Source organism: Calypte anna, chromosome Z, assembly GCF_003957555.1.
Source record: "Calypte anna isolate BGI_N300 chromosome Z, bCalAnn1_v1.p, whole genome shotgun sequence".
NCBI classification, from domain to species: Eukaryota; Metazoa; Chordata; class Aves; order Apodiformes; family Trochilidae; genus Calypte; species Calypte anna.
The window spans coordinates 35,351,341-35,639,698 of NC_044274.1; the positions used below are offsets into that span (position 1 = coordinate 35,351,341).

The following is a 288,358-nucleotide window of genomic DNA, read 5'->3' on the forward strand; positions in this document are numbered from 1 at the left end:
TTACTGTTAAGTCTTACAGTTAATGGTAGGGGGTGGCAATGGAGATAGCCAGAATCAGGCAATGTGCATTTTTTGTTGCTTTGTTCCTTCCAGTAGTCTTACTGAAGCTAGCTATGCCTTCAAGGAGGAATAATAGAGGCCAGTGGGGATCTGTTCTGTTTTTGGGTTTTTTTTTAAAGGTAGTTCTTTATAGTTACTATAGCTGTAGTTGCACTGCTATTACAACGACTCTCTATGAACACACAGTGCATTGCCCACTGTGGGAATATTAGACAAATAATATGGAGCCCTGTGTGAGTGTGATAATCTTTCACCTGTTCTTTTAAACCCTGTTTCACGATCCCAGTTTTCATGGTTCTCTTAGCTTTCAATTTAATTTTTTTTAGTTCAGTATTGTTAGGCTTTGGAACAGACTGCTCTGGGAGGTGGTGAAATCAGCATCTCTGAAGTATTTAAAAGCTGTGTAGATGAGGTATTTCAGGACATGCTCTGGTGAGCATGGTGATACAGATATTGACAAATGTATTTTACTTTAATGGGGAAAGATGTTGAGGGTTGGATGTACTGATCTCAGAGGTCTTTTCCAAAGTGAGTTCTGTGATTCTGTGATCAGTGGTGTTTATACATGAGCGCTAAACAAAATTCATTACTATTTGGACATATCACCCAGTTCCTGCTTACATTCAGGACCATGTTTTCATTCTATTATATTTTAGAAAAGTTGATGAATGTCTTCTTTTACTTCAAAAGCATATAGTTTTCTAATCATTTATAAACAGATAAATACACTCCAGAAGATGCCTTCCAAATGAGTGTGGGTGTTTTACATAGTAACAGTGCATTATTTAATCTTTTTCATGTAATTATTCTTTTGTATTTTATTTTTAAAATAAAACTGTAACTAAACAAAAACGCAACTTACTACCCCCAGTCTATACTTCTCATACATGATATAGAGAATCCCATTCACGCTATTTAGGAAAAGTAAAAACTGGAACAGAATATTTGCTCAGATGAAGTTTGGCTCTAGATATGTATATCCTGTGGGTTTGAACCTGTCCAGCTCTCAAAGCTGAGCTAATTTTTAATGTAACTGGACAGAAGATTTATAAAATCATATTTGAAGTAAGGTACCCTGTCATTAATTAACTGTATTTTCCTATAGAAAAAAATAATTGAACCTTTGCTTAAAACCCAGGAGTGCTAGCTCTCTGGTACAGTAAATCAAAGAAACGGAAATAAATTATATTGTTCATTTCTTCTGGTGGCTTTAGGCTACCTGTTTATTGGGAAGTATAGTAGTGTTGAAGAAACTTACAGTCACTGGAAAGAAGCATTTTCATCTTAAAAATCTATATGTATAACAAATTATTATGAGAGTACTTATGACCAAGAAAAGAAAGGCAAGACAATAATCAGAAGTGATGTGTGCTAAGAGTGAAAACTGACAAATAGTTTGATAGAACCTTTCTATTACTCATTTTTTTTCCCCAGCCCCTTCATAATTTTAACATTTACAACCTAGTGTATAGATAAGCCTTATTTGTGAGTATGAATTAAAACTCACTAATGAGATATGGTTGAGCAGACTCTCATTTTATTCTCTGTGCTCTGAGCAACCAGAGTTTGTTTTATTATTTTTTTTTTTACTGATTATTTAATCAGAATCAACAGATAATCTGTAGCAAGCTCAGTAAATTAAGGGAGAATGTATAATAACTCTCTAGATAGCAAAACTAGCAGCTCCTGCTAACACACTTTCAAATCCCCTCGGGTTCTCACAAACACAGGCACCTATTGATTCGTTTGTTTTTCGCCTTCATAAGTCATAGATTTCCCTGTCTATCTCCAAGGAAAGAGTATATTCATTCTAAATATATATATAATTTAAAGAAGCAAAAGGGCAATAGGTAGTGAAAAATGTGTTAGATGGCTAGAAAGTTGCTTCCATATGTTTGATTTTATCCAGCTTATCAAAAGTATTATGACAAAGAATAAATGAACCTTCTTACCAACTTAGTCAAGTTTAAATTATAGAGCTAGGAGAGTAAATACACAAGCGCTGCATTTGTTGAAGGCAGAATGGCATATCAGTATTTCCAATTTTCTTCATTTAATTTCCAGAAGGAAGACAGGGATTTGGATATAATGAAAAGCTTAAAACAGAGATGGAGAAGAGTCTTATTTTCTGATTGTTAGAATTCACAGAGCTGATAAAATTGCTCATATCAGAGTTTCCAAGCAGCAGAAAAAAAAAAAAAAATCAATCTGAAAATGACATTGGCTGCAATACCAGTGTGTTGTCCACTTGATGCTAAAAAAAAATCTTGGGAAAATAGGAGGAGGATGGAGACTTGTAGCTTTAATGTTCATCATTTTACACGTTGCCTAAAGTAATAATAATAAAAAGGATATAATGAAGGCAAATGAGAGAAAGGCAAAGGATGAGAAGAAGAGAAATGGCAAATGAAAGACAAGTGTTAAGTTGAAGTGGCCTACATCTGAAAAAAAAAAACAACCTACCTCCTGTAATTTAGCATACTCTCAAAAGTTACTTAACATGCCCTAAATAACTAATGAAACTTACTACATCACAAATCCATGTTTTGCTTACATTTTTTATTTTTATAACCTATAGCTCGGCTTGAAAAGCAAGGAAATGTAGAAAATATGTAATGTAACCCCTACAGAGAAGCTAAGACTGGCTATAACAAAAGTGTGCCTATTCATTACAACTAGTGCTCAAGACTCAGGTGTTGGTATATTTTTTTTTCCTCTGCGGTGTTTATCTTTTCCTCAGCTTGGGCAATCAACAGGAAACAGATTTTGTCACCCATAGGTAGTTGTACTGGGGTCACTAGGCTTACCTCCTTGATAGAGCATTATGTTTTTTTAATCATCTCAAAATTAATTTCAGAAATAAGTGCCTATAACACGGAAGGATAGTGACAGATCATCTGCTTAGTAAACTGTCTTCTTTCCTGAGAACATGATCATAATGTAAGCAGTTTCACTTAATATCACAGGCATCACATGTTATTACTTGAAACCTCTCATGGAAGTATGACTTGATATATCGCACTAAAAAACACAATTACCTCTTAAAGTTATGTTTAATCAAAATCTATGAAAGAAGATCTGATTATTTGAAAATAATTAGATTTATCCATTTAGCATAATTTATCTTTTTTTTTTCTTACCAGCTTAATGAGAATAAAGTTTTCTATATCATAGTACTCTATACAGAGGTCAGGTTTTTATTGACTCCACCACTGCTGGGGTGTCAGATTATGCTGTGTGTTCTGCCTGATCATCTGGTGTTGAACCTGAGTGAGTGAAAAAGGAAGACATCTGGGCTATGTAAATCCAAATATATTGTTCTCTTTTCTTAAAGTGCAAGGTCCAACACTTTGTCAGTATTTACTTTGCCAAGGCTGGCCCAAAGCCACAATTTACCTACCAGCTTGCTTACATACATGTATCTTTCCAAAGGAGTGGTTCTTTCTTTCAGACTCAAAGCTGTATGTTAAGCAGGACTTGTATTAGCAGGCAGGTAAGTGGAGATATGAGCAAGGGGCAAGGAATCCCTACTTTTGATGGCCTGCAAAACCTTAGCAAGCACTTGCATATCGAGTGACCATGGGCCAAATAATTCCTTTAGGGTCCTTATACAAGATGTATTGTATGAATTTGTCTTTCTTCCTGAGCCCAGACAAGATCCCCACCAGGATTCCTTGTAGAGGACCCCTACTCCCTGTCTATTAATTTCAACTTTGGAAAGCAACCTTTAATAGCACAGCTATGTCAATTAATTCATATTTCAACCACTTCCCCAGATTTGGATATCCTTGTTCCATCTAAACCTCAGTCTAAAGGAAGAGCAATTCTTACAATTCTTGATTTTTTTAAAGTGATGAGCAACACCTTTATGTGTGCTCAGGATATACCCAAATTACAGTTGCTTTCAGTAATCTTCCATTCAGGAGTGTGTGTTTCAGAACTGCTTAATTTTTTTTTTTTTTTTTTTTTTTTTAATAATTGCTGAAAAGACTCCTGCAGTGATTTCTTTTTAATTAGTTGCACAGGGCTCCTTGTATTACTCTTGCTTTCTGGCAGTTTCTCTATTCCTTTCTCTTACTTTTCCCTTCTCTCCCTCTCTACTTGAATAGATAGAATCACGAAGGTTTAATGTTCAGGAGCGTAAATCACAACAGACTCTGTAATATAAACAAACAGTGAATATGCATTTATTCAATTTTGTTTCTGCCATTTTGTGAAAGACATAGAGCGTGTCTATCCAGTGATTAAATAGTGTTCATAGGTAATCCTAATTTTGGATCCCATGCTACCACTGCCTACTTCTTTAATTCTGAGCCACAGAATATTAGAAGGCCAGCTTATGCTAAAAGACACCCATCTGTTCATTTTATTTGGGACTCGCATCCTTTTGCTATTGCCATTCTGAAAAAGTGACTAAACCTAACACTGACTGGGTAAGTCTTCCTTATTTTACCTCAAATGATAATAATGTTTATTTTATTACAGTCTCTTGAGACTGTGACTTATTTGCATATTCTCTAGCACTTAATTAACGATGTCACTTTTCCAGTGCCTTGAAAACAGTTTTCATTTTTTCCTCGGCAGGCCTCCAACAGTTACTGCCCACATTTTCTGCTGCAGTCCTTTTTATTACTTTAATGACAAATAATTGGACAGATTCTGAGTAATGAGGGTGAGAGCCAAAGGACTGTTGCATAGGAGATGACTGCTTGTTACAAGACACTTTTAGTGGTCTCTAAATCAGATAGACAAGTAGAGTAATGATCATCTTGCAGTAATGAGACACAATTAAGAATCACTGCAGCAAATGACAGAGCAGTTCATTGAACAATAACCTCCCTCTTCCTTTTAGCAATGAAGATTGAAGCTTAATTATAGCATCGTCATTTGCAATGCTATAGTAAAAGTTGTGTCAGCATTTCCGTTATAAACCTGCAACTTTCAAAGGTTTGTAAATTGTGTAAAAAAATCTGCTTGAATGAAGCTGGAAATTTTCTTTCAAATTCTTTCAGTTTTTTATTTAATTCTCATTATCTATTATTTTACAAAGTTGACCAGACCCAAGTCTGTTCTAAAGATGTATAGCTTCCTTGAAGTGACTGAAGCTGTAATCATTTTCATTTGCTGAGAATCCTGCCCAGATACTCTATGAGCCCACATGTACTGATGTGGAGAAACCTGGCACTTAGACTATGAATCAACAAATGTGACTACTGAAAAGAAGACTCTTCTATGCTGCTATTGTGGTGGAAAGGAGGGCATTCAGTGCCTTGCAAAGATGGGCTTATACCACCAGGTTCATAGAATCATAGAATGGTTTTGGTGGGAAGGGATCCTAAAAATCATCTAGATCCAACTCCCTGCCATGGGCAAGGACACCTCCCACCAGACTAGGTTGCTCTAAGCCCCATCCAGCCTGGCCTTCAGCACTGCCAGGGAGAGAGGCAGCCACAGCTTCTCTGGGCAACCAGAGATCATTTTAGAAAACATTTTGTTCCAAATGTCAGCACCTTATCCCTTCCAATGCTCTCTTCCTCTATCCTTCCCCCTTTACGAGGGGGTTCTTTCGGTACCAAGCAGCTAAATGACCTGCTCTCTGTAGCAGGAAAAAGCAGCCCAGGCTCTCAGAGGTGCTGATACGATCACTACATGCAAAATGTGTGCAGCAGCTTCACAGGGAGATAATTTCCCTTTGTCCAGCATCATCTGGAGTCTGTTTTCTCTGACTGCTTAACAGAAGCTGTGTCTCCAGACTCCCATGCCCGGGAAGTGATGGGTTCAACCAGCAGGCAAACAGACAGACCATGGCTGCCAGCTCCTGACCACCAGCTGGCTCCTGACCAGGTGCCAGCCTGGGGTCAGGCAGGGATCTTGCACACCATGGTGCTGCCCTCCCTGCACACCGTGGTGCTTCCCTTCCATCCATGGGGCAGGGACGGGAAGCTCTGTCACCACCCCCGGGCCTTGCAGCCTTGCAGTGGCTCATGGGGGGCTGGTGGGGAGGCCGAGCCCCAAGCACCAGAGGCCCGGCAGGAGCTGAGGAGCCATTTACCCTGCGCTGCTCTGCAGCAGGACGGCTGCAGCTGGGCTTCCGGCACCATGTTCTCCAGAGACCTCGGCTTCTGTTTAACTGTGTAAATAAATGGCTGGGTTTTCTATGTAATATCCATTATAAGTGTTTCTGATTGTTCGCTTAGCTTCAGCTGCTGTGAGATTCACCCTCGAGGTGATTCTGATGTCATAATAAGTCATTCAGTGTATATGTTAGTGAGTTATTGTCATCACTGAACAGATCAGGCAGGAAGGAGAAGGTTGGTTGGAAAGCAGGTGGTGTTTTACACATAAATATCCTCTATAATGAACAGAGATTAAAAGAGAATGAGAGAAGTAAATGACAGCATTGTGAGTGTTGGGGAAAATACACTTGACTGTGATCCTGGGCATGAATGGCTATATAAGTCGCAAGGGTGATAGATGCAGCATAATCCAAAGGATTTCAATTAATGGTTGTTTCTTTATATGTGGCTTGAACCCTTTCACCTTATGTTCACAATGACTTGGAAATACATGCTTTTCACCTCTGTTGAATTAATTGTTTGTTGGCCCTTGTTATTGTTTGATGGCCCTTAAATTCTTATGAACAAGAGTAATTTGCATGTTATTATCTGCATGCTTCAAAATGTTTATGGTTCTGCACAAAACCTAAAAGAGTAATGGGCTTTTCTTTTTTTGTGTGTGGTACCTGTAAATTCTGTGTCCACATTATTTACCAATACATTAGTTTTATGAAAATTCCAGAATTACAGGTCACCTGTTAATGTAACCCACAATAACTGCAATTCCCTATACAAGCAAAATAAATTTATGTTTCTCCCTCCTCCTCCCACTCCACCTATTCCTCCTCCTGCTGCTCCTTTTCTCCTCCCTCTCCCTCTCCCTCTCCCTTTCTCTGTCCCTCTCCCTGTCCCTGTCCCTCTCCCTCCCCATCTTCCTCTCCTTCTCCTTCTCCTTCTCCTTCTCCTTCTCCTTCTCCTTCTCCTTCTCCTTCTCCTTCTCCTTCTCCTTCTCCTTCTCCTTCTCCTTCTCCTTCTCCTTCTCCTTCTCCTTCTCCTTCTCCTTCTCCTTCTCCTTCTCCTTCTCCTTCTCCTTCCTTCTCCTTCTCCTTCTCCTTCTCCTTCTCCTTCTCCTTCTCCTTCTCCTTCTCCTTCTCCTTCTCCTTCTCCTTCTCCTTCTCCTTCTCCTTCTCCTTCTCCTTCTCCTTCTCCTTTCCTCATTACTACCTTCCCATGAAGTTTTCCTCCATTGTTTAAAAAGGGTAAACTTAATCCAAAGACTTTGAGGCCTTTGGCATTTTTATAAGGGTATTATGTCCCTTGCAGGTTGTTTACATATCTTGTATGTATGATTTATTTTCCTTGTTTTATTTATTTATTTTTTTATATTATAAAATCTAAAATATTATTTTTAACAACATTTTTCTTCTTTCTTTCTTGGAATAACTTCATTTCCTTTAAAACACTTAATACGAGTTTCTGGTCAGCCACAACACAGAGCCTTTTTACACAGCTGTATGTCAGCTTTTTGGAAAAAAAGAAATACTGAAAGAAAGATCTTTGTGAATACTCCAGGCCCAGCAGTATTTAAACTTATGAACTAATATAATCCACAAGAAAAATATTATTGAGGAAATAGTGGCAATTTTATTATTTTGAAAACTGAACCTGGTATATGATACGCTCAGTGAGTAGTTATGGACAATTCTGTATTCACTGATAAGAGCCAGCTGAAGAAAATTTAATTTTATTGTAACTTTTGACTACTGATTTTAATGAATAATGCAATTTTTTTAACTCCTTTTGTTTGCACAGTTTCACACTTGGAATGGGAAAAATACTAGTTTGCCTTATTTCATAATGTAAGTATTTTTCACATTGATTTGGCTGTTTAAACTTTATATTCAAAGTATAATAAAAAGACCATATAGCTCTGTTCTTCTCTTACTAAAGGCTCTGAAGTAAGAAATGTATGCCCAGCAAAACCTGACAATGTGGCCTTTTGAAGGGACCACAAACTGGGAATCCAAAACCTAAAAGTTCTTCAGTAATTACTTTTTAAATTTGTGATTTGCAAACAATGCTGTTTGGTGATTGCAATTGTTGACTTGATTGTACATAAGAACACTCAGTAAGTATTAAGATTTTTAAATCCTGCCTCATTCACAGACAGGTTGAAATTGGAAGAGGTCTCTGGCAGTCATCTTCTACAGCCCCCCTGCTCAAGAGAGGAGAGGTGGAAGCAGCTGCCTTTGCTCAGTGTCCATAGATGCTGCTCTATCCCAAAAAGCTCAAAGAACAAACCAAAGGTCCTGCTGGAGCCTGTACATCTTGCATGTGCTTCTGCAGGACCTCTGGAAAAAATGCACAGAGAAAGAGCCTGTGGCTCACGGGCAGTCACAATTGCTCGTTGGTGTCATTACAGAAGTGTTTGGGGCTCTCCCCTAAAGGCTGCCCAGCTAGGAAAGCTGATGGCCTTGTTGGGTGAATGCCATAGGATGCTTGGCACTCAAATGTAGACTTGTGAGTGGGTTTTAAGATCAGGCTTGTCAGGTGATGTGATGAGAGGCTGGTGACCTAAGCAATGCCTTGACCTGGCAATGTAGGTAGGAGAGCCCTGGTGAGCTCCTTGGTGCTGACCAAGGCCCTGCAACTTGGCTCCTCTGAGGGTTTCTCTCAGGGTAGAAGGACATGTCCTGTTTCACTGGAGGGAAAGCCCCTGAGAACATCTGACATTGACCTCTGAAATTCACAATGTCCACTGTCACTGCTTAAGCACATTCAAGTAGAGCAGATTGCCCTAGCACCCCATCCAGATGGCTTTTGAAGTTCTCCAAGGATGGAGAGTCCACCAGATATCTAGGAAACCTGTTTTTGTGCTCAGTCACCCTCACACTAAAAAAGTTTCTCATTTTGAGATGGAATCTCAGTTTTTATCAGTGTGTGCCCATTGCCTCTTGCCCTGTCACTAAGTGCCACTGGAAAGAGCCTTACTTTGGCGTTTTTAGAGCTCCTCCTTCAGTTGCTTGTAAATCTTGATGAGATCCCTTCCTGAGTCTTTGCTTCTCCAAGCTAAATAGTCTCTGCTGTCCCAGTCTTTCCTTCTGTGGAGGATGCTCCAGGCACTTTACCATCTGTGTAGTCCTTTGTTGGCCTGTCTCTAGAAGCTCTGTGTCTCTCCTGTGAGAAGCCCTAAACCAAACATTGCTCCAGCTGTCCCTTCACCAGTGCTGATCAGAAGGGAAGGGTCACCTCCCTTGACCCACTGGGAAGGCCTGCCCAGTATATCTGTGGAATCCTTTGCCACATGGGCACAGTGCTGGCTCTTGTTCAACTTGCTGTCTGAACCCCCTATATCTCCTTTTCTGTAGAGCTTTTTTTAACTGGTCATCTGTGTAAATAAAATTTCTATATTTCTCCCACATTACACACTGTTGCTTCCATTCTATAGCTCCTTTTTGTGTTTGAGTTTGTCCAGGTGGTCCTTGTTCATGTATTCAGGCCTCTGGACTTTTTTGTCTGACTTAATATTCAGAGGAATGGGCTGCTCCTGAACTTAGAGCAGGTGAGTTTTGAATATTAAAGCCAGTATTCTTGGGTCCTACTTCCTTCCATAGCCTTATTTCAGGGAACCCTTCCAAGCAGATCCCCAGAGGCATTAAATACTGCTCTCCTGAAGTGCAGGGTTATGATCTTGCTTTTTCATCCTCTTCCCTGTCCTCAGTATTCCAAACTCCACCAACTCATGGCCCCTGCAGCCAAAGTTTGTTTGACTCACATTTCCAACAAGCCCCTCCTTGTTGGTGAGTACTGGGTCCAGCTGAGCACCTCTCCTTGGCAGCTCCTCTATGGTTTGGAAGAGGAAGTAATCATCAGTGCATTCCAGGAACTTTCTGGGTTGATGCTACCCTTGCTGTCTTGTTCTTGCAGCAGTGGGTCAGTCGTCCAAGGTGCCCAAGAGGACTAGGGCCTACGAATGTGAGGCTGACCCTATCTGTCAGCAGAGGGCCTGATTAACTTGTTCTTCCTGGTCTGGAGACATATAGCAGATACCTAGTATATTGTCATCTTTACATGTCATGTCTTTAATCTTAACCCACAAAGTCTCAGCTGTTTCCTCATTCATCCTCAGGAAGAGCTCCATTGTACTCTCACAGAAAAGGGCAACCTTTTATCCTTGTCTTCCCATCCTGTCCTTCCCAAATAGCCTGCATTCTTCCATGGAAAGACTCCAGTGACAGGAGTGATCCTACTGCAACTCTGTGATGCAGATAAAATTGTAATCCTGCAGCTCCACAACTGCTTATTTCCCATGTTTAAAGCCCAGTGAAGGTGTAGAGTTTCCTTCCCTAAAAACATTCAAAACCTACTTGAATGCCTTCCTGTGTGACATAAACTAGGTGATCCTGCTCTGGAAGGGGGTTGGACTCAGTCTCTCAAGGTCCTTTCCAACATTTTCTAACATTGTGTGATTCTGTGATATGCCATACTGCATGCATTTAAATACTGGCATGTTAGAGAAGCAACTCAGCACTTTAAGTATCTGGAAGCTGGAGAATTTCTCCGTAGGGGAGAGTGCCTTATAAGTATAGGAGTGTCTTGTAGGCACTTATTTGATCACGTGGAAAAAGCCTCATTTTGTTGATTTTGTGATCTCTTGCCATCACATCACCCATGCCCTTTTCTTAGTGATCCTGTTGGCCACTCCCTCACAGGGCTGCTGGTTACTCTCTCCCTCACTGGCCATTCTTAGTTTAAAGTCATCTTTATTAGGACAGCCACCTCACTGATAACAATAGCTCTTCCCAGCTCAGAGAGGTGAATCCTATCTCTCATGAGCAGATGATCTGTAAATAGAGTTCCATGGTCACAGAACCCAAAAGCCTGTCACCAGCATCAGTTCTGGAGCAAGTTACTGATTTGTCTTGCTAGTGTCCTTCTTCCCAGGACAGCCAAGCATACTTGTGCTCATAAAATTGCTAAAGAGTTTGCATTTCTTCAAACTATTACTTGACAAAATCAAATTGCCCTTTGTTTTCATATAATATTCACATATTTTATATACTTTGGAAGATACCTTATTTGGAAGTGTCTTTCAGAGCTGGGGCTGTAAGAGGAAATATTTAGGTATGCTCTCTGAATTGCAATAGGCAGTAATTGTGCTTGTTGCCTCTTTTGTGTCCTCTTGAGAATTCTGTGAATATTTAAAAACATCACTGTACACATTAAGTGGAAATTTTACAATTAAAATTTTTAAGCAAGGGTCAGCTCTTTGAGAAGAAAGAGAAATGACATAATGTGTTTTCTCAACCGTAGCTTTGAGGACAATAGGACGTTATTCTTTCTTCTACAATTTTTGTAAGAAAGATGGTTGCCCACTCTGTACTTTCATAGTTTCTTTAACAGCTGAATTGTAAAGTGCTGATTCATTCTAAATATGATGTGATGTAGATGATGTCAGAGGGAAGGTATGGGTATATTAGGTCAGTGAGGATTGTATTCATTGACTTTAAATGCACCACTGGCAAAAATAGGTCAGTCACAGCAGCTATGTAATGTTAACCCTTCAGCATTTGGTGAATAGCTTGAATTGATCTATAAAGCCTGAAAATGAAAGGGACTTATTCAGCATATACTGCCACATTTAAAAGTATATAATAATGTACTTAATCTTAAACTGTTACTACACAGGGAAAATGGTTATTAGAATAAAAATAAAATAATACCCTGCCACAACTTTTACTTATTTGATGGCTTACTGCAAAACCTGAAGCTTTAGGTAGATAACTAAGACTATACTGAGCAGAGAGTCCTTCAAATTTGTACTATTCCTGCCCCACTTTTTTCATAGGAAGTATATATCTAAATGTGTGTATGTATATATGTATATATGTATAAATACACATATGTGTTAAAAAAGCAGGTGGATACTTTCCTTACTGTAGTTCTATGATGCCTTTTCCATCTCAGTTTTCACTTGTCAGATTCTACCCACCTGCCTCCTGGGCCCCTTAAGCCTACTAGCAATGTTTATCAGATTGAAACAAGTTATGGATCATTAAACTCAATTAGAGATATACAGCTCCATGAAACAGGATGGTAAGCATTCAAGGGTAATAAAGGAGATAGCTGATGTCACTTTGGGGTGACTGTCATCTTCAAAAGGATATGCCAACACCTTTGAGGGAGGTTCCTGATAACTGGAAGAAGGAAAAAGATGCAACCACCTTCAGGAGAGGCAAAGGGCAGGATCCAGGCAACATCAGGCTACCTGGAAAGGTTAAGGACTAAATCCTCTTTGAAGTAATTTCTAAATACTTGATGATCAATAAGGTTATTGTCATATGCTAACACAGGATTACCAAGGGTAAATAATGTCTGATTAACCTGACTTGTTTCTGTGGTGATGTGACTGGCACCATGAACAAAGCAGTGAGAGTTGTATACCTTCACTTTATCAAGTCTGTTGACATTTTCCCAGTCTCATTGTCAAGAGCTTGGTAAGACACAAGCTGGTTAAGTGAATGATAGATGACCGGAAAATTGGCTGGACTGCTGAACTCTAAGTGCAGCCAGTAATTAGTGGCATCCCTCACAGATCAATACTGTGAAGAAAACTCTTAAATGTCTGCATTAACATCTTGGATGGTAAGATTGAGTGCATCCTCAGCAAGCCTGTGGACAAACCAAACTTATTTCAGTGGTCAGTACACTCGGAGGGCAGGACATCTCGCTAAAGAAACCTGGACATTCTTGAAGGTTGGGTTTGCAGGCCCAGGGCAACTCCATGCAGCAGTACCGGCTGAGAACTACCTGTCAGGGGAACTGCTGACCTGGGGCGGGACCTGTGGGTAGGCCACAACATGGGAGGAAAAGCAGAGAGAAATGAGTCTCCTCAGATCAGGAGGGGGAAGGCTAAGGGGAGATCTTTTTGCTGTCTTATGCCCACGTAATGTAAGGATAGAGACAGAAGATAGAGCCAGACTTTTCTTGGTGGTGAAGGCTGGTAGGATGTGAGACAACAAACATGAGCTGGACTGTGGAAAATTTAGATTTTTATGTGTTAAGATCTATTTCATTTTTTCCCCCAAGGATGATCAAATCTTATATCAGGCAAACAGTGAGGGTGTGGAATATCTGTCCTTGGAGATGTTCAAGACTCCACTAGACACACCCCTGAGCAGCCTGATCTAATTAAATTTAAGAGCTTTGTCTAGTGACCTTTGGAAGTCCCTTCCAGGCTAAATTACCTCGTGATTCTAAAGATACCACTGAAATGAATATTTTCAAGTGCTCAGCTTTGCAAAAATTTATCTCTCTAGTTAAAAACTCCGTACTATTATATATTTCTGTGGTAAATGTAAGAAAATGCTTGTGTTAAAGGTAATGTAACTGGTTGTTTAAAAAATTCGAAGACCCAGTGCTGAGTATACAAATTTAAAAGAGTCCAAAAGGATTTAATGTACTATCTTAGCACTAAACACAATTGCTTTATATAATTTCTGTTCCTTATTTCTCCTGAAATTAATTATGTACTTATATATATATCTATATATATTTAATAAACAGCCTGTACCTGCTGCCAAAGTTATAAGTGGATATGTGGAACACTTATTAAAAATTTGAGACTAAATCAGTTTTCTATTAATTACCAAACCATTGCCTCCAAACCTAATCTCAGATTTATTGTTGGTTGTGTCAATATGTGTGTGTAAACACACGTATCTTCGAAAGACCTGCATTTATCCCCATTTCATAACTCCTTGATATTTTTGTATTTGGATTATAAGAAGACAATATACTTTATTCAGCAGATTTGTTTTAATCTAATTACATAGGTGAATAAAAATTGCTGCATGCTGTTGCATCTAATGTAAGTTATCTATTATTCACACCACATTTACTTTTAATATTCATGCAGATTCCCTTTGACATAACCTACTGTGTCACAGTTAATCCAATAAAGATAAAATATAGCTCAGCAAAACACCAGTCGATTCCAGCATTCTAGTAATTATTAAAGACTATTTCACACTGGTTCCTTCAATCAATGCCTTTCCCCTTGGATGTGATAGTGTTCCTCTTTGAAGCTTTCAATCCTCCCAGTGGATTCAGGGGAACATTCAGGCACACTTTCAGTCTCTGGGTCTCCAAGGCAGTTCAAAGAGCACAACAAGCCATCACTGGTTTATCCTCAAAGGCTGACACTGTCTGTTTGATGTGTGGTGACATAAAAAGTCATCTCTAGCAAAGCATGCGTTTGCTACTAGTGTATTGAATCAGCCATTTATCAGCTAATCTGTATGCACCAAACATGCCTGCTAACAGATCCAAGGATTGAACACAGTCTCCACTTGGACCTAATATTGATTTGATTTTCCTCTCTAATTTCATAGTGGTTTTGGAATCCTGATACTGAAGCAACCTTTTACCTTATAAAATAGCACATATGCAGCATTCTGATGGTTGTGTGTTTGTGTGCAAGAGCTAAGAACAAATATCTTGTACAGATACTGTTCTAGCAGGACAGGTCTTTTGCTTGATCCTGAGTAATCTGTTGCCCCTGCTTTACTGGGCTCATCAAACACACAAGAAGCGATGTAGCTTTTTTTGTTTTTTAAACTTTCATTCTAAAGCTGCCAAGGTTGAGGCAGTAACATCCAAATATGTTTTTATACAATTTTATAACTAATATTAGCAGCAATCCACCTTTTCTTCCTGGTCAATGTCTGACAATAACTGGCTTTTGTAACTTGATGATGGGGTATGAACATTTTTTTGTATTCCATATTTTACTATGTAACACAATCTGGAAGAAACAAACTAGTGCTTGCCAGTGAAATTTGCAGATAACTCCACATTATGCAAGGAAGTAGACACTCCAGAATGGAGAGAAATCCTTCAGGAAGACCTGCACAGCCTGGTAGAGTAGGCTAACAAGAAACTTAGAGAGTTTGTCAGGGACATGTTTAAGGTCTTTCATCTGAGACATGTTAAGGTTTGCACAAGAGTGCAGCTCAGACTGGGACCTACATGGGTGGAAAACAGCTCTGTGGATAGGGACCTTGGAGTCTTCGTAGACAACAAGCTCAATACAAGTGAACAGGATGCTGAAGCAGCAGCAAAAACCAACAGGCTGCTGGGTTGCATTAACAAGGGCATCACCCACAAAGATAACAAAATCATCATACCACTCCACTCAGATGTTATTAGTCCACACCTGGAATACTCTGTTATGGTATACACTGAGCGACCTGGGTTTGTTCATCCTGGAGAAAGGAAGGCTTAGGGAAGACCTTATTTCCGTGTTCCTGTACATAAAAGATGGTTACCAGGAAGACGCAGACTCTTCTTTTTACAAGGAGTCACATGGAAAAGATGAGGGCTAATGGTTGCAAGTTATGCCAGGGGAGATCCAGATGGGACACAAGATGAAAATTTTTCACTATAGCAAGTGTCAGACATTGGAATAATCTCCCCAGGGAAGTGAAACATTTTAAAACTCAGCTTGACAAGGTGTTGGACTGTGTCATCTAAGCTGTGGTCCTACCTAGGATGGCTGGCCCAAGTGATCCTTGAGGTCCCTGCCAACCTGGCCTTCTATGATTCTGTGATTCTATGAACTAGTAAGAATTACAATGTGGTGCAAGCTTTTATAGAAACTTTCCTAATTAATTGTTGTTAGACCTGAGAATGACACTGCTCAAGATTTGTTCCACCACAAAAAGAACCCAAAACATTAAAAAATTTTCTACCTAAGGAAGAACTTGATAGCATATTCAATAAGTGGTTGGTTGCCTTTTTAAAAGTGGTGGGAAAGACTTTGTCCTCTACTACAGCTTCTAAAGCTCCTTGCAGATATAAGAAAAGTGAGCCTTGTGCACCTTGTCTGCTTGTCACAGATTAGCAGTCTAATTCTTAATGAGAATGTGTACTGGCCATTTCTAAGGTCACATAAAGGCCAAAACAGTTCCCTTGTAGCTTTTTCTGCAATCCTCCTTGTAGGAAGAGTATGTCTGAACGTAGTATTGTGGTATGTACCAAGACTATATTTCACTTTAGTGACACGGCCAGTCACACAGAATGGATGAACTTGACGAGGTTGTACAAGGTCTCATCGAGCCTGGCCTTAAACACTTCCAGGGAAGGAACACCAACAACATCCTTAGGCAACCTATTCCAGTAACTTAGTACTTTCGTGGTGAAGAATTTCTTCCTACTATCTAATGTAATTTTACCCTCTTTCAGTTTAAAATCAATGCCCCTTGTTCTATCACTGCCCTCTCTGGTGAAAAGTCCCACCCCATGTTTCCTGTAGGCTACCTTCTTGTACTTGAAGGCCACTGTAAGGTCTGTCCAGAGACTTCTCTTCTCCAGGCTAAATAACCTCAGCTTTCTTAACCTGTCTTCATAGCAGAGGTGCTCCAACCCTTCGATCATCTTTGTGGTCCTTCTATGGACACTCTACAAAAGGTCTACCTCTTTCCTGTTGTGGGGGCTCCAGACCTGCATGCAGTATTCCAGGTGTGGTCTCACAAGAATAGAGTAGAGGGGCAGAATCACATAACTAGTTCTGATGGACATGCATCTTTTGATGTAGATTAGGAAGAGATTGGCCTGGGCTGGAAGTGCACACTGGTAGCTTATGTCAAGCTTCTCATCTACTGCTGTCCCCAGTCCTATTACTCAAGGCTGCTCTCTATCCGTTCTACTCTCAATCTATTTGTTTCTGGAATTGCACAGACCCAGGTGCAGGATCTTGCACTTGGCCATGCCCCCTCTCTCCAACCTCTCAAGGTCACTCTGGAAGGCCTGCCTTCCCTCTAATGTGTCAACCACACCACACAGCTTGGTATCATCAGCAAACTTGCTAAGGATACACTCTATCCCACTGTCCATGTCTCAACAAGGACTTTAAACAGCTCTGGTGCCAGTACTGACCCCCAAGGAACACCACTCATCCCTTGACTCCACTTGAACATTGAACTATTGACAACTCTCTGGGTGCAGCTGTCCAGTGAGATATTTCCCAAGTTTTAAAATCTGGTTAGACTTTCATTATAGACATACTTCACAAATCTTAATATGCTATAAAAGTGAGTTTTGGTCTGACTTATTATAGGGTTGGTCTGTCAGTTACAATGATCTTCGTAAAACAAATGAGATTCTGAATGATGTTAAAAAAAGTATGGTAAGGTATGCAAGCATCAGCCTCTTTCCTTGATTGCTTTTAACATCACCTGATTCCCCGCTGACAATTTTCTTCATATGAACTAAAACCCTTTGATCCCCAGGTATTAGTTTTGACAAATCTATTACTGCTTCTACTATTAATCCATCCGATGATCTCATACTTTTCAGTACAAAAGTGCCTGATAGAACTGCTCTGAAGTGTCCTATTACCTGCATACAATATGGGAAATGTCTTTCTGGAATGCTTTTGGACAGTTCCAGTACCAAAGAACATAAAGAATTATGAAGGAAATACCTTAACAGTTAATGTTCAGAAGAGACCATGTACTACACACTTCAGAGTGAATGTAAAACTGGTGCATTTGACAAAAAACAAACAAACAAACCAAAACAAAACAAACTGAATCAAAGAATTTGCTCAAAAGTTTATTTTTTCAATTTTGAAATTTTCCCCCACCAATTTCTTCTTTTGCTATATTTTATTATTATTTTCTTTCTATTTCTATTGACCTTTCACTTGTTTACATAAGAAGCATCAGATAAAAAGAGAAAAAGCTACTCAATGGTATTCAGGAGATTCTGGGTTCTGAAAGCAGCAGTTCTAGGCAACTGGAGCTAGTAGGCTATCTTTTTTAATGCCTTGATACATGTAAGCTTTGCTGCCTAAGAGGACTAAATCACCAATATCATGGCGAGCACACATGTCATTTACAAGTGTACCATGTGGAATGGATGAGGAACTACAGAGAACAAATGAGCTTTTTGAACCTGCATTTTGAGGCAAGGAATAGTGCTGGGTGTTTATAGTATCTCCTGTCTTCTGTGGAGTGGTAGGGAGAGGATTTGTAATGTGCACTCATATTTATAGTGCACTTTAAAGCTTTTGAGTATCTAGTTGAAAAGATGCTCTAGATTCAAAAAATTTCAATGTCCTACCTAGTCTCTTCGTAGAAAAGCTCAGAACTGCAAAAAAACCCCCTTCTTTCTCTCTCTCCTACCACCTCCATACTTCCTCTCCTTAGTTGTGGCACATGCAATTACAAAATTAATCACCTGCTGATGTTTCTCAGATCTGATCCAGAATTATTGCTCTGGTCTGATGCTGGCTTCTGGAGCCCATTTGGAGCCAGAGTGCATGTCTTTCAGTTCAGAAGATGTGCCTTAGGAATCTGGGTTTGCATAGGGTGGGGGGGTTGTGAATGACGTGAATGTGTAGAAAAAAGGACAGAGAGTTAAGTAAGCAGTGTAGTCAAGAGAGTTAAGTCAGTGTAGCCTGAAGCTGTTTTAATTAGTTGAGCGTCAGGGACTGTCTCTTAGAATAGGTAGGTGGAACTGCATAAGTGCCAAAAAGCTCCCAGTCTGGCAACTTCATACTTCTCTTTTCACATATCTTAGCTACAGCCACCATATGATATATATACATTTCAGAAAAGCTTGTCTACCATTTCTGTATCATTTAGGCCTACTTTGTGAATATTAATAGTTGAGTTAAATCATGTCTTCCTTTTATTTTACTGTTCTACTGCTTCTGTTTACACAAACAGAAAAATGTTTTCACATATACCAACCAGATTTGAAACTTCTCCCTAATACAGCAAATACCTATGAATATCTAGTTTGTACTGCTTTGGTTTTTTCCTTGTTCCTAATTTTACAAAACTTTCAGAATTAAGTGTAAGGTAAGATGGCAGACAATCTTTTCAAATTCCTCCCTCCAACTGGAGTAAAGATAAAAGTGAAGATGATAACTTTACAGACCTTTTCATCAGTCCTGAAGGTGTTGCTGACCAGGAAACTAGGTCATGCAATTGTTTTTCATAAAAAATTATCTTTTGATGTGTCTCAGCAGCAGCCTTTCTTTAACTGGCATCCTGAGGTTTAGCTCTTCACAAACTGAGCTTGCCACAGATATTTATTTGCTTTAATGAAATCCTTCTGTCTGTTTCCTGATTGATGTATCCCATTCATTGCATGAAGTTATTCTGTTTCCTTTAATTTAATTTAATTTAATTTAATTATTGAAACATGTTTTCAGATGGACTGTCCCAAACTTCTAGACTAAATTGACAATGATTTCTGCAGTTAACACCTGAGATATGTACTTCCAGAACAGGAACATTAAAAATTAATTTGACCAGGCAACAAGTGATTACAAATAGCTGTAAAATTCAGTTCCAGTTGATCTGTAATCACAAGAATTTTGGAACCTATTTTCTCATGAAGCCATGTTTTTTAACTTTTCTAATGCTGAGGAACAATGAAATACTGTTTTGTTTTGGTGACTGTTTGACTATGTTAGCAAATACACAGTGATCAGGTACCCCTTAGTATAGATATGAATTATGAATCAATGAAAAAAAAAACATCAGTGACTGTTACCTTGATATTAATAGGATAAGAAGGCAAAGTTAGAAGGGTTTGGGATAAATTTCACTAAAAAATTCCTTTGTTTTTAAGAGTAATACATGAATACCACACACAAACATAAAGAAAGTATTTATGAATATGTCTTTTGACTTCAGTGCAAATAATCTAATCAGGTTTTGAGGGCTCTCATCCAGTAAAGGTCCTGCTCAAATCATTCAACCCGGACAAATATTATTAACACCTGGCTAACTCTGCTCTCAACATATTTAAACATATAAGCTGTTATAAAACCTCGATTATGTATTTTGTGGGAAAAAATGACCTTTTCTATCTGCTCTTCTAAGTCTAGAAACTTAAGCATTGATTTGCACCTGCCTTGCTATGCTTTTGGTATGGCTATGGAAAAGAAAACACTGTTTAAGCTGCTGAATATCTTGAAAGAGCTATAATAAATTTGCAGTTTACTATGAATGGGTATAAGATTCACTTCATATTCTCATTGAAGAGAAGATCTTTCCACTGATTTTATTTAATGTTAATATTAAGGATTGCTTATCTAAATCTAGGGCCAAACTAAGTAGGGTAACTTTTTGTTTTATGTGGTCAGATAGATGTCTACCCCTTCAGAAATGTTATGCTCCTCCTATATTGAAGAAGATAGAATATATTAGTTTCTTCATCCTGATTTGCAAAATAGGTGACCATCTGTTTCCTGTTGCAGTTTATTGTTTCAGAGCAGTTCTGGGATTCATTTTGTTCTGGAAACCAATGTAGGGCCAATTATAGACATGAAGAACCTCAGGAACTACTTTGTACCTCAGTGGTCTCATGGTGTCTTGGCTGCCTCAATTTATCCTCAGGACCGGATCTGATCTGTGACCCTAAGCTCTAAGGTGAGGAGAAGACTTCTGAGAGCTACAGAAAGGCCAGAGACTTACTTGCTGTAAGTAAAGAGTGGACACAGAGAACTGTATACTACCACTGTGAGAATATTTGTATAGAAAGAGTCCTACCAAGCCATATTCTAAGCAATCACTTCTGAAGCAAGAATACTTAAGAAGCCTGCATTACTGAGGGCAATATTCATGTCTATGGTTATTTGCAATGTTAAGAAGTCCTGTAAATGGTCCTGTAAATTCACAGGCTTACTACTTATAGCATTTGCTATATAGAAAGAAGTAAAGGCCGTTTTAAGACTTCAAAATAATGATGAAACTTTTATGGTGAATGGAAAATAAGATAAGTGAGGCAGACCTTCCTTGCTTTCTGTTTGAAATATTCTGTTCGAATATCTTATATCCTGACAAATATAGGGTCTCATTAAGTTATATTGTTTTCGAGAGCTCTTTTGAGAACATTTGAAGAATGGCATAATTCCTCCTAGGTAGTAAAAGGAAAAGGGAATAGCCTCAAACATATATCCACGAGTGTTACGTACATTGTACTACTTCATAGTGAAGAAGTCCATTTGGGAACAGTAGGGAGTTAATCCCATTTGGCAGGTAAACATCTACTCAGTCACAAACTCATTCATCTCATACTAGATAGGGGGAGAGAATAGGAAAGGCAAAAGCAAGGAGAAATTATATGTATATACATATATATATATATATATATATATATATATATATACACACAAAAGCGTATACATGTATACATGTGTAAAAAGACAGATCAATAATTGAATTGAAGATGCACATTCAAGGAAACCAATATAAGGAATTTATTCACTGCTTTCCATGTGTAAGCAGATCTTCAGCTGCTTTCTGGAAATCAGGGCCTCAGTATACATAACTGGTATGACCTCAAAAAGATTATTTTCCTCCTCCTTTCCCTGAACTTTAAGTGCTGTGTTTTCCACACACATGACTTTAATTATGCTGATATTGCATGGTGAGAACACAGCAGAACCTAACAGTTTAAGATATTGTTAGTTAATACATTACATGGGCTAAATGGTGTACTGGGAATTAAATATACAAATTCACTTTGATGAGAGGAAGGATTTTTGGCATATGGCTTCTATCTGCTTTGAAAATAAGATCTGAAACGAGAGGAAGGAGGAGGAAAGAGTCTATCAAATGCTGTAAAAATAATATAGCAGGAAGGTCAACAACTAGCGAATTCTGCATTTTAATGGCAAAATCATGAAAATCTTGTTCACTTGAAGTGATAGGAAGCTGTAAGTGTGCTAAGAACAAAGGAGAACTAACTTCCACTGTGTACTGTAGCTCCTTAGTAAGGTTACCAAACTACATTAAACATTCACTCATCTGTAGCTCATAATTAATCATTCCTTGAAAATTACATTGTATAATAAATGAGGACAGACATGATTCATTAAAACTTCTAATTAATTCCATTTAATACTATTTCATAGTTCATTGGTAAGTGCTGAGAGAAGGATTGTATTATAGGATATTTGATGCATTAGTGCCAAAGAAGTAAATAGGGCAAATGTAATCTAGAATGCAACTTGAATATTTTCAAATATAGATACCAATTTTTATCTCTAGTAATGCTGGATCTATATGTTGTGTCTGAAAACATCATCACTACCTATTTTGATTTTCATTTATCTATAACTCAACTGTGGAAATGAATTGTAGGCTAAACCCTTTATTCCGTTCAACGTAAATATACTACCTCTTCCCCTATCAAATGTAACTAGCATATTTACTCTTAGAAGGACCAAAATTTTTATTGCATCATGAAAATCTGAATAAAATGTTTTCAACTAAATGATAAAATTAGAGTAATTAATGTACAGGGGTAAAACTTTCTCTATTTAAGTCCTTCGAATAGTAAATTTTTGTAAAATCAAAACCAATATTTGAAAATCAATTTTTGTAAGAGGTCAAAAGACACCTGTTTAAAAATAAGTTTGGTTTATATGTTTATTTTTCACTTATTTCAAGAATGTAAATTTCCATCATGGTAAATGCTATATGAACCTGTAACAAGAGTCTGTGATGGATAAACCTGACATGTGAGGGATAACCCTGACACATGATGGATAAACCTGACTCTAGCTCTGATTTGGTTCAGGCTTACTGAGGATCAATAGGCTTCATGTCCTTGAGGGGAACTTGGGAAATGGAAAGCTTCTGCCTCACATACAAGGGAGGCAGAAATATCTTGAAAAATATTTTAAAAGGTGGTTTGTAAACCCAAAACTGCAAGATAAACAAAGTTCAGAACAAGATACCAGTGCTGCTACAAGGACATCTATCTTGCCTATACAATTGACTTGCAGCCAAATACTTCATTCTATAAATATTGTCGTCAGAACTGGTCCAGTTGGAGCACTCTCTGAACTTAAAGCTGGACTTCATAACAAGTGAGTCTCTTCTTGAGCAGGGATGTCTCTCAGGGTTAGAGATTTCTTACATGAGACTAAGAGATTCTTCCTTACTCAAGGCAGAGAGAACCTTTACCTGTGACAGATCCTGGTAAATGACTGATAATACACTGTATTAATACTTTGAAACATTACTAACCTGTGTAGCTATTCATTATATTATAAATATTGTATGGATAATTCCATTACACATAAACCATCGAACAAGTCTGAGACTATGTTTAGATCTAGCCACACCTGGGCTCCAGAAGAAGTTTAGAAAGCAAGGGTTACTTGCTTTGTTTGCATGTTTCCTTAGGCTCTCAATCTCTAAACTTCACAGGATTAGAAAGAGTAGCAGTAAGCTTCTTCCCTGGATTTTTTTCTGGCATTTTCTAGAAACATGATGCTCTTTTACAGTTTCACAAAAATGGGCCCCTGTAATAAGTGATGACCCTGAAAATATACTGGCAGTACCACTTTGCTATGAGAATGCTAATTAGACTGTCATTCTCTGCCTGTTGTTTATCCTTCAGAAGTATAGAAGACATATATTGGATTTAAACACAGATTCTAATAGACTTCCAACAGATTTTGAACAAGTAGAAATATGAGATGTAAGTTTAAAAAAAAAAAGTGTGTAAGAGTAGCTGCATGGGATCTTTCCATCTCAGTTTACTTGGTAGGACTGTATTTAACCTTGATTGGTCTTGGTGCAAAACCTCTACCTTTACTATGGGAGTAAAGATGCAGCTTTACTCTTTATGCTTCTGTAATAAATTTCTCTTTTTTTTTTTTATTTTTTTTTCCCATAGTTTTTTGAGATGTATTTTCATTTCCTTAAGCTTTTGTCAGTTTAGGGAGACTGAAACAATTAGTAAATTCAAAACACTCAAACCAGTGATTTCACAGTGTCAAAATATTTATTCTCTGAATTAAAGTTTTGTTTCACAATTGCGACAAAATCTTATTTGTGTGTCAACATTTCCTGAGTTGGTATTTTTCTTACAAAACAAATCTATTCAGTATCACAAAAATGCAAAAATATTGATGGAAAAAGGTTAAGAAAAAATTTGGGTTGATTTGAACAAGGTGTTTGTTTAGCCAACCAAGCAAAAAAAATTCAAACCAGTAAAGCAGAAAATAAGTTTTATTGCATCTGTTTCTATGAAAGCATTTTTTTCATGTTTTTTTTATCTTCTAAACAATTTTTTTAGAAAAACCCTACCTTGTATCCTGATACCAGCCACCACTCATGAAGCAAACTAGAGGCTGCATCTTAAATTGATTCAATAGCAAAATAACTACTAAAGGTTTCCATTCTTTTAACAAAGACATTGCTCTGGCTGCCAAAGGCTCAAGAACATACTTACTTTAATTCATTAGATTCCTGCTAGATACTTTAAGTCTAGCCCAGTAAAAGTGCTCAGAAAAATTATGGAGAAAATACCAGAAATTCATTCAATAAGGCCAAATAAATTATAATTGCAAGGAGATATTTATATGCTGTATTTATAAGTACTTTACATTCTTGATTGCTTAATTTCCAGAAATGCAAACAGTTTACAAACATTTAAAAGTTTCTGATGAGCTTTTGATTTTTTGTAGAGACCTCATGCACAACATGGGTGTAGCAACTTTGAAACCTTGAAATCTTGCCTCTGTGGAGGACTGTGTTAGCTGATACGTCTGCAAAAATTGAACGGGGTTTAGACGATGCTGCCAGTACTGAGATGAAGTATGAAAGCTCAGTATTATTTGTGTTGTTGTGTTCCTGTTATTTACAAATTTAACTTTGGTTTATATCATAGGATAAAGACAAAACTAAGACACAGGGAGGCTCCTGTGTCATAGTGCTTCTGTTGTATGACTTTTTTTCCCTGTTTGAATGTGAGAAAATTACAGTTGTCCATACAAGAACAAGAAAAAGGAAAAAGTTTGATTTTAGTTACTGAATATCTTGTAACTTCTATTATGTAGTATAATTTAATTTACTGAATGTATCTCACTGAATCTACTTGACTTCTCTTACTGGTATATAAATGTAATTTAAAAGGTGTAAGTAAGGTGTAAGGTATCTGTTTATATAGATAAATATAAGGCATACAGATTTTGTTAGCTGAGCTAGCAAAACAAAGAATGACCTGTTCTGCAAAAAGTTGTGTACACTTGCATTGAGTTCAGGATTCTTACAGGACAGGGAAAAATATTGGACCTTCAAGCTGTATTTCAAAACATGTCTCTTTCCCTTTCAGTGAGAGCCTGCTAAAATTTACTATTGTGAAAGAAGACCTGAAATATAAACAACAAAATCACTGACTTAATGGGATGAAGAATGCATTAATGAAAAACATTTGCAGGCAGTGTCTTTTTTGCGAGGCATTTACATAGCATAAAAACAAATGAGGAAAAATAAAATACAAGTTTCTGTTGTTTTAATTTGTTTATTAATTTAAGTGAGGAACTAGAGAATATATAAATTTCTTTATATACATACATATTTTCTCATAATTTCAAATAGTGTACGTGTTCTTTTTTTTAAAATGAATTTATGTGTAACTTCTAATAGTATTTTTGCTTGTATTTTTCATATGTTTAAAGTTATTAAAAATTATACTGTTTCTCTTTTTATTTTTTAAATTGGAAAAATATCCACTTCAGAAAGGGATGCATAACTCTGCTTTTCTGTAAGCACTTTAGTCTTGTAAAACTCACTGCTGTGAAAAAAAAGGCTTATTCCATTCTGCTTGGGATATCTGAGTGCTCTATCATGGCTTGAGTGGAGTTACAAAGTGTCATGAAAATTAAGCCTTAGAAAAAACATTTTTGTCAGCCAGATCATGTCTTTGATGTTACCCATCATGCAGAAGTCTAGTGGCTAGTGGAGTCACAAGAGAGAAGTAGAAGAAGAAGGGCCTTCTAGACGTGGGTACATATTATTTCTATTGCTTCCAATGAGACTCATGTTATATTAAATCAGAATAATTAACCAGAGATGATGACTTAGGTCCTCATAGGGGTTTATTTCTCTAGCTATTAGTGATTCAGCTTTCCAAGTACTCAGCTCTGGGAATTAGGATCTCAAGAAGTTTAGGGGGATCTTTGGCAAAATGAGTTTGGGATGAATTAGACAATGATTAGAGATCTAAATTCTAAGACTTGCATCTGTTTTATCTACTGGGTGGCAGAATGTTTTTGAAAGGTAAGTTTTTTTTTTTAAACCCCAAACAATATCTTGGTCAAGTTCACCCACCTATATTCTTTATAGTTATCATTTTAAATGGGCACTAGAGACTTTTTCTCCCAAGTGGAGGTTAACAATTATGTTGAACATTTTTCACACCAAGCAGAAACTTCAGAGTGTGTAGTAATGAATATTGCATATAGACATTGCTTGCTTTTCTGTCTGATTTCTACATCAGTTCCCATGGTACTGCTGTTGCACCCTTAGGCATGCAGGAAAAGCATGACATGCTACAGTTTCACAATTTAGAGAAAAAAAGACTCCCTCAAACACACGTTCTTTCAGAAAAAATTTCCTCTAAAATTATAGAAGTGGTATAAACTTCACTGAATAATGGCTTGTAGCAGTTGTATGATTATCATATAACTACTGTTTGATATACTTGCTTTATAAGGATTCTGAATCAGAGAAACATCTTGCGGACAAAGGATTCCCTGGGAGGTTATATTCTTGCTCATATGAGGACTGAACTTCATGGCCAATGATGCAGTGCAAACAGCCTCAGAACTTTGTTCTTTTATATTGAATCTCAGTGATCGAACTTGAGTTGCTCACAGTAATCTGACAAATAACATAGAACCTTGCCCTGACACTGACAACATAATCTGCCTGTAAAACTAAGTGGGTTTCAAAACACATAATACTTTGAAAATAGAACTCTGCATAATGTAAACTCAAGTTTTATTCATTTGGGACTATTTTTATTTTTTTAAGGAAGAAAAATAGCATAAGTGTTCTGTAAGAGGAACCAAATGTTTGAATTATAGACTGCATTGTGCTCCTCTTTAAGAAAACAGAAACAAGAAGTCATTCCATGCCAGTGCTGAAGAAAACTCTCCTCTCCCTGCTCTTTGAGAAACTATTGTTTGGAATAGGATGACCTCCATACTGCTAATGGTGGTTCTCTACTTCCAATATGCACAGCACGCAGTCCTGGGCATTCTCTACAGTGAGTAGTTTTTTTGGCTGTGGGGAAAAAACAGACCCCTGAGAAACATTTGGTTGTTTATTGGATGCAACAGCAGGCAGACCCGTAGCTTGCATCAAGCTCCGCTGATGTGCTCATAGGCTGCAGCTGCAGGGCTGGCCCAGAATGCTTTCAGTTCTCAGCGGCGTTCTCTCTCAAGAATTTATGGATGTGAGAGCATTCTGGGAGGAAATCTAGAGCATCTAGAGTTGCTCTGTGCCTCTGGGCTTTGTGAATCCACAGACTCCCTCCTAACAGCAGAGGGGGAATTGCTGGTGGCTGAGCTGTGTGGGTTTTCATGCCACTGTGGGGATCTGCTCTGGACCCCCTCTCTCTGACTACATCTTTGCAGTGGCAGCTGGATGAGGAGACCACATGGAGTCATTGCCTTCTTGAAGTCATTGTCCACTTAAAAGTGCAGGAGAAGGTCAAAAGGCTGCCTGCAGAGTGGGCACAGAGTTATCGTTTTGGCCCAATCCTCAGTGTAAATGAAGCAGAATTGGAAGAGGCAGAAAGTCTCTGAAAAAATGCATGGAGACAGAGCCTGTGGCCCACAGGCAGTCACAATTGCTCGTTGGTGTCATTACAGAAGTGTTTGGGGCTCTCCCCTAAAGGCTGCCTAGCTAGGAAAGCTGATGGCCTTGTTGGGTGAATGCCATAGGATGCTTGGCACTCAAATGTAGACTTGTGAGTGGGTTTTAAGATCAGGCTTGTCAGGTGATGTGATGAGAGGCTGGTGCCCTAAGCAATGCCTTGACCTGGCAATGTAGGTAGGAGAGCCCTGGTGAGCTCCTTGGTGCTGACCAAGGCCCTGCAACTTGGCTCCTCTGAGGGTTTCTCTCAGGGTAGAAGGACATGTCCTTTTTCACTGGAGGGAAAGCCCCTGAGAACATCTGACATTGACCTCTGAAATTCACAATGTCCACTGTCACTGCTTAAGCACATTCAAGTAGAGCAGATTGCCCTAGCACCCCATCCAGATGGCTTTTGAAGTTCTCCAAGGATGAAGACTCCACCAGATATCTGGGAAACCTGTCACTCCGTAAGGTGCAATGTTTTACCCATCTTTAATTTCTCTGTTTAACCGGAAATGATTTTGGAGATTTGGTCCTACAAAAGATGTCGGAAAATTTTTTTTCTTCGTCAAATTACCCCCAAATGATCTGTCACTTCAGGCTGGGTAGGAGTTTGGATTTCTTCATCAGTACGAAGGCATTATTAAAAAAACCTTCCTAATTATTTTTTAATAGTGTTAAAAAGAAAAAAAAAGAGAGAGAGAGAGAGAGAGAATTTGGAAATAAACTTGCCTCATTTCTTTCTTTTCTTCTTTTTTTTTTTTGTGATGCTTGTTTTTGCGTAAGTGAAGTCTGCTTCAAATCCAGCAAAACTTACTGTAGGATGGGAAATTAAATGGATCATCCTTTTTGAACTTAAGATTCAAATTTAAGATGCAAATATAAACAGTGTACAACTTTGAATTACACTTAAAAGTAGTAAGCAAGAGGAAAATTTTGTTCTGGCTTTGGTTGCAATACTGAAGGAGCGTTATCCAAGCTTGCTATTGCTATGTCAGTGTCAAATAATTACTGTTATGTCTAAAATTCTTTAAGTTTCAGGGATCTGAGGTTGATCTCATCATATGTATACCTCATTCATTCTTAAATCTTAATGAAGATAAAGCATTTTTTTTTAAGAGGAGTTAGTAGGCTAAGGAGTATAGTGTTATCTTTTTGCAAGCTTTACTGTGCACTCTTAACTTCTGAAGAAAGGAAATTTCAGATGGCAGTGTCTAATTTGGGGTTTACTTTATTTAACCAAGGATCAAGGGGTTGAAGTTAGGAAGAGCTGTGAAGTTGCACCTATTTATAATAGATACTAATATTAATAGTAATAGAAACTAACTGAAGAAAAACTTTGCTTACTACAAACTAATATCAGGCAACTTAACAGAGATTTAAAAAATTTATCCTAAATTAGCATGCATCCAAATGCATCCAAGGATGCACCCAAGTGTCTTTTACTTTAAGAATCAGATGGATGAAATGTTGTTACATATACAGGTCTTGTAAATCTCTCAAAGATGCTGGAAGGCTTTCATATTTTTCAGACTGAAGTTTCAGATTAACCTGCTTGGAGTTCTTCCATGTCCTTTTACTCATGCTCAGCATAATATGAGCTGACATCCTGTGGTCAAACACGTCTGCTCTTCATTCCAGTGCACTGCAAAAACTTCAGAAATCCTTGTGAAACATACACAGGTATCTGGAGAACTGTAGATGTTGCAGGTTTTACTTCTATTAGCAAATATAGGTGCTTTCTCTAACTGGAGAATTCTTCTTTGAGATTAACTTTTGCAGATGTCTTTATAAGAATCTAATGGAGAAGTTAATTGCAAGAGTAACATTTAAATGTGTAAAGTCTTAGAATCATAGAATAGTTTGTCCTGGAAGACACCTTTAAAGATCATCTAGTCCAATCACCTGCAACGATCAACCTCTTCAACTAAATCAGATTGCTCAGAGGCTGATTCAAGCTGACCTAGACTCTTTCCAGGGGTGAGGCTTCTGCCACCTCTCGGGGTGACCTGTTCCAGTGTTTCATGATCCTCATTGTAAAAAATTTCTTATACCTGGTTAAAATTTACTTTTAGTTTAAATCTATTAACCTTGTCCTATCACTATAGACCTTACTAAAAGCTTTGTACCGATCTTTCTTATTGGGCCTGTTTAAGTATTGAAAGACACCAATAATGTCTCAGAGCATTACCAGAACATTCTCTTTTGTAGGCTAAACACTGCCAGCTCTCTCTGCCTTTCTGCACAGCAGAGGTTCTCTATCCATTTGATCAGTTTTTTGGCTGTCTTCTGGACACACTGTAATTGTTCCATGTCTTTCTGTACTGAGGACTCCAGAGGTGGACACAGTACTGCAGGTGGGGTGTCAGAGAGTGGAATAGAGGGGCTGAATCACATCTCTCAAGATGATCCTGCTCACTGCAGGGAGGTTGAACTAGATGACTTTTAAAAAATTTTATGAATCTACAATTCTGTGATTATATACCCTTCAGACTACTATCTATTCCTGCTTGTTCATGTTACAAATGATGTTGCAACAAAAGGTCTGTGGTCAAAAGAGACTTCAGCACCCTGTGAAGAATGCTAAAAGAATTGGGAACACAGGAAGTGTTTTCTTCAGTCCTGCTAGTAATGGGGACAGACTTTGGAAGAAACAGGTGATACCAGGATATCAATCCCTGGCTCCAGAACTGGTGTCTCATCCATCTGTTCTGAATGGGGAAAATTCGTCTTTGGGTGTAAGCTGGCAGGACTGATTGAGAGAACTTTAAACAAGAACCACTGGGGGTAGGGGATACCAGAAATGTAGCATGTAATACAACCCAAGGATCTTCATGGAAGTACCTGGAGGTGGCAATAATAGTGGGAACATTTACACTGCCCAAGGAAGCATGAAGGCCTCAGGAGTGTATTTGAAATTCTTGTTCATTAGCACATGCAGTATGAGAAAAAAACAGAATGAATAGGATACATCATTCAGCTCCCAGAGCTATGAGATCATTGCTATTAGTGAGACTTATTGGAATGACCCCACAGCTGGAGTGCTGAGATGGAAAGCTACAGGCTGTTCAGGAGAAACAGGCTGGATAGGCAATGTGGAGGTGTTGAATTATATGTAAAACAGAGCAGTTAGTGACGAAATGGTGGAGAGCATCTGTGTGAGGATTAGGGGGCTGGAAAACAAAGGAGATGTTCTAGTGGATGTCTACTACCCTTCGTCCAGCCCATATGTCAATATAGTTATTTTATAAGCAACTAGAATAAATTTCTGTCTTGGTGGCCTCTGTGCTCATGGGAGAGTTCAGCTTCCAAGACATCAACCGGGAATGTCATACCGCTGTGATGACCAGGTCTTGGAAATTCCTGAAGTTTGTGGAAAATAACTTCTAACCACATGTATTCAGTAAACCAGTGAGGAAAGATGCCCCCTAGACTTGCTGTTTGGGAACTGAGAGGAACTTGTGGGAGACACGATGTAGTAGGTGGCTGTCTTGGCCACAGTGATCATGATATGAGTTTCAAATGTCATGGGAAAAAAGAGAGCAGAGTTTCTATCCTGGGCTTCAGAAGGGCAGACTTGAGGCTATCCAGGAAGCTATTTAGTAGAGTATCCTAGGAATTTTCTTTTGAGGGCTTAGGATTCCCTAAGAGATTATGCTCTAGGGAGTAGTGACATTCTATTTGTGGACACTGAAACTGTAAAGATGAGTTATGTCAAATAATGTCTAAGGGATCTTGTGGGATTCATCCCAGAGTACTGAAGGAGTCAGCAAATATTACAGCAGGATTCTTCTCCAGCATCTAACAAAGGTCTTGGGAATCTGGGGAGGTCCTCACTGTCTAGAAACTAGCCACAGTACTCCAGTTTACAAAAAGGGAAGAGCTCCTAGTCTTATTTCAGTCCTGGAAACATTATGGACAAGATTGGGTGGTATTGAAAGGTATTTAAAGGACAATGCAATCATCAAGCACAGTCAACATGGGTTCCCAAAAGAAATATGCTATTTAACTAATCTGATATCCTTCTAGAAGATCAACCAACCTAGTGAAGAGTTTGGAGAAAAAGTCTCATGAGGACCAGCTGAGGGAATTGGAATTGTTTAGCCTAGAGAAGGATGAGAGGAGTCCTTCTTGATCTCTATAACTACCTGAAAGGAGGTTGTAATGGTGGTGTTGGTCTCTTCTCCCAAGTAACTAGTGATAGAATGAGAGGAAATGGACTTAAGTTGTGAGACAGAGGTTCATATTGGATAATAGGCAAAGTTCTTTAATGAAAGAGCTGTTAGGCATTGCAACAGACTGTCCAGGGAGGTGCTAAAAATAGTGGTCCCTGAATGTGTTCCATTAACATGTACGTAGCACTTGAGGATGTGGTTTAGTTGGTTAGTAGTGTTGGGTTAATAGTTTGACTAAGTGATCTTAGAAATCTTTTCCAGCATTAATGATTCCATTATTCTATAATTCTATGACAAAGTGACCTGGTGACCTGCCTAGTGGATGAAGGAAGGTGCTGGATGTAGTTTTTTTTTATTTTAGCAAGATAGCCTGATACTGCCCCTCAAACCATCCTTCCAGAAAAATAGTTGAAGTGTGAGATAAACAGCTAAAGTGTGGACTGAGTGAAGAACTGGCTGTAGAGTGGAGCTCAAAGGGTTGCCTTGAATGTGGCTACATCTGTCTGGTTTCTCAGGGTTGTGTTCCTCAGGGCTCAATTTTAGGGTCGGTTCTGCTCAATATATTTATCAATTACCTGGATGCAGGAGCTGAATGCACAATTAGCAAGTCTGTTGATGAAATCAAACTGGGAGGTGCTGTTGATTCTCTTGAGGGACAAGAGTCCTTGAAGAGCAATTTACATAGATTGGAGCATTGCACAGTGACTAAAGGGATGAAATTTAACAAGTTCAAAGGCCAGATTCTGCACCTGGAGTGGAGTAACCCTGGTCACAAGTATAAATTGGGACACAAAAGGCTGGAGATCAGCCTTGCACAAAGGGATCTGTGGGTGCTGGTGGGCATCAGGCTCACTGTGAGTCAGGCACAAGGCAGCGACAAGGGCAACCCATATCCTGGGGGCATCATACACAGCATGAGCAGCCAGGGGAAGAGGGGATTATCCCACTGTGCTCAGAATTGGTGCAGCCTCACCTTGAGCACCGTGTGCAGCTCTGGGCCCGACAATTTAAGAAGGCTGTGAAAGTTGTTGGGTATGTCCAGGGGAGGGCTACAAAGGCGGTGGAAGAGCTGGAGGACGTGTGCTGTGAGGAGCTGGCAAGGATTCTGGGTTTGTGTCGTTTGGAGAGGAGGAGGCTGAGGGACAACCTCACTGCTCTCTGCAGCTTCCTGAGGAGGGGCAGTGGAGAGGGAGGTGCTGAGCTCTTCTCTGTGGGATCCAGTGACAGGATATGTGGAAATAGTCTGTTCTGTATTCCATATTATATTCTAAATTTTATGTTTCAGATTTTTATATAAGCAGCAGTGAGAGAGAGAGAGAAAGATCCTGGCTCCAAGGACAGAGATGAACCTGTGTTCGAGGACAAGAAATTTAATTAAGCCTCACACAGCTATCTACTAGAAATCCCCAGCCAACAAAGAACTCAACTGTCTTATGAAAGTGTTTTTGTATATCATTAGCCCTTCAGTTAAATAAAGCCAGGTGTAAATCTGATGAGTGAATAAAGCCGTGTAAAAGAAATTGCTTGTGTGTAATTTTTCCTTTTCATTCAAGATTCTAAAAATAATGAAGTTGTAGTAAGGTTTTTGAGATTCACAGAAATATGGAATATGTTTTGCCTTATTCTAAAAAAGGTCACATGGTCATTAGAACATATATGTACTGATCTTCTTAGATCTGACATAACTTGAAGTATCAGAGGAGTAGTTAATTTCTTCTAAACTACTAGTCATATATCTCTTTTGCTATTTTACTTTAATGTCATGTGTGACTAACATTTCTGTGTTCTGGTGTGGGATGATACTAAATGATAATAAATAAACCTCAGTAAACAGACTTCCAAGTTATTTGTAGAATTGGTGACTTAAAAAGAGAGAGAGTACATTGTCATGTGGCTAGGTGTGGGAGATACTTATGGTGTTTCCATGATGATTATACATGTAAATGCCAAATGTTTCTAACATTAACAGAATTAATAATTTTTAAAAATACCTTGGTTCATAGTTTATCTCATAAAAGTCATATTGTTCATTTTCTGTATACAGGAAGAAGGTAGAGAAAAGATTGCTTGCTAAGAAAGAAAAATGTGTTGTAAAACATCTTCTGTACTGATAAGACATATGTATTATGATACTATGATGATTAGTATTTATGTATATGCATCATAGTGTTATGATACATTCTGCCTAGAAACTCAATCCTAGTTGGAGCTCATAAGTATTTCTTGGTTACACAGTTCAAGGTCACTTATATGATGTCATTTGATATTTGGTCTGGCTTGAATTAATCTATTTTGTCAAACTGCTAATCTTGGGCAAGGCTTTTTGCAGTCTTTTCATATGGTTCTACAGGGTGTTGGATAAAAGGAAATTGTTTAAGCAATAATAAACATGCATGTGAGTTCCGACTAATTACATAATAGTCTGAGCAACTGTAATAAGAAAGTATAGAAACAAATTGCAAATTAGAAGCAGGACTGAATGCAAATGTTGGAGGTCTTTTCCAACCTAAATAATTCTATGACTCTATGAATTGTGTAATTGAAGTAATGATTTCACAAAGTATATTAATGTATTTTATGAAATGGAACTGTAATTCTGTTTCTTCATACAATTTCTACGTACTAGGTGGTAGAGATGCTGATTTTACTGGGACATTTCCTGGGCTTTGGCTGATTAATGTCTATCTTCTGCATTATTTATATGCAATGTCACAAAGTATTTTTATAGCTCTGAGCTCCTAAGTGAATAGCTATGATTCTGATTTCTTCATGCTATGCATAACCCATTCTTTAGAGCCTGATTGGTAAGGCTTGTAAGAAATATACTTCAGTATGCCCCAGTATGTCTGCTGAAATCCATCTTGTCATGCACACATATTTTGCAATTTTAACAAGGATGTACTAGTCAAGATGGCAAGCCATCTAAATACTCTTCTCTCTCAAACACATTTGTTGAGCTACAGAAGTAGTAGCAAATGACAGTGCCTCTCAATAGAGAGGTTATTAACCAAATAGCCTACTACTATGCTGTATTAGAAAGATGAATCTTCAGTGAAAATTTACTGAGCAGTAGTTCCCAGAATAAGCAATGGGAAGGAAGTTGTGTGCATGTTCCTCCTTCTGCTTCTTACAGTAGGAGAAAGGTCTTGGAGGGTAGGGATTGTACTGCTGGGAGAGAGTGGAAAGAATTTATAAATAGTTGGTGATACTCAAAGAATTAGCTTCTAGAAGCATGATGAAAAGCCTCAGTTCTGACCTATATTAAACAGTAGAGAACTGAAAGTTGAGGTCTTTCACAAGTTTTTCGGAGGAATAGATGTGCATTCCCTATTCCCTCCTCTCACTGGAACAATATACCTATGGGAATTACACATAAAGCTTCTTTGGGTCTTTCTGACAACTTTCCCATCCATCATGGCTAGATGTAATGGGCTACAGTGTCCTGGCTTTCAATTGTATGCTGCTGGGCACTGTCTGAAAATACAGAATGTTTCTCTCAGATTGAACATCAAAGATTAAAGCACCTAACATTAACTTACTATAAAAATCTCGGTCTTTCTATTGAAGATTACTAAATTTAGTGCCCATTTCTTGGCAAGACAGATATATCATTTAAATTGAAGATTAATGGGTTAATGGGTCTTTTATCATTGACAAGCTTTTCTACAGGTCACTACTGTTTTAATCTTTTCATACTTGCATATGACTACTAGCACAGTAGTGTCGCCTACACATTCTATATATATATGAGTATTTTTTCTAAGATTCCTTTTCAGCCTCATCTAAACCCCTTTTACACTTAGCATAAACTGAACTTTTGAACTCACAATGCACAAAAGGATTTAAATTAGAAAAAATGAAGATTGTCATCCTTTATCTCAAATAGCATTAAACATTTAGGCATCAATGTGGACATATTAATAAAAAATACTTTTATTTTATTTTATTTTATTTTACTCACTGTGCTAGCTAATAATGCTCCAAGGAGAGTGAGATGAATGAATAAGGTCATAGAAGACAGTTTTCACAGCTTCTCTCAGGGAGCAAATATGTGTAACAGTGAAAATACTCTTGATTGCTTTCCATTTATTCCAGCAGATATTAGTTTCTCCTACCTCTTGTTGTAAAGTTTGAAACAACATCAATTTTTAAGCACTTGAAAGTGCTTTTCTATTTAAAATCAAACAAGACAAGCATAATTTTCATTCCAGTTCTCTGTGTTTTCTTCTTGAAGTACACTGAATGTGTAGACACCCACTGAAAATAATAAAATAAAAGAGAAAAGGCTGGGGGAGAGAAAAACTAAGTGATGGAAATGAGTAATTGCTTGGCAGCAAGTCTGCAGGGAGAGAGCTGACGCTGTACATCACATATTTCATGAATAATGAGAGGAGTCTTAGTGCTGTGCAATCACTGCCTATTGGGTCAGAAATTTCACATTAGTGGATTCATCAGAGCAGATCGGTGTCATAAAGACACTTTTTCCTGAGGTAAACACACCTTTTCCTTCATTGAACTGTCATCTCTTAGTTTATATAGTGACTACAGAATAAAGCCTTAGGAAATTTATTAGACAGATATCTGTAATTAAGCACACTTCAGCTATGATTTTATTAGTTGGTTTATTTATATGAGAAGGAAATTGCATAAACAGATGTATCTATAGGTAAGTGTAAAGTGCACACATATAATTCCACTTAGTTGAGACAAAAGTCTGTTAATGATGATTTATGTGCAGCATTTTGTCAAAAGGTAGGAATGTCTGGCTTTTGCAAATTCATCTTGTCTGTTCTTTTCAGAATACCTTAATGCATTTTTTCCCTTTTTCTACTTACTTCTTTATTCAAAGCAGAGTAAGTACTCAATTTTATCTTGCCTTTCATTTTCAGGATGTACAAAATTTCAATATATCTAATATGAGTGTCATTTGTTTTTGCTGGGGTAGGAAATAACCAGGAAATAAAAAAATCAAAACGGTTTTGGCTGTGGTGGAGTGCATTCTCCACAGTACTTTCTGTCTCATTTATTCTTCAGCTGACATAATCTTTTTACAGAACTTTGTGTTCTTGCTTTGTTTATGTTGTAGTTACACAAATTGATAAGCCAAAATTGTGAGGAGTGTTAAAGTGAAGCAAAAAGTGCAATGCAAGATAAAAACTATCATTTGGATGTTCAGGCAGAGAAAACAGTTTGATTGCCTTTACTCTCTTCCCTGAAAGGGTCATAATTCTGTTTTCTTGAAAATGAATTCTTAAACAAGTTGCTAGAGCTTCTTTACCTTGACTAGAGAAGTTAGGAGGGTTTATTTGCCAATAAACCCCATTAGAAGCTTTCAAGAGACTTGTGGTACAGTCTATGTCTAAGCCTTACTTTCAAAGTAAGCACCTGTTATTAGCACTTTCCTCACTAAGTTTCTGTTAAAACTTTTTGCATGGTTGCTTAATATATTTTTTTTCCCCCTTTTTGGAAGATACTGGAAGACAGAGGGGATGCAGGGAGAAGACTTCGAGCCTTCAATCAATCCACTAGCAACAAAGATGATGAAGAGTCTGGAAAGAAAACTTCATGAGGAATGCCTAAAAGAAATGGTTTTTTGTTCAGTCTGAAGAAGATGAGGCCGACGGGGAACCTCATTGCTCTTTACAATTACCTGAAAGGAGGTTGTAGCAAGGAAGGGGTCAGTCTCTTCTCACTAGTAACTAGCAACAAGACAAGGGGAAATAGCTTCAAGGGGAGGTTTAGGGTGGATGTTAGGAAAAACTTTACAGGAGGGAATATTAAGCACTGGACTGGGCTGCGCAGGGAAGTGGTTGAATCAACAGCCCTGAATGTCTCCAAAAAATGTGTAGATCTTGTACTTAAGGCCCTGGTTTAGCAGTGGGCTAGTAGAGCTTTGTCAGTAGGATTAGGTTAGAGGCTGCACTGGCTGATCTTACAGGTCTTTTCCAACCTGAATGATTCTATTATTCTCCATATGACAGATCTACCAGTGATGAATTGAAGAGACTGGATAAATTTAATATGTTTGTGCTAGCCAACAAAGTCTATTCAAATACTGAAAACAAACCTGTGGAGACATATCTAATGCATGATTCTCTTCAGAAAGGTGAACATACAATGCACTTTAAAAAAACTCAGAAAAAAATCGTGTGCCATATTAAAAAAAAAAAAAAAGTACCTTTTAAATGCATAGTGATTAATAGCACAGATTTGGCTTTCTCCTTGAAGAAATATTTCAAAGGCAAAACAATATATAATGCTACAGGGGAACGCTGTGGTTGGAATCATCTTGTTCCTGTTACTTATTCTCTTGCAGTACGAACCATGTTGTTCCCGACCTTATAAAATAATGAATAGGAAGAGAATTTGTGAGAAGTTGGGCAGCCAATTTCTGGTGCAGTGCTCTGTTTTTATTAAAACCCCATCCCAAAAAAGAGTTTAAATTATCAGAAATAGGAAAGCATTGTTATGACTTACAAATAAAGGTTTAATCCAGATTACGATTCCTTGGAAATCACACTGTTAACAACAAAAACAAAACTCAAGGTGTAAGAGGTGCTCTAATTTCTTCTCAGTAAAAGAGAAAACAGGTATAAAAATTAACACTTATGATCTAAATATCCTCCAGTTTTTATTTATTTGGAGTATAATATTATGGAAGGCCAGCCTCTTCTTTCTCTTTACATTTGCACTCTGAGCAGAAGACGATTAACTTTTACACTCATTATAGGAATGAATCAGCCTAGAAAGTGCTAACTTACACAGAAGCATACCTTCTGTAGAGAATATCAGGAGGGTATCAGCTCATGGAGAGTTTAATCTAGGGAATAAGAACAAAATGTTAGGGTGTATGCTTTCCAGTGGCAATAGAAGCCTCTGCTGTATGGCTATAAAGAAATAATTAAAAAGCTATCTATAGAAAAACTGTAAATTAATTATATCCCTCTACAGAAGGAGGGCCAACAAAGGCATATACACAAAAGGCTGCCTCTGAAAATAGGTCTTGCCCCTAGTATCTCTAGGACTTAAACTTGTTGATGAGCATGATCTGATACATGTGTATTTATCTTACTTAGCAATATAGTCTCATAAGTGGGCTTAGAAACACCCTGATTGAAGCCAGCAATCAGTCTCCTTCTGCTTGCCTTCTGCCTGTAATGTGGCACAGTCTAAAAACCTTAAATTCTGATGGAAAGGTCTGAATTATTCATCAGACAGTTAATGGCAGGTGATCTTTTCATGATACAGCCTTGTCAGTAGGTGTTTATTGCTCTGTTTCACCAGCAGCCCTGCTATTACTGTGGGGCCAGAAGAACCCCACGTAGAAGCATTACATGTATCAGTAAAGATAGCTCTTTAAAAGACTCCCTTTCGCCTGGGAGGTCATCTGAAGGTTATTATGAACAAATAATTTCTTCATTTCCGCTGACTGAGGAGATAGCCTTAATGATCTGTCACCTAGCAATAGGCTGCCTGTTCAAACATAAAGAATGGCATACTGATGGCTTGTAACTAGAATCAGTTCATTTTAGCTATTCTCTTGTCAAGCATGTTTCCAAGATACATACAGCATTTACATATTCATGAGCCTTTGCAGACATTGATGCCATGAGGAGGTCTGCCTGATAATGTGAGACAAGTTTGTCTTGTGTCTTGAGGCACTTACAGTCTATTAAGTGAATCTAATCTGTTCAGTTCTGTTCTTCCTAGGTGGTGTTCTTGGCCTAAAAAAGTGGGACTACAATCAACATTTGTGTACAGCACCTATATTTTTCCTGTCCACCTACCTCTTTTCCTTGTTGAAAGTTAATACCATTTTTAGAAAGGCATGCTAAGCCAATTACCTATTAGAAAGACAGAGCATCATTGTCTTACATTATTGTTGTTCAGAGTTGTAGTTGTGACTGGTTTGCTCCAGCCAGGGAAGATAACCTACCAAAGAAAAAATTACTTTTTAAGAAGGTTTTTTTAACTCCACTGAGGTATTGATATCTAACCCTATTTGGGTGTGCAAAGGTGGGGGCTCTGTTACTGTTAACAGAGCACTGGAACAAATTGCCCAAAGAGGCTGGAGTCTTTATCCCTCCTGGTGTGTTCCTCTGTAATCTGCTCTAGGGGATCCAGCTCTGACAGGAGGGTTGGGCTAGATGGTCTCCAGATAACCTTTCCAACCCTTACCATTTTGTGTGTGATTCTGTGTGAAAATAAGAGTTAGAAATAACAGTATAAATGAGGTGTAGGATGTGGTGTTGGGAAACAGAGAATCAATCTTCACCACTGAAGTAGCAAAGGACCATGGATTTCTCTTCCTAATCTGAACATTCACTGTCTTGACCATGTGTCTACAAAAATGCTATGATTTTCAAGAGAGATGCATTTGAATTTAAATTTAATTTTAATTTAAAACTTGTCAGTTAATAAAAACAAAAGCATGAGCAACTGCCAAAGCTGGAATGTCTTGGGATATTTTCTGAAGTTAAAAGAACTGGATAAAAAAAAAATCACTTTCTGGGGATAGCATTAACTTCATTTGGAAGTTTATGTAATTTTAAGCACCTTTCTTCACTTAACAAAGAGGAAAATGAGGGATTAGCGCAGAATTTGATAAATAAATGATAAAAGACACAAACTGCCATTTTCCCAGTCCATCAAAAGATAGATTATCTAAGAGACAACAAGTGTTCTCACTTCTTCCCACCAAGTACTGGCATGAGGGCATGCATTTTGGAGAGATGAGAGCTACAAGGCTAAATACAAAATTATGGAGCACATTTTTTGCAAATTTTAGCATTAAGTCTGTAAAAAATATGGTCAGTAACACAGAACAGTTATTCCACTTTAATGACTAAATTGCAGCCTAATAGGTGATGTTAACAAAAGAATTAGCAAACTATTTATGACCTGAGTTTGAGGTTGCAAGCTCCATGCAGAAAGGGCTTACAAAGGGAGAAGGAAGTGTTTTGAGAAGCCATATAGGAACTACCAGTGTATGAAATATGGCAATATTGCTAACCCTGATTGGCTGACAACTGTAAATGAACTCCTATAAAATCATATTCATTAAATTTCACATTTGCATATGAAAGAGGATTTTACATGGGCAGACAATGTCATGTCTCTCTTTGAAATGACAAACAGTTTTAAGTGCTAAAGTGAAAGTAAGACATAAAATTGAGAGGTGACTATGATGACATCTTGATAAAGTTGGCATAATATTGCAGCTGGAAAGTGTGTTAATTATGTCAATTTCTTAGGGCTGGATGGAAAAGTAAATTTACTACTGAAACAGAGTATCTTAGTATATATGCATCTTATTATAATAGTGATAAATAGGAAAGGGAACCTTAACTATTGGTCATCCTTTGATTTGCCCAGTAACTTCCCCTCCAAAGCTCATTCACTACTTGGTATCCTGAAAAGAACAAAAAAGAGTAGTACAGAAATGTTTGTTGTTACTACGAAGTGTTGGGCAGTGAAAATTAATACACACTTCAAATTACTGTACCAAGCCAGAGACATACCTAGGCATAGAACTTCCTTCAGTGTATTTAATTTCTTGTTTTTCACAGTTACACTTTGTTGCTTTTTGCTAATCTGCATTATTTAGCAATATATATTTATTATATATTAGCAATATATTATGTAGATATATTTTTGTGTCTTTAAAATTCTTAAAGACAAAGTTCAGTGCTTCCAGTATCTCTGTTTTGATTGTAATTAAAAAACAATCTGTTATTTGTTGTGAAGAAATTTCAATACATTTTCCTCTGAAGTACACATGCTTTAATAAAAAGGGCTTGCAGACCAGGCTGTTCTCAATGTATGCAGTAGCAGGCAGCTGCATATAGTTTTTTTGAGGTTTATGGAATAGATATTTTTGAATCCAGAGTCAGAGATTTCTTTTAGTGTCATCATTCTTCTCTGGTTATGGTATAGACTAGAATTCATTATGGACCCGTTTCCATACTCTTCAAATTCTTTGCGATGTATTCTCACCCCCTGCTGAAGTAAGGATTTATGCAAACTTTACATGGACATATATAGCTCAAACAGGTTTAGCAGAATGTGCACTTAGTCACATTTTCTGTTGTTAGAGGATGATGCTGTTCAAAAGATTGCTATAAACATATTTATAGAAACAAGACATTGAAAGAGAATGCTTATTTACTTCTGCTCAGAAAGACAGAGGCCAAAACAACAGTGAATGTCTCCAGTGAATGTCTCCACAGAATGGTTCAGTATTAAATGTGGCTAGGGAAGTTCTCATTTAACAGAAAAGCATCTTTCTTTCTTGATTTTCAAATTCTCTATTTTTAATCTTACAAACTACTATATGTCTTTTATTTTAATGGATTAAATACAGAATAAACACAGATTTTATGTAACTGTTCTGAATATATCAGGCCTTTTCAGTGAGGCTTTGATGTATTTTAAAGCCTTTGAAACCTGACTTGGATGAAATGTCAATGTATTCATGGTGTAATGCAGTGAGGAGTCTTTGAGAGTTTATTAGAGAAATGATGCCTGGCAGAAGTACACATTGTAGAAGAATTGTTAATTTTGAAATTAGCTCCGGCAGATCTGCTTAGAGAAGTTTATAGGGGGAAAAATACTCTCAAAATCATCTCAAATGAAGCCTGCAGTGAAGATATGGCAGAAAGGCTGATGGAGGAATATGTTAGTTCTACTTGCTTTAATCCATTTGTTACTAGGAGAGAACTTACACAGATTAATGAAGCATTTGAGTCAGATATATACTCATGAACTTGTGCCTGCTTCTCTACCTTTTGCTGCTACTGAAACCAGAGATGTGAAATTGCCAAAGAACCTACACCCTTCTCAGAGCTCCTCTGATCATCAATTAGAAAATAAAATGGAACATTTAGGAAATGAGGTCCCAGCTTTCTGATCACATGCAATGCATGAAAAACTGCTTTTTCTGGTATGTACTTTGTTAATGTGTGTTGTATTGGTACATTAAATAAACTGTTGAGTATGACTGAATGTGTGCAGAAGAAGCCAGCCTTCCCCAAACAACCTGACTAATCAGGTGTTTTGTGAAGGATTTTCTGGTATTTGTCACCTCACGGCCTGCAATCATGACATAAATCACCTTTTGCTACAGCTGCTTCAGTTTAGAGAAACAGGGATGGTAAGCGCATCAAAGCTATTTCACACCAGTCTGTGTGGTCCTAAGACCCAGTTCCTGCCTGAACATTCAGAAAAAGTGTTCTTTAAAACCATCTCTATAATGTCCTATTCAGGGACATTTTTCCTCCTGTCTCTCCTGCCACAGCATGTAGGAGATACAAAACAGTCTTGCTGGTGTACCAGCCATGAGATGGACAGTTTGACTATCTATGGTAGCATAGCCATTTGCCAAAATGCTCACTGGCTAGGTTGCGAGTAAATAACAGAATCATTGAATCAGGAATAACTTTTAGAAAAAAATGGGAGAGCTTGCCAAATTTAGCTCAAATTTAGCATATCACAGAATCATAGAATCATAGAAAGTTAGGGCTTGAAAGAGACCTGAAATGATCATCTAGTCCAACCCCACCTGCCAGACTACTGTCACCGTAGGAGGTCACACAGGAGCACATCCAGGTGGGCTTTGAATGTCTCCAGGGAATGAGACTCCACAACCTCCCTGGACAGCCTGTTCCAGTGCTCTGTCACCCTCACAATGCAAAAATTCTTCCTGTTATTTACATGAACTGCCTATGCTCCTGTTAATGACTATTGCCCCTTGTACTATTGGTGGTCACCCCTGAGAAAAGTTTGACTCTGTTCTCTTGGCACTCGCCCCTTACATATCTATAAACACTGATGAGATCTAAGAGACATGCTCTTCTTTTCCAAGCTGAAGAGCCCCAGCTCCCTCGGCCTTTCCTCATAAGGGAGATGTTGCACTCCATCATTTTGGTCGCTCTGCACTGGACTTTCAAGCACTTCCCTGTCCTTCTGGAACTGAGGGGCCCAGAAGTGGACACAATATTTTAGATACGGCCTCACCAGGGCAGAGTAGAGTGGGAAGAGAACCTCTCTTGACCTACTAACCACCCCATATCTAATGCACCCCAGGATGCCATTGGCCTTCTTGGCCACAAGGGCACATTGCTGGCTCATGGTCACATGGCTCTGTACACTAGAAATATTTAGTTACTACTAATTGAAAAGCCCTTTCCTGCCTCACCTTCCTCAACAGTCTGTGTGACACCTCTGTACATCATACCCCTGAAATGGACAGGTACAGGACTAGTATGGCCATCCCCATAACCAACTGGGAAAATTACTCCCTGAAAAATATCAAATCTTTCCTTTTTGTCACTCTTCACTCTGAAAATAGCAAACAGTACAGAACTTTAGGACTAATTGGAGACATGGACAAGAGACAGCTGACTTTCAGTGTCTGTAATGGTTCATGGGAAGATAGTGGTACAACCTTTGGCAAGAACATTTTAACTGTACAAAGGTGAGAGCATGACTTTTTCTGCTGTGCTTATACGCAATTATTCTTGGGGGAGAAGAGATTTGTGACATGCAAGATCAAGAGAGCTGAAGCATAGAACTTCAATGGTTTTAAAATAGTCTCTGACTGAGCTACAATAAGAAATATGAAAATATCTGTGTGGTAAACCCTTGTCATTGTAAGGAGTATGTCTACATTTATGCCTTGCTGACAAAAATAGGCTTGACGTGCATAGCACAGTTTTGTTTGAGGTCTTAATAGTTTACATTATATATAAGAAATACTCTTTTTCTAGTAAAATAAAGATATAAATTTTTATGTTTTTTTTTCCCCCTCACAGAGTTTGTTCTCCCTTTATGACTTATTTAGTTTGATTCTATCTCCATTTATCTCAGATATATCAAACCCTGAAAAATTCTTCAGTTCCACTGTTTAAATTCAGTTCATAGTGCACTTGTCTTACCTTTTTGCTTTTTGATGCCTGAATGAAAAATCAGGTTTTAGATGTACTTGTAGAATGCATTTTCTATATCATTTTGATTTCATCAAGCCAAGGTATTTTTAATCAATCTGAGAAATAAATTTTCTAACCTTGAATTATGTTCTGGTGACTGAAAAAGACAATAATATGGATGTTCTCATCATCTAAGCTCTGTTCCCTGTGCCTCTTCTGAAAATGGCACTAAATGCTTTAAGCATCAGAGTCAAGTGACATTGGCCTTCCCTTAGAGCTTCTATGAAGGTAGCACTTGTCGTACATGGTTGAGTTACAGTCAAAATACCATTTTGTTTGTAGTTTTATCTCTACCAGGAAGTAAATAGTGGCTTTTGACCACAGCCCAATATCATGAGGGCTACCCTGTTAAAAGAGGCCCATGGAGAACTTTATTCTATGCTTACTCTTAAGCACTTTAGAGGTATTTTGGGGCACTGAAATTTAACAGTGCTGTAGGGCATCTCTATGTTTATACTCCTCTGCACTCCTTGCATTCACTGTCTTGGTTTGATGCTGGCTGTTGCTTTTCATTGAAGGTGTCACAGGAGTCTTTGGACTTGTAAACACCACAATCCTTTGTTTTGGAAACTGTTGTGTAAGTCAAATTTTTAATCATAGTGACATAATCCTAAAGCTATCCATCTCTCATATGATTTGTTCTGGGCTGAAGAGCCTCTGTCACTTGAATGCCATAATTTCTAAGAATTATAGTCATAATGCTGAGTATTTCCTTTCAGACAACTTGCACTCTGATTTTATTCAGATTATTTTTTTGTTTACTCCTGCTATCCTATTGTTTTTATCTTTCTAGGCCTTAAAGGTCCCATGAGATAAATCCTTTTTATTCTGGTCTCTTCATGGTGCACCTACTCAGGACTGGCTTTCTGCTCCATAATGTATTGGCTGGAACTAAAATTTTATGTCTAGATTACAGAGGCTAGTAATTTGCTCTAGATTTGCCAAGAGTCAGCATTCTAGGCAATATAAAGCCATTATTTGTGTATGAGATACCATTCCTGCACTACTAGAAATGAGTAGGAGAATATAACACCCTCTTTACCTCAGTTTTCAACAGAAAGACAGGTTATCCTGTTGACAGCAGGCTTCTGGAGCCTATAGAAGGTGATAAAAATCTAAACAGCCCCCCTGTAATATTGAAGGACACAGTCAGTGACCTCTTGAGCTGCTTGGACCCCCACAAGTCTATGGGACCGGATGGGATCCACCCAAGAGTGATGAGGGAGCTGGCAGAAGAGTTCGCCAAGCCTCTCTCTATCATATACCAACAGTCCTGACTCACGGGGGACATCCCAGACGATTGGAAGTTGGCGAATGTCACGCCAATCCACAAAAAGGGCCGGAAGGAGGACCCGGGAAACTACAGGCCCGTCAGCCTGACCTCAGTGCCTGGCAGGGTTATGGAGCAAATCATCCTCAGTGCAATCACACAGCACCTGCAGGACGGGCAAGGGATCAGATCCAGCCAGCACGGGTTTAGGAAGGGCAGGTCCTGCCTGACCAACCTGATCTCCTTTTATGATCAGGTGACCCGTTTGGTGGATGAGGGGAAGGCGGTGGATGTGGTCTACCTGGATTTCAGCAAAGCCTTTGACACCGTCCCCCATAGCATTCTCCTGAAAAAGCTGTCAGCCCACAGCTGGGACAGGAGCACCCTGTGCTGGGTTAGGAACTGGCTGGAGGGCCAGGCCCAGAGAGTGGTGGTGAACGGGGCTGCATCCAGTTGGCAGCCGGTCACTAGTGGTGTCCCCCAGGGATCAGTATTGGGCCCAGTTCTGTTCAATATCTTTATCGACGACCTAGGTGAAGGGATTGAGTCCATCATCAGCAAATTCGCAGATGACACCAAGCTGGGAGGAAGTGTGGACCAACTCGAAGGCAGGAGGGCTCTGCAGAGGGACCTGGACAGACTAGAGAGCTGGGCTGATTCCAACGGGATGAGGTTCAACAAGGCCAAGTGCCGGGTCCTGCACTTTGGCCACAACAACCCCATGCAGCGCTACAGGCTGGGGACAGAGTGGCTGGAGAGCAGCCAGGCAGAAAGGGACCTGGGAGTCTGCATCGACAAGAAACTGAACATGAGCCAGCAGTGTGCCCAGGTGGCCAAGAAAGCCAATGGCATCCTGGCCTGTATCAAAAACAGCGTCACCAGCAGGTCCAGGGAGGTGATTCTTCCCCTGTACTTAGCGCTGGTTAGGCCACACCTCGAGTACTGTGTCCAGTTCTGGGCCCCTCAGTTTAAGAAGGATGTAGAGGTCCTGGAACAGGTCCAAAGGAGGGCAACCAGGCTGGTGAAGGGACTCGAGCACAGGCCCTATGAGGAGAGGCTGAGAGAGCTGGGGCTGTTCAGCCTGAAGAAGAGGAGGCTCAGGGGAGACCTCATTGCTGTCTACAACTACCTGAAAGGAGGCTGTAGCGAGGTGGGAACTGGACTCTTTTCACAGACGACCTTCAACAAGACAAGAGGACACAGTCTTAAGTTGTGCCAGGGGAGGTTTAGGTTAGATATTAGAAAGAATTTCTTCACGGAGAGGGTGATTAGGCTATGGAATGGACTGCCCGGTGAGGTGGTAGATTCTCCGTCCCTGGAGACATTTAAAAAAAGACTGGATGTGGCACTCAGTGCCATGGTCTAGCAACTGCTCCGGTGGGTCAAGGGTTGGACTAGATGATCTCTGAGGTCCCTTCCAACCCGGCTAATTCTATGATTCTATGACAACAACTTGAGATTTTAAGAAGGACTGGATCATGCTCATTTGGACCAAAACATTGCTGCTTTTTTTCTTTGAGATCTTAACCTTTAATTATATGAAAATTTCTTCATTATGCAAGCAAAATGTTTTCACTGTTCAGATTGTGAGTCAACTTTCAGTTGTCATCCTCTTCAGAGTTATACATGGCTGAACAATTCCAAGGCAGAGTTTCAAAATTTTATGTTTTGAATCAAGTGAATGTGTAGATACATTTGAGTTACATAGAAGCAGCAATAATAATTGTACTTTGAAACAGAGAAAAGAATACATTATCAATCCTTAAAGTTTTTTAGTATCCAGTGGTATTTTTCAGCTTTAGTAACAGATCAAGGACTGCTGCCAGAAAAAATTCCAAACTATTTTACTTTATTTTATTTTATTTTATTTTACTTTATTTTATTTTATTTTATTTTATTTTTTTTTTATTTTATTTTATTCTATTTTATTTATTTTATTTTATTTTATTTTTACTTTATTTTACTTGTGTTTCAGGCTTTTTGTCAGTTTTGTTTTTGTTTTAGGGCTTTTTGTGCTTGGGCTTTTTGTTTGTTTGATTGTTTTTGTTTTGTTTTTTGTTTTGTTTTCCTGGAAAAACCTGCTAGTAATACTAGGGTAAAGACTTCCATCTACAAGCTGAGACAAAAGGGAAAAAAAATAATTATTAGGAACTATTTACCCTGACTAAATATGTGTCAGTCTTGTGCTGAAATTAACATACATGTCCTTGATATTATGAGACATGAGACAAGGATTGGGAACAAAAGCTCTTACATTCTTCCAGTATTATAGCATCATATGTGCTTGTTTAGTGTTGATGACTTAGATCATCTGGCTCTGCAGCATTTGTTTGAAAGTGGATCTTGGTATTAAACAAAAGTTATTATTGACTATTTCAATACTCTTTTTTATTTAAAAATGTTATCTATGTATGCATATTCTTTGTACTGAGTGATGAATCATATAGCTCATCCTCACTGTCTTATTGAAATAAATTATAAAGCTCAACAGACTATTTGGTGTCTTAAAAAGTGGGTTTACATACCTAATTAATTTGATGAAATGTGCTTTCTCAGAATACTTTGTATGTTGCCTTTCTAAAACACAAGGGGTTTTTCTTGCTTGTTTTATATCATGCACCTTATATCAGGTTAAAGTGATGAAAAATCATTTAAGGTCAGTGGAAGAAGTGAATTAATGAGCATGATCAATATTTTAAGTAAATGAGTTTGGCTTGCACTTGCAAATGATGCCTCACAACAACCTGGAAGCTGTTACTAAATTAATAGCAATATATCCTGAATATGAATATTTTTGCTTTCTGTTTATATTCAATTCTGATCTCTAATCATATCTCTGAGATAAATGATGCAAGATTAGTGGGGAATATACACCATTCAGAGTATGTATTTTGACTTGGGCCTTAAAAATGGGCAACTGCACTTGCAAAGGGACTCATTGCATCAAAATATCATTAGTACTTAATGCGAGTTTAAGAGTATACATGTGGAACATTTTGGACTTTCGCAGACTAATCTTCTAACCACTTGCATTCCTAATAATGAAAAATTCCTAAAATTGTAATTAGTTTTCAAAATTATTTAAAGTTTCTTAAAACTTACTTCAACTAGAAGCTGAATAAATTCTGGATCAGTGTTGTTCTCCTATCTTTTAAACAGGTCTGAGCAACACTGTGGCCCTGGAGTACTGCTACGGTTAATATTGTTTTTCTCTTATGAAATTTATAAAGTAAGTTCAGGTGTCTCTGTGCATGCTGAATGTCATGGCTTAGCTTACACTTTCTCCAAGCTTCTCATCCCCCACAGTTTTCTATTTATTTATGTGAACATGAATTATAAAACGGATCATGTGCTGTCAGAAGCAGAAATTTTTATTTATTCTTTTTGGCATTATGGATTTTGTTTTTGAAATACCTAAAATTTTTCCAAATTATTAGTATACTCTTAAGAGAGAATGCAAACAAAACTGGGACACTTTCAGTGACCTACATCCATGCTGATTACCTGTTTCATTACTGTTTGCCCTTAACCAGAGGAAACAAAATACATGTCAGTAGTAATGAAAAATGAAAGTAGGTCAGTCTACAAGCCCTCTGCATCAAAACCAGAATAGAATACACATTTTCCAAAGAAAAACAAGAAATAATTATGTTAACGAAAGACATTTTAAAGTGTTATAGTATTAGTCAGAATGACTAGCAGACAATTAGTCAGTTATCTTTCCTTCCATGTAACTTAACTCTGGGAAACAGGAAGTACTACAAATAAAGGACTTTCATCTTCCTTGACAGAATTCATACAATATATTAGAATCTACTTAGCTGTGTCCTAAAATTTTCTCTCCTTTCAGTGGGTTTGGAAAATAACTGAGCAATCAAGAAAGGAGCTGCAAATATTTCAGCAAACCTGAAGAATAATTTGTAGAGTGGAGGAACTATATATTATGTTTCCTATGTGGAGACTTTAAACCTATCTCAAAGATGAATTTATGTAATGACATCTTATTATAATTGGATGATTGCTGTAATACATACAAATAAAATTTAAAGTGTGTTTCACTGATATGTATTTTTGAAGGACTGGATTCTGATAGCAGAACAAGTCCTTTGTACATCTAAGGTCACAGTTTTAACTCCACTTTACTTCTTTTTCTCTGGTTGTGATGTGTGAATGTCTAAAACTTTTTGATTGAAATAAACGATTTAAGATTGTAATGTGAATTTAACATGTAATATCATGTTGATCTTTAGCCTCACAGAAGCTATACAGGAGAGTGGCTTCTCAGTGAACAGATTAACGTTTGAGTGGACACACATTTGAGTGCTTGTCCATCTACATTATTATGATCCAGAAAAGGCTTCTCAGTCTTTTTACGCCACTGCAAACCAGTCATCTAAAATTACACACCAAGAGGAACTTTTCTTTAAAGTGTGCTAGTGTAAATTCTCATTAATTCAGCTCTGTGTTTTCAGTGCTCTGCTGTTAGGCATCAGTTTTCTATATCAGAACAATAGTGAAATATGCAGACTTACAGAAAAGATGCTTTCTTTGAGTAAATAAATGGATGAATGAAAAAAAAAAATACATGAGAAGGCTGTTACTGCCTGTAGGTCTGGATCTGGCTGAGAAGAATTTATGAGGTCAAGTGTCTTCACAGTGGCTTGTCTGGGCCTCTGTTTTGACTTTATGTATAAAATACTTTTGATTACACACCAGTCTTTTGGCTACTGCTGAATGGTGATTGCACAGCAACAAGGCTGTGCAAACAGAGTTGTTAATTCTTGGCAAAGTAAGGAGGGAGGCTAGCAAAACCACTACCATGGATTTCTGTAAGGCAGACTTTAGCCTGTTCAGGACACCTGTTGAGATAGTCCCTTGGAAGAGAGGATGAAAGGCAAAGGGGTCCAGGAAGGCTAGGCATTGCTCAGGTAGGAAGTCTTACAGGTGCAGGAGCAGGTCATCCCCATGTGCTGTAATTCAAACCATCTGGGAAGATGACCAGCCTGGCTGAACTGGGAGTTTTTGCTGGTACTCAGGAAAAAGAAAAATAGTTTATCATGTTTGGGAAAAGGGGCAGGCATATCAGGATGCATACATCTCAGGCAACACGGGCTGGAGAGCTGGACAAAGATGAACCTGATAAGGTTCAATAACAGCAAGTCCTGCACATAGGGATGAAGAACTCCAAGATTCGATATAGGTTAGGGGTGGACTTGCTAGAAAGCAGTTCAGAGAAGGATCTGGGGGTCCTAATAGACAGTAAATTACTCATGACCCAGCAGTGTGCCCTTGCTGCCAGGAAGACCAATGGAATCCTGGGTTGTATAAAGAATAGTATGGCCAGTAGGTCGATGGAAGTCATTCTCCCCCTCTAAACTACCCTGCTGGAGCCACAGCTGGAATACTGAATCCAGTTCTGGGCTCCCCAGTTCAAGAGAGACAGGAAACTACTGGAGAGAGTCCAGTGGAGGGCAATGAAGATGACTGGGGGATTGGAGCATCTCTCTTATGAGGAAAGACTGAGAGAGACGGGACTCTTTAGCCTGGAGAAGAGGGGGCTGAGGGGAGACCTTGTTAAAGTCTACAAGTATCTAAAGTGTGGGTGCAAGGAAGATGGAGATGGACTATTCCCAGTCATTCCCAGTGACAGGGGCAATGAACACAACATAGGAAATTCCATTTAAACATAAGAAAAAACTCTTTACTACAAGAGTGACAAGGCACTGGCATAGGCTGCTCAGGGAGGTTGTGTAGTCCCGTTCTCTGGAGATATTCAAAACCCACCTGGCTGCAGTCCTGTATAATGTGCTCTAGGTGATCTTGCTTTAGTGGGAGAGTTGGACTAGATGATCTCTAGAGATCCCTTCCAGCTCTGATGATTCTGTAATTCTGTAATACAAGGATCTTGTTAGGTCATACAGAAAAAAATTTGAAAGACAAAAGCACAGCTGGAGCTCAATAGGGCCACTGTAGTAAGAGATAACAAGAGTATTTAGAAATACACTAACAGCACAAAGAGAGCCAAGGAAAATCTCCATCCCTGTTCCTTCTCCTTCCCTGTTCAGGGACCTAGAGCATCATGGAAAGGTGTGGATAGTGTTTTCCTGGACTTCAGAATTTAGCACTTCCATAGTGTTCTCCTAGAGAAGCTGGAGTATCATGGCTTAGGTGTATTCTTTGGGCTGAAAACTGTCTAGACAACTGAGCCCAGAGAGTTGTGGTTAATGGAGTTAAATCTAATTGGTGGCCATTCACAAGCAGTGTTCCCCAGGGCTCAATTTTGGTCTCAATTTTGTTTAATACTTTTATTGGTGATATAAAAGTGCATGAGTGCACTGTGTAAACCTTCAGTTAGTTTGCAGATGATACTAAGCTCAGTGGGAGTGTTGAGCTGTTGAAGGTAAGAAGGTTCTGCTGAAGAACATGAACAGGTTGGATAGATGGCCTAAGGTCAACTGTAGGAGATTCAACCAGGCCAAATGTAGCATCCTGCATTTTGGTTACAACCCCAGGCAATGCTATAAGCTTGGGCAAGGGTGGCTGGCAAGCTCCCTGGCAGAGAAGGATCTGGAGATGCTGGCTGATTACTGGCTAAATATGAGCAAACAGTGTACTTGAGTCTCCATGAAAGCCAAGAGCATCCTGTCCTGCATCACAAATAATGTTGCCAGCAGGACTAGGGAGGTAATTCTTCCTCTGTACTCAGCACTGGTGAGGCCACACCTCAAATACTGTGTTCATTTCTGGGCCCCTCCCTAGCAGAAGAACATGGACTTGCTGGAGCTGGTCCAGAGGAGAGCAACCAAGATGATAAAGTGTCTGGAGAACAACTCCTGTGAGGAGAGGCTGAAGGAACTGGGACTGTTCAATTTAGAGAAGAGGAGAATGAGAGGTTCAGATCGGATACAAGGAAAAATTTATTACAGAAAGGCACTGGAACAAGCTGCCCAGGGAGGTGGTGGAGTGACAATCTCAGGAGTGTGAATGTAGCACATGAGGACATGATTTAGTTCGCTGGTGGTGTTGGGCTGATGGCTGGACTTGATGATCTAGGAGGTCCTTTCCAATATTAAAGATTCTATGCTTCTATCATTCTATCTTAAGGCTTTGTCTCTGTTCACATCCTCCTCTCACAAAGACCTGTAGGCTAGGAGTTTAGGCAAAAGTTTAGGAGGGAATATAACTGAGATAGACAATCCCAGATGGCGGAAAGGATATTCCACAATACATGGAATGGGAAGCCCAGGGAAGTGGTTGAGTCATGATCCCTGGATCTATTTATAAGATATTTAGATGTGGCACTTAGGAATATGATTTTGTGGTGTCTTGGTAGTGTTACATTTATGCTTGGACTTGATGATCATGCAGATATTTTCCAACCTAAACAATGCTGCAATTCCATGATATCATGCTTGGCAATGAAAGATACAGGAAAGGAGGAGAAAGGAGGGTCATTTGTGGTTCTGGCATCTCCCTTCACAAGTAACTGCTAGTCATGCTGAGGCCTTTCTTTCTAAAGAGGATGGACATCTGGCCGGACATCTGGCTTACGCATCTGCCTGCCCATGGGAAGTGGTGAATTAATTCTTCTTTCTGTTTTGCTTGTGTATGATGCTTTTGCTTTTCTTACCTTGATCTATGAGTCTTTCCCCCTTTCTTCTATATATCTTTGTACCCTAAGGAGAGGCAAGAGTATGAAAGGGATGGGTGTAGATGGGTGTAGCCATTTAATGAACTCACTGCAGTACACATCTTAGTGCTTCAGCTGAAGTGGTGGTACACTGTGGAAAGCCTATTAAAAAAAAGGCAAAATACCACTTGACAGAGAGGACAGACAAAACGTGACAGCAACAGCTCTGCAAACACCAAGGGCAGAGCAGAAAGTGGAGGAAGAAGAGCTCCAGGCAGCAGAGCAACAATTCCCTTGCAGCCCATAGTGAGGACCATAGTGATGACAAGTTTCCCACTGAAGTCCACAGTGGAGCAAATATTCACACTGCAGCCTATGAAGGGCTGCAATTGAAAAAGGTGGACATGTCCTGAAGTAAGATGCAGCCCATGAAGAGCCCATGCAGGAGCAGGTTCTTGGTAGGAGACCTGAGCTGGAGCACAGAAACATGCTAAGGATAGAGATTTAGACAAAAATACAGGTCCTTTAAATCTAAAGATACCATTGACAGAACAGAGATTAAACACAATACTCTAAATCTTAAAATGCCATTGTCAATTAGCATTACATTATTGGTATAATTTTTTCCTTGATTTAGTAGTAAGTGCCCCCTCCACAGGCACCCCCTTGTTGTGTGGGAGGAGCTTTCATGCCCTTGTGACATTGGGAGCTCTGCTGGCGGTGGCATGTGCCTCAAGTAGGGTCTCCCGTGCCAGACAAGTCACAACTGAAGGGTCAGACAAAGTGTGTCCCTGGGCAGTAACCTTCAGGCCACAGTCTGAGAAGAAAGAAAACTCTGACTCCAAAACCGGGTAGAATGAGCTCGTATAGCCCTGTAAGGCCATACATCTAACAGGAGGATACTCTAACTAAACCTATGTCCTGAGGACTTCACTGTCACTGTCCAAGCTTACTGGGCCCTGGCAGATGAACCTCAGGAGTAAAGGGTGGGTCCAGCTTCGTGCACGCTGTGCCTCACCTAAAAAAAGCCACAGTGCAGGCTCGAAGGGTGAACCCACATGTGTACAGCCCCTGCAGCAACAAGCAAGGGGCAAAACGGGAGTTGAAAGCTGCACTGGAAGCCGCAGACCCAACCCTGCATACAGGTGGCTCAGGACATCGGTTGCTTGAGACTGACCCGGGAGATGACAGTCTTGTTTGGCAGCATCCTGGGTGACCAAGCAACCTTTTTCAAGGGTAGGGGCCTAGGAAAGGTGACCTGACCAAAGCTCATCTCCACCCCCCCCCCCCCGGTTGGCTGCCTATGGTCTGTGGGCAACTTCTGATGTGGTCAAACAAAGACAAAGAGACAAAGGCATACACCTGCCTCTGAAGGTGTGTTCAGATTCAAACTCACATTTTGGACCATCAGAACCATGCTTGATACAGCAGACAGTGGGCGTCCTGAGCATTGTTCTGCTCTAATTACCCGCAAACTGTCACAACTTAACATCAACATTGCTGCTCTCAATGAAGTTCATCTTCACGAGGATGCCAATCTTAAAGAACATGGTGCCGGCTGCACACTCTATTGGTCAGGAAAACCCAAACCCGAAAGTCATTTCTCAGGAGTCAGTTTCATGATTAAAATTTCCATAACCTCCAAACTTGAAAATTTTCTGACAGGTCATTCCGATTTCATTATTTCCTTAAGCCTCCCACTACACAACAAGCAACATGTTGTTCTCTTCAGTATTTATACCCCCACCCTCCAAGCTGACCATGCAGGAAAAGTCAAATTCTACACTGACCTGTGCTGCCTCACGCAAGAGGTTCCCGGAGGTGATAAGATCATAATCCTTGCTGACTTCAATGCCAGAGTAGGAAAGGACTATGAAGCCTGGAAATGAGTACTAGGCAAGCATGGTGTTGGAAACTGTAATGACAATGGACATCTCCTGCTAGAGTTTTGTGCTGAGCAACAGTTCATCAACACCATCACTATCTTCCATCAGAAAGGCAGCCTTAAAACAGCCTGGATGCATCCTCAATCCAAGCACTGGCACCTCACTCACTATGCCTCCGTGCACCAGAGAAACGTTGGCAATGTCTATCATACCGAGTGATGTTCAGTGCAGAATGTCATACAGACCACCGCCTTGTGCAATGTAAACTTACCCTATACATTAACCCCAAACCTAAGAGGGGTGGCATCCCAAGGAGGAGGCTCAAAGTTAACAATCTTCAAAAAGATACAGTGAGAAACAGCTTCCAGGTAAACCTTCAAGCTAGATTTTAGATCATCCCACAGATCCCTCCCCTGAAGTGCTTTGACAACACATTACAAATAGCATCCTGCAGTCCCCTGAGGAATCCCTAGGGTTCTCCTCAAATTAAAACAAAGATTGGTTTGATGAAAACAACCAAGTGATCCAAGAATTGTTGACAAAGAAGAGAACCATTCACCAAGCACACCTCTCTCAGCTGTCTTGCCATGTAAGAAAAGCAAGAAAAGTCTTGCATGCAGTAAGCTCCAAGAGAAACTTCAAGACATCCAGAACAAGTGGTGGATCGACCTAGCAGGAAAGACTGAACTGTGTGCAGTTACGGGTGACCACAGAGGGCTCTGTGAAGTGCAGAAAGCAGGGTATGAACCCACACACCAGGTCCAAAGTCCTCTACTCAGCGCAGATGGCTAAATGCTTCTCACAGATAAAATCTCCATCCTGAACTAATGGTCTGAAGATTTTCAGACTCTCTTCAGTGCCAGCCATGTAGTCCAAGGCTCAGCAATTCAACACATTGCACAACAACCAGTGAAAACTGAATTGGACATAGCCTCTACTTTGGGAGAGACTCTTAAGGCTGTACAGCAGCTGAAAACTGGCAAGGCAGCTGGGGCTGATGAAATCCCATCTGAAGTATGGAAGCATGGAGGCAAAGCACTCCATGCTAAATTCATGAGTTCCTTGTGAGTTCTTAGGAATAAGGCAAATTACCACCAGATCTCCATGGTGCAGTCATCATCACCCTATACAAAAAGATAGGAGAAAGTCAATCTGCTCCAACAACTGAGGTATAACTCTGCTCTCCATTGCTGGAAAAATACTTGCAAGTATGCTTTTGAATAGACTAGTGCCTGCTGTAGCAGAGGAAGTTCTACTTGAAAGCCAAAGGAGAGGAAAGGAAAGGAAAGGAAAGGAAAGGAAAGGAAAGGAAAGGAAAGGAAAGGAAAGGAAAGGAAAGGAAAGGAAAGGAAAGGAAAGGAAAGGAAAGGAAAGGAAAGGAAAGGAAAGGAAAGGAAAGGAAAGGAAAGGAAAGGAAAGGAAAGGAAAGGAAAGGAAAGGAAAGGAAAGGAAAGGAAAGGAAAGGAAAGGAAAGGAAAGGAAAGGAAAGGAAAGGAAAGGAAAGGAAAGGAAAGGAAAGGAAAGGAAAGGAAAGGAAAGGAAAGGAAAGGAAAGGAAAGGAATAACAAGAGAGCAATTAAGTTTTACCACTGTCTGCAGGTCCTGGTCTCTGGGTCAGGGTTGGGGGCAGTGACGTAGGACCCACTGTTCCTGCTTGGCTGCTGTTCTGTGCTTTTTTTCCTGATGGTGCTAACCTATAGCTGAAGCCAAAGTGGCAAGAGAAGAAGGGGGGGGGGGGGGGGGGGGTAGGAAAAGAGAGAGCCAGCCTCTTCTCCTTTTCTCTTTGGGTGATTATACAGTAAAAAGGGTTCTGTCTTTTCATAAATCACTGGCACACACTGGCAAAGATTTGTCATTCTGAGAACTTCTCTTTAAATTATTGGAATCCTTCAGTCATTGTTACCTTGCTAAATTTATTATCTTTATCTTGACAGTGTACCAGGAGACCTTCTGATTAGCATTCTTTAGGCACCTGCCAGGTATGATACAACTAATTAAGTTGTAAATCTGTTAATTGAGAATATGTTTGATATATGTTTAAAAGAGTAGAAAAAATTCTGATTCAAAAGACATATTTCATATTTTCAAAGTGTTTACATCAGACTCCTTCCTAATAATGGTGTGAAACAAGGCTGCTTTCTCACAGCCACTCTATTCACAATCTACTTCAGCACAATGCTCCAAAGGGCCACAGCAGACTTCGATGAAGTAAATGGCACTTACATCCGATATGGTACTGATGGGAGCCCACCCAACCTAAGGTGACTGAAGACCCACACCAAGACCCTAAATCACCATGTCCCAGAGATGCTTTCTGATGATGATAGTGTCCTCGTTGCTCACACAGAAGCAGCTCTGCAGCGCATAACATCCTGCTTTAGAGAGGCTGCAGATCTTTTTGGGTTGGAAGTCAGCTTGAAGAAGACAGAAGTTCTCCACCAGCCTGCACCACAGGAAGACTTCCATCATCCCCACATCACCACAGGCAAATCAGAGCTTAAGTCAGTCCATCAGTTCAGCTGTCTGGGATGCATTATTTCCTCGGACACCAAGATCGACAAAGAGATAGACAACAGATTAGCAAAGGCATGCAGAGCATTTGGAAGGCTTCATCAAAGAGTCTGGAGCAATAAACACCTGAAGAAAAGTACAAAGATCAGTGTCTACAGAGCCATTGTGCTGTCTACTCTTTTATATGGGTCTGAATTGTGGGTCATCTACCGCCACCACCTGCGACTCCTTTAACGCTTCCATCAGTGCTGCCTCCATACAATCCTAAATATCCACTGGACTGACTGGGTGACCAATGTTCCTGTCCTTGAACAGGCAGGGGTCACCAGTATGGAGGCCATGATACTGAGGATGCAGCTGTGCTGGGCAGGGCACATCTCCAGGATGGAGGATCACCCCTTCCCTAAGATTGTGCTCTGTGGTGAACTTGCCACTGGCTGCCGCAACAGAGGAGCCCCAAAGAGGAGATACAAGGACTCCCTGAAACAATCCCTCACAGGAGACTTTCTGCTGGGCTTTTTGCAGCCACACTTGAGTGTCCCACATTGGCCTTAGCAGCCATCAGTGTGCTTGCAGCAAGCATGGAGAGAGCCCTTCTTAAAGCTTCCTCCATGAAGCCAAGCCATGAGTAAGTGCCATAATTTTTATGTTCCTTTGTGTTGGTCTTGTGCCAGTGTAAATAATTATAGATCTATGGCATGAATTCATATACTTTAGATTATAATAGCTGTCAGACACAGAACACATAAAAATGTTTAACAGTTTAAGAGACTGAGGTCATGGGTTCTGCTGACTGTTTCATGAAGATTTACACAGAAAAGAATTGTATTTTGGATTTTTTTCCACCCCCATGGATAATAATTTAGGAACTTCATTTTTCCAATATCATAAGCACTTTTTAGGTATAAATGTTCACTGTTTCTTAAATACAGTAAATAAAGTTTTAGGTTGATTATTGTGAATTATATAGAGTTGTTCTTGATAAGCCCACATAGAAGTTACTGGAGGGGCTATTATCACCCTTAGGCTCCTTTTTTTCCTTTTAGTGATAGTTTTAGTTTTCCAGAAATCTATTTATAAAGCTCCATCCTGTTTTGTTATTTTTAAACAGGAAATTCTATCTGCAGTAGAATACCAGTGCTGATACTATGAACCATTTTAAATTATACCCTTTTGGTCAGCAATAAGGTAACGGTTGAAAAGCATAAAATGCAGCCTGCAGTAACTAGAGAATTTTGGGAATAGTTTTGACAATACTGATCAAAGAAGAACAAGACAAATTCTAGTACAAGTCTAATAAAAGAGAGATCTTTCTCTTCTAATAACAAAATTTCAGATAAACTCCCCTTGCTTGTTGTTTATAATCATATATTTCTGAATTTTCTGTACCTTCATGGGCTACAAATACCATGTGGATTCCTGCCACTGAAGCAGGAACTTCACAGTTATCCCTTTTAAGACACCAGTAACCAAACTACATCTGCTACCATTAGGAAAAGACCAAGACAGAACATTCCACCTTTCTGGAGCTAAGACTTTGTTTGGTCTGTGCTTGATTTTTTAAGTCTACACACAGAGATACTTCAAAATGTTTCATTTCTCATAAATAATCCAGATTAATATAATATGTGGTTTGAAACTCAGGTCCAGTAATGAGTCAAATGCATAACATAAACCATTCAGGAAAAAGCAGGAGAAAGACTATTCATGCAGCTAATAAGCAGGTAGACTGGATAAACTTTTTGTTAATCTTCATTAATTTTTTTTATTCAGTGCATGAGTAGCCAATCCACAAAATTTAGAGGTGTGTTAACTACAAGTGGCAGGTAGTGGAATCTTTTTACATTAAATAAAAGCAATGTTATATTTAAAGATGATGCCATAAAGAGTAGCATCAAATAGAAAAGGTCATGGAGATATTAAATGTGTAAGTAATAGGAACCAGAATTTTATAGTGGGTATAGGATAGGCAAGTACTGCAGAAAAGTGTCATGTTTTTGACTAAACTCGATCAAACTGCTTTGCAATTAAGTGGAGTGGGAAAATACCATGAAATGAGGAACAGTTAATTTATTAGTGAAACATGAAAATATAGTATCTGAGAAATAAAACATTAAAATCCCTCAACTGGGTGAAGAAAGATTGGGTGGCATAGGCTCTCCACACATTAGCTAAAGTGCTTTTTAGAAGGACAACCTACCTTAGCTTCATGCCCATCTGTTCATTCACTAAACTGGCCCATATATATGTGCTACATTCACCAATTATTTACAAATTCTACAGAGAACTTTGAGCACCTCTGCAATTAACTTATTGAAGGGGAAACACCCAGAGAGCTCAACAGCAGGAGAGACCATCGCCCAGAGAAGAGCAATCAAGGAGCAGAGAGACCAAGGACAGTGAGGAGGAAGGAGAGGGAGAAGGTGCATGAACAGATATTTTTCTCTGCAACCCATGCTGAAGCTGTAGCCTATCCCCTGCAGCCGATGGAGGACTATGGTGGAACAGACCCTGAAGGATCATGTCAGAGGAGATGTTGTGGGCCTGCTGCCTGTGAAGGATCCCGTTGGAGCAGTTGTGGTTCTGCAGCCTGTGGAAGACCATGGAGCAGATGTTTTGGACCTGCAGCTGTGGAGGGGACTGTTCCAGGAGTAATCTGTGGCCCATGGTTCACCCATATTGGAGCAGTTTGTTCCCAAGGAGCTGTGCCTTGCAGGAAGGACTCGAATTGGAGGGGTTCATGAAAGACTTTCTCCTGTGGGAAGGACCCCACGTTGGTGTAGGGGAGGAGGTGAGGAAACCTTCTCTCTGAGGAGGAAAGAGCAACAAAAAATAACCTGTAACATCAGTAAACCTTGTTCCCTCATGACACTCTGAGGGAAGAGGGAGAGATTCCAGAGCAAAGTAATTTGGGCTTGGGAAGAAGGGAGTGACTGGGGAAAAGCATTTAAGCTTTGGGTTGTATTTTGTCTTTGCCTTGTTTTTATTTGATTACTGATATATTAAATTGATTTTTTTTTCTCCAATATGAATCTGATTTACCTATGACAATAATTGGTGAGTGAAAACCTAATTCTCTTTTTGAGAGAATTTTTTTTTTTTTTAGTATTTTTCCATGCCTCCCCACAAAGAGGTAATGTGTATCCACGTGCTCCTTTGTGATCAGTTTGGCTAAAACCATGGCACACAGCATCCGCTCTAGGCCTTTCAGAATTATGTTTTCTACACTGATAATCAGGTGCCTGTTTTTAAGTCATTGTGGAAACTGAGGTTTTGATATGAAAAGCTGAAACCAGTGTCAAAACCTGCTTTGTTTTCAGTTTGGATTGTTATTTCCAGTTCAGGATTTATTAAAGTATTTGTTTTGAATTCTGCTTTCAACTTTGAACATCTGCCAGTAAGTCACTTTTTAGAAGTCTGAATAAGCAGAATACACTGATTTGTTTTATTTTTATTTTAATTATTTTTAATTTATAAGGGCCTACATTTCTGCAGCTGGCTGGCTCTGAACTGATGGGCATGAGCAGATGTTATGGGCACTCTGTCTCTTTTATTGTTAGACCCAAGTTTTCTAATATAGTTGACAGTCTGATCATGGAAATATTTTCTGCCTTGTGAAAGTTTTATATCTCTGAGTCTGAGAAAAAGGTCTGAATTGGGTTTTCTTTTAAACTTTAAAAGTACTTTGAGTTTGGTTAGTATTACAAACTTGTTTGGATTGCATTGTCTGCAGACATGTAAGTATATATTGCTTCCAGCCCTCTCCCCATGACATTCACTTTAAATCTTTAAATTGATTAACCTTTGAGTCCCTGTCTTTCCTATTCTCTCTCTTTTTTTTTTTTTTTTTTTTTTTGACAGCTCAGAAAATTTATTTATCTACGAGTATTTATTTATTAAGGCATATACACTTTCTCTAGATGTATTTCCTTATACTAAAGGAAGTATTTCTTTAAAGACACTGTTGATGCATTCTTCAGCAAATTAATCTACCTGTAATCATTATGATTATTGTATTCCTTCCTTCCTAGTACAGGAACTCATAATAATACTGGTGTAATCTCTCAGTAATCAGAAAACATTATAGGGATAGAATAAACATGCACCTTTCTAGACTAATAGCTGGTCAGAAACTGTTTCAGATTCACAAGGCAAACCCTAATTTCAGTTTGCTCTAGGGAGCAAATAATCTAACTCATTCTTCTCTGACTCTGGTGATCAGAAATGAGAAAGAATAAACTAAGATTTTGCACAATATTTCATCCTACTCGCACTGGTGGAATGGGAAGAATAGCCTTAGAGTGCTTATCTTACTAAGACCTACAGTCCACAAGCAGTCTGTGCCAGAGGAAGAGCGAGGGACAAACAAAACAAGGTGACATTAGTATTGGCCCCACTTTTTCTTACATTTTTCCAGAGAACTTTGAATACATATATTAAATCCATACTTTTTGATATGTGTCTTTTAAATGAATTCCCCAGTCAAAGAAGAATGTACATTTTGAAGCTATGCATTGAAATTCTGTCTGTTTGGGTCTTTACAAGTCTGATTCTCGTTTAAGAACTGTCCTTGAAGATGAGTGCCCTTTCCCATTCGTCTGAAGCATTAAAAGAATCTTAATCTAGTAGTTCCATGATGCACTGTGGTATGTTGACCCTGGCTGGCTTCTGCATGTCCACCAAGCCACTTTCACTTCCCTCATCTTCATTAGCAGGATAGAAAGGAGAAAATAATTTGTGAATGAGCTCATAAGTCAAGATGAAGCAAGTTTAATAAAGCAAAAGCAAATGATGAATGGAAGCAAAGGAAAAATGGAGGATTTATTTTCTACTTCGCACCAGCAGGTGATGTCCAGCCACTTCCCAGGAAGGGAGGCTTCAATACACCAAGCAATTGCTCTGGAAGACAATATTTATAATGACAAATGCTGCCGTCCCTCTCTGCCCCCTCCTTCCCCTTCTTACTTTTAGACTTTATTACTGAGTATCGTCATATGGTATGGAAGATCCTTTTGGTCAGTTTGGGTCAGACACCTGGGTTATGTGCCCTTCAAAGCTCTTGCCCACTTCCAGCCTACTAGTCTTTGGGAGAGAAGGGTGGAAGGTGGAGAGACATCCTTGAAGCTGTGTGAGCACTGCTCTGCGGTAGCCAAAAAGCGCATGCATAGTCATCAGCTTTCTAGCTTCAAACACAAAGCAGAGCAAAATGAGGGCTATTATACTGAAAATCAAATCCAGCTCAGCCGTATCCAATGCATGTGCAGACTAAAAAATATCTGTAGCCTGTAATAGGTCCATCCTTTCAGTGAAACTTGCTTAAACCTAATTGATCAAGAAAGACAGAGGAAACACTTGTGTCCTGCTTGATTGCTGCCCCATTCCTTGGTCTTCTACAAACCTTAATGCTGAAGCATTCCTTATTTGTTCAGTCTGATGGATTATTGTTGTGTCAGGGTTTGCATTTTGAGCTTTTTAAGAGAATGCTATTCTCTGTTTCTGTCCAGAGATATGAGTATTCCTGCTCATGAGTATTGCTACATACAAAACTATGTAGTTTTGTTAGACGATTTAACTTGCAGCTTTCTGTTAACTAAAATGATCAAAAATTGTGCAAGATGGAGATTAAGCTATCCCAGACTATGGGATGTCACCATTTACATTGTTAGTCTTATCTGAGCTTCTTATATCTTCTTATTTGACAGAGAATCTTAAAATACTTTGTCAACTTTCTTGACATACACAACCCAAATATAATAAATATATTGGTTGAAACCTTTTAGGGACTTAACATACCAGAGCTGGCATTGGCCAAAAAGGAAGTCCTGAGTTCATCTGGACTTGTGCAAAGCATTCAGCATTCTCCCACATGACAATCTGTTCTCTAACTTGGAAAAAATCTGATTTGGATCTGATTTGGATTGCTGCACTCAATGAGTTGTTGTGAGTGGCTTGGTGTCAAAATGAAGACCAGTGACCAGTGGAGTTCCTCAAGGGTAGTTGCTGGGACTGGTGTTATTTAACTCCTTTGCTGCAAACATGGGCATTGGAACTTATTGTACCCTTAGCCACTTTGCTGATGATACCAAACTGTGTGGTGTGGTTGAAATGCTGGAGGGAAGGGATGCAATTCAGAGAGCCATTGACAGGTTTGAGAGGTGGGCCCATGCCAACCCCAGGAAGCTTGATAAGGCCAAGTAGAAGGCCTTACACCTGGGTCTGGGCATAAAATGGGTTGAGAAGAGCCATGAGGATGACTTAGGTGTGTTGGTTGTTGAGAAGGTCAACATGAGGTGTCAGTGTGCACTTGCAACCCCAGAAAGGCAGCTGTATCCTGAGTTACATCGAAAGAAATGTGGTCAGCAGGACGAGGGAAGTGATTCTCCCTTTTCTCTCTTGAGACTCCCACCCAGTGTACGGTGTCCGTTTTTGGAGCTTCCAACACAAGGACACAGGAGGGCAACAAAGATGATCAGAATGCTGGAGCACCTCTTCTATGGGGACAGGTTGAGAAAGTTGGGGCTCTTCACCCTGAAGAAGAGAAGGTTCTAGGGAGACCGTATAGCAGCCTTCTAGTACCTGAAGGCAGCCTACAGAAAGCTTGGGAGGGACTTTTTCCAAGGTTTTGCAGTAACAGGTGAAGGGCTGATGATTTTAAGCTGGAATAGTGTAGATTTGGGTTAGATGTAACAAAATAACTGGTGTGAGGGTGGTGAGTCACTGGTACAGGTTGCTCAGGGAGGTTGTGGCTGCCCCCTCCCTGGAAGTGTTCAAGGCCTGGTTGGATGAAACTTTGAGAAATCTGGTCTACTCGGAGGTGTCCTTGCCCATGCAGGGGTCTTGGAAACAGATGGTCTTTAAAGTGCCTTCCAACTAAAACCATTATATGATTCTATGATCTGTGCTGTTATAATGATGATTATTTTGGAAGATTAAAGATTACTTTGAGGAAAAACAAATGGAGAGAACAATACAAAAGCTAGCAGACATTCCCCATCCATTTCCCAAACCCACTTAGAAATAGAGATGAATTTGGAAAAATCTTTTATATCAGAGCCTGGGTTCTGGCTATATAAGATTACTTTGCAACAATATAAGGTGCATAAGTGCCTTTTCATCGTATGAAGAAACCATGCCTGCTGGCAAATGAATCATATTATAAAAATTGATTGTATCCCAAAAGGGAAAAATGTTATTGAAGATCCAATGGCCTGGGATGATACACCATTGATCATTGTAAGAAATACTTCCAGAAACTGTTTTTAATCTTTCCACCAGAGCATTAGCAATTACTCTTTAGCCCATGGTGAGTAATGGCTTGAGTTTCCGAGTTTCCCAATCGATAAAACATTTACCCTACCACTACAAATGTGCTCTTCGCTTAGACAAGCAGAATTTTTCTTCCAATTACTCTTTTTTTTAGTGTGACCTCATAAAATGTTTTTGAACATATTTCAGGGCTATTTAAAGAAAGGGAAAAATACTTTTCTTCCCATGTACATGTATTTCTTTTCTTCATTCTGTTTTGAGAAGTAAGTCATTAAGCTTTCATAGGAGTCAGGCTCTTGCTGGCTTGCCTGTTTGATGCTCTGCACTATTTCATCCAAATTTGGTTGAAACTAAACAGCCAATTATGTTTTTAACTTAGAAAAGAAATATCTAGCAAAAGGATACTAACTTAACTCCAAAAGTATTTTATATTTCTTAAACAAAGTTAAATATTGTCTTCATATTATCCTAATTCTATATAAACACAAAATAAAAAATGCATAAATATCCTTGGATGTATTCTGTAATACTATGGTTAATGAAGAACAATCACAAAAAACAATGTTAGCAGGCTAATGAATAACTTTGCAGCAAATGAAATATGTTGAGATATAAAGATAAATGCTCATAAATGCTTTTTGATGATTGGAAAGTTAATGTTCAATCAAGTTTCTCTTCCCCAGAGATTGCATATTATCTCTGTACAAAACACACACACACACCCACACCCACACACACCCCTAATGTAAAAAGTTCATAGCCATTATGTAATATTCTTTATGCCCTCTGCTTGGAACAAGGTGTATTTCACTCCATTTATTAGAAGCTTCAACTTTCACATTTATACAACAAAATATGAAATCTAAAAAGGCACTAGTTTCTTATGTGCTTCAGTGGATTTAACAGAGAGATAAAATTTCACAGCATAAACTTTTCTGTGAACAGGTAGGTGAATAAAATGAAGTACTTCTAATCGAGACTGTGCATAGTCTCGGAATTGTGTTTGTTTTTGACCAGAGCAAAGACCAAGAGGAGACTTGAGGGAAGAGGTGGAGGATGAAAGATAAACAGGTTGTAAGGGTTTATTGGCAATTTAAAGTAGTAATTCAGATGCTTAGCTATAGTGGGACAGAGTTGACTTTATAGATTTCACAGATTTAAATCGCCCGAGGAAACTATGATGATGTATATCATGTTTCTTGCTAAAAAATAGACTTCTGATTTAAGTTTTTGCAGACAGAGCTAGAAAAAGTGCAGCAAACACCTAAAAAAAAAGTCTGGCCATAATAAAAATCAGTGGTAAAGTGACTTTTGAGAGTAGGAAAGATAAAATAGAATTCCAAATCCCTCTACCTCTTACCAGTCTTAACTTCTCCTGTGGTAAAAAGGGACAGGGATGGGATGATTTTTGTTGAAGGAATGTAGAAACCTCTACCTGGTTGCTGGAGCCCAGTCAACCAAGCACTTCAGAAATGTCACTTCTAACAATTTTCTGCAACTTATTAGGGATTTATTTATGCAAAATCAGATGAGGAAGGAGGAGCTTGAAGTATTTAGCACAAACAGGGTAATACGTGAGTTTTTTTGGTCTGTGGTACTAATTTTCATTACCACTGAAGGTGAAAGGCTCAAGTGTTACACTGTGCAATTCTTGCATTTTGTTACAGCAAATAATGAATTATGTGACTAAAAAACAAACAGTATAAACCCCATTATTATACAAAATATCATAATGGAAAGTTGAGCATATTATAAATCCTTTTCTATGCCAACAATTTGATTCCATGGTATGGATTAGCTTTAAATGTTTTACATTAATCTAATAGGAAGTAACTGACCATACACCAGAGCAGCAGGCTGCAATTGTGAAAGTAATATAAAGGCAATATAAAGTTAGTAGTTCTTAGCTTATGCTGAAGGATTAGATGCTTCTCCTGGTTGCCATGTGTATTCCTGTAACTCTGGGAATAGGACAGGATTACTCATCCATTTGTGTTCCTTTGATCAGTCTTAAAGAAGATGCACAATTTGCAAACCTGCTCAACTGAACAAGATACTGTGTTAAGTTCTAAAGACATTTCCTGTGGTTGTCTCTTTATCTACCTTACTAAATCTCAGATTCTAGGTTCTGAAGCTGTGACTGTGAAACTGATATGCAAGGCTTAGCATCAGAAATCTATTTTTGAAATACAAATGCCCTCAGACACTAATGTGCTCACAGCCAGCTTCTTAATCTATCTTTACAACCATTCCAGCAGAGGAATTTTGGTTATTGGATTTGTTCTAGAGATTACTGTGGTTCAGTGATGACCCTGTGGAATGATAAAAGATTTTTAAGTCGTCTGTGCTGCTTTTTTGTAAATTTCAGTTATTGTACAGGTAGGAGTGAGACTGTCTTTTTGTTGTTTTCTATTATTATTATTATTATTATTATTATTATTATTATTATTATTAATTATCATCATCATCATCATCATCATCATCATCATCATTATCATAATTACTACTAATGTTATTACTATTATTACATTCTTCATTCCAAGACAAGAATCTGTTTGTTAATAGCATGTAGTATATACAGCCTTCTAGTTAAGGAATAGAATATTCATCTGTTTCCTTTAGGTTTTGAGCTGTACCAATGTCATTGTTTTCATTGACATCATGCAGTCATTTAGCTCAAGGCAGAAGTTTGTGTGCTCTAAATCTGATATCTGGCAACTGCCCTTGCTAAATTGCTTTGTAAAGGCTCTTGGATTCTACTTGTACTGACTCAGAATTTATAATTGTAATGAATATGTGTCAGCACTGTTCTTGTGTCTTGTCACCCTGAGAAACGAATATAGATTTATTAAGTCCCAAAAGGTCTTCAGGATGATGAGAATGTATTGAGACATTGGTTCCTCAGGGAATGAACAGAGAATATTTGAAGCAAGCCACACATTTCTGTTCATCCTGAAGGTAACCTGAAGAACAGCATCCTTGTGCTTCTTTAAAGAAGAGAGGTGACTGGGCTTTCTCCTTCATTTTATTTGGGTTTTTTTTTACTTTGTTTGTTTGTTTGTTTTCAAGTATTAACACATGGGATATAAATTTTCACATAGGTATAAATTGACAGCTAAAATCAGAACACCTGAGAACAATATATATATATCTATTCATAATTGTTTTATTCCTTGAGTGACAATTTAGAAAAGAAATAATCTTCCTAGAGAATATGTTTCCATGGAAGAATACCTTGCTAGTATCCACAAGTGATGTGTAAACTTGTAATATTTTATTCTGATTTGTGAAACGTAATTCTGGCCTCCATTTAGTTTCTCCCACCATGGTAATAGCCTTATTTCGGGTAAACTTTGGCTCACAATATCACAGTGAGGTGTCTGACCAGAAAAGTTCCATTAAAAATTGTGTTCACCAGGTATAGAAAGAGGCAAAAGCTATGCTGGGTATTCATGTCAAGCCTATCAGTACTCAGAAGCACATCTGCCATGACAGATCTGCAGGGCCAGATGTGGTATCCTCTTTCCATTTGGATGTCAGGTATAATTCATTTCCTAGTATTTTCTTCCAAAATTACAGCTTTTGTGTTTTTTTGAAATTTGGACATTTGATATGATGAAGAGCATTTGTGAAGATTTTGGAACCCAAATTATCTAGAGAAGGCCAAACACTGGCCTTTAGATGGCACTGTGTACCTGTTGAACAGGAATTAAACCACAGTGAATTTGTGAAGTATAGCAATTTCCTAAGGTAGAACTGCGATGAGGTTATATCATCCAAATAAAATGAAGCAGGCATGCCACCCTAGAACTCATCTTACCAGAATTCCACAGTTGGCTGGCTGCATCTGACTAAAATTTACTAAACAAACAGGAGGAAATAATTAAATTGATAAGCTGGTTTTTTTTTTATTTGTTTGTTTGTTTTTTTGTTTTTTTGTTTTTTTTTTTTTAAGTTTGAACAACATATATTGGCGCTTTGATTTGGATTTCCCAGAGGAAACCTAGTTGCTTGTGATAATTTTGGCTCTTCCCTACTCCTTCATGCAAGAATGCTAAAAGGAGTTCAAGGAAGTTACTATCATAGTTGAATATGATATGATAATCAGATAGCTACAGTAAATTCTATGTTTAGACAGACAGACAAGAGCCATCAGGGAGGGATATCCATTCGTATGCATAAAACCAGAGGTTATGATATGCACTTGGCAGAAAAACAGTAGTCTGATTTTTCAGTAGCACTGAAAAACAGTGCTTTCTTTGTGTTTTTTGGGAGGCAGGGGAAGAAGAGCTGATTTTTTGTAAATGTCTTCAAAAAGTCATCGTATCTGTTATTTTTAATATGCATCACATTGGTGCTGTAGATAAATATGCATACTTTATTTGTCTTGCCATTACACTACATTCATGTTTAAAGGCATTTTGGTTTTATAAACAGCTGAGGTTTGGTTGCATCCTGTAATGTCATTATTAAGGGAGAAAATTTGCACAGAAATAAAATTACTAAGTAAATTTTACTTCAGATTTCATATGAGCCAAATATATTTTGTTTAGACAGTTTCTATTAAAACATGCACCATGAAGTTAAGTATCTATCTTTGCTCATTGCTGTGCAAACACCCCCCCTTGGCTTAGGGGCACACAGCATTTTAGCAGGCTCTGTCAGAAAGAGAAAAGTGTGTAATTTGGATGCAACTATTCTGTTACCTTTCTTTTATGGAGATTATTCTTTATGAAGTGCCTCCTGTTTAGGTAAGAGCTTAAGCCCTCTCATGATGGCTGTGTGGCATGTTGTATAGTGCTATTGCTACTACTGAATCAGCTAGGCAGAAGGACTGTGCTGGTGGGAGGAACATTTCCTTCTGCCTGTCTATACACTTCAGTACAGAGAAGCTCCATATTGCCTCTGAGGGAGAAAATCTCCAAAACCCTGTTGATGAGGATCCAGGATATATATGTTGATGAGGATTCCAGATATATACTGATCCAATGCATACAGAATTGACCATCAATTTGTTTCTCTGAGGTTAAACATGCCTATACTCATATTTTATCCAGAATTCTTAAATTGATATTATTATATCTGAGAAAATTATTTAAAAATAACCTGCGTTACAAAAGTGAATCTCTCACAGTAACCATGTTAAATGATGCTATAGTAATGTCAAGTAATATTGAACTCAAAATTTATGTTACACAGTCTTTGAGGATGTCAAATTAATTAAAGGTATTGTTAAAATACATTTGTGTATTTCTTGTGAAGTATATTGCCTCTCTTGGGTCCTGTACTTGGGCCACCACCCCATGCAACCCTGTAGACTTAGAGAAGAATGTCTGGAAATCTACCCAGAGGAAAAGACCTTGAGGTGTTTTTTAATGGTTGGCTGAATATAAGCCAGTAGTGTGTCCACATGGCCAAAGAGGACATCAGCATTTTTGCTTGTGTCAGAAATGGTGTGGTCACCAGCCCTAAAAAATGAATTTAATTTGTCACCAATCAAATCAGGGCAGGACAAAGAGAAAACAAAACCAGATCTTAAGTATCTTCCCTCACCACTTCCTTTTTTCTGTACCCAAATTATTTCTGATTTCTTTACCTCCTTGCCCCTAGAAGCACAGGGAGATTGGGAATGGGATTTACAGTCAGTTGGTCACACATTGTTTTCTGTTGCTCCTTTCTCCTCAGGGGGAGAACTCCTTATAGTCATCCCTTGCTCTGAGATGGGGTCCTTCTCATGGGAGAGTCCCTCATAAACCCCTCCAGTATGAGTTCCTCCCAGGCAGAAACAGACTGTTGCATCATGGCCTTCCCACAGAGGCATGGCCTGCTTCAGGAGCAGTCATCTCCCCTGGCACATGGTCTTTCACATCTGTTGTTCCACTTTGGCTCCACTGTGGTTCTTCGTGGGCAGCAGGTCCACATCTGCTCTACTGTGGTCCTTCACGGGCTGCAGGTAGTATCCTGCCATCCCATCATGGACTTCAAGGGAACCTCTGATTCTGATTGGCACCTCCTCCCCCTCCTTCTGTACTGACCTAGGTTTATCTGCCCTGGTATTGCTCTCACCCTCCCATCTTCTCCGACCTGAAGGTGTTATTGCAGTTTTGTTTTCGCCTTCTTGAATATGTTAATCACAGAGGTGCATGGACCCTTGCTGATGGGCTCGGCCTTGGCCAGAGACAGGGATTGACTGTGGAACCAGGGGAGCTTATGTCAGCTTCTCATAGAAGCCTCTTCTGTGGCCCCTCAGCAACTAAAAAAACCCTGGCGTACCAATGTAAGCAAAGGGTATCCTTCAGGTGAATTTCACCACATCCTTTGAGGACAGGAGAAGCCCCAGACTATACAATTGGCTATAAACTTGTATCTAGCCATCATAAGTTTATTTTTAAATTATTATTATTTTTATTTTTATTTATATTTTTATTATTTATTTATTATTTTATTTTTATTTATATTTTTGCTTTATTTTATTTCATTTGTTTTTAAATCCTGCTGAGTTACTAGTAGCTTCTCTTGCTTTTGACAATTACAACATTCTGGTCCTGACCTGAAGAAGTAGGCGGCAACTGAAGGTGGAGTTATTTTGGAAAAACATTGAGGTCACTCAGATCTCTATGTCATCTAACAGCAAAATAATATATGCTGAGGGCTTCAAGCAAGGGGCAGAGTGAGCTCAATTCATGGCAAATTGAAATAGCTATCATAGAATCAGAATGGCCTAGGTTGTAAGGGACCTTTGAGATCATCTACTCCAACCTCCCTGCTGTGGGCAGGAATCCCTCTCAACGAGATGAGATTACCCAAAGTCTCATCCAACCTGGCCTTGAACACCTCTAGGGAGAGGACATCCACAACTTCTCTGGGCAATCTGTTCCAGAGTCTCACCACCTTCATACTGAAGAACATGTATGTTTCTACCTTCTTGTTTCTTGCTCTTCTAGGCATTTAAACTTAAATTTATAGAACTTATGTTATATAGAACATGTGTTTGAATGTCAACCTGTACTCTTTAAAATATTATGGAATTCTTCCTAGTTCTGCATTTGTCTCAGTACAATAAAGCAAATATTTGATGACAGGAGCGTTTGACACAGGTTCTAATGCTTTCTGTTCACAGAATGCACTTGAATAAGATCATAGATGTGCTAAATTTGTAATTCGTTCTGAGCTGTGAGGTCAACAGGAATAAAAACCTCTCTGTCACTACATAACCACTTGAAAAACTTCCTGCTGACACACATTCACTCCCAAGAAAAGACAAGAAGATGACAACAAACTGCATGAAAATATATGGAGCCAAGGTGAAGCACATGTGTATGTTTTTAAGAGATTACCTCAGGAAAAAAAAACAAAAACACTTTCTGCCAGCATTGTATTGCATTTACACAGAAACTATTCAGGCACATGTGTTTTCAAAGAAGTTGCAATTTCCTGTCAGATTTTTCACAAATCCTTTCTAACGACTGTAGACAGAAATCCAGCTACTCCTGCAATGAATGACCTTCAGTGTTTGGATCCCAGAGAGTAAACAAACATTTACTCTACAGAGGAAGCCCTGCTGTGAATATAGCATTAACATTAGTGTGCATTAGACTCCTTAGCTGGTTTATTAGAAACTAATCCTATTTCTGCACAGCAATTATGGGTCCTTGAAAACCAAAGCATTTTCCTTAGCAAGTCTGTTCTACTAACACTTCAACATTAAAGATTGATAGTAACAATAATGAAGATTACATTAGGCCAAGGTTGACAAGGTATGACTCTCGGTTTTATGTGCAAGTTTTGTTCAGGCAGTGTTTGTTCTGCCTTTCAGAGCATTAGTTTCCATAAATTCCCTATGTCTTAACTGCATAAGCAATGTTTTTAAACATAGCTCTTACACTGGAGTGTACATTAAATATTTATTCAGCTGATTAAAACAGTTCTACTTTTATTTGATGTTTGAACAGTAAACAGTTTGTTGGGGACTGAAATGTCTTCTTACATGTACACTTGCACACACTCAGGTCACAGCAGAAGGGCTTCTGTTTAGAGAGTACTTTATCTAGGTAATAGTAGGCATTACAGACCCACAGGTAAACCTTTTTCTGTTTCAACCCCAATACCTATTAGTAAATGTCAGTGAAAGTATCAAGAAGAGGTGGTAGGGCCTTAGAGAAGGATAACTGTTCACATCAGTGAAAACACATGGAGCATGTAAGGGAGTCTCATGTCTTAATAATATTTTCAATGTAGTTCAGCTCTCAGAACTATGCCCTTTGCACTGTACCCTTAGCACACAATGTTTAAAGAAGAAAGACACTGAAAAACCATCTAGGTTGTTTGGAGGAATACTAGGTCTGGGCTCGATACTGGGTCTACATAGAGTTTAACAATTTTGGAGCAAAATGCTTCCTTCCACAGACATTTTTTAAAGTGATGAAGAAAACCAGAAAAGCTTTCTGTGCTTACACTATCCAGAAAAGTTTAAACTTCACTTCCAGTCTGAAAAAATAGATTTATAAAAATATTTCCAAGAGGTACAGCATTTGCTTGGAAATCCTTTATGAACCAAGTATACAGAGCAAGCAAATACATAACAGTTTGTTTCCTCCCTTTTCTAGCTTGTGCAACCACTTCAGCATTGGAAAGCAAGAAGGGTTCTTTTATCTTATTTATCACTAGGTGTAATAAGAGCTCACCAGATCATATTAGGTACTGTTGTTGAGTACACCATCATTAACAGCCATCCAGCTTCATAGCTTTTGGTGGGTTGTGTAAGTGACTGGAATGTTGTCAATAGTTTCCTGGTGGCACACAAAGCACTGGTGTTCCACCTGCTACCCTACAAACCAGCCTTCTGCCTTCCATCTGTACTGGTTCTCTGTTGGTTGATCTAACAGGAATAAAGAGGAGTAAAACTTCACTTATGTCGCTTAAATTATCAGGCTATGGCTTCAACAACATGAGGAATGCTCTGCTCACATTCTAAAGTACCTGTTATTGTTCAGAGAAAGATTAAAGTGACATTGCAAAGGAAGGTCTTTAATCTTACATTGTGGGTTTCTTTTTGGGAGTTGAGAACACTTCAGTTAATTACTATCTGGTTGAGAGTGAGGTAACTGTTATCTGCATTTTTGGAAGAAACACAGAACAGGAGGTAAAAACAGGACTTGGACAATATTCTCAAGTTTTCTGCATGTTAATCCCATATAGAGGACTAGAACAACCTGCAAAGCAAAGAACATTGTTGTAGCTGTTGAAAACAAATCACTGTATTACATCTGCTTTTCGATGCACTGGCAATAAAAAAAGTTATTCCCTCATCCCCGAACTCAAAATTAAAAGAAAAGTTGAAAGTAACTTCCTTTACAATCAGTTAATTCTTTGTCATTGATTTACTGCAAAATTGAGCTACAAATTAGTCTCACATTGACATGTATGGTAACAATGCTATAATTCTAAAAATCAGAGTATAAGTTTCTTTGTTTGAGATATTTTCCCTTTCAAGCTTCTTCTGTTATCCTGCAGACTCTGAAGAGGCAGAGCATATACAGAGTGTAAGAAAATGGCTAACAGACTTAACTAGAGTAGTTAAGATTTAACTAGGGTAGTCATGCATTTAAAACCCAGCTATTTTATATGAGGTGCATTGTAAGTCCTGTTAGAAATGATCCTAGTGTTGTTCTGGTTGGAAAACGTTTAAGATTATCAAATCCAAACATTAACCTAATTCTACCAACCATTGACCTAATTATGCCAAGTCTTGTGCTTAAACTATGTTCCTAAGCACCACATCTATTCATCTTTGAAACACCTCCAGGAATGGTGACTCCACTATGTTCCTGGAGATCCTGTTCCAGCATCTATCTTTTACAATTTTCTTCTAATAGCTAATCTGAACTTCCCTTAGTACAACTTGAGGCCATTTCCTTTTACCCTGTTGCTTACTGCTAGGGAGAAGAAACCAACATCCACCCCACTACAACCTTTTTTCAGGTAGTTGCAGAGTCATAAGCCATCCTTCTTCCCTCACCTTCCTTTGCTCCAGGCTGAACAACCCCAGTTCTCTCAATCTCTCCTTGTAAGACTTGTTCTTCAGACCCTTAACCAGCCTTATTACCCTTCTCTGAACTCAATCCAGCACATCAATCTCTTTCTTGTGGTTGGGCGCCGAATAAAGACATGACTAAAAAGAAGGGAAGAATACATTTTTTATTACAATACATAAAGCTGAGATATAGATTTGAAAACAGTGCCCATGGATTCACAAAAAATAGGTAATGGAGGTGGATCACCAGTCAGTGCTTCCTGATAAAGATGTTTCCTACTGTATATATATAAAGTTTTACACGGTACAATTTATGAGCAAGTGTTCAGAACTTATAAGTTTTCCAGGTCACCTTCAGTTGCTTTGTGCAAGCTTGTAATTCAGTAAAAACCTTTTTTAGACTTTTGAGCCCATCATTGTCTTCTAACCTACCTAATGCAATCATCTGAGAAGTGTGTTAACTTCACAGATGACAAGAAATTGTAGCATGCACTGAGTTCTGATAAAACTCTGAGAAGTGACAATAGGGGGTCTTCAGATAATTCACCAAATGAATGATGCCAAATTGTGCGGGATAATGAAATGAAGCATACTTCATTAATAGAGAATTGTGAGATACAGAAGTTTTTTAAGCTAAAAAAATACAGAAGCAATTACTCTAGGATCACAGCTCAGAGGTTAGCAGTGGGTCTAATCATAGAAAAGTTCTCTAAGTTCTTCTAAATGTTCATAAGAGTCTGATGGAAAAGGGAGACAGCAGGCTTTGTGGGTTAGTCTGTCATAGTAAATTCAGTCAAGTAATAAAGAAAATTATTCAGGAGTCAAACTGTGAAAGAATTAGGAGGTGGCCTTTGGACTTGATGATCTTAGAGGTCTTTACCAACCCTAATGATTCTGTGATTTAAGGAACTATATAATTCACATAAAATATGTGAATAAAATCAAAGACAGTCAAAGAAATGCTTTTTATTTTAAATCCAGTTACCAGAATTTTACTGAGCACTTGACAACAAGCTGTACTATGTCACTTCTGTAATGGTTTAGTTAGTAGTGATGTCAGCTTTTTAGCGATGGTGAATTTATTACAGCCTAACTGGTGATTTGGCTCAAAGTTTTCTCTTCCAATTATTTGTAACTTATCATAGAACAGATTGGATGGGACCTCTAAGCAACACCTAGTTAAACCTCAAAAAGCATGTCCAGTTACAATACATTTTTCATGGCTGTGTTCAGATGGAACTCACAAATTTACTATTCTCCTACTTTAGTGTTCTGAATTTTCTTTTGTGACTATGCACTTTCTATTAACATCACTGTGCTTCAGTTGGGTAGCTGCAGATAGCAATTAGATACTTTTCAATCCTTTTCTTCCTAAAGCTGAATAAAACCTCATTCTCTGAGCCTTTTGTCTTGTTTAAAATACCCAGTTCCCTTGGTAAGTGGACTTGCTTCCAGATATCCACTCCTGCCTGGTGCTGGGGAGACCAATATTGAGTACAATGCTCAGATGCAGTCTCACAGTGCTGAGGAGAGGGGAACAGTGACTACCATTTACATGAGGCTATGATCTTGCTAATATAGGCCACTTTACGTCCCTGGGGCCTACAACTTTCTTATTCTGAATTACCATATATAGCTGTAGTGAAAAATCCTAGATGCTTCTCTTACGTGTGCTCTCAGGAAGACAGTTTCTAAAACCACTTTAAGCAAGACAGTGACTGATATTTTAGCAAACGTGTGCTGGTACCATGAGGCTCCAAATCTGTGCTGCTTTTTTTGGTATGATGTTAAAAAAAAAATTTGTTTTTCATTAATACTTATGTATTACCTTCTACAAGAACTCCTGAAGATACCAGCAGGTTCTGTAGACAATGTTTCAGATATAAGTGTATCCATAACTTTGATCTAATACAACATATTGTGTTTCACTATGAAGTGCTCAGTGCCTATGGTAATTTTGCCTAGTGGTGCTTGCCATCGGCCTTGGAATAGCCTATTTCATACGTGACTGTTGATGCAGAACCACTATAATTTTTATTTATGAACTTGTGACAGACAAATTATTTAATACCATGCCAATTATCTTTAAAACATAATTACCAATACCATGGCAATCATCGCCTGCTTTTTACTAGTTCAGACCTACAACTTGGAATGAGTTGCCTGTGATTTGTGGGCATCCAGGGATACCTGGCAATGGTTGGTTCTTGATACAGAAGCACCAGGCTAACCAGCTTTATTTTAAAGAGGACTGTTTCAGAGCATTATATTTATGATAGCTACTCCATTTGGGAGTAACTAAGATAGTTACTTCCATTTGGGAAGGTATGGGATTATATATCTAAAGGTTACCTAGTCCAAACACCTTGCAGTGAGCAGGGATGTCTTCAACCAGATGTGCTTGCTCAGAGCCCTAGTCAAGATGACCTTGAATGTTTCTAGAGATGGGGCATCCACCACCTCTCTGGGCAGCATAAAAAATTTCTTTCTTTTTAAATCTACTTTCTTTTAGTTATAACTATTACTCCTTCTACTGCTACAGGCCCTGCTTAAAAGTTTGACCCCATCTCATAGGCCACCTTTAAGTATAGAAAGGCAACAATAAAGTCTCTGCTGATTCTCAACCTGGCTTCATAGAAGAGGTGCTCCATTGCTCTGGTAGTTTTCATGGCCCTCCTCTGAAGCCACTCCAACAAGTCTGTATCTTTCCTGTGCTGAGGGCATCTGAGCTGGACACAGTACTCCTGCTGAGGTCCCACTAGAGGAGTATAGACAGGGTCAATCATCTGCCTCAAGAAGTGCTTCTTTTGATGCAGCCCAGGATACAGTTGACAGTTGTGCTAAAAGAGCACATTGCTGGCTTATATCTAGCTTTTCATTCACCAGTACCCCCAAATCCTTCTCAGCAGAACTATTCTCAATCCCTTCACCACCAGCCCATATCATTCTGGGGGATTGCCCCAGCCCATGTGCAGGGCCTTGCTCTTCAACTTTCTCATTCTAAACAGCAAGAAAGTGTCCAGATTTTTGCCTTTATATGGAGTTGGTATAAGAGAAAAATGTCCCCTCTATATGGTGTGATTACCTCTCTTAGATACTGCTCTACAGTCCAGAATGTATATGCAAAACAAATGAAATAACATAAAATGATGTGTAAATGATTTTTGCCAAGTCAATGATCAGATCAATTAAATATTTTTAATAACAGAATCCACTTTTTCTGTATTTGTGTGATGTAAAGACTTCAATATTGTTAAGAGCCTCTCTGCATACATGAAAAGCAAATGAAACAGCTTGATTTAAAATATATCTCAGCAGCTAATGTGATGTGTCCAGCTCACAAGCTGACTTCTCTTTGGACTATTTGTCAAGAGAAAGAGAGAGAAATCATAGGCCTCAAATGATAGGAAGAAAAGAATGGAAAGGAAATTCCTAAGATATCCAAGTAGTTGAGATTCAGTTGAGATGCCTTTTAGAATTAGTAAATGTAAAACCTGTTCCTTCCTAGGGTAAATAGTTGTCTGTACTTTTTCAATGAGAGACTTCTGAAGTCTTCAATTGAAGTTTTTCAAGTGAAGTTTTCAATTTCAAATGTTAATTTCCCACTAGAGGTTGCATTTAATCTTTTAATAAACTACAATATTGGTTAAAACAGATATTCTTAAGTCTATGTCTGATACTTGATTTTCAAAGCCTCATGCCAGATTCTGGTTAGTATTGTGGCCACCTCTCACAGAAGAGCTATAGGTGTCATTCAGTGAGGACAATTATAAAGAAGAGAATGAATGAAGGTACATACTGACATTAAGCTATGGTGTCACTAATATCAGAATCACTGACATGAAGCAGTTAATAAATTTAAAATATTTGTGTGATAGAATATTTTTCCATATTTAGGACACATCTAGCCAGTGTTTTAGAACTTCAAGAGTTAGATAAGAGCTTTGTCTTTGAACATAAGATTATCTCTCTCCCTATCTATCTATCTATCTATCTATATCTTTATCTATTTATCTATTTATAAATCATCTATCTATCTGTCATCTTAAAACACTTTCTTGTCTTCTGAGTGGCCAAGCTAACAATGTCATGTGTGCAAAGTATCAGCTTTTTGGCAGAGCACTGCAAAAATTTTTTTCTTTTTGATTACAGGTGGACAAAACTAATGTGTGTTTCTATTGATAAGAAATATTTAGCTCCAAGTAACAGATTATGAATAGCAGTTCTTCAGGCATTTTAACATATCTAGATAAAACATTCTACCCTTTTTTCAAGACCAAAAATACATGTAGCATTCCTGTCAGACACTGGGATCATGTTTGAATAAGATTCAGTGACATGTAGACTTACACCACTCTCTCCCACAAAAAAATAAAAAAAAAGAAAGCAACATCTTCCCAACATGACAAAATAAAATCTGAAGCTGTAATATATTGGCTTCCTCTTACATATCAGAAGATACGGAAGATACGTAGCTGTTTCATCATTCTAGGTTATCTTTGTGTAAACTTTTATGTGACAAAATCTATTAACACGTTTGAAATGCCAGCTATAGGAATAATTCACCAACTATTTAAGAAAATTGAAAAAGAGGGCTTGAATTTTATCTTCCAGTTTCTCTTTCAGTTCAGCAAAATTACTGGAGGACAAGCTTCATACTTGCCAGTCTCATGGCAGGCATCCTGATTTCTGTTCCGTTCAGTGTAGGCCTAAGGGCAAGGCAATGTTTGCTGCAATTTTCTACAATAATAGCAAGACAATTTGCCAGTAATGGAGAAGTAGAGAGAAAATTAAGCAGTTTTCTGAGATACAGAAATGAAGCCAGAAAATATTTGGCCTCATGTTAGGCTTCAAATTCATAGTCTATTCATTAGTGTAATTTAGTCCTTCCATAAGGCTTTGAGTGATAAATTTTACTAATACATTAAAAATGCCAGCTGTAAGAATAATTCACAGATTGGTGAGTGGAATTAGAAGGTGGGGTAAAATAAATCTTTCTTTTTCATTTGGTATATGAAAATTTATAAACGCCCCTGCAAAAATGAGTCTTTCTACCTATTGTAAATGAATAGTATTACAAAAAAACACATTATAATATTGCACTTACATTTTTGAACAGAATGTTTTATTTTGTTAGAATATTTAATGAACCTTAATTTTACTTTGGAGTGGTTTCTTTTGGGAATGACTTGGAGGCATGTGTCTGACTTCCCTCAGAGCCAGGGCTGATTAGGAAAGCTGACAATCTGGTTGGGTCCTTATTGCTCAAATGTAGTGTTTTGAACTGAATATTAATTGTATTTCAACAGTCTTGTTTCTTTTATTTTAACCAAAGTATAGTCTCAAAAAAATCCAGTTCAATCAACTGATAAAACAAGCAGTACAGTACTAAACCACCAAACTCAGCCTCTTCAGTTGACTGAACTGTAGCTTAAAGGCCACTTAAGTGAACTAACTCTCTTAAATTTTTTATGAATCCTATACACTGTAGTCATAACAAACAGTTCTGTAAGAAAACCTTAGTTGCTTTGAAAGTCAGCTTAAGTCAATTGGGGTTTTTTTGGTGTAGAAATTTATTTCTTTTGTATTAATTTTATGGATATAAGGAGCAGCCCTGTCCCAAGTGTGATTCTTGGACTGAAGTTGTATACCTGTGCCAGAGTCCTATAGAAATAACAAATTGTCACAATTTATCCTTTATTGTATAGGAGCATATTTTGGGTCAAGTTATTTAAAAGAATTGGCTTCTGTGTTATGAAGTGTCCTACTGGGACATCCTTGAGTATTTTGGTTCTGTAGATACCAGGCATTTGGAATCAAGGTTACCAGAGAAGCATATGCAGTATAACACATAAGAGGCTGGGAACTAAGTAAAGAGACTCTTCTTCACTAACCCTTTCTTGAGAACAATCGCTGACAGAAGTGGAACTCAACAGATTGCAAAAACAATCGGAAGGATGAATTAGTCAAAACCTTCACCAGAGAAAACATCTTCTTGAATACCTTGAGAACATGCAACATTTCTCTTTGTGTATCTAAGAAGGGAATATCATAGAAAAGAAAGATGATCTGAAAGTTGCTTTATCTTGTGATCTTATACCCTAACACTCTCAGTATAAGGAATGCAACACTTCCTGTGACAAACTTGTGAGAATATAGTTTATTCTTGAATTCAGAAATTAGAGAAGGGCGTTTGAATGGCTTCAGCAGCTGGACAAGAGTTTGGTATAATCTAATTGGCTTCACATGTCTTAATGACCTGCTCTATGATTGGGCACAAAGCACTCAAGGAGAGACTGCTGTAGCAGTCAGAGACAAGCCTCTGATTTTTTCAGTTATCCCCCAAGTCAGGCCAGCCCAATTAACTTTCTGTGGGATGTGTATTGCTGGAAGTCTGTGATCCAGGAGATCCAAGGCAATAAATCCTTTGGATCTCAGAGTCAAGATAAATCTGCACTCGGAGTGCTCTGTGATAATCACTGGGAGTCAAGACAGCCCTGGGAATATGGAGGAAAATTGTGGAAAAGATTATATTACTATTAAAGCTCATCAGTGCTAAGGAAGTCAGTTTTACAAGAACAAAGATAATGTTAGTAGTCAGATATTTTTTCTTTCCAGAAACAGGCTTCTTTGAAGAAGAAAAGGATGATGAGAGCTAACTATAACAAGCTAATTTTACCAGGATAAAACATTGCTTTTAAAATTAAAGCCATGGATAAGAAAGAGGGAAGAAATACAGGGCTTTCTATGGAGAGATTATTTTAATGAAAAGGAAAAATTAAAAGTAGAAGAGCACATATTAAAGATATAATATTAGTGGGGAAAACAGTATCTGTTGCTGAGTTGAAAGACTTAAGTGTTGGTCTCACAGGGCAAGGACTGAAGTGGCTGAGCATAACTTGTAGCTGATCTAGAGATTTCAGCACTGCTGTACTCAGTAGCAACGAGAACCAGACTATGCCACTGACTGCTTAACAGAGTTATTGTCATTCGTACAGATTAAAAACATTTAGTGGTTACAGCTATATAGAGCAGTTAATCTTTGGCAAAGCAGCTTGTCATTGGCTAATCAGTACTTCCATTTGTGTATGAACCAAAGATAACTGAATATATATAATGGCAGAAATAGTCCCCTTCAGAATGTTGCTCTTATTTTGAAAGCTGTTGTTAACTCCAAGTATTTTTCCATGCTGAGCACATTGCTCTGATTACAGAGAGTCCATTTACATAGTGAAGCACATGAGTGACTGCCTCATTAGTAAGGCATTGGGTTTTTGGACTTGTTTTTTTGGTTTGGGTTTTTTTTGAGTCTTAAGACTAGTAATTTGCCAATATTGAAGTAGCTGATGTTATTAGCTGAAGTATTATACAGAGTAGTGGAGACTGAAACAAGTCCAGTTTTACTTCTATCTCTCTCTGGGCCCAGTCCCCCAGATCTTTAGGATTTATATGTAACAAATACTACTGTTTTTTTATGCTTTTTGAGGTCTCTTGTTTTAAGACTGTACTCACTAAATGACAGAGAGCTATATCCACACCGAGGCCAAAATAGAGTATTGTCTGTGGGAAACTGAACCTTCACTTTGGGGCAACCAAAATGTTGAGTTTCAATTGCTGTAGTGTAAGTTACAAAGAATCAAGAAAGTAGGAGATAGAGAGACTCCAAAAATAGACAGAATGACACATGGAATAGGAATAGGGAACTGTTGTTCATAATGCTTATGATAATGGCATGTGAGAAGCAAGTAGATAAAGCTGTCTCTTTAGATGATGTTGCCAAACAAGCCTGGCTGAATCACCCCAACAGACCAAAAAATTCAGTCTGCCTCTCTGCCATTATTCTTCTGTCTTGAGGCTGAAGAGACATGCTAAAAATGGCAGTTGTTGGCTAACTCTGCTCCTCCTCTACATGCTTTCCCTTCTGCCTACTGTGGAGCCCTGAGAGCTGGCGTGACTCCCTCTCGTCCTCCTGCTCTTCCTACACTTGGTGCCACCTTGGCATAGCTTCTGACTGCAACACACTTGAGGAACTGGAGCTTGGGCTTCTCCTGCTCTTTTGCCTCCTCTTTCTGCTGGGTGCAATTTCAGGCAGCTATGGCTTTCTGAATAACTGAGGTCAGTGCTCGGAGTGTGGCAGGAAGACACACTGCAGAGTAAGAAGGAACATTTACAAGTGCAGAGCAAGAGAAAGTTCAGGGTTTTGTCTTTCCTTTCTCCAGGTAGTAAGAATAAGGTAGATATGAATTTTTATTTCAGGCCAACGGCCGTTTAGCCACATGCATTCATGTCTAAATATACTACAGACAAATTTTTAAGTGATACATCTGCATATTAAGAATGCTGAGGGTTTCATAACTACACACAGTAGACATAAGTATCTGCAAGTGTAAGAAGCTTCCTAGAAAATTTATACTAAAATGAAAAATTAGGGAATTGATTTTGGGATCTTTAAATGTGTGCGTTGGTTACTTCACTATTCATTTTTTTTTCTTTACAGCTTAGTCCATAAATGTATTTATAGTTGTTTTGTGTGGGAGAACTTTTGCTCTTACTGCATGTTATTTGTAAATTTTTTTTTAAAGACAAAATAAATAAATCTGTTCAAAGCTAGAAGAAGATTTTGCTGAAATAACACAGTCCCATCTGCAAAAAGAAGGGACCATGTATTGGAACCATACATATGATATATATTTTTGACCATATACTTAGGCATGATTAAAATTTTTATCATTTCACATCCCTTGTTTTATGTAGGAACATATGTTGCCATTTCTACAAACAGCTTTTTTGCCAAGTTATTTTTCTGCATTGTATAGACTACCTTCATTAGATTGTGCCCATTTCAAAAGTTAAAACCTTAATATTTTATATAAACATTATATTGTGTGTTGTCGGATATCTGTTATGCCTTTTGTCTTCACATACTGGGGCAAGAGTTGGTAACTTACAAACTGCATTTATTGCTATACCACTCCTGGGTTATTGCATTTCTCTTTAGATGTGAAGAGAAATGTTGTAACAGAGCTCATTCATCACATGTAATATATAATGTATGTTTTCTTTTCTGCATGCTATTCTGCAGAACTAGAATGCTTTGAGATGACAGGCATGAAAAATTAAGAGCTCTTGGGAAGTAGGGGAGTAATGGGTTTTCAAGAGAAGAGTAAAACTTTTGGTGAGTTGACATTATTGCATCAGTGAAATAAACACAATTTTACTTTAATGTAGTCAAAGGAGTTTCCTATGAGGTAAATATACACAGCATGTATATTTAAGTGTTTTCATGAAGATATTTGACCTAGGATGATGGCATTGGAAATGGATGTATTTAGTAGAAGAGCAATACTTCTCCAGTAAATAACATAGTGAATTTTGTTCTCAGCTGCAGTGATCTTTTCTTACTGAAACCTCAAGACTTGGAAGTATTTTGCTTAAGTATATCTTAAATGTATCAAATGCTGCTTTAAAAAGTACCCTGAAGTCTTTTGCTGGGACAACTTTTGACAGTGCCTGTCCTGATAGTGGATGCACACTCATAGTTTAAAAATGTAGAAGAAAAATGTAAAAAATAAGTAAAAAATTTGACTGCACTAAGTTTTCAAAGAAAAATAAATAGCTTATTTCTCAAACGGAGGGTTCATTAATGTGATTTTTTTTTGTTTATTATTACAATGTGTACAGCACTTTTAAAATACCATCCACTTCTCAGATTACATTGAGTCCTATGAACATGTCACAATTTTTAAGGAGAATAATTCTACTTTAGTGTTTTAGATACTTGTGCCTAAGGAAATTTTTTTTTATTAGTTAAATTATATTTAAGTGTTACTTAAGAAAACTTCAAAAATTAAAGGCTCTAAGAGATTGAAAGTTTAGTGCATCTGTATGCAAAAGCATAAACTGAGCCTATGAATTATTGTATTTTAATTGTCTGTGTTGGTCTGGCTATTGACAAATGTGTGGTCATTTGCTAAACAGGATTCAATTATTGTTATTAGAGGAAATGCAGCTATACGTAAATAAACAATACAGCCTTTTCTTAGGGTTTATGCCATAATTTTTCTAGGAAACCCTTCCCCTCCCCCTGCTGTAGAGGTTTAGGATACTTTAGTGATTTTTTGACCTCCTTTGCTTAAACCTAGATTCCTTACTGCATTTATATTAATAGTTTCTAAGGGATGTTAAACTGAGTCTCATGAGGAGCTTTCAACTTCTCTTACAGGAATGCCCATGTTACTTCATGTTGTGCTTTAGGCCTAGCCAGCAATTAGGCACCATGCATCTGGTCACTCATTCCTCCCTCATCTTTTGAACATGAGGAATTAGAGTAGGAGGGCTTTTGGACTCTGAGAGGGGCAGAACACAAAAGGAGGGCTCTATTCCCTCTCATTTCCTGCCCATACTCTATAAAGCTGGGAAGGCCAGCAGCTCCTCCTCTTTTTCTTTCTGTGACAGAATAATTGGAGACTCTTACTTTCAGGGTTGTGGGTTTAAGCCCCATACTGAGCACCAATTATTCTGTCAGTGCTTAGCAGTGTGGGCAGACCACAAACCTAAGGACAGAATTACTCTCTATTCCCCTGTGCCCCCAAGAAGGAACATAAAAAAGGGGAATAAAATCCAGAAACTTTAAGCTGGAAACTGAAAACAATTGTATACAGATTTACTGACTCAGGGGAAAGGTAAAAACATAAGGGATAAAGTAACAAAAAATACAAATATATGCAAATATATGTATATATACACACAACATGATAGATACGAGCTCTGATGAGCATTTGGTGAGCTGGTGGTGCTGAAGCGCAGAGGAACAGCAGTGCAGCCAGGAACAAGTCCAAACAAAGAAAGTGGATTTTGTAAAAAAAAGAAAAGGGATGGATTTTGTAGCCAGGAGAGCTTCCCACAGGAACCAGCCCTATGCCCTACCCCGCTACCAAAACCACAGCACACAGACCCAACACAACCTAGCCATCTGGCAAATAAATAATAACCTCTTCTGACCTGTGGCTTTTTTTTTTTTTTTTCTTTTTCATTTTAATGCATAAACTTGTAGAAATATCTTAGGCATCTTTATTTAACCTTTTGCATTACTTTGATTTTCATATTTAACTGAATGTATTCAGTGCAGTAATTATTAAACAATTCTCCATTCCTAACTTCTTTCACTTTAGAAGTATTAATTTAATGAAATAAAACTGTTGAAAAGCAGTAACAAACTCAGCACATACATACCTGTATAGAGGAAGAAATTGAGACTGACTTTTCAACTGTGGCAAGCTGCAGCCTGGATAGCATAAATGAGTTGACAGCAAAATGTGTGGGCCTCTTCATCTTTACAGGAGTGTGCTTGTGTCACAAAACACCAGAAGTCTTATCATGTTTTGTATAATGTAGTAAGCTGTATTTTATGTCACAGACTGCTCTGAAATAAGAAAAGTCTGTTTCTATTTAACTTGCCCATGGAATCTTCAAGTGAACCAACCCACTGTTTATCAGAAGAAACACAGTATTTACTTTATGTATCCTCAGTGAAAATGGAGGAAATGGCTGTTTATGATAGCACAGGATCAACCTTCTTTTCATATGCATTAACCCATACATTAGGCCTGAAAGCTGGGTTTATACATAATACTTCAAGGCAGCTAATCCATAGTAACTGAACAGTTGAAACGGGCATTTTTCATCCACCTAATATATTAAATGTTTTAATAATATACATTAAAAAAAAACCCCAAACCAAAACAAACAACAAAACACTTTCTTTCTGCTATTGGATTTTAGACACCATAAAAAGCACCAGTTCTGACAAACTTAAGATTTTTGTTGTAAGCTTACAATCCTTAAGTTTACCACCTGCACCCTTATATGCATCTTGGCATTGTTCTGGTTCAGTCTTATAATTTCCTTGTTCCATATATAGTAGTCACATATTACTGGAAGCTCCACCCTCTTAAAAAATCATCTCTCTAGTAAATATAACCTCATATTCCCTCTCTTCATTTAGTCCTGAACAAGTACATTTGTATTTTCAAGGGGGCTCTGACTAGGATGTTCATATTCTGGCCTTTGGTCTGCATGTATCTAGAATGGCTTCTGACACAAGTTAATGGATGTAACAGAAGCCTTGTCCCCCTGCAGGAAAGTGAGAATGAGCCATTAATTTAATAGTTCCAGCACACAGCTCTTTGTGTGGCAGCTAAAAAAAGCTTGATCCTAAAAACTGTACTCATGAACACACAACAGGTTATCTTTTTAGATTTTGCTACAGTTAGAAAGATGTACATCTGTGACAAATGTTGATGGAGGAGGAAAATACCTCTCTCCAGACTGAGAGGCATTTTTGTGTATCAGCCCCTTCATCCAATGTGAGTTTTTTTTAACCCAAATATTTGTCTTAAAAAGGGAAAGGAAGCAGAATTTTCTCAATACAAGAGAGAAAAAGAAAAAATTTTTATTATCCTCCATAATGGCAGTACAGGAAAAAAAAAAGGAAGATTTCATTATCACCTGGCCCATCCTATAATTATAGAGTGTATTTATTCAAAGAAAAGAAAGATTGGATTAAGACATTACTTCACTTGGCAGTGCTTTCATGGGCAAAAAGACATTTCCTCATATTGATTTTCAGATGCAGTTCCCCATTCACCACAGTTTGGTTTCTGTACAAATTTGTATGAAATCTGTATTTTGTATGTATCTTTCAGCCCACATATCAAATGAACTTGTTTAAATAAACAGACCCTGTAATACCAAAGATACCTAAACTGTCGGAAGGGGTTTTATGTAAGCAGGAATCTGAAATGTTTCATTCCCCGGAATTCAAAACAGAATAAACCACCTCAAAGCAAGAATGAGGAACTCACAAGTTTATTAAAAAATCATTCTGGTTTGCATTCCATAATGGATTTTGATGAAAAACTAATGAATCATCTTATCTTTTATTTGTGAGGAGAAGATTGGAGCAGCTGCTAAGCTTTCCCCAGATGCAATGTATATTCTAAATGGTTGGACACTTGTGGTTGTTTTGAAGGCTGGCCTGCAGTTATGCTTTCTACAAGATGTGTTTGCTCAAGGGGTCCAGTCATCATGCTAAATAAAATCGTTCACTTAGGCTGGCAAATATTGACTCAAGCTGTTACGCTTTTATGTTTTTCAGAGACTCACAATGTTTGAGAGCTCAGCAAGCAAACAAGAACAGGTACAGGAAGTTATTGTGATGTTTTGGACTCATGTTTGTTATTCTTTTGCTGATGTATGTTCTCCATTGTATGTGGCTTGTTACTAATGACCTCGATATACAGTGCACTGCCAAAATTTTTAACAGAATACAAATACATTTCACATTTCCACTTGCAGAATTTATTTTAATTGTGTTTTAAAATGTATTGTAATCTAAAGGCACTCTCTCATCTGTAATGTACATTCTAGAAATAAAATCCTGGGAAGAATGGAGTCTGTAATGGAGTGAGGTGTAATGGACAGCTTTGTATTTAATTGGAGCTGTATCTGATTGTACCACTCAGCATAAACCTAAAGAGTCCTGAGCTGCAGGAGGGAATTAAACAGTGGGTCAGAAGTAATGTCTTTTCTGAATGTCTGGTTTACTCATTTCTCTGAAGGGGAGAAACAAAGTAAATACTGTAAAACCTCCTAAAGTTTTTGAATTTTTAATAGTTTTGAGTGTGCTTCTTTTAATTATTTTTATTATTTTTTCCCTTTTTTCCTCTCCTTTTGTATAACAACAGAATCGTAAGCAAACACTATGCATTTTTTTAACTGGATTTCTTTTTTCCAAAGACTGGCTTACAGAGTGTTTATCTGTTTTGTTGGCCCAGAGGTAATGTTGCTGTAATCTTGAGTCGATATTCATCTTCAGAAACCATTGCTGCAATTAGCATTGTGCAGCAGCGATGCAGAAGAACTGTTGATAAAACAGCACTCCTTTAAAAAAATGGAGGATTGAATCTGTCAGTGGGTTTAGAAATGTTTTAGAACGTTGGATACAAAATCAAAAAAAGCCAAGCCACTATTTCACTTCCTCATCAGTACTTTGCAAGTACTTGCAAGTTGCACTGATGACCTGAGGAGAGCTGGCCAGAGATGGCAGGAGAGGGAAGAAATGGGATGTTTCGAAAAGATCCTGGACCATCCTAACTGTTAGTTTCTGATATGGAAATAAGGTAAGTTGTGTCACTTAGTTTTTTGGTTGTGGTTTTGTTCTTAACAATAGCAAATTTAAAATATATTTAAGAAATTTATCAAGCTTCTATTAGTGCTGCTAGCTTCTTCCTACTTCCATACTGGGAGGTTAAAATTTAATCTTTTTGGAATACCTAAGCTAACATTTAGACACAAGTGAAGGCTTTTACATATATTCGAAGGGAGAATGGGCAAATACTTGTACAAGAGATCCCTTGGGAATTGTGAAATGCATGGTTAACACCAAGTTCAGGAAATCTCCCAACACAGAAAATTTTTGGAGACTAGGGGAGAAATATTGTGTATACTTGCCTTGTTCTTACTCTTCTCTGAGAGTCTATTTTGAATACTGTTCAAGAGACAATATGGGCCTATGTGATCTTTTGTTTGTAGCCAGGAAACTGACTCCATGCTCATGCATTTTCCCTTCAGAAGGTGAAGGATGGTACAATCTGTCTATAACAACTCCTGAGTCATAAAAAGAGCATGAGGAGGATTTTGTCCTGTTGGGCATAGCTCAGAAAAAAAAAAAAAAGGTGACATAATCACAGAAATAATACCTAAGTAAAGAACTGTGAGTGTGTTTAACTTACTAGTCCCATGAGTGCTACCATGCTCTCCTAGAAGACAGCAGGATCATCTTATGCATTCTAATTTATGAAGGATAAAAGAAAGACATCATCTGTCTTGAGCTTTTAACCACAGCAAGACTACTTCTAGAATAGCCCTTATAAGGTGGATAGACCTACCTGAGAAAATCAACGACAGAAGAGTATTTAGTTTCTTCATAGAAAATCTTCTGTGGTCTTTAATATAGCTAACTGGACTATAAAAAAAAGAAGCTAACAGTCCAGGAAGAAACCTGATGATCAAAGACCTGACTGCAGAAAGTAACTCTTTTTCCATGTATTTCCTCTTCTACTGAAAAAAAGAATGCAAGTGATGTGCTAAGTATGTGTTCTCTTGTTCTAATGCTGAGGTATGATATTTTGAAATTTATGCTTTTTCGTTTATATAATATGGGCTAATATCTATGCAGCACAGAGCTGAGACACATGCCTTGCCCCATAATTCTGCGACACTACAAAAGGAAGTAGGTTAAATATTGAGGTGAATGTGACTAGTTAAATTTTACCTGTTGTAAAGATGATTGAAATGAACATCTTGCTAAGAAAAGAACTGGAATGTAGAAGTTCAGGGAGAAATAATATGGATCTTGTTTTTAAAGTGATTCCAACTTATATTTCTAATAGATCTTGTAAAAAATTTGGAATTGTGGATGACATTGACTTAAAGTTTCATGAAGTTGGACCCATCAGACAAAAAGAAGTTCTGTTGTGATGTGTATTCTTTGTTTGAAACTTTGCTAGTTTATCTGGGTTGTGAACACATTATTTGTTGTCACTTAATAACAAGTTTTTAAACTAAGCATGTTATCTGTGAAAATCACATATACTCTCTTGTTTATTTCAGTATCTTCAAAATGTCAAGGCTCATAATTGTGTCAGAAAACAAGGAGCTGTACAATGAGATATTAAAATTCACATTTCAAATTATTTTCTGGTCTCTAGCCAAGTAATCCTTTGGAATCATTACATGTGAGTGTTTGCTTTGTAGCTACAATAGTTTATTTGGTTAAATCTCTGTTTACTCGATGGATCAGGAGAGTACATAATTGCCCAAAGTTCAGTGGCAGAGGTTAGGTCATGCAGAGCTTTCTTTCTACAAACATGCTGGTCTGTTCAAAAACATTATTACATCAACTGTTTCTTACCTTTGTGTTTCCACTTACTAACTTGAAAACTTCTGTTTCTGAAATAAAACAGACTGGGGATTTTACTCTGTCCACCAAGGTGTAAAAAATTATAGTATAGGACAATGGAAAATTACGTCACTTTCTGGAACTAAATGTGTGCAGTATAAAGCAGGAAGTTTTTTAGGCTAAAACAACCATCAGTACATAAATGTAGTTACTGACAGATGGTAGCATGTTCCACAGTAAAAGGCCTCTTCAGGAACCCAAAATAGTTATTTGCTCTTTATTATGTGTTTAAATTCAGTTCAGGCTCATAAATTTAACAGTTGTTGCTGTTTGGAGAAGTTCACACAGAGACACTTCTAGGAGGCAAGGTAAGTAGATCTTTGTTGTTGTGTTGCAGAAGTACAGATTTTTGCTCCTTTTACAGAGCAAAAGTCTGCACTGTTCTGCAAAGGTGTGAGTTGTGGATTGAAACTCACTAGCCCCCAACAGAACTTGGAGATTTAAGTGGTGATTGCAAACTTTAACATTTGTAATCTTACATGTTGAAAACCTTGAGACCAAGCTAAAATTCAAGAGCTTATTCCATATAGGTTTTTATGTAAAATATATTACTCAGTTTAAATATTGAATATGCCTGTTATTTACCTGGACACTGTTCTCAGTGCACAGTACACAATATAGAAACCTTACAAAGTATTAAAAGATAGATATTTAAGTGAGTTGAAAAATTCTGTATTGACAGGTGTTTTTATTTTGTTTTCCAGAAAATACTAATTACTTACTGACATCCTGAATATATTTTTAATGCATATTTCTAAACTTACATGTCCCCTAATTAATTAAACACTGTCTATTCAATAACCGCTATATTATCATATGTCTAAAGCTTAGATGAGTACAACAGGTTTGGTTCAACCTGAACCAAAAATATAAACAAATATATATACTTATATATGAAAAAAATCCACTTATATATTAAAAGAACCCTCAAGAAAAACAACTTTAAGACACCTTTGCAGTTGTGCCTTAATAGAACTTATACCCTACTGTAAAAAAAATATTAGATGTAAGATGGTGGTGGTAGTGCACTATTTCCAGTTTCCTGATGTGAGTAGGAATCCTTAGTGGTACTCTAATCCAGTCCTTAGTGGTGCTTTAACTGTGTGGCTAGGAGGGCCACTGTATTAGAGATGTGAATGAAGGTCTAGTCTCGTTCGTCACCAGAAAACATGTGATTCCTTCCTACATTCTCCTATATCAAAACATATGGCAGAAAGAGGACAATTGAAGGGATGGGCCTCTCCTGAGCTACATGTTTTCCCATCTATGGGCTTTCTGCCTTTCAGCTTCTTCTGGAATGGGTATTGCTTTCCTTTCACTAGTTGTACAGGTGAGTGACAGGCCTTGAACTTGTTTTTAATGATGCCTTAACATTTACATGTAGTTTGTGTTTGAATTTTTAGAGTTTTAAGTTCTGAAAAAAACAGTCTGTTTAGCTGCCTGGAGAATGAAAGCTCCACCAGGCCCAGCCTCACTCCAGGTAAAGTGCCAAGTCCAGGCAACAGCAGTATTTAGAGAAACTAAAACATGATTAGTGGTATGGGACCCTTTACAGATGAAGGACTCTTTTCTTCTTCTTGCACAAAGTCTGACAGACAGTGATAATTGCACTTCTACTTAGCAGGATGCAATATACAATTCCTGGTAATTTGAGGCTGTGAAGGTAATTATTGGATTATATTGACAGGACATGAGGGAAAAAAATTGGTGCTTTAAAAGAAGGGTGAAGTTTTTTTTTACTGTTAGGGTCAAAAGAGTACAGAAAAAGCTGGAAAAGTGTTAATATAACCTGTGTAATATCTCATAGCTTGAAATCACACCATTTTTGGCTGTAGCAAAACTAATGTTGATAATGTAAAAGGGGAATCTGTTGTGTGGTTGATTCATGGATCTCTTAGAAATTTGGTCCCGCTAACATCATGTGATGATGCTGAATTAAAGCCAAAGGCTGTAAACTGCCACTGGAAATAAACCTTTTGTCCTTACACAAATGCAAAACTCCTGCCACATTTAATCTGTTTAACTTAAACCTGGTTTCAGGATACCAGATTTGCTTGAATACCATGAAGACAGAAAAGTTTCTTTCCCCTATGTTGTAGAAAATGTAGTGTTCATGAGTACTCAAAGTTTTGAGTTCAAGTCCAATTTTAGTTGATAGTAATGGTGGTTGAGGACTGTGTTTGTACAGTGACCCTTCAGACTGAGAGTGTATGATACTTCATACTTCTCTTTTGTTACTCCTTCACTCCATACTTTAAAAACACTATTTGAAAATATGGAATCTCTGTTGTGTGGCACTGGAAATAATAGCAGTAATTTAAAATACATCTGGTCAAGTTCATGTAACTTGTGTGTTAAGAATGAGGATATGAGAAAGATGCATAAAAATCAAAATCATACATCTTTAACTGGGTGGAAAGAAAAGATACCTCCTAGTAATACAGAATAAAATGGAAACATTGGAATTGATTGACTTTCACTGTGCCATAGAACATACCAGCTGCATTTCTTCCCCTACCCTTTCCTCTTCCCAAAATCTGCATTTTTTGCTACAGAAGTGCACATCAGCTTGGCTAGTAGCTGTAATGACACCAAGTACAGGTTTCTTGGTTCTTTCAGCTAAGCTGGACATTGATCTTGTTGAATTATTTTGCCGACTATGAGTAACAGATCCATGCACTTCACTTGGGAATAGCTGGTGCAAAATACACCTCTCCTGGAAATAACAAAATACTCTACAGTAAGGAGTATGGAATCAGTCAAGTTGGGAATAGAAGTGAGCTTTGAAGATAATATAAACTATGGTTTTGTGTTGACAAAATACTCAGAGGCTTTTGTTTATGTTTTTTTTTTTCTAAACAAGACTTCCCAGACATAAATCAATTTGGCACCATTTGAACTAACAAGAACTCAAACACTAAGTATAGTTTTCAGCACTTCATAACTACCCATTATGTTTATTTCCCAGTTTTCTTTGTTACTTGTTTCCTGTCTGTTCAAAGCCAACACATTTTTGGCTTTCAATTTGAAGCATGAGGCACTGCCAATCAGCAGGAAATATAATACAGATAAGATTCATATAAAGTCTTTTGAACTGTTAAAGTCTCTGGATGGGAAATGGATGTTAAATTGTTTACATTTGGCACAAGAAGAAAAAGTTTCATTTTTAAATTCAAAGCTTCTCTACCTTTGTAAGTGAAAACAAATCACATGGGTCATACAGAGTTCCACTTTTGTAAAGTCCATCATAAGTCTGCTAAAAGCTTTTGTAAGTCAGCAACTTCATCTGTGGTCAGTCTGCATCTTAAAATGAAGTGGCCTTTTGCCCTCTTCCCTTTACAAAAGTACTGTATCAGTAACATGCTCATGACACAGTAAAAGCACTAAAATGTTGAGAAGTCTTTTATTAATGTTTCAAACTTTTTAAAGAGTAATGCAATATTTCTCCATAATTTTGATTTTGCATATTAGTCCCACACTTGTAATTTTTGAGGGTTGTATATCTAGAGCTTATCACTCCAGATTTGGTTTCTACTTTGGTTTGTTTAGTTCACAAACAAGAATCTTTGGAGATGATACCTACAGATGCCCCTCACCCTGAATTCTGTGGTTCTACAAATGAACAGAGTGCAAGTAAGTAAAACACTTTGTCCCAGTTTTCTGAACATTAGAAGCATTGGAACTCAAAGTTCATGTTCACATTAGTGTGGCATTTTTGTATCAGTCTTTGTGTGTGTGCAAGATGTAGCTCAGACATATTCTGGCTGGTATTAAATCTCAAAGATGAAGTTGAGAACAGCATCACCTTTGAAACAGCTAAGCATTGCTAATGAGTACTAATGTTATAGCAAATCAAAGAGTGAGAAGCAGTCTCTGGCATAGCTGAAGGCTGTTTCATGGAACATCATATATTTCAAAGCCAACAGAAGCACTAACAGCTGAAAAAGATGTTCAGGACAGGCTTGCCAACAGTAAAGCACTTCAGCAAATGAAAATGTTCTCCAAGATTTGCAGGAAAGCAAGCTCATTTGGAGGAGAAGCTTAACCTTGAAGCCTTGTGACATTTTGAGGTTGGATGGAATACTCTGTCGATGACGGATATGGTTGAATAGACGCTAATCTAATTCAGGGAGAAAAATCTCTTGGAATTATAGTTAAAGGTTATACAGTGTTGGCAGAAGCATGATTTCAGGGGTAGGACTTAAGCTACTGCTTATGCTCTTAACTTCTTTGGATCATTTAATGCTGGAATTTTCATATGATATGTGCTTCTTTCCTATGTCTTTCCAAAACAGGGATCATAGAGCTACAGATATTGTTGGATACTGAGGAATTTCAAGACATGAAAATAATTATTTTTGTTTCAATGGACATTTAGGCCAACTGATGGAGTAGTGAAAAATTTGGTGGATAAAGAGATTGTGAAAATTCAGGTTTCAGATATTTTCCATTGTTCCAGGGAAGATTAGATAGATAAATACCTTCTTAAAAGTTTTTGTTTAGCAATTAAGCTGAACATTACTAACAATATTTTCATTGTCATGGAAGATTTTAATAGAATATAACAGTTTATAATAGGATACACTTGAAAAGACAAGTTATCTAACAGCATTAATGAAATTTGACACTTGATTTGATAAACATTACTGACTGTACAAACACAATAAAGTTCTATAAAAATGAACTTTAAAATATTTGTTACCACAACTAAAAAGAAAAATGTGTTCTGGAAAAAAAATGGCTTAGAATTTCTGTGTGTGATCTGTTGTCACACTTCATATCCAAATTCTGAACAGGAGGATAACTAGCTGCTTTTATCTGAGTTTATGCTGGATCCTCTTACTCATTTACCTTATTAAATCATTAAGTTTCACATAATAATGAAACAGGTCCTCTGTCTGAGGAACATTTTTCCCAAATCTTCATGCTGATTCAGAAAATTTGCAGCAGTATTCTACCAAGGTGAGATGCTAGTACCACAGAGTACTAAAGGATAACAGAATAGACTGTGCTAGTATGCTTAGTTTTCTTGTTTTCTCAGTATTGAAAAAGGTTGTAACACTGTGAAGATGAAATAAATAGTTCTCTAGGCTGGGAAACTATGAAAAGGGCAGTTTCTAAGCAAAAAACTCATGTAGCTTCAGTCCTTTTGGATCACAAAATTGCATTTGTGAAGACTGTATTGAACTGAGGAAATGATCTCACCCTGCAGCATGGCCTGTTCTGAGGGAAAAAGGATGTGAAATTCAGAGCTGGAAAATCACAAGACTTCAGCAGAAAAAGCTGTTTTTTGAGTTTTATGAAAACAGGTGAAATTACTCCAAATAAAGTATGCTTGTAATGAGATTTTCACATATCTCAACTGGCAGCTGCAAACTCATTGAATTCCAAAACATTTTCATGCTGATTGGTACAGAATTTAACTCTCTTTTAAGAACAGCAAAGAATACAAGAGCAATACCTGTATTATATGAATGGTCAGTTATTTTCCTGGATTAGGACTTGAAGACACTTGCTAAAGGTACAAATCTTTCAATTTTTGCAGAAGTGTCTGAAAAGTCACTATCTGATTCTATAACACAACCTTCAATCAGCATTGTAGGTCTTTATACCAAGCTTTGTGTGATCTTGTCTTTCGGTTTTCAGTTACTTTAGCTTTCTTAATTCTGTGTACAGAACTCAGAGCTTAATAAACGTTCTAAATCTTCACCATTGCAGTTGATATACCTGTAGCTTTCAAGGCAAATTTCTTGAGGAAAGACTAGAGAAAACATGATGAACTCACTGCTGAATGGTGGAAGGGATCTCATAAAGAATGACATAGAAAAGGCCAAGATACTATGCAATTTTTTTCTAATTCATCACTACTAAGACAGGCATTAAGGAAGCCAAGGTCCCTTGAACCAAAAAAAAGGTCTGGAGCAAAGACAGTGTACCATAAGTGGAGGACGATGAGGCAAGAGAGCAGTTAAGAAGCTGGACATACATAAATCCATGGGTTCTGATGGGTTTCACCTGTGAGTACAAAAGTAGTTGACTGATGCTTAATTATCTCTGAAAAGCTATAACAATTGCAAGAGTTTGCTGAAGGCTGCAATAATATTAAAAAAACCAAAACGTAAATTCCAACTTCCAAAAAGTAAGATTTGGGGATCTGCAGCCAACAACCTTCTGGGATGCATTAGGCAAACCTTTGACAGAGGTAAAAGAACGTGATCCTTTCCATCTACTCAATACTGGTTAGGCTACATCTGGAATGCAGGGTCCCGTTTTGGGGCTCCCTATTAAAAATATGGATTTACTGGAATGAGTCCAGTCCTTCACTGCACTCAACAAAGTTGATTTAGGGACTGGAACATCTCTAGTATCAGAATAAGCTGAGAGACCAAGGACTATTCAACCTGGAGAAAAGAAGGCTCAGGAGGATCTTCTCAATCTGCATAAATGATGACAGGAAATGGAAAGAGGCAGAGTTTTCATTGCAGTGCCCATGGACAAAACAAGAGGCAGTTGACAGCAACTGAGATACACAAAATTCCATCTGAACACAAGAAAACATTTTTTACTGTGTCAACTATCAAAAGTTGACATAGATTGCCAGAAACATTGTGGAGTTTCTTTCCATGAAGATTCAAAACCTGACTTATCCTTCTCTAAGAGACCCTGCCTAAGACAGAGAGGTGGAATATGATCTCAATATGATCCCTTTTAGTCTCAGTCTGAGAATATTCTGCAAATATGTTTTTTGGACATTATACTCATTCTATGCTTCTTCCAGGCTCAGATGAAGAAGTCTGAAGAAGCTCAGTGAAAGAAGTTCTCTTAAAAAGTAAACCAACTAAGGTCTTCCCATACAATAACTACAAGAAAATGGGAGAATAGCTGTGCTCACAAAGAACTAGAGGCACTTGGGCAATTTCCTAGTGGCTAATTTACTGGTATTTGCTATGGATAATAATTTAAAAAACATATTCATGAGGTTCTCTTTGGTTGATGGTTTAGTGAATTGGATTGGGAGTACCTCAAAGATGGCACAGTGTTCACCTCTATTTTTAGATTAATATAATTCTGTGTCTTAAAATTAGTTTAATTTCACAACAGGATGATAAAGAATCTCACATAGTTCAGGATACATAAACTGATAATTTAATGTACTGTGATGTATCTGCCTTTCATTGTATACTAGCATGCATCTGCCTTCAGATATATGTGAAAGTTTATTACTAAAAAAACAATCATGATGCAAGGTGACAGACCATGACATTTTGCTAGATTCAAGGTTTTGAAAAATGTCTTTCCCAGATAACCGATTTCTAGCTTTTTTCTCACCAGCACATTAGGCTGAGACGATAGAAGCCCATGGTGCCAGGTAGTCCCTCCCTGTGTCCAGGCTAAAGTTGTGGTACCAACCAGCTCCATCCAGCCAACTTCCCTGTTTGGTAGTCTGCAGAATGCAGTGTTCTGAGCATAATAGAGATTCTGAATGCAGAGAGTGATTCTGTGACTATATATTTTGTGTTATGACATTAAAATGTGGAATGACAATATTTTTTCTTTACAAATGCTGGACATGGGTATCTTATTTATTAACTGTTCACCTTAAAGAGTGGATAATGCACTCTTTAAGGAGTGGTGTATGTTTGTGTTCAGGGAATGCTTAGAGTCCCACCTTAATTAAAATAATACCAGAGTTTTGGAAAAGGAATCAAGTTCCATGAAACTTTCTTTATCTGTGTTTCCTATCTGGCTTGCTGCTACAGGCATTTAACCTTATGCTTGTTGCCAATGTTTCCCAGGAAGCCCTATAATTGCTTGGAATTTGTATGAACAGTTCCAGTCTGGTGCACAATTAGGGATGCACTATAAAATCTGCATTGCTTGATTTAGCTGAAATTATAGGATGGATGGGTAACAATAAGGCCATAGTTTACTATATAGAAATGAGTACGGGAAATATGTGAGAGGGAAAATGTCGTGGTAACTATTTATAATTTTTTAATCAAAAGATGAGGGGAAAGAGAAATATAGTAATAGAATCGAAAAAATGGTTAATATTCTATGTTACTTTCCTTGTTTTCCTTGTTTTTTGTTTTGTTGCTTTTTGGTTTTTGTTTTGTTTTTTTTTCTTACGTGCTTTCTGACAATGCAGGAAGGCAGATGTCCAGTGATGATTGGCGGCTGGCATCACCATGCTGTAAGCAAAGACCTAGCAGATTGCTCAGTAGGAAATCCTTTACACCGAATGGCATTGATTGGAGTTTTGAAAGAAACTTTATGTCTATAGCTTGTCAAAGAGAGCCCTAAGGCTCTTGATTCTTTTCTTGTTTGTTTGGCTAACTGCTATGGTTTCAAAAAGTTGTTATGTCTTTAGCTGCATGTTTTCTGTGAAATCAGAAAGAGCTGTGAAAGGAAGTGTTGTGCAGCCTTGAGAATTTACAGTGTAACAATGAACACACTTGTCTGCAATTTATGAACAGGAGAGCCTATGTGGCTGTACAGAACTGTGCCCTGTAAATACTGACCTAGCTCAGGTCAGCCTACTGGAAACCTTCTTAATGTGGTCATTCACACCAATGTTTGCCTCATTGTGAACCAGGTTTAATAACTGTATCAGGTCTGTGATATATACAGACCACAAAAACTTTTTTGAATACTTTTTTTTTCTTTCTTTCTTTTTTTCTTTCTTTTCAAATCATATTACTAATATTTCCTGCTATTATCCTGCACCTTGTGCTGGTTAATTATCAAGGAACAAATGGTATGGATTTGTGTGTAGCTTCCTACCCTCCTGAGCCTGAAATATGAGGGAAGAAGGTAAAATACTCACTGTATCTACATTATTTTTTTTAATCCAGCCAGTAATGACCACTTCAAGAACAGGGAGAATTATAATCTGCTTTTCTGAAACTACTCAGACATCTGACAGAGTAGAAAAAATCTTAAGGACAGGGAATCTGTGACCTGGTTCAAAAAAAGTGTCTGTAACTAAGTGTCATGTTGAAATAGTAAACAGACATGACAGCCTTATGTTCCCATTAAGTATTGTAGACTTACTGCTTTGTTATGAGGAGACCTGTCAGTGTAGTTTGGGATGAAATAATGATGTGACAGGAATTGCATAAACATTGTGAGTTGATCAGCAGTAATGAAGATCTATGTTTCCTACGATAAACAGCATATTCCATGTTTGATTGGGCACCAAATGAATGTAGAATTTGTGCATATGGATTTTTTAAACTAGCACTGCTGACTAAAACTGTACCCATTTTACAGTAGCCAAAGCTGGAGTATGTTACCTGACACATAAGGGTTATGTCATGATGACAGTGCTCTCTTGTAAAGTGAGGAATAACACCAGCAGATCTCTCTTTTACATATCATGTTCCAAATGTTTTTGAAAGTTTCTATCTGTTACATGGAAAGTTTCCTTCAGAAGAATTTAAGTGAATAATTTCCTCTGCTCTACTTACACATTTTCACTACTTTGAATAAACTATCTGATGACAGTTTTCATGTTGATAGAATGAGATAACGCTTGAGGCCCAAAAAGTTAGGCAGTGTGTTTCAATGTGTTAATGCAATGCTCTTTTAGGAGAAAAAATACGCATCACTGTGGCACTGTTTGTTCACATTGTAAGTTCTGTTCTATCTTTATTTATTCTTGTACATGCTTTTGCATAAGAGCACTTATGGTATAGGCCAAGATGTGTCACTGCATGTCACTGATACATTTTAGTGTAAGTTATAATCAACAGATTCAGAGTGAGAAGGCCTGGACCTACTCTTTTGATGCCGCTGTGAAGTAAGACTTTAGGTAGGAAGGAAATCAGGATGTGTTGCAGAGTTCATTGTGAACTATTTTTGTTCTCCATCCTGTATGGATTCTACTACTGGGCAAACAAGAACATCATAGCTATAGTGTCCTGAATTTGATGTGTGTTATTCAGGTCTCTAATAAGGAAGCTGAAATTTTATAAAGTGAATTTAATGCCACTTAGTTTAAGTGAGAAAGCTTGTTCCTATCTTCCTGCTCTCCTGTGAATATAAGAAACGAATAGTGCAAACCTATTGGAGCATATGAGCATTGGTGTATCAGATAGGAGGACTACCATAAGGATTTACAGTTTTACATGTTGCTAACAAAGACAGTAAACTACTTGGGCCACTTGTGGAGAGAGTTTTTGATCCCATCGGAGCACTGTGCAAAGAATGATTGCCTGTGAAGGGCACAAAGAACATGAGCTTTTTTAATGGGATGAGTTACATGAGGGGATCAGAATGGATTCTTCATGCTAGTATCAAAACAATAATAAAGTCATCGTTAAATTAGAAACTGAATTGTTTGCTTCTTGAAAAGAGTCAAGCTGATTTCCCCACAAGCTTCTATTTCTGGTTGTTTTTCATTGCAACCTTGAAAACTGATGGAGCCATTACACACACATCAATGAAATTCAATAGAAGCACAATTGAAATTAATCAGTAAAATATTGTATAAATTATTAGAAGAAACAGGTAACATTTTGGGATTCATTGTAAACTTCTAAGTCAAAATAGAGGGCAGGTTCAGCTCAACAGAAGCTCAGATAATTTAGTACTACTTCTATGAGAACATGGGCATAAGCAGTTACTTTTGGGAAAGCTGCTTTGGGCATTTAGTTCCTCTGTAGAGAGACCTCATGCTGCATTCTGCTTTCCAAAATATCATAAGCAGAATGGAAACTCAGTGGGCTTAATTTCTTTTTGATAAGAAGTATCAACTGGATTTGGAACTTGTAATTTTGCTACCATGGAGTTCAGATGTCAGTTATGATATTTATTAATTTAAGTAGTAGTAAGTATAATGATATAAAATCTGGTAGAATAATTTTTGTCTTTGAAAACCAAGTTATGACTGTGATAACTAGCATTTGCCAAAACAAAGAGTTATAATACTGAGTTTATCAGGTGCAGGAGCATGAGTTCTTTATGGCTTCATATTAATTTACAGCTTAGCCTTTGCTTTCTCTCCAGCTCTACAATATTACTGAGTACCTTTAAAAAACAGGTATAGTGCATCTCTTTGGCAGGTTCTGCTCTATACCAGATCCCTCATGCTGACTTGATCTGTGAGTTTCTGAAGTATCTCGTGGGGTCACAAAGACAGAGAACAATGTTGCTGTTTTCACAAGGAGAATGTCAGTGCCTCTACACAAAAAAACCCCTCTCCTAGAAAACAATATCCCAGCTTCAGACTTTATACTTTCCATGTATGTCAGGTTGCATAATGATGAAAGGCCACACTGCATGTTTTTTCTTATATTTCCTGCATGCCACTGACTGTGAGAAGGAGACATTTTCATGTCATGAGTGCCTGCGATCCTTACAAAGGAAAGTGAGGTAAGTACAGGCAATACTAGAAGACTGACAGTCCTCCCAGTCCAAAGTTCTTGTAACACGGGAAAGGTTTCCCTTTGATCCCAAAGGTGACTCAGCTGTCTAAGCAACACTGACATTCAGTTATTTCAAAAAATTATTTTGCATCTTGCAGATGCTGCTCTCTCCCTTTACCATGTCTTCTACAATTGCAGGGTTACATGTCTCAGGAAAATGAGGAGAAAAAACCAAATCAGAATGTTTCAAGTGTGTGGTGTTGCAAGATGACTCCTTAAAGTTTGATAATGACTGTGTAGTACTGATTTGTGAGCCTTGTGGCAGCGGCTTTCTCTGTGTATTGTATTTAAAGACCCTGAATAGGTTGGTAAGAAAAATTTTTGAGGCCACACATGCTGTGCCTCAACACAGCTGTCCAGTTTGCCTTTTCATTGGGAAGATACTAGAGATCCAGGACTTTAAACAGTTGAAAGTTATAATGATATGATGAGGACATTTTAAGAAAAACTGTTTTTCGTAAGAATGTGAAGGATTTGCTCTTGGACTCACTGGTTCCTAGGTGAGGAAAGTAGTTGTACAGCCATAAAATCCAGTTAATACATGTTTTCTGATTTATATTTTTATGTTATTATAAAAGTAAATTTTTTTCCAAAGCTAAATAAAGGTGTCTTTCAGAAGCTATTTAGTTTTATCTCAAAATATTCCAAGTCATGTTGACTTTTTCAAGTTAGCTATTTCTCTGTTCAGTTCCTCTCACAGTTAGAAAATCATGCATTATTTCAAAACTAGATTTATCTAACTTTCTTTTATTTATTTATTTATTTATTTATTTTAACTTGATTTATCATCCAGATATGTATTCCTATTATAACATAGGCATTAAGGTTAAAAAGCTTCCCAGTATCAATTATGTTTTACTTTTTTGAGTTCCTACCCAGGGTGACCAAGACACTTCTAAGTCCATATTCTGAGTGCTGAATCATTTGAGATCTTCTAAATCCCAAATAATAACACTTGTCTTCTTTTAGTCCTTCTTAAAACTCCCTAATATTTTCCCTATCTTTTTGCATAGTAGAACAGGACAAAGGAATGGACCAGCTGTAGAGCTGGGCGCAAAAATGTGATTGCAATTAAGGTTTTAGCCCTATGTCTTTACAATAACTTAATTTTCTGGACAGTGTTGTAATGGCATCTGCCAAAAGAAGGTAAAAGAGTGGTGCAGATAATTTGTGGATTAACTTTCAGGAGGATGGTCCCCACATAATTTTTTCGCAATGTGTTGGCAACTTAATTAGTGCACCAAGAACTGAGCATCCAGATTTTAGCTCTTAGCTTCTCTAAGAATTTGTTGTTTTTGTTAGAAAGTAAGCCATTCTCTGGAGAAACAAGAGAGTTTTCTCCCTTTCGTAGACACAGATACTGTGAAAAATCTGGGTTATTTAAGCTGTATCCAGCAGATCTTTCTTTTTTGACTCTTTGGCTTTCTGTAAGTGCAGTATCCTTACAAGCTGGATATGAGAGAAAATAAAACTCTTGGGATTATGTTGCAGTGAATGGAGAGAGTCCATGGTGTATGATTTAACTTTCTGCCTCCTCCCAGATGTAGCAAGGAATGTCTGTATAGTCAGTGCTGAGAGTGAGCAAGTGATAGCACCTCATTCTCTTGCCTATTCCCACCAGTGGCTTTAGCCCAGGACAGAACTATTGCTGCCAGTATGAGGGATAAGGAGAGGGTGTCCACTTAAACTGTGGAATGACATTTGGTGACTCATGTAATGGTAGGAAAAAGTTTGATTGAAAGGAAGATGATAGCTTTTAAGGTGTAGTGAAGGTTACTGTTTCAGGAGAGCTGGAAATTAGGAAGCTGGTGGTGTCACAGGGCTGAGCTGAAACATGTACTGTAATGGAGAGTGCAAGGGACCCTGTATACAACTCTTCACACACTGTTGTTAGTGAACATATTTCCAGTTGCTTAAAGGTAGGTCCAGTACTTCACATGACCAAAGCTTTAAAATCTTCCCTTGCCAACTAACTTAGACATGCTGTTATGCATAAGAGAAACGTTTAATGCCATGGCTATTAAAGATTAATCAAGGTGCTATGTAAATAGGACCTTGGCATATCTTTGTGTACTTAGCATATTAAAAAATACGTTAAATGCACAAAATAAGTAATGTATGTTGAATGAACACCTCTTGACGTGATTGGCTGGTTGTTTAATGTTGATAAGTGCATTGCACTGTGTTTACCATTACATTATTTTGTATTTTGTCAATAAATTACCATCTAAATTGATATTTTTATGCTGGTTTAAGGGAATAAGAAAACAGTAACTGATTACAACCTGAATATTAAACAAATCTGAGATTTTATAGCTGTAAATCCATATACAGTTTAAAATCAGAATTCTAGATGTAAATTATTTTTAGGCCCATTATTTTTGTGCTGAAAGCATCCATCAGGAAAAAAAACCAAAACTGTCATCAGTGGCTTATTGTATGGAACTTCTTTTTTCCCCTTGGCTATTAAAAATAAGAATACAAATGGACTTACATGCAGGCATATTTTATGTTACTTTATATGTAAACTCCCTAATACGTAGGAGGAAAATAAAAAAGATTAAGGAGTATTAGAGGTCAGTATTATTTAAAACACTTCAAATTAGTTTGATCCTGTGGAGAAATGTCGGTGACAAGCATCAAATCAACTTAAGCATTTCTTTTGATGTTGAAGCCTTCTTATGGGGTTTTAAGATAAAGGCAAATTCGCAGTTTTCCTGCTTAAGTGTAATCCTGAGCTAGTCATATTTGAACTGCTATGTTACAAGAAAATGTAATCATTAATTTAAAGGAAGAGTCTTACTCTGAAATTAGGAAGTATCCAAGTAAACTACACCAGATGAATACTACGTTCTTATAATGCAAGTCACATTCCACTTAGACTAGAATTTTTTTCCCGAGAACTGGGCACAGAGGATGAGATGTAAGGAAATTAGGATTTACTGAAATGTGTAGAGCTGTCTCACTGTGCAGTCTTTATATGAAATAGGGTTCAAGATTATTTTAGGCCGCAGGAGCCATTTTTGCCTTTAAGACATTGTAGAGGATAGAATATGGAAGATTAAGACTATACAACAGTTTTGGTGTTTTTTTCCCTCCATATTTTACTATAAGCAGAACTTCAAACATGGTTGTTGAGGCATGAAAGCACTGTTGCTAGTTTAGTGTTTTCTAGTTTCCAAACCTGCCATAGTCTCTCTAATGTTTATCTACATCCTGGTGGGCTTAGTAGCAAAGTACACATCAGAAAGTACACATTCTGCTTTGCAGATGGTGCAGATCTTTTGGGGCTGGAAGTCAGCTTGAAGAAGACAGAAGTTATCTACTAGCCTGCACCACAGGAAGACTTCCATCATATCCATATCACCATAGGCAAAGCACAGCTTAAGTCAGTCCAGCAGTTCAGCTGTCTGAGATGCATTATTTCCTCAGAGGCCAAGATCGACAAAGAGATTGTCACGGTTTAACACTGGCCCGGCAATTAAACCGAATAACAGATGCTCTCTATTAATCTCTCTCTCCTTGATAGAGAAAGGAGAGAGAATAAGGGAGAGAGACTTATGGGTTGGAAACTAAACTACACAACTTTAATGAAACAGTAATGATAAATAGGTAAAATTACTAAATATATACAAATATACAGGAAAATGGAAACCACATTCCTCCCCCTTTTCCCCAATAACTCTCACGTCACCACCGAGGCTGTAGGGCAGCCCTGGGAAAGTCCAGGCTGGACTCCTGGAGTCGGCAGCAGTCGGGAACCGGAGGCAGGAACACACAGATATGGGCTGGCACGGTTCAGGACCACAGGCAAACGAACGGACGGGATCCTTCCAGGATGCCGAGAAGGAAGGGAAGCAGGAAATCAGGAAATCTGGAAATCCGGCTAAGATCTGGCTCGGCCCTCATGATGCCTCAAATTTATACTGGGTGTAACGTATATGGGATGGAATACTCTGTTTGGTCAATTCTGGCATCTATCTTGTCTGTTCCTCCCCAAAGGAGGGCTCAGGTGGGACCTCTGTATCCTCCTGGATGGTAAAATGTTTTCCTCAGAGCTGAGCAGTGTCCTTGGCTCTGCATACCAGTCTCTAGCAGTTACTATAAACATCAAGTGTTATCAGTCCTAGAAACACACACTGTCTGAGAAACTTGCTGTTAATTTCAGCAGTGCAACTACTTACAAGAGACTTAGCTAAAAGTAAAAGTACAAAACAGAAAATCACCTTTATCCTGGCCCAAACCAGGACAGAGATAGACAACAGATTAGCAAAGGCATGCAGAGCATTCGGGACACTTCATCAAAGAATCTGGAGCAATAAACACCTGAAGAAAAGTACAAAGATCAGTGACTACAGAGCCATTGTACTGTCTACTCTTATATAGGGGTCTGAATTATGGGTCATCTACTGCCACCACCTGCGACTCCTTTAACGCTTCCATCAGTGCTGCCTCCATACAATCCTAAACATCCACTGGACTGATTGCGTGACCAATGTTCCTGTCCTTGAACAGGCAGGGGTCACCAGTATGGAGGCCATGATACTGAGGATGCAGCTGTGCTGGGCAGGGCACATCTCCAGGATGGAGGATCACCGCCTCCCTAAGATTGTGCTCTGTGTTGAACTTGCCACCAGCTGCCGCAACAGAGGAGCCCCAAAGAGGAGATACAAGGACTCCCTGAAACAATTCCTCAGCTCTAGCCATACTGACTGCCATCAGTGCTCCACTCTGGCCTCCAGCTGGGAGACATGGAGACACCATCCATAATGTTGCTGCCTCCTTTGGGAACACACGTAGAATCTGGAGGAGAAATGACAGAGCAGAAAGAACTGTGCCTTGGCTGTCCCCTCGCAGAAGACTTTCTGCTGTGCCTTTTGCAGCCACATTGCCTGTCCCACGTTGGCCTTATCAGCCATCAGTGTGCTTGCAGCAAGCGTGGGGAGAGCCTTTCTTAAAGCTTCATTCCTGAAGCCAAGCCATGATGATGATGATGATGATGACACATGGGCATGTCTCTTGTATAAAGTAAACCTTAGTAATGTTCTTCATTTCCCATTTTGTCTTTAGTAGTGCTTCTTGATAGCTCTTTCCTTTTTGTAAATATGTTTGTTTAAATAATGTCAAAAGAATGTAGGGAAACGAACAAGTGATCATAAGAGATATAATTTGAACTTATGTTCAGACTCAGTCTATATGTTCTAGCACATATGTTTGCTGGCTTTAACATAAAAGGCTAAGAGTAATCAGTCATCGCTTACAGTTGCAGCTATTTCAGCTAGCCCTAGAAGAGGAGCTACATGTAGCCAGGTACAAAAGTCTTTTGGGAGAACCAACCTAAATATGAAAAGTAGTTAGAATTAAAAATATCCCTGTAGTGTGCAGCAGGATCCTGTTCCATTCATGTGTAACCCACCCCCTGTCTCTGTCTTTGCATTCCTAAACTCTGAGCACTGTTTGGGAATCACTGGAATGACATGACTGTGTAATGACTGAGATCACTTGGTAATACATATGGTATCAAGAGATAATGTAAATAAAAGTGTCCTTTTCAATATTAGAACCATTAATTTGTAAATGGATTTTGTATTCATTTTATTAAATTATACTATTTCAAAAAAGTATCTAAAATTAGACCAAGTTACTAGTCTGTTGAACGGAAACAAACTGTTTGCCATTCTTTTCAGATTTTCTATATTTCTCTATAAGCATGTTTATGACTCAGTAGTTTAGTCTGCCCAGTTTCTGACCATACTCTCTCTCTATACTTGGATCTGACAGTATGTATAGAAAAATCACATCTTAGAACTTATTTTCTATGTACAATGTATCTATGTAATCTGCACAGTGCTATATCTTTTAAGAAGAAAGAACATAAACTTGTATTTTTCAAACTTTAGTCTTTAAAGTGTACTAGGAGAATGATGGGGAGAGAGTCATTTTAGTATTAAAAACCAACCAAACAACAAAAACCAAGCCAAAACTAAAATGAAACTTAAATTACTTAAAGAAGCATTGTAGTTAGGCCAAAATGTCTTCTTGTATGACCGTGTATCAAAATTAGACCTTTTCTCTTTCTCACTAAGCAGTCTTTCATGAATTCTCAATTTTTTAATTTACTGTGAGTATGAAGAGACAAAATGAAAAATAGGAAATGTTGGTAATAGTAAATGAATAATTCTCCCTCTCTAATTTCTTTCAAATTTAAGGACATTGTAATTTATTCTTACCCAACACTTAGCAAAAAGCAGTTCCTATTTAATCTTTGTAATCCTGGCTTTGAAACTGCTTTGTAATTTTCTGTACAAGTAGCAATCAGAGCAGTGGTTTTGATTAAATGATTACCCATAGGCCTACTCTTGAATGAAATGACAGATGTACTCAGCTAAAATGCAAGCAAATGCTGTGAACTTGGTAACTTTATCCAGAGTGAGCAAGTTTCAAATTTCATTATGTACTATTACTATTAATTGCTTGTGACACAGAACATAACATATTACTTATTTTTACTTGCTTTCTTCAAATAGGGGGAGGGGAAAAAAAAAGCCTGGCAAAGGTCAAACCCCTCTATAGTTCTTAATCCAAGTATGTGTGTATAGATTAAAAGTGAGTAGATGTGTCAGAAAGTGCTCCCTCAGAAAGAGCTTGAAGAGTCTGAAGAGTCTGCTTTTCTCTGTTGTGCTTTGAAGTGTTCATTTCCTCTTTGACAACTTTTCCTGAACTGTGTGAATCATGTCAAATCTTCTAATAAGAGGCTGACAGCCTGTTGTATAAAAGGCATTCTACACAATATCAGCATGGGGATATTTAACATGATGTTTGCTCTTAGGTTTTCTCTATTTGCTTGCAAACACTTCTGTGAGCTTAGGCATTCTGCTCAATGGTACCCACAAAAAGAGCAACATAAGGTGAGACATTTGCAGCTGCAGGAAAATCAGTGTAAAAAGTTAACAGACTTACTGACTTTATGTCTTCTGTAATTTTTGCAGATTTGTCTGAAATTCTGTTTTACTTGATTTCCCAAAGGATTTCTTCTGTGTTAAAAACAAACTTGTTCTTGAATATGGTAGTTATTGCTTGAGGATAACTCTTTGTGGAAAGAAACTGGCTGACTCACTTCAGGCTGGCCATCAAAACTGACCCTGAAAAGAGGACTTGACTGGTCATTGTAGTAGGTGACTTCCTGCTGAGAGGAGTGGAGGGCTCTATATACAGACCAAACCTGCTTCATAGGGAGGTCTGCTGTCTTCCTGGTGCCTGGGTAAAGGATGTTGTAGGCAAACTTTCCATCTTTGTGTGTCCTTCACATTATTACCCTCTTTTGGTCTTTCATATGGGTAGCCATGACATAATTATGACAGGCACACAACTAGTTAAAAGAGATTGCAGGGCCTTTGGGCAACTCATGAAGAGATTGGGAGCTCTCCATCCTGGCTCTCTTACATCCATCTGACATCAGTGATGAATGAAAGAACATATAGGAAGAGCCAAAAGGTGAATTCATGGCTCTGGGACTGGTGTTGTCAACATGGCTTTGGTTTCTATGATCATGACTTGTATACGAGGTAACAGAGCTACAAGAAAATAATGGTATGCACTTGTCCTAGAGGTGGAAAAGGATTCTGGGGCACGAGTTGGCAAGGCTCATTTATAGGGCTTTAAACTACATTTGAAGGGGAAGGGGTTAATAATCTCATCTTTGCCTGTAACAATAAATGGGATGGCACACCAGGGACAGAGGGATAGAGTTCTAGTAAGGGTTCTCAGCTTGTTACCCTGAGGCAAACCAGGGAGGATGCACTGAGACACCCCAAAGGAATCAAGGGGGATTGGCCTCAGAGGCTGACACTGCCAGCCCAGCTGAAGTGCCTCTGTGAGAAAGCAAACAGATTGGGCAACAAACAGGATGAATCAAGGGGCACTGTTCTTTTGGAAAGCTATGACATAGTGGCTATTACTGAAACTTGGTGGGATGATTCCTATGACTGGAATAGATGGGTTCAAGCTCTTTAGGAAGGACAGGCAGGGTAGAAGGGGAGGAGATATTGCCCTCTACATCAGTAACCAACTGGAATAGATGGAGGTCCAGCTGAGGAGGGATGACGAATTGATCAAGTGCATATGGGTTAAAATTAAAGGGAAAAAGGGAGAAGGTGATGTTACAATAGGCGTCTGCTATAGGCCACCTGACCAAGCAGGTCACCTGCTGGGCCTTGCAGATGAAGCCTTGCATAGGCAGATAGATGAGGCTCTGTGTTCACAGGTCCTGGTAGGTCATTTCAACCACCCTGACATCTGCTGGAAATACAACACAGCAAGGCATTGGCAAGCCAGGGTGCTCCTGGAATGCATAGATGATAACTTCCTCCTCCAAATGGTAGAGGAGCCAATAAGAAAAGGTTGTTGGCTATCCTGGACCGTATTCTAACCAACAGGGAAGGGCTGGTGACCCACATGTGACCCAGGGACACCCTTAGCTGCAGTGACACAAAGCACTTGAATTTAAGATCCTCAGGGCATCTAGGAAGATGTATCCCCAGCTTAAAACCCTGGACTTCAAGTATGCAAACTTTGATCACTTCAGGGATCTGCTGGCCAAAGTACTGTGGGACAAAGCTGTAGAGGGAAGGGGGACCCAGGAGGAGCTGGTTAGTATTCAAGGATCACCTTCTCTGTGCCCAGGAGCAAAGTATACCAATAAAGAGGAAGTCAGGAAAGAATGCTAGGAGACCTGCCTGGATGAACAAGGAGCTCCTAGACACATTATCACACAAAAAGAAACTCTACAAGGAATGGGAGAAAGGACATCTAGAATGAAGGATATATAAGGAAGTTTTCTGAGAAGCAAGAGACCTGGTTAGAAAAGCCAGAGCTCAGTTAGAACTAAATCTAGTCAGGGAGATCAAGGTGAATAACAAAAATTCTATAGGTATGTTAATGATAAAGGAAGACTAGGGAAGGTGTGGGCCCCCTCAGAAAGAATAGGTGAACTAATGGCAAGTGATATGGAGAAGGCTGAGGTTCTCAATGACTTCTTTGCTTTAGTCTTCACTGACAAGGTCTCCAGATATGGTCTTGAAGTCACAGAAGACAATGACAAAGGTTGGAAAGAAGAACTGCCCATTGGAAGTGAAGATCAGGTTTGCAACCATCTGAAGAGCCTGAAGGTGTACAAGTCCATGGCATCTGATGGGATGCACCCACAAGTACTGAGGGAACTGGCAGATGTAGTGACTAAAACGCTATTATATTCCAAAAGTCAGGGCAGCCTGGCGAAGTCTCCATTGACTGGAAAAGGGGAAACGTAACCCTATTTTCAAAAGCAGAAAGAGGGAAGATCCAGGGAACTATAGCCCACTAAGTCTCACCTCTGTGCCTGCTAAGATCATGGAGAAGATCCTCTTGGAGGCACTGCTGGAGCAGAAGAATAACGAAGAGGTGATTTGGTATAATCAACACAGTTTCACCACAGGCAAATCTGGCCTGACAAACCTTGTGGCCTTCTATGAAAAGATCACAACATCAATAGACAAGGAAAGAACAACCCAAGTCATTTACCTGGACCTGAGCAAAGCCTTCAACACAGTCCCACATGACATCCTGGTCTTCGAGATGATAAAATATGGGTTTGACGGGTGGACCACTCAGTGGATTAAAAACTGGTTTGATGGCCACACCCAAAGAGTGGCTGTCAATTGGTCCACTTGGTCTGTGTCCAAGTGTAGACCAGTGACAAGTAGAGTCCCTTAAGGATCAGTACTGGGATCAGACCTGTTTAACATCTGTGGGTGACATGGGCAATGGCACTGACGACCCCAAGCTGTGTGGTGTGGCTGACACATTAAAGGGAAGGGATGCCATCCAGAGGGACCTTGACAGGCTGGAGAGGTGGGCCCATGCCAACTTCATGAAGTTCAAGAAGACTAAGTGCAAGGTCCTGCATCTGAGTTGGGGCAATCCTAAGCACTGAATAGGCTGAGCAGTGACTGGCTTGAGAGCAGCCCTAAGGAAAAGGATTGGTAGTTTTCCTGAGGAAAAGAGGGGGTACTGGTGGGTGAGAAGTTCAACATGAGCATCATTATACACTTTCAGCCCAGAAAGAACCATATCCTTGCCTGCATCCAGTTCTGGAGCCCCTATTACAAGAAAGACATGGATGTGCTGGAGTGTGTCCAGAGGAGGGCCACAAGGATGATCAGAGGACTGGAACACCTCTCCTTTGAGGACAGTCTGAGAGAGTTGGGGTTATTCAGTCTGGAGAGGAAAAGGCTCTGAGGAGACCTTACTGTATCCTTCCAGTATCTGAAGGGGGCCTACAATAAAGCTGGTAAGGAACTTTTTAGGAGGTCAAGTAGTGATAGGACTGGGGGGGGAATGGATTCAAACTAGAGGAGGGTAGATTTATATTAGAAATTAAGGACAAAGTTCTTCACCATGAGGATGATGAGACACTGGAACAGGTTGCCCAGAGAGGTGGTGGAGGCCCAGAGGCCAGGCTGGCAGAGCTCTAAGCCACATAATCTAGTGGGAGATGTCCCTGCCCATGACAGAAGGGTAGGAACTCAATGATCTTAACAGTCCCTTCCAATCCTGGAAATTCTATGATTCTATGATTTTTCACTTTAGAAATTAATAGTTATGGTATTCTTTAGTGGACATTTGTCAAGGCCACTTGGCATATTGTTTCTTTCTATAGTCTGATAAATATTAGAATCAGAGCCCAAATACTCTATGAGATCAAAGCTTTCTGATCTTTAGGAAGACTCACCTGGGACTCTGAAACACCTTTTATCTTTGTTACCTCTTTCTTTTTTGCTAAGTCGTTTTACAAAATCTGTGCACTGGTCCTGCTTTGAGTATGCCTCCTACTGAGGCATACTCAATGATTAGAGGCATCTTGGAGTCTCTCCTTTCTACAGAAACATATGAGGAGCTCCTCCTTAAGATGCTTCTTAAATGGTAACATTTTTATATGAGCAGGTTTTTTCTTACACAAGACAGAAAAAACCAAGAAATAGATTAATCTTTCTCAATATTTTATACACATAACACTATAATATCTGTGATTCAAACATCTGTATCTTGGCTACAGACATGGATATTACTTGTAGGACTGTCTGTTTGCCTTGGTAGATTTGGGAAAAGAAAACCACAGAGTGCTAAGGTGTACAGTATGGCTGATTTAATTCAATAATACACTGCCAAGGGAGTATGTTCATAGCAGAAATTTTGAAAAATTGTGCTAGGTGGAGTTACTGATTTTTTTTTTTTTTTTTTGTTCAATCAAATGCTTCTCATCTGCAATGTTAACTGAAGATTTTTGCAATGTATACGATTGGTTTAAAACATTGATAATTTGAATACTGACTAAGAACTTGACAGCACTGAATGGCTTTGGATTAGGGCAATGGATTCAAATATATGTGATTAGTAAAGTCTCCTCTCTATTATTTAGTATGCAAATTGTACTGCAAATTGTACTGCAAATAAGAGTGCAAAGTATTGACTCCATATTCTGTTGTGTCTCAGATCCTTGCAATTCTTTTGCAAAGCCATAAATGTGCTCCAGAAAAATAACAGTATGTGTGATGAGCTATGGCAAGTCAATGTGGTGAAAGAGAGCAGGGAGCCTAATGAAGTTTGCTTTCCTTTTTAAATATATGAATGTTGATTTAAACCACTAATAATGTCTCTGGGCAGCTTTTTTTGGAATGATTTCTCAATCTCACAGTTTCCTCTCCTCATCTAATATGCTAGTCATAAGACTGGCAAATGTTGTCTTTGATGCATGTATTTAAAGGTACACACATAACTGCAGCCTCTTGTAAGTCACATCTGACAAACATTTCATGGAAATAGCTCAAATAATTCAAGAACCACATTGAAATGCCAAAAGTGCCAAAGCAGATTCTGTTTGCTCATTATGTCCCATGAAGTTTTTAGCATTCTTTTTATATTGTGTTCAGCTTCAGCAGCCACAACCTCAGCTCCAGTCTGTGCAAGATTCCTGATGGTTCTACATGGAGCTCAGGTATTTTGTTCATCCTGGTTTTTGTGGTTATGATTGATTGCTTAATCTTTGCTATTTTCCCAATAGGTATTAGATTATTGAAAAGTTAAATACTAAAAGAAAAGAAAAAAATAAAGATTACTTTTCTTTATATGTTAATGTAAAAATTCTCATAGGGATTAGGAAATCTTGACTCCTTTATAAAAGTCAGTAGTGTAAACTTTTTGTAAAGTATAAAAGTAAAAGCATTTGAACAAATAGGTTTATGTTTCTGTAATTAGTTTATGCAAGCCACTATTACTCCTGATGGAAACTCTGACACCTGTGTTTTATTTATATTCCTTGATCAAGACATAACACTACAGAAGACTCTATTGAATAGATAGTTGCTGTTTGAATATCATATGCCAGTTTGTGACTTCTAGGCACACTAGTTTGGAGAAAGAAACCAATTCTCACTGACAGCAAGTAGGCAATCTACATGAGGGAATACATGAGGGAAAAAAGTAATTTTGAATTTTTACATTTTTCTGAAACTGAGTGATCTGCCTGTAGTCAACTGTAATAATAAACCCAAAAATAGCTCACGACACAACTACCTACATACCACTGTCCAGAATATTCATCTTTAATCTCATTTCAGTGAAAAAAGCTTTGTTGTATATTAGATCAACTTAACAATATAAAAATGTGATCCGCAAGTGAGCAAAACTATGTAGTAGTAAGAATGAGATGCACTTTTTGACAAAAATGGTCAAATTATTAATGTTTTTTTTCTTTGGGAAGTTAATTCCAAATATAAGGATCAAGTTGCCTACCTTTGGGGTGTTCAGTTTTGTCTGATTGATTTAAAGGCTGTTGCAGAATGACATTGTTTTAACTTTCCCTGTAGACAAGCAGGTTCTTTATGCCACTGTTTCAGTCTGAGGAGCCAAATAATACCTTTTTTATTGCAGTATTTTTAGACATTGTATACATCTGGAAAAATATTCAAGCAGATAATTAGATTGCATTAGCAATGTGTCTGTTGTGGTTTCCCTGATCCCAAAGAAGGCAGCCCTTTATGAAGCACTTGGCCGCAGTCTCCACAAAATCTGCTGTGTAAATTGGCCCACGCTAAAGCATGTGGAAAACATTTTTTGGCTGAAACTTGAAACCATTCATGTGGCTTTGAGGCAGGGAAGCTCAGCCTGCCAACATCAATAGAACTTTGTACTACAAACCAAAATGGTCATTTAGACATGTGTACTTTCATGCTCACAAATGCACTGAGGTCAAATATTTTTTAATCTTGGGAATTTTTCCTCTTTATACAGCCTCATATTTCATGCAGGAAATGAGGCTGAGTACAACAAACACAAATCATTGAGACTGACAGGGCATATTGAGTTTAAAACCCAAGCTTTGACTCTAATTGCTCTCCAAAGGCCTCTGGCTCAAGGTAACTGTTGATTTAGCTCAGCTGTTTCAAATCAGCACTGTAAGGTCTTGCTAAGACAAACTGGTTAGGCCACATTACACTTGTACCATTGGGTCCCTTGGGTATAAGTATAACACAGTTAGCATTTTAAAAGATTGCATTTGTCTGTACACTGCAGGCAGTAATTGCAAGCAAGAAAATCTTTTGTGAAAGATGGTGTGACCTTCCTTTTGGTGAAAGAGTGCTGATGGCTTCTTGTGGAGGAAAAAATAATGTTTCTATTCATGGTTCATAGAGGGACCCCACTTTGTTTCATATGCAAGCCAGCCTTGTCAGAAATTTGTTGTAATAATTTTTGTTTTGCTTTGATAATACTTGGTTAGCTAGATAACACGCACCTCTAAAATGTAAATTTCTGTTACACCCCTGCTGGAAAAAATGTTGCACCACATTCTCAGGGAGGAGAGCTTGCTAAAGAAAAAAACCTTCCCCCTGTCAGCTGTACTAGGCAGTTGACATTCACTCAATTCCATGTATTAGTCTTCTGTCTTATTGTCTGCTTCTGACATAAACTGGGTCTGACTTTTCAGCAAGGGCAAGCATGGAGGATTACCCAACAGAATATAAATCTGCTTCATGTATTATATTCTCTTACTGTTCCTAGCAATGTAAGTGCTGAAGTGTGATTTATACCAATATATCCATTTGCCTGTCTACAGTCAAAATTTGCATATTAAATATCTAATCCCCTATAAGGAATGCATGATGAATTTATGCCAAGTTTAATGTATAAAGTGCTACTTTATGAGTTAACTCTTCCAGAACTCATTCCAAGTGTCACACTGGGGCTCAATAATCATGGATTAAATCAACGGGCCAGATCATACTGCTTTTAAGACGTCACAAGCCACTTACAAAATTTCTAGACCCAACTGCAAGACCCACTGGCAGACCTCATGATCAAGGGTTGCAGTTCTTAAGAGATGGAGGGACTATCGCTTCTATTTGTGCTTGCCAGGTGAGTTGGGGAGGGTTGACATAGAATTGACTGTACTGACTGAGGATGGATCTAGAAAGGTGATATTTTAGGCTAGATTCTGAAGTAATATGTCTTGTAGGTATAGACAAAACAATTTCATGCCTTCCAATAAACTGGCACACAGATGTGTCACTAGCGGAGACATATAGGGTAGATAAAACTTGTACTATCAATTCTGTGTTTCCTTGATTCATTGGAGAAGTAGAATATTTCCCCCTTTTGCTCCATGAGGAGTGTTTCTTTTCTCTTTTTGCATTATATTTGTTTTTATAAAATGGTCTTCATAACCATTTGCTATGCTTTCAGGTAGCCTATAATTATATTAAAACAAAAACCAAACTAAAACCGAACAAAAATAAAATCAAAACCAAAAAAACCAAAACCAAAAGAACCACAAAAAACCCCAGACAAAAAAACCAAAACCAGACACAAAATCTAAGCTTCCTGGGCTGTTTTTACCTCTTACTAATTTAATCATTTTTATTTAATAGAGAAGTTGGTTTGAGGAGAGATACAGACCTATATGACAGAGCAGATAAAAAAAAAATCATAGCTACTGTGTCTATGTGTAAAGGCCATTATTAAGGCCTTCAAAGGACTTTCAAAATATGAAAGAAAAAATATCCCTTTTCCTCAGTGAAATATTTGGGAATGTCTGTCCACACAAACTCATTAGTTTACAGTCAGATAATAGTTACTTGAATTTATGTTTTCTTTTCCTAGAAAGGTGGAAGTCAGCATGTCTGCTGGCAGAGGGTGACTTTTGAGAGTAGTAACTAGAAGCATTTTTAACACAGTTCTGCAAAGACAAAAACCCAGAACCAGAGACCACAGAGGGTCTCTGCAGGTCTTTTGAGAGATTAGAAGATGAAGAAGATTATGATAATGATAATGAAGAGAAATTATGGACTGAAGGAAGACCTTGCAGTAAGCTATGAAGCATAGTATTCAAAACTACTTTAACAACCTGTTAAAAATTACTTTCATGCTTCTGTTCATACGTTGTTTTCCAGTTTATGGAAAATTAGATTTAAGTTCCGTTTATGGGATGGAATTAAACCTAGTCTTGGTTGAAAAAGAAAATATTTATTAAGTGTATATGTTATAATAATATTAAATACTAAGTCTTTTCTGATTGGTTTGAGTAGTAGGTGCCTGGGTACTCTTGACATACCTTCTTTTGCCCAATGCGTTCCCTTGAAACTAACCTAATTGTCCTTGGTAAAAGCCATATTTATAGTATGAAATCCCCAAATTTAAAAATAAAGATAGTGAATCTGACAAACTCTTAACCTTTCTATAAGAAAATCAACACATGTAACAGTACCTGCACTCGTACAAATAAACACTTTTGTAGGTCAAATTTTATTTTTCCTCAACAGGTTTACATACCAATAGTTTGTTTTCCAGTACAGATATTGAATATTGTGCTGAAATCATGGAGAAAAATAAGCAAAATATGTTTACCAGCAATGAAATTTTCTGTCTTAACCCAAGTAATGTGTTGATCTTGTTTTAAGTGTTTGATCTTTAGAGGCCAAGTGTTCTGTGAAGAGCACTGCTCTTACAGTAATTATAACAGCAAAAGTATGAAGAAATACCTAAAGCAGCAGATCTTCCAAACACAGTCATACAGCAGGTGCTCAGACAAAATGGTACTGCCAGACACCTCAGAAATGACAGTTCAGGTCTGAGTTGTTCAGTCTTGGCCACTTTGTGGTATTTTTTGAATTTGCAATTTGTTCTCATCAATCCCTTTGAGAGAGACTGCAACAGTGTAGCTGCTCCTTAAAATAGGAGGATTCAGAATAATGCACATAAAAACAGCAATTTATAAAAGCTAGAGGGGTTGCTCTTGAACACTATAACTTCTGATAAAAGTGATTTTCTTTCTTTTTCTGTACACTTTTTAGATTATTTGCTGCCTTTGCCAGTCTGTTTCAGCAACCTGTCTCCAGCAGAAAAGCATAAGTGAAATGATAAAGCTAATGCACTCCCCTCTTTTGAAACGTTATTTATCTTTCTCTTTTAAGATACAGATTTTCACTAGCTTCCTTTTTATTTTTCAGTGTTTCTCCTTCTGCATGTTTATTAGATCTTTACACAATGCTTATAGACCTTGCTTGAGCTTCTCTGCATAGAAGGGCTTTGTGTGGAGCACAGAGCTCTAATGTACCTACTCATGGTGCTATGATGGGAGATATTCAAAGGAGGAGAAAAGTCAAGAAGCCAGGGAAAGAAAGAAGTATGGCACTAGAAAGCTCAGACTGTGCTTGTCTACAAGCCAGGAGAAATCCTGCTATTTCCCTAGTCAAAGCATTTTTTTTCATCACAGGGGGGCTGATTGCCACCTTACTACAAGTTTTACTTTTGTCAAAACTACTTTAATTCTGAATTTCCTGATCAAACTGAGGCAATATAAATTTCATATGCTGCTGTGGGGAATAATGCTTTTTTTCTTTTCTCAGAAAGAAAAGGAATGTATGAAATGATGGAACGATGACTGAGCTACTGGGCTGCTTTCTAATTATTTAAAGGACTTTGCACATTCACATCTATGATTCTATGATTCTTTATGACCAGATACATCTACTGTAATAGAAAAGGCTGGCCTACAGCTAACAATAAATCTCACTGTACAGTGCATTTCAAATTGATAACTGTCTGCAGAATGAAATATTAAAAGCACGGCATTCATTCTTTATGCATTCATACTTGTGCTTGGCTAGTTGTAATTTCAATAAGGTGGGTTGTGGTTACTGTTTTTTTGGAAGAGGATTTCTGAACTGTAAAAGCTCTTTTTTATCACTAGGGAGTTATTTTACTTGCACCTGGCTTCTAGTAACTGTAAAAAACACACTTCCAAGGGACATCACTGAAAGAGAAAATAGTCTAATGCTTAAAGGAATTTAAAAGTCTACTGACAATGAAAGCATTTCTACTCCCCTCCACCCTCATTTTTCAGTTGTATTTTTTAGGATTATCTGAGAACCACAGTTACAATTTTTTTAGTCATCACTTTGCTCTATATAGGTTTTATGTTACAGTTTATAAGATGATGAACATTTGTTGAGACATCAAAGTGCTTATCATAATGAGAAAAACAAACGTACAGTGGTATAGCAAGGGTAAGTATTGCCTGAAGCAGAACAAATTTCTGCAGGTTGCCTGACAATGTAAGAATAATACAGCAGTACAATCCTGAGAATATTACTTAATAAATCACTGCTCTTATACGTCTTACAGTGAAACTTACAATTTTGTAAACTACTAAACACATTTTCTGCTTGATTAGCTATTTTATGTCCAGAAAACCTGCAATAAAATTATCTTCCTTTAAACCCATTTGAAAGAAAGATCTTAATTTTATTTTAATATTGAAGATCAATAAAGTGGCCATGGCAGACTAATAACATGACTTTTACTTCGGTTAGCAGCAATTTGCAGGCTGAAGCTCTTCTGTCCAATAGGCACAGGGAAGAACGTCTGTGCCCTGGGAAGTGCATGCTGTGGGCTTGTGCCACATGGTGCTATTGAGCAAAGACCTTCTTGACTACAGTGTCAACACTGCATCGTGTAAGGAATGGATTTTGTAAGAAAATGTGAGACCCTAACCTCAGTATCCTGACGTCTTACAGAAGCCTCACCCACACTGATGGTGCACCCTTGCTGCCAATCACCTGGCCATGTGGATTTTTTTGTGGTGGGGGACAATTAGGGGAGGATAAGAATAATTCTTTAAATTCAGACTCTTCCCTTCACAGGTTTCCCTATCCTACTCTATTTCACTCTGCACCTCCTAGTGGCATGCAGAATATGAAATAAATAATTTGCCTTAGTTTTTAAAGGGAAACTGAAGTAAGGATAAAATTGCCAAATGCTGTAGCCTTTACTTTTAGTACTTTTAGCCTTTACATGTTGTTCACTTAAATTTTGGTTGTGTTCAGGCTGAGTAAGAACTACAAAATTTGATCCAGAATTCTTATAGATTTGTTGATATAGTATGTATTAGCATTTACAGGACCTGAAATCCAGGTTGATGCCCTCATACACCATTGTGCAATAGGCAGCAAGTTAAACTTATGTCACCATCAGAAATCATTTCCCTTAAAAAGAACTGACACTTGGAGATTTCACAGCCTGGAAAAACACAACAGATTTCCTTCCCAGCTTTATGACTTCAACATTTTGACAAGGCTAAGAAGGGAAGTGGGGGCTCCTGAAGTGTATTTGCTCATTGCAATCTGTCTTCCCTCCTTATTCCAGAGTACTCTATTTTTCTATAACAGATGTTTACTAGACTCTGAATTAGGAGTCTAAAGGTTTTATCAAATTAGTCATTTAAAACAAAGAGACCCTGGATACATGCCTGCATATACTTGTTATTCGTGGCTCTTCTTCCTTCTGTGCTGTCATGATGATTAAGAAGATTAGTTAACAGAGTCCTTAATACCTTGTATACCTTGTACCTTGCAGAGCTCTGTAGTGTTTTAGCATTCTTTGGCATGCAATTTTTCTCTTCTATCTTTCCTCTTTTTTTTTTTTTTTTTTTTTAATTTTAAGTGTTTTATAGCAGGCTGAGTATAGGGGCTTGCAAGCTATGAACTCTGGAATGGCATTTTAAAAAATTATTTTTTCCACTGGCTTTAGCAGCAGCCACAGGCTTAAACCCACACCAAGTGGTTACATCCTTACACTAGCTTTGGCAGAAGATTTTTCTATGGGCTCCATCAATTTTCTTGACTTTTCTATTTGCATAACTCTGTTTATAAATTAGGGGTTCATGATTCTTATACAATTCCTTGGGATAGCGTGATTTTGTGGAATACTTTATGGACTGTAATGAACAAGGTTTATTAATACAGATTAAATTATTATTGAAAATTGAAATTCAACATCACAGGTGACACACTCTTAGAAATGTAACAAAGATTGCTCTAATGAATCATCAGTATGTTATTGTTATCCCCTTTTACTGTAATATGCTCATTTGGCTAACGTAGGGTTTCACCAGCACTTTACAAGATTGTCTTAGCTTTTTTCTGTAATTATATTCCTTCTTTGCCTTAGTATGCTAGGTTATGAGCAAGGTCCTTGGCTGGAAAATCTGCCATTAGAAAGCTTGTTCAGTACCTAATAAAGTCTGTTTTTTCACAGATGTAGTCTGAATGCATTTCAGTCACAGAATTGTCATGGTTGGAAAAAGACCCCTAGTATCACTGAATCTAACTGTCAATACAGAAAAAGCCACCATCCCACTGAAGCATGTCCTAAATGGCACACCTAAATGTCTATTTCATACTTCCGGGGATGCTGACTCCACCACCTCCCTAGGCAGTCCTTTCCAGTGCCTGATTACTCTTTCAGTAAAGAAATTACGCTTGATATCTAGTCTAAGCCTCCCAAGGTGCAACTTCAGGCCATTTCCTCTAGTCCTGTCATTATTTACTTCTCAGCAAGGGCCAAACTATTCAAAATAATACCGATTTCAGGATAACCCCAAGAAATGACTGAGCATAATTCGGTGAGTATAATAGATGTTTGTGCTGTGAAACAAGGACACAGTGGAACCAGAGCAGCAATCATGCAGCACAACAGACATAAACCAATGCTGTTTCTCTGAGTTCTCCCCCCTATCCTTTGCCAGTTAATATTTTACCTCTTAGTTAAAATACATTTTTGGCATGGGATTAGTTGGCAAAATTGCCTGTGAGAAACAGCCAATTTTATAACATGCCTGAATAGGCCTAAACAGCAGGTGCTGCCATGCTCCCATGGTCTTTAGTGACAAGCCATGGTCCACAATATGTCTGAGATTGGAATTGCTGTTTAGAGCTTGATTTCCGAGTACTAACATTTTAAGCTGTCACTGGAATAAAAATTTAGCTTTATTATATAGGGTTTCTACTACTATTTATCATGCATATGTGGCTGTAATAGTCAATTCCCTTAAAACTGTTAGGAGAGGGGAACTCTCTACTCTGTGAGCTCATTCTGGTGGGCTCATTACAATTGAGTGAATCACTCTGCATGCTCACTGTCAAGGAAACACTGAATTTGGGTTAGTTATGACCTGGTATGGAATGAGCTGCATGGGACTAAACATGGAAAAGAACACCAGAAGTACAGAGAGATGAGAAGAAGTCAAGCAGAGCTAAGACTAGAATTCACTACTCTGGCCATATATTTGTGACCTTCTTCCAGCCTATGCTCTCTTATTTTAAAAATTCATGAACTGAAATCCTGTTGTGTTGTTACTGTACTAGTTATTCTTGAGTTTTACGAAATGTTCACAGTATTTTTTATGTCTGTACATTTTCAGCTTTTCATTGTCCTGCAAAAGCCTCAAAGACAAGATGCAATTCATTTTAGATTTCTCAGCAGGTATTCAGGGACTTGGTTAGAACTTTGTACCTAAGCTGTGGAAAAGAGGAATTGAATTCACAAGCATAATGTCTGGATTAGGGGATACTTTTTGGGTCACATACCTGATACTTTTCACATGACTTCTAACCATGTCCCAGGCTTCCTGAAGACTGGGGAAGGCACTCACTGGAATTTTAGTTTGATATATAATTTCTGCAGTCATTTTTCACCAAGCAGCTAAAGAGCATTGGTAACACTAAAGTCAACGTGACTTTTCAGTCAAATATCAAGCAGACAGAAACTTAAACCTGTTTTAAAGATGATTAGCAGAAAGTAAGTGAGGGTTCTGCAGTAAGTGCTTGAGTTGATTTCTACAGTTTCAGGGCAAATTTTCTGTTATTTTTCTGCTGATTCTGACTTTGTAAGATTTTTCCTTACCAAAGAGAAAGGTTGGCAGTACTGAGAACATTTTTACTCTATGGGTATTTCAGCAAAAACTTTGCCATTTACATCAGTGGAAATGATGGTTAAACTAGTCTGAACATGAAGTTTATTTTTAATATACTATGATTTTTGGCAAGTGTTTCATTTGTTCCAGAGGAGCCCACTCCAATATCTTGGCAAGGCAGAGCATTTAAAGCAGGAAGTAGCTCGGACAAAGGAAAAAAAAGCAATAGTTTTGCCAGATGAGGATGCCTAAGTTACTTGAAAGCATGCTTTTGTATGCTAGGAGGCTTGCAGATGTAGTAAGCTGAAAGGAATTTAACTTATTTTGTAATTAAGAGCTGGCTTCTAGCTTCAGTAGCAAACACATATGCAAAGTTTTATTTTAAAATAGCACATGTATTGAAAGAGACATTCCAAGCAATATTGCAGAAAATAAAAAACATAAGTCAGAGCAGCAAAAAGAAACAAAAGTTAGAGTCCTTAGCATACATTGCTACAATTCAAATCAAATTAGAAGAAAAACATTTAATCCAATGTAAATTACTAGAAATTTATTCTGATAGACTTGCATGTTAATTTTACTCTGCTTTCACAGTTTCCTTTAACCCCTTTTTACTCCCATTTATCCAAATTCTCCACTTTAATATTTGCAGTGCTGAGAAAAAGGTCTCTTGAAACACAGCATGAAGGCTTTGTTTCTTGCTGCCTTATGTGCAAATGCTTTCATTTTGATATTCTTCCGATATTAAACCAATATTAATGATCATATCTTAGAATGAAAGAAGGTTGATTTCAAACAAGCTAACACTCAGTACTTGATTATTCAGTCAAATAAGCTTTTATAAACTTTCTGTTTTAAAGGAAAAAGATTTATTAACACTATTGTTGTTGTTACATTATTATCACTATGATATGGATGCAAAATAGATTAACTGACATTAATAACTGTGATGCAGAAGAGATGTTGACTTGGAGCTTTAAAAATACACTGTCTTTTAATTTAAGCTATAATATTTATACTTTAAATTCTTTATACTGTAAATGTAAGTCTTTGTCTTGCTATGGAAGCAGTAGTCTATCCTTTTCTTCAGGAATATAGCTGCTAACAATATAATAAGGAAGAGCCATAATAAAAAAAAAAAGGTGTATCACAAATGTCATGTTTCACTTAAATTTATGACCTGTATTGTACTTGATGGCAATAGGCTCACAACAGATCCCTGTATGTTGCAATTTCCTTTAGAGAACCTCTACTACAACCACCACATCCCTTTAGGGTTGAGTGGTCAGGAATAACATGCTAATGCTTTAATTTTATTACACAGTAAATAACTGTTAGACCAGACATAGAGTCTAGCAGGTTGTCACCACCCAGTAGCTGAACCAGCAAAGATGGGAATGGCACAGGTCTCAGGTTTCACCACCTGAAAGCTCATAAAGTGTATTAGAGGTGGGAAACTTACATCCTTGTTCAACTGGACATGGAGTAAAAACTAGGTCTGTGGTCCTGTTGCTGACATCAAGTGGAACTGTTTGTATTGAAAGTTACACCAGCACTCCAAATACAATTAAAAGTGCTAGAAATGTCATGGTTTATTGTCCCACCTGTTGGATTCGAATGCCTCCATGGTGATGACATTTGCAGTTTAAGCCAAGGCTGCAAAGAGATTAACAAACATACACACAGACACACCCTGCACATACCCTGCTTCTGCACTGTGTTTAGTATGTTTTCCCATATGCACAGAATGACAGTACAAGTGGTCTGTTAAGGTAGGACTTGACCTATGGATCCAATAGCACTCCAGAGACCAGCACTGTGTTTTACCACTGCTGGATGATGTTAGAGAATTAGAGTAGATCACAATATAGCAGGGTAATAAAACACACTGTTGTGGTGTTTTTTATGTAAATACAGAAAAGATAAGAGGGAAAACAAGACACTCTCTCAATTTGTCTCTTGGTCTTTTTAAATTCATTATCTCTAACTAAATTATGATTAAGACAATGTCCTCATAAGCTAATTGCAAGTGTTATCCTTTTAAAAAAGGAGTGAGAGAAGTATTAATAAAGCACTGAGAGAAACCCACAGGTGTAAAAAGGCATGTATGCTGAAGTTTAATAAGAAGATGGTTTTTAAGTTGCCTTTTTGCCTCACTGTAGGTGAGAACAGATGTCAAGATGATACAAAACAGCTTCCATCAAGGAGCTAGCTGAATGTCACAGAGACAGAACAAAACTCTACTAATTTTATTTTCTTCCCATAAGGTCCTCCTATGGTTTCAGTTTGTTGCAGTTTTTAGTGATTTACTTCCTTTCGATTGTTGCTGGCAATGTGGCATTCCTAGGCAAATAGCTCACTCAGAAACTTGTTCTGGAGTATACCTAAAATTTGTAGCGAACTTCAACTACCACTAGATGTTGGCTTCCCCTTACCTACAGTCTGAAGTAAAGGAATATAATGTAACAAAAATTAAAGAGACCTTTTCAAGTTTTTAAGCCAAGCTGTTTATTAAAAACAGGTTTTTTTTTTTCAGCAGTAGTCCTTCCCTTCTCTGAGTGTGGACCATAGACCTGTAGAGATATTGCTGTAAGAATACATGTGGAGAAGAGAGAGAATGGAGAAATTTTGCAGTCATTCCACTTCCATATTGTATTTCACAAACTTCCCAGTAATACTTTGATGGCCATACTGGAAAAAATGGTAACTTTATACTGACTCCTGAATTCTCTTCAGATACATCTGCAATTACGATATATCACCAAAATTAAGTGTAAGCAAGGAAGTTTGCCAAATGAATTTGTAGGAGAGAATATGTTGAGTCACGGACAAAGGTAAAGAAAATGAAAGCGCTGATCCTATCTCAACACAGTTATAAGTGTGATCAAAATTTCAGATAAATTGTAACCTTTTCTGTCATGAGGGAACTTACTGTATGGAGCGTCATATACCCAGGATCAGCTTTCATCTGCATTTTGTTTTGGGCATTTAGTTCAATTTGCTTATGAAGAGCAGTTTGAGGCTGATGGCTGGAGTAAGAAAATGGAAGATCAAGATCACTGCTTCTTACATTTTTGTCTCTTGCAGAAATCCTCGGTTTGTTCTGTTGCTGGAAGATTTTAGATGTTTTGCAGAGAGACACGTGCATACATACACAAGACTAATAGCTGCTGGAGGTGACCTGTACAGCTCCAATTATGACTGATAACATTTTACTGCTTTTATGCTTATATTAAAGTTCCCTTGACACAGATTGATTAAAGGCAAGGACCCATATGAACTTATGAAAAATTTATGAATTTCTGAAATAGCTTTAACACCTGCCATTTGACAACTAATAATTTCTTTGGTGTCACTATTTTCTTTCTGTTTCTCTCCCTCAAAAAATCTCTCCATGATTTGGAATATATGCTTAATAATCAAAAAACTGATGCAGCAGATTAAAGAACAAAGATGTCACTGGATAAAATGAAACAAAAACCAGAAAAGAAATTAGATTTGTATGATTTTAACTATTCTTTAATCTGCTTCTGGGCAACAAAAGTGATTTGTGTCAGCCGTTATTGCATTAAACTTTAATTTTCTTCCACAAGAACAGGATTATATAAAGGAGTATTGGATTGCACTCAGCATGGATTAGTTGAGCGGTGTCTTTGCTGCCAAAGACCAAATGGATTTCCTTCCTTTTGTGATTTATATTTTTATTGCTGGTTTTTTTCCCCCTCCTTCTAATTCCCATTACCCGTCTATTTGCCAGAACTGCAATACCCTCAAGAGCAGCAGAAAGGCAGACAGAATTATTGGCTTATTGCATATATTTATGTTTCAAGGATCCTTACTAGCCAATGCCAAAGGAATAAGCTAGCCCTTAGTAGTAAAAACTGATTGTTAATTTAGAACAGAAAAATTGAAAGCTTATTCATTGTAAAAAAGGCATTGTCTTTCCTTCCTGAATTAAATACATGTGTGCTTAATCAGCTTAACTTTTCCCTTAGAAGTTGATAAAAATTCCAGAATTCACCTAACAGTGGATCAGCAAAAGTCTGTTGGAATTATAAAATGATAAATGATCAAAACAGAGATGCTGGTGTTGTGAATCAAAGAGGAGTAGGATTCACCCAGGGTAGAGGCAGGGAACATCCAAAATTTGCAGAGATAAAAAGGCAGAAAGTAAAATATAAAGCCTCTGCTACAGAATGAATGTCATAAATCGCAGTTTATATTTTTCAGCTCATTTTAGAACTGACTAAATAATTTTCTGTTCTTGATAGTTTAACAAGTAAGGAGGTGCACGGTGGTAGATGACACAGAGGGTTTTATGGAAAAAATATTTACGCTGTTAAGTTACAGAGGATAGTTTGAGTTTGTATGCAGTGAAGTACGGAAGTCCAAAAGTCTATCAGTAATCTCTTTTGGGCTGATTCAGCATCAGCAAAAGATGTCAAATGTGATAAAAAATTAGAAAAGCTTAACAAAGAATAGAAAGCTATTTTTAAAAAGTATGAATGAAAAGTCTAATTTTCCACCACAGGGATGTAGGAGGAGCAGAAGCTGGCAGTACTATCGTTACATCACCAAAGTAATTATTCTTAATAATATATTCCAGAGCACATTCTCTGGATGTGGATCTGTCATAAAAATATTTTGTGTGTGACAAGCAGTCCAGAAGCTTGAAACTGAGATGTGTAACTGCTGAAGCTTGAGCTACCCTTGATCCCATACTTAAATGCTTTTCTTGACATTGCACATCCATTTCATTGTCCAGAACTCAGATCATAGCCAAACCTGCAGCCCAAACTTTTAGTTGTCTGTTGTGAGGTAAACTTGACCTGTCCATAAATTACCCTCTAAAATGTAAAAGAAGAAAATTTCACCTGGCAGTGTTGCCTACTGAATCTACAAAAAGGATGTTTCTGAATCTTTCCATGTCACAGCTAGAGGTTTTCGTTATTCTTCAGATTATCACAGGAGTCTTCATGTATAGCATTTAGTTTGATGGTACAAAAAAAGGTTATTATCAAAATGAAACTTTGTGATCTTCACTGTGTTGTTTTCTGATTTTTTTTCTTAAACTAATGAATATTTTTTCACTCTTTTTTATCTAGTGTTGGTTTTGGGTTTCTTTTATTGGTAAAAAGAACCTTTTAGTCATGACACATTTTCCAAACAGATATTTAGTGACTTCAGACTACTGACAGAAAATACTGGTCTGTCAAACTGTAAATCAAAGAGGATATTTCCTGCTTTTTCTATCACATCAGAAAGATAAACATAGACTCCCTGTGGTGGCTTTAAGACTTCAATTGTTTGCCTGCCATTTTTGTCCTACAAGAAGGAACTATTTGTAATAGAATAATTATTTATCATTTGGAAAAAAAACAAACCCCAAAATATGCCTCTCTAATATGCACATAAAAACTCGCAGTCTCCACACCACGTCCTAAATGAGAAAGATGAGCTTGTTTTAGCACATTCATCAAGTGTGCTTTCAGAGACATCTCTGTGAAATGGAGCACAAAAAAACACTGGCATCAAGTTACGAGCCTGCATTCATTTCTGCATGCATCGGCTGAAAAACTGGTGCTCTTAAAACTCAGAAAGAAGACAACCAGTAGGTAGTGCACTTGGATTCCCCCCTCTTGCCTGATTAAATTAAGGTAAAATTCACCTTTGTAGGTATTAAAGGGAGCTCATAGAATATCAGTCTCCTGCTATTGTGAGCAGTCACTCACAGAATATCAGTCTCCTGCTACTGTGAGCAGTCACTTATACCATAGAACTGAATTATATAATGGTTTGGGTTTCAAGGGGCCTTAAAAATCATCTAGTTCCAACTCCCCTGCCATAGGAAGGGACACCTCCCATTAGATCAGGTTGCTCAAAGACTGATCCAACCTGGCCTTAAACACTTCCAGAGAGGGGCTGTCACATCTCAGCAGGTGCCTATGGGTAGAATTAACTTTTTCTCACTTCCTCAGGGGCAGGGCTAACCCTCTCCCTATTAATCTCTTTTAACAACTCAGTTGGTGAGATTAGCTTCCATAACGCTCTTCATGGTACTTGAAGGGTAACACCATTACCCAGGAGGTTGATACAAAACACAACTTTTCCTAAAGTTGAATGAAACTATAAAGCTTTTAAAAAACCCAGACACAACAGTATTTCTCTCAAAGCAACAATTTATAGCTGGTCCTGTTACTCTTATGAGCCCAGAATAAATTTAGAAACAGAGAGACATGTGAAGAAAAAAAGGAAAAAGAAAAGATACCACCTTGGATCCAGCAATGACCTTGTCATGACATTATGTTCCTTAGATGGTGAGTACATGTTCCAAGCATTCCAAACCTGCATCTTTTATGCTACCTGACCCTGCCTCTCTGGAGTGAGGCTCAGCCTACTTTGTGCAGACTTAGTGCTGAGAACAAGAATGTTCTGGAAATTGGTTGTTGGCCCAGGTGGTCATTCAGTCCCCGATATCAGGACTGATCAAGTAATAACCTTTATTTTCATTCATGCACTTTGTCCTTAAACAGGAAAGAGGCCTTTTGCAAGATGGCACTCTGCCTCTGCAGGGCTCCTCTTGCCAGCCACTGTTCCTTATCAAGTAAGAGCAGCATCCTACTTATCAGGGTGGCTACTGAATTAAGGGCTCCACTTGCAAGGACACTGTCCAAATGTTTATCAAATGAGTATGCCACCTGAGAACAATGCCCACTTTCTCAGGGCTGCTGTTATTATTCATTTCAGGGTTCTATAGAGGGCATTTACAGGGCAACCTCTTCCAGAGTCTCACTACCCTCACACTAAAGACTTCCTCCTAACCTCTAACCTAAATTTACCCTCTTCCACTTTGAAAACAATACTCCATGTCCTGTTGCAACATGCCCTTGTAAAAAGTCCCTCCTAAGTTTTCATTAAGGCTCCCTTCAGGTACTGGAAGGCAGCTTAAAGTTCACCCCAGACCCTTCTCTTCTCCAGGCTTAACAATCTCAACTTTCTCAACCTATTTTTGAGGATGAGGTACTCTAGCTCTCTGATCATCTTTGTGACCCTCTTCTGAATTCACTCCAAGATCCCTGTCCTTCTTGTGTTGGGAGCTACAGATATGGATGCAGTACATGAGGTGGGGTGAGTAGAGGGAGACAATCACCGACCTTGCCCTGCTGGCAACACTTGTTACAGCCAAGGATACGGCTGGCTTTCTGGGCAGAAGGCACATATTGCTGGCACATGTTGAACTTATCATCATCCAAAACCCCCAAGTTCTTCTCCTCAGGACTGTTCTCAAACCATTCTCTGCCCAAGCTGCATTTGGGTTTGGGAAAGCCTGACGCGGGTGCAGGACCTTGCATTTGGCCTTGTTGAACTTCATAAGATTGACATGGGCCCACCTCTCAAACTTGCCAGGGTCCCTCTGGATAACCTCCCTTCTTTCCATACAGATATTTGTCCTTGACAAACTTGCTGAGGGTGCATTCGCTTCTACTTTTTATGCCACTGACAAATATGATATATCAGACTGATTCCAGTGCTGACCTTTGAGAGACTCCACACATCACATTTAAATCTGGTCATCAAGCCATTGATCATAACATTTTGAGTGTGATCATCCAACCAGTTGCTTATCCACCAAATTTTCCACCCATCAAATACATATCTTTCCAGTTTAGAGACCATAATGTTGTGCAGGACAGTGTTGAGAGCTTTGCACGAGTCCAGGTAGATGTGCATATACATATACACATGCACGCACACACACACACACACACACACACATATATATATATATATACACACACACACACATATCTGGAAGGTAGTTACATTTTATTCCCATTACTGTTTTGCCCCCACTGCTCTTCTTGGGACATATTTTTCCTGAGGAAATAAAGCTTTTAAATTTCTCTGCAGTTTTTTGCAGCTTCCTTGGATTCAATTTTTATGTTATTTCTAGGGAGAAATGCAAAAGTAGAAAATGGCCCTTTAAGAAGGGTTGCTCATGATCTTTGCAGCTTGATTCTGAAATTGATTCTGTTATGTCTAAATGACAAGGTCTCCTCAACATGCTGAGATGCACAGACACCAATCCCATCAAGGTGTGCTTACTCTGTACATGCAGAACACACATTACTTTTGTAAAAAGTTCAGATTAGGTGGACATGCTAATAGGATTCCACATGGTTTGCATCATGAACCTGGGCTACATGTTATCTATGCAGAAAATTGCACTTGTTGTGCAAGCCAAAAAGAATCATCTGCATGTGTGTGCGTGAATTATGCCATTTTGAGATGGATTTTAAGTGCAGAACTCCTAGTGTCAGATGTACTGTCCACATTTAGTGAGAGGAGCTCAAGCCTTCACACACTGAATCTCAAATTCCCAGTTTAGAAAGATACACTTGAGGTGTTATTTTTCCGGTTTTCCTGCTTTTTCTTTCCTTGGTTGTAGAGATGTGGAAATCTACAACTAAAGCTTTTCTCCTTATTTCCAACCCAGCTGTACGGATCTAAAAACTCTAGGCTAAACTTTTTGTTCTAAAGATAAATAGCTTGCTGGTTTATGTCTTTGTAATGTTTCAATAGTAGTTTATGTGGGAAGTTGTAATGCAAAATGATCAAAAAAGTTTATGAAACTATTTTGCACTTGAGGAAGATTTACCTTTGCTTCCATCTGACTGAAGTATAGTGGAAAGGCTCCAGTTGTTTCATTTCAATTCATCATACTAACTCAAATCAGTGTCAGAGTCAGTGAGTAAATCATAGATGTATCTACCTTTATATAAACCTATTACAAGCACACTTTTGTTTTCCATTCTCTGTGCTCTCCAATTATGAATCCTGAAGATTTAGGCTATGATTATGCTGCTCTTTTTGACAGTAGCTGTTAGTCAGAGCAAGTCACTGCTGAAAATGGTTTTATGTTGGATAAATTGACATTGCTTTAAGTGTTCAGAATCACTAAATACTTATTTCAAAGATGCTTTTTCACACCTGGAGATAACTCCAATTGACTTGCTTTTAGCAGTGGAAAACTTTTCAGTGACAAATTGAGATCTCAAGCTCTTATAACAGAGATCATTTTTTTTTTTTTAAAAAAAAAGGTAAATACTTTTAGAATTTAGGTCAGAAAAACACGAAGCAAAATGTGGATGATGAAGTCTTGGTACAATTTGATGTGATGCCAAGCACTTGGTAATTGCACTGTGCCTTCAGCACACTCTTACTATTTGCAGACATTAAAGCAAAATCTACAGAAAATGAGGAGGTATATGACTAGATATCATGATCCTATTTTCTGTAAGAATACACAACTACTGTGAAACATTGTGGTGACTGGTAATGTGTTTGTCAGAGAATGGCCATAAAGAAAGTGGAATGTGATTATTTTTCTAATCCATTTTATCATACTTGTAAAAGGATATGGAAATGTTGGAGGTCATTCATCACAAGAGAATTTCAAGGAATGGAAAAAAATACTTTACAGTAATAAATTAAAAAAAAAAAAGAGTTATATGTGTTTATTCATCAGAATGACTAGTCGTGATCCTTCAAATGTATACTGAGTATGATGCATATGGGATGGAATACTCTGATCAATTTTGATCATTTGTCTTGTCTACTCCTCCCCAAAGGAAGGTTGTAGGTGTGACCTCTTTACTCCTTTTTTCTTTCTGTACCACAAGATTTTCCTCAGTACCGAGCTAGTCCTAGAAGCAGAAGCTGACTGAGAGATTTAACTTGTTGTTAATTTCAGCTAGTACAGACATTTAAAGAGATTCATCTGAAAGGAAAATTAGAAGAAAGAAAATTAGTTCTATCCTGGCCCAAACCAGGACAGGGGTAATTTAGTTTCTATTACTTATGGAGGGGAAGGTGTAAGGCAATGTAACCCTTCTCCTATCAGAAAGTGTCCATAATGAGTCTATTAAACAAAAACCAAAAAGCAAACCAAAACAAAATTAAACACACTGGAACTGAGGTGTGAATTATTGATAACAGTAACAGTCTTCGGAATAACAAAATAACATTCTTCCTGTAGATTTTTTCTGCCCTGAAATTAACACAAGATAACTTTTGAAAAGAAATGTTGCCTTTCAACCACAGACCGTAACTAGAGGACATTTTACAGGCTATAGATGCATTGTAACATGGTTACACAAAGCTCGAAATTTATTTTACATACATGCAAATTTACTTAAACTTACTTGAGTTAATTCAATTATTTACTCATTTGAAAATTCTAGTATCTTTATTTGTTATCTTCTGTTCTTTTGCCATGCTCTGTTCTATCAGATCCAGAAATCTGACTTTATCAACATGAGCTGTGTTATCAAAATAATTGGTGAACAGCAGAAGCAAATATATTTTAAAACCTAAAAAAGTGTTTTTTCTGCCATTTACAACTTTTTTTAAAAATTTTTGCTCAATTTTTCATACCCTGGAGAACCTTCAGCCTGTTGTAAATGTTTTAGCTGTTCTTTAAATACACTAACCATAGCACCAAGCAGGTCAGAAAAATTAGCAAGAGAGTAGAAATTCACTTTTTCCAGCTCATTTTTCTGGGCACTTTATTTCTTTCTGTACAAGTTTTGATCACATTGGAGGAACTGTCTCCACATTTACTTGAACCAGAACTCATTTGCTGTAAAGATGAACAACTTATTGTAACATCGACACTTGTTCAGGAGACAATCCTACAGGATTTAGTTTCCACAGTATTGTATTTTTGCTATTCAAAACTATGCACTCTATATAAATCAAAGCTTTCAATTATTTAAATCAGTTCTCTGTGTGACCTGTGTGCCATTCTCACTTCATAGAAAAATACAACCAAGAATTTACTGCCCATCCTTTATGGCAAGTATGAAAAAATTAGATAGCATTATGACAAAAGCCAGGTAATTTCCTAGCACAAATCAAGATTTAAATTTCATTTGCTCTTACAGTTTTTCCTGTCTCCACTACTCCTATGAAATAGTAATAAAGATTTTTGGTATATATCTGTGATGTTGTGGTATAGTAGTATAAGGGGAATGAAGCATTTCTCGTTCTCCTTTAAAATGTGATGACACTGAACTGAAATTTTTATTACATTCCAAGTTCTTGACATGGATGTTCATTGCGTAAATCTAAGGTAATTTTGAAGGAAGTTTTAAAACTGAGCATTTTAGAATGTACCAGAAGGTCCAATTCTTGAAAGGGTCTGAGAAATAGACTGATGGAATATGAAAGAACTTACTATCTACTGCTTGCCTAACACTATTTGTTTGGTGGGAGAGGAATGGAGAAAAAATTTAAAAATCTGCTAAAGAGAGCGTAAACGCATATGCCCTATAGACATATATATATATATATATATATATACCGTAGATTATTGTAGTTTTTTTCCTTTGCAGTGAAAACGAGTTGTAATTTACCTTGCTTTCTGAGTTGTCTCTCAATAATCTGCTCTAATAATAAGAATCACTCAGTCTGTGGCCCAGTTTAATTCAGTATCGCCCTGTGAAAGTTCCATTTGTTTACAGTGAGAACAAAGAATAATGTATATGAAGAGACACAGAATTCTGCCATATGCTATAACATATGGACAGTTTACACTGCGTTACATTCATGTCAAGGAGAAGACCCTGACGGACAAATATATTGCATTGCCCTGTCTTGAACCCTTGGCAAGAGTACTTAGCATTTTCATAACACTGCAAAAGAATTAAATAATCCTCACCAAACTAGAGGTTTTCTAAATATTAATAAAGAAAATTTAGCCTTCAGCTAGGGACAATGAGTCACAGACTTAGCACAGAGCTATGCTGGTCTTCATAAATAAGACACTGAAGTCCATTCTCCGTTCTTTGTTTTGCAGCATATGCCACTACTTTTCAATTTGCTATATATGCATCAGGTTTTGAAATGTGTATGCATCCCTTTGTACTTTATGCACAGAATTATCTTTGTTGCACATTTGTAGTGACAAAGAAATAGAACTGTCAGCAGTTTCTCAAACATGAAGAGATAGAAAGAAATATATATAAATTATATTATGAGATACAACATACAGTGGTACAAATTTGTTGGTAAGAAGGTATATGTTATAGCTGGGTAAGTATGAGTAGATGTAATTTAGATGCTGAAAGTTTTTTGCTCTTATTTCTTCACATTGCTACTGAGGAAACACTAGTGAAACCACATTTATATTGATATAACTGCACTAGGTCTTTGTTTGGGGAATGGAATGAAATGAATGAAGGGAAAAATTATCAGCATTAGGATCATAGAGAGGCAACCAGCTCCTCACTCCGCTCATCAGTCTCTACCCCACACATTCTTTTCAAGTGTTGTGGTTGTACACAAGGCTCAGCCCTGTCCCCTAATTTTTAAAGTTATATTATTTTATTCCTCTCTGAGCAGAACCTACTTATGGAGATATAATCTGATTTAAATGGTTAGCCTACTATGGTTTCTTTATATTTTCATATGGTACTTATAGTAGTGGTTATATAAATAAAACTGGAACTCTTTTCCAGTCAAGTTTTGTCTGCACCTTTCTTTTACCTTGATCATTGAACACATCAAACTGAGAGTGATTTTCAAAAATTGAGTATACTAGGCTTTTTTTAAAATTTTATTTTGCTTTGTTAAAAATTAAGTTGTCTTCTAAGAGTTATCCAAATCCCAAAAACAACGCAGATGCAAGGAGCAGTTTCAGAAATTTTCTTTTAGAATATTTCAATTAAACATATATAAGGTGTAATTTTTCATTTCCAAATAGGCCTAAGTATATCCCCACTTCTTGCTATACACATTTATGGCATAATTTTGTAGAATGATTAACAATCTCAAGTAACAAAACCAGAAGATCTATGAAGCACTCATGTACTTTTAACGAACCTCAGTTAACCTCTTAAGCTTCATTTGAAGCACATGCTAAGTCCTTGGATAGTCAAAGACTGTAATTTCTTTTGTGTAGCAACAGAACTTGCCTGCTGTTTATAACATGAAGAAAGAAATGTATCTATCTCCAGGATAGAATAAGTCTTTGGGTAGAAGTGGTAAATAATAATTTATGCCCTTTATCCTGTCCACAAGTTGCACAAGGAGATACGGTGCATCATACATGGTATAGTTTGTACCATCAGATGTTATAACAATGTTAATGTCATTTGTAACAGAAAACAGAGTTTAAATTTAAAATACGATAGCTGTGTTGTGAGGTCTTATGAAGAGTAGCATGATTAAACAACTCTCTTGTTTTTATTTTAATATATTTAAGAGTGGCTGTTCTTTTGGTAAAACCTAGTTTGGAATTTACAATGGAATGTTTGGAATTGGAGAGCCTAGTGTTGACATAAATTGACTGCAGTGCAAGCACTGAATGTTTTTGTACATATGTTATAGCATATGGCAGAATTTCATCCCTCATCTCTTTCTTACACTCTGTCCTCAGAGTCACTAAAAGTCTGTCCCATGAGATATTTGTTAAATTAGGTCAGCAACTGGAGATGGCCACGTGTCAACTTTCTTAGGAATTATATGGCAGGGTTAACACTTCAGAATTATCTCTTCTTCAGCCTTTTCTAAGCAGAAATGAGAATTTTGACAAAAGAACTTACTCTGACTGGAGCAGTATCTGAGATATTTATGAGATATTTTAAAATTTATTTTCTATGCTACCTACACTGTTGTTTACAGACATTTGGAGCATAGTAGACACATGAGTGTGTGCAGAATTTAATCTCTGAGAACCTCCTGCAGTGGTGTGCTTGTATGATCCGGCAGAAGGGGCTTTTTTTGCATAACTTTGTCTCTATGGACTCTAGATTGCTGTGGTGTATCCTGCTTCATTTTACATATCATGACACATGCAGGGGAAGGGGAGAAATGCTGGTGTAGCACAGAATGGTCTATATGTGGTATGGTCTCCGCAGGGCGAGATCTTTTTCCAGCCTTCCAGATAGAAGGAAATGTTACCCCTGTTGCTTCACCAGTGGTTCCCTTTCCACAGTCTTTCTGCCACCTATGGTTTTATAAAACCTTACCAGAGCCCCCCTCATTTGTATCTTTCTCAGGCTGTCAAACATAAAACCACTTGACTGTTCTCAGTGCTGCAGGCTTTGATTATCTTGCAGCTGCTCTTGAACATTTTCTAGTTTTTCTATGAACTTATTGTGATAAGAATTTTAGTACCCCACAGCATTCAAGAAACAGAAATGCCATTGATTTATACAGTAGCTTATTTGCATCTCTGAGTTTTGTTTTGTTATTTCTTTACATTTTTTTTTTTTTAATTCCCAACACTTTATTTACTTTTTTATACTGCTGCTGAGGACTTAACTAAAATTTTCACAGAAGTATTGATTTTTCTCTTAGACCTTATTCCTGAATAGTAGCAGCACAAATCAAACTCAGACTTTAAGGCTTTTTGGGTTTTAGGTACAAAATTTAATTTATTCTTTGACACATAGGTAAGACCTGGATCTATGAATCATCATTGAATAGAAGTTTCCAGGCTGTTCTGACTTTTTTTCCCCTTATAATATTCCAGTGTGGAATTTCTGACCATATTGTCTGGAAAAGGGGAGTGACAGATTTATCTGTTTCTCTTCTAGAAAGATAATTTGTACAGAAATGGGCAGATAGAAGGACTTAAAGAACAAAGAGAATGCCTCTCAGAGATGGATGGGATTAGTCTTAACTTAATTAGCCTCCAAAGAGCATGATTGCTATCTATAGATACATTTTGAGGCTAAATACTTGAGAGAGAACTCTTGCAAAGTTGAAGGTCAGCTACAGGTCAAAATTGGCATAAAAACATTAGCGTCCAAGAATAAATTTTATACTAGTAATTGGGTGGCTCTTAATCTTAACGCCAGGTTATCACTGGAAATATTGAGGGGAAAAATAAAGAAGAATGATTAAATCTCTTTGCACTATGTAATTTAGAAATGGAAGAATTATTCTGATATGTTTCCTGTAGAAGTAGAAAAGAAACATTGCATGGGATCCCTCTATCTTTACCTTCAGTACTTTAAGGTGGAAAAATGACATTTCTCTTCATTTTAACATAGAGAGAAAAGAGGCAGTTTTGTCCAAGCCTTCCAAGAGGCTTTGTGCCTGGCATTGGAATGTATATTTCCAGTAAATCTATGGGCATCCAAAAAATACAGATTATGAATGAATTTTTGTTCATGTGCTTCTCCTTCCTGCTGTATTGTTTACCTTTGAAAACAAATACTTAGCACTCTGCAGGTGCACCATTTGTCAAATAGGTTTTCAGATTAGTAATGTTCTTTGAATGAGTGGAATAGATAATAAAACTATGATTTTCTTTTGCTATTTTTCACATTTCCACTGCCCCAAGAGTTTGAATTATCCTTCTCTTCATCTTTTCAAACTGATTGTGGCCCTGACTTCATCTGAAATTTAAATGGAACTTGAAATATACAAAGGAGGCAGCAAAGTAGAATTTGTACATTTTGAGTGTTGTTTGAATTGTTGTAATATACCAAAATTACTGAATTGCAGAATACAGTATGTTTCTTGAACCAAATTCTAGATGCAGAATACTGCTTATCTTCATTCTTGTAATTCATTTTTCCCATTCTGCCTCCTCCTCTTATCATGTACCTTAGTGACAGTTTCACTCCTTTCAAGCACATTCTTTTGTCCACATTATATGTTATTCTAGCTCTTTTATTTAGTATTTTTCACACATCCTTCACATCTCCTTTACAGACTCCAGTCAATAAGCGCTAAGACCTAAATACTCCTTTGCACTTCATGGCTATTCCCTCATCACATGCATTTTCTGTTGCCTGAAGACAGATACATACAATTTTTGTTATTGAAATCTGTTGGGTTTTTTTTCTTCCCAAGCAGATGGAGGATGTGTAAATGTGTCTAAAGACTGAGAATACCATTGACTTGTTTTTTACAGAGCCCTGGGAGACACAATGTCTCTCCAGCTCCTTTTAAACCAGGATGAAAAAAAATAGTAATAACTCTACAATACAAGCAAAGCAACTTTAGCACATTATTGTGTCTCTCTTATAGCTCTGACCGCGGGGGAAGAAAGATGCACTTCTTCTGCTGTGCATCAATCTTTTGCTCTTTGGAAAAGAACACAATCCCCAAGTTATACACAGCTGGATTTACATTATTCCATTAAGTATTGATTGAAATGCTTGAAGCCTTTATTGTTGCAGTTAATCAGAGCTTTTTTTTTTTTTTTCACTGTGATGTGTAGAAAATAATACTGCCTGAGTACTACTGGCTGTGCACTACACAGCTGATAGGGCAAAAGTGGTCAAGAAGTGTTATTATATTTTATAATTTTTAAAAATTTGGTAGATTTAGAAGGGAAATCAAATTTGCTCAGTACATGGTGTAAAATAAAGTACATTCAATCTCCAATTAGACATAGAGATTTGAAATTAGAATTATCTTACAAAAAGTGGATGGTTTTCTCTTACTGAAGCTCTGTAAGACTAAATTCAATAAATGCAAGAGATTAAAAACTGTAGAGAAACATTGTCAACCAGGTGCCTCGAGTTGCCAGTGAGTGGGTGTGAGTCCACCTGTGCCTGATTAGGACAGGCCCCTATTGGGCATGAGCAAGACCAGGGGGCCAATAAAGGTGGGACACACACCCACAGAAGGCACCTCAGCTCACTCTGGTGCGAGGCATGGAGAGGCCAGCAGCTCGTCGAGCCTCTGGAGCAAGAAAGGCTCTTCCCGCTACACTTCTACCCTGGAAGCGCTGTGTGGTGGCTGGAGTCCTGGAAGAGACCAGCAGCTCGTCAAGCTTCAGGAGCAAGAATGGCTCCTCCCGCTACAAAAAACTGCTTTTTTGTTTGACAGAGAGGAATTTTCAACCTTTTTATTTTTATCAGAGCTCGGCTATGATGCCTGCTTACCTATAGCTCTAGTTTTTCCTTCAATAGAATATAAGATTAAATTTTTAAAATTGGATATAATCAGCAATATTTGAATCGAATGATCATATGATTGAATGAAAAAGTACATAGCAACAAAAGAGACAAGGCTGCTTTATAAGACATTTCACATAAATTTTCTGTTCTTTAAGTATGTTTTTCATAAATGTTGACTTGGAAGATTAGTATTCTGGAAAACATCCGAGTCAACTCTTTGTCAAAATATCTATCTCTTCTATACACATATATTTATACATCTAAAAACAAGTCTGAAGTTTGTGACAGAGAATCCAAAGCACTATTGTAATATTATCTGGGCCAGACCCTGGGTGAAGGCAATTAACACAACACTTACCTACGTACATTTTGAAGCAGTTCAAAATTAAGCTAGCAGACATGTAAAAAAAATTGGAAAGTCACTTAATAGATGTTGAATATTTTTACATTTTATTTAACTGCTTGGATTCCAGCACATCTATGTGGTGAAAACTGGGACAACGTCTAACTCAAAACTTATCTTGACATAAAGTGTGAAATGTTGCATAGAATTTGCACTGTATTCAGTTCTAGACTTTTTTTTTTTTTTTTTTTTTTTTTTTTTTTTGGAGTGTTTTTGATGCATCTGATATAGAACTTTGATGGGATAGTCTTCAAGAACAGGAAACAGAACTTGAAAAAAAGTGGAAGGCCTTCCATAGCAGAAGAAAACTGGCATTATGCCTAGGTTTATATTGAAATTATTTGAAATAATTTATAAGATGGTGTCCAGTAAACAGAGTTTATCATCCAAAGACCTACAAAGAAAAAAGCACATAAAACTTTTAAGAAAAGGATTGTAAGAATAAAGTAGAAAAATGGCTATAAATCCTTGATGGAGCAGTGTTTCTAAAATTTGTCTTCCCAGGCTTAATGAATGATGATAACTAACTTACCACAACTACAGGGAAGAAGCTGGAAGCATGCGTTTCAGATTTGCGCACTCCGATTTATGAACATATATATATGGCCATATATATATCTTTGAAATATTTTTTGTAATAAATACATATTTACATTTTATTAATATATACAAGGAAAAACCAAAACCCAACAATCTAATATTCATTCTGACATTTATTTATCTATAAATTCACTTTATGTTTCCTGATATTTCACTGTGGGAATACTTTGCAGAAAGGAGGACAAGGTCATGAAGTTTGAAATATAACTTAAATGGGTGAGATTGTCTTAGGTGTTTATAAATTAAAGTTCTCAAAAGACATTTGTACATGTCTCCAGTCCTCCCTCTTATTTTTCCACATCTCTTCTGAAAAGAAAACCACCCATAAATAATTAGCAGTTACATTTACTATAATGGGATTTTGAAAGACCACAGTATTACAGTTGTGTACAAGAAAGGAAAGTTCCCATTTGTTGCTCTTTAGTATTAGCATTTTATAAATACTTAAAAAAAAAATCAACATACAACAAAATTTTGTGCTCAGTTTCTTATGACATTTGACAATACCGAAGCGGCAGGTAGACTTAATAGAAGGGGACAGCATGAAATAAGCACGGAGGTAAATTAGGAGATCCGACATGTGAGAGCATTATGTTTGGGACCAAGAATTTTTTCGGGTAGCTGTCAACTGATGTCAGTAAATGAGATTTGTATGATACAGATCAGTAGAGTCCTAATTCAAAGTTTTTTTTCAAGTGGGTATATATGTACATGTCCATATTGGTTCGAAAGATATCAACAGACATGGGTTTTTTTGTGTTTTTGTATGTTATTTCTCCTGCTTTCTTTCTTCTTCCCTTCTTTACTCTTGTAATATATTACATCAAGAAAAATACAAGCGAGGGAAGAAGATCAATGGAACTGATTGATCAGAACCAGAAAGGGGCAAGCTAAAAAGAGGTTCATAAGGTAGATTTAACATAAAATAAATCAGTGGAGGAAACTAGCAAAGAGAAATGGAAGGGTAGATCTGTGCCACATACACTGTGTTATTAATCATATTCTGGTTCCCTAAGACTTAACCAAATCTTGCCATCTGTTCATCATCAGTCCTGGAGGACTTTAAAAGCAGAATCATGTACATGTTTTCACTTAACTTGGTAGTTAACTTGGTAATAACAAAGCTTCTTAACTTTCTTCATTTTCATGTAGAAAAATGGAATTGGAAACTTTGCTAACTGTGCAGAAGCCCAGGCTAGGTACTTGAACAGACAGTAGCAAGGATGAATGCAGGGAAGCTACGGCTACTTGTGTTGGTTACACAGATGCTCTGCAGCTCTGTTGAGGGGAAGGTTGAGCCAAAAGCTTTTTGTTTGCTTTTCCAAAAGGGAAAAAAAAAGAGCGTTTTACTCATGGTTTATTTAAGAGAACAGAGATCTAGTAGGAAAAAGGTAATGGTTAAAACTATTAAGGAATGAAAAATATGTCAGTATAGCGAGGATCAAAGCAAGGATGGCAATGCTTCAGAAGGAGGAAAAAGTGGTCACATACTGAGAGTGACATAAACATTGGGGTATGAAAGAAAATTCCTCTCATCCAGGAAAAATGCATGCTTAACCATATTGATTTCTTTTTGTTGTGAAATCAGAAAAAAACTCCTTCAAGCTAACTGGTCTGTGCTAGGACAAAATCCAACTCTTTCCTTCCTTCTAAATAGTTTAAGTTCAAAACAAAAGACCTGCGCTCTGCTGTTTCTTCCTTATTCTACTTTTACCTCTACTTTCTAGTCAAGATCCCACAGCTGTAATTCCACTGAGAAATTTGAGAGAGACAAAGATGAGATACAATAGTAGAGTCTTTTTGTTAGCTTTTTAGTCTGCTAACTCTCTAGTCCTGGATCTTAAGAACAAACTTTTTTTCATGTAATTAAAAAAGCTAAAAATGCTAAAAAAGGTGGCACAGTGGGATATAATATTTTGTAGTATTCAGTATTAGAAAGAAATTTCAGTTAGAACTGTCACTGAATCTGCACATTTGTTTCCTGTGGACAGACCAAAGAAATCATATGCAGAATGAAATTGTGACACAATGATCTCATTTCAAATGGCTTGATACCAGATTTCAGTGGTTTAGAGATTTCATATGTTTGCTCCTATGCTGATAATAGATTGACTGGCAGAGGCTGGTATGTTTCACAGTGGCATTTTGTCTTGGTTTTAATCCAGAAATGAGAAGCAAAATGGCAGTGATTTTTCTAGGCTTTCTGAACGTACCCTGTTTGAGTTTTCCTGGTGGAAACTATCACAAAAAAAGCCCTAGGTGGCCAAAGTTCTGAAATGTATAATAATAAATGAATGAAGCAAACCATTTCTGATTTGAAAAATACTGATTAGTGAAACGCCAAATTCTGTAATTTGTGCAGCTCAATTCTACATTATTGCTGTTGAAAAATTGTGAATGAAAAAGTATACACATGCTGTGCTTCACAACTGAATTTACTTATTATCTTGTGGAGAAATATATTTGGTTTAACCAAAAACACAAAGAAACAAGTGGGGGAAGTTGTGAGAAAGTTCTCTTATTTTGTGGGGTTTATTTCTATGTAGTCAAGAGACTACTGTATTTGGGAAAGTGTTTCAAAATACCCACAGAAATGATGCAAAATAGTGAGTGGGGTAAATAATGTCTTTCAATTTTTATGTTTCTTCTGTCTTCAGGAAAGGCTAGCTTGATGGATCACTTGTCATGCTGCATTACCTCTTGTAAATTGTGGGTGTTCTACAGCACATGATTTGAAGAGTTTCTTCAAGGTCTTTGACTCATCTTTTAAAAGACTGGTTCTATTAAAATTTATTTTCTTCCCCTTAGTCTATTATGGCCTTCATTTTGATGCACATCAGTTTACTTATTATTATATTAATAGTAACTGCTTGCTGAAAGACAGTGTATTAATTAGTTAATGTTGTAAAGTACTCTGAGATTCTTATGAAGGATTATGTTGCAGAAGCCACATTTTATTCTCCTACTTCAGGATTAAGTTGTGCATTAGTGGCCCATAAGTAATGCCAAAGATCTCTGAGTCACTTGAGGAGAACAGAACCTCAGTTTTCATATAACCTATATCTGTAAATATATTTATAGCTTTTATCATTGTACAAGAGCTCAAAACAAGTTCAAACTGCTTTGCTGCAACAACTCTGAAGACTGCTTCAGAATGGAGAATATGAAATGAGCATCACTGAATATTCCCAGCCAGTTAATGTCATGTGTCAGAAATCTTCTCTGGCCTTTCTCAAAGAATATGATGTTAACACGATAAACTCGTACATTTCAGTGGAGCATGGAACTAGACCTCCAAGAATTGTCTCATGAACAACATGAGCATATACTATTGTATGAAGATATACTATATTTTAAATTTAGGGTCTGCAAAAAATGTACTGGTCATTCTTATAGTTTTTACATCCACTGACATTCTAATGGAGCAGTAAATGTGAATATAGCTCAATAATGGACCTTATATGTTTCAAATTATTAAGAAACCAAAAAAATATTGCTTGAGTGGCACATTAAATGCATTATGTTGTTAGCAGAAAGTGAAGATGTTAATTCACTCTACACAGAAAATATCACATAGTTCTAGGAAAAGGAAGCATATTGAGGAGAAGGCTTAGCAGGTCTAATGGCAAGGTCAGACATTATGTCATTACTTCTCTTATTACATTGTCTTATTTTCTGACCTTTCATTCAAAGCCTTGGAACTACACAGGTCAGCCTCAAGCTCCAGCTGAAGACCTGGTCAGGCCCTTAAGACCACACTTGCCCATTGCATACAACTGCAGTATAGAAAAATATTGTTCATCTGCAGGTAATATTTATCTCCGACGATGCTCTGTAGACACATACATTATTTCCACATCAGCTGTGATATAGCTTCTATTAGCTTGCCTCCAGAAAAGGTTTTATCAGTCTGATTATTTTTGGGCATAGATTTTCACTTTTGTAAACAGAGACTGTGTCTGATACTAGCTGAAGAATTTGTACAATTGTACAAAATTTGTACAATTCTTTACTCCAGACACAAGGTATTTTAAGAGTGGAATTGGAATAAAACATTATTTATTTAGTGACACTTTAGTGTCATTTTCCAGGCAGTTACACTATTTCAGCTGTTCCCAATACAGAATAAGCGTGTAGCATAAGATAAAGATATATATTGAAAAGTATATATAAATACTTATAAAATTCTATAGAAAAACAAATATAAAAATTGAAACATAATTATAGGTAGAAGAAAAATAAAACCATGGTTTTTTCTAAAACATCAATAAGCCATAGAATGAGTGAGATATTCCACAAAGGAATTAGTCTCTAAAGTAGCCTCAGGACTGTTCATAAAGAAAAGTCTTCCTAATCCAAAGAATGTTTCACAGATGAACTAAATAAGATCTTACTTACAAGTTCTTACCTAAAAACATCTGATCTGAAATTGTTGCAAGATTAACATAGAAGTATCCTATAAATGAACTATAGAAAATTAGCACCTTGGACTTTAGTTTTCCTTCTACTTAATGTAACTGATTTTTTTTTTTCCTATTCTCTTATTAAGTAGCAACCTGGCTTACAGCTGACCCTGTACCATGCTGGGTTTTTGACATGCTGTATTCTCAGCTTGGGTAAATCAGGATACATTTATACTGACATTATTATCATTATTCTTATTGACTCTTACTGAGGCCATAGATCCAAGTTAATTGATGTTCAGTGACCTTGGAAGTGTGGTACAAGATTGAGATGAGAGTTCTGCAGAAGTGTACAGTAAACAGGAAAAATACTGTTTCCTATAAGGCTTAGATTACTGGTAGTGAAATACTGACCACATCCCTTTTTCTGGTTCAGTAGAGAAATCTGTGGTTTTGCCTTTTCAGACATTGTCGTCTTTAGACTGAAGCAGAAGCAGCCATGTCTATCTAAGCCAAGTGTGAGTTAAGAGGGAAGGATTTAACTAGCCAACATGTTTCATGTCCTGGTGTCCTTTCTTCCTGGCAGAGATCTATCATTCTCTCTGCTAGGTTTTTTTCTGTGCCTTGCATTTTATCTTGATTCTTCTTAACCACTATAAACTCTATCCCCATGGTAACACTCATACACTTTAGAACTTCAAATGAAGCAGATCTTGAGAAATGCATTTTTGGTAACAGTTTCAAAATGAGCAGCTATTTTTCAGGTTTACCAATTTGCAAAATTTATTTTTGCATATTTTGGGAAAGACAAAGAAAGCACTCTCTCACTGTCAGACCAGATAAGAACAAACATGAAGTGTAAATAAGTAGGGAAACAGTCTGGAAATCCCTCTGCAGAGGTAAAGGATTCTATAGGAAACATCACTTCCCATGTGATTCGGGACAAAACCTATTGCACACCTTTAAGGCAACAACTTCTTACTTGTCTCTGTCATTAGGCTTATTTTGACCCTTTCAGCCTCTTTGAGAGTCTTCTATACTATGGTCCAGTCACACACAGAGTCTGGAAAAGGATGTACCTTGCTCAGAATTAAAAAAAACCTCTTAATCATAATTTCTCCATAACATCTGCAAATACTTTTACACCAATTCTTTGTTGTCAGAGCCACCTGAAATAACCACTGGAAGTAATATTCCTAAGAGGCAATTGTTATTTTGTTGATTGTTAAAGCTGGATAAAGAAGAATTGGGATAAGTAGGAAACGGTTTCTTCTCAATAAATTAAAAGATCAACTTTGAAAGTTTGAAGAAAATTACAAAATTTTATCTGCTGCCAGTATCCTATTCCCTATACCTTTCTGAGGATCCCACAAGCTTTATGTATCTTACTTAATCAATTTATTTCCTCTCTGAGAAATTATGAGAGTTAAAATTTTTGCCAGGACAGGAGGAAAGTGAACAGTCAAACTGAAGAACATGAAAAACTCCTGAGGCTTTCTTCCAGCCTTGCAAGTGTACAAGAGGTTTCCTCGGAATAAGTCGGCAAGGACACAAATCTCAGTGACTATTCAGCGTGTTCAGCAGGCACATTTTTCTTTAGTAATTTTACTAAATTCACTAGTAATGTTGCCTAAATGAGTAGTTTTATTTATTAAATTGATTCTTGCTTGCACCCCAAAAGCATTAGTCTTGTCTGCATGGAGGGGAAGTTGTTTTTTTAGCTCAGGGATTAAATTAATTCAGAAGCATTAATGAGATACTCAGATTCTGACAGTGCTGATGAGGACTGAGGCAGCTTGCAAAGTGTATCAGGCTGTCAGTGTGCCGATGGAGCACACCTGCAGGGGCCTCATGCTGTATTTTGTCAGTAATCAGGAACAATGTCTGAGGGCTTGTTCAGTTCCACCATGTGTGCTTCTTCACTCTTAAATCTCAGGGCCTGTGGATTACCTGGAGCTGTCCTCTTTGAGCACAACTTCTGAAGATGGTGGCTAAGGAAGCTAGCCTGCCCTGTCCTTGCAGTTCAGTGTCATTTCTTGGAGAGGGAGGTCTTAGATCGAGCTGCCACAGATTTGATGTTTAAAAGAAATACTGTGAGTCAAAGAGGTTTGTTTTTCTAATTACCTTGTTAGGAGGGATTTTAATTTGAGGAGGATGCACTTGAAAAGATCTCAAAACCAGTGTTACATACATTTATTTTTTTTTTAAAAAAAACCCTAGGAATCATTCCAATGTGGGATTTAAATAATTACTATTTTTCTACAAAAAAGCAGAACTCACTAGAGCCCTACAAATCCCAGATCCTGAAGCTCTCAGTTTGGTAAAATACTAAGATTTGTACAAAGTAGTCTGGCTGTGATTGAAATGAGATTCCCTCTCTTCATTCCAGATGACCAGTTCTGTCTTATCAGCCTGAGTGGGGCAGAATTTGTAAATAGGCAAAAATATTGAACATAGGTATCTGTGGTTTTGCTGTCTAGAGTTCTGTATTTGCTGCTTGACTTGCTGCCTTGTGCTTTACTGTTGGCCTTGTGTCCCAAAATGAACAGATGTATCATGGACTCTTTATTTTTAACTGGCACATGATGCCATTACTGTGAAGATGCTGCCTCCATTTTTGATAATTTTAAAGTGACTGCTGATTTAAAAGCATGTACTGAGTAACAAATTTTAGTGGTGAAAGAGTGATAACAAAATCATACATACAGTATATAAGAAAAAATTCTGTCATCAAATGAGTAGGGTAATCTTTATGAACTCCAAATAATTATAAATTACTTGGGAAAAGAATAAATGCAATGCAAAATCCTGAAAATGTAAACCATCCAGTCATTAATTATTATCAACAATATGGAGGATTTATTCAGTTTTCAAATACCTTCTTTCTATTTACAGCACAGCAGGCTTAAGAATGGTCACTTTGGACTTTGAGCCAAAGACTAGCAATTAGAGCCAGATGCTGGACAGTAAGCTGCACACTTGACTGCTGTCTCTAAAATCACATTTACACATGACTATATTTACTATCTTTCAAATGAAGACATGTTTATTGATCAACATGAGTGTACATCTCTAATATTTATTATAAATTTCTTACAAGTTCTTCATAGAAAGCCTAAAAATAACAATATATAAAGAAAGACTCTGTGACCTCTGTAGCTGACACTGAGACTCCGCATTTCAATAAGTACAACTTTCCAACTTTGAAAAGATGCTATTAATACTATGAAAATAAATGTTAGAAAGGAGATGCTGTTGTATCCTGTTTTCTGATCTCAAGAATATATAGAGAATCTTCTCACATGGAAGGCCTGTGAACCCTGAATTAAGTGTCAAGTGGGACCTGTTAGGACTTAAAAACATCCTCTCTCTGTATTCTGTCTGCTGAACCTGGGATTTCCTGCAGTCAGAATGTGACTGACATTTTTCCTAAATAATAGTGACTAGGACTGCAGTACCAACTATTTAGAAAATGTAAAGCTATTCTTATCAGGTCAGAGCTACATGAAGGAGAATTTAATATTTGTAATGTTTATATAGAGATTTATCTCAGAGCCACTTCTCTCATATATTATTTCCAAGTCTAATCTAATATTTGCTTGGAATCTTCCTTGTGTTCAATACTTTTTAGAACTGTAATAAATAATCCAATTCAATTTAGAAAATAATAATGTTTTCCTCCAAATTCTAATAATGCTGTGATAAAATCTGTCCCATTTATAGTAACATGTAGTAATTTCCTTTCCTTTTCAATTTCTTTTCCCAGTTCTTTTTTCTTTTCAATTATTTTTTATAAGAGGCTCTTTTGTCCAAAAGGTTTTGAACGGGTTGACAGGGCTTTTTGAATACATGGTTTCATCATATCTTTTTCAATTTCTTCCTTTAATATACTAGATATTACTAATGAAAAATTATGCATAATCACTAATGGATATTAAGTGCTGCCCAGCACAAACTTTTCATTCATGCATTTAAACGTGTGTAATAAATGATCTTCTTGATTCATCTGTTTGGCTGTCTTGTGCAGTGATTACCAAAGAGGGCTGTGTGGATTCTTCCACCCTTTCAGGTGCTTAGGGTAGTGGTTGCACACTTCTTGTTAACACACTGACAGTAGCAGACCCCAAATAAATGGACCCATTTCATCCCTTAGTGCTTCTTTGCAAGTCTAGTGTTATTAAGAGCTATTTCTCTGTTATCCTGAGTTGTTCTTAACTGCTGGATAGGTTATTTCCTGACTTCCTGTCCTAGATAATTTTGGGACAAGCTTAAAGTTTACTTCTGGGGCCCAAGTTTAAAGAAGTTGGTGCATCTACCCTCTGGTTGTTTTTAAGATTACATTTACTTTTGATACAAGCTTAAAACCTTCAATTTTCAGCATAAAGTACCAGATTCACATTGAGTGATTATTAATCTCTAGGAATAGGTTGGTACAGGTTGGTATTTTTAGGAGCTGCTGTATAATGTCCTCTGTGGAGAGAATGAAAGAAGAAATGGTGTGGTAGTTAATATAAAGATTCATAAAGTGTGCTGTATGAGCTGTATTTCCATCTCGAGCAATGGTCAACCTCCCAAGCCACTCAGGCACAGACTGAGAAAGAACTGATTTTTTGGAAGTGAAGAGAGGGAGAGGGACTTGTCCTTGATAGTGTCAGCTATATATTGATAGTGGCTAGAGCTTTCTCAGGACTGAATCTTACTATGTTCCACCTTCAGAGAAGGTGCTAAATTACTTAACCCTCTGGGCAATGCCACTTAGATACTTTTCCAGGCAAGTCAGGCTGTATTCTAGCAGTGATGGCTCATGAAAGCAGCTCTTTTATGGACATCTGTTATGGTTATTTTATCTATAAACAAACTTGTCTCTATGTGTTTGACTTTCCAAAATTCACTTGTTACATTACATAGAATGGATGTTTGCTTCTCAATTGGATCTGGACCTTGGATGACTTTCTCCTATTGCCTATCAAGAATTCCAAGTCTCATACTCCCTGTTTAGCAGGTCTTCCAGGGGTATTCTCCATTTTATACCTTTTTTTTTATACCTTTATACCTTTTTTTTATACCATTTTTCTTTCTCTGCTGTGGACATGGCTATCAAATGAGCTTAGCCATTTCTTCCACAATTTAGGGCTTTGATTTAGGGGTGCATGGTGCTTGGAAATTTTAACCCAGTTTCTCCAATTTAGGTCTTCTGCTTCTGTTAAATGAACTATCACTTCTGTAACATGTATTTTTTTTTTCTCAGCACAGTCTGACTATGAGGTGCACATTGACACAGTTTTAATTAGAGTAGCTTAAGGGAAGTTTTTTTACTGAAGTAATTATTTTAAGAGAGCTGCATATGCTTGCAATTTTAAGAGGGAAAAAAAAAGCCAAAACTTCAGCATAAGTTGTAAACCAATATAATGCTATGGGTGTGCAGATCAGACCTGATCTCTTATGCCATCTTTTCTGACTAGTTAATGTGTTTGAAGGCCAAATGATTTTTTAAAAATAAAACTGGCTTTGCTATGGGATAGACCTTATAAAGAGCAAACTCATCAAAAGTGCTTCCTAAGATAGTCACTCAGAGGTTAGCTACTTGGCACAATCTTATTCAACAAAGTAAAAAAATAATTTTCTTTTCTAAAACAAAGTAAACTTTACTTAATATCACTCTTTGTTGTCAAGACATAATTAATAAATCAGTGAAATGTTCTTCTGAAAAGTTGTTCTATTTTGAGGGAGTTTTATATCGTTCTGGTAGACTTAGCACTGAACTGTAAATGCCTGTTATGCTAAGGACACTCTCGTTACTGAATTATCAGATTATTCATTCATCACTATTAAATATGGTTTACAATAGCAATTAAGTAGTAAGATGAGAATGCACATCTGTTATAGTGTCATAGGAATGTGTCCACTTAGTCCATGTACCTGGACATTGAGCCAGAGAATGGTTGATTGTTTTCCCAAAATATTAAATATGCTAATGTCACTCACTATGGAAGAAAGAGTACATTCAGGATGTGGTCATGACAACTGGATAATGCAATAATGAGATCGGAGCTGCCATTCTTTTTGTTGCAATATCAAAATATATACATGGGTGGTGGTTGTATCAGAACCGCAAGACGTTCAAATCCTATTCACAAATCTATACTCTTCCTCTGTAATAATGACTAATAATAAAATACTCTTTGATTATTGTTCATTGTGTATTAGTGATGCATTCATGTGTGGCTCAAGATGAACTGACAAAAATAAAGATAGTAGATCACATTTTCAAAGCACTTAAATGCCTCAGGCCTGTAGACTTTGTACTTGGAGTGCTTGTTGGTCTTGATAATGACTCCAAGAGCATGATTATAGCACCCAAAGATCAGCAAAGCAGAAATCCTTGAACTAGCAGCAGAATGAGGAATCTACCTAGGTGAGGAATTCACAGTTGTTTAGGATTGGGACCACGTGGGTGTATTTACATTGCCTTATGCTTAAGGGGGAGGGAAGGGAAGAAACACAAAGAGAAGCCATGCCAAAAATCTCTAGCCTGTACATACTTAACTCACATTTTACTGCCTTAGAGTTATCTATTAAATGTGTATAAGTATTTCCAGAACTGAGCATTTCTTTAAGGAGGGCACTTGTACAGCTAATATAAAAAAAGATAAATGTACCTTTAATGCAGTTATGAAGATTTTCTCTAAAAACTGAGAAGTTGGTCAGACTTGTATTTGTTAGATCTAATGACAAAATAACAAAGCAAGGATGACAAAGCATCTGTCAAGAATTTATCTTCGTGTTCTCTGATTCAATTTTGATCCATTTTCCTGTGGTTTAAAATAAAAGGCCAATTTTTTTTTAACATTTATCATGCTTTTTGCTCTAAGATAATGAGCTACATAGTGATTGGGGGTGATTTGAGCCCAACTATGTGAACATTGTCTTCAGAGGAACTTTACTACGACAACACAGTAACATCAATGCTGTTGTTTTCCTTTTCCTTCCTTCCACCCTAACTTCCAAAAAATAAGTATTAGTTCTGAGAGAGTTATACCCTACCACAGATGAGTGTTGTTCATATTTCTATGCTAGCTGTGTACACACAGCAAAAAAATCAGTCTACCTTCACTGTCATATTTAGAGAAGACAGCAGGTTTACCTAGTGGGGCCGCTACAACATGATCAGAGAAAAATTGTACCTATCATGAGGGCAATAATCTGGAGCATAACTGCTTAAAGGCAGATGCTCTCTGTTCATTTTCTGTTAGCTCTCTGCTCTCAGAATGCTAAAATTTATGGTCCAAAGACCAGCTTTATATACTATTGTGGTGAAAAGTTGTAGATTATTTTTTTCTGTAGCTAAGACCAGCCCAGGTGGTACAAATCTCATTGAGGAATATGCAATCTTAGATGTGGCGTAGATCTGTCATGTCACCCTATAACGCACATGATGATATGAAGGATGAGTAGGAAATCATGTCTGCCAATCCATATGGCTGCAATCTGGCAACTGTAAGGGTTGATGAAGCTAACTAGAGGTTGCTCAGAAGGTGGCTGTTTCAAGAGTCTGTTGTTTCCCAGTCTTTATGTGCAGTCTGAAGTGTAACAAAAGCATACATGCACACTTGTGGCATATAACTATCATCTCCCACTGAAGGAGTGGGAGTAGGTCATGCTAAAGGCTTTCTTCTTACATAGATATCTCTGGGTAGGCATCTGACATAATCATGAATATCATATGAATGAAAATCAGTAAGTAACCTTACACAGAACACAGAAATAATTCATAGTAATTGGTGGGAATTCACTTTATTAGCAATGTCCCTGTACTGTAATTATGTGGATATATAAAAAAGATCCGTTGTATATTTCATGATGCATTTTATGCATCCAGCTAAACTTAAATGGGTACTACAGTATAAAAACAAAGTGATGCTTTAATTCAGGAGTTTAGAGAGCTCATTTTCAACATTGTATAGTTGTAGTAGTCAGAAAGAAATGCTAACCAGCAATGCTAAAAATAAAGCATCAAGGAACACAAATATTTTTAAGGAAGGACTTACTATGTCTCTTCCATTGTCAGAAAAGATTGATGAATTTTTCTTCAGGGACTCAGTTGGGAACTTTGGTAAAAATATTCAGACAGAACTGCAGTTACAAGCATGAAGAACCAAACCCCAACTCCTAACTGGATGCAAATGGCCATTTGGAATGAGTATCTTTTTCAAAGAACTAACAAAATTAAGCTATTTAGATATTTAGAAATTACATTGAAGGAAAGAAGATATCTTCCACATTACTATCTAGTTGTGGAGTGTTTGACTTCTCTCTTCTATTCCTCTTCTCAGCTCCTTTTTCAAATCACTATTCCCAGTGGAATTCTGCCTAATGCTCTTCATATAAATCCATACAGAATGATAAGTAGTCTTGGATTCATTCACCGCACAACAAATTCTACTCTGATTCTTCACATTCTTTTTAAAAAATGCTTCTGGTTTCTGGTTCCATTATAGCAGTCTTTTATACTATGTACATGTAGTCAGGTTTTACTGGGACTTCTTCAGGCTAACACATGTGTTGCAGTGGGGATCTGATCACATAGAAATGCAAAGAGAATGCTAACAACAAATTTTGACATTGTGGAGCTATTTGAATGGTGGGGCACTGGACCCAAAACTTCCAGTTTTAGGTTCACAAAGGTCAGATCTGAGGAAGGAGGCTGTAGTAATCAAAGATGTGTGCTGTTAACTTGGTACAAATATAGTCTACATTTGGTGATATGCTGCTTGACAACAGATAATTTTGGAGACTGACATCAAAAGTATAGGAATTTCACTAAACCTCTTTGGTCTGACAACAGAAGTGGAAACTGGACACAAGTGGCTTACTTACTGACTTCAACTGACCTCAAATAATTTAAAATTTTTCTAGTTTCCAGATACTTTGTTTTAGATTCTTTCTGAAAGTGGGAAAGCAGTAGAACTTTTTTCATCTTCTAAGGAGTGAAATGAAAAAATGGAAGAAGAGACCTTCTGCTCTGACACATTTGCAGTCCACTGACACCAGTGAAACAAATGAGAACTTATCTCCAGTGCCAAGCTAAGTGCATACAAGCTGTGCTGTCTTTTCCATGTCCTTGTTGAATATAGTTTTGTCTGAGCTAGCAGGTTAGCAAAAATATATTTTTTTCCAGTGGTACTTTCAGCTGTCTTTGTGGTTGAGACCTTTTTCTTCTCTATTAGATCAGAAGGAAGATGAAGAACTTGTTCCAGAGGTTACTACAGTACCTGGAGGAGTAGAAAACCTAGGATCTTGCAGCCACTACTAGTTATGACAACTAGCCCAAATAGTTTCTCGGATTCTGCTTTACTAGTTTGACAGCCAACTGTATAGAATCATAGAATGGTTTGGGTTGGAGGGACACTTAAACATCATTTAGTTCTAACCCTTGTGCCATAGACAGTGGCACTTTCCACTAGATCAGGTTGGTCAAAGGGACATCCAACCTTGCCTTCAACACTTCCAGGGAGGAACCATCCACTACTTCCCTGGGCAATTTGTTCCAGCTCCTCACCACCCTCACACTAAAGAATTTCTTCCGAATATCTAATCTAGATCTATCCTCTTCCAGTATGAAACTGTCAGCCCTTGTTCAATTACTACAGGTTCTTGTAAAAGACCCTCCTCAGCTTTTCTGTAGGCCCTTTTCAGATACTGAGAAGCTTCTGTAAGGTCTCTCTGGAGCCTTCTGTACTCCAGGCTGAACAGCTCCAAGTCTCTCATCCTGTCTTCACTGGAGAGGTGCTCTACCCTTCTCATCATCTTCATGGCCCTCCTCTGGACTCACTCTAAGAGTTTCATGTCCTTCTTGTGCTGGGGGTCAAGGGCTAGACACAGTGCTACAGGTAGGGTCTCACAGGAGCAGAGTAGAGGGGGAAGAAGCACCTCCTTTTCCTGCTGGCCTCAGTCCTTTTGATAAAAAATTGATAATACTCTCTAGTAGTATGGGTTTCTATGTAGTTTTTGTTCCTTATACAAGTTATTGGAAAAAGGATTGGTTTTCTGTGTGCATCAGAATTAATTTTTTGTTGGTCTTTCAAGAAAGATTATTTAGGATTTGACCTCCTCAGAGAAACAGGCCTAATGAGAGAAATTACTGCCTGATCAGATCTAATACTAAGAAATTACTAACAGCTCTGATACATGATACACTTCTGTGTTTGGCTATTTCTTATTGTTTTATATATTGCAGTCCTTTACCACCATTTCCTGGTTTCTCTGAGCAACTGGTGTTTATTCTCTTCACTATTCACGATTCACCTCTGTAAGCCCATTAGGAAATCCCTATTAACAAGGAAAAAATAAGCAAATGCTTATCTAATCAACTTTTAGCCATCAGTACCGCATTACACTAACATGCTTTGAAAATCAAACTGGGGGATGGGAAGGGAAAACCCTTAGCAATTCATGAAGTAGGTAGTAAATCTAGCTGACAGAAGATAAACTTCTCCAACACTGAGGCAATGAAAGTGGTGTTGATCTATATAGCTGCAGATGTGGCTCCAGGGTGCAATCCGTCCAGCTGCTCAATATCAGTGCTGCCACATGGGCACTGCAACAGGGAAGATAAATAATAAACCTCTTAGTCAAAGAGATAAATACAATTGGCTGATGCTAGTTTTCACACCCAGTGCCTGCTGGTTTCCATTGTTAGGGAAAGAGAGTACTTCTGTAGGGTATCTGATGCACATAAATAGAGAAAGAATGAAGACTTCCATTTTAACACTCTTATGCTAGGAAAGTGAGGAAGGATTTGGAATTTTATCTGCTAGTTTGCAATTGGTTATGCTAAAGAATACCCAAAAAATTAAGACTGTGCAGGGGCTTTAGAGAAGAGTCCAACATTTAATTGCACTGAACCCAAAATTAATGAAAGCATCTTATCCTTATGGTGAGGTTTCTGCTTTATGGGTCTGGCAGAACCTCAAGTGCTGTTACACCAAATCCAGAAGGCTAAAGGAGATCAGCCATTTGTCTTTCCTCCATGGTTAACCCAGAGGATGTCAGTGCAATGTTTTCAGCTACAAACCCAAAGTATTTGAAAGCAGAATCAGGTGCAAGGAGTTAATTTGGTAGATGTGTGTTTATTTAAGAACAGATGAGTAAATAAGCAAGCCATCACAGGCTAATCATGGGCTATCTTAAAATATATATGTCAGAAAGGGCTTAAAGGTATCTCATGCATTTCTGAAGACTATAGCTTCACATATCTCCTCTGCAGAAATGTAAAAATCTTGCACCTAATGATTAAATCCAGGATTTATTAATATGAATTTTCTAACCCCAGAAAGCAATAACTAAAGTATTTTGCAATTTTTCCCCTTATAATATCAAATGAGGAAAAAAAAATAACTTCTTGCATTTTAAAAACATTTAGTTCTTGTAGTCCATAACACAGCACTGACAATCTTGTTTTGCAGGCTGATAGAAAATCACGTTTGATGGATTACTGAGGTTCAGCCAAATAATAATTCAGTGTTTCCCCCTTATTTTGTCTTGTAGCAAAATGTTGAAATGCTACCAGTGTAAACTTATGAAGAAGTTTGAGTGTAGGCTTTATAAATTGAATAATAAAATTAAATCTTCTGGCAGGCAGGTGGAAGAATATTGCCTGCAGGACTGTGTTTTCTGATGCCATCCAGAGAGATAATGAATCCATGTCTATGGAAATTGATTCATTAATATTTCATTGAGTCGGCTTCAGTACAATTCATGAACTGCCCCTAGAAATTCAATAAGTGAATTCAATGAGTTGCAGAGCTTAACAAATCTGGAGTAAAAATACTGTGAGTTAGTAACTGCCAGAGAAATATGCTGTGTGAAGTGAGCCATGGCAATAGTATTTGGTGGGTGAATTTTATCTTCAGAAAAGCCTCACTAAAACAGCTGTGAACCTACATATATATGTGAACCCAGACAGTTACGTTAAAGTAAAGAAACTCTGGATAGCATCCTGAAAAGAAACGCTTCTTAATTTCTCTTTATGCTTTGAGTTATTTGATATTAGAGCCTGAGACAGATTTGCATTTTTCAATGGTAGTTATCTTTGTAATGGACTTTTGCTACCTAATACCTAAATGTTGGTAAGTGCAATTGCAGAATCCAGACCATTCATTGTGACACAAACTTCACTATTCTATCTCCATTGGACAGCATGTAGGAAAGAAAGGTTTTATCCAGAAGCACACAATGCAGCTTGTTATTTTGCTTCATTTTGTGCAATCAAAGGATGTGGGACAGATGTGAACATTTAAGCCATCTTGGAAGAAAGGATAACCATTGAAAGTGGCACACAGCTGAGGTTTTTTGGGTCAGAAACATGCATGCCAGTAGTTCAATTCACCATGCTGAATTGGCATCAAAGGGACTGATTAGGAAAAGAGATTTAAAGTACCTTGCTGACTAAGTAATTGGTCTTTGAGTTTCCCTAAAAAGAAACTGATACATAATTTTATTTTCATTTTGTATCAGTGTCTCCAAGACCATGTCTAACTAACCTGTATTGATGTCTTCTAATTAAACCATGCTTGATATGCTTATGCTGCAGTGGTGCATACTGAGTGTGCACAGTAGACATTCCAGATAAAGTAATTATGCTATTTGTCACTGTCATGATTAATGTGTGACAGCTGTTATGACAGCTGTGCCACTGTTTTGTCACAACACAACGTTCATCCATAACAAAATTAGGTGTCTTACTCGAAGGTACACAGTTGCTGCTATTTCCCCAAGAAGTCAATAATGAAGAAAACTGAGAAGGAATAGTACATGAACTCTGACAAATAAGAGGAGTGACATCTTTATTTTTTCTTTAAATGCATGGGAGATGCATATGGTTCACTTTTAGCAAACAAACTATCACTCACTTTTAGCAAACAATCACACAGAGCCAATCCATTAATAATCTAACTAACAAGGTCTTTCTGTGTGAAGAGATTGCTCCATAATTTGAATTTGCCTTGTCAGGGAAGGGTTTAGATGCTATCTGAATTAACATTGGCTATAACTCTCCCTTCAGTGGTGGGAGGGAGGTGGAGAGGGAAGTCAGGAGAAAAGGCAGAGGCTATATAAAAGAGAGCTGAGAAGGTGCATCTTCTTCTCCCTTAGTAGCCAGTCGAGCTAAGCAAAACAAATAGCCTTCTGTGCGTTTGCTCTGACCCTTCTGTCTGACACACACATACTTCCTTTTGGTTTAAGCTAATTGAAATCTAACTCCAAACTGAATCTTAAACCATCTAATTGAATACTATTTTGTTAATGTTAGCTAACACTATTTCTTGTGAATCCGTTTAACCAGATTTTAACAATAATTAAAGAAAGTGATGCAGAGGGACGGATGGCTACAAGAAAACATTGTTTTGTTATCCTGTAAGTTTTAGTGGTATAACTATTGTGCATGTTGTTTAAGTGCAGAAAAAATGTACTTTGGGTTCTGATCACTATCAAAGGTAAGCCAAGCAACATAAGCCTTACAGTAGTAAAGCACACATTCTGCCAAACGTGCACATTTATATTAAAAAAAAAAAAATAACATATTTAAAAATAGGGAAGCCTTATTGCCAGAAACTCATTTGAATTAGCGGTAGCTCCTTTTCTCCATAGTTTATTTTGGATGATACACACGTGGTGTATTTAGCTTCCCTGACTAACTCACAAATGCAGAAAAAGAGTATCCATGGTGTTAATTATATTTTATCCCTAATCTACAATAAAGGAAATTAACTCAGTTTCTGTTCACGCTAGATATTTAATATGAAATACCATATGCACGGTGTATGGTTTTTTTGCAACAGAATATTTACATCTGAACCAAAGTTGAATGCTTGGGATTATCAGTAAAAGTGTATCTTTATTACTAACTGGTGAGAGAAGATGTACCAGGGAATTTCTAATACAGTTCAAGACAATATCCCATACAGTCCCTTTTTTTTTTTATAATGATCATTTCAAGACTATGAAGAGAGTCATGGTTCATATCTCTTGGAAATAAATAGCATCAGCCGTGGATGAATGTAACATGGGCTTATTTTTTGAGGTGTTCAATGATACATATGCATAAATATGCTAGATGAAAAAACAATTAAGTTAAAATCTCCAGATTTTTAAGTATTCTTTTCCTTCTTTATGGAAATGTAGGTGGGATCATGGTAATATATTTGCATCATTACCTTTATCATAATATGACAGATACCTAGCATAGAAAAAGAAAACTACTTTAAAAATTAAAAGATGGTAGATAATCCTAGATACATATACATTATATTCCAGTCTTTCTTAGAAGCTTACATCTTAACTCACATTAGGCATTCCTAATTTTTATTGAAATCATTTTAGCTTTGGCATAAACAATGTCTAAAAGATGTGTTCAATTCTTGTATGAAGACAGGACTCTAGCTAATGAGGAGGCAGGACCTGTCTTGCAATTTTTCCTAACAATCTAGTTCTAAATGAAAATACAGAAATTCTTTTCTTGATCACAGCAGTAATTGTAGCCATGGTAATGAGGAAACTGTTCTGATGAGTATCACTGGACAATCCAATATTTTAGATTATCATAATTAAAACCTAAAATTTACCTCCCTCCCATTTTCTTTATAAATACTGAATATTTACAGTGGCAAAAAACCCCACAGCTTCCTGCGCTATTCAGTAGTACTTAAAATGTACTTAAAATGTAGTAGAATCCTTCTTGGAAGAACAAACTTTTCACAGTCAAAAACTCCAACTTTAACTTCTAAACACACCCGAAAGCAAAGCCAGGCTGAGCACAGCTTTTACTGAAGGAGCTAACTACTTTTAGTTTCATTTACTTAGTGATCAGATTATTCCTTAATTTTTCATACTATAACCTCTAAAGGAAATACTCTTCCCCTTAATTTTCCTTTAACTCTTTTCTACTTATTTCCCTTTAATTATGTCTTGGAAAATTGTTTTTACATGAGAATCACCAAATCTGTTTTGACAGCAAAGAATGTTTTTGCTTTGTTTGAAAAAAAGAATTCAAGATTTTTCTCTGTACTGAAATATCATGCTCTTGCACTGATGTCTCTGTCCCGGTCTATTTCAAAAGTGACATGGTAAACACTACTTTTTCTGATACTTTCTGTAAACATCTATCTTATTCAAAGTTCATGTGAAATCATTGTATGAAGAAAATAACCTATACGTAAGATAAAATATTTTTTGTAGATAATATTGAGTGCCATGCTACTTCCTCTGACTCAATTATGTTTTTTTGGATGGAGTTCAGTGGCAGTTAAGATTTGCAGATGGTACATCCTTGTTCCTATAATTTATGAAGTATGCCATCAGCATGCTTACAGCCTCTTCAGAAAGATCTGCTGGAAAGATGATCTTGATCAACTTCCCCCTGAACATCATTACTTATCATGAAGTAAGAACACATAAGAACACTTATAAAGAGGCACATATACAGGAATAGAGAATGTGAGTCTTCATAACTGACAAGTTGTGGAGCTCTCTACTCGAAGGGACTTTGAAAGCTTCACTGCTAGTTGCAATTACACTCAACTTCTGGATGTAATCCTGTTACAAAAGCAGTATAAACAGGGGCATTCTGTGTTTTAAGGAGGGGAAGTACTTGCTGAAGATGAGTCAACTAGTGAAGTACAGTGCCTGTTTCTAGTGGCAGTGTAAAGTAGCATTTCTCTCTTACATTTAATCTATGTTTTCACAAGTGCATGCTACAATAGGTTTGTAGATACAGGCTTCTGCTGACATTTGTGACTGATCCACTTCAAATGTTTGATTGTCTCTTGAATCATACCTTTATTATTATGTGTGTGAAATAACTCTTGTGTACTCCTTGTCCTTAGGACAAAGTGGAGCAGAAGGTACAGAATTAGCAGACAGAGATGTCTGAACATCCAGACTGGCAGCATCAGGGTTGCTGTCTGGGTCTGACAGTATGTAACTACACTGATTTTACATGCTGTAGGACCACTGCATTGGTTCCCATGAGCACTCCTGTGACTGTTGAGGATAAGGTAAGGGGTATGGTGCGATTTCCAACTTTCTAACTTTCAGAGTTGTCTGAATTTCCTCTATACTGTGTGCCATGAAAAGGAAATTAAAAGGTACCCTTTTACTCAGAGGAGACGAACTCTGTTGCTTTTCACTACATTGTTATCATCTTCCAGCAACATAGAACAAAGGCACCTGAACATGCTAGAGTGAGTTGATTTTCCAAACGATGGCATGTAGCAAATACACTCACCGTTTGGGGAGAGAAGAGAAAACTGGTCAGGAAAAAAGGTATGCTAGTGGTTTTCTTGGGAACACAGCATCAACAGTAAAAAAATATTTTAATGAAAGCTGAGGTTGCACAATATAGCAGAACTGACTCAAATGGTCTTATCTACTAAATCTCTAGTGCTGTGCTTGAAAAATGGTACTAGTAGTATCCATCTAATCCATGGAAATTAGTAGAAAGATTATAAAAATTAGCAGCATGAGATAAAATTTAAGAGCTTGTTCTTATGCAAGGAGTACTGAATGAAGCATAGTATCAATCCCAGAAGTAAAGGGTTTTACTGATATAGAATATCTACCAATAAAAAGGTGAGGTTTGATAATCTCATGTCTGCTTATGACAGGGAAATTAGAGACAACAAAACATCAGGGGTATTAAAAATATTTGCACCTGATTTAACAGTCATTAAAAATGCAATGATGCATCCTGTTTGGGTTCAGCTTACTAAAAGGAGTAGAATTCAAATGTACTTAAAGGAAGAATGATATGAACAGACTATATTTATCTAGTTATATGCTAAGGCTAGAGAGGAAGTATGAGAGAATGGGAAATTTAGGCCTCAGCTTCTCAACATCTCTGCACTCAGCAATTTAGAGTGTGGTAAAAGAAACAAACAAAAATCAGAAAAAAACAGCCGGAACTATTTTGGTCTTTCAATAACCATGAATAGTGAATAAATTAATGAAGCCACAAATGAATGAATTTTCCTTTATTTCCCTTTGCTTCAGTTAGTCCTGGATAGTTCTGGACTACAAGAATGCAGTGCCTTTGTTCAGATAAACAGAAAACCAGCCATAAAACAAACCAGAAAAACTCTACTCTTGACTGAGTAGCATTTATGAATGCTTTGATTCTGGGCTCAAAATGGATTTTAACATGCAAACATAATTTCAGAGTATAGGATCAAGTTTACTAGCTTTTCTCCAATGGTATAAGTTACTCTGATCTCTGCAAGCAGACAGTAACAGGCAAAGCATTTCATTGTCTCACTACATGTAAATAAAATAATAAGATCTAGCTATTTACTCTATAAGGCAAGCAACCAGATTTGTCACAAGAACCATAACAAACAAAGCAACAAAAGGGCATGTGCATCTGCAGGATATAGCCAAGCTACTAATAAAGACATTTTATTTAATCAGAGAAGTCTATAGTTTAAGTATTACTTTAATGAGTTCAGACAGAGCAGTGCTTGTAACTCAAACTCCATGCTTTTCATGTAGCAGAACACTAGTGTTTTAGGTCAGCTGATAGCAGAAATAAGACCATTTACTCTGTGCAGGAATCTCCAAACAGGCTGAAGAGCTGGAGTACAGATAGGCACCACATGCTGTTTTCCTGGAGGTCATTGGAAATGACAGCAGTGGAGAGAGGCCCTTAGCAGCATGTCATAGCACATCAATCATGCAGAAGAGGAAATGCATCCTCATGGCTGATATTGTTAATGAGAAAATTACTGTTTCCTGATGTTGGGCCTGCTTGAAGCTTTACTGTATGAAAGTGATACAGATCCAAAATACCTCTTGTTAAGGCTAGAGAAAGGGTGTGTATATGTGTGTGTATACATGTGTGTGTCTTCTTTTGCTTCTAATTGAGACATTTTCTTTAGACTTCAGTCAGATTTTGGTTAGTTTTCTAGACTGTGATAAAATCTGAGGATCTGAATATATAGTGAGCTTCCACATGATTGTACTGACTGCCTGTTCTTGATCTGGTGATTAAATGTGGAGGATTCCTGCCAGTGATGTCCTTGTCCTGGCATTATTGCAGATGGAAATACTAACTAGTCTTAGCTAGTTCACTTGCGAAGAGGCAGCCTGACACTGTTACCTTGAGAATTAAACTCTAAGAAGCAAAGTCACAGAAAATGCTATTGGATATGCCTACACTGTCGCCAAGTTTGATGAGCATATACTGGAAGCACATCTAAACATTTCCCAGTTTTTTACACTGTGCTAGGTGTGCCTCCTCTTTAGAGGACTGTAGATCTACTGTTCTACTCTGATCTTCTTGTTTCTTCTTCCATTTAAGAAAATATAGTATTTGAAGTCATGCTAACTGTGGGTAGTATGATCAAAATTTTTCATTTTCATCAGTTTGTTATATAATTTGCCCTCTGACCTTGTGAATGTGAGTGTGCTAGATTTTTTTCTTCTGTACTTCATTCTGAAAAACCAGGCATACTTGACCCAGACAAAATGCATCTTTAATGCATTAGCTTTCTAGATCTACTTCTCTGACAGTACCATGCTACATAGATGTATCCTGAGTGACTGGAAACTATAATTTAAAAGAAATGAGTGAAAAACACAGGCTGAGAAATTAAATGATTTTATTTAATTGTTTGCTTTTGTTTTGTTTTTGGTTTTTTTACAAAAACTTCTCAACATTTGAAGAGACCAGGATTCTGTCTCTGGTCTTTTATTGCATGCACCCTCTGACCCCTAGTTTGACTTAGTTACAGGTGGAAGTTATGTTCATGAAAATATATTAGTCATTTTCATTCTATTACATCAGTAGAAAATGTGACATAATCAACCTCTCTTTACATCTCTTCACAATTTGTACCATATGGAACAGATATTTTGCAAGCATTGGCTGTGAGATGACCTGATATTTCGTAGATGAAAAGAACACTAGTAACTTTCAGCAAGGACTGAACACATAATACCCTTCCTGGTCTTTGCCTGGTAACCAGGTTTTGAAAGGTGACGCTAAGTGAAAGTCAGCATGCACAGTAATATCCAGGATTTAGTATTTCTGTAAATGGGTCCTCCTTTGTTTTGAAGAAAGAAGTTATAAACACACATATATGTATATGTATGTGTATATGTATATGTGTGTATATAAAGTATGTATATACTATTCTATGTATATACATACTTGTCTGTCTGCATTTATTTCTATCTATCCATCTTATGCATATAAGGATACAATGTTTATATGGTCATTTTAAATAAGCTGTTTCCTAAAAGAATAAACACTATAAAAGGACTATGAATCTGGCAAGCAATGTAAGCAGCCTCTTTATTTCTCAGAGTAAATATTATTTGTCTGTTCTGCACTGACTCAGTATTCCTTGTGCAAAGCGAAAGGAGAACAAGGAATCTACTAAAGTGTGTCTGGAGTTCCAACAACACCAGATCTTATTTTAGAGCAAGAGGTGGTAAAAGTGATAGAGAATCTTAGGCTGTAAACCTCAAATCTCTTTTATATATGTGAAAGACTATGGAAAGTGCAAGATAAAACCTACAGCCTCTGTATAGTTCAGAACAGTCACACTTATGCTAATATTTAAGCCCATCTGAGTTTACATGTGATTCCCAAAGCAATAACTGGAGCCTAAGTTATGAGGCTGTTATTAATTTTGTTCCAAATGTAAAAGCAACTCCATTACTGATATGAATAAATCAATCATTTTCTATGGTATTCCTGATTGTGATAAGCTGTAATATCTCAAAGACTGGCAATGAAGAGAAAGTGTAATACTCTTACATGGTTGCTTTCGTATACAATTTACAGTACCCAAACATTTTCAGGCCTATTAATCTAGCAGTTTAATTCCTGAATACTGCAGTATAATATATCCAGCTTTAAAAATTCCCCATAATAATGTGGTTTTTATTATATTTTGCAGTACCTCTTCCCTCTTCTCCAAAACTATGAAGAATTACTTTCTTGGGAATAACCTTTGTGCAAGCAGAGTGTTTTTTTCGCACTGGGCTTTTTGTACTTCCTTCAGGTTATATGGTATTGTCTCAGGCTGCTGGGGGCTTTGTAAAAGCTACCAGGCGGAAATTGGTGTCAGTCAAAGCTAAGTCAGTATCAGGACTTTTATGCAACAGTTGCTTCCAAGTTTTGCTTTAATACCTGGGGTTTGTGTTACTGATATTAAATAAAAATTCTCTTCAATGAATTTTAAATTAAGCTAAAGCTCTCACCAGAGATTTGTAAAAGCAAGCTAACAGTTGTTCTCTTCCTTGCCTTCCCCCCCTCCCTGCTCCTTTTTAGTAGAAGTGCTTTAAATTATGTATTAACCAAAAAGGTAAACAGAATAAAATGGGCAATTAAATATTAATGGAAGATGTAGGGGAATTGTCCTGTGCAGCACTTAAAATGGCCTGAATGATTAAGCTGCGAATTGCGCTCCCCTAGGTATTGAAAAATTCATCAGCACTATTTAATAAATGTTCATATTCGTAGCCACTCATGTTTACACTACAGCACTTCCAGGAGAGTGCTTACTAAAGAAAACATTTTAATGGAAGGTGAACTTTCCTGTACAGTGAGTCACCTTAAATTATACAGACTATATGGCAGAGAAGACAGAGAAATCTCTGAACTGACAATGAGAATTCTGCATAACTTCAGAGCATCTTGTCTTAAAGAGAACTACCTATAGATTGCAAAGGGCTTTCTGAATTGGAAGCAATTTTGAAGCTTTTAAAAATTAATTTTGTTTGCATTTTAAAAATATTTAACCTTCACTGTTCATGTGAAATTATCTTCCATGGTGAATTGGGCTAAAGTCATGATTACTATCAGAAAGCTACCTGCCTGATCGAAGGGAAGAAGGGAAAAACAGAACTTGCATTACAAATCAATCAAATGAAGTAGTTCTTCTCCGGGTGACACTCTGTAGACTTAATATGCATGAGCAGCATATTAACACTTTTAAAATACTCATTAGCAAATTTACTGGTTTAATTAATGAATTCACACCAAAACCTTATAAAATAATAAAAAAGAAAATCCTGAGTGCTTGGTATATTAATAAGGAAACTAGTGAGTTTGTAAGAATGGCTGTGTTTGTTATGAAGATATTCTCTCCAGATGTGATTCAGTAGCTACCCCAGGCTGGAGTTAGCGCACCCCTTAGCTTCCCCCCTCAAACTTTTTCTCATCGTTTCTGTATGCAGGTGCAAGGGGGAAGAAAGCAACACACTTGGATTTTTCTGCAGGGTCACGGTCAACATGCTTTCAGCAATTCAGCAACTGGGGTATAGTCTACCTTTGTGTCTCTGTCCTTGTTTAATCATTTTTTTGCTTTAGACATCCAGTGTTAGTAGTGAAAAGTCTGATCCTAGAGACTGCTGCACTTCAGCTGTCCATACCCACAATAGTAGTGGCACACTGTCATATCCCATGTCTCCAGAGGTCTTAAGGCTTCTTGATATCAGTTTTGTGCATGTGCTCAGTGTTTCTATAGTACTATCATCTCTTCTCATCTATGTTGAATTTTTTGGTGCTTATAATTTCTAGTTACAGAAGTTTCAGGTTACAAAGGTTTCTTTATGTTTATGAGGAACATAAAGAAAATCTGTTCTGGGTTAGGGAGGGGTTAAACTTTTGTTTTTATGTGTTGTTTCTCTCATTAGTGTGTTCAAGTCTGCAGCTTAGGGCAATGCTGGAATGGCAAATACTTAGTGTTCAGATGCAACATTCACTGCAGATCAGTGTCTTCATCTCGCTTGTTAAGTTATTAAGCAGAGGTTCTTTCTGACCTTCCTGACTCTGATTCTGCTCATTAATTCTCACAAATACCATGATATCCAATGACAGTTCAGTTTGGTGCACTCTGGCTTCTTTAGACATGGGCTAGGGGAGATTTGATAAAAATATTTTTTCCAAGTTGACTTAGTTGTGCTGTGCAGGTTCACACGGTAGCTAAGGGCTCGTGTCATCTTGGCAGAGAGATGAAGTCTAGAATAAAGTAGTGATTTCTCCTAGGAGAATTAGATTGCCTCTACTGAAATGGCATAGTGGCAATTTGGCTATACTTCTAACAAAAGATGTATTAGATAACATGGGTTGGCTACATATTTTCTGAAGAGAGCTGCTTCACTGAAGGCTATTACAGTTGGAAGCAAGATTTTACTCATTTTATTATGCTGTGAGAGTACTAAAGCATACTTCAGAAAATAATTTTCTTTCATTTTCTCTAGCATATGCTTTTCTCTGGAAGGTAAGTCAAATTCAGCCTTTTCAAAATTCAGACAGTTTCTATGAAGCATTTCTCAGATGCAGGGAAGTCATTTGTAAAGCTGCACTAGTAACATTTGCTGCAAAACAAGGATATGCTAATATTGTAATTCTGAAAGGATAAACTTCTCAGGTCAAAGAGAAAGTTCAAACATCTTGTCGGAAAGTAATAAGCTAAATACATTAATATGCATTAATATTATTGTCTGGAAAATACCAAAGCTAATTAATAGTCATTCCTCAATGTTAGCTCAAAGCTAACTGTGCAAAGTTAAATGTTTTATATTTTACTCTAATATTATTAACCAGATAAAACATTTTTATATGAAATAGATCTATATACCCTATTTGGTTATAGAGAAACATTAAAATAACAATTGGTTAAAAAGTTCAGAAATAAACTTCTCATGTAGTGAAATTTCTGCAGACTTGCCATTCACGAGGTACTTCAGCAGGAAGCACAACATTCAAAATTTTGTAAATGCTACCAAGAATTTCCTTACCATTCCCTATACCTCTCAAAACCATTTAAAATAGTTGATATTTATGCATTTTTGTTAATTTGAAGCATCTGGGACTAAGTTTATTTTTCAAGCTACCCAGCTGTCACAACAAGGAACTAAATAATTTCATGTCACATATAGTGAGGTCACATATAAGAAAATATGATCATTACCTTGGGGAATGGGCAAGAGGGGAAAAAATATTAATTTGAACCAAAAATTTCTAAATGAAGGCCGCTTGCTAAAGGCATTCAGTATTTTTAGTTTAGCTCATGTGTGCACAAGGAAAAAAATGACATCTGATTCAGAAATATGACAAATTATGCCATTGTTGCATACATTTTATTTGTAGTTATCAATAAGAAGACATATTTTTCACTGGCTTTCATTTGCTGAGGCTTGGAAGGATCCTTTTTCCTGTGTTATTTGGAGGTAGTTTAAACCAAACATTGGATAAGTATCCTGCTTTTTTTAATCCACACGCCATAGTTGCCAGAAGAAATGCTGCTGTCTCTAGGAGGCTGAAAGATTTTTTAATTTTTTTTAATTATTATTATTATTTTTAAGAGGAGTGGGAAGAATTAATTCCCATCATTGTTCAGAAAGTCAGAATTGCTAAGTTTTTAGTGGAAAGGAATTTTAAAGGAAGCTATTATTCTGTGAGAAAAAACCTGCTTGATTTTCTAAATAGCCACCTGGAAAATTTTAATCCGTAGGTAGATAGATACAGGTAGGGATTTCCCAGCCTTGATGATGACAAAAGACTGAATCAGCTCACTCAGCCTTTTTGCTTTTCATCATCAGGCAAATTGGTTCTGGCCTGGCAGTTTTTGTGGGAAACTCTTATAAACTTCACTTTCACTTCCAGATCAGTGGTTTCAATTTTTTCCCATGGAAAATCTATTCAATTACCTCCCAGAAAAAAAATTTCCATGGAAAATGTTGGTTTTGATTGGAGTTTCTGGAAAAGACTTGGGCAGTCCTGCTTTACGGTCCCTGTGCTAGAGAAAATAGTCTGTACCCATGGTGTATTTCATTAGCCCCACTCAGAAGTGGAATACAAGCCAATCATACACAGCTTTCAAATACTTGAAGTACTACTGGAACCATTGCATTTTAAATCAAGCTTCTTCAATTTGTATTGATGAAACAACAAACTACTTTTGCTGTCAGTTCAAGTGTGTGGTATCTGAGAAAAGAACTGATTTGAAAAATAGGAAGAACTCAAAGTGCATAATAATCTCTGCCTGTCTTGCCCTATGGAATCATGACTCCTCCTTGAGCCTGCCATAACTTTTCATTCTTCACAAGCTCCAGTAAAGAAAAGCATACTTGTTTTGTTTCAGACCTTCCTCTGTAACTTCATCTTGGTTTGTTTTATGAATCTCTTCCCACTACTCAGTCCTCCATTTATTGAACATCAGACTTCATCTCTCCTCTCTTTATCTATCACTCTTGCAATATGAGTCTTTCTCTCTGGAGAACAGATAACAATGACAAATGTATTTGTATCTCTCAGTCTTGTGGTTCTCTCCTGAAAACTTCTTCTCTTTTCCTTTATCTCTGAATTCCTCTCCTCTTTTCCTGTGCATTATTAACATTCCCCCTGAATTATTTACTGCAGTTCCATAAAATGTCATTAGTGAGAGTCATTTCACTGCTGAGGAGAGCTAAAAACTTAGCTTGCAGAAGACTGAAGGAGAGTGAGAGAAGCAGAAACAGTGAAGCTGAAGAAATATCACTGTTTTTAGGAGAGATAGAAGCTTGAAGTTTGAGGCAGAGGAGAAATCAGTGGAAGAAAGGGCTGAAGTGTGGACAACAGTGATAAAGAGAGACAGAATGAGGGAAATTATAGTGACATGAGAGAAAAAAAAAAAAAGGAAGTGTATTAATTTGAAAGCATCACTGACATAAAAGGCCATTACAATACACCCAGCAGGTGGATTGCATTGGATAAGGAGGGAGACAAATCAGAAAAATCATAAAGTTAAGCTGAGAAAGACAGAACTGATGCAAATTAATAACATTACATTAGTTGTAGCATGTAGAGACTACATCTTGGGTAGGGGAATGATGACATAACTTAAAAATACATATGTCACATGGGGGAAGGAGAGATGAAGCTTTTTGGAAGAGCAAAGCTTTGGAAAAAAATAATGGGAAAAAATGTTCATAAAAGAAAGATGAAAAACTGATTGTGAAAACTTATTCATTGAAAATTTAGGGCACAGTCCTGACACTACAGAGAAGCTACAGGAAAGCAAAACTGTATATTCATGGAGGACAGAGGTCAGAAATTATACTGAGACAATAGAAGAGATAATAAGTTTAAAACTACAAGTGTTATAAGTGAAAGAAATGGGGGGAGAAGGGGGAAGAAAACACCTTTCTAGAATACAGAACTGTCTGAAAAATATGTAAACTTAATTTTTTTCCTGATCCAATAACCTGTTTTCTACTAGGCTTTTATCCTTCTGTAATGTTATTTTGCGCCTTGGTGATATCTTCTACATAGTATTCAGCTTTAGCTGGCATATTTTTAGTTCGGGATTTTTTACCCTTATAAACAGTTTCCCTGTAAATATTGGACCACATTGTACAGACAATAGGGATCTTTAACATCTCTTCCAGATAGCAGCTGACAGCAGCTCTGAAGCAGACATTGAATCTTCAGGTTAAGACAGGAAAAGGTGCCTTTTCCAGGCTGTATAAAAGTATAAAATGTGCAAATCCACTGTTTCACTAATGTTTTTTTCTTAGCTCCCTGTGAACTGCTTTGCTAATTCACTTACAAATGACCATAATGTGAAAGTCAGGTTAATTCTGTGTGATGACCCTATTTTTTTGTTGTTTTTGGTTTTTTGTTGGGTTTTTTTGTTTGTTTGTTTTCTTGTTATTGTTTTTTTTTCCTCAGTAGGTAATTGAACCTTAGATAAACAATACAATGAAACTTATACAATACAAAACAAACAATACAATACAGACTTAATGTCAAAAACTGGAATGCTTTAAAATGACACATTCACTCTATCTTTGTTAAAATGCAGTAGTCTAATCCTTTTTGTCCTCGTCTGGCAGATTTATCATGGAACTTAATACTGTACTTGTATGGAATTATGCTTCAAAATTGTAGATTGAGACAATGCACACGGATTTTACATAGGAGGATAAAAGATTGAGAATTAAGTGTGTATCATGTTTTCTCACAATTGAAATAAATCAAGTTTAGCAGATGATTCTCATCTGTCTTTTTTGCTAAAAAACAAGGGACCATTAACAATTTTATCTAGATTGCTTTGAACTCAGTCAAAAAACCCACAGAGAAGCCATCTATTTGCTATAACACCCAATCTGGCCAACAGCTGGGAATCCTTCATAGGTACATCTGCACATTTGTATGACAATTTTGAGTGGAAAATACTGAATTTGAAAATGTTGTGGACACTATTTTTTAAAAGTTCTATAGTCCAGAACTTTCCATAAATAGTGCATATATATATTTGTTTGTTTGTTTTTTTGTTTGTTATATATGATATGCCTCTCCTCTTCAATGTTGTATATAATCAAAGCCTGAAATATTTTTAGGGAAATATATGTAGACAAAATCCTAGTAAGCTAGTGTGAGGTCACTTCTCTGAGAGATTAAGATCCAAAGGAGTTATATGAGAAGTATCTTCTACATCTTTATTTCATGGCCAGACTTGGCTGACGGGATTCTGCCAGCTTCACAAGAATTCTGCTAAGATCTCCAACTTCCATCACGTAAAAGTAAAGTGCCAATGGGCTTCACATTACACGGTTCAGAACGCCATCCCGAAAACACTAATCTGGAATATTTATCACTAGAAATCTGATTTGTCTTATCATGGAAACCTGAGTGTTTTGGATGAGGAGGTATCACTGTTGGCAAAATGTTGAATATGAATGGGCTATGACTATAACAATATTGTGCAATCCCATCAGGTGGGCAGACAGGCAGACAGAAAACTGAGCTATTTGCCAAAAGAGAGTGACAGTCTCTTTGTTTTGACAGATGGCATTTCAGTTTCATAACAGGCTTGTTTCATGAAAGGCACATCACTACAAATGTTTCAAGATAACTATTTTCTTATTTTTCTTGTATATGACTTCATGCCAAACCAAACAAAACAATGGAATAAAGAATCAAGAGTGTTTTGTTTGCTTTTTTTGTTTGTTTTTCCATTTTATTATATATTATAGCATATGCTGAGTATTCCTGGAGTCATATTTATTGTAGAATCTTCCACCAAAGTTTCTTTTGAATCTCTTTCTTTTACAAAACTCAGAGATTTATTAGTATTCTGCTGCTAATTTCATAGGTAGAAACTCAAGAAGCTGAAATTTCACAAAGAAAATCAGCCTATTACTATATTTTCAATACAGCTGTCCCAACGTGAGGTATTTCAGAAGCTCTGTGGGAGAATGCTACCCCTCAATTAGTAAGTACTGCAGATCAAGAAACTGAGAGTAATGAAGTTTAGAGTTGGCCCTTGTTCTTGCATTCCTGCATAATTCCTTTCTTTTGGAGTACTTTAAGGGAGCAGAGAGGTGTTTTTTAATGTTAATTTAAAATAATGGACAGGTAGAGTAGCTTTGTCTCTGAAATTATCAGCTCAGAACTCAGAAGTAGCTTGAAAATGATTTATGTTAAAAAAACAAAGGTAAGTCTCTAGGCATTATCTCTACTATGAATTATTAATTTTATTATTTTAAAAATGTTTTATTAAGTGTGTAAGTTTTGTAGTATCTTAGAAAGACTTATTGTGTTTTCATGCTTCAGGAAGTGTTAACAATTGTGATTTGAAACTCATGAAAAATGTCATATGAAACCAAAATAGTATAAAAGCATATTGCTCCAGGTGCTTAGGATTTCCAGCTAGTGGGATATTATTCATTAGAAGCCTTTTTCTTTTGCCTCTGAGTTTGAAAGTTGTGGCTAAGAATGTTAAGCTATCTTTTCTGCTTTAAATATATTTCTTCCTTCATTTTTCTTGTCTAATTGTAACTCAGGAGAAGATCATAGTGATTGACCAAGCTGAAATGTTCCTTTAAATATTGTTACTTAGGGAAACAGGTAATGAAACTCTGGTTTCAGTGGAAACAGAGTTATTACAAACCCCATAAATCAAGATATTTTGTGAACTTTTAGGTAGAATAATTGCAAATTAAAAATTAAACAGAGGCTTGTCATTAAAATAGGCCAGCAATACAGGTATCTCTACAGACTTAAAAAAATACTTTCATGACCAGTGTTGAAAACCTTTGAGAGGCGTGGAGAAATGTCATTCTGCAATCCTAACACAAACTTACTCAGTTTTAACTCTTATTGAATTAAATATAATAAAGAATATACTTAAGATATGTTTGTTTCTGAACATAATTAGGAGCTTTGAAATGGAAATGAACCTTTGTGGAAGGTCCAAGTTTTTCTTGAAGTGAAATCTCTGTTGTTACAGTATAGCAATGCCACTTTCCAAACAATTTTTTCAGATAAAGGAAAATCAATACTAAGAAAGATATAATTTCTTTGTCTTCCCTATCTTGTCCTGTGAGATTTGTTCATTAAGATGAAGATCTGTAAGTGCTTCTAAGAAACTAAGATTTTTAAAATTCAGGTTATATGCATATTCACAAAATTTCTGTGAGTGTCAATTCTGTCCTTGTATTACAAATTGTAACATAATCGGACATGATAGCAGCAGAGTAACATAATAGAACAACTATGTTGGCTCGTGGAAAAACAGGTAAATGGAAACTGAACAGTGAAACCTCCAAGACTTTGAACAGCTTTCCTTTACACGAAGGGCAAGCATCTTCAGAGTTTATGATAGGCACATTCTGGAATTACCCATAATAATGCTTAGCTTTATAAAGCTTGTTAAACAAGTTGCTTGTTAAAATCATCATGACTGTTTTGTTCAGAAAAATGAGTGTCTTTTTTGAAAGTCTAACCCTGAATTAAATAGCAAAAACTGTAAACAGCTGTAAACTTCAAAATATGAAAAGAAAGAAAATCTGTATGTCTCCATACCTGTGCTGTATGCTGAATGGCATATGGCAGCTGGAAAGGTGTCCTGAAGTCCCACAGTGGTAGGATTCTTCTAGGAGAAAAACCTAAAGACACATCTATCACAGCCTCATTGAAATGGGAAAAAGTCATCTCTTTCTTTAAATATTCTGTTCTTTATTCCACAAAGCATGTTTTCCATGAGATTAAAAGAGGAGAGCCTGTCCTATTGAAACAAACCACATGTTGTGTCTGTACAAGCTCCTGTACTTTATTGTGATTTTTTACTGTTTTTTGGAACTTCCAGTCTGAAGGAGGAAGGGGTATTCTACTGGTGAGAACAGAGTGAATTCACTGGGCTCAATGACTGCTTGCTGCAATAATAAAAATTATATGAAAAAAGCAATCTGATTAAATTATGTGTGCTTTTTGCTATGCCTGTAGAGCTTAACTAAGCAAACAGAAGCAGTGAAGTAAATCAGTGTTGGTTTATTAAAGATCAGAATTCAATATCTCAATAGTTGAAGGGCTTATGCAGGGTTCTCCCTGTTTAGCTATTCTATACAAAGAAAGTAAACACAATGGCATTGCTGGGACTCCTGTTAGGAAAGTGACACTTAGAGAAGACTAGTTTTCTTGAGAGGAAGATGCTGCCCTGTCTCAAAGATTATAATGAAAACAAAAGTTTTAATGTGGTTTTCAGATAATGTCATCCTCTGTGATGGAGGCCTCCCCTTTGAAGTACCCTTAGGGTCTGCAGATAGAAATGCCTCTTGCCTTGGCTACTTTGCATTTACTGTTCTTATCTGCCCAATTACAGATTCCCTCTCACATTGAACCTAGTGAACCATCAAGATAGCAGCTTTATTTATTTATTATTTATTATTTATTTATTTAGTTAGTTAGTTAGTTATTTTCTTGGGTGGGGAGGGGATGGGTAAAAAGTTAAAGATGTTTAAGGACTTCAAGAGATTCTTTAGAACTCTCAAAGTTTATACATTGCAACATTGCTCTCTGACTATCAGGACGTTCATGGGATATATCTGAAAGAGTTTATTGTAGTCTGCAGAGTGTAAATGCTGTCTGCTAACTTCATCACAGCAATGCAAGTAAGTCTTGGATTCTGCAAATGTAGAAAACCAAAGTACCTGTTCCTCAAGACAGGGAACAGTTGATGGCTTTGTTATGATAAGATAGAATACAGACAAAGAATTTCAAATGTTTCTTTTATACCTGGCTCATACTAATGATGATCAATCTCCACCCTTTACAAAGGTAAATATGCTGTGCAGAATTGTGCTTACTGGTGTACTTGTAGGAGCTACTAAATTCTCCCTCAGAAAGCATTTTTGTAGTTATGTTGTTATCTAAGTATAAGTAGACATTAAATATTATATCGTACCTGTGGATACAAACTCACATGGTGGAATATAAAAGTAGAGTTCTGTAGAAGCATTGCATAATAATACCTCACACAGGTATAGAAGAACCAGTTGAAAATCTGTGCTTCAATTCTAGTTGTGAATATTGTGTTAATGTTCAGTAAACTGCTTAGTCTTCTCTCCTTTTTTTTGATAGCAGTCAGAAACTGAGCCAGGCCTTGGTAATTGTACTCAGCTGCTGCTTTTATCTGTTGTCTCAAAAAGACACAAGATAAGATTCACCCAGTCAGAGAGATAAGCAGTCAAGACCAAAGTTGCAATGGTCTTGCACAGTTCCTTCTGCTTCTGTACTGGGAACCCCTTGGCATACGTGATGCTTTGCATAAACTAAAGAGCCCTTCTGCACTCCTTTTGTGTGCTGCCCTGATGAAGACTCATTCCAGAGAGGCATGGAGTGTCCAGTTGTGAATAACTAGAAAATTTCATTTTTTTCAATTCCTGGATTCTTTGTGTGTCAAAACTTGAAGAGATCAGTCAAAACTATGTGGATGGAGGCAGGCAGCCATGTTGTTATTTTTGTGGATAAGACCTGGGTCAAAGCCAGCTTAGCAGGACCTAGCTCTTTCTTAAAATAAATAATTTCTGGAAAGCTAGGATAAATGTCCCAGTGAATAATACGCATACCATCTGCATGGAAATTTTCTAATGAAGCAGAATTTGTGGCCTCTTGGGAAGACATGTGGTTCAATGAAAGAGGAAGACCTGGAGCTTTTGGCCAGTCATGTAGTATTACAAGACTACCATTAAAGTGTCACCTGCTGCTAAACAAAAAAATATTGTTTTCTATTAACAATTATAAAATGAGAAGAAATGTCATTTTCACTGAGCAGATACAAGGAAATAAACAAAAATAAAGCATTTCTTCTTTCCGTGCTTGTGGGAAAAAATTACATTCTTGAAATTCCTTCTTGCAGGCTGTGAAGAATTTCAGAATGATCTTAAAGATGGGATTACTACTAATTTTGCAAGCTCTGGATGGCAAGGTAATCTATCAAGGATTGTGCACACATCATTATGCATAATGTTGGGGAGAACTGTTCTACAGAAATTAATTTGCAGAAAAGTATTTGTATAATTTGTTTTTCTCAGAGGTGGCCAAGTTTATGGAGAGCAAGGTAGGAGTATTTCTACTGGAATGAAAGAAAAAAAGTTAATATCAACCTATATACTCCCTCCTAAAAGTGGAAGTGTCTCTCCATTCCATTCTATTACATTCCATCTCAGCTCTTAACCTTAAATGTAATCAAAATTCAGCCCTCACCTTGTTCGCTCAGGCAATTTCAGGCATTTATAAACTCAGCAATTAAGTCTCAATAGCTCTTTCACATCAGTATATGAAGAAAGCTAAGTGAAAATCTCATTTGAATACTAATAAGCAATAGATATAATATAGAAAAATTAAATTTGCAGTTATTTTCTGAATGACGTTAAAAATAAAAAATAAAATAAATAATAAAAAAAAGCTTTTTGCTTGGATGCTAGAAGACATCTGAGCTACCTGAGCTGCTGTACTTTTTGAGCAAGGTTAGAATTTCTTGCCATCTGTAAAAAAGGGAGGAAAAGGGGAAGATGACACTACTGAGTCTTTTTACAGTGTTAATGGCAAAGTGTTAATACATTAACTGTAGTGGATCAGTGTCTAACAACTCTACCCAGAAAATAAGAAAAAAAAATTCAAAATCTAGCTCAGTCGGAGGAGGTCATGGACACGTTTTATTACTATTTTAAGCTGACTCTGAAATACTAGGATGGTTCCTTTTACTAGCATCTGCTCCCATTCAGAAGACTGTACATTCAGTTCCCTTACCAGAAGCTGGGCTCAAACTCAGTGCTGACTGTACAATCCATTACTAAATACTGGCTGGTAGGCAGTCATATTGACCTTTAGGTGAGGTGCTGAAATCCTTTTTCCAGCATTCCTACCTCCGGCTTAACTGGCACTGTATAAAATGAGTTTCCAAGGGAGTGTACAACAGCAGTCATAGTCGTCTGCAATATTAACACAGCAAAAGAAGCATGTAATTTATTCCCTTGAAAAATGGATGCATAATAAAATCCAGCATAATAAATCTCTTTCTGCAAGGATTATGAAGACTGCAAATAGGCAGACCATGGTCTATTTGCACAGTACTTGTTTCATCCAAGAAACTAGTTTGGCTTTTTACCAAAATCTTGGCAGTGCACTTAGGTGGTATAATTGCCCACCTCCTATTAACACTTTAGCTTGTTTTTCTTTTTGTTGAGTCAAATTGGTCATGCTGTTAAAATTCATTGATAATAAGAAGCTGTAAAATATAGCATAAAGATATATTTCACCATCACATATAACGAGGAGAGCTTTCTTGATGATACTGCCATTTCCAATGAGACGTGAATAATTTGCTGATATTATGGAAAATATTTAAAATTTTAAAATAAATATGGTGCATATTATATATGATATACTAAATATTTTGAAGCAATGTAGAAAAAAAAAAAAAAAAAGAAGCTAATATGTGGTTATTGACTATATGCAAAAGTTACCTTTGAAACATATCTTGTGTATTTATAGGTATCTTCCACTGTAGTAAGTGGAAATAGAAGAAGCATAATATGAATATTCAGGTCTCTGGAGGCCACTAGCAAATGCTTCAAACGTTTCCCTAGATGGCAAAAATAGCATTTTACACCAGAAGTCACAAATTTGCACATCTTATGGGCAAATTATGAAATTCAATGATTTAACCCCACTAGAAAACTCACTATGCTGTCAAAGATGTGTCACCCTTATAAAGTGTCACTTTTTCTGCCTCTGAAGCTTTAAAAATTGAACATTAAGTATGTTTCTGAAGAGCTGGAAAAAACCTTGCATGTTATTTTGTGGTTTTCCCTCTCTTATATGCCCTTCTTTATCACAGCCTGTGTAAATATTTTTGTTAACTCTATGGATCTGACATGATAAACATGATTTCATTTACAAATTATTATTCTGAAGTTATTATATCAAAGTATGTCCCTATTGTAGTGCATCCATCAGGTCCATGATTGTCTCCTGCTCAAAACTAAGCAGATATTGAAGTACCTCCTTTAGCGGATTAGAATAATCCCCTTAAAGACAGAAATGCTGAAATTTTGCTGTTTCCCCCTGTAAGTAGAAATGATCCAAGGGTATTTTTTCTCTTCAATCTTTGGCCCACACCTGGACTTAAACCAAGGAGAACAGATGATTTTGCTTTGCCACATAGACCACTGGATGAAACCCTGAGCAGCTCTACTGATCTCCAGATAGCTCCGTATACTGGTGAACTGTCATCCGTGGCACTGAAAACCTCCCATTGCCTAATTTGCAGCGGGAATTCCCCAACATACAGAGCTGCACCCCGGTGCTTTTAACTTCAGCATGAGGATGCTGCCTCTTGAAACCATGAGGGAACTATATTACTCCTTTATTGATCTGTTGCTGAGTTAGTAATCAATGGGTAATTGACTGTTAACCTCCATGAGGTGACTCATGTGCTTAAGTCAGGCACACAGTTAAACATCTTGCTGAACAAGTGCCTACATATTCTCTGCGGCTTCTGTACACACATTTGTCAGCTTTGCATTATTCAGAGCCATGTAAAAAAAGTCTTCCATAAATGAGCCACACAGAAAAGAATAAACCTGTTAAAGTGCTAGATTTACAGTGCACTACCATTCCCCATTTAACAACCCCCCTCTCTCCCTGTTATTACTGAGGCAATCAAAGGTGCCTTCAAAGATTGCTAAAAATGATTAAGGATGCTTTATTTTAGATTGATAACTGCAGCAGCAAGTGTGAGAAGGAAAGCAAGCAATTGAAGTGGATGGGATCATTGTGCACCTGCCTAACATCACCGACTTAACATTTGTATTTTAGACTGTCTCTTGCCTAATAACAGCATGTAGTGAAATAAAGGGTTCATTCTGGAGGTAATTGTTATGTGGTGGAATATAAACAAGACCCACTCTGCAGTATATTTACCACAGTGCGTGTTTATGAGTTTGGTTTAATTAAAAGTCAGGAACACTAGGGCTATTTTTTAACTGGATGCCTATTATCTAGTGTCAAATGCTTGTTTTTAATCACTCATTTTATACCACTGTGACCTAGATCACTGCCTGTGACATACGAGATTGTGTGTTGTCTTTACTGAGAAGATGTAGCCAAGCTTGATGGATGTTTTCTCATTCCTAACCTCATTACTACTGGCTTCCCATCCATCTAATAAAATGCTATGATAGAGAGTGGGAAGGTGCTATAAATCATAATATTCCAGCCTCTCCAAGCAGATTCATTAGAAATGCTGACTATATATCTTACACACAGAAAGTCAACACAAAAAGTAGGCTGCTGCTTCTGCCTGTGCTGGAGACATCCCCTCACTCCCTCCAGTCAAGTTAGGATTTTTTTTAATGGAAAAGATGACATTTAATGAAGTTCCTGGAGGTAGGCTGCTTTGACCTGATTAACCCAATAAATATTCCAGCTGTTATTAGTTTTAATCTGTGCTGTAGCCTGTTAGCTCACTTGCATCATTACTCCACCTCTGACAACACATAATCACTAATGAATGGACAATTATTTTTTGAGCGAGGTAAAAAACTGAGATACCCTGCTCTTCTGCTGCTTTTCCAGTGTTTTCCTTAACTCATCACTTATCCTTTTTCTCATTGAGTCTGGGCTGGGTTGTTGGAGGAAATATATGGAGGCAAAGGGGAGAATCTGTCCTGTCTGTTTGTCTTTCTTTTCAGGCTATGAAAGAAAAGGTGATTATGAAAACAAAAACATTCTAGACTTGTTCCTGGAGAAGAAGACCTGAGCTAACTGCATCCACTTCAGGCCAAGCTATGATTTTTCACTTCAGAGTTATGTGATATTTTATTTAGGTTTTGCTTTGTGATGGAATCCACACACATGAAAAGGTAACAACAGCTGTGATCTTTGTCAAAAAGTCCTTAAAAGAAGGAAAAAATGGAAAAGTAAGGGTATCAACAAACAATTTTAACACAGTTCAGCTCTAGAAAAATGCAGTGTGATTGTTGCTGTATCAGGTGTCTGGATTTTCATTATGCTGCTGGGTATGCTCAGAGGAGCTTACATTTGCCCTTGCCATTTTGTTTGATGACAAGTTTCATGCATCTCTTGTGAGTTTGTATTTCAAATTATTTTAGTTGGAGATAACCTAAAATTTTCTAACTGTAGCTTGGTATGTCTTGGTGCTGCAGATCTCTCCCTTTGGACTGAGCATGTTGACACTGGCAGTTTCCAGCATCATTTTCTGTAGTTTATATTGTAAATAGTAATATAAAAATATTGGTGGCTTTTCTGTTGGAATTGAAAAAAAGGGATTTCCTGGTCCTTAGCATTGTTTTATTTCATAGTGTGTGACATGGGATGTCAGGAAAGCATATGGACATAAGTATGTTGATGGAAGGTGCATGCAGCTTGCAGGAATTCATCAGAGGACACCAGTGGGCTTTTCTGCCTGTGCTCAAAGGCTGCTTCATTCTGTTTTAAGGAAATGAGACAGTGTGTAAACTGGTAGTATTCTTTAATAAATCCTTGAGGGGGAAATGCCATTGTGTTTGTATGCTATCTGCAAGCAGTGTTTGCATTATAACTCACTGTGATCTCTAGTACTTAGTGTCAAACTGTTTCAGGGAAAATGATTTATGACTGTTCTTAGTAATCCATAGCTTTATGAATGTACAAATTAAAAGTAATCAGAGATAAAGGGGAACTGTACAGCAGTTAATATAATCCACTGGTTTTGAAACATACACTAGAGAGTGGCATTCATCTGTAGTGAAATAGCAAGTCTCAGTTTGGTGGTGATAATCTCAAGCAGATGATGGTAAGACTTATAAAGGTTTCACTTTAGCGACAGAGTAGCCATCTTCTGGTTTCTCAAGCATTCCCAATGTTACTCCCAGAACACAGCCATACCTTCCTGATTGCAATGAACAATTTAAAATTTTCTGTCAAATGCAAGTCCTACTGGGTAGGCCTGAAGATCTCTGTCACTACACACACCTCACCTGCCTTCTTTGACTCCTTTCTGTCTCTATAAAAATAAATCTAAATTGAATTCTGATTAGACGTGTCTGAAATAATTGCATAAAGAATTTTTAGTTTTAGCTTTTTATGTTTGCAGTTTTGTGTTTGTTTATTTAAAACATTAATGAAATTTAGCCAATATGCATAATTCATGCTAAAACGGAATAATTAACATCATAGCAAAAATATGTTTCAGAGTATTATAAACTCTCATGTGTAAAAGTGCTATAAAAAAGGATAGAATCACTGCAGCTGAATTGTCTGGCAGTTGGTCTACCTTCAGACTTAAACAGGAGATACCATATTTTTATTTTTGGTTTGTATAGGGCTGTTTTTTTTTTCTCTGTCTTGTGGGGTTTTTTGTTGTTGTTTTGTTTGGTTTGGTTTGGTTTGGTTTGGTTTTGCTTTGCTTTTTTTTTTTTAAAGCTGTTGCATTTGTCAATCAATACCACCGGTGCCAATAAAAGGCATAGAATTGGGAGAAATCATCTATAAAGATAATTCTTCCTGGTTAAGGCCTACAGAATTAATCCAAGAAGAAATCCAAACATGTAGAACTAAAGCTACGTAACAGTATATATTGCAAGCTGAGTTTATATACGATGATTTACACTGACAAAAACCCTATGGTTAGGAAACACCTTTTGATATTCAGAAAAGCAAGGTCCTAGAGGAAGAGACCCAGAAGGAAAAAGATATGCCAGAACCATCCCTGCTGCATAGTATTGCTGCTCACAGATTGCTAATATTATTAGTGTAGATGAACAAAGAGACAGCCAACAATGTGTAATTGTATGCCCTAAAACATGAAAAAAAATTCACTGACAGGAATTTATTGGAATTCAACTGCTATTTGAAGAATTTCCCTGTGGTCATTGCTCTGTTATAGTCAGGTTTTGCTGGTTATGGAACAAAGAAAACTCGTCATGTTTATGTACTCCCAGTCTTCATGAAATAGTACAAATCTAAATTTTTATTTACCTCATGTAATTGGATGCTTTTGAAAACTGAAGACTATCATAATTTGTTTACTATGTCACTGTTTCTAAAGACAGTGAATCTCACAAAGTTTTCATGATTATCAACTCAAATAGTAGCAACATAGTGTCAGCAAAACCTAAATCATTAGTGTTCTTTTTGGGGAAAAGCAAAATGTAGTCAACTTTTACCTTTTAGTAATATGGACGATGTTTATGGGTAGCAGAGGAATATAAATTCAGAATCTCCTTTTTTTTACTGTTTTGTTGATCAAACATGAAGTTTATTGTTCATTTTAGCATAGTAACTGCTTTTAGCACCATTGATTTACATTCAAATCTTTACAGCTCTCAGGATATAGGTAGCATGGCCTGTGGTTACATGCTGTTACCACACACTGTGTAAGTACAGCATACTACCACAGGAAGTACAAGACCTTTAAAATTAGATTTAGAAGACTAATAGTTGCTTTAATTCAGAAGGAAAAAAAAAAAGAGAAGAAAAAAAGCCTTTGCAGATGCAAAATGAGACATTATTTAATTATCATTAAATTATTTAATTATTATTAAATAATAATCTAAGAACAAACAAATGGGGAAACTCAGTAAACATACAAGGGAATTGAATTAACATTTTCCTAAAAGGATTTGGAGATTCAGACTATTTTTTGTTTGTTTGTTTGTTATATCTTCATGTCCTGTCTTCAAAACTGATACGTAAAAGCTACAGATTATTATAAAACTATGTAATTAATCTTCATACACAAGTGTTTGTGTAGTACTTGACTGCTTAAAACCAAAGGGGTTTAATTGGTTTGATTTCTGTAGTAGAGATAGAACAGAAATGCATCCTCAGTCCTGAGCAATCGAGGGTAGGCATAACATGCTATTTCTTTGCCAAACAAGTTGTTATAGTTTTCTCACATCTTTCATTTCCTTTTCTCCACTTTCTTCCTTTCCCTCACAATCCATTGCATTTTCTTATCTTTAACTCACTCTCCCCAACTATTCTCCTTCTTCACCAGAGAGATGGATTTGTTCAACTGTCTCACTGAGCCCTGTTGGGTTCATTCATATTTCTGATATCTGCTCTTCCCTATTATGAACCAGTGCTGTACCAAGTTAGGAAGAAACCCGGAATACCTTATTGGTCAGAGTTTAGGGTAAGGTTCTCTGGACACTGATGCAGCTGTTCTAGAAATACAGAGGTATACATGGCACATAACACTAAATTGACTTTAACATTTAATTATTTACCATATGTTAGCTAAGTTTTTATTTGAAGATTTCTCTGATACAAAAACTAGAGTTTTTGTTTTAATCTCACTCATTTTTCCCCCTTCACAAGTTTCACAGCCCAGTTTCACTGTGCCTTTGTATTACTACTATATAATCAGAAGCAGCTATTCAAGTGGCTTTAGTCTTGCCTTATTACTAAATACCTGTACCTTGTACAGAATTGCTGGGCCTCTTCTGTGGGTGTTTAAGCCTAGAAACAAAAGCAAATGTGAACTAATTACTGATACTCTTCACTTTCTCCTCACTGTAACACACACATCATTTCTGTAGCTACACAATCTCTAATCAAGAGTGCAGGTGCTCAGTATGATTGAGTCAAACCCTTCCTTTGGTCTGTTGCTTTTCTAATTCAGAAGTGATAACTCTGTGGGTGAGACTGAAGATTTCTCTCCCTAATTGTGGAGATTTCACCATGCAGTGTCGGAGGTTCGGGGATTTTTTTATTGTTTACACTGTTCAGTCTGACAGTAATATTTCTGTCTACCAGTGTCAATTACATAGCTCTTGACTGGTGCAGATCAGCAGCCTGTGATATCTCTGAAAAGCCAGTGTGTATCACATGTCACTAGCAGACACATTAATGTTTGAGTTGAGGAGTGCAAGTGATGTAACAAGATTAGATGGCACTGATATAAAGAACTAACTCTAAATTCATGAATAACCAAGAAACTGCTAGATGACAACTGTCAATTATTTACTGCTCCTTTCCAATGTAATATTAATAGCTGTGAGCCTGAAGTTTTTTTCTTTCTCTCTCTACTAGCTTAGTGTTCATCCCTTCGATTTTACAGAAGACTCCTTTCAATGCATTTTTCCCTCAGCTGTTATTAACCGTTTAACAAAAAAACTGAACAAGCCATTCTGAACTATGTCCTCTACCAGAGAACCTCATTAATGAGAAAGGATCAATTAGTTTCAAAGGTATTTTCCCTTGTCTTAGTTGTTAACACATCACACATACTTTAGATGGTTTTTTCCTTTTGTAATATTAAAAATTAAGCAAGATATAATTCTGTCATGGAAATAAAATTAAGCAGTATGAGATTTTTTTCCCATGTCTCTGAACAGAATAACTCAATACTTTCACATAACTGAGCTAGAAGGGAAATTAAATATGGTGCTTCTGAAACTCTAGTTGCATGCAGATGTCATGGCTCAAGCATCTGTCATGAGCTTAAGTCCTCCACCAATGACAAGCAAAACAAACCCCCTATTTTTCATATACTCTTTCTTTTTTTAAAAATAAAATTTTATTTCATTTTTAAAAAGTAAATGTTTTCAGTGTTTTGAGGTTTTTTGCTTCATGTTTTCAAGCAAGTTTTTATTGCCTTTATCCCATGGGTTCATTTACCTTTTGCAGGCAGGCAGGTGGAGGTAAGTAGAATAAATGATACTTTCAGTAAAGGGGTATGGACAAACAAAGGAGAAGAGAATCTAGGTGCATATGTCCTGTTGGAAATTACAATCTTATGCATTAAATGATACTGAGAGTTATAGCATAAAGGTGTCAAAATACCCCTCTGCTTGATGTCAAAGTCATCTGGCACACATATTAGTGCCTTTTTGTCAATAGATATTTGTATATGTATTTTTGTGCGAATGTTTATAAACAAATATTAACACTTTTCAGCTGATATGTCATTCAGTCTGTTGAATGCATACTCACTAATATCAGTTTTGTACTTTTTCACAGACTGAACTATTTTTTGCAACTCTAAGAATGATCTAGTACTTTAAAATTCTGAAGCATGTAAACAGATGCAGAGGTTACCCAAAGGATGTCAGCTGGACATACCTCTTATTACCATCTAGAAGTTTTTATGTCAGGAAAAAGCACATATGCTTATGTTCGTGAGATACAGATAAGAAAGAACAGAGATCTTCTGGCAATAAAGAAGAAATAAAGAAGAAAAATAATAAAGAAGAAAAAAAGTTGCAGCAGCAGTCTGCTGGGATAACAGATTGGTGCCCACTAGTAAGGGCACAAGACTCATAATTCACAAGCAATGAAGCCACAAGTGAATTATAAAGGTCTTGTCCTCCTCCAATGGAGATAAATGGGTCTGCCTAGTAAAAGCAATCATATGGTTTAGATAGGTCTTCTTTGTCCATAATCCTTTGTTGCATAACTTTTTTTGAGTGTGTATCACAAAAAATAGAGAATGAAAGATATTCCAGTAATTTCTGTACTCTGTTGCTGAGGATTGCCTACTCTTGTGCTGAAGTGATGAGAACATTGCCAGTTTTTTTTTTCTCATTTCCATCTAAAGCTGAGTTAAACACATCTTGTTCAGTAACAGGCATGTGTGACAAGCTCTCTTAGGTTGGCTTTTTTCTTTAAGTGATCTATAAATTAATTTTGTTTGCTACTCCTAGTATTACTTACTTGCTGACACTATATTTGCACACTCCAGTTCCCTGCACCCCAACTTTCTCTGATGGCCACATATATTTTTCCTAAGATAAAGAAGGGAAACAAACTGTCTTTAAAGCAGTAGATCACAGTAGTACAATCAGGAGAAATTAAGTTTTTGTTGAGAGGCAGTTTCCACAACCATTTATTGTCAATAAAATGGTGACCATTGATAATGTCAATGACCAGGAACAGGTTGGCTGTGGCAGTAGGCTTTAAAGACACTCCATAAAAAACAAATAGCACACTCAATAATTTGAATTAAAATACTTTAGTTGCATACTCAGTTTTCTTTTCTAAAGTTTTTCTCATGAATTAATATTTCCTTATTTACATGACACAAGACCTTTATAGAAAGATTTAGGAATATGTTGAAGCTGTATGTGACCTTAAACTTAATGTTTATATAATAAAGTGTCCTAGCTTCCTGTGAGTGGCAATATTTGGAACTAGATTATCTTTAATGTCCGTTCCAGCCCTAGCCATTCTAAGATGATTCTATGATTATGATTCTTCTAAGTTTGTTTTGGTTGATGGATTTTGGTCTAGAGAAAGTCTTTCTGCACAGATCTCAAATCCCTGCCCAAAAGCACCATTGAGAAATTGTAATATAATTAAGAAACAGAGACAGGATGAGCAGGATTGGGTTATTCAGCCTGCAGAAGAGAAGGCTCTAGGGAGACCTTATAATAGCTATCCACTAACTGAAGGGGGCCTAGAGGAAAGCTTAAGAGGGACTTTTCACAAGGTCATGTAGTGAAGGGACAAGGGGCAATGGTTTTTAACTGGAAGACAGTAGATTTAGGTTAGACATTAGGAAGAAATTCCTTAGTGTGAGGGTGGTGAGACACTGGAACAGGTTGCCCAGCGGAGTTTTGGCTGCTGTCTCCCTGGAAGTGTTCAAGGCCAGGTTGGATGGGATTTTAAGCAACCTGGTCTAGTGGGAAATGTCCTTACCTGTGGCAGAGGGGTTGGAACTAGATGATCTTTAAAGTCCCTTCCAACCTGAACCATTCTATGCTTCTATGACGAGCAACCTCTCTAGAAGAAAAAATTATAACAATGATGATAATGGTCCAGACACAAGCAGGACAAACCCTTCTGATTTGCCAGTATCTTGTAGGCCAATGCAACATGTGATGTGCCACACTGTACTTGGTTAATTCAAACTGAATGCACTAGGAAAGGATACTGCCATTTTTGGATTTATCTTTTCCTAATTAAATTGAAGTACAAGGGAGAAGTGCAGGCATCTTGCAAACACCACTCAGCATACTGAAGAGATGATCATTGCAGCTAATTGCACAGCTTCAAAGCCTGCAATTGCATTTTACACTTCAAGGCCTGCTTTTACTGCTCACAATTGCAACAGAATGAACAAGAGTTTGAATTTTTTGTATGAAAATAACACTACAACATATTCATAAAGAAAGAGCTATAGAATTATATAGGATTAGGAAATTACTATTGGTGATCATCAGTAAATACATGTACATACAAATCTCATGTAAATACAGGTAATTAGCAGTGACACTCTTTCTTTCTATGTTATTGGCAATTTAGGAAACAATAAACCTCTCACGTGAAAGAACCAGTCATGGAAAGTTCCCACTCCTGCTGCTTACTGATCAAGACATCAGTGTGGAGAGAGATCTGAGAATTGCTTCATTCAGTCTACATCATTTCAGGTGACACATCCAGACATTTTCTCCAAAACTGGACCAGTAAAGTAACTGTTCTTCTAATTATTTTAATAGAAAAACTGAAACTTCCAAGAACAATCTGGTAGTTCAATAATGGTGCTGTTGCTATGAAAATAATCAATATTCATCAGTTCTGAGCCCTTTTGCCTATCTTCTTAAGTTCCTTATCCAGCACTGTGCTTGGCTTATAAATGAAGTAAAAAGGCTGGAGCTATCAGTGGCAATAGATGGCAGTATTTTCTCTATCTGCCCATCATTCAGACTCCATGCCCTTCATTGAAAAAATATATTTTTCCTGAAAATATTATTTCCCTGAAAATTTTAATGGGGACAAAAGTTATGAGTGTAGAAGGTACCCAGAGAATACAAATACACAAAATTCTTGTTATTTGATATTAGTATATATTTATTGTAAGATAAAACAGAGATTGTCAATATACTATGTGGGTTCTTTTTTCACAGGAAAAATATTTTTCTAGTTTTGTTTAACTGCTTCTTATTTTCATTACTGACTTTTCATTCTCTATGTACTACATTTACACAGTGAATCAGGAGTGTACACAATACTGTGAGGTGTGTATAACATTGGCTTAAAAGAGGAAGAAAGTCAAGGTGTATGGCAGTAGAAGCTTTTGGGTTCTGTGATTCGGCAGAAAATAGTTATGATGTAAGTAATTTAAGGATCTATTTTTCCATCTTGCCATCCTGGGACTTACTCTATCCATAACATTACTGTTCTGTCAGATCAAGAGGGATTCTCTGAAGGTTCTTTGTTAAAAACAACAGTGTGAATGCAAAGTACTGCTTTACTAAATAAAGCAGTTCTCAGCTTCTGAGAATTTATCAATATTGGTTTCTTTTTGTAAGGGTCTGGATATCTAACAGTCAAATAAAAATTGCAGTAGTTTCTCTGCATGCTATTCAGTTCATCGCTAAATTTAGCAGGGATGTTATGGCTGAAGCTTAGCAGATTTCTAAGAACTTGGTGCTTCCAAACTAACTTCCTTGCATCTTCACAACTTTAAGGAATCAGTGCTCTGGGCTGGTATCACACACTATTTTCATTTGATTGGAGGGAATACTGAGCCAAAAGAGGAAAAACCTCCTTACTTCTTTTCCACTTTGTTTCATGAATATTATGTCAACTTAGCATTTTTTTAACTTTGTGTTCTCCTCCATCAGGAGAAGAGTTTTGGAAGATGACTGCCATTCTGCCACCCTAATGTCTGTATATACCTCTTGGACAGCTGGTTCAGGTCAGATAATTATTTCAGAAGGCAGGACTGAATAAAGGAATTGCCATAGAGTAACTCACAATCTTGCCATGTAACAAGAGGTTACTATCTTATTTCCTATATTTCCACCTGAGCTGTGTTTTTATTTTACCTCTAGAATTTAGCACTTGGAACAGATGCCATAGGAAATCAAGGAGCCACTGAAATCACCCTCAGAAAGACCAGTGAGGAAAGGAGTCCAACTTTTTTACTTAGTAGCTCATTTGAGTGGCTGTCAAGTGAGACTGCTCTATTAATTGCTTTGGGTATGAAATCAGTAGTTGTCCTGGAAACTAATTAGTTCAAAGCTTAAGAAATTTGGGGTTAAGCCTTTACACATAGCGAAAGTGAACCAGGTGTTTAAGAGCAATTGCCATAACAGAAACACTTCAAAAATAATTAAACACAAGGAAATCTTAATAAAGATGGCAAATCTTTATCACTATTATCAAGAACTAAAGACGATTTCCTAAATGTCTTGTGAAGAGGTATGTTGTTGCCACAGACAGTATTTAACTACTTGCGTTTATTTTGCCAAAAACTTTGTTGGTTTTTTTTTTCCAGAAAGAACATTTTATTCAAATGTCTAATCTGACTTCAGCTTGCTAGCTATCTCCTGGTTTACTGTCTCAGAATTCTCCGAATTCTCTATAGTTCAACTTGTACTCCAGGTATCCAGGCTTAGAAATACCTTCTACTCGTAGTTGTAATTCTACTGCTAAGTTGTAACTCTAAAAAGAGGAAGTAAGTTTTTGTGCACACCTTATTTGTACCACTTTTTCAATTGGTGTATAAGCTAGAGAAGAATTTTACAAACCTCTGTTCAGAAGTTATGAATCTCATTTTTTATATTCTGTTCAAAGATAACTGTCAGGCCAACGAATTATTATATGAGCAGCCAGCTTGGCAAGCAGTCATGTTTCAAAGTGTCATTTTATAAAGCAGAAAATCTAGAAAAGATTAATGTGGCTCAGTATTATTGGTTCCATTTTTAATTTTGGAATAGTACTTCTAAAATTTTTATTCTAGGGAATTTTAGTCTTTTTCATTTTTTGCCTCATAAGAAGGATTTCTTTATAAAAAAAATTCTCTTACATTGCCAGTGTCATAAATCCCTGATTCTCTAATTTCATATGGAAGTGCAATATTATTTAACTCACCTTTTAGTTGTTGATTCCAACCACTGTAAGTCTGGTCAACATCACTGTGGGAAGAGCATTATTTTTTGATTGCATTAAAAAAATAGAACAAAGCAGAATCTGAAGTATATGAAGGCTTACTGGGTCTTCTAACTTTTATATTTAAGGACTCTGGCAAAACTGTGACGTAAGGGTTCTATTCGATCAATGAAATTCAACCTCTTTCCCTGCACTCTGAGAGTTACTTGAGAAATGGGTAGATAAGTACTGGATTTTTCCTCCATATTTATCATTTTATGTTGATGAGCAGGTACATTTACTTGTGTATGTTGTTCTCTCTACTCATTACAAAAACAATTGAATGGCTAAAACCCAGGAAAAGTAAGATATAAGATCTTCCAAACGCTAATGACTCAAGCAAATATCCAATCTGCTCTTTTATTTGCTGTATAAATATTATAATGTGTTCTGTGCAGCTATGTAATTATTCATGATAGAGGAGTGTCCATCCTGGTTTGGGCCAGGAGAGAGCTAATTTTCTGTCTTGTAATTTTATGTCCAGCTAGGTCTCTTGTAAGTAGCTGTACTTGCTGAAATTAACAAGTTTCTCAGTCAGTGTCTGTTTCTAGGACTGAGCTATAAACTTGATGTTTATAGTTACAGCTTGAGTGGTATGCAGGACCAAGGCCACTGCACGGTTCTAAGGAACATCTTGTGCTCCAGAAAGAGAAAAAGAGTTAAGGGGTCACACCTGCAAACCTCCTTTAGGGATAAATGGGCAAGATAAATGACCAAAATTGACCGGAGTATTCCATCCCATACACATCATACTTGGTATAAATTTGAGGGATCACAAGGGTCAAACTCCTTTTCCTTCTTCCTCCCTTCGGCTTTTTACTTTCACCCTTCTTCACATGTTCCTGTTTGCCTCAGCATCCTGTGAGGATTCCATCCGTTTGTCTGCCTGCGGTACTGATCCATGCCAACCCTGTAAAACAAGGGAAATGGTGGGAAATGGAAGTTCACACAAGCAAGTAAAGTGGTAAGTGTAAAAAACAAAAGTTTATGTAATTAAATATATAAAGACCTAGTGAAGCAGCTTCATGGCAATAGAAATAAAATTACTGAGCTTCTGTTTATGAGTCTAGACATGTAACGTAGTGAAAACCATACATGAATAAGTAGGTCTGAGATAAACACATAAGAGGTGGAACAACTGATACATCAGGTAATGAATGTCAGGATATAGAAAGCATCTGTGTTCCTTTTCTTGTTACAGTCCACTAAGCTTTGCAATTCCATGTACAAACTAGGAATATTTAAACTTCTCAAATACTGATTTACATTACTGTACAGAATATATGTAAGCTTGGTCAAGTTTCTCTGAAGCTGTCCTGATTTCACCTACATAAAAACGTTCTAGTTGCATTTAAAGCATGAAAGTGCAAATGCGTGTACTGGTATACTGCTGCATGTGTGTGCACAAGTATGAATATATTTTCATGTGTGCATCTATGTGCAGCTGTGTTTTTCACTCTTTCTCTTTCTCTCTTAAGTAGTAATTCCATCAATAAAAGAAGAGAGGTTTGATTTATCCTAACAAGTACAAATTTAATCTCAAGAAAACAGAAAAGTTACTCTACATTTTGCAGCTTTGAGTGGGCAAAAATTTATGTTATTTGTTACAATTGCATTGAGATTTGACAGTCTTCAAAACTTTAGGTTTCTGGGGAGCTGTATAGCACAGACCTAGTTTGAATAACAATACAATATAAATGCCATAGCATAGATACCATATCTTCAATTTTATTCCTGGGCTTTAAATTAGAGTATTTTGTTTCCTTGGTAAGCTAAGTAATTTTCCCAACTGATGTATTTCCAGTGCAAAAATCAGTTTGGCCTACCAATGTGAATAAATTAGAAATATTCACATGCCTATTTTCTAGTTCTGTGTACATACATATAATACACACCCCCACCAATTTTTTTTTTCTTATAGATTATTAAAGAGAGACAGGGCAATATTGTCAGTTTCAGAGTATGGCACTACTGTGTTATAAACAGATTTAATTATTCTATCACAAAAAGCTGGGAATGGAAAATAAATACACTTGCTGCAGACAGAATCTCTGCAGCTCTAATTGCCAGAGCACTGTAAGCTCTTTCATATAATAAGCCCTTAAATAATAAATTGATACAGAGAGAATAATGACACCCAGGTGTGAAATCTTAACCTGAGAGTAGTGCTGAATACTCAATGACATAATTGCCTCTATCTATTACCATATTCTAGTCTAGCATGGGGTCTTGACTCATAGAAACTGGGTTGAAATGAAAGACAAAACACGTTCAAATCACAGGTGAGATTTGAAGCAGAAATATAAAGTCCAGGTAACTAAATTGCTACTTGAGTTTTGAAAGCAGGCTTAGATATTATGCAAAAAAATATACTTAAATATGATCCACAGCCTGACTTGCTCCCACAAAAGCAAGGGTTAAGAAAAATCACACTGGGAACAAAAAAAACCTTTGATAAAAGGCTCTCAATGCTGTCAGTTTTTTCTCATTTCTCTGTGAAAATCCTTGTTGTTCTCAGGTGTTTTTTTCCATGCAATAAATGACACTGTGGCAGTTTCTTTTTGGTAAAGGAGTTTCTTTCCTGTCACTCTTGCTGTTCAGAGCCTAATTCTGTTCATCACTCAAACAAATATGAACCAGTTAAAAACATGAGTACTGCATTTTAATGAATATTTAATATTTACTTTTGTTCTGTGGAAAGGGTAACAAAACATGGGAAGGAGCTATTTCATCTAGTACAGTTTATCACATCTCAACACTGTTGCAGAAGTCACCTTACCAGTTGCCATTCTCAAATATAATGTGCCACCACTGAGCAGAACAAGACTGCTTGCATCAGTGATACCAGTGCTTTTTTGATACTATCTTCAGGAAGGACTATGTTCAATAGCAAAAGGAACACAGAAATATATAATCAACTATGTCACTCAATGTCTGCACTGTTCAGAGGGAATTTCTACCCAAATAAAGTATATTAACATTAAACAGAGATGATTCTGGCTTTTATGTGGGCACAATCGGCACCAAGTGTTTGTTATCCATTCCCCAAGTTAGGCCTCTAAAAGAAGTGCATGCAAACTTTGGTGAATAAGATGCTGACACCTGCAGTGCAGCAGCATTTTGTTCTAAAAGTCATGACAATTTTGACATTCTGCTGTGGGGTCAAAACTACAGAAATAATTCAAATGCTTCCAACTACCTAGAAGACACCTTTTTAGGCTGCTAAAAATATCTGTTGCTGACTATGGAAACCTGACAGTTACTGTTAGCATTGAATCAATGTTGCAGAAACTCCTGTAGGGATAGATACAGATTAAGCATAGAACAGGCAATCTTTGTCTTCAGAAATGTTAATATAAATATAAATTAAGAGGCAATGGAAATTACTTCTTGGTCAGGTTTATCTAATACAACAGAAAATCATAAAAAATAGCATGGCACATTACACTTCCTCTCTGTACCCATGGTGGATTCACAGAAGTTTACAGGCGTTAGGATCTGGACTTTTTGGAGCAAAAGAAATGGTATGCATGACACTGCAGTAAGATGCCTAAGGCACTTTTTTTTGCCCCTGTCATTATAGGACCAATAGCAAATTTGCTATTGATACAGGTATCAAAGAGGCATTTGTTTTAAGACACAGTTACTCTACAGGTGGAGACAGAAATCCCTATATAACACTTATTGAAGCTTGTGATTTGGAGCTTCACTCAGAAGGAACATATTAATCAGGGCACTAAATGAATTTAGTTGTTCACTGAACTCTGAAGGAAATGGAAGCCATATCCTCTAGGTGTCCTGCTCTGACAGTCTCTCCAGTTTCTTTTCTTCCTTGGTAGTGCATCTCTGAATACCCACTCTTCCCTTTTGTTATCTTAAGCTAAATATTAATATTTATTAGCATACATTAATGTATATATTTATTAGCATATATTAATATATATTCTCTTTATATGCCTGTTGTTAAAGCTGACCACCTAATTTACACAAAAAAATTCTATCCTGAACACTTAGCATTTGCATAAGTACTGATTAACAGGTATATACTAGTACACACAAAAGTGTAATTACTTAGAGGACTGATAATTTGAAGCTACCTCTTTACAGAGTAGCTAAACAGATAAACATTAATGTTATCTCTGAAACTCCTTAACTACTTCTATCAGATAAAAGCTTAGAATTTCGTATTTTAAAAATTTCTTTCATCTTCCTTGTGACCACAGAAATTTCCCCTGTGGAGAAACTCATTATTTTGTGTTAGTCTAATGCTTGTGCACAAAGAACTAAGGTCTCACTGTAGTTCCTTTTTCAAGGTTCTCAGGAAAACATGAGAGAAAAATAAGACTCCTTAATTTTACAGCTCAGCTTCTGGCTAGTATTTAACATGTGATTTAAACTCTCTGTGTCCTGGATCTTCTTTCTGTAGAGTGGTAGCAATATTATCCACTTATTCTGGGCTTGCATCTGAAAAGCACTTCATAAGTGTCTCCTACATTAAAATGATTATCACATATAGTTCAGGCCCACTGGGTTTAGCCATCTTTTATATTCCATGGTTTGACTTTCTTAATCTGTTCAGCTGAGTCCTGAATATAAAATTCCACTCTTGCTCTGAAGATTGTTCCTCTGATTTCCTGTCATTTATGTGTCTGTCTTCTTTTCTTCTCCCTACTAGACTGCCAAAGGTTATTTGCTCTATTATTTGAGTACCATTCCCCTTTGCCCCTTAATTGGTCCATTGCTTTTTCTCATTTTCATCTTTACCTTCTGGTTTCCTTTCTTCAGATTCTTGTTACCCTTCTCCTTTTGTTCCCATGGATGAATATGAAGCACAAACCAAGAAAGGACCCTTGGAGTACAAGGGTGTTTTATTGTTCATTGTACTCTAGTGCTGAGCTCTCAGGATTAGTTAAGTATGCCTTGGCATTTCAATTTATAAACTTGTCTTCAAGGCAATAGCATGGCTATTTCAATGCAGATTGGATAAGTGATGCATTTAAAGGATTTTATTATTTAAAGATAATCTTCTGGGTTTGGACCTGATTTTCAAAATAAGAAAAAAATAATTATAAAAGGTGGATGCTGTGATAACATATGGAAACACATTCTGCTCTTGGCTACCCTTTTAATGGGACAGTGGGAGTTCTGTGTATTCAAGAGAAGAATGCAGCCTTTGGAGTCTGATTTTTCCAAATATTAGAAACTAAGGACAATGTGCAAAAATGCATGCATAATTACATCCTTAATCTGAATGTACAATTACTGTGAATGCAAATGCAAATGAGGTTGGGTGCATGAAAATTGTCGGTTGAGTTTCACTACCTGAGCGTCACGTGTAGTCACAGTAATTGTGCATGCAGATTAAGCATGTAATTGGGCATGTATTTTTGCAAGTGGCCTTGTGCTTCAGTGCTTTGGAAACAAGACCCTTTGAGCTTATTGTTAGTGGTTGCATCTCGTTATTTTCTTTTTAAAAAGACATTGCCAAAATTAGTGTGTATTACTTAGAGTTGTTCTTGCACTCATTATTCTATCATTTGGACTTAATCAGAGGTGCTTCCCAATATCTTTTTTGGGAGGAATGGCCTTGTATATCTGGGTCATGTTTCTAACCAGAATACCTGGGAATAAAAAAACCACAACACTAGCAGTACTACTGGGTCTTTCCTATCAGTGTCAACACCTTTAGTTTGCTTTTCTTCCATAGCTTTATGGCTAGAACATGATAGCACTAAAGGTTTAAAAATAAGTTTATATTATCAGACCCAAAAATATTTCTTTTATGTAGAAGATAATAGAAAATGTTCCCTATTTCATGTGACAGCAACCTGGTCTGCAGCAAAGGACTGGCAGTCTGTGCAGCTAAGCAAAATGAGGTTTATTGCCAAGGAAACAAACAATAGCCAAACACAGTAAAGAAAAAAAAATTAAAATTATGCTCCGATTTCAGCTTTCAGGTGTTTTTTTTTTTTAAATAAACAAAGAAAAAACAGTATAATTGCTTCTCACTAGTCTCTGCTCCTTCTCTCTATTCAGAGTATTAATTAACAATAGTACTACAGAAATAATTGAATTCAGGGTGAGCTGGCTGATTCTTACCCTTCTTCAAAAGAAATCTTCACTCTGAACTGTTAACGGGATAAGAAAGAAAAATTTAAAAGAAGCAGCGTAAAACTTAATTCTAAAATGGAACTTAGCGAGAGTGTTTATTTCTTCTTGCTTTTCCTAAGACTGAAGAATGTACTTAAAATGAAGACCTAGGCAAGATCCATAACAATTTAACCTGCAATAGATAATCAAAATGTTTATAAGCATTTGAAAATTAACCTGATGATTACTAACAGATACAGGCGTATGATAAATTAATTAGGAACTTAGTTAAGTATTCCTGCAAGATGACTGCAGGAATTATAAATGGGAAAGATAATAGTAAATGGATACTAAAACATCCAAAAATATCAGACTATAAAGGTAACAACTGGATACAGAATCATGTGACCAAATGATAATCTAAATTGGGAAGTACTTTCTTGCTGATAGAGCAGCAAAATGGTGAAAAAGGTGGGAAATAACTGTTACTCAGTGAGAATTTACTATTGTTCAGACTGAAAAATTAAGTATTTTTCTGAGAGTGGCATTTTAGAAATTAACATTGATGTAGCTGAGCATGTTGAAGGGAAAAGTATCCCCAGACCTGTCTTTTATGGTTCTCCAAAAATAATGAACCCAAACCTAAACATTTTATTTAATCAAACTCAAATACAAAACTTCAAGTTAATAATTTTGACATATTGCCATATTAAACTTAATAGAAAGTGGCATGTTCCGCTGGAAAAATAAATAATCAATTTGTTGAAACTTCATCTTGTGATGTAAAACTGTTCCATCAAAGGTATTTTGACTGGTTCTTACTTTCATCAGATAAATTATAAACTCACAACAACTTTATATGCTTGTAAAAATCTTGCAGATAGTCTCTGAAGACAGGCTTTAAAAATGGCTGTAAGGATCAATTATTTTCTCAGGCTTTTGACTGCTTCTGCAGCTTGATCTTCAAACACATGAACATGAATGCAGGACTGTGGAATAGAAATCAGGATGTGGCCCATTATGTGCCTTGACAGAGGTTTTATGTCTTCCAGGGGCTGCTAATCTGTAATCTTTTGCTAGTATCAACTACTTGTGTAATGCACAAAAGAGAAAAAATTATAGACTAGAGAAAGCAGAAGTGGGAGAAACTGAACTTTGGATTTCTCATTTGGAATAAGATGACTTTTTAGTTCTTTTTGAGATATGGAGGGGAATGTGGAGGGGGAATGCAATGGTGTTTTGCCCTGACGTGTTGTTATCAAAGCTTTTTATGAGAACAGATCATTGTTGAATGTATATCCTGTGCTTTGTTTTCTGTCCGTCTGAGCTTTTTGAATGAACTATTAACTTGGAGAGGTCTGAAAATACTGTCCTAACGGTTTATGAATGTGACAAGTACTCATTTACTATTCAAGGGAAGTTCTTTAATGCTATTACATATGACAAGTAATCATCTTTTAATAGGATGCTTTTGCTGTATTCTCCACCTTGAGTGCCAAGAAAATCCACTCTGTTAGGCCTCCAACAAATGTTTTGTTCCTGATGAAGGACACAGTGAATAGGGATCTATTCTTGTCCTCAACAGTGCAAAAAAGGGCTCTTCACAAATGCTAGGATTCTGGATCTTCACATGAAGAGAAGTACATATCTATTATTGGCATCACTGTGAGCTGGTGGTATGACTCCTAGGACTGGAGAGTCAGTTTCGATGGTTATAAACTGGATATGTGCCCTAAGTTATCCTGCTTTGGCAGGGGGGTGGACTACATGATGCCTATAGGTCCTTTCTAACCACTAGTATTCTATGATTCTAAGATTTTGTGAGTTACTGTGACCCTGTTAAAGAATAACAAGACCTGAGTTGAGGAGCTGTGTTTTTATTGTTGAATTTGAAGAAAAAGGCCAATTAAACTATATTGTTATACCAGTGAGCAAAAGAATGAGAGCAGAATCTATGTTTATACTTGGTAATCATAGAATCATAGAATCATAGAATTGGCTGGGTTGGAAGGGACCTCAGAGATCATCGAGTCCAACCCTTTTACCACTGTTGCGGTTGCTAGACCATGGCACTGAGTGCCACATCCAGTCTCTTTTTAAATATCTCCAGGGACGGAGAATCCACTACTTCCCTGGGCAGCCCATTCCAATGCCGGATCACTCTCTCCGTAAAGAAATTCTTTCTAATATCTAACCTAAGAGTTATGTCACCTTACTAGAAGACTGATCTTGTCTTACATTATGTCATGGTTTAACACTGGCCCAGCAATTAAGTTGAATGAGAGATGCTCTCTATTAATCCCCTTGTCTCCCTGATAAAGAAAGGAGAGAGAATAAAGGAGATAGACTTATAGCATGGAAACTAAACTACACAGCTTTTATGAAACAAGAATGATAAAAGCAAAAATTACTAAATATATAAAAATATACAAGAATATTGATCCACCAGTAACTCTCACATCACCACCGAGGCTGCAGGGCAGCCCTGCAAAAGTCCAGGCTGGACTCTTAGAGTCAGCAGCAGTTGGGAGCTGGAGGCAGGAACGCAGAGATTTAGGTTGGCATGGATCAGGACCACAGGCAGACAAATGGACAGAATCCTCCCAGAATGCTGAAGGAAGAACGGACAAGTGAAGATGAAGGAAGAAGGAAGGGAAGGAAGGGAGGTTAATAGCATCTGTCATTTGGTTTAATTGCTGGGCCAGTGTTAAACTGTGACAGATTTATTGGCGCCCAATGTGGGGTATAAGCTAATTAGCTTAAGCCCAGTTCAAATTTTGACTGATCTACCTAAATAGTAAGCCCCACGTTGGGCGTAATAAATCTGTCAGAGGCTCCATGCAGGACTGGCCCCAGTGAACAGTTTGAATTCCAACTCCAGTCGGAGGATACCCAGAGGGCTCTGCTGAGCAGGAATCAAACTGTTTCCTTTGGAACTTTCACAAGGTAGGAAATTAAACAGGTCATGCTGTACCTGTGGTATTTAGGGTATGCACCATGCTGCTTTGCAGATGGAATGAACATTAATAGTTTTAATAAGCACTTCTTGAGAAAAGTAGTTGTGATATGGTCTGCAATACTAATATACAGTGCAGTACATAGTGCAGTGGTGTTTCATACAAAGATAAAAAACTTTGTTGGTAATTACATTTTCAGTTTTAGTTTGAGGAATTATACCACTCTGTTTCATCCTGGGCTGAGTTCACCAGAATCTAGTTAAAACGGCATCATGCTTATTATAGTTTTGATTCTCCTGCTTGTTGTTGTCAATGTTTCTCACATCTGTGTATGTATTCTCATACATTATCATATATTGGTGAGGAGCAAGACAACTACAATTGGGGGAATGAGTACACCTCGTAAAGAGAGAACCCCCACTTCTGCCTCCGCAGCCACTGCTCGCCCCCCCTCATGCTAGGGCACAGCTCAGATAAGGCCAGCGAGCATCACCAGAGTATCTGCTACAGCTGCAGCTGCTGCCTCCACCTGCACAGACACTGCTGCTGCTCAGAAAGTGAATGCTGCTGCTGCTGCAGACACCACAGCCTCTCACCCTCAGCCCACACAGATACTCCTCAACCCTGTGCCTAGGCGAAAAGCAAAACGATGGAAATCAGAAATAAGCATTAACCTTTCAAAATCTGAATGAGATGAGCAGGTGATAGAGGAGATAGAGGATACTGCCTCTCCTCGTAGAGCAGGTAAAGCAGAGTTATCTGAGGAAGAAGACTCAGAATCAGAAGAATATGTTCAGTTCTATTCCATGAGGGACTTGTGTACATGTACATTGTGTCACAACAAGGATGACCTGTGTTGTAATGTTATGAGATTTGCAGATTATCAGATCATACTCTTCACAAAAATAACTAATTTTTATTTGCTATGACATCAGTTTCTATATTCTTTTCTCCTGCCTCAGAAGCCCTTTTCAGGAACAAACCATATGTTTGTTGAGGCTATGTTCCTTTGCTCATCCAAACACATTATTTTTTTAAAAACTCTGTGTTCCTTTTCACTTAGGTATTACATTAGCACAAAAAATAAAAATTGGAGTGGGAGAGGAAGGGAAGAGAATTAGTTCAGTGGGTTAATATTCATAAAGACTTTGTAAGGCTTTGTCAATGTTCTTGATCCTATGAGGCTTATACAGCAATCTCCATACACAATAGAGCTGGGAGATGTAAATCAAAAGGAAAGGAAGTTTCAAAGACAGGTAAGAGAAGCATAAGGTGGTAAGAGTTTTCCAAGTGCTCTTCAGCTCTTGGGAGGAGGAAGAGCTGTCCCTGGACAGGGACAAGTCTCAAGTGTCCCTGGACAATCTTTCCATATCATCCACAGGACGACCTAATTATCCCTTTGGTCAGCTGGAGTCAGCTGTCCCACCTATGCCCTCTCTCAATTTCTTGTTCACCCAGCCAGCACACCATCAGAACAGTCTGAGAAACGTAAAGGCCTTAATACTGTGTAAGTACCACCCTACAACAGCTAAAGCTCTTTCCATGAAAACAAAAGTTCCTCAAAACAATATCTTCTACAGAAAAAATTTCCATTTTAACAATACTTAAAACTATTAATATAGAAAATCGAGGTGATTTTTTTTTCCCCCAAGTGTACAACTATCATGGACTGCCACATCCATAGGGAAATAGAAGCTACAAGATGTTGGAAATAAAAGTCCCATGATGTGCTAAGGCAATTCGAAAACATGTTAAAGTTATTACAGTGAAATATTTTGAGTCTGGAATATTAAAATATTCTTTTTTGTTCTCAAATTCTGAAACGAAATGTTGGATAGTTTGAATTTTTTTATCCTTCAAACCAAAGTTAAATATTTGCCTTGAGACCAAGAGCAATTATGGGACAACAGGGAAGGGCTGATGAATAGAAAAGTACAACTGTAAAGGAAGTAGGACACATAGTTGGTATTAACTTTTTTTGCTGGCTGCAATAATATCCCTAATATCAGATAGGGGGAACTGAAGAAATGTTCATAGAAACTGATGGTGGTAATCTAATAATCTAGTGGCATTTTTGAGGCTTTTGATTCTCTGGGGGGGGGGGAATACTCAAGAGAAAACATTTGAAAAATTGGCATACAAAGCAAACCAACTAAAGAGAGTTTATAAAATATTTTTGTAAGAGCAAGCCTTTGAAAAATGCAAGATGAATAGTGCCTGTAAGGATTAGAAAGTGAAGCTATGCCTTCCTCTCCAGCATTCTAATTCTGCCTCTGGCTAAAGAACTGATATAATATACGTGGGCAATCTGACTCCACCCCCCTCATTACACCTGCAGATATGAAAACATTTTAAGCTTACAGTTAATTACCTCTTCAAATAGAATGTGTAAAAGGTACAGGAAACCCCTGTGGAATCCATGAATTATCAATCATAATACGAAAAGAATTAGTCCCCAAGGATAAATGACTTGGCAGGATAAGGCTGTTATTTTATTAATGGCTTTATTTCCACCCAGTAAGAAAGGGTCTATTAACGTCAAACACATGGAACCACATGAATTAAATTAGGTCACTCCTCATGTTACAGTTCTAGATTTGATAAAGCGCATACTGTGGTTGTGTTATGTCTTTCACATCAGAAACACTGGTAGATGACTTCCCAAATTCTTCAATATTGTACTCCCAGTGATATTTACCATAGTTTGACCACAACACTTTCAAAGCTGGTGTTAATAATACATATGCCAGTTTTGTAGGTCTGACTTTCTTTTCCTTCTCAATAAACAAACACTTATGTTGTGATTGTGGGTGGCTTAGTTGTTTGAGTGTCTTGCTGTAAGCAGCTCTTACAGAAGAAAAAGGCAACAATATTGTCCTGGCTTAATTATGGGTAGTGATAATGGCTCATGTAGAGCATCTTTTTAAAAGGGATACAACTGCAAAAGCTTACTAGACATGAAGAAGACCCAACAATTGCTGGAGAGAAAAATACAAACGAAGTAGATGGTTTACATCTTCTTCCTTCCTCTAACGAATTTAATTTCATTTTCTTTTCCAGGGCACTGGATGAAGAGGATGTGTAATGCACAGAAACTTTATTATCAGAATAGAACTACTAGGGCATTATTTGTTATGCAGCCTCTTGGATCACAAACCATAGCTTGGCAAAGGAATAAATAAACATATGGAGACTTTTGTTATTTATCTTAGTATGTTACAGTTACCAGAATTAAGTTCTCTTGAAAACACAGACATCAGCAAGTGCAGTCGGTGTGCCTTGTTTCACTTACTTAATTTTGTTTGCAGACATAACAAGTATGTTATTTATTTAGTTTATTCAGTTGTAAGTAAATACCATAGCTTGGATGCATTCATTTTAATCTTTTAATTTAACAATTGCATACTTGAGGACATCAAAGGCATTTCATGATGCTTTCAGTAGAGTTATGTTACCTCCTTGGTTAAAACATATGTGAATATGAGATTTGTAATATTTTGTTATACTTGATATTTGGGATTTCTCATTTGAGTTGACATGTGTGTAATTTTGAAAATGGTATTTTACTATGTACTTCATGAATCCATCTAAAGCATCTTCAAAAAACAAAAAGCACAAAATAAAAAATCTGATATAATGAAGTAGTAAACATGAGAAATCAGATTATCTACTGTCTATTAAGTACTTGAGCTCATGAGTACTTGAGTTCTAGTTCCCGCTCTGCCTCCATACTTCCATTGGCATTTGCTTTGATTTTGGTCCCTGTACATCCATCTCTTAAAGACTTCTTTCTATCAACCAAGCTGTAAACTAAATAACTTGCCTTTCAGCATGTCCTCTCAAAGTCTTAAATTTTCTTTGCATTCTCACTGCAGCTTTAAAAAGTCAAGTAGCATTTGGATTTTCAAAATCACTTTTACAAATTAAGCCTTCAGACGGCTTCCATCCTTATTTGTGAATAAAGGCTCATTTACCTAGTGGTAAATTCCAACAGACGCACACTGACTTTTAAAAGTATATTTAAAATAAAGGAGCATTTCATTGTGTTCTAGTAGCAGCTCCCAATTACACCTGTCCACAAGCATAATTTTTTCAGTGCTAAAATACACAAATACTTTCCAAGTAACAAAAAAACTTTTTGCAGCTTCCTGTCACCGTAGCTGGCCCTGTTCTTCAATGACTTCATGAAAAATGCTGCCAAACAGATCTAGACACCTTATTGCCCTATTATTGGTTTGCCCCTTTTCTTTCTGGTTCATGCCCTTCTGTGTGTTCTGCTAATGCAGAGAGTTGTTTATTGCTCTTCACTTTCACAAAACATGCTAAGTGGTTTACCATAAGAGAGAATGAAATCCCAAGCCTTCAGCTTTTGAAAGGTGGCCAAGTGTTGTGGTTACATAGAGTTAAGAAAGTCAAGACATAGACATAGCAGGGTCTAAAAGAGGCCTTGGAACTTTTAATGTATTGTGCCTTGACATTGTCATGCCAAGAGAAGCTTATATACTTCCATGTAAGGTGAGAAGTCAGATCTGTTGGTCAGCTGATTCAGCAATACATATTCTTTTTAATTTTTGCTTATGATCTGAGAAATCATTTGTAAAGACTTGTTAATTACTAACTGACTTTGGGCAAGCTCAAAAAAATTATGTGGAAGTGTAATTCAGAAGGCCAACCTAGTCCAAATTCTATAATCCAAACTCAAAACAGCCATGTGAAAAATTGTCATTCTGTAGTGGTCTAATTTTGGAACAGTCTAAATGGAGCACTACCTCTTTTTCTTATCTTTGTGCATCTGTAGTAGTGAGTCTTAAGCTGTCCTGATTCAATGTAAGCCTCAGCAGCAGAGCTCTGTCTCTCCTGTACTTTCTCTCTGAGTAATTGTGGTTACTTGAAAATGAGTTTGCTTAAGGAAAAGAAGGAATTTCAAGCCTAGGTTTTCACAACAGTGTGATTACTTAATGAATAATTAGGAGTACTGAGATCCAGAGCTTCTGCCCACTTCTGCTCTTTCAGATGTTCAGATCAACACTTGCTTACACTGGAAGACTAGTCAAACCAGTAGGCTACAACCCAGACTAGAACTGGAGCTATATTCTAACTGCCCTCCCCTCCAGAAAAATAAATTACCAAAGAGGTACATTAAAACATCAATACAATAACAACTAGTGTAAAATACTAAAGGAATGTCTTCTTTTTTAATTTTCATCATAAATCACTAATCTTATAGAACAATACCAATATAAATATTTTAAAAATAAATATCGAAGGTTGTATAAGTAAACAGTATAAATAATAACTTAGTGGAGTGAATTTCTATTGCGATGCAGAAAAACTAATAGAAAATCATGCTCAGAACAGATTGGGAATAATTTTGATACATACGTTAAACCAAAAATAAGGCAAAAAGGTAAAATATTACAAAGATATTAAATTTCAACATAGTCATTAGGATATATGATAAATGTGTTTATAATATTGAAATATTTCTAGAGAAAGCTAATATAAACTAGGAGATTTAGTATTATTACAATACAAAAAGTATGTATGGCTTAAGCCCATGACCTCTTGTCTTACTGATAGTTGCCTGGGAGAAGCGACCAACCCACCCCTGGCTCCCACCTCCTTTCAGGGAGTTGTGGAGAGTGATGAGGTCTCCCCTGAGCCTCCTCTTCTCCAGACTGAACACCCCCAGCTCCCTCAGTCCTTCCTCACAGGACTTGTACTGAATCCCTTCACAGCCTCCTTGCTCTTCTCTGGACCTGCTCCAGCACCTCAATATCCTTCCTGAACTGAGGGGGCCAGAACTGGACACAGGACTCAAGCTGTGGCCTCACCAGCGCTGAGTACAGGGGCAGAATCCCTTCCCTGGACCTGTTGGCCACACTGTTCCTGATACAGGCCAGGATGCCATTGGCCTTCTTGGCCACCTGGACACACTGCTGGCTCATATCCAGACTCCCAGGTCCCTTTCTGCCTGGCTGCTCTCAACTACTTTGTCCCCAGCCTGGAGCTCCCCATGGGGTTGTTGTGGCCAAAGTGCAGGACCCGGCACTTGGCCGTGTTGAACCTCATCCCGTTGGAATCAGCCCAACTCTCCAGTCTGTCCAGGTCCCTCTGCAGAACCCTACTGCCTTCCAGCTGATCGACACTCCCCCCCAACTTGGTGTCATCTGCAAATTTGCTAATTATGGGCTCAATCCCCTCATTAAATCATCAACGAAGATATCAAACAGAACTGGGCCCAGCACTGATCCCTGGGGGACACCACTGGTGAGCGGCTGCCAATTGAATGCAGCACCGCTCAATACCACTCTCTGGGGGCCTCCAGCAGTTCCTAACCCAGCACAGAGTGCTCCTGTCTGAGCCCTGGGCTGACAGCTTTTCCAGAAGAATGCTGCAGGAGACGGTGTCAAAGGCTTGCTGAAGTCCAGGCAGACTCCATCCTCATCCCCAAGGCGGGTCATCCGATCATAAAAGGAGATCAGGTTGGTCAGACAGGACCTGCCCTTAATAACCCCGTGCTGGCTGGGTCTGATCCCCTGTCCATCCTGTAGGTGCTGTGTGATTGCCCCCAGGATGATCTGCTCCATAACCCTGTCAGGCACTGAGGTCAGGCTGACAGGCCTGGAGTTTCCTGGGTCCTCCTTTCATCCCTTTTTGTTGATTGGTGTGATCACCAAGTTCCAATCATCTGAGGCCTCCCTAGAGAGCCAGGATTGTTGGTAAATGATGGTGAGCATCCTGGTGAGCTCTTCCACCAACTCCCTCATCACCCTGGGGTGGATCCCTTCTGGACCCATAGACTTGTGAGGATCCAAGTGGCTCAGCAGGTCACAAACTCTTCCCTCCAGGATTACAGGGGGGCTATTCAGCTCCTTATTTCTTTCTCACTGCAGACTCCAGAAGCAGCTGCCCTTAGGACACCCTGTCTTACTCTTGAAAACTGAAGTAAAGAAGGTGTTAAATACCTCAGCCTTTTCCTCATCTTTGGTAACTATTTTTTCCCCCATGTCCAACAAAGAATGGAGGTTTTCTTTGCCCCTCTTCCTATTTCTGTATCTGTAGAAGGACTTTTTGCCATCCTTAACAGAAGTGGCAAGATTAATTTCAAATTGTGCCCTCCTCTGTCTAATTTTCTTTCTACATGACCTAATTATATTCCTAAATTCTTTCTAAAAAGCAAGCCCTTTTTTCCATAGTTTGTGAGCTCTCTTTTTTGCCCTAATTTCCTTCAATATCTCCCTGTTCAGCCAGACCAGTTGTCTTCTGCTCCAACTTGCCCTTTGGCACACAGGGACAGCCTGCTCCTGTGCATTCAGGACTTGCTCCTTGAAGTACACCCATCCCTCTTGGACCCCTTTGCTTTCAAGGGCTGCTTCCCAGGGTACACTCTGAATCAGTCTTCTGAATAGGCTGAAATCTGCCCTCCGGAAGTTAAGTGTAGAGGTTTTATTGATGGCCCTCCTTGCGTCCCTGAGTATTGAGAACTATTATTCCGTAGTCATAGTTCCCCAAACAGCCTCTGACCAATACATCTCCCAGCCTCTCTCTGTTTGTGAACAGAAGGTCTAGTGGGCCCCCATCTCTGGTAGGCTCCTTTACCGGCTGGAGTAGGAATCTCCTAGACTGCCTGGTCTCCAATGCGTGGGGTTCTCAGCAGACATCCAGTAGGTTAAAGCCACCCCAGGAGAACAAGGGCTGGTGATTTTGAAACATCTGCCAGCTGCTCGCAGAATAATTCATCATTCTCGTCATCTTGATTGAGCGGTCTGTAACAGACTCCCACCAAGATATGAGCCTTGTTGTCCTTCCCCCTAATTTTGACCCACAGACACTCAACCTTATTGTTACTGACCTCGAGTTCTACAGAGCCAAGAGGCTCTCTAACATATAGAACCACCCCTGCATCTCTCCTACCTTGTCTGTCCCTTCTGAAGAACTTGTAGCCATCCATGGCAGCTCTCCAGTCGTAAGTCATCCCACCACGTTTCTGTGATGGCGACTAAGTCACAGCTTTCCTGCTGCTTGATTTTTTCCAGCTTCTTGTTTGTTATCCATACGGCATGCATTGGTGTATATGCACTTCAGCTGGAATGCTGATTTTACTTTTAACTTGAGTTACCACCCATAGGCTGATCTCTGGAGCACCCGGTTTCTATTGCTTCCCCCTTCAAACATAGTTTAAAACCCTCCTAATAAGCACTGCCAACTTATGGGCTATTAGACCTTTTGCTCCTGATGGAGAGATGAAGCCCATCTGAACTGAGAAGACTCAATACCATGGAATTTTCCTCATGGTCAAATATAAAAAAAATTCTGCTGGAGACACCAATCCCTTAGCCACCTATTGATAAGATGGGTTTTCCAAGTTCTCTCCTCATTCATCCCTGCTACTGCAGGAACTGAGGCAAACATCACCTGTGCTTCTGTCCCATTAATTAATTGACCCAGCACCTTGAAATTCTATTTAATTTACCTGATACTTCTTCCATTAATGTCATCACTGGCATCCTAGACTACCAACAGTGGATAATAACCTGAGGCCTGAATTAGCTCAGGGATCTCCAACAGATATCTCTCACCTGGGCCCTGGGAAGGAAGCAGACCTCCCTGTGGGATGGGTCAGGTTGGCATATAGGGCCTTCAGTTCCCCTCAAAAGGGAGTCACCAACTACAGCTCCCCTTCTTTTTTTCTTTATAACTGTGGTTGTAACTCTGTGGTACACAGAGTGCAACCAGGAGACACTCCAGACAGATCTTCTTCTTGACTGTCCTCTACTTGATTCTCTGGGTCCATGGTCCTATACCTGTTCTTTATGGGCATCTGGGGGGTGATGGGAGTTGGGAGGGGATTTTTTTACCTCTCCAGTCAGGGACCTGTTTCCATTACCCCCCATCTACTTGGTTTGCTCCTTGTGCCTGATAGCAGGAGGGGCAGGGCTTCACCATCTCCTGCTGAACTTCTTTTGGGGGCAAAAGAGTGCAACTTTACCAGTCAATTTCCCTGGCACTTTCCCTAATGCTTTCTACCTCTTCCTTGAGCTCTTTCACCAGGCCCAGCAAATCATTCACCTGCTTGTATACTTGTATTGATTGTGATCCATAGCCATTATAAGAAAATTATAGTGCTAAAGTAAGTAGTAGTAAAGTAAGTAGTGGTAAAGTCCTTTCTACCTAAAATAGAGTTCTAAAAGGAAGATATTACACTGATTTTAAATTGTATAGGGTGTTGAAGCTGTATAGAAATGTTACAGTTTTCTATGTACTGCAGTTTTCTAGTACTGCATTTTCAGTACTGCTAGACTTTTTTGCTATTACATTCTATAATTTTTTTAACTAAATAAAAATGTTAAAAATTATGAGATGAAGGACAATTTTTCTTGAGAATTGTGATCCTTTCCTAACTTTACAAGTGACGTGTAAAAGGAAATAATGGATTTTTAATATACCAAGAGAAAGAAAGAGATTGAATTAATTCCTCATGAAGGGATTTCAGAAATGTCCAGGTAATTAGGTCAGAGAATGTATTTGTGAAATACTACCTCTTTCACATTAAAAAAAGAGAGATTCTTTATTAAACTTTCTGCAATTCCAGTCTACCAGGAGGGGAAAGCATAAGTCTGAAAATGAGATTTCTGCTATTTTATCATATGTGTCTGTACATAAGTGAGAAAAAAGTTGTTCAGGAAACATAAGGTTATTTTACAGTTACTGTGAAATAAAAGCATTTCATGGTAATAATGCTGCAACTCCATGATTGTTCTATTGGATATAATAAATGTGTGGCAAATTGCATTATTATGCCATCACTTTTTCCATGAAGTATTTTTTCACAAATGTTACTTAGAAACTGGACTGCAGGGAAAACTAACTCAGTACAAATGGGGCCTATTCTGCCTCCCACTGAGCTCACTGTAAAAAGTCATATCAGCTTCAATGAGCTCCACAGAAAAAAAATTAACTATGTTTTTATTTACAGTTGGGACTCGTATAGTTTGTAAACACGAGTTAAAACCTGTAAGTGTGAATTAAGGAGTTCAACAACAAAGGCTACAAACTCAATTAGACAAAATAAAAAGGAAAAAAAGTAACAAATGCAGATTTAAAGGTTCATATGGTGCAGATATGCAGAATGGCTACATCAGAAGTGGAAAAAAACACACCATGTCAGTTTCTAAGCTCTCTTTTTCTTGGTGCAAATGTGAAAAAATAAACCATGCTACCCCTCTGACTATAACAGCTACTCAGTGTTTTATCCCTGCATACTTTTCTTATATGAGAATATGAATTAGCTGATATTATCTAGGAATAATAAATTTATATAATTAATATGAATAAATGTCTATCTCTGTATCTCTCCATCTATGTCTATGTCTGTCTCTGTCCTCATCTCCACCTCTGTCTTTATGCCTGTCTCTCTATTTCTATCTACATCTACCTATATAATATATATAATCTATAGAATCTACAGAATCTATACCTATCTAACAGCTCCTCCTAATTTAGTATCCTCAATAAGCTACTTTATGTGCTACACTTATGTTCAGGTCATTGATAAAAAACTGAAGAGAACTGGCCCTAGGAAACACCACTAGTGTACTACCTGTTATCCTATTTACTACAAGTCTTTGAGCCTAAGTCTTCAGACAGTTGTTTACCAATCTTTTATCACAGCCCTCAGGCAACACTCAAACCTTCCATGCCCAACCTGGAAATCCAGGTTGGGCAACCCAAAACAAACTTGGAATCACTGAGACTTACAGGACTGTCAAGATAGTGTGTACGTGGTCCACCAGCAGCTACAAACTACCATTTGGCAAGATGGCTGCCCCACGATGAAAGGAGAAGAAGTGTATTGGGGCAGGAGGGATGTCCCTTGTGCTTTGGTGAATGCTACTCCCTTGCTCTGGGTAAAATTCATGAGGTGCTCATGAATGGCCTAGCTCAAGCAATCAGAAGGATTTGACTGGATGCTATTTGCACTGCATTTGGGAAAAAAAATTAGTTCTTTTTCTGTGAGTTCTTTTCTTAATCTTTCTCTGAAGGAATGGCTTGTTTTATTTATGAGTGTTCCCACAGTACGCAAATCCACAATTTCTGCCAGATCATTTTAGGTAGGTTTGTTGGGGTTTTTTTGTGATGAATATCAATCTGCTTCAACTAAAGAGAGAAAAAAAATAAGAAAAGGCAAGAGAAATCTTACCGCCTACACATATCTGGAGAAAGAAATAAAGTTGACAGGAAATATTACATAAGAAACTAAACTGATTATTACAAAAATAGCTGAGATAACTGACAGTTCTGAAAAGTAATGTATTTTGAAAAATCACATTGGCATAAAGCTATAGATGTCGTATAATGAGTATGTCAGACAAGGACAGCAGTTGACAGAATGACAGCAAAAGATTTTATATTTTTAATGCAGATTTCTTTCTTCTACCTGTACACAGGAAATGGCTCCAAAATATGTTTTCTTTTTTTAATTTTATTTTATTTTATTTTATGATGACTGGAACAGATCATGAGAAAGCTTAGCAGGATGGTTTTTACTTATTTGAAATTGAAGCTTTTAGAAAGGACCAACTGGTTTACTTCTACCATTTTCAGGGCTACTGGTGGGCTAGGGGATTCTTCTGCTTCTATTTATTCCACATTTGGCTTGAGAAAGCCAATATATAAGTACTTGAAATGAATAATTTTGTTTTGATGTTTTACATGTATTACAAATCAGAAGGAAAAAAAGGCAAACCCAGAAGGGACAGCTAGTTCACAGTAATTAAGTATTATTTCTTATGAACATATATTTTAGAGAGTTACAATTACTTTTAGAAAGAGTAGATATAGTCTGAGGTCAGACAAAACCAGCAACACACAGCTGCTCTTATTTCAAATTCCACTGATTAGAAATGTCACCGTTTGACGATCTACATGGAAAAGCTTTCCAGTTACCAGTGACCAAAACCCAATATGTTTGGAAAAACCCTGAGGGAAACAGCTGAAACTCAGGGAATCCCTGAGTTCAACCCCCTCTTCAACCTCTGTTCTACACCCTCTGTGCTAGAATCTCTTTAGGCTGGTGATAACTCAGCCTCAGTAACTCTGTAATTTGCATAAATGGGACAGCTTCAGCTGGTAGGATTAGCACTACCAATAAGACAATTGGTTTTGGCCAGGATAGAGCTAATTTTCTGTCTTGTAATTTTGCTTTCAGCTAAGTCTCTTGTAAGTAGCTGTACTTGCTGAAATTAACAGCAAGTTTCTCAGTGTCTGCTTCTAGGACTGATAACACTCGATGTTTATAATCACTGCTGAGAATGGTGTGCAGAACCAAGGCACTGCTCAGTTCTGAGGAACATCTTGTGCTCTAGAAAGAGAAAAGGAGTAAAGGGGTCACACCTGAAGCTCTTCTTTAGGGAGAAACAGACAAGATAAATGACCAAAATTGACCAAACAGAGTATTTCAATTTGAGGGACCACGAGAGTCAAATTCTTCTTCCTTCTGCCACCCTTCATCTTTTCACTTTCACCCTTCTTCACCTTTTCCTGTTTGCTTCAGCATCCTAGGATAATTTCTGCATGTGGTCTTGATCCATAGCAGCCTGAACCTGTGTGTTCCTGCCTCCAATTCCCGACTGCTGCCAACTCCAGGAGTCCAGCCTGAACTTTCCCAGGGCTGCCCTGCAGCCTTGGTGGTGATGTGAGCATTGCTGGGGTTAAGAGAGGAGGAACGTGATATCATTTTCCTGTATATTTGTATATATTTAATAATTTTTCCTTTTTTTTCATTACTATTTCATTAAAGCTCTGTAGCTTGGTTTCCAACCCATAAGTCTCTCTCTCCCTTATTCTCTCTCCTTCCTTTATCAGGGAGGGAAGGGGGATTAGTAGAGAGCACCTGCCATTACAAGCCCAGCATTAAACAGTGACCTCAGTAACTCTGGAATTTGCAAAGATGGAACATCTTCAGCTAGCAGGATTAGCACTACCAATAAGACAGTCTTCCTAGATGGTAATGGGTGGAAGTATAGACCTTGAAACTCAAAGGAAAGAACTTCCTGCCTCTGAGGAAACTGATCTAATCATAACACATGGTCTAGTCATAATCAAAGAAATGTTTCTAGCACCCAGCCCTCTGCTGTAGAACAAAATGTTGGCTGCTGTTCTGGCTTCTTTTGATGAGCTTGAGCTAGACCATACCCTGAGTAAACTTAAGCCCTAGATCTAAAATGAAGATGATATTAGTCCTTTCTCTCATTCTCAGTCTTTTTACATATAAAATGATCTGGATGTTGATATATGTATGGCTATATGATCACAATTGTGATGATGGTAGTACTCTTGGTAATGTAATACCCTTTGTTCTGTATGCATTGTAAAATCAATAATTTTTATTTAACATTTTGTTGTGATCTTTAGACATCAGAGTGTTTTATATGAAGAAGTATTATCCGTTTCAAAGATGAGGAAACCAAGAGGCAAGTGAAAATACAAATAAAGGCAAGTATACCGAAGAAACAAAGTAGGGGAAGACACAGAGTCAATGGGTTTTTCTGGTTGACCACATCAAATAAATTGACCTATAAGAATAAGATCTGTTTGGCTGTTTTCCTGGAGAGAAACAAAGTCAGTTGAACAGAAAAGCTAGAAAAAGCCTCTAAGTTATTTATTTACAATGTATTTAGTGAAGATACAATTGTTTTTGAGATCTCTTTTATGTGGAGGTATCTGTTAATGCTTCATGAATCTGCTTGAATAATTAACTTTGACTTAATTAATGTGAAATATCTAGTTTAATCTGCATGATGTGTTAATTATATTTAAGCAAGATACCATTTTATTTGGATTGTTTTGGGAGCAAATTTTATGGAAAGTATTTTAATTATTGTTCTGTTGTTCCAGAACATAATAATTAGGCAGTGGGCTAGAAATTATCAGGGTGTTTCTGTGGTTTTGATGTTTCAACTGTGAATATGAAGTGTGAATGAATACTGCATGATGGCAGTGTTACTAGGACCAAGGGAGAGCTGAGTCTTATGGACTGAATGTCTCAAACTGACTGTACCAGCATATGTCTAACAGCCACACCAGCCAAACCAAGCAAAATCAAACCGTTACTATTGAGGGAAACCTTATGCAGAACAGCTAAATAGCACCACAGTTATTCCACCTCTCAAAAGATTATGACAGCAGTTGCTGTCACTACAGTGTGTTTATGTGGTTATCCTTGTGCTGCACTGTGCTGCACAATGTGGGATTCAAACAACTTCTGGCCAGTCTACACCTGCCTCTCTGACACCTGAGCAATGTTCTGAATTTAATGAAGCAGCCTTTGTGAATTAATGCTCACTGACATAGAGGCAATGTCTATGTAGATGAGTGAGAAAAAAGCCTCAGTGCCATGCATGTCTTGGTCCACTGTCATTTGACTAAGATCATGAACCACGAGGCAGCAACACCAGCAACAGTAAGCCCTGTGCCTCAGTGTTGATTTTTTGAAGTGAACAGGGGGTTCCTGGAGCCAGGGAAACTCGAGGAAGAAAGTAGAGGAGGTGCAGACAGGAGTTGGCAGCTCTCACGTGTGAGGTGGCGAGACCTGGCATGGCTCAGGACATGCCAGGGAAATCACGGGAGATTAAAGGTGGAAAAACTCAGGCCATGAATGGTAAGGCAGCAGCCATCACTGGTTTTGGAACAGTGCCATCAGGACATGTAAGGGGAAAGGTTCTTTCAGATCAAGAGGTGAATCCTATTGGTCATCGTCACCGTGGGAAAGAGATTAGCCATAGTCTCTACCTGGAAGAAGGTCGTGCTCTTGGCAGTTGCCAGAGAGAACATGGGAACCCAAAGATAGTTCCCACAGAAGCATGGAGCTGTACTGATAGTACTCAGGATCAGAATACCCTGTACCCTGCTCCTATCAGACCAGAATCAGTAGCACGGATGAGGGAGCAAATGGAGGCTAGTTCACGGTTAAGGCAGCTAGTTTATGGTCTCCTGAACTACTAAACCATGTCTTTGAGGACCAGGTCCAAATGCCTTTTAAATACCCCCACCACTGTCCTGGGCAGGACATTCCAATTACTGACAACCCTCTCAGTGAAAAAATGTTTCCTAACATCCAGGCTAAATCTCCCCTGGTGCAGCTTCCATCCATTTCCTCTGGTCCTGTCACAGTTCTCTAAGGAGAAGAGGCTTTTTCCCTCCTCTCACCAAACTCCCTTGAGGCAGTTGAGGAGAGTGATGAGGTTTCTCAGCCTTGTCTTCTCCAGACTGAACAACCCCAGCTCCCTCAGCTTTCATGTGACAAACTGTGAGATGAGAGGCCAGGGTTGGTGGCATGGAAGACTAGGCCTTCAGAACATTGCCTTGAAGCATGCTGTGGATACAGAAGCACAGTCAAAATTTCACACAGATGAGCCAGGGTCTGAGGTAATAGCAGTCAGCTTGGAAACATCAGGGAAACACCTCAAGGGAATAAAGGGGTATGCCTCTGGAAGGGTGACACAGCCCACTGAAGTGCCTCTATACAACTGTGCACAACATGGGCAATAAACAGGAAGAGCTGGAAGCTACTATGCTGCTGGAAGGCTATGACATAGTGGCTATTACTGAGATATGGTAGGACGAATCCTGCAACTGGAGTGTGGCTGTTGATGGATGTAAGCTGTTCAGAAGGGACAGAAAGTGAAGGAGGGATGGAGTTGTTGCCCTCTGTGTTAAGAAATGGATTGAATGTAAGGAGATGTCCCTGAAGAATAGCCATGAGAAAGTCAAAAATGTATGGGTAGGAATTAGAGATCAAGGCAAAAAAGGAAACCTTGGGGTTGGAGTCTACTACAGGCCACCTGATCAAGAGGAAGTTATTAATGAAGTATTGCTACTCCAGCTACAGGAGGCATCATGCTCTTGTCCTGCTGGGAGACTTCAACTACCCTGGAAAAGTAACACAACAAGCTGTAGGCAACCCAAAAGGCTCCTGGAATGCCTTGATGATAATTTTCTCAGACAAGAAATAGATGTCCCTACCTGAGTGGCTGCAGAGACTGTGCACTGGTGGAATTCACAGTACTGAGGGTCATGAAATAGTCAAGGACCACAGTCAGGACCATGAATTTCAGAAAAGCAAACTTACAGCTCTTCAAGGATTTAATCAAGAGGACATTCTGGGAAATGATCCTCAGGAACAAGGAAGTAGAACAGAGCTGTCAGATCTTTAAGGAAGCTGTCCATCTAATGAAAGAGATCTCAGTCCCCAGGTGTAAGAAATCTAGCAAGAAAAGGAAGAAACCAGCATGACTCAGTCATGACTGATGGCCAAAGAGGTGAGAGGGAACCACACAGACAGTTCAAGCAGGGACAGGTATCTTGGGAAGAGTATATAGGTGCTTCCTGACAGTATAGTGATGAGGTCAGGAAAGCCAGGACACAGCTGGAGCTGAACTTTGGAAGAGATGTGAAGAATAACAGAAAGGGGTTCTACACGTACATAGTGAAAAAAAAAAGTTAAAGAAAACATTCCCACATTCAAGAACAAGTATGGTGAACTAGTAACAATGGATGATGAGAGGGTGGAGGTTCTCAACAACACTTGTGCCTCAGTCTTCACTGGCAACTTCTCTGCCAGCATCTTCTAAGTTAGAAAAAACACAAGATGGGGGCCAGAGTGGCAGAGTCCCTCCCACTGTATGATCAGGTTTGTGACCAGCTGAGGAACATGAGTATACATTAGTCTATGGGATCTGATGAGATGCATCCTAGAGTCCTGAGAAATTTGTCAGATGTAGTCACTAAGCCACTCCATAATATTTGAAGTCATGTTGGTAACTGGTGAAGTTTCTGTTGACTGGAAGAGGGGACACATTACATCCATTTTTTAAAAGGGTAGTAAGGAGTACCCTGGCAACCTCTGACCTGTCAGCCTCACCTCTGTCCCTGGGAATATTATGGCAGAGATTCTTCTAGAATGTCTGATAAAACACATGGAGGACAAAAAACTTATCCAAGATAGACAGTAAGGCTTCCGTAAGGGCAAATCCTGCCTGATAAACCTACTTTCTATGTCTTTCTATGGTAGGGTAACTATACTAGTGGACAAGGGACAACCTATGGAAGTGATCTATCTGGACTTCTGCAAGGTTTTTGACACAATCCCCCACAATATACTACTTACCAAGTTGGAAAGATATGGGTTTGATGAATGAACTGTTCAGTGGACAAGGATTTGGCTGAATGGTCACATCCAGAGGGTAGTGGTCAATGGCTTGAAATACAGATGGAGGCCAGTGACAGGTGATGTCTCTCAGTGGGGTGCATAGTGGGACCACTAGTATTTAATATTTTCATCAATGGTATAGACAGCAGGATTGAGTGCACCATCAGCAAGTTTGCAGACAACACCAAACTGAGTGGTGCTGTCAATAAGCCAGAGGGATGGGATGCTGTCCAGAAGAACCTGGACAAACTGGAGAGGTGGGGCCAGATGGAGCTCATGAGATTTTTACAAGACCAAATACAGGGTCTTGCACCTGGGTAAGAGCAATCCACACTATCAGTACAGGCTGGGGGATGAAGCTTGAGAAAGCAGCCCTGAAGAAAGGACTTGGGGGTGTCGGTGGATGAAAAGATGGACATGAGCCAGCTGTGCCTGCTTGCAGCCCAGAAGGTCCTGGGCTGTATCAAAAGAAGCGTGGACAGCAGATCGGGAGAGGAGATTCTGCCACTTTGCTCTGGTGAGATGTCACCTGGAGTACTGTGTCCAGCTCTGGAGATCCTTCAACACATTCCTGGACATGGACCTGATGGAGTAGTCCAGAGAAGGGCCATGAAAATGATCAGGGAGCTGGAACACCTCTCCTACCAAGACAACCTGAGAGAACTAGAATTGTTCAGGCTGGAGAACAGAAGGCTCTGGGGAGAGGACTTAAGAGCAACCTTCCAGTATATGAAGGAGGCCTACAGGAAGGTCGCAGAGGGATGGGTTGACAGGGTTTGTAGTGATAGGATGAGAGGCAATGGTTTTAAATTAGAGAAGAGTAGATTCCGATTGGATGTTAGGTAAAGATTCTTTACCATGAGGGCAGTGGAAAAGTAGAAGAGGTTGCCCAAGCAGGTAGTTGAGTCCTCGTCCCTGGACATATTCAAGGTGAGGCTTGGCAAGGGTTTGAGCAGCCTGACCTAGTTTAGGATGACCTGTGTAGTGCAGGGTGGTTTGACTAGGTGACCTTCAGATGTCTCTTCCAACCCAAATTATTCTATGGTTCTATGATCTCTTTCCAAAATGCTTTGATCTCAGTGACCAGTAGTGATTTTTTTTTAATACAAGATATAATTTTCCATCTCTGACTTTCTCGAAGATCACAGAGTAGGCAAACATTATCCACCTATTAGTAAAAGATCAATATGAAGCTTATCTCCCTGAATCTTGTTCTGTAGTTTAAATTACAGTAACAATGAAGTCAGTGTTGCAAGAGCTGACTGAGGTGGCCTATTCAGAGGATCAGTATATTTGCACTCATAAACCAGCTGGGATGAAATTTTCTTTCTAAAGCACTAAATATCTTCTTGTACAGGCTTTGGGTAGTTGCATACATTTTAAACATTCTGCGTAAACACTCCATTTGGGATCAGTTGAAACACAGAAATAAATATGTATATACATGTAGCCTTTGCACAATGCCAGCTTGAACTTCCAGATCTGAGTGCAATGATTCTGTGTGAGCACCGACTGAGTGCTTCAGGTTGAGTAAAAGAAAAGCCATTGCACAAGCTGTGAGCCACAGAAACTTTTAGTATATTTTTGCTAGACTTCACTGCCTTAAGAAGGCAGCATCTCATCAATGCAAATTTGTTCTCTTCTGCCACTGAAATAAAACATCACAAGTGTCCCTCATAAGCACCCTGAAAACTGTGGGATTACACATTTATTTCTGGATGTATGGCTAGCAGTGTATGTGGAAAGAATACTCAACCAATCATTTAGAAGAGTACTTTGTGTGTTATCTCCCTCTTTCTGTGGTGATGATGCCTATCAGGACAGGTACCTGTGAAGAACATCCCATTTTCCTCTTTCCAGAGCATTGCATGAATCCAGTCAGCTTCTGGTTGTACAGTCTTCTTGTTTCTCAGCAATACCTCCACAGAGCAACACTTCTGTAAAAATGTTGCTTGTGTGAAAATTCATGATCTTGGAGAAGTGGTCCCTGATCCTCCTGCCGTGAAATAGGTGGGCACATTGACAAGCCCCAGCAGTTAGGTTTGTTATCAAGAGTTGGGCTCTAGTTCCACTTCATCTCAGCTGAACTATTGCTTCTCATTAGTGTTCACTGCTCTTTTTTGTGTCATCGTTTTCATCACTGAAGGCTAGTAGGATAAGTGCTAGACTAGTAGGCCTTTTTCCTCTCCCTGCGAGGTGTCCTCATTTAATGTCAGACAAAGATCTGGTCAAACATAAAGGCTCCCACTCATACTACTACTAGGAAGTTTTCAGCATGGTTTGATTAATTTTACAAGTAGTTCAATCACCCTTCTAGTGTGCTGTGCATAATTAATTTTTATTGCATCTGTAACCTTTTAAAGTGACTGAGAAACAAGTGTGAAAGCTGAGAATATATTATGATACTTTAACTTCACCCATGAGAAAGTGCAACTTTCAAAACCTGTTGATGCTGAACAGCACTATCCTGTTAATTTACAACAAGAAAGTAGAAATCAAATCAGGACACTGTTGAATAAGATTAAAAAACCTTGGTTATTCTGGATGCAAATCTTAGTTTTATGGGTAAACTTTTTTTTAATAAAAGGATTTGGTGATTACTCTTCTAATTAAGTTAATATTTTTCTTTTTTTTTTCCCAAAGGTATGATAATTAGAATTAAAAAAAATCTTGGATAACGTGTATTTAAACATGATTGATTGCAGCAGTCAGTTGTTTAGTGCTTAGCATCTGACCAGTGCCATTTACAACCATTTTTTTTTTTTTTTAATACTGCATCTCTTACTGTGTCTTTTGTAAATTCTATGTGCATGCTTTACAAGTTTGGTAGCATTTATTATACAGAAAGCATCCATTGAGGACTATATTGAAACTATATTTTAAACATTAAAGAGATTTAGATAATAAGTTACACAATTCGCTATTTCGCAACAAGCAGGACACTTTAATGAGGCTTCAGGAAGAGCTCCCACAGAGATATGGAAAATTCTTAAGAGGTTGTGCCAGACCTGTATTAAGGACTGAAAAGTTTCAGTCACATTTTCTTACTAAAGAAGGTGCATTGGGCTTAGACTGGTTCTAGCAGATTTGCTTAATTTTCTTGCTCATCTGAAGTTTGGTGAGAAACCCTTGGTTTTATGCTCTAAGACCCCATTCAAATACTATGGGACCATTTAGGCTGCCAGACAGCCTTCATTTTACAAAATGGTTAACCACATACTTGTATCTATCTATGTAATTTTCAGCTAAAGAATACAGCAGTGCATAACAGAAAACAGCTGTTCAAAAGTCTACTTTTGATGATTTGAACTGTTCTTAATACAGAATTTTGATTTTGTCTCTCAGGTTGTTATACCCTGTTAGCCACATCCAAAATACTAATGCACAATTACAGTTTGAAAAAAATATCTATTTTTTATGTTCAGAAAAAAGATATTATTATGTCCAATTATACCTCTTTGTAGAAAGATATCACTGTTGGCAGGACTATGTTGCGCTGGTATTTGTAATACCTCCTTGCTCATTGATACAAATGGATTGTTATCCATATGAAGATGATAACTTATTTTCCAAAAGAACCCACATATTACTAGACTAGATTTTGAATAAAAGCAATGAAATGTGTTTTTGTCGGCTTTATCAACAAGGAATGTGACTTTAATTTAAATATTAATAGGCATAACCTGGAAAAAGAATGCAAGAAAGATGATATTTTAGCAGTTCTTCCTAGGAAAGAGCAGTAAGTAGTTAAATATGTTAATAATATAGCAATATTTTTTAATTGTGACATTATCTAAAGTCCATTGATACTGAATTACTAAATTCAGCCTAAATGATTTCTTGGCATTTTCAGTTAATAAGATAATAGAAATCTAAAAGTCAAATGGAAATAAATTTCAAGGGTTTCCTAAAAGTTTAATTCGTAGTTCAGATTTTTTATTAGACATATCTTGTAACTAAGGATGTATGTATAACTCTTGTGATAATATTCCAAAACAACAGTATGCATGTAAATTGTTCATTTAATGTGAATCACAGTAATACACTAAAAATATTTTCATTATTAAAAAAAAAAATGTTACCTTAGATGTTTACAGTGCAATTTTAGGCCTCTGTATTTTAGGAAATCCGCTTTAGAATATATTAATACCTTTGGGTAAGAAGAACATGTAAGAAAATGGAGAAAAATATCTTTTTGGGTACTGAATGTTTAAAAGCAGAGTCCTTGCAGGCTCTGAAGCAGTGATGTGGGCTTAGGCTGTAGGCTTAGGGTTGGGAGAGAGGGAGAGAGTAAATGGGTGGGGTAGAAGGGAGAAGAAAGCTGAGTACCTAGTTAGAGGTTTGGCAGGTTTTCTGTTCTTCACTACTACAGAGGCATGCACAAAAGAAGTGTGTTATGGAGCGACCTTATGACTCCAGTTAAGCAGCAGGTAGTAGCATGAAATGGAACTTTTACATTTTCTTTTTGTTAGACCTGTCAAAAGTTTAAAAAGCTGTGATTTTAAGAGTCCAAATTTTTCCCCACTCTCAAAAAATTGCAGTTGGGGGAGGTGGACTGTGAATTTCTTACTATCAGAATATTTCCTATATACTTGTCACGGTTTAACACTGGCCCAGCAATTAAACCGAATAACAGACGCTCTCTATTAATCTGTCTCTCCTTGATAGACAAAGGAGAGAGAATAAGGGAGAGAGACTTATGGGTTGGAAACTAAACTACACAACTTTAATGAAACAGTAGTGATAAATAGGTAAAATTACTAAATATATACAAATATACAGGAAAATGGAAACCACATTCCTCCCTCCTTTCCCCCAATAACTCTCACGTCACCACCAAGGCTGTAGGGCAGCCCTGGGAAAGTCCAGGCTGGAACTCCTGGAGTCGGCAGCAGTCGGGAACTGGAGGCAGGAACACACAGATATGGGCTGGCACGGATCAGGACCACAGGCAGATGAACAGACAGGATCCTTCCAGGATGCCGGGTGAAGGAAGGGAAGCAGGAAAAGATCTGGCTCGGCCCACGTGATGCCTCAAATTTATACTGAGTGTGACGTATATGGGATGGAATACTCTGTTTGGTCAACTCTGGCATCTATCTTGTCCGTTCCTCCCTAAAGGAGGGTTCAGGTGGGGCCTCTGTGTCCTTGGCTCTGCATACCAGTCTCTAGCAGTAACTATAAACATCAAGTGTTATCAGTCCTAAAAGCACACACACTGCATGAGAAACTTGCTGATAATTTCAGCAAATGCAACTACTTACAAGGGACTTAGCTAAAAGCAAAAGTACAGAAACAGAAAACCACCTTTATCCTGGCCCAAACCAGGACAATACTCATACACTTATTCTTTCTTCTTAATAACATGGAAAAATGTTGCACACAGTAACTGAGTACCAATTTCTACTGTCTGTATTTTAAGTATATACCCAGGGTCAGTCTGCAGTCATATAGACACTCTTCTGTACATAGAGTTGAGATGCCCAGGCCACAAAATTCACTATATTTGTATTTTTTTAGAGGAAAACACATAACATTTTAGAAGCATCTGAGAAGTTTTGTCCATTTGACCTAGAGGTTTTCCAAGAACTGTAGAATACTATCATGGTTAACTGTAAGGGGAACATCCTCGGCTGATCTGATATTTTTAACCTAAAGAGTAGTGAGAAGGTTCCGATAAGTAGGATAGGATTTTTTTTCAAGTTTTTTTGTCTGAAAAAATGGACAATACTTCCAGCATACTGCAGTGCCCTGCTAAGCATTATCTGAAACCATAACAAGCTCTTCCCTTCTAGCAAAATTTCTCAGTAATATCTGTACTGTTAATGTCCAAGACTAGTCCCTTTAGAGATCAGCTAACCTGCACACTTAGACCTAGTAATTACTATGCTTTGAACAAATAATTAAAGCTACATTTCCCCCCCTCTTCATATTGATATTTACAAGTTATCCATGAAGTCAGTCTCAAGGGATATGTTTTTTAAATGCATAATGTATGTCTTCCTGTGCCAATTAGAAAAAGTGAAGATCCTCTGATACAAGGGACACAGCAAGCGGCAACGTAGCAGTGGGGTCAGTCAGGAATTGAGAGAGGCCTGCTCACTGGCTTGGAAACCAATAAGCAATAAGACATTAAGTTGGAACAGGGAGGGACATGGTAGGGTTTTTCATTTCATGTTATTCTCCTGGGATAGATCTCCCATTGATATTCAAGCCTGAATTCAGCAAGATAATCAGATCCAGGTTCAGCACTTGAACAGGCCTGCTGGTTTCTTTGGAACTGCATTTGTACTTGAATTACTGTCTTCTTTTCATCTCGCTAAAGGATAACTTTATGCCTGCTTTTGTCAGTCTGGCCCAAACACATCTGCAAACAGAGAAAAAATCCGTGATTTGGTCTAGCATTTATTTCATGAAGCCAATTACTCAGACTGATTTGATAATACATCTATGGTAGAAATATTTCACTATATACAAGGAAACTCATCCCTCTCTATTAATCAGTGTAGAGAAAGCCATACAGAAACAGATTTGTGAACAGCTTGTGAGGCATGTCATAAAAAATGTTGTAAACTTTGGTAATCAAAAATGGAAATTATTTTCTGTATCTTGATGGTGTAAGACCTTTAAGTTATTCCTGAGAAAGAATATCTGTTCACATTTTGAAGAGAATGAGCAGTATTTTGGCAATAATTTGATGTTGTTGAAGCCATCAGAGTTATAATAACATGAAAAAAAAGTTTTGCAGATCTTTAGTCTTTCCTATTGAGTCATTTATGCAAATAATCCTGCAGCTGGCAACCAAACTTTACCTGCAAATGGAAAAAAACGCTCTGTAATTTATTTACTCAAGTAGCAAGTTTTAATACATCAATCTAGAAAACAAGATATGAATTCCCTTCTTTAAACAGAACTAGGACAGGTTTAGCCAGTGTGTAATTATATGAACTTCAAAGGAAGAGGATCAAGTGTATATTTGGCAAAAAAATCATCACATTGTTTTATGACATTTATCTTATTTCAGAGATTTTGAGCTTGGGCTTAGTCTCTCTTATGAACTTTAGCAGCAAAAGAGAGAATGCAAACACGACAACAATACTTGTTAAATTGAAGTAGTCCTTTCAGAAATTCCAATACCTTAGTATGACGATGATCTTAATGCCTACGTTATGTATTTCTGGAAGTATTGCAGCCTGATCCCACTACCTACTCACAAAATTTGCATTTAGAATAGAGTAGACTTGGTTCTTGGCAGTAAATGGAACTAGGTCTTACCTCTCATAGTACAGAGTTAAAATGTTTTGGCAGCTTCTGAATCATTTTGAATAAGAGGGCTGTTTCTATAGTCTCATGGGTACATTAAAGCTAAATTCTCAGCTGACAGGAATTGATGCAGTTGCATGAAAGCCAGTATAATTCCCTCAATTTATAGCCACTGGAGCTTTGGCCCATTTCTTCAAAACTGTGCAAGAACAAATTTATGTTTTTGTAAGGTAGGGACTGCTTGCTGCTGTAACATACTCTCTAAAGTATAGTTCTCTGCACAGTTATTTTTTAATTTTTAGGCCCATTGACTGACATAGTACTACATGTATGTTCCGCTTTTCCCAAAGTCTGCATTATACCAGATTCTGTTGAAAATATAATCTCTCAGAAAGCTTTGTGTAATTTAAAAGCCATAAACTTGAACGTAAATATTAAACAAATTTTTTAATCAAACATGGTGTTTTTTCTGACCTGAATGCAATTATTACATTATTAATAATCTTTTCCTCGTGTCCTGTGGTATCACAGAGTAATTCTAAAGTGGTATTTCCTCTTTTATTTCCCAGCACCTTTTAAAGTAATATACAACTCCCCGCTCATGCACATATCAAGAAAAAAGGTAGTAATTTTGATCAAACTCTGTTCTTGGTTATAGAAGTATTACAACAGGATCTCTGTTTTCTAAATTTTCTTGTGTTTGTTTCGACAAATCATGTTGAAAAAGAATGAGCAATGCATTGCACAAGCATGACCAATGGGAATGCTGATTTTGAAATAGAGGAGGTGACTGTAAGTATGAAAGGGCCTTAGAAATCAGTGAGAATTGAGAAAGCCCCCATCTGCCCTTTAAAATCAAAATATGGTTAAGTCTGTAATGAGTGGATATATGACCACACTACCAGGAAATAAATGTAGCATGTTTGACAGTCTTTTTATAGGACATACCTTTAAATGTATGAAAATATGCCTGTCACTTAAATATGTGCAAAAATCAACTTCTAATTAGAGAAGATCTAAATGTAAGACCATATTGTGGCAGAAGTGTGTTCTTAAAGGTAAGTTTGCAAAAGCAGATGGAGAAAACAAAATAAGAATTGTCAGGTTTACACTGAAAATTGCCTCAGGAATTCAGGAGCTTAAATTCCATTGCCATTTTTAAAGTCCCAGCCCTTTTTAAAGTCTCCCCTCATCCTCCTCTTCTCCAAGATGAACAGCTCCATTCTCTCAGCCTCTCCTCATAAAAACTGTTCTCCAGACCCATAATCAGACTGGCTGCCCTTCTGTTTACCCTCTCCAGCACCACAATGTCCTTCCTACACCGCGGTGCCCAAAACTGCACACAGTACTCAAGGTGCAGCCTCACCAAGGCTGAGTACAAGGGTAAAATCACCTCCCTGGCTGTACTAGGCATGCTGTTCCTGATGCTGGCCAGGATGTTGTTTTCCTTCTTGGCCACCTGGGCATACCACTGGCTCATGTCCAGCTGACTCCCAATGCACACCTCCAGGTCCCCTCTCTGTTGGGCAGCTCTCCAGCCACTGCTCCCAAAGCCTGTAGCACTTCTGCGGGTTGTTGTAACCAAGATGCAAGACCCCACATTTGGCCTTATTGAAATTCATGCAGTTGGTCTCAGTCAATCAATTGAGCCTGTCTAGATCCCTCTGCAGAGCCTCCCTACCCTCAGGCAGATCAACACTTCAACCCAGCTTAGTGTCACCTGCAAATTTACTGAGGATACACTCTATGCCCTCGTCCAAATCACCAATAAAGATGTTAAACAGGAGTGGCTCAGCACTGAGGACTGGGGGACACCACGTGTGACTGGCCACCAGCTGGATTTAAATCGATTCAGAGCAACTCTCTGGATCCATCCTTCCAACCATTTTTTTATTCAGCAGAGTACGTGCACTTCCAAGCCACAAGCAGACAGCTTCCCTAGGAGAATGCTGTGGGAAACCTTGTCAAAGGCTTTGCTGAAGTCAAGGAAAAGAACATCCACAGCCCTTCCCTCATCCAATGAGCAGGATACTTCATCATAGAAGGAGATCAAGCGAGTCAAACAGGACCTGCCCTTTGTGAACCCATGCTGACTGGGCCTAATCACCTTGTTGTACATGTACTGCATAACAGCATGCAAGATGATCTGCTCCATCAACTTCCCTGGGGCTGAGGTCGAACTGACAGGCCTGTCATTTCCTAGATCATCCTCCTGACCCTTCTTATATATGGGTATTACATTGACAATTTTCCAGTCTCCTGGTATCTCTCCACTGAGCCTTTATCAGACTGCTGATAAATGATGGAAAGTGGCTCGGTGAGCACCACCACCAGCTCTTTCAGAACTCTTGAGTTCTGGCCCCATAGATTTGTGCACATCCATGTGATGCAGCAGGTCACTCCCTCTGGATTATGTGGGGCTTTCTCTTCTCCTGGTCCCTGTCCCCTAGCCTAGGGAGTTGGATTCCCTGAATGTAGCTGTTCCTGCTACTAAAGACTGAGTGAGGCAAAGAAGTTATTAGGCACTTCTGTCATTTCCTTATCTTTTGTTATCATATCCCCTCCTACACCTGTCAGGTGATGGGAGGCTCACCTTGGTCTTTCTTGTGTTGTTAATATATTTATAAAGGCTTTTCTTGTTATCCTTAACCATGAAGGCCAGATTAATTTCTAGCTGGGCTTTAGACTCCTAATTCCCTTCCTGCATAACCTCACAGCATTTTTATTGTTTTCATGAGTGTCCTGCCCCTTCCTAGAGTGGTTGTAAATTCTCTTTCTTTCCTGGAGAGCCAGACAAAGTTCTTTGTTCAGCCAGGCTTGTCTTCTGTGTCAGTGACTCACCTCACAGGTCTTGGGGATATTCCTGTGCCTTAGACACTTCCTCCCTGGACTCCTTTGTTCTTCAGTACAGATTCCCAAGGGCTCCTGGCCATCAAGCTGCTGAAGAGGGTAAAGGTTTCCCTTTGGAAGTCCAGGATAGCAGTTTTGCTCCCTTCTGGAATCTCCAAGAATGGAGAATTATCAATTCATGATTTCTGTGCCTTAGATGGCCTCCCATGGTCACATCGCATACCAGCCTTTCTCTGTTCACAAAGAGTTGGTCTAGCAGGGCACCTTGCCTCATTGGTTCATTCACTACCTGTGTTATTAAGTTGTCTTCAATACATCTGGAGAGCTTTCTAGCCTGCTCTCTGCTGTATTATATTTCCAGGAGATGTCCTCTAGGTTGAAGTCCCAATAAGAACAAAGGCTGGTGATAGCAAGACTCGGGCCAACCACTTACAGAATATTTCATCTGCCTCTTCATCTGGGTTGGAGTTCTATAACAAACTCTATACAGACTCCATACAGTCAAAACAGTCCCTAACATATAGAGCCATACCACCACCTCTCCTTCTCTGCCTATCCCTTCTGAAGAGCTAATATCCATTCATTTCAGCATTACAGCTGTGGTAGTCATCCCACCAAGTTTCCGTGCTGGTAACTACATCACAGCTGTCCTGCTGCACAATGGCTTCCAGCTCGTCCTCTTTGTTGCCCATGCTACATGCATTAGTGTAGATGCACCTCAGCTGGGCCACCTTTTGGGTGGGAGAATCCCTAATAACCTTCTGACTATACTCAGAAATTTCCACAGCCCCCAACCTCTCACCAACCTTTGTGTCCCCCTGTCATATGGAATGTTATTCTCCTCCTTCACCAGGACACAGTACTGTGAGATCTTGCTTGCACACCTTTCTCCCACAAACACTGGTATGTCATATTCAGGTTGCTCTCCAGTGACCCCAGTTTCACCTCTGCCCCCCTTAATACCCAGTTTAAAGCTCTGCTAATTAACCCTGCTATCTCCCATGCTAAACCCTTTTTACCTCTGTGGGATAAGATATTCCCATTTCTTGTCAGAAAGCCTGGTCTCCTGTAAATCAAGCCTTGGTCAAAAAACCCAAACCCCTGTTGGTAGCACCAGGATGAGAGCCAGGTATTATTCTGCTTCCTCATTCTCTCAAGTCCCTCATCATTCCCCACAACTGGGGGTATAGAGGAGAACCCCCCCTGTGCTTCCAATTCCCTGACCAGTCCTCCCAAGGCTCTGAAATCCTTCTTCATTGCCTTCAGTACTCTTCTTAATTCATCACTGCCTACCTGAAACATTAAGGAGATAATAATCTGAGAGCTGCAGCAGGAAAGCAAGTTTTTTTCCTTACATCCTTAACCTGGTCCCCCAGGAGGCAGCAGACCTCCCTGTGAAGAGGGTCCGGTCTGCATATCAGTCCCTATGCTCTTTTCAGGAGTGAGTCACTGATGACTATGACTCGTCTTTTCTTCTTTAATGAGGAAGTTACAGTGCAAGGGGTAGTTCCACTAGACTGTTGGTGACACCTCCAAGTAGGAAGAACAATCTTCTTCATCACTATGCAGTTCCACCTGCAGAGCACTGTATCTGTAAGGGTGCCTGGGAAGGTGGGGTACTTGCCAAGCAGATGTGCCTGTTGTGTCTGTTGAGATGAGCTGGGACTTCTTGCCATCTTCCCTGTCTTCCAGTTCAACTCCCTCATTTGGGTGGGGACCAGACAGGGGTAGGCACTCTGTAGCAAGCACTCTGCCCACCTGTTGATTCCCTACTGTAATCTGGCTGCAAGGTGGTAAGGGCACATGTGCTTCATTTGGAGGCTCTTCTGGCTGGCTAAGTCTCAGGGATGGTAGGGACTAACTCCACCAATCTCTCTTTCACTCTTGCTGGTACTCCTCAGATTCTCTAACTCTTCCTTCAGATCAACCTCTTCTCTGAGTAGATCATTCACCTAGTTACAACGAGTACAGGTGTTATCACTGTTGCCCTGCACTTCAAGGGCCTGGCTCAGGCACTCACTACAGCTAGAGACCTGGACACCTTTTGTGTGGGATCTCTGCCTGGGCCACCACATTTTTCTTGACAACAGCTTTCTATTGTGTTGCAACCACAGTGAACTATTAGGCGCCAAAGCAGTCCCTCAGGCAGCCTGCCCAGGGGGTGCAGCTGATGGTCATGGCCACATCACCAGAACACCCTTGAGAATCCTGTCACTTGCCCTGCTACACATGAACTGCTTTGGGCACACTGCTGCATTTCTGTTTGCATGCTCTTCTCTGCTGAGCTCTGGGAGAATTTCTTCTATCTTAAAAAAATGGAGTGTAACAAAGATTTTTTTATATAAGTGAATACCTATCTCTTGTGGTATTAGCTTTGGGGATTTTATTATTATTTTTAATTGATTACATGGTTACACCTGACTTGGGTTTTAGTTTTTGCTTTAATATTTTTTTAACTAAAAACCCCTTTATTTTTCCATATATTTCTCTACAACTCAAACCAAACTTTGTTAAAGTTAGAAAAACCTCTATTACCTTTTATTAAAAATGACACTTATGTTGTCACTTTTTTATTTCAGGACACACAAGGGTAGGTAATACTCAAAAGTAATATTTCAACACCAAATCTACCAAACAACTAAGTAGTGCGTAAGGTCCATTATATGAACACACTGAAAAACAACATTCAAAAGCTGTCTTTTCCCCTACGCCAAAGATCCAAGAAAGTTTTCAACATATTATGACTCCCAGAACAGCACTGCAGTTTAGCGCTATTTCTTTTTTACTTACCTTCACATTATCTAAATATTTCTGTCACAGTACTCCAGTGAACTTCTGGTCTAGCTGAAATCAGTGATATTTTTACCTTGATTTTAGGAAAGCTCAGTTTCTCATATCTTCAAAAATCATAGAATCATAGAATGGTTGGAATTGGAAGGGATCTTAAAGATCATCATGTTCCAACCTCCCTATCATGGGCACTAACACCTCCCATCAGACCGAATTGCTCAAACCCCCATCCAGCCTGGTCTTGAACACTTCCAGAGAGGGGGAATCAAAAATTTCCCTGGGCAACCAGTTCCCAGGTGTCTCACAACTCTCACACTAAAGAATATCTAATATCTAACTAAAGAATATCTAACTAAAGAATATCCTAATATCTAATCTAAATCTACCCCCTTCCAGTCTAAAACCATTATGCCTTGTCTCATCACTAAATGTCCCTACAAAAATTCTATCTCCAGATTTCTTGTAGGACCCATCCAGGTAGTGGATGGCCTCTAAGATTTCCCTGCAGCCTTCTGTTTTCTGGGCTGAACAACCACCACATGACACAGAAAAAAAAAACAGATACCATGTGTGTTTATGAGACATCAAGAGAAAACAGTAAAAGTATGATTATTTATATTTTTTTTCTCTAGGTATAATTTCCAAAATGCAATTGGATATTCAAATACCAGTTTTAGTTTGATACCAGACAAACTGCTTGGAGGTCAGACAATGTGTTTCATCTTGCAGTGAAATAAAGTTACATGGAATAAAGCACTTGAATTCAGCTCAGCCATTAAAAAACCACTGAATCTTTCTAACTTCCACTTCCTTAATACTAAAGGTAATATCTCTTTAAATAGTTTATGTGTTACATCTGCCAATGAAGTTATTGAGGGCTTTTCTTCATCAGCTGGCTGCAATATCCAGATTTCATCCAGATGTCACCCATTAAATATTTTAATATTGAGGAAAATTAACTTTCAAATCAATAACAAAATGAAGAAGAAGGGAAAAAAAGAGCAGGAGACGTCAGTGTATAATTTGTCATTTTCTTATTCAACTCTCTCCATTTGGTTTTGATTTAGAGTTAGACCTCAGAAACCAGAGCCAGCATCCACACACCAAAGCTGCTTCAAATTATGTGCAGCAAGTTTTTAAACACATTAGCAACAAGGATAAGCTGTCCTCATATTAACTGGTCCAGCTTTGCTCTTGATTGTGGAAAATCTCATTTTAACTGCCTTCTAATTTGTTTCAGATAGCTACTGCACCAGCAGTAGCTTTGGAAAAGGATTAAACACACATGCAAACATAATTTTTCCACAAAAATTATTAGCAATGCCAAAAGCCACAAAATCCTTTTTGAAAAATTTATTTCCTATTTCCCCAATTTTTATTATTTTCATATTTTTATTATTACAGTTACATTCACCACATTAATCTCCAAAACCTTTCTCCCTCTAATCCTTTAAAATGTACTTGAAAGTAATTAAAAATTGCATAATTCATTGGTTTTCTAATGGTGACTAGTTCAATATGCAAAGAAATACAAACCTACTCTTTGTTTCAGCCTTGGGAAGCAACAGAGGATTTGGTGTTGTCTCTGTACAAGTAAACTTTACCTTTATTCCACTTCATTGAAGAATTGTCCCATGTGTTTATCAATCATGCTGCCATACCCTTTGAGAAAAGGTTGCTTTCTGCCAAGGTGACTAAAAGAGCACTTGTTTGACAAAGGAGGCAAATTGGTGGCATGACTTCTGGAAAGGCTGATTATCTCTAACATATTAATGGATTTCTATCCATTCAAGTCAAAAGGATTGGTGCTGCATTTTCTTCTCCATCCTTCACATGGAGCCTCAGGAACATGTTTTCTGGCTTGGAGATACATGCCAGATTTGGTTGACCATGCTGGTGTTCAGCTGAATCTAATTAAGCAATATACATTCTTCTTAACTTAGGTTCAAAGCAAACATTTGTTATATAGTATATCTATGAACATATTTCCTCTACTAGGCCTCATAGCCTCTGTGAAGGCTCACATTCTAAAGATGGGCAACGGAGAGCAAGGATAAGATGACACCAAGCTGAGTGGTTTGGCTAGCAGGCCTGAGATACAAGACACCAGCAGGCTGAGGGAAGTAATTCTTTGCCTCCACTGTACTCTGGTGAGACCCCACATGGAGTACTGTGTCCAAATTTGGTGTCCTCAGTACAAGGAAGATACGAATATGTTGAAGTGGATCTAGGAATGGACCAGAGATGCAACACCTCTTCTATGAGTAAAGGCGGAGAGAGTTCAGCCTGCAGAAGTAAAGACTCTGGCTCCCTAGATCAAATTTTCAGTAGTTAAAAGTGTTTTAAACAAAAGAGGATTGATTCAGGCTAGATATAACAAATAATTTTCTGCGAAACTCTGTGACAGTTTGTCCAGAGAGGTGGTAGAAGCCCCATCCCTGAAAACACTGGAAAAGGCTCTGAGCAACGTAGTGTAGTTAAAGATGTCCCTGATCATTGCAGGGGGATTAGACGAGATCACCTTTAAACAAGATCACCTTTTCAACCCAAAGAATTCTATCATTCTATGATATAGTTACTCTCCCTTGCTCCTGTAAGGTGAAATTCCTCTTGCTTCTCTCATGATGGCTCTGGTGGGTTGTTGCTCCATCCTTTCCTTTTGCTTCTTCTTTCTCATTTGACAAAAGATATATAATCATTCTTGTACTGGTTAGGACTGGGAATGATACTACCCCTTTGATTATAATGGTAATTCAGATTATTCTAAATTAATGATATTGCAAATAATTTTAACAAAACCACACCACAGTTCTCAAAAATGTTGATTATATTTCTCATATCCAGTGTCTAATATCTCATTCTCAGATGTTTCCCCAAGACCTTATCCTACATCAGTTTTTCACTGCGGATAGTCTATTCCTTTTACCTCTGTGTCATTACGTATGGTCTGAAGAACATGCTTCTCTCTGATATGGATGATATGGTTGCTACAAATTTATGAATAATATCATCTACAGTTTCAGGAGTGAATAATGTAATAACTAAGTTCTCATCTTCTTAGGTGAATTCTCTTTTAACAAACTAAAAACGCAGGTTTTTCATCTTCTACATAGTAAACCTCAAAAGACAAGGTTAAAGGACAGCTGAAATCTTTGCCCCAGTCTTACAGTTCTTACCAAGTGGTTCATTGTTTTGGTTGAGTCTCTTTAATAGTGAGCCACTTGTAATAGTCTTGGCTGAATGACCAGATCAACTATGAGTATTAAGTATCTGTATGAAGTAGAATGTTTACTGCACTGAAAAAAAAATTAGGATTTTTTTAGAATTTGAACCTGTTGTCATATTGACCAGGAAATGATGTTCCAATTTCAGTTAATAATTTGGACATGATTCAGCTGTGCTCAAGAACAACTGCCAGCAGACATTGAGTACAATGTGCAGTGTTGACAACTACATGCTGCTAGCACTTCCAGAAAAGTAGAATGATTAGGAATGAAAAATCAATGATCAGGAATGAAAAAATGTCCAAATTGCCTTTTGATTGGGCATGATACAGATAGTCAGAGAGGACTGGGAGATTTGAATTTCAATAATTCACCAAGTGTTTAGAGTATAAAAAAAATCATCTCTTAAACCTAGGTACTGCTCTATGAATGAAGATTGAAGATACAGGGCTGTGTTTGAGAGCTGTATCATATATATATGGATATATACAGGTTCCTTTTATTTCTGACCACCTACGTCTGTAAGCTTTGTGACTTTCATTGGGAGCTGCATAACAATATTTATAACTATTCTCATTGTTATTTTACATTGTTTTACTTTTCTGAATTTGGCTTATATTGAGAGTATTTCAGAGCAAGTAGAAAACCAGCAATTATTTGGCAGTTGATTCTTAAAGATCCATAATGAATGAAGACCGTTCCCACTGATTATCCCAGTCCAGATTATTCAGATCAGCAATGTTCATGCCACTGTAGGCAACTGGAGATCAAGTCATGGCAGTGGAAAATGTTCCCCAGCTATTTCATTAGACAGAAATCAAAACACTAGCCATCTGAAGTATATGTATATTAAGAAAATGTGGGATGTATTCACAGTATGTATACTGCAATCTGGAGAAAAAGCAGGAGAAACTGGAGCTCTGTGGCCAGTTAGAAAACTAAGAGATCATGAGGAAAAGTGAAACATGGTGGGACAGTTCCCATGACTGGAGTGCCAGAATGCCATAACCATGATGAATGGTTATAAGCTGTTCCATAATGATAGGCAGGGAAGAAGTGGTTGAAAAATCATGATTTTTATTAAGGGGAACCTTGAATGAATAGACGTTAATTGATTGTAGTTAACTACTGAATGCCTCTGAGTCAGAGACAAAAACTGATGCACTAAGACCTAGTCAGGTGAACTGAGTGGTGAGTGGGGGGATGTCTGACAGGCCACACTCAGATGATGGTGGTAAATAATGTTTTTTCAAACTGGCAACCTGTCACAAGTGGTATCCCTCAGGAACTGCTTTTAGGCCCTACTCTGTTTAATATCCTGTTGTATGAGGAAAGGCTGAGAGAACTGGGTTTGCTCAGTCTTGGGAACAGAAGACTTAGGGAAGGCCTGATTGCTATGTTCCAGTACTGAAAGGGTGGTTACTAAGAAGATGGAAATTCTCTTTTTACAAGAAGTCACCTAGAAAAGACAAGTGGTTATGACACCAGTAACTCCTGGGGAGATACAAGCTGGACACCAGAAGAAATAAAAACAGTCAGACTTGGAATAATCTCTGCAGGAAAGTGGTGGATTCCTAGCCACTGGATAATTTTAAGACTCAGTTTGACAAAGCGTTGGGCTGTTTCATCTAAATTGTGTTCTCACCTAGAAAGCTTGCCCCAGATGACCCTTGAAATCTCTTTCAGCATAGTCTTCTATGATTCTGTGACTCACAGGGAAAATCATCTATTTAGCCTACCAGCCAGTGGAACTGGTAATGAAGTGCTCTGTATAAAGTAGGTATCTTTTGGTGACCATTACTATTCACTAAAGCTCCTTGCCATGCCAAGCATGTGCTCAAACTGTTCAAATCCCAAGGGTGTCAATAATCTCCCTCAGGGAGTTTTTCTGCACTTTATTTTAGGAATGGTAAAGTTTTAGTTTCATTTCGTTACGAACACTTATTCTCAATAAGTTCCTAGAATTTTCACTTTGTGGTTACCATATGAGATTTCAACAATTTTTGCATCAATTTCTGTGAGATAACCAACTAAATTAGACCTTCAGATCACTTTTGTCCTCTCTTTTACTTTTTCAGATATAAAAAATATCCACCAACAGCTATTTATATCTGTTTAACTATATTGTAAAGCTCATCTCTTTCATCTGATGTAAAATCAATAATTTTCCTTTTTTTTAATTTTATTTTAATTTTGTGTCAGTCATATGCTTAACTACAGTCTTAATAAGTAACAGTTAGTTCTTTGCTTTTGTTTTTACTTCTTCCTTCAAAATTTGTTCTTAGACCTGGACTCAGTGATACTGCTTAATCAAGCTTCATTAATCTGCTTTTTCAGTGTTTGGACATGAAGAACTCATTGAGCTTTAATCTATTGTAGTTTTAACATATTTTTTCAGCTTCACTTGAATATCTTCTTTTTAAGTTTATCCTAACTTTTGTTTCCTTCAGTGCTGTAATGCTATAAGAAACTGAACTGAAGTACAAAGAGTCAGGGAAACAAAAACAAAGGGATATATTTCTGCATATCCAATTTGATACAATTTTTGGAGTAATTTCACTTCTCCTTTAGAAGCTTATTATTTCATCTCTATGTTCCTTAACCTCTTAAAAAATATCTCCTTTTATCAGTCAGTTCTTTTTTCTGTTACCCAGAAGATCTTTATTTTTTCCTAATGTGAAAATCCCGAGTGAAATTGAAATCCATCTGAAACACTGCCTATAATTTGTAGGGTTTTTTATTTCCTTCTTCATGGTACTTATAGCCATAAATAAGATGCTCTAAAGGGTCAATATGTTTTTTCTGTTAGTGGTGAAAAAGGCATTATTTTGCCAGTTCTGTTACCTTCTGTCTGCCACTTACAGCTCACCTTCAGCCTGCAGTTCTGCTTCCTGTTGTGAACAGTGGGCCACACAGCAGAGGCTGCTCTTCAGTGGTGTGGATCTGTTTTGCTTTGTAAAACACATTGCTCGGCAGGTTTTAATTCCAAAGTTAAATACCCTGGCCAAGTCCTATGTTTGGCATTCTTGAACAAGGAACTTGGCTGCAGCTCAGTGGTCTGGACTGGATTCCTTGCCAGTTGAAATTTATTCTTATCTCAAGAGTAGAGGTCTCCCTGGAAATAAGCCAGAAATCTGTTCTTCTCTGAGGTGAGATAACAGTAAAATGGTGGCTGTGTTTGAATCAACAGTAATAGTTTTATCCCATAGTGGTCTCCCTGGCTACCTACAACTCAAAAAAGTGGAGCTAGAAAGGAATAAAACATCACTTTTTTTTCCTCCTCATGCTTTTTATCAATGTTGCTTAGCAAATTCAAAAATTTAGTTATAAAGCAGGGATAAGGCTTTTCAACTTCGAAATCTTGTCTGTCATGTTTTGCAGTTACTTCCCTTTGATGTCCATGTGTGAGCTATCCTGTTACTCTGTGAAAGCAACAATCTTTTCTGCTGTCTCTGCAGGGAAAAGATAGTGAGATTAGAAAGGTTAGAAAATATTAGGAGAGACCATATCTACTTGGTCTTATACCTTGAAAACTGTTTAAGCTGTTCTTTTTTTGTAACAAGAAGTGTGCAACACCAGACCCAGAATTTTCTTCTAAAATAGCACATGTGGGAAATAAAAAAAACAGCTATCAAAACCTTCTTTTTGAGTTTTCTCCATAAGAAATTTAAGGAAAAACCCTGAAGAAGATGCAGAGAAGCTTAACAGAAAAATCTCCATTCATCAGGGAACAGGATGAAACATGGACAAGATTTTCAATCTGAAAATTGACTTAGAGGTAAGAATTATTTTTGATTTCTGAACTACGTCCTCAGAAAAAGTAGGAGCATGTTCTTTCATTTAGCGATTGCCTGCATCCCTAAACCTTTAAAAATGTGACAGAGTTGCTGTGAAAATGGAAGCCCAGGCCTCTGATGATATTCCTCCACTAAAAATATACTGTATTCTTGAAAGAATTTCCTTGTGTTGATTTCAGCTACATCTACACACACACACCTCTGCTTTTAAACTACTAAGTAAGTTTGATTTCTGATGCTCCAGTTTTACAGTGCCCTTCAGCTTACGGGTAAATGGTAAAATAGAAGTAACATTTCTCCTGTGAAACATGGGAAAGACCTCTCAGGATAAACCACACGTATTTTTTGCTCAGCTGTTTGGTGCTATGCACTTTTTCACATTTCTCATAATTTTTTCTCACTCCTAGAAAAAAAACCAGAACTGTATTTCACTGATCAATAAAAAACATTAAAGGTCAAATTTTGTTCAAAATTATACCATTACTAATCCAGAGTAAATCGGTGCAGCTAGTTCAGTTAATTGCTTCCTCAGTAAGTTTCCAGATGACACCAAGATGGGTGGGAGTGTTGATCTGCTTGAGAGTAGGAAGGATCTGCAGAGGGACCTGAACAGGGTGGACCAGTGGGCCAAGGTCAGTAAAATGAGTTTTAGCATGACCAAGTGTCAGGTTCTGACCTTTAGTCACAACAACCCCACACAATGCTGCAGGCTTGGGGAGGAGTGGCTGGAAAATTGCCAAGCAGAAAAGGACTTGGGGATGTTGATTGGCAGCCACATGAATATGAGCCAGCAGTATGCCCTGGTGGCCAAGAAGGCCAACTGCATCCTGGCTTATATCAGGAATGGTATGGCCAGCAGGAGAAGGGAAGGGATCATGGCTTTATAGTAAGCACTGGAGAAGCTGTACCTCGAGTGCTGTGTTCAGTTCTGGACCCCTTACTACAAGAAAAACATTGAGGTGCTGCAAGTTCAGAGAAGGGCAACCAAGGGCATGAAGAGTCTGGAAAATGAGCCCCACGACAAGAGGCTGAGGAAACTGGAAATATTTTATTTGGAGGAGATTGAGTGGCAACCTTATTGTTCTCTACAACTACCTGAAAGGAGATTACAAGGAGGTGGGTGCTGGCCTCTTCTCTCAAGTGAACAATCATAGGATTAGAGGAAAAGGCCTGAAGTTGCCCCAAGGGAGGTCTAGACTACATATGAGGACAAAATTCTTCACTGAGAGAGTAACTAGGCATTGCAATGGGCTGCCTAGAGAGGTGGTAGAATCATCATCCCTGGAAGTATTTAAAAGCCATGTACATAAGGCACTTCAAGACATTCTCTAGTGGGTGATATTGTTATTGTCACATATTTTATGCCAGCAGAAGGGGATGTTGACGGTTGGACATAGTGACCTTAGAGGTCTTTTCCACCTGTGGTAATTCTGTGATTCTGTGTGATTCCGTGACTTTGGATCTGTCCCATACGTAAGTATGAACCCAGTTCTTGTCAAGTTCTTCAGAAATTCTTCAGCCTTAACAGGCAGCCACCATGATAAAAGACATACATCTTTGAATGAGCACATAAAAATCAACAGTACTTATGGTTTGTGTATTCCTGGTGTAAATCTATTCTCACCTCATTTTTTAAAGAATACTTTTCCAACATTGCATCTTACCAGACAGACCAAGAAAACTAGTTTTGTCAAAAGAATGAAGTATACTCTCCTTTCCCTCATGCTGTTCCGTCTTTTTCTTCTGGCACTAGTTCAAGACATCCTACATTTTATTGAACCAAATTTTGGAAAGCAAAAAATGACATTAAATTCAACAGATATTTTCTTTTTCTTTTTCAACTTCTTTTGGTAAGCTTCCACTTTGTCTCATTAGAAACATCTTGCTGGAGAAAAGGAAAAAATTTCAGATGTGTTTAAGAATATAACTTTCCCCCTCGTCCCTTCACCAGCCTTGTTGCTCTCTTTACCTGCTCCAGCACATCAATGTCCTTCTTGAAGTGAGGGATCCAGAACTTAACACAGTACTCATGGTGAGACCTCACCAGTGCTGAGTTTGGGGGCCTGATCACTTCACTTCTGTTGGCCACACTATTCCTGATACAAGCCAGGATACCATTGGCCTTCTTGGACACCTGGGCACACTGCTGGCTCATGCTCTACCAGTTGTCAACCAATACTCCCAGGCCCCTCTCTGCTGGGCTGCTCTTCATCCACTCTTCCCTCCTGTCTGTCACACTACATGGGGTTATTGCATCCAAAGTGAAGGACCTGGCACTTGGTCTTGTTGAACTTCATACCGCTGGCCTTGGCCCATTGACCCAGCCTGTCCAGGTCCCTCTGCAGCTTTATCCTACCCTCCAGCAGATCAGCAGTCCCTTCCAGTTTCCATCCACTAATTTACTAAGGGTAGACTCAACCCTCTGATCCAGGTCACCGATAAAGTTGTTGAAGAGGACTGGGCCAGTACTGATCTGTGGGGGACACCACTGATCATGCAAGAAACAATTTCCTCTTTGTGTGATTAAGTCAAAATGTACATTGTCAAAATGTACATTTTCAAAATGTACTTTGGTATGTCAGCAGATGTTGAATTTCAAGACTATGACAAGTTATATCAAAACCAACATTAGACACCTTTTGATGTTTTGTGTATGTTGAATGTTTCCTGGGCAGCAGTTTACACTTTTTCTTTCCAAGTTTCAGAGAAAGTTATCTGTAGTTAAAAAAGATTAAGATAGTCACTGAAGCTTTACCTGCTGTCATGTGTATTCTCATGTACAGCCACAAAGCTTCAAAAAACTTTTTTCTGGATAAATGTACCCATGGCAAAATACAAATAAGAATTTCTTTCCACATTGATTTCACAAGTAGGAGAAGTAGGAAGGCTGCAGTATTTCACATAATTTTAACCAGACTTCCTTATCTTACTATTGCATTGTGAAGTAGCAGGAGTTATACACCACTAATCCTTTTCAATAAGGTACACACAAAGCTACATTGTTAATGTATATTTTTAACAGTCATAAAAACAGACATTCATCTTTGTCATCAGTATTACAACTAGAAGTAGAACTTCTATAATTTTCATACTTAAATCTTTGTAACTAAGGCTTCTGCAAGATACACTGTAGTGCTCACTTCTATAATCAATGGGAACTCAAGATAAAAGAGATCATCTGACTTACCATTTAATAATATTATCTACAGTGGACTACAGCAAGAAAATGGGAAATTTTTCTAGATGCTTACCAATGTGTTATGGCTTGATCTAACTTTGATTTTGGTGGAAAATGTAATTTAATTTAAAACTGATTACATTTTTACTCTAGAACTGACATCTCAATCATGAAATAATTTGAAGTTTTTTAGGAATATTGTGTCACTGGCACACTGTTAATCCTTCAGATACATTTTCTATACTGTAATGTCATATATACATGTATTGCAGTTTTGACTTGCAGGTATTAATTCTGCCATTTCTGACAGCAGTTCTCCCAGCCACATTCTAAGGCCCAAATGCCAGAGAAGGCATGAAAAGGTATTTCAAATTGTTACATGCTGTTCCTTACCCACTTTCCAAGTGTTATTCTGAATTCACTATCATGCTGTCACAGTGTAATTTTGAAGTGATCAGATTGATTTCTTGGAATTTTCTTATGTATTTCCAGTGTATTTTCTAGGCTCCTTTAATGTGATCCTTTGTAATTATTTCAGTTCTTTTCCTCCTGTTCATTTGAAGATACTGAAGTAATTGAAAGAAATACAAAAGTGTTGAGATGGTGTAAATACTCAAACCTGATGTATTGCTCAGGCAGTGGGGTGTTGTTTCATCATCTCCTGCTTTTACCATCTATAATGCTTCATTAATTCTTAAATTGTACTCACTCTCTAAACTAGAAACAACATAAAATATTTAAAACTCTGGAATATTATTAAAACAATTATCAGACAAAGTAGCAAGTGAGTTGCTCATTAGAGCAGACACTGAAAAACTCTATTTGTTCTCAGTCTGTCCTAATACACAGGATAATAAGTGACTTTCTTTCAAAATAGCTTGCAAAATCCTTGGCAGCCACCACTTTTACATCACATTTCAAAATTCCCTGTTATTTACTTAGTTCGAAGATGAAAGATTTCTGTTTTCTTCTACCTTTCTTTTCTATATTTCTCAGGCAGCTGGTAAGACAGAATTCTAGTTCTATATAAGTGTTTGTTTATGTCTTGAGTCTTGGAATGAAGGCAATTGTCATCTGGCTCCAACAGGGAACTCTACATGGACAAGAGTTTTTCTTTTAATCTATAATAAACCAGTGGAATACTGAGATACACAATGAATAAGTAAAGACTCTGATTTGACTCATGAACACTCCTGAGTTCCTGAGTCAAACAGCTGAGTCCAAAAATTCGACTTTAATAGGATTTTTGTTATCTGAGGAACAAAGAGGGCTTTGGAGATGAAGCACAAAATAAGTATTACCTTTTTGGTTCAGATTCACTGATGATCAGTTTATACATCTAGACTAATTAAAGTGTACTTACTAACATCAGTTGGGAGTTTATTTCTTGTCTTTTTCAAATCCAATTTTGATTTAATTTGAATTTTCATGACTACACAGTAGAAATGTTGATTTTTTTTGCTTTTATGAAGACAGATGGAGTTTTAGAGGCTGCTGTGTTCACAGAGTAACTCTTCCACCAAGGCTGCTAAGAATGGAAAAATCAGTCCTGAATTTTCAGTGTTACTCCATTTTGGAGCAGAATAGAGAAACACTGGGCATAGATTTGTGACATTTAGCTGTAGGCACCAGGAGCTCGTGGAGCAGTCTCAAAAGGACATGCTGAGAGAAGCATATTGCAGAAAAACTTAAATTTCAACAGTAATAGCACCAGTCTGGAAGCTATATCACTTCAGTTCCAAGCTCTCAGCTGATGACCCTTAGAGTGCTTTTTTTAAACCCAAGCAGCAACAGCTACAAGGAAAATATATGTAAGCCTACATCAAAAATCCATCACCCAGCTATGCAATAGTCTCCTGAAATGTGAAAGACTTCAAAGCCATTCCCAGGTGTGGACAAAGATTTTTTTGAAAGTTCTCTAACTTCCAGAGGACTGTCCTTGCTTCCCACTTCATAGAGGAATGTATCATTCAGTGACAATGGTGGAACTTGTGTCTACTCCTCTCTGAAGATTAATCTCCAAGAGAGCAAAATCTTTTTACCTGAGGATGCAAACCTTACAATTTTGACCTTTTTAGTCAAAAATTATTTACCAGATTTCTAAATAACTTAGAGCCACCCCCTATCTCAGTGAATAAATCATTAACCAAATAAAATTCACCTAGGTACATTAGAAACCACAGTTTAGAATTTATGTAGTTCAGAGCTATTACACAGACATCAGCAGATTTATATTCATTTTTTCCAATGTAAGTTGGATTATGTAATTTCTATTATGTCATTATACTAAATGTAAAGGCACTGCAAGGAGTAAATAAGTATTTTCCATGGATTCAAATCAGTTCTTTATCTTTATTTCAGTGAAAGACTTAAATTGCACTTTAAAAACCTTAACTCACTGTTCATAAACAAAAATGAAACAGTGGATTGATGCAGAACATGTGAAGTTCCATTACATTTAATGAACCTGATAAGCAACATCCCTAAGAAGCAAAATAAAAGCTCACCCCTCCCCCAAAAGCAGCATACTATCACAGTACTTTTAATAAAAAGTATATACAGCTAAAGAACTGAAACATAAACATCTAAAAATGTCAATCTCTTCTTGGTTCATCTTTGTACACAGAAAATAACATGCCAGTATGCCTAAAATATTTAGGACTTTTTTTTTTTTAATAAAAATTTTACAGCAAAGCAAATAGTTTAAGTTGCTACAATTTGTAAGTTCATATGAAAGGGTTAAAAGATATATTTCTCAAAAATATAGAAGACAGTCTCATGGTCTTTTTTTTTTTATTTCCCCCATGTGCTCCACCATCTTAATAATTCAGGATTTTGTTTGTTTATCATTGATATTGATTCAGAACAAATATGTGGGAATATTGATATGGAATACCAAGAGTAAAGAATAAGACTTCTTGCATAATTAATGAGAATGGCTGTAGTGCTTCTGAAAAAGGCTTGTCAGCCACGTATTTTTTTAAGTGTTCACTGAATCTAAAGCAAAAAGAGCAGCCATCAAGAATCTGACAGCAAAATAAAATAAGCCACAAGCAGACACCTAGACAAGGATGAGAAAATTTACACTTTCCCCTACTACTCTTCCAATTATCCAACATAATACTTTTGAAAATATGTTTTGTTAAAAAGCTGGCTTTCAGTCAATACTGATAATATGCTGAGGAATAGACTTCTGTGTGATGTTTGAATTGGCTCCTCAAGCTGATAGAGGAGGGGAAAAAAAAGCACTCATGAAATCAATGCAACTTTTATTAAAGGGATTAAAATTTGACTGGCCAATAGACCACAAAATACAGCCCATAAATGAAGACTCATCTTCCTGTTGGGGTTGCTTCTAGTTCAAACATGCTGAAATCTGTCCTCACCCCATTGATCTTCAATCCTTTGTAAATGAACTGGAATAAAGTATGGAAGCATTGCTTGTAAAATATGCCGATGATACAAAAACTGGTGGAGAGAGAAGTAACAGTGGTCATAGGTCAGTCATAGAACAGACTGTATTAAATCATATAGTGAAGTTGGCTCATCTGATCAACATGAGGTTGAATATTGCCAAACACAAGGTCACACAGGTACAAAGGAAAAACATAGACTGTGATTGCTCTATCAGCAATAGTATTATGAAGTGCATTAATATTGGAACAGCTTAACATAAGTGACCAACTAAATATGAGCTTTTTTGTACCATATTAAGAAAGGGCTTTCTTAGATGTTTAGAGAATTTCTGCAAAGAGCATGGCCATGGTATGAAGTCTCCACTGTGCTTTAAGAAGAATACCAACAACTCTTGCTTAGAAAAGGAACATTAAGACGTTGGAATGGATTTTTAGACAGAGCCACAGAAAGTTTTTTGACTGGAAAACTTGGCTATTGAAAGACATCAATGACATTCATTGTGCTACATTTATCTAAATAAGGTTGAGAAGAGTCCTCATTGTCATTAATGTGGCTATCTACAAAAGAGCTTTCTTAGAATGAATCACCTGGTTTAAAAGGAAAAGACATAAATTTTACTGGATTAAAAAAATGATGAAAAATCATAAAGAGCAATTCTTGAAATGATTTTTTTAATGTACCTATTTTTGTTTTTTTAGTTACTAAGCATTTGAACAACTTGTTCAGAGGTGTAGTAAATTTTTTATAACCTGTAATTCTGGTGTCTATTTTTCATCTTTCTAAAGTTCCAGGTATTTTTAACAACTTATTGCACAGAAAATATTGCTAGAAGATCAGATTATTTTATTGTCCCCTCAGTTCTTTAAGTATTTACACCTAGAGGCAGTTTTATGAAGGTTTTTCCTTCATTTTGGACCCAGGTGGATGGCAACTCCAATGCAAGAGTCAAAGAAGGTGCAGAAATTAGGAAATTATTGATAGACAAAAATAAATGGAAGACATGCTCAAGAGAGCTAACGTTCACTTATTCCTTTTCATTCTATTCCATCTGCATTCCCAATTCACTGAGCTATGAGAACACTGGTGGGCTTGTGTGGTAAATGTTTTAAAAGACTAGTCGGTTACTTCTAATAACTTTTATATCTAGCACACAGTAAAAAAGATTAATTCTTTAAATAGAATAGAATAATTAATTTGGAAGAGTTCTATATCATCTAGTCCAACTGCCTGGCTGCTTCTTGGGTGACCAAAATTTAGTGCACATTATCAAAGGTTTGTCCAAATATGACTTAAACACTGACAGGCACAGAACATCAATCACTTCCCAAGAAGGCTTCTTCCAGTTTTTGACCACCCGCTAGATAAAGAAATATTTCACATCTAGTCTATATGTTCTCTAGTACAGCTTTGAACCATTCCCATGTCTCATATCACTGGATCCCAGAGAGAATAGATCAGCACCATGGTCTCCACTTCTCCTCCTCAGGAAACTGCAGAGAATAATGAGGTCAACCCTCAGCCTCCTCCTCTCCAAACTAGATCAACCCACAGTCCTCGGTCACTCCTTACAGGACATGCCTTCCAGCCCTTTCACCATCATTGTTGCCTTCCTCTGGACCTTCCAGAACCTTCACATCTTTGTCAGATTATGGGACTCAAAACTGTGTGCAATATTGGAGGTGAAGCTGCACAGTTCCTGATGGGTCTGTACTTTGCTGGTTCTTCCCTTATGCCTTGGTGGACTGGAATATTGTTATCTAGCTTCCAGTCAGTGGAAGCCTTCCCAGACTCCAAAGACCCTTGGTAAATAATCGGGAAGGCTCCTGCTACCTCCTGCTACCTCCTGCTCTGCTACCTCCTTCAGTACTCTGGGATAACTCCCACCAGGCCCCACAGCTCTGTGAACATTCACAAGATATAACTCAGCCTTTAGAATTTCAGCATCCATGTATGGAAAGTCCCTGTTCCTACAATCATGGTCCTCCAACTCTGGGGACTGGGCAGCCCAGTGTCCACCAGTATTATTAAAGACTGAGGCAAAAAAGACTTTAGAACACCTCTACTTTTCCTTAATCCCTGACCATCTTCAATGTGTATTAGTCCAATGGTTTTCTGTGACATCCTCTTGTTGATAACATAGCTAAAAAGCCCTTCTTGTTGTCCAACACAGCACTAGCTACTTTCCACTCTCACTGAGATCAGGACTTTCATGTCTTCTCCCTCCATATGTGAACAACAGCTCTGTAATCTTCCTGCAATGTCTGACTTCAGTCCCAGAGACCGTAAAATTTCTTTTTCCTCCTGAATTCCAGTTCAGTCAAGCTGGTCATTTGCCTTGCTTGCTTGCCTTACAGCCCAATGGGGCTTCTGAGTATCTTGCTGAGCTGCAGATCATAATTTTTTTCATTAGAGTCTGTTGTCAATTTCATTTAAAATAGATGAGTTTTGATAGTAGATTTCAAAGAAAACCCTGCTTCTTTTCTCTTCTGAAAGAAATTCATTTCCTGTCTATAGGGGAAGCATTTGCAGTCTTACACTTAATCTCTATTATATAAACTGTGTTGTACAGGGCGTTTGTGTATATGTCTTCATAGATTGCTCAATCATGTCCATTAGGGCCCCAGTCCAGAACCAAAAGATGTGAGTGCTTTAAGTGCAGCCTAAGAAAATATCTAAGTCCTTATGAGTTACCTATAAAGCTTATCTAAGCACTTAGGTACTTAAGAGGGTATAGCCACCTTTGAGTTTGGTGGGCTTTTATCTCTTTTCAAACATTATTTGTTTACTCTGTTGCATGAGGCTCTAATGCATAAGCAGTGCTTAAGAGACAGGACTATAAGCCTAGGGTGCTCATATCTTACAGAAAAAGTCTCTTCAGGGAGAGAGACCGCCTCATGTTCTCAGCTGTTGCAATTCCCTAAAAACTGGATTTCCTTCTTAAGGCTGTTTTTTAACTTCAGTAGGGGAAATAGAAGGTGTCTGACTTTGATGTATGCCCAAGAATACTGCTAGGCACCTTCCTAGCGGGCAAGAGGTGTGTTTGGAATGGCTTCAGGATGAAGGAGGCCTAGCAGTTACGTTTTTCACTTCAGAGCACTTCAACCACTACTGCTTCAACCACTACTGTCATCTTTAATAATTTGATTATTGAATATATTGTGGTGAGGAAAGAGTAACTGGATAAATAACACAGCACAATACAAATAAGCAGAAGTTGCAGTATGGAAATTAAAAAATAAAATAACTCACACAATGTATATCACTCTATATAACATAATCAGTGAATTTGCTTTACCACTATTATTGTCAGGATGATGTCACAGACAGAGGATTCAATATAATTTGGTTAGCGAATTTTAAGAGGATTGACTATGGGTGTTAACCTCTTTTTATATTCAAATTTTTTAGGCATTGGTTGTAGCCCAACTTGCATGATAAAAGTTGGATTCTGGGCACAAGTATAGCTGGTGAGATGTCAGCAGAACATCATAGAAGAACTTACTAGAACTTATAGAAGAACCCATAAGAACTTACCTTTTTGCCCCACAAAATAAGATTGGGCTTTATTCATGTTTATGAAGTTCATAGAAATGACAATAAGCCATCAGACTCACTACTAAGGGCCTAGTATCAAAATAACATGCAAAAAGATGCATCTCAGAATGCTACTAGACAAAAAAAAAGAGAGCAAATAGCTGAATCAGCCAGTGATAGTATGAAAGTTTCAAGTCTCCCTGGGAAAAAGGTAGGTTTCTTTTTGAATGGCTATTAAACCTCCATCATTTTAATGCCCTATTAAGTAAAGTACACTCTCTCAAAAATATGAAGTAGGGAAAAAAGTGCATCATTACATGATTTATCACAGCAGGTATTCTCCAGTTTCAATTAAAACTGTGTAACATATATTATGTGGGAAGGATTCTCTTTATCAACACTAGTAGCCTACTAGTACTTAATCAAGAACCCATTTAGTAATATCCACCAAAATTGGTTATTAACTTCAGTTGCCCTGTGATCATAATTCTTATCCATAGAAATATAATTAATCTATAAAAATTAAATATTCCATAATAACTATTGCAAGAGCAAGCCACTAGAAAAATCTCTTTGAATTCATACAATGATTAAACTCATTATAACAGTGAATAGAAGAAATTTTCAGAGAATTTGGGCTAAAGGAACAGAGCTGCTGAAGCTAGAAGATAGGTGGCTATTCAGATTGTCATAACCTGTAGTGCTTTAGGAGATTTTTAGTGTTTATATTAGGGTCTGAAAGAAGTAGAAAAGTGGAAAAGTTTATGCATATATGTCTATTTGCATCAAGATTGGAAATAAAGTCCTCTGACTGATTAAATCTAAAAAGAAAAACAAAGAAAATTTTGAGATCATGAAGGAGACAATATTTTTCTTACAGTCAGAAATCCTGTATTGATTTTTGGCCATAACAAGGTGAGAAAAATGGTTTGTTTTTTAAAATACATTTTTCTCCTTGGCTCTTGTTTGAGCAACAGAAGATAATTTCTCCACTTAATTTAGTTTTATATAGCATAGATTTGCAAACCTACTTATATTACAGTTAAAAAGTTACCTACTAGTTGATTTTTCTAGCTGATTCTCTTAAGAATTGTCACTACCACTACCTGGCAGCCATTGGAATAACAGTTTCCATTAGCCAATAAAAGTCAGAGAAGCATTTAACTTTAAAAATTCTTGAAAGTCTGCAGCATGTTAATGAAATTTTGCTTTTTTTCCCCATGAACAAGAAGTTAAAATAATCTGGTTGTGACCATATTAATACACAATTTGTTTTAATACTTATGCTTCCTGGGGATATGAGTCTAAAGTGGTTTATTAGGCTGGTGTTACAGGCTGATCAAGCCTGTGCAACTCAGTCTCATCGTGTTAAAAGGAAGAAAATAGGAAAGGTGGAGCTAAGTCTTCTGCGTCTTAAAAGCTAAACTACGGTGAAAATGAACTAGCAAGAACTGAAAGAGAGGGGAACAGTGTTGAATGTGACAGCACAACAGCTTGCTGAATATCCACAAGAGGGGCAGTATTGTGTTTGTTAAGACCACAGATCTGCTGCTTCAATCATCAAGAAGAGATGAAATGATATTACAAATATATCTGTGGACTAGAAAATACGTCTGTGGTGCTTATATTTTTTCCAGAAGAAGGTAAAAAAATTGAAACATATTTTGCTTTGAGAACCTTTCTAATTGTAAAATCATAGAATCAAATAATTGTAGAATGGTTTGGGCTAGAAGGGACCTTAAAGATCACTCCAAACAGCTCCATGTCCTTCTTATGCTAGGGGCTCCAGAGCTGGACTCAATACTTCAGTCAGGGTCTCACAAGTGCAGAGTAAAGGTAGAGAATTATGTTGTTCATCCTGCTGAACAGGTTTCTTTTGATACAGCCCAGGATGTGGTTGGCTTTCCGGGCTGCAGGTGCCTATTGCTTGCTCATGTTGAGATTCTCATCAACCAACACACCCAAAATCTTCTCCTTATGACTGTCCTAAATCCATTCTCTGGACAACCTCTATTTCTGCTTGGTATTGTCCCAACCCTTGTGTAGAATCCAGCACTTGGCATTATTGAACTTCGTTATGCTGACTTGGGCCCATGTCTCATGTCTGTCAAGGTTCCTCTGGGCAGCATCCCTTCCCTCAAGCCTGTCAAACACACCACACAACTTGGTGTCATCAGTAAACTTGATGAGGGTGCACTCCATCTCAGTGTCCATATCACTGACAAAGATGTTAAACAGCACTGATCCCAGTACTAACCCTTGAGGAACTCCACTTGTCACTGGTCTCCATTTGGACATCAAGCCATTAACCACAACCCTTTGAGTGCGACCATCCAGCCAATTCCTTATACACCAAGTGGTCCATTCATCAAATCCATATCTTTCTAATACAGAGACCAGGATGTCAGGCAGTGTTGAATGCTATGCACTAGTGCAGATAGATTATGTATAACTCATAAAGTTGCTCTCCCCTTGTCCACTGACACTGTGACCCTACCAAAGGCCACAAAATATGTTGTCAGGCATGCTTTGTCCATGATGAATCCATGCTGGTTGCTGCTAACTACTTCCCTATTTTCCATGTACTTTAGTAGAACCTTCAGGAGCATCTGCTCCATGATCTCTCTGGGTACAGAGTTGAGAGTGAATGGCCTATCCTCAGGCTTTGAATCTGAGTAGCAGTCTGAGGAGGAGTATGATTTGATGTAATCAGAAATTAAGCAAACTAAAATCAGAGATGGGAGAGGACTAAGAGATGTGTAGTCTTAAGCCAATGGCTGATTGTAGAGACCATCAGCTAGAGAAGATACTGATTCAAGATATAAATTGATATCTGAGCTAATAGAGTAGTGGCTTTAGATGAATTTATGCTTGGGTACACCCTGTGTGCAGAAGAAAGAAAGAGTACAAGTGTTATATGCTATCCACAGTAAGTTTTAGAAGAGATAAGCATTCTTTCTAGGATGTGCTGAAGAAACAAGTCAAAAAAAAGCATAGAAGCTTTGTCAGATGACCCAAGTATATAATTACAATTATAATTCTGTTTTGATTAGGAAAATGTCATTATAAAAATGCACTAGGAAAAAAAAAAAGACCTGTTTTTAAAATAGGTTTCAATATACTGGTGTAGATATAGAACAGTGATATTTTGCTTAAGTTTAGTATGTTTTAGTCAAAGCCTTACCACCTAAGTGTATCACGTTTCATTGTTTAATAGACTGTAGCTGTTTAATACATCAAGTCATCATCTTCAGAGCCAGATTGAGACCATTAAAATTTGTGTGTGTTCCAGTACTGCTGTGCATCTCTACACACTGCAAGATTAAGAAGTAATCCAGTCTGAAATTAATGTTATAGGCTCCATACTAATGATAGGAATAGAATGAAAGAATCAACAGAAAAATTCTTGTCCTGGAAACATCATTGTATGAGCACTGTGACCTGCCATGTGCAAGGCTGAACTAGATGTAAGGCATCTGGCAAATTGACCTTCAGCTTTTATTTAAAATGTTGCAGAAATTATAGCACATGATAATCCCAGTACACTTCTGATGAATCTTGTGAAATGGAGAAAGAGCAGAATGGGGGCCTGTTATGTTTTGAGAACTATATTGACTTTTCTGACTGGTTAACTTGTGAGTGATGGGCGTGAACACGAGGTCACTGAAAGTCCTTAACTAGAACAGATGAGTGCGATCACTGTTGATTGTTTGTTGACTGAGAAGAAGAAACAGTACTGCAACATTTACAAAAAGTCATGCCATATTCTGCCCCTAGCTATACTTGTATAACTCTGGAATATGCAGACAGTTTTATAATTCTCACACTACTCTAGTGCTTAGTGTTTTAATCTATCCTCCCCATTTCCTCTTCATCATTTTCAGAATATTGCTTTCCACCCATTTGAGGTGGACATTTGTCCCACAGTGGTCAAAAGCTAACAACTACATTGTGAATTTTTTTTTATCTCTTGGTGCTAGACCCAAAGGGTAGGAATTCTATTAATTTCAAAACCTGTCCTGTGTCTTCAATGCATATCTGGAATGCTACCAACATTAGTTTCATCCCCCTCCATTTTTAAATATAAAATACAAATAAAATGAAATCCTAAAAACAAAGAGAAAATGCCATAAAAGCATGGAATGATTTTTGCGTACAGAATGTTCTCTATTTTGCACATGTATCTGAAAAGAAAGAAAAATACAGGGGACTGTAAATATTTTAGTAATTTGGCTTATGTAAATACTGTTTAACCATGAAAAAGGGTACAGAAATATTGTATCTAGTGAATAACATTAGTTTGGTGGGCCCTTTTGCTACATTGGATGTGGTACTGCATGGTAGCTGTACTAGAAGCAGCATTTCTTTTCTGTGCTATTACTACCAGAAAGAAGTTAATGTAGCACAGCTTACCCTGAAATGCTGTAATAAGTATTTCAAGGCAAGGTATCGGAAGGGTAGGTCTAATAGACACCACAATGTAACGTAGTCAGAGAGTAGCTGGATGCATTATTCATTATGCATGTGCTTCAAGGTCCTTCAGTTTGCACACCAGCACTTGCTCTAAGTAATAAACCTAGGAAAGTCTCATCATATCTGTTCAGACCATCTAGGCAGAAATCATTTATTCCAGGAATTAAAAATATATATGGTCATGAGGTTACCACAATGAAGGATCTTTATTTAGTTCAGTACTCTACGGCTTCTATTAAACACTGCATTCTCGAGATGACCTCTATCTTATACTTATTATATAATATCAGATGATTTTTTTATTAGAAATTGATCTTTCTTTTGCACATTGGTGTACAGTGGATAATTTGGGGGTAAAAAAGAAAAGAAGAAAAAAAAAGAGAAAAAGTATTGGTTAAAGGAATAGGGTATGATATTAGTAGCTTTTGATCTGGGAAATATGCTAGTCTAGCGAGTGTTAATTTAGCTAGTATGTAAAAGAAAGAGACTATACCTGCATCTAAGTACTATTTATCCCACTTTTATTAGGATTTTCAATAGGGAATAAGTGCCTCACTCTGGATTCTTCCATCTCACTGAAGTATTCCAAGAATTTCAACTTTTTAAGAAGGTACGTTTTAAAGAATCTCCTCAGCCTTAAGAATTAATATTTTCTTTTTTTGTAAATGCACTTCCTGAAAATTACACCGAAACTGTTCTCCAGGTTGGTGTTTTTGTGTCTGCTCCATTGCAGGCCATTATCTTTTGATGTAGTACATTTAGTCCTGAATTGATAGCCACCCCAAGGACTTCCTGTAGGGCATAAATTCAAGGAGTTTTTTTGAACAGGGAGCAGATAGTAAAAATAACAACTAAAACAACAATGCAGCAAGTCTGTCAGTCAGTCAAACTTTTCAGCTATTGTTGAAACCTGCAGCCAGCTGATGATCAGTTAGTGCTCCTTCAGAGAGGCTCACAGGGCTAGATGATAAAAGTGTCTGCTATGTGAAAGTAGCTTGTCAAATCAACTTAAAATCAGGACAGATATATGCAGAGGAAAAATATCAGAGCATAGCTCAACGATTTATTTTGCTTTGCTGAGGACCAGTATTTTATGGTCTAATGCTTTTATACCTATTTCTTCACTTGATCTAAGATATTTTCTGCTGTCTCCCAGGTATATTCTCTATTTCCTTCTTCTAACTATTACACAGGTTGTCCTCAATATCAGAAGTGTTATTTTTCCTAGTTATGAAAAAAAACAAAACAAAAAACCTAAACAACAACAACAAAAAGCCAAACAAACAAAAAACAATCAAACAAAAAGCCTAAACATAATAAGCAAGTAACCAACCAAAAACCAACAAAAACCCAGAAGATGAGCAGTGGGATACCAGGGAAGTGTGCTGGCTTCTCACTTGAAAGAGGACTGCAAGAAGAGAGTTCACAGATGTAGCATCCACCTTGCCAAAACTGATAAAAAAAAAAAGTGGAGATACAGGGAGGAACAGAATACAGTGTTAGAGATTAAACCAGTTAAAAATTAAGCTTTCACCACAGAACACATATCTACAAACTGAAGATATTAGTTGTGTTCTTTTTTTGTGGGTTGACTTCTTGTTCTCTTTTATCAGAGTGATATGAAATTCCCAATAAAAGCTGACAGGTTTGTGGGTACAGGAAAGAGGAGGTATTTGAAGGGACCCAGGCAGGGTAGTGAAAAACTCGGGTATGACAGGAACAAATCTCTTATAGTGGTTGTGTTCATATCTCAGGCATTTCTTTGTTGGGACTTTGATGGCATAGGATACAAGCCAAGATATCTAAATCCCTTGACCATTATTTGACTATAACCGTGGAGCAAGGCTTTTCAACATTGGGTGAAAATTTGTCAGAATTGGTAGGTTACTTAGGCATGTAACAAAAACAACTGCAGATAATCAGCACTTTCTGATGCCAGAAATAAGTCCAACTGTTTGAAGACTAAGAACAGAAACATTATGTCTTTAACGGAGACTATTTAATCTTTTAAAATATTGTTACAAACATTGATTAAATCTGACTACATGTGTTTGTGATACCTAAGTATTGTCATCTGATGTGAATGGTTTAGTTGGGGTGCAAAAAGTTGAAGGACTTGACTTTCAAAGATACCAAGAAACATGAGACATGGGTTGTCTCTTACTGTGAGTTTGACAAGTGCTTTATTATTTTTAGTGCCATTGAGGCTCTAAGGAAGATTTTGAAAATCACATTTGTTTCCATAGGTGCTTAGACATTTTTGAAAATATGGCTTTGTGTGCCTTGTCTAGTGATGGACCAAGTCACAGGTAGTCAGACTGGAGTAAATCTGTCTCAGAGCAGCTGCACTGATAACATTCCCTAACATGTCTAGGGATCCACTGTACCTTTTCCAAGGCTGATATTGACCTGAATTTTGCCACAGAGAGTAGCTCCATTAGGCTTAGTGCAGCTACTTATATTTTGCATCTACATGATAACTTAAGCTTTATTTTAATTTCAAGAAATGCTTGAGGTGTTTGATATTTAAGAAGTCTCAGAACTTGACTTTCTAACATGTCCACTGGGTTGACATTTTTGGTCATACAGTAGTCCTGACTTGGATATGAGCTCTGAATCAGTTTCTTTGTGTGAATATAGTGGGATTCTGTGTGCTGTAGGCCACGAAACAAAAGCTGTGAGTGAGCCTTCCTTTCTTTTCTTCTGCTCATCAAACTTGCCTCATAGCCTTTCTAAAGGAGTTCCAGTGTCATGTACTGAAGCCCATGTAATCTTTTGTCTGAGACCTTCTCATATAAAAAAAAACATGATTTATACCACCCTGATACTTGGACTGCATCAAAAGAAGCATGGTCAGCAGGTTGAACAAGGTGACTCTGTCCCCTTACTGTGCTCTCATGAGACCCCACCTGAAGTACTGAGTCCAGCTCACATGAGACCACATAAGAAGGACATGGAGCTGAGGGAAGTCCAGAGGAAGGACACCAAGATTATCAGCATGCTGGAACAGTTCTTCTATGAAGACAGAATGAGAGAGCTGGGGTTATTCATCCTGGAGAAGAGAAGGATCTAGGGAGATCTTACAGCAACAATTCAATATATAAAGGGGCCCTACAGGAAAGTTGAGGAGGGAATTTTCACAGGGACATGTAGTGATAGGATAAGGGGTAATGGTTTCAAATTGAAGGAGGTAGATTTAGGTTAGATACTAGGAAGAAATTCTTCACTGTGGAGGTGGTGAGGCGCTGGAAGATGTTGCCCAAGGAAGTGGTGGATGCCTCTCCCTAGAAGCTTTTAGGGCCAGGTTCGATAGGGATTTAAGCAGTGTGGTTTATTGGGAGTTAATAGGGCCACCCACAGGGGAGTAGGAATTAGATGACCTTTAAGGTCCCTTCCAACTCAAACCATTTTATGATACTATGATATATTTTATGAAATTGAAAGTATTTTATCTGTTTTGCTCTCAAACGCTCATAAGAGATACCCACCAGCTTTTTGAGAAAAGGGAGCATGCAGGTAGAATGTAAATACTGGAATAACATGTGCCATGTGGAGTGGATTAATGCAGACTTGCAATGCTTGATCCACTGCTTCCAGAGCTTACTTACAGAAAATTAATCTATCCTAGACACTCGCATCTGCACAGACATGGTAGCACGGCTACTCCGCGGACTGTAATGTCCTCAGTGTAGTGCAGACTTCCATGGCAGAGCCAGAAACTGAATTACCAAGTCTTTTCTCTGTTTTCTGTGATTTTTGCATCTGGAAAACCAAAACCAAAACAAAACAAAAACAAACAAACAAACAAACCAAAAAAAAAAACCCACCAAAAAACAAAACAAAACAAAACAAAACAAAAACAAAAAAACAAAAACAAAAGCCCCTCCAAAACTACAAAACCTTGAGGCCAGCCCTTGATTAAGATTTTAACAGAGTTTTTGGACAACATTTTATAGACTGTGTTCTATCCAGCTGGAATCTGTTTGGTGCGGCCCCAGATCAGCTTGATAATGAGCTCATAACAATTTGTTGATAGCAGACTGGCTGATTCATAAGCTGCTTGTCACCATTTTGTAAGTGATATATGAGTCACAGGTTTAAATAAATTCAATATAAGAACTACTGGGAAGCCAATAAATATAACTATTGCTTATGAATCTAGCCAAACATCTCCTGTACTTTTATTCTACTTTTTCACATTTTGCTAAGATTGTTTTCTTCGAATTGCACCATACATATGAAACCAGCAGCACAAGCAAGCTGGTAATCAGAGCATAAAACAGAGACACATGCAGCCTCCTATTTATTAATAAGCTAGTGGGGGTGGTAGGAAAAGAAAGGGAAAAAAAACCCCAGACTGCAGATAGTGCCAGGACGACAGAAGTGATGTAATGCTTGAATTATAGTTCTTTGAAGTAGGCTCTGTGTTAGCTAAATACACAGCACATGGGGGAAAAAAAAAAAAAAAAGTGTGGCAACTGTTGTGGTAGAATTTGTCTTGATTAAGGCTCCATATGAAAAGATAAATCTTCCTAAGTTGGAATAGAAGGAGTTCAACGAATTGAAACCAAATATTCATCATGCTGCTTGAGTTCAGGAGCTGACCTAAACATGAGTTTGCATAATGTATTAGAAACCACAGTATTGCATTAGGAAAACTCGCAATTTCTATAAACATCCAAAAAATAAGATATAGCAGTTGTTAAACTTTTAAATCTTAAAAATCAAAATTATATTTATACAGAATGTGGTCTTAGCATCACTAAAATGTATTAAGATCTTTTGTTACTTTGCAAGGCCTGCATTATTTTTCTGACTCTATTTGCACCATCCTTAGAATACACTAATCTGCAGCCAATGCAGATTAATATAATATAATATAATATAATATAATATAATATAATATAATATAATATAATCTAGAATACACTAATACTGCAGCCAATGAAGTTTCTGAAGTGGCTTTAGTATGAAGTGACTTGGTCTTGCTGACCAAAAAAGTAAAAAACTTACCTTTATTGACTGTATCTTATACATGAGTTAATCCTATATGTGTAAAAGATCTAGCCAGATATAATTTGTATGAAGAAGGGAAGTTTTAACAGGTAAGTGATTTGAACAAGCAAACAAACAAAAATCCCACAATGGTCCATCTATATACCTTCAACACCAGGACTTCATACCTGCTGCAGACCTGTTGCAGTGGAACAGATTTTAGTTCCAATGTTTAGTACCCATAATACACACTAAGTGATATGACTTTTTTCCTATTGCTTGGAGGAGTTATACCTAATAACTGTATCAACCCTCTGGGGTTGGTAGGTACATGATAAGAGATCTGAGGTTAGTTGTATAATTATCAGTGAGCTGTGTGGGCAAGTAGAGCTGGATTTACCACACCACTACCTGTAGGTCTTTACAGTTCCTCTAGAGGTTTTATTTTTTTTCTGTTGATGTAATTCATGGACTCTGGAGCAACTTCCATTCTTTATGAATGAATGACTATTTTCTCACTTGCTCTTCGAGAAATCTATCATCTGACCTGATTTAATAAAAACCCTTCTGCATCTTTGTTTGTTAATAGTACCAGAAGCACCGGGTTTCTGAGATGCATGAATTAAAAATTAACATTCTGCTCTTCAGTCCCAATGAAGTCAGCTTATAATTTTGTATATGTATATATATGTATATATAATGTGTGTATATATATACATATATATATATGTATATATAAGTTTGTATATGTATCTATTTGGTGCCTTAAACCATAAACTTGGCACTGGGGGAAACACACAAATATAAATAGAGCACACAGATTGTGCTTTTCCATAGGCTTTTGGTGTCTTTTGCAACTTGTAAATTTTATACTCCAAACCATTATTTAATAAGGTAGGACTCTGAAGTATAACATTTGTTAAAATTTACTGGTAAATAAGGATTGAATTTTGGCTAATTCAGAATGTTCAAGTTACAACTTTTTCTGTTGTAAATAAGCACAGTTCCGTTCAATTTAGCAGACTCACCAAATTCAAAATACCTAGTAATATAACCTTAAATTTTTATTAATTTTGGAACCCTTCTTCTCCCTAGGTAAAACATGGGTAAAATTCTGGCATTCTCCTTACAGAAGTACGTCTAACATAGGTGGAGAAGAGCTGTGATTGTGATCCAGAGAAGTCAAGGAAAGATGCTTTGGTGAAAAATTAGTGTATAAGTTGGCTTTCATTCTGTACCTTAACCTGTGTACAAATGAGAATTATGTGTTATGAAGGTTTCCTTTCTGTTGTGCCTGAAAACTACAGAGAATCTGGAATATGAAGAAGATCCAAAAAGAAATCACATACTAACTCTTCATTCTGGTAACTTCAGTGTAGGTGGTTCTTTATTTCAGGAAATATTTTTCTCTCTCTCTAATTTAATGGGTCTTTAGGGTAGGAATAAATTTTAACAGTAAAACAGAAAGTTCATGAAATTCAGGCAGCATTCTTGTAGGCAACTCAAGACTTAATACTTTGTTGAATTCTGCTGAAGTTGTGGGGTAGCTACCCTTTCCCTCATATTCCCCAAATATCAGTAAGCCCACCATACAGACAAGATCAATAGCTTTGGTCAGGTTGTTTGAAAAGTGCTGCGACTCCATCAGTGTGGGTTTGGATGCTCTGGGTGTGCCACCCATGCTCCTTTTCTGACCTACTCATAGCACTCGGTTCACAGAGGCAATGTACCACTGCACTCAGACATTCCCACTCCTCTGTCACCTAGAGAAGATCCCAATGGCTACAGTCTTTCAGGGAATGACAGCCTCATTGGCACATACAGAGGAGTGAAGTCAAGTTGGAAAACATCCAAGGTTTTATGCCCAGAGGTCTTGCACAATCAAAAGAAAATGGTGTTTTGTTTCCAAACCATCAGCAATAACAAAGATTAGGGTCCAGTGACCATAGTGGCGTGCTTAGTGCATATGTGTGACTAGAACGATATGCCAGTTCTTAATAAGAAGCAGAAATTTCTGTCTCTGACAGTACTGTAAGACTTTAAAGACTTTACAGCCATTTTTAACATAAGAAGAGTAGCTGATGCTTTTCTTTGTCTATAGCTACAAGAGTACACATATATATGTATATGTGAAAGAAGGGAGAAATTATGTGTGCATAACAAAACAGATGGCATGGTGATGACAACTTGTAGGATACATATTGAATTTATTGAATTTAATAGACAATAGCCTGTCCTAATGTTTTAAGCCAACGAAGTCTTCCCTGGCTCCCAAATGTTTGCTAAAATAACTTTTTTTCTTGTTAATTTCCAGTTCTTGGCTGCATTTTGTGCTAATTTCAAACATATGTCATATAGAGAATATGTTAATTTTGGAAGCCAAATCTGGCAGAGGATGATTGTAAAACTGCCATAGAGACATTTGGGACAAACAAACAGACAAGCGCAAAGCTGGCAGGATGCATTTGCAATCCACAAAGTGTATTTTTTTTTAATCTTTTCCAGTCATTTCCATGTGTGCACAGGAAGGAATGGTGAAGGAAAGGCAAACAATATGTGATAAAATTTCAATATAAAGTGAAAGCACCTTTAATTTAGGCATCTGCTGCATTTTTTTTTCTCTCTCTCTCTCAAAAAAAAAAAAAAAAAAAAAAAAAAAAAAAAAAAAAAAGAGTTCAATGGTTAAAATAGACCTTCTGGTCTGTAAATACTGTAGGTAAAAATTCTGGTAATTGAAATACCATGGTTTTTGTGATACATATTTACACTTTGCTGGAATAACAGTTAAGGGAACTGTCCATAGGAACGCAGTGGGCTGTTCTAATTTTTGCAAAAATTCTTTAGATTGCTGTCGGCTGTAAACAGTTGCACTTCTACACTTGTTTAGTATGCTGCTTTGCAGAAGTGAAATCTTCTCTAACACATTCAATGAAGTATTGAAATCAATTAAAAATTATTGAAATCTCTCTCCTCAGTACTGCTCTCTGTATGAGAATAATCCAGAACATATTGAATTCCACAGGTACTTTTACATGTGGAACTAGATAGTCATGCTTAATTCCTAAAATACCACTGCACTAATTTCTACATATATATTTACTGAATAACAGTAGTACTTAGTATTGATTAATAAACATAGGAATTTTAGTACATGGAAATTTGATAATGATGGGCTGGATTATTAAAGGTAAATCTTTAAATAAAAATAATTGGATACTTAAGTGAAAAACTTGCTCAAGAGAATGCAATAATAAATGGTAATAGAGTAACAAACCATAAGAAAGTATTGCAAGGAAAGACAAAAAAATCTGAAGAAACAAATCTTCATTCTGTCATCGTATAATATTGTATATTATACATCCATGCTGCATAGGAGGTTTCAATATTCATATTTATACATTATACATATTAATTTGTGTGTATCTGTGCATAAGTAATACAATTTAATTTGGCATTTATTCTCCCAAAAAAAATTCTGTTTACCAAGACTCTGTTCCTGTTTTCATCTCTGCCTTCCTTCCTCTTTCTTTAAAGCCAAGCTTTATATGTCATTAATCCAGATAGCATTACTGATGTCTGATAAATGGGGAAGGTTCTGAAACCCTTACTTGAATATTTTAGAGATTATAATTTATTGGGTTTAATTATTCTTTAATGAGGATTTTTTTTATTTTATGAGAATTGTTATTTAGTACTTTAAATAATATCATGAATTTAGACCTCTGTATTTCAACTGATTTTTTTAAATTCTATTTTTCTAGGGGTTTTTATGTTCGTGAGTAGCATCCACAGCTCTTGTAATTAACTACCTGTTATGGTTATTCCTTTTGCAAATATTTCATCTTGCTTTGCTGCACAATGCAATGTGATCCCTTCAATTGCTATTGAATTGTCTAAAATATTTATTTTTGTCATTTAACTTCACAGGAGTAAAGTGTCATAAATGACATTCACAAACGGAAGCACAGAGTGCAGAAGGGATGTGACCATAGTATAATAAGTTTAGATCTCAGGAACTCAATTCAGAGACCATTCTGGTTTAAGGTACATTGCCCATTTGCAGCTAAAACACCATTTGTTCTGAGGATATTGTGGGAGCAGCCCAGTAATGAAACAGCAGTATTGGCACCGAGAAAGGTATTCTCTTTGATTTATTTCCTACCAGGAGGAAAACTCTGGATATTTTTCAGTAATTTTCTGTAGGATTTTATAGCATCAAGGATGTATTTTTCCATGAAAATCTGTAATGATGTTGTCTAAAGGTATTAATGCCATCTATTGTCTTTTAAGGGTCTAATTAATTTTAGGGGAATTAATGACTGCTTAAAGTTATACATATACTTAAATCTCAGAAGCATCAGATCCCTTATAATCTTTAATATTATGCTGATATAAGTTAGAGCAGCAGTCAAAACAGTTATGTACAGAAAAATGTCAATTTCCTTCAAGACTGAAATAAAACATCTGTCTTATAAATACACTCCTGCTTATTGTTTATATTTACTACACAAAATAAAACTAAAGAACACCAAAAAATTAATGGAAGCTGAACCAGCCTTACTTTCCAGGGCATTTTGAGAATGTTGATATTAAAGTGGCATTTCATAAAAAGTTTAGCTTTGCAGATATTTGCTTTTATGTGAGGTAGTACTAGATGAAAAAATATATATATATTAGAAGGTTAAAATTCAACAGATTGTATTTTGGTTTAGATATAAAACTAAAGAAACTTTTATGAGTCCAATAGGTTTATATAGCTGTATATGAGAGAGGACTTTGACCTCTGAATCTTCCCATGTATCAAGTCAGTCCCTGAAGATAATAGACCTTGGTAGGTTAAGGAGATGGGCAATCACCAACCACATGAAGTTTATCAAGGGCAGGTGCCAGATTCTGCACCTGGGATGGGGCAACCCTTATGGAAAGTACAGACAGGAATGAGTGGATGGAGAGCAGTGTGGGGGAGTGGGACCTGAGGGTTCTGGTTGATGGCAAAATGAACAAGAGCCAGCAGGGTACCCTGGCAGCCAGGAAGGCCAGCTGTGTCCTGGGGTGCATCAAGCACAGCATCATCAGCCAGGCAAGGGAAGTGAGTGTCCCACTCTGCTCTGCAGTGGTCTGGCCTCACCTTGAGTACTGTGTGTGGTTTTGGGCACTGCAGTATAGAAAGACAAAGTCCAAAGGAGAAATATGAGGATGGGGAAGGGTCTGGAAGGGATGACTTATGAGGAGTGGCTGAGGTCACTGGGATTGTTTAGTTTGGAGAAAAGGAGCTGAGGGGTGACCTCATTGCAGGCTATGGCTTCCTCACAATGGGAAGAGATAGGACTGACTGGTACTAATTTCTTCACAGCTGTGATCAAAGAAAGGACTTGGGGAAATAGTAGGAAGCTGAATCAGGGGAATTTTAGGTTAGATATTAGGAAAAGGTTTTTCACTCGAAGACCAGTTGAGCACTGGAAAAAGTCCCCCAAGGACTTTTTCCCCCAAGTTCACAGCACCAAGCCTCCCTGAGTTCAAGAAGGATTTGATGATGCTCTCAGCCACATGGTGTGATTCTAGAGATGCCCCACACAGGAACAGGAATTGGACTTGATGATATTGATGGGTCTCTTCTAATTTGGCATGTTCTGTGATTTTATGATTCTATTGCATGGGAGGAAAGATTTGTGCGGGCAACACAGCTGTCTGATCATGTAACAGTCCAGGTGTTTAGCAAGTGCACACAATATGAAGAACTCCACCAAATGTGCAACAGAAGCTGTCACTGAAAATGAACATTTGAAATTTTCACCACCTCCTACCTACCTGAAGTTAAAACTATGTCTGTGCAGAGAAGGCTTGATCACTCTCGTGAGGTTCTCCTGAACTTCGTTGTGTGTCATAGATGAAGTATAGCAATCACAGTAAAAACATCCCTTCCCTTAACTGAGTACAGGGACTGGTGGCCAGCTGGGTGCTAAAAAGCAGCTTGTCCATCAAAAAATACCTGTGCTGGGGACCTCATGCACTTGCCCAAGCCTACCAACAGCCTGCAAGCTCCATCTTGCTTTATTAACGTGTTTTACAGATGCTTAACTTTGGTCCTAAAATACAAGGTAAACAAAATCTATATCACCCATGAGATCAAATCCAAATTTTCATTTATGAAAACAGTTGGATATTGAAAGGCTTTCACTTTTCTTTGACTCCTTCAGTATTATACTTCACAGGCTGGGGTTTGGTGATGAGCCTCAGTAGAGGAGCTTATGTGGTGTCCTCCCTTGAATCTCTCCACCCTTTTCATTGACAGTACTCAAAACAGTAACCAGAAAAACAAAACAAAACAAAAAACCCAAAAAACTCCCCCCAAACTACAGAGAAAAAAAAATAAAGCACAGAAAAAAAACCTCACAAAAAAATCCAAAACAAAAAAGCTGCAACAATTTAATGTCCTTATTTCCCTGCTGGCCAGTAGGACTACTGATAGGTTGAAAGATTTGTTTAATAAATAATTCCGAGATTTAAAAATCTGGGTTTCTTAAGAAAACAAAATAATGAAAACTTTCTAGTTAGGGAAAAATGTTCCCTCTCATCCTTGAAATCTAAGAAACTTTACCTTGATTCAATTTATTAAAAATAATTTGGTTGGATATTGATTTCTTCTAGTTCATGTATTTTACATGCAAAATAAAAAAAATGAAATTACAATTTCAGATTGTTAAAACAAGATATTTATCAGACCAATACATTATTTTTATTTATGTTTTATCTTAAAATACAATTCTGAGAGAAGATCTCTGGCAATCAGCTCCTGTAAAATATTCTGATATAGGGTTCTGTCGGAAACTTTTGCCTAAATTCTCTGTTGAGGTGAAATATAGATAATGCATGTTTCTCCTACAACGTATTTTTTTAAATTACTATCCATATGAGAATTATCTCATTTGTGTTATGCATACACTCTGAACAAAGCCTTTCTTAACCTTTCGTCTACCAATTAGACAATATGGTTTCTAATATTTTAGAAATGTTACATTGTCACACAGATCCTATTAAAATTTTCCTTTTCCAGTATATACACTGAGAATAAATACTTCAAATAATCTGGATTCATCCTCTATCTTCAAGGAGAAATAGCAGCTGTTCCAGACATTAGTCATTCCTAAAAAGCAATAGATTATGCTTAGCTTTTATTCAGAACGTGGAACTCCCTCTGCATCACATTTGTGCCCTGCTGCTAGAGTGGAGGCAAAATAAATGTTCCTTATCAGACAGGTAAAGAAAAAAAGAAAAGATGTAAAACTTTGAGAACAAAGAGGGAGCATATTTCTATATACAATGAGTGAGTTTTACATCTGATTGTGGTTTAGGGTTGCTGGTTTTCAATCAGAAACCTTGTCAGGTCATTAAACTCCAGAGGAATATAGGTTTCCTTCAAAGCAAGTGGAAAAGTCACACTTTCTCTCCTGCTTTAGCACATACAAGGAAATAGGTCAAAGAACTGAAAATTCCAGCTACATGCAAAAGTGTGCTTTTATTATGCTTTTATTTTTCTGACATGATGTCAGTAGAGCACGTAAGAAATCTGTACAGGAACTGAGGTCTCTTAATCTGTGGCTGATAGTCTATGGCAATTTTCAAGTTCTACTTTAAACAGTTTTATATCTTTAAGAATTAGAGTTACTTAAGAAATTACTGGAAAGGAAAGAATCAAGGACTTGGTAAATCTTTCTAATTTCTCTCTCTCTTGCTTTCCTTCCCCTTCTGATGCTAGGATTTTTTTCTTCCTCCTTACCCCATTCATTCTCTGTAGTCAGCTGTTGTTGAAGTCTTGGGGTTTTTTTCCCCTCCTGATTATTTCTGGCTACCTCTCTCTTAATTTAAAAGTTTCATATATACTAAATATCCCAGGGTAAAAAACAAATACAACTATTCTTTTTGATAACAACAGAAATATTTTTATCCTTTTATATAGGGTCAATATTTGTTCCTTAGTTTTAAATAAACAAAGGATGTTGGAGGGAAAATCATAAAAATATTACATTGACTATATTGCCATATTCAATTTATGCAACATATGCATTTTAATGAATTGTATATGTGTTACAGATAACTATCTACAGTTGTAGTAGGTATTATATTGATACATATACACATATATTAGTATATTTGTTGTATAGGCTATTTAAATGTATAAAATATATTCATATTTTTATAAATGATATATCAATAATAGCAATTCTATATTTTTCTCAAAAAATTAAGTGAGCGGTTATCATATTTATAATGTCTGTAAAAACCATTTCTATATTTGTTTAGGTCTCAGTTATCTTGGTGCCCTGAAGAGTTAGTCTAGAATCTGATAATGACCATAAAAAGAGAATTATGAGAAAAACACAAGCTATACAGGATATATACATGACAGGGTCCAATGAAATTTGTTGCTGTTTTTTGCAGTGATATGGAACTCCAATAGGTCAGATGCTGGAAGATGAAATAATGGTGCAAAATACATTTTAACATTGGACACGTGAATTAGGGACAGTTGTGACTTTATCTCACTCTGTGTGTCAATAATAAACACAGTATAAAACTGTCACAACCCCTACAAGGAATAAATAATCACAGACTTAGTAAAGGCTGATAATAATAGGAACTTGAATTTATAGTAAGAGAAGAAAAGACCACTGTGACTTAAATCTACATCTTGTACATGTTCTGTGTGGAATCTGAGGCACTGGAATAGGTTGTCCAGGGAAGTTGTAGATTCCCTCTCCCTAAAACTGTTGGATGTGACCTTGAGCAACATGATCTAGTGGGAGGTGTTTTTGCCCATAGCAGGACTAGATGACCTTTGAAGATCCCTTCCAACAAAACCCATTCAATTATTCTATGATCCTAAGTGCTTCACTTTTACTCTTTGTTGCCTGTAAGAACAACACAACGCATATTTTTGTCCAGTCAGGAACATTTCTCAAACCAGATAAAGTTTACATCTTTACCATGAAGTTATCCATATAACTGGATACACCTCAACCCAGGGACTGAGTCAGCAGAAGAATTTTTATCTATTTTTAAAATTTATGAGATTATGTTTCCCACCCTCACAGTAAAGTGTCTGTAGATAGTCACTACTAATACCCTCAGAAGCCAGTGATATAGTTTGCAGAAATTATAGTGACATTTTTTTGGAAAAAAACACTCTAAGAAATCTTAGTGAAGGTGTCATTAGCTTTGATATAATGGGCTATAGGTAGTAATGGAAGAGTAAGCAAGGAATTTAGAAAGAATTGTAACCAGCATGTGCAAAAGCTTATCCAGACTTTTCACTGTGAATTGTAAAATGTGGGAAAGTGGCCTGTTTTTGTATGGAACAAAGAGATGGAAAGAAGCAGCTACAGAACTGAAAGAGGTGACAGCAAGCCTTAAGAGTACTGTTATATAGTGTTTATGTCCTGTTCAGGAATAGGATGGCTGGAGTGGGTGTGTTTGAGAGTCAGAGATACATTTTAATACGAGACTTGAGTGTTCTCTATGAATTGAAAAAATTAACTCATAAGGCAGCTCTCAGTCTATTCCAACACATTCTTTAAAGTCTTACAATCTGTTTTCAGGAGAAACAAATCTCCCAGAGGGAGGATGAAGTCTTAGCTTAACTCAGGTTCTGAGGTGGGAAGCAAAACATAGTTTGCAGTCACTGCAAGAAACTTCACAAACATTCTTGTGTGCCTACATGATCCCTTCCTACATGAACCTGTTTTGTTCTTAAAAGAAAACTGGTATGCCACCTGGGTTCCTCATAACAAATTTGCCAATAAATCTTGATTACTGTGTGAGCACTTCCCTCCCCTTGTAGAAATACTTCATGAGGCAAATATAACACAAGTAGTGTGGCTACAGATAGAGTTTGTTTTATTACAACAATTATTTGAAACATCAATGAAATTATCTGTAAAAGACCACAGACTGGCATTCCTCCATGCACTATTTTGATCTAGTGTAGAGCGAGACAAATTTAAGAAAAGAAAAAAGAAAATCTGACTTTTGTTATTTGCCTGGGCAAGTAAGCATGGCTTGCCTCTCTTCAGTCAGTCCTGTTAAAGGGTCACATTAATCTTTCCAACTTGCGCCTGGATATTGATTTTTATCTAGTCCTTTTTGAAAATTCATAATACAACAGAGGAAAAATACCTTCCTTATCTTCATAATTCCAATAAAGACATGTACATTCCCCCTGGGTTTTGTTGGGTGGATTTTTATTACTTTTTGTTTGGTAAGCTTGGTTTAGCTTTGATTTTTTTGTTCGGTTGGGAGTTTTGTTTGTGTTTTGTGTTTGGGTTTGGTTTTGGTTTTAATAGACAAAAACAGAAAATGGTAGAATGGATTTTCTTTTTTTCCCTCAGTTTGTCTGAAGTGCCTGCATATCTACTCTGGCTTTAGAAAATCTGTAGTGACATAAATTAATACATGATTTTTACTCAGGATAGAAAATATCTAGGCCTTCACTTCTACATGAATATTCCATGGAAACATCGAAGAGCTACCTGAATAATTCAGTGTTTGGTTTAATCCTTACAATATTTATTCCAATTTGTCTGCCTTCTGTTTTACTAGCCATTGATCCTAAGAGTAAGAAGAAAGGCTTAAGACATCTCTCTCTCTCTCTCTCTCTCTCTCTCTCTATATATATATATATGTGTATATATATATTTTAAAGATCATAAAGATCAGTGAGATAATGACCTGTCTGGAGTATAATTCATTGAGTTCAATTAAAACCAAGATTTCAAATAGTAAGAAGTGCAATGCCATTTTTAATTACATATTAATTAATTAATATTACATATGTATCTTTCCAGGAGTTTACAAATCTGAGATGAGTTCTCTCCGCTGTGAGCCTCATTGTGTAAATTGATTCATAATAATAATAATCCAGTTTTCCCACATCTTGGGAATTTAGAAAAGTTAATAGCCAGTTGATATCTCCTTCTGCTTGAATATCCAAGTTTAAAACTTATCGGATTTATTCCAGTAGGTCTAGCAATGGCTCCTCTTTAATTTTCCCACTATGGACACTGGTCACATTTTTAATTTTCTGTTTTTTTTTTTCCAGATAATATGTCCCAGATTCTGAATGGACACAGAATTCTAAATTTAACCCCGGTCATGCTGTGATAAAATCAAATTAAGCAGGGCTATCAGATCAGGAGACATAGGATTTAGGCGACTGCCAAGTAGTGCTAAAATACAAGTAAGCACTAAACCAGAGACAGCAGTAACAGTCTGGTGTGAACACAGCATCCCTCACAACAGATGACCTGACTCAGCAAAGAAGTTGGCTTTCAAGTACTTACCTCTTAGATTTGAAACATGGAACCAATCTCTGATTTGTATGCTTCTCTGTGACACTTGCACACAAAGAGTCCTTTGCAGCTTAGAGTAATTCAGTTCAGCTTGACTGGGATAAATCATCTTAGATCATATCTTATTTGCAAGGGCTGAGAAAAACCAGAAAGGTGGCTGCTGCAGCTCTGTTGACATGGTCTACATGTTGCCTCACCTCACCCCACAGTTATCACAACATACTGAACATTATGGTACTTCTATGTGATTTTATGATGATAGATCTTTTCCCCCACTAAATTCTCAAGTTGCATTAAGATGCCTTCTAGAATAACTGCCTTGACATAGCAAGATTTCACAAAGTAAAATATAATCACTTATTTTGCCTCCTCGATGAGTGCATTTGGTTTTGATTAATTAATCTGAAAAAAATGTAGTGGGAAAAAGTAAAAAAAGAAGATGGAAACATTGTGAGGAGAGGCACAGTTGTTTTAACTTGATGAAACTTGTTAGTAAGAAGAACATTCAGATACTTTAAATAGCTCAAAGAAGACCAAGAGAAGGTCAATAGAGGAATGGTATTTTATACTGTCTGAATGCAAAACCTGCACATATATATATCAGTATATTTTCAGGTTATACCTTTGTATCCTGTGGAACTCATCGCCAAAAGAAGTTACTACTGCAAAGAAACATTTGCAGAAATGTTTACTGGATTTAGGCTAGCTTTGATAGAATTACAGGAGTTATCTTCTTTATGCTTTAAGTGAGAATCTGAGCACCTCACTTCTGGAGAAAACTTTTTCCTACTGCAAAAATATTTTTTGTTATGTGCACACCTTCCCTTCAGATATTTATAATTACTTTGAAACCACCAAATCACATGGACCACTGTTTTTTAAAGGTTGTTGGCAAATTTATTGTTTCTAAAATATTTAAATAACAAAGTCAGAGCCTATTGATGTTATGGGTCATGATAGCCAGTAAAATAATTCATTAAAGTGTTTAATAAGCTTGTGTGCAAGATGGAACTCTAGATGGAGCAGTTCCCTTTGCTTGAACTTCCTTTGCTGTGCTGATAATGATTTCACTAAGTTGGTAACTATTAGATGTATGACTGGCAGATATAAGATAACAAAATACTGTTGGAGAATTCAGATTTAGATGGAATTTCCTTAATAAGAAGTTTGTGTATTAATATAGGAGAAAAACCTGCAGTGAGTGCTCTTCTTCCTAAATTTCTGACAAAAAATGGCAGAAGATGTTTTATGAAATAACAAGATTGGGTAGTGCAGCAAGAACTATTTTGATATTTCTTATTAGCCTTCTTGAATATATATGATTTTCAATAATGGCAAAATAACATTCAGAAAAGAGGAATATGGAAAATGTTTATATAAATACTGGACTTACAAGAACTAAACTTCCGTTTCATGTGACAATGGTAGAGGTATTAACAGATTCATTTAAGGTGCCTCAAAGCTCTACTTAGTGCACTGTTTAGAGAGAAGCTACCTGCAGTCAGCTTTTAGTCCTATCTCATGGGGAAAATGTAAACAATTGCCAATTGCCAGACTTTCCCTTCTAAGTCCTCATTCACAATCAGCATGGCCAGGATAATACCACAAGTTATCTCAGATAACTGTTACCACTACAACCAGCACACTCAGGCACTTTGAGGTTTGAATACTAGCAGTTTTTCCTCTTCTTCACTTCTTCATTTCTTTCTAGGACAACACATCTCCAAAGCATACTCCCAGAGAAGTAATCCAATTAATTTAGTTTTCATTCCCTACAAATATTTGTAAGAGTCCAATCACTGCAAAATTAAAGATGCAAACTACATCAAAAAGCAAGATGAGTAAATTCCTTTGATCCGATTGCCTATGTTCTCCATGCAAGTGTGAAGTGAAAGGGCAGATTACCCTTTAGTTTCTTTTGCTAATTAAACTCCCTTCCCAGAAAATTAGATGCAAAAGAAAAGCTTTTTCATACCTGAGGTCCCCAAGCCAGAATGGATGCTTGAGGTATAATTGCACACATTAGCTTAATCCTCCACCCCTTCAGACTGAGACTTCAAGGAAAGCAGGACTTGGAATTCTGCCGTACCTTAATGGTCACTTATTTTGAAATGAGCCTCAAGCTATCAGAGTAAAGTAATATCTGATGTACAGGAAGTTTTGTTGATGGGAAGTTAAAAGAATATACAAGTCTTTTCACACATAATAAAAATAAACATTATGAAAAGCAAGGGGCTTGTTCCAATATGTAAATATCTTCAGTTGAGAGAATGGCAATGATCACAGAAACACAGAATAGTCACGGATGGAAAGGACGTCTGAGATCACTGACCCCAACCATACACACACTCAACAAACAAAAAGCCAAAAAACCCAGAAACAGAAAAAAACCCAACCAACCAACCAACCAACAACGACAAAACACACAAAACCCCCTACCGTTTTGTATATAGTTCTTGCTTTCCATTTTCATCTCTGTTGTCAGCCCTTTTTACAGCTGTTACCACTGGACAGGTTTTCTTGATGGAGACAAAAAGAGATCACTAAATTACAGGAATTTAAGGATTTCTAAAAATCTAATATAACAGTTTGTTCCTTTCTGTAGTCCCTCCAGATCTTCTTCATACGTAATCCTAACAAATATTGCAATGTTATAATAAACGTGGAAGCAACTTCAAGACTCATGTATTCTATCAGACCACATTTCAATTTTTGTCATAAAGAATTGTAAATGGATCTTTCATGTTGCATTGACTTTCTTCAATAAATTTGCTTCACAAATTCTCAAGGAAAATTGCTTTGCTTCATAATTTTTGCAGCAAAATCTCCAAATATTTAATGTATTTCTTCTTGTATGCATTTTGCCTGCTTTCTTTCCCCATATTTAACAGTTCCTATCTTCCTTCTGTTCCACTCTTTCAAGTTATGTATATTCTTTATGCTGTTCCTTCTCCATTTTTCATATATATATAAATAAAAACTATAAAAGCTTGGCTGTTTAAAAGTGAAAAAAAACAAAACACCTTTCTAATGTGTCAAAACAGCTTGGTTGTTTAAAGTGAAAAAAAAAAAACACCTTTCTAATGTGTCATCAATGACGTAGTAATATTCTTTATTGATGTTTTAAGTAAATTTGCTTTCATTCCATCCTGCCTGACAGCACAATACAGGCATGTATTCGTAGGCTGTTAATAAATATCCCTCCAAGATTTTTCTGCCAGACTGCGTATTCAGGGGAAGAACAGGATTTGCTAGGCACAAGGTGAAGAAACTCCACATTAAATTTGGAGAGACAAGATGCTGAACCACATTGCTAAATGTGATGTTTGAGAGAAAGCAATCCCTGGGATGCTAATCCCTGGGATGCTTTGTTTGCCAATGATTGGATGTCTGAGTCAACAGAAATATTCTCTATCTCTCTCCTAATCTAGATGAGTTGTGTCATTACAGATGAATAAATTATATAACCTGACTTTATGATTTTGTCACACATTGTCATTACACATTCACAAGCAAGATAAAGTGGGACACATTTTCTAATTGGGAATTTCAAAATCAATATTCATTCTACCAAAGGAGCTGTGTTAACAAATGAATATGTGTGATTGTCAGAAAGCAAAGTTATGCCTGGAAGAATTTAGAAATCACAAAGGAAAGCAATAATTTAATTTCTGGTTTGTATCATGTAGCAAGACAAGCACTGCACTGCAATTTAGTTGTGATCAGAACAAGGCAAAAGATGAGAAAGATGCATGTGTTTTAATGAAAGGTTATGAAGTAGTGGAACATTCACTCTAGGGTAAATTAATAGTGTATTTTTCTCAGAACACTGTACCTAACATTGGGCCAATCACAATACACACAGTAAAATTACTGGCCATTTTCTTTGGAAACAAGTCAGAGCTTTGCCAGTAACTTCACTGGAAGTGAGAGGGATGTCTTCACTGATTTTAAGTACACTTCACAGATGTAAAGATCCAGTTTTTTGTAGTGAAGGTTCCAATTTCATATAAAGTCTTTGAGATTTAAAATATTTTCCTGAAGGGGAATCTAGTTTCATCTTTTCATTTCAGGGCTCACAGAATCCTCCAAATAATCACATCATGGAACATACTGTAGTACTCTCTAAAAATGAGGCTTGACCCTTAAAAATAGGCCCTTTTTTTGGTTGCTGGTTTTTTTTTTTCTGTGGATCTTTATTGCTCCCAACACCAAAATGTGTATTGGACTTCTCAAGGACAAATTATGTAAAGAACAGCAGCACTGATAATTTGAGGGCTATGGATAAGAATTCCTAAATCCAGGCAACCATCTAAAGAAACCTCTAACAAAACTTTCTCAGTAGTTCTAACACATAACACATGCAACATATTCTAAAAAAAGCCCTATGAGCTTCTTGAGGCCATGTAATGGTAGAAAGAGTCTAGATGTGTTATTTCAGCAAGAGCAGGAATTGTTCAAAGCAAGAAGGTAAAATATGTCATAAACAAACCTCAGTTTTCATGCCTTCCTGAGTCTGAATCTGTGGGTAACAATTGCAAGTACTTTCAAGCTGTGGTGTTGCAAAAGGGAAGTGAAATGATGGGGCTTTTGTGGTTTTCCTTTTAGGGAACTAAAGGAATCTCCTTGTGATAGATTTCTTATAAGTGCACAAGACATCCCATAAAAGATATTCTATCTAATTGTGTGTCCCAAAGTGAGGACTATGTGTACGTAAGTTTGCACAAGAATGTTCATACTTATCAACATATCATTAGATATTAGAAGTCTCTCATGGGAATCTTGAGTCCTACTATCCTATCTTGAACAAATTCTGCCCGTGTCCATCTTTAGAAATCTGACTGAAGGAACACGTTTAAGATGGCAGTGGTCCTTACTTCACAGGAATCTATGTGGAGACAGGGATTAACCCTATGACTTCTGTTAGCTTGAGCACTGATTATTCCCAAGCATTTACTTTGTTTTGGCCACATAACTCCAGTGTCTGCATAAGAAGAAGAAGAAATAGTTAAGTATTGTGACAGATGAGTAGTTAGTGTTTCCTCTGTTAGATGTCAGCTACAGTTGCTATCTGATCACTACAAGCAATGTTTTCCAAACAACAGGCAAAATATTGCCTCTGCAGATTATAACAGCAAAATTCATCTGACTTTATAGGGCTCAGGATTTCATTTAGTGCCTCTGTATTTTAAAACTCAGAATTTGCCAGAGGCACACAGTCCTTCAGAGATAAATAATTCTTAAAAAGCAGACTGGAGAAAAACCCATTGCTTTCCTAGCAGCTAAAAATCTTCCACTGCAATGAGTACAAGAGCAAATAATCTTTCTCACTCTATCTTAAGGGGATTCATAGTGTATATGAACCGTAATCTCTCATTGGATCAAAACAATATATTTTTTGCTTTCAAGCAAGAGCCTCTACTCCTGTTTATGCAACGGATGATATGTAAAAAGTATTGTGTTGAACTTTAATGTTGCTGATAGCTCCAATTCCCACCACTGAAGCTTTACTTAATCATGGAGATGAAGGTTTTCTTCTTCTCTTAGTGAAAAGATACTTGCTGCTAGTTAATTTCTCAAATTTAACTACAAAAATATTAAAGCTATCAAAAACAATTCAATAATGTATTAATGAGCTTAAAAATGCATTATTAAGCTTAATAGTTCATTGTGTAAATTCAATCCTACTGTCACTGGCCCCAGGTATTCAAGACCCAAGGCACTGACAGTGTTTAGAACAACCCGTGATAGTTCCTTAGGCAGATTATACATCCTGATCACATAGAGAAGGGAGTATGAACTTATATCCCAGTAAAAATTTTGCTTTCAGGTGATTCATAAAGGATTGGGTAATTGGAGATTTAGTGCCATTTTTCAATACACATTTTTGGTATGCAGATATAGTTAAAGAAGACTAAATACTTCCTCCTCATTCATCTTGAAATACCAATATAACATCTGAAAAAAAAAGCAACTGGAAAGTGACTTAATTCTTCTAAAAATTTAAATGTCCTCAATGAGTAGCAAAAGTACTGGAATTAGATTAATTACATTATTCATAAAGTCAACAACCACTTCTATCATATATATATATATGTACACACATTAATTAATGTCTAATCAGAAAGTGCCTCTCTAAAGCCAGAGGACTCATGTACATAAAAAGTATCAGACTCTATATCTGTAGTGACAGATGTTGAATAGAAGAAAGATTGTACAAATTGTCAATGTCATTGTTTTCTGCATGTGTATGTACAAGCTGTATGAGGGGGGAAGGTATGGAACAGTCACATCTCTCTCATACTTTATAATCTTGATTCAAACAAGTTGATTTTGCAGCATTCAAGTGGGTTTTATTCTGGTATTTTTCCTGGGGTTTCTTTGGTTGGTTGGTTGGTTTTTGTGGGTTTGTTTGTTTGTTTGGTGGTGGTAGGTTTTTAGTGGTTTGGTTTTTTATATTAGTGACATAATATCATTCATAACTTATTTTTAAAGTGTTCAGTATACTATAAAACAGGTTGGAGTCTGAAATCAGGTCAAGTTACTACATCTTTTATCTACTAGGTTCTGCCTCTAAGGCAGAAAAATCTTAATTCTTTTTCCTTACTATATGTTGACTGGCTATTGCATCATAAATTTTGAGCCCACAGTAAGGTAAATACAATCAGTTTGTCATGAAAAATGTACTGCTTTTCATAATACTTTGTCTTAGTAGTCCACTGAAATTTTTTTTTCACAAACAGGATCATGCAAAGTGAGATTCTGAATGTAGAAGAAAATACATTTTGTTGCCCTCTTTGACTATGGTAGCATAGATTTTTTTTTTAATAATTTTTATTTTCATGCAGAAAATATGAACTTGGTCCTTGAACTGCTCTTGGCTTAGTTTTGTTTCCAAATGACTCATTACTGTCATGTGTAAAAATTAATCAACTAAGGAAAAATAAATAATGGTGCATCAACAAATCTAACATTTTTCACATAAATATTTTTGTTTCATATAATGTTAGAATCTTTGTGGTGTATACTCAGGTGCCTAGCACAAGAACTTCCCAATTAAATTTGTACCACATGTTGAGACGTGAGTATTTTTTGTAGGAATTACAAGCACTTTACATTTCTTGGTTTCCCCTTAACAATTTCAATTTCTTCTAACTTGTGAGTTTACTTTTATGAACAAAATCAGAAATAAAAAAATATGTTGTTTGGGTTTTTTTTCCACTTGACGCACTCTGACTCAAAACAGAACAAAAGGAAAATCATCATTAAAACAGGGGGGAATGGAATTATGTAGATGTCTTTGGGTGAATACAGCTGATGTTATTTTCTTCAGCTATAATCCACAACACCAAGTAGTCCTTAAAGACTCTGAAGGAAAGTGGTTTCCTAAATGCCTGGATTGTCATAATACCGCTTTTGAATTCTATTACTTATTTCAGTCAGGCTCAGTTTCAGGAAATCCGAGGAGCATTGAAACATATGTGCCTACATTGCTGTCTTTCCTTGTTACCCCCTGCCTCTTCCTTTCATTGTCTTCTCCCCACAACCGTTTCTTCATTTCCCTCAACTTCATTCAGCTTTCTCATGCTGGCATCCATAATGAATAAATTTGCTGGTATAGCTAGGAATATATTACTGTTGAATATCCCCTGAGACAAAGTTCCATCAAAATTTCTTAGCAGTGACAGATGTCCACTCAGAGATGCAAAACTGTTTAACTCAGTCTTCTCTTTCCTACCCAGTTTTGTGATATGTGAATGAAAATGGAAGTGAGAGGATGACAACCTTTGCCTTTAAGCTACAAACTCTTCAGGTGTTCAAATTATTCTGATTGCCATCAAGGTTTCTGGAAGTTTGGCTATTCCTTGTGTTCTGGCATCCAACAGCCAACAAAAAATAAGGCAAAGTTGAATAACTTCATCGTCTGAACTGCTTTCCAAAATTAATACTCTTAGAACATTCTTTCAAAAAAAGGGAATGAGATAGGACATAAAACCTATATGAATACTTCCTGGTTCACTGGCATTCAGACACCAAAACAGTGCAATGCCAGCATTTTCTCTAGTGATGGATTCAGTTATTTGCCCCAAGATTTTTCATTAAGATAGAAAAGTTCTTCTGCTTTAAAGCCACTAAATCACATCATTAAAAATTTGGCCATCACTTCTACAGACACAGTATTTCAAGTGCAACACAAATATCAATATAGCTGTTGCCATTGGCAAGGCACTTGTGCTAGTGCTAGTGAATTCTTGCACATGACTTCTGCCTTTGAGAAAACAAGAGTGGATGTACCTTTATATTCTCAGCTTCTTTACAATTGCTGTTTGAGCGAGCTTGTCTGCATTAGGTGCACATGAAATTCACCAAGTTAGCAGCAAATGTGACTAGGATGGACTTCTTAATGAGCTATTCATCCTAAAACAACCAATGACTGGACACTGTTTCAGCTTCCCAATGTGCATCCACTGATGCCTTCAGAGAAGAATGCAGCACATCCTCTATGCAAGGCACAACTTATACCTTGCTTAGAAATGGAGACAGAGATATGAAAGCCTGGTTTAACAAAAATCACTGAAAGACAAGGTCAAACCTGCAAATCTGTCAACTGACCCTGTGCCACTACTTAGTAAATCTGAGCTGCTTTTTATTTGTTGGGAGGGAGGGTGTTGCAACCCACAAGGTGGGTGCAGCACTGTCACGTCTCACAAAGTGGCATAGCTAACCAGATGTGGGACCCAAACCAAATATCACAACCCACAGAGTGAGTATGGTGTTTTGTCCCACTGAGTGGGCATGGGATGAGTTCCCCTGAGTAGGGATCAGCCCAGGGAGATTCGGACTGGGCCCCCTTGCTTTCTAAACTCCTTCAGAGAGGACCCTGGGTATAGCTGAGCCCAATCCTTGTCCTCCTCTAATTAATCTCTTTAAACAACCCATTTCAATGAGATCAAGTTTGGGAATTCTCTGTGCAGTATTCTAGGGGTAAGGTTATTACCCAGGAGGCTTGTATGCCACATGGCCCCACCTTTTCGGGGGGGCAGGGGAGGGGAGCTCTGGCATATCTTGCAAAGCCAGGTGTTCACCTGGGCCCCTTCAGATGGGATGTCACAGCAATAACCCTTACTTCTGCACATATACCCTCTCCAGTGGCCTTACCCAGGGCACACACAAGATGTCACTCTGCCTCTGCAGGGTGCAGGTTGCCTGCCCCTGTCCCTTACGGAATAAGGACAGTGTCCTGCCTGTCACGGTGGCTATCAAACACAGCTTCCCTTGCAAGGACAGTGTTCAGCTTATCGGGATGGCCACTAAAGGAGGGACTGAGAGAAGAGAGTCCAGATGGTCTATAAATGAGGCTTGCACCCGAGCATAGTGTCCATTTTGTCAGGAAGCTGTTTTGATACAAATATTCTTTTCAAGATTCTATGGAGGGTGATAAAATGAGAAGTTTTGCCTTTTTTTGCTGTGCACAAACTACATAAAAACTGGTCATTTTTGATAATATTTTTTCCAGATATGAAAAGCAACTGCATGCCGTCAGGCTGAAGTATCTTATTTTATCTCAAGACAGCAAAGCAGAGAGTCAGTCTCCAGAGAAAGCAAAGTGCCCATATGTCTTTTACTCTTCTACAGAGACTGTGTCATAATGGAAAGAAATATCCTCTTCCACTGAAATAATGCCTCTCTCTTTAAAAAAGCATTTCTGGGAAAGTAGACAAGATGCTGAAACATCCATCATGCATTCCCCCTGCAAAATACATGCCCCTTCCCTCAGCTCCCACCCCCAACTTTTCTCTTTATTCAAAGTCCAGCATGGGGGGTAAACTGGAATGAAAATGCTATGTGTATTCTTCGTATATCTTATGAAAAGTCCTGCATTCCTCACACTTAGAATACTGTTGATTACAACATGCTAGGTACTGGGTTCAAAGTGAAGATTGTGCCTTTGTTCTCTTGCCAGTACCTTTACTCCATTCCAGAAGACTACTGCATCCTTCTTTGCTACTGCAGATCTTAAACAGGCTTTCTAAATTTGAGCTTGATAAAAATATATATTAATTCAAATACATTAAAAGAGAGTAAGAGACCTTAAAGAGAATTGTTCTAGGCTTACAGTACTGAGGAGACACAAAAAAAATAAATACATGAGTTCTTGTACTGGTTGCAGTAAAGACAGTCTAAAATACAGTCCCACAGACCAACTTTGTGCAAGCAGGAAATGTTGAAACTTACCAAAACCAGCTTTCCTTTTCCTACACCATTTCTCTCCTTCCTTCACCCTACAGCCCTGTGCCATTAATTCAGCTCATACTTTACACAGGTGTTTATGTAACTGATACACTAGGAAAATTCCAACTCAAATTGATTCAGCTCAAAGATCTCCTAACCACACTTCCATCAACATGGTGGGGTGGTCTAGATCCATAGCAAATGGCCAGTTCAGGAAATTCTGCAAGCTTTCCCTAACCTCCAAAACCAGGCTCCTTAGCACTGGTCTGTATCAACTAATCCATTGTTAGTAATGAATTTTCTGTTAAGAAAAATATTGCACTCCTGATGCAAGCAGGGTAAAAGTCTGAGTGTCTGTCTTAATTTTTCTTTTTCCTGTGGTTTGCACAGAAAACACATCTCCAATTGTTTTACTGAAAGCTAAGTTAATTCAACCAGTTGCCACTCGATGAATTAAGAGTGCTTGAGGAGATTTTAAGTCCCAATTTTTCCAAAACACTACCCTGCAAGGTTGCAAATAATAATATAAAGAAATAAAATCAGGTAATGTAGTGAAAGTATTTATTTACTATTGTGAAAGCTAAATGCTGAATCATTTCTTTGATGCAAAATAAAAAAAAAATATTTGGGAAAATTTATTTCTTGGCAAAGTTACCTACATTCATTTGAAACAAAGGATCATTTAAAAGCAAAATAAAAGCATCTGCAGTGCACATAGTCATTGAGAGTCTTTGGCTGTAAATTTTTCTCCTTTTTCTCTGTGGAAGCACATGTCTTTCCCTGCTGTTCATCAGCCCTGATTTTGATGGGGTGATTTTTAGTCAGCTGTCTCTATCATTTTGGCACAGACAAAAATCCTTTAAAAAATGTTACACTTCATCAAAGTGTATCATGAGACTTCACGGTCATTATCTCAATGGCCGCTCTGATGTGCTACAATTGGCAGGGCCACAGACGGTGGGGGGTGTACTAGAAGAAAGCCAGTGTTTCATGTGGAAAGCTGGCAAGCCCCTCCAAGCTTCTGTCAACAACTCAACAGCCTGATCCGATGCACTGAGTGCTGATTATGCCCTTGTTTCTGTAGGAAGTAAACAAGAAAATGAATTCCACAGCACAACACAGCCTCTTTGTATCTTCAAAATGGTGTGGCTGGAAGCCAGCCAGCCTCGTCGAAAGTTTGGCCATTTGTGTCATCAGGGCCCTGGTACTGATGGAGGCTTTGATTACAGCTTGGAACCAGCTCGGAGACCTTTCATGGACAGCCACTCAGCAAATAAAGGCATCGATAGGTTGTTGGTTCAATTTAGCCATAAGGGCGCAGAGCAAGGCTCTTTTGAAAAGACTAATGGATTAGCTACACAACCAGTCCCACTGTAAGGCCTTATTTCTCAAGTAACTTCATGACTGCTTTCCAGCTTGGCAGGGACTCTCTTCCTCTAAAGCTAGCTCCAGTGCGTTCTTGTTATCAATAGTGCAGCTCAAAGGATTAGACACAAAAAGCTTTACAATTTAATGAAAACAGCTGTTGAAACAACAATTAAGGCAAACAATAGTTTGCATTAAAAACTATTATTTATGCAAAGTTATGCAGAAAGCAGAATACTCCTTTATTTGGAGCTGTGACCCAAGTGATGTGAAAAGTGATGGTGGTGGCTTTGGAGGAGGAGCAAGGGGGGGGGTGCCTAATGTGATTGACAGAAAGTTAGACACCTTCTCCACTGTTGTCAGCAAGTGGTGTCGCTTATAATAATGTGTACCATTTTTTATTTTGTTAACACTTGAGCAGACAATGGTTTAAAGCCTGTCAATTCTCTGTGGCATGGCTGCAGCAGAACAAGTAAAACAGTAATCTAATGAGCTAATATTTCATGTTGAGGCAGTGCTGAGCTCTGAAGTTTACTGCATTACTGTACAAGAAACAATGCTTTATGCAAGCAGTAAGCCATACTGCTATTTAAATGTATTCCTCCGTTTTGTCCCCCGCTGCCCTTTACACATTCTCTTATAGCATGTGCCTTTGTGGAGCTGCCTTTAAGGCAGGCACTTGGCCAAATCACTCACCACAGGTTGCTTCAATAGTATCCACATAATGCCCTCTTCTTCTTTCTCTGAACAGTTAGCCCCCTACCTTCTTGTCTCCCCTCACTCTCAGAAATTCATTGCTTCTCTATTTGCTTTCTCCACCCTTGACTAGTGGCGCTGAGAATTGACTTACAGTCTTTTGAATACAGTATGTTCCACATCTTGGTTCCTTACAGCACTTTGAGCCATCGTACCAAGAACTCCCATTTAAAATGTTATTAACTTTGCTGATATAAACACTCTCTTATGCCCCCAACTACTGTTTATTTCAGACTGCCAGTTAATTGGCATGCTCTAACACCCTTATTAAGCCAGCCTGAAAATATCGCTTCAGAATGCCTTGGGAATTTAACTAATTTCATGCTAGAATGTAATAAGTAAGATCTGACACTCTTTCATATCTTCAGTAATTCATTAGATGACTGTAACTCCTTACAGTGACTGGATGAAAGCTTTATTAGTCATCAGCTTTTTACTCTAAACATGTCACCAGAATCTAGTACAGTATCAGTACTAAAGTGCAATTGACTTTGTAACTAAATGGACTTTCAATGATGTCCTGAAATTGCAGTTTTGAAAATCTATTTTAAAATTTCCTTCTATACAGGATTATAATTCAAACATTCATTTTTGTTACCTTGAGTAATTTTAATTTAGCAACAAAAATATATATAGTAGTGGCATAAAAGAAAGTGAAATAAAATAGTTAAATAAAATGAAACAACCTGTACTGGATCAGCTCCTCAAATAACACAAGTGGAGTTGCATAAAGTTATGTTATTTAGACCCAATCAATGTCCTGTAAATCTACTTCGTTCTAAAATCCATTTCAGAAACTTGCTTTCTTCCCTGACTTCAGCTGTAAAATATTTTGCTTTTTGCTTTTCTTTTTTTCCACTCAGTTTCATAAAGAGAGGAGTTGATTTATCCATGCTGGCTGATGCTTTAAGACTGGATTTTCTACCACCAGTGTGTCCCTAGCAGCCTGAAAAAGTTCATTAGCGGATTTGTCAATAATCCAGTTAATGTATATTTGCCTAAAATCTCAAAAATATGTTTATTATGGAAAAATGCAAACTCATTTTCCAGTGGTAAGTTAGACAGAAAGCAAACATCCTATACAGCAAGTTGCAATTTATATTTTTCACTGGAGACTTCTAAACAGCAACTGAAATTTGAAAGCAATTATGCCAATTATCCAGATGTGATTTTAAAAACCTTTTATTATTATTATTACTTATTATTATTATTATTAATTTTTATTTTGTAGCAGTTCTTATTCAGTGGTACTTCTTATAGCTGTCATGCTGGCACAGGGCTCCCATCTCTTCATTAGTCATTCAGCGCATGAAGCTTAATTGGACAAGGCTAGAGCAAATTTGACAAACATCACAGCAGCAGAAAAAGCAATCACTCTTTCAAGATGAAAATTTGTTTGATGTCTTACTGTGTAACTCATTTACTCCACTTGGGTATCATGTGACCTGAATGTTAATCAGCCATTGATTGGCTTCTCTCCGTGGACAGTCACGTGGCAAGAATATTAATGGGTTGGGACCCGTAGTGGCACTGGTAGGCAACCTTTGGATTGGCTGCCAGGTTAAGATAGGGAGATAAGTGGGTGCTTGATGAACACTTGACAGAACTTCACAGAAAATTAAGGCCCTAAAATAGCATGAGAAAGTCTTGTCAAATCAAGCATGATTATTATCATTGAATGCTTAAGGAATTCATCGTCTGCATGAAATTGATACACTTTAGCACCAGCAGGCCCTGCAGTCAGCAGGGACTCATCAGACTTTTATTTATATGTGTTCACCAAATCACATTAATTCTGAGAGCTAAAACATGCTAAAGATGAAGGTTATTTTCTGTTCAATCTAATTTATCTATGACGGTAATCATCACCAATAATATGTCAAATTAGATTGCATTCATTTTATGCATGCATGCTGATTTGGAAAATAGTGTTAAACCATCCCATAGTAATTAACAATCGGTAAAGGTGTGCAGGGCCTGAAGTCAGCAGCCTATCTAGATGAAAAATTACATTTTATAGAAGGGATTTAGTGACCTAATTCTGAATATAAATTATAACCTGTAGAAGTAGAGTTATATTTTTTATTACATTATTAGAGATAGTATCAATTGAGGGAAGCCTGTACCTCTCTCCAAATTATTTTCAGCCAAATTCTGCTCCTATAGAAATGGAAAGGAGTTATACTAGGACTTGATATGAACCAACAATTGATACTTTGTTCTTCATATTTGCCTTTTTCTTCTTCCGTGGCTTAACTTTCTAATAATTTACCAACATCTTCTAGCTTTTAGTACAGAATTAGCTAGGTTCTGTAAGCATATATACATGAGTATATTCACTATGCAAGCATTAACAGCAGCAGTGGTACTGTAATTACATGTATTATAACAACACACATTCCATAATGTCTGCCAGTGTTATTAATTTAATACATTCAGATCTTGATGCAATGTTGGGGGAAGGGGTGTTCATTCTTGTGCTTTGCTCTCATTTTTTCTTTTAGATGAAAGAAAGATCAGAAACAGTGCAGATTAACCCACCCAGAATCCTCTGTTCTTAGGGAATCAAAGCAAAAACTGCTTCTGCTGAAACACTCTTAATAGCAGTTCTTTTTTCACAGTAGGTATTTCATGGTACTGATTGCTTTAGAAATACTTTCACAGTCTCTTGACTTAGAAAGTATTACTGTACTACAAAATACTTGGTTTAAAAATGTCTGCTTGGTACTGAAGTTTTAAGGGACCATTTACCCTTTTTGGCTGGTTTGGTTACAAGAATTTGCACACACGTATACACTTCCAAAATCATGCTTTGGATTACAGAATTTCTTTTTTAAAATAGGAGGAAAATAATCTGTTGTTTCTTATTTCCCTCCCCTAATCTCTTGTGATCCTGGTACTGCTTCTCTCCCTCTCTGGAGACCCTCTTTATTGATTAAATGAATCTGCTCAAAAGGCTGGTTCCCAGGCTCTTTGATCTAATCCGATCTGATCTTATCCGATCACTTCAGCAGGACATTGGGGAATTAACAATAAGCAGCTTTACCACAAGTGTTTAATAACTCAACACAATCTCCTTATGGCTCTGAGCTGCTCATGTTCTCATCCAGTCAACAGCTCATGGTGTAACAGATTGGACATCCCTCTGAACCTGAGGAATTTTCATGCACTGTGAAACTAATCACTTCAAGTTCCTTCATAAATTACACAAAGCAGATTTCAGCATCTTAACAAATTGAAAAAAAAAAAAAAAAAGGAATGGGAGGAGGAATTAATCCACAGAGCTAAAAACCGGGACAGGGCATGAGGAGAGGAGGTATAATCTAAATTCTGTCATCTTATTTAATGTGTTTCTCATCTGCTTAACTTTCACAAGCATAAAATAATTCAGGCAGGCTAAAGCTTTACAACCCTTCAAGCCCACACTGACCTTATTTTTTTTTCCCCTGTATGACAGAAAGCATGTGGTTTCTATAGCAGTTTTGTTATTTTTGTCCCTGTAACAACCCTTAAGTTTGCTGGTGGCATGCAGTTAGGCAGGTAACATACAACCTGGAGTGGAAAGGCATTTTAGCTTCCCATTGCATATACCTACTAGCAGTGAATGGATGAGCAGAGCAGACGCCTTGATGCTGACAGGAGAATCAAGGTACTTTTTTTTAGAATTCAGGAGGAGGAGCACCTTCAGAATGGATCCAGTGTGAGATCTGTTTAATCTTTAGATCTTGCCATGTTATATCCTTCCAGAGAAATTGAGTTTTATTTCCAGTCTCCAAGCATCAGAAGAAGGATCAAAGCTGCTGATATTTAGGCTCTGTCTGACCATCATCTCCAAAAAAAAAAAAAAAAAAAATAGACATCTGAGTCTGTGTAGGAGATAAGGAAAGAAAAGGGATGATTCAACAGAGAATATAATCCTTGAAGAAAGGTTCACTAACTATTAGAGGTGGAAGCCAGGATGTTTAGACCCATGAGAGAGGCATTTACAAAATCTGGCAAGTTTACTGTATAGCCAGCTCATGCGGCCAAAGCCACTAGGATTCAACCAAACAGGTTAAAATGCATCAGAAATCTCAAAATTAGATTAATTAAGTCCTTTTAGACAGTTGTAAGGATTCCTAGAAGGTCAAAAAACAGTAATAACAATGCAAATGCTCCTATCAGTCTAGGTACACCTCAAAGATTTATGAAACTGATTTTAACAAAGTTTTCTTCGAATCATAGGAAGATATGAAATATATGCTTTCTGCCAACATATTTATCAATCTATAAAGCCTGGTTTTGTATTGCAGGTTCTAAATAACACCATTTTTAAATCTAGACATTAATTTAGCTATTGCTTTGGAAAGCAGTCATCTACTGTCAGATGTTTTCTTGCGGTACCCCTTACATTCAGAGATTACCCTACAGTGTGGCTTGTAACTGAGAATGGATGCCTAGCCAAGGTACCATAAGGTATTTGAATATGGTCAAATATATAATAATAACTTTTAAATCAATAATAACTTATAAAGTTATTGAAGCTGCAAATCATTTTCAAATAAATTTTTTCAATGCAATTTTTTAAATTCAAAGAGACTTATGAAATTTAAATACAATTTAATTATTTTCTTACAGCTCTGGTAGTTTTGGTGTTAGTGGGTAAGGGAAGAGCAACTGATGTCATTTACCTGAATATCTTCTAAGTATTTTACTATGTCCTGCATGACATCATTGTCTCTGAATTGGAGAGACATGGTCTTGATGGATGGACAACTCAGTTAGTCATAATCAAAGACTTGTAAACAGCTTGATGTCCAAATGGAGACCAGTGATGAGTGCTGTTGCTATTGGGACTGGTGCTGTTGAAAACCTTTGTCAGTGACATGGATAGTGGAATCGATTGCATCCTCAGCAAGTTTGTCAATGACACCAAGCTGTGTGATATGGTCAATACACTGGAGGGAAGGGAAGCCAGCCAGAGGGACCTTAACAGGCTTGAGAGGTGGATCCATGCCAACCTCATGAAATTCAGTAAGGCTACAGGCAAGGTTCTGCACTTGGGTTGAGACAATCCCAAGCAGAAATAGAGTTTGGACAGAGAATGGACTAAGAGCAGCCCTGAGGAGAAAGACCTGGAAGTTTGGTTGAGGAGAAGCTCAACATGAAACAGCAGTGTGTGCTTGCAGCCCAGAAAGCAACCATATCCTTGGCTGCATCAAAAGAAGCGTGGCCAACAGGTCAAGGGAGGTGATTCTCCCCCTCTACTTCGCTCTTGTGAGAGTGCAGCTGAAGTACTATGTCCAGTTCTGGAGCCCTCAACACAGGAAGGACATGGAGCTCTTGGAGAAAGTCCAGAGGAAGACCACAAAGATGACCAGAGGGCTGGAGCACCTCTTCTATAAAGACAGGATGACAGATCTGAGGTTATTCACCCTGGAGAAGAGAAGCCTCTGGGGAGATTTTTAGCAGCCCCAGTACCTGAAGGGAGCTTACAGGAAAGCTGGGGAGAGACTTCTCTAAGGGCCTGTAGTGACAGAACAAGGAAAAAATTTTTAAAACTGGAAGAGTGTGCATTTTGTTTAGACATTAGGTAGAAACTCTAGACTGTGAGGGTGGTGAGGCACTGGAATAGGTTTCCCAGGGAAGCTGTGGTTAAGCCTCCTTGGAAGTGGTCAAAGCCAGATTGGATGAGGTGTTGAACAATCTCATCTAGTGGAATGTGTTGGGCAGTGTGGAACAAGATTATCTTCAAGGTTCCTTCCAACTCAAGACATTCTAGGATTAGACCATAAACAGAGTGTTCTTTTGTATATAGGTTTGCTTTCCAGTTATGAGCAATGTTTTTAGTCTGGCTCATGTCATACGACCACCATGGACACTAAACTGCTTTTTTCTTTCTCAGTAGCAATCACCAATCACCACTTTTTTTTTCATCTGTATTTGCTTGACTTTGATATTATCCAGTGATGATGGCAAAGTCATGGAAAACTTTGCTGAGTTATGATTTGTTGGTTGTTTGAAAACCAGCCACAGAAACTCAAAAATATTATATGTTTGTTGTGAATGATCACTGGACACCAGCCTAAGGAAGAAATGAAACACAACATCCCTTCTTAAATTAATTTCCATGGAGATATTTTCCTAGCAATGAAGCAATATTTATGGAACTAATATACTATGCAGATATTACAAAAGGGGATTAATTCTGTTGCTGTTGTGCTTAGAGTCCTTAGGATTTAATGTGGATTTATAGCATTTACACTTAAACATTTTCCAAAAATTCTGTCCCATTTGAAGACTTCATTTTTAAAATGCCACTGAATTAATAAAGCTGACTTATGTAAGTGGACATATGAAAAAACTTTTTCACTTTTCCTACTCATACAATTAACCACAAAAAAGCCACTGAATTTGGAAAATAATTCTGAAAAATACTGGTACATGGCTGACAGTTTTGAGCTTCTGTGACACTGGCTGAGAATTTCCTAACAACAAAAAGTGTTTTTTCAGAGACTTATTTGATTAAGACTTTGTTGTGTTGCAGTAGGCAGAAAAACTCATTTTTATGAACTTCTATGAAATACAGTCAGCATTCTTTTGCGAAGCTATTTCTTCTGCTGCTGTCTCCCCTGTGGGGTTCTTTAAAGCCTAAAATCCAATGAGTTTCATCATCATATCTGTTGTACAGTTCACTCCTAAGGTGCTGAACTGTAGCTATAAACAGTTTGATTTGTGAGCCTCATACAGTTGTGAAACCAGTGTCTGCAATCTTGAAAAAAGCCAGTAGCTCATCAGGAATCTTGGAGACCTCAAGGGTGAGGGCTTGAACTGATGTTCACATGACTTTGATGCTTTTTTACAGAGCTCAACACCAAACCTCCTCTGCTTTGATGTTTTCTACACAGAATATTTTAATTAACTCAGAACTAGTATAATTTTTATGGGTGATATTCCCACCCATCTTTGGGTGTTTTAAAAACATCTATTTTACATTCCATATATTGAACTCTGAGTGGTTGTTGTTTAGGAGGGTTTTTTTTTTCCAAATTTTCTGGCAAAACAG

The 288,358-nt window shown here is 37.6% G+C and overlaps 1 long non-coding RNA gene across 1 annotated transcript; it reads right to left on the minus strand.

Annotated features, from left to right (window-relative positions):
• Nucleotides 1–60,348: 60,348 nt before the first annotated feature.
• Nucleotides 60,349–64,326, minus strand: LOC115599937. The gene is made up of 3 exons (XR_003988699.1): nucleotides 64,051–64,326; nucleotides 60,513–61,065; nucleotides 60,349–60,457 (listed from the first exon to the last, which is right to left on the minus strand). It is a non-coding gene; the product is annotated as an uncharacterized LOC115599937 (long non-coding RNA).
• Nucleotides 64,327–288,358: the final 224,032 nt, after the last annotated feature.